General features: G+C 34.4%; 14 protein-coding genes across 19 annotated transcripts; 7 read left to right on the forward strand and 7 right to left on the reverse strand.

The window, feature by feature from the left end:
- Window positions 1-8361: 8361 nt before the first annotated feature.
- On the forward strand, window positions 8362-33311 carry LOC113403844 (proclotting enzyme-like). Of its 2 annotated transcripts, none has more exons than XM_064218077.1 (7): window positions 8362-8654; window positions 29998-30055; window positions 30137-31123; window positions 31610-31802; window positions 31930-32090; window positions 32465-32721; window positions 33048-33311. In XM_064218077.1, exons 3-7 carry the CDS (start codon window positions 30145-30147, stop codon window positions 33201-33203), a joined length of 1746 nt encoding a protein of 581 aa, XP_064074147.1. In that variant the 5' UTR covers window positions 8362-8654; window positions 29998-30055; window positions 30137-30144; the 3' UTR covers window positions 33204-33311. The 2 variants fall into 2 exon arrangements, with proteins under 2 accessions (XP_064074147.1, XP_026500245.2); XM_026644460.2 differs by having other exon boundaries at window positions 29998-30051.
- A 4188-nt stretch (window positions 33312-37499) lies between these two features.
- Window positions 37500-41040, forward strand: LOC113403846 (protein unc-50 homolog). The gene is made up of 6 exons (XM_026644463.2): window positions 37500-37903; window positions 38868-38933; window positions 39141-39261; window positions 39465-39601; window positions 40223-40324; window positions 40722-41040. Exons 1-6 carry the CDS (start codon window positions 37669-37671, stop codon window positions 40856-40858), a joined length of 798 nt encoding a protein of 265 aa, XP_026500248.1. The 5' UTR covers window positions 37500-37668; the 3' UTR covers window positions 40859-41040.
- A 31-nt stretch (window positions 41041-41071) lies between these two features.
- Window positions 41072-47288, reverse strand: LOC113403843 (calcineurin-binding protein cabin-1-like). The gene has a single exon (XM_026644459.2). It carries the CDS (start codon window positions 47193-47195, stop codon window positions 41175-41177), a length of 6021 nt encoding a protein of 2006 aa, XP_026500244.2. The 5' UTR covers window positions 47196-47288; the 3' UTR covers window positions 41072-41174.
- Window positions 47289-47551: 263 nt separating this feature from the next.
- Window positions 47552-48545, forward strand: LOC113403847 (small ribosomal subunit protein mS26). Its single transcript, XM_026644464.2, has 2 exons — window positions 47552-48097; window positions 48319-48545. The coding sequence occupies exons 1-2, from the start codon at window positions 47630-47632 to the stop codon at window positions 48484-48486; spliced, it is 636 nt and encodes a 211-aa protein (XP_026500249.2). The 5' UTR covers window positions 47552-47629; the 3' UTR covers window positions 48487-48545.
- A 185-nt stretch (window positions 48546-48730) lies between these two features.
- On the reverse strand, window positions 48731-55989 carry LOC113403845 (DNA-directed RNA polymerase III subunit RPC4). Of its 2 annotated transcripts, XM_026644461.2 has the most exons (9): window positions 55667-55989; window positions 55355-55470; window positions 54157-54263; window positions 53562-53694; window positions 52108-52197; window positions 51433-51539; window positions 50897-50995; window positions 49828-49935; window positions 48731-48960 (listed from the first exon to the last, which is right to left on the reverse strand). In XM_026644461.2, exons 1-9 carry the CDS (start codon window positions 55828-55830, stop codon window positions 48802-48804), a joined length of 1083 nt encoding a protein of 360 aa, XP_026500246.2. In that variant the 5' UTR covers window positions 55831-55989; the 3' UTR covers window positions 48731-48801. The 2 variants fall into 2 exon arrangements, with proteins under 2 accessions (XP_026500246.2, XP_026500247.2); XM_026644462.2 differs by lacking the exon at window positions 52108-52197.
- Window positions 55990-56853: 864 nt separating this feature from the next.
- On the forward strand, window positions 56854-59101 carry LOC113403848 (uncharacterized). The gene is made up of 4 exons (XM_026644465.2): window positions 56854-57053; window positions 57124-57369; window positions 58356-58502; window positions 58725-59101. Exons 1-4 carry the CDS (start codon window positions 56966-56968, stop codon window positions 58781-58783), a joined length of 540 nt encoding a protein of 179 aa, XP_026500250.2. The 5' UTR covers window positions 56854-56965; the 3' UTR covers window positions 58784-59101.
- On the reverse strand, window positions 58838-60494 carry Trs20 (TRAPP subunit 20). The gene is made up of 3 exons (XM_026644467.2): window positions 60228-60494; window positions 59764-59913; window positions 58838-59419 (listed from the first exon to the last, which is right to left on the reverse strand). The coding sequence occupies exons 1-3, from the start codon at window positions 60315-60317 to the stop codon at window positions 59240-59242; spliced, it is 420 nt and encodes a 139-aa protein (XP_026500252.1). The 5' UTR covers window positions 60318-60494; the 3' UTR covers window positions 58838-59239.
- Window positions 60495-62265: 1771 nt separating this feature from the next.
- Window positions 62266-67515, forward strand: LOC113403838 (caldesmon). Its single transcript, XM_026644453.2, has 13 exons — window positions 62266-62465; window positions 62764-62947; window positions 63284-63379; window positions 63902-63987; window positions 64054-64240; window positions 64567-64701; window positions 64854-64942; window positions 65198-65313; window positions 65775-66124; window positions 66211-66344; window positions 66496-66637; window positions 66756-66970; window positions 67215-67515. Exons 1-13 carry the CDS (start codon window positions 62413-62415, stop codon window positions 67360-67362), a joined length of 1935 nt encoding a protein of 644 aa, XP_026500238.2. The 5' UTR covers window positions 62266-62412; the 3' UTR covers window positions 67363-67515.
- Window positions 67516-68766: 1251 nt separating this feature from the next.
- LOC113403824 (nucleolar complex protein 3 homolog) lies at window positions 68767-74865 on the reverse strand. The gene is made up of 13 exons (XM_064217972.1): window positions 74727-74865; window positions 74373-74650; window positions 73388-73608; window positions 72780-73012; window positions 72121-72286; window positions 71614-71734; window positions 71260-71473; window positions 70800-70988; window positions 70487-70668; window positions 70070-70278; window positions 69482-69660; window positions 69162-69367; window positions 68767-69000 (listed from the first exon to the last, which is right to left on the reverse strand). The coding sequence occupies exons 1-13, from the start codon at window positions 74730-74732 to the stop codon at window positions 68805-68807; spliced, it is 2400 nt and encodes a 799-aa protein (XP_064074042.1). The 5' UTR covers window positions 74733-74865; the 3' UTR covers window positions 68767-68804.
- A 299-nt stretch (window positions 74866-75164) lies between these two features.
- On the forward strand, window positions 75165-167054 carry LOC113403823 (regulator of G-protein signaling loco). Of its 3 annotated transcripts, none has more exons than XM_026644438.2 (10): window positions 75165-75755; window positions 77613-79126; window positions 79258-79464; window positions 158879-158968; window positions 160507-160670; window positions 161119-161308; window positions 161596-161730; window positions 162266-162418; window positions 164491-165142; window positions 165303-167054. In XM_026644438.2, the coding sequence occupies exons 1-10, from the start codon at window positions 75350-75352 to the stop codon at window positions 165407-165409; spliced, it is 3618 nt and encodes a 1205-aa protein (XP_026500223.2). In that variant the 5' UTR covers window positions 75165-75349; the 3' UTR covers window positions 165410-167054. The 3 variants fall into 3 exon arrangements, with proteins under 3 accessions (XP_026500223.2, XP_026500225.2, XP_026500224.2); XM_026644440.2 differs by having other exon boundaries at window positions 165312-167054; XM_026644439.2 differs by having other exon boundaries at window positions 160510-160670.
- Window positions 167055-168114: 1060 nt separating this feature from the next.
- On the reverse strand, window positions 168115-170892 carry Mrpl45 (mitochondrial ribosomal protein L45). Its single transcript, XM_026644448.2, has 4 exons — window positions 170707-170892; window positions 170335-170578; window positions 169508-169896; window positions 168115-168428 (listed from the first exon to the last, which is right to left on the reverse strand). Exons 1-4 carry the CDS (start codon window positions 170728-170730, stop codon window positions 168147-168149), a joined length of 939 nt encoding a protein of 312 aa, XP_026500233.2. The 5' UTR covers window positions 170731-170892; the 3' UTR covers window positions 168115-168146.
- A 465-nt stretch (window positions 170893-171357) lies between these two features.
- Window positions 171358-185930, forward strand: Kra (krasavietz). Of its 2 annotated transcripts, none has more exons than XM_026644444.2 (12): window positions 171358-171615; window positions 171958-172029; window positions 179585-179761; window positions 180198-180298; window positions 181057-181122; window positions 181433-181505; window positions 182461-182626; window positions 183260-183371; window positions 183527-183658; window positions 183996-184142; window positions 184952-185147; window positions 185600-185930. In XM_026644444.2, exons 2-12 carry the CDS (start codon window positions 171969-171971, stop codon window positions 185626-185628), a joined length of 1260 nt encoding a protein of 419 aa, XP_026500229.1. In that variant the 5' UTR covers window positions 171358-171615; window positions 171958-171968; the 3' UTR covers window positions 185629-185930. The 2 variants fall into 2 exon arrangements, with proteins under 2 accessions (XP_026500229.1, XP_026500231.1); XM_026644446.2 differs by lacking the exon at window positions 171358-171615 and adding an exon at window positions 171791-171809.
- A 64996-nt stretch (window positions 185931-250926) lies between these two features.
- Window positions 250927-261197, reverse strand: LOC113403827 (uncharacterized). Its single transcript, XM_026644443.2, has 10 exons — window positions 261027-261197; window positions 259917-260111; window positions 258974-259127; window positions 257501-257670; window positions 256988-257054; window positions 256419-256541; window positions 254526-254657; window positions 253649-253827; window positions 252224-252799; window positions 250927-251961 (listed from the first exon to the last, which is right to left on the reverse strand). The coding sequence occupies exons 1-10, from the start codon at window positions 261060-261062 to the stop codon at window positions 251623-251625; spliced, it is 1971 nt and encodes a 656-aa protein (XP_026500228.2). The 5' UTR covers window positions 261063-261197; the 3' UTR covers window positions 250927-251622.
- A 1859-nt stretch (window positions 261198-263056) lies between these two features.
- Window positions 263057-270491, reverse strand: LOC113403829 (Bardet-Biedl syndrome 5 protein homolog). The gene is made up of 7 exons (XM_026644447.2): window positions 270389-270491; window positions 269461-269609; window positions 268008-268185; window positions 267142-267232; window positions 264903-265049; window positions 264228-264419; window positions 263057-263277 (listed from the first exon to the last, which is right to left on the reverse strand). Exons 1-7 carry the CDS (start codon window positions 270460-270462, stop codon window positions 263059-263061), a joined length of 1050 nt encoding a protein of 349 aa, XP_026500232.1. The 5' UTR covers window positions 270463-270491; the 3' UTR covers window positions 263057-263058.
- Window positions 270492-288358: the final 17867 nt, after the last annotated feature.

Below are 288358 nucleotides of genomic sequence, written 5' to 3' on the forward strand. Positions count from 1 at the left end.
GAAGTCCAAACGCGAATACGGCCAATACAGTCAGGAAGAATGAACTGCACTAGCTGCTTTCGCCAAACCGGCCCGGTGCCTCTTCACGCCTCGTTTAAAGGAACCCTCGCTATAAGAGGAGGAGAACACGTATTAAATTCATTGATTGTTTATAGTTGGATTTTTAATAGGTGTTCTGGTGGATTCGGTTCCGCTGATTCCCACATATCCCCGATCCAAACGGGGCAAAATAACGTTAGGTAAGTGCTCATAACTTACTTGAACTTGGCCCTTTATATAAAACACAAGACCCAGACCGGACACATCCGGTATAATCCAGTAATATATAAATAAAAAAATTGACACAGAAAACATTGATAGCGTGACTTCGACAAATTAGATATCACGTAAAAATTGTGAAGGACACGTTAATACAATTTTTACTATCTGGTTCACAATTTTCCCTTCTCGGATATTCATTTAAATTTTTTATTACAGTATAGGTATGCGGACAGGCAAATGGGTCACTTGATGGTATGTGGTCGCCACCGCCCATAGACATTGGCGCCGTAATGTTAACCATTCTTTAAATCACCAATGCGCTATCAACCTTGGGAGCTAAGATGTTACGTCCTTGGTACGTGTAGATACACTGGCTCACTGACCCCACATAACGGAAAAAAAAATACTAAATATTCTTGTCCTATCCAGAAGGGCTCGCACAAAGCCTACCTAAAGAAGTATTTTTTGTTTCATTGTGAATTATTATCAATGTCAATTAATTGTGTTATTATGCTTTTATTTATTTAAGCATACTAACTATATATTATTTTACATATAATATAGCTTTTTTATTTAAAAAAATATTAATATATTAACATGAAAAACAAGTCTATATAACTTAAATGATTAGCTCAACAACCATTTGACTAAATATTTAGGAATGTTTAAAGTTACTATTATAATACGGTGTCTGAATGGTTGCTTTCAAATTCAAATATATATATTTTAAATAAATGGAAAATAATAATTAAATAAAACAATGTTGAAATATCAACGGTAGTGAGGCGATGATATTTACCGCAATGCAGTCGGACGAAAATTAAGTTGATCAAAGCACTTTATGAAAATAAGAAGTCTTTATAAAAAATACACAAGATTAATTCGATGTTAAATAAATTGCTATGAAAATAATATTTGTTTTTTAATCTGTTAATAATAATACTTATACTAATATTATAAATGTGAATGTAACTCTGTTGCCTGTTCACGCTTAAACTGCTGAACCGATTTAGATGAAATTCGGTATGAAGATAATTTACATCACGGTGAAGGACATGGACTGCGTTTTAAATTGATCCCTCGAGGGGATAAAATGGGGGGTGACGGCTTGTGGAAAGTAAAGGAAGGCAAAGTTTTATAAATTTGATTTTATATTGCCGCAGATGAAATTTAACCGCGGGCTTGCAAGTTCAAATCTGTGCTTGCCCAAACACTGAGTACTGAACTTTAATGCTTATATTTGTGTCTATAATTAACATTGAGACGAAACCTGCATATTTCTAATGAAAGTCTACCTCACGTGTGTCTACACAATACCACTGGAGCAGCGTGATGGAATTATCTACAAACCTGTGTACTGTACTATTGTGAGTTATATTTACTAATACAATAAGATAATTTTAGTACTCATATAAGCGAGAACTATTCTGAAAGGTTGAAGAGAAGCGAACACACGTGGAATACTAAATTCAAACGCCTTAATAAAAGATAAAACGCTAAACGGCGTATTGCTCGCAATACGCAGCAGGCGCAACGCGAACCGAGTATAAACTACTTTATAAATAAGTGTACGAAAATAAATGAATTAAAACAATACATACAGAAATATCTAAAATACTAAATCGCTTGGTAAAAAAAACGCAAAGATCTTTGCCTATTTGCTAGGCAAGTAAGCAGTTTGTCTAATTGGTGCTCGTAATTCGTGACCTAGGCGGTGAAGGAAAACATTATGATGAAATTATGTTAGATATGTATCTACCTCACTGTCCTAGAGTAACGTGTACCATAAGCGCAATTCGTAGTAATAGTAATACTTTAATGCGTCCTGTAAATAATCTTAATAATGCACAAAATTAACTATTAAATTAACGGGAGCTCCGTTAGTGTAGATATATTCTGACCAATTCCTCACTCGTGGCAAGTTGAAAATAGAATTACAGTAATACATTTTGACGCGTGTAAACATTAAGTGTTATAATTATTTAATATATTCGATGTCGCATATTACTTTTTGTACTTGCACGACCTTGTTTTGCGGTGAGTTTCGATTTAATTCAACATACCTACTGGTCGAAAAGTGTTTCATTTTAAGTGACAATGGTTAATATATTCAATGCTTTCTAAGAACGATCGGTTGTGGTAAATTTCTAATTAGCGCTATACTATAAATGAGTATTTATAAAAACTACTCACGACGTTCACAACGCACTACTAGAGATATGCGCGCTCTATAAATTGCTTTTTTTTACTCTATGGGTACTTGCTTTAATATAAAGAACACAGAAATATAATTTCTATGATTGTAATGTTCATTTTTCATTAATAAACAATTTTAATATCTACGTATAAGAGTTAACATTTTGTTAAAAAGTTAAAGGAATAATGTATATTTTATTTTATACTGTTACTTGTTAGTAGGGCTTTGTGCTACCCATCTGGGGAGGTACACCACTCATGACATATTCTACCGCCAAACAGGGATAAGTACTAAGTATTATTATAAAGCTGTGTGAGCCAGTGTAAATAATTTACGTCAACTTACAACATAAAATAAATAATTATATTATGCACAATGTTTGAAAGTGGCACCGGTAACCGAGAAGCTATGTGGAAACCGGCTGTCATGGTATGGACATGTTATGCGGAGGAATAAGGACCATGTTTTAGGAAGGTCTTGAACATGGATACATATAGAGGACCAAAAAAACGATGGGTGGATTGTGTGAAAGACGATATGGCTGGAAATAATGTTACTTGTGAGATGACGTCAGACAGAGAAGTATGGAAGAAGACATTCTGCGCCGACCCTAAATAAAATTGGGATAAGGGCAGGAGGATGATGATATTATGTATTATGTATATATACATATTTGTATAGAGGTATGTCTATTAGTGTACCACATACCCGGTTTCTATTTTAAAGTTTCTCTTTCGAATGTATTGTTAGAAAGAAATGGGCAATTAACCATAAGACCGCCCCTTGTACATGCGAGTATGTACTACATATTCATCAATACTAAACATTTTCTATACTTTTTTCTAGTGGTGTACAATAAAGTAAATAAATAATAAATATATAATGAAAGAAAAACGAGATCGCGGTATCCATTTCATTATACTATTTGTAAACTAGTATTAAATTTATGATCCTGTCTGTATTTAGTTTTATACAAACATTATATAAATTCTAAATATTTTAATTTATAAAAATATTAATATCTTATTTATAAACTACTAGTACTAGTTTTTTTTTAAATTAGTCATATTAAACAAAACCTTTTTTATATAGATTACAAATAACAAAAAACATAAAGTTTTTTAATGTTTATTGTCGTTTTTCTCAAATCGGTAGAAGCTACGTTCCGAACTGATGATAACTCTACATTTAAATATTCTAAAAGACGATCATTCTAATTTAAGTCAATAACGTTGTTCGTTTTTTAAAAAATATTTTGTCACCCATAAACAATAAAGTATTTTATTAAATTTAAAAGGAGGTTTTATACCTTATATTTATTCCTCGTTCAGATCCGCGTGCCATAGTCAGTTTTTAATAAAAATAGGTTACGGTTCTATACAGGTGATTCCTGACAATGGCCCTCCAACTGAATACGGGAATAAGAGGGATGGGGGTTCCGCGTCCGGGATATGAATTACACCTTTATTCAAATTGAAACTCATACATTATATAGTCTATATATATATATTAGGTACACGTTACACAACAGTGAGGCGAGTGGAATACGTTAAACTATATGTTTATCGTGATACAATGTTGAAAATTGAGCTTGCTATTTAAAAATACATTTAAACTAACATTATAAACTTGAAAGTTTTTTTGTTTGATCACGATTATCACAGGATCGAACAAAGTGATTTGGAAATCTTTTGAGTTAGATAGTCCATTTATTAAGACAGATTATACAACTTTGTAGCATCACGCTTAGCGTTCGGATAATCGGCTAGAATATATATTCCACTAGTTAACTATCCCTACCTCGTACGGATTTTTAATAGAACCACGGCCTAGTTGCTGATTCTATTCACACTACGTAAAAAGAAACTTCATTTTCATCGTAACTTAGGACCAATTCTACTTATTCAACTCCGATTATGCGATCCAACTTTGACCGAACCGTAACTGTACTCTACAAACGCAACAATTAAGCTACGTTTCGGTTAAAGTTGGATCTGAATAGAATTGTAGACGTATCATTACCGTTATGTTGGTAGAATTGTCCCCCGTACCGAACCAAGCGATTATTCTGCCAAGATGCATTATTGCATTAAAAGTCTTATTCACCGTGATGCTGGAACTAGTCATTGCAGAAACATGATTACATTTTGGACATATTTTATCTTTTGGATCATGTTTTGATAATTGTGCCGTATATTGAATTAGTTATCAATTACTAAAAGTATTTGAAACGGAATATTTACCATGTTTTTTATTTTTATTCGGTGGAGCTCGATATTTCGACATTATCTACGAATGTCTTGTTCACGAGACTAAAGTTTGCGGGTAGATGTTGAATACTTTTAGTAATAAAAATAACCATGTTAACTTATAAGATTTTAAATGAACATGGTTATTTTTATTACTAACAGTATTTAAAACGGGATATTTACCATGATTTTTATTTTTATTTAACATAATCTACGTCTTACTACGTTTATCAATGTCTTGTTCACGAGACTCATGAACACGAACATGACTCGTGAACAAGACATTCGTAGATAATGTCGAAATATCGAGCTCCACCAAATAAAAATAAAAGACATGGTAAATATCCCGTTTTAAATACATGTTAACTTAATTTAAAATCTTATATAGTTATATATTATTTTCTGTTGAAAATTGTATATGCCTGTGTTAATTTAATTGTCATTTTATTTTGACGTACTGACGACTTACGTCAACAATAGTTTATATCGAAAGACGAAAAGTGATGTATACACGTAAAACATTTTTTTACTTGGTGGGCTGTAAACAATTGCTTATTTTTTTACCTTCAGACTCGCAACGATATTCACGAAGACCGATTAAAAATCGTTTTTAATAGACTTAGTATTACTATGACGCCAATGTAACTTGTGGCGGCATAATCGGAAATTGATTTACTGTGCTTGTACATCATTAAAACTTTAAAAACCTAGTTTCCCAGATAAAGATTTAAAAAATAAACAGGCAACGATTGGCTCTGGCAAAACTAGCTCACTCACTGTTCAAACCGGAACACAACAATACTTAGTTAGTACTTACTAGTAGTACAACAATTTGTTTGGAGGTAGAATTTCTGATGAGTGGGTGGTACCTACACAGACGGGCTTGTATAAAGCCCTGCCAGCAAGAATGGTGGCGCATTGGTGATGTGAGGAATGATTAATGTATGTATGTGACCAATGTCTATGGACAGTGGTGACCTATCTATAAATATAATAAATTTGGTGTCTGTTTGTAATATTAAAATAACGGCTTTTACTAAACGCATATGTATGTATACACGGTACATATACCAAAATAACATTTACAATTTTTGTCTGTATGTTTGTTTGTTCCGGCTAATCTCTGGAAAGGCTGGGCCGATTTTGACGGGACTTTTACTGGCAGATAGCTGATATAATAATGAGTAACTTAGGCAAACAACAACAATAGCTATTTATAGAGCCGAGATGGCCTGGTTAGAACGCTTGCATCTTAACAGATAATTGCGGGTTCAAACCCAGGCAAGCACCACTTAATTTTCATGTACTTAATTTGTGTTTATAATTCACCTCGAGCTCGGCGGTGAAGAAAAATATCGCAAGGAAACCTGCATGTGTCTAATTTCTACGAAATTCTACCAATCCGATTGGACGACAAAACCGAAACGACCGGAATGAGTTCAGACGCAGGACCAATGGCTGTACCTTCTTTCCGAGGCACGGGAGTGTTTACATCCAACTCCCATACTCCGGACTTTGACTGTAAATTTGTCAATAGAAAAACTCAATAACTTTTTATCGAACCAGACTTGCTGTTTGAACATAGGACCTCAGAATCTGCGGGTTTATATCTAGTTACAAGACGTACGAGGCAGTCGATTTGATATTATTATATCAAAACGATGTCATTTTCATATATACGATAGTGTACATATATTAAAACGCCTCGTATACTTGCTACCCGATTATTAAATTACCTTGACCCGTTGCGTTAACTTTAGGGAAAACAAATATTAAATATTATTCATAATGTAGCCTTCGTTAATGTAAAAACCCGATTACTTAATACAACCCATTTCTAGAAACATTACAACAACATGTTACATAAGAGAAATTGTATACCAATGGTTTCCTTTGCCTTATGAATCTTATTTATTATCTGTATTCATAATTATGTATATTGTATTTAGTCTGTGACATCATCCAGATATTTTATGAGTAACTTGAAATTGACTATTTTTTTTTCCGTTGAGTAAATCAATTTTCGAAGTATTTTAATAATAAAAAAATGTTTTTTAATTGTTGCGAATGTTTTCGTCGCGTACATTAATTTGTTAAATGTTTACTAAACTCTAATTAAATATACAATAATTGAGTACAATAATAAAATTAAAGAAAAAACAAATAATTGTATATATTTTTAAAACTAAGTATTTTTATACAAATATAATATGATTCTGTACAATATATAAAGTTTATATGTTAAACTGTGCCCTGTGGTTAAGATATTTATTGATTACATTGTATTCTATGGAACATTAGAATACGATGTTCTTTAAAAAAGAAAGTAACTTATTATTGAAGCTGTCGTGACAATCATTGATATTATATTAGTCAAAAACAATAGAACTTATTTAAATAATTGCCATTAGAGAGGATACATTATACAGATACATAATAGAACCATAGGCTACGCAGTGTTCATAATAAATAAATACGCGATACAGGATGCTCTTGATATTCAACGGAACCGATAACAAATCTTTGATCAAAATCAAAATCAAAATATTCTTTATTCAAGTACGCTCATAAAAGCACTTCTGAATCGTCTACAGTGTTGAATAAAATGTCATTATTATTAATCAAAAATAATCTATATTCATGAATGTGGAGACTTTTTGTAATGCATTACTAAAAAAAAGAACTTGATCAGTATATATAAAACTGATACCAGAAGTAGCAACGCGTTTCGCAGAAGATTGTAATTTTATTTAATACGTGTTCAAGCAGGACAACGCCTACCGAAGGTTTTGCTTGAAAGTAATATTAGTAAAATCAAACGTACAGCACTTCAATTTGCACTAGCTTGTTACTTAATAAATCTATTCATTAATTGTGTTTTGTTGATGTTTGATCACGACTTTCAATCTTAAAGCCTAGCCAAATGCGCTGAAGGTATCGTAATGCACAGGTATTTCCGCAAAACCCAGGTGCTATCTGTATTAACTTACAGAATAACCCTTTGAGACTCACTTACCTACGCATTTTGACATGAACGGAGGTTATGTATGCTTCCCGTGATACAGAAGCTAGGATGTTAACTCCAGCGACTTCTTAGCTCCAAGTTTTATTGCAGAAAAAGTTAAAAACCAATTTTAATAAATTGTCATCGGAAAAGTTCCGTAATGAACAAATTTCATTAGTTACTTGATCAACTTTGGTCATTGTAATGATAAAAGCATTTTCATAAGTAAGTTATTTTCATAATATTTATGTACGGGAACACATAAGCGGTGGAAACTATTGGACAAATGGTATTTAATTTTGTGGTAATTGTTTTAATACCCTCAACGTTTTTAGAATAATTTAAATGAGAACTTGAGATTGAGAATAGACTTGGAGTGACTACTATATTTTTCGTAAGATCCACGAGAGTTAAGACGCACGAGCTGACGTTAACCAAAATAAAGAATAAAATGTCTAAATATTTACGTTAATTTAAACACAGATAATATCGTTGTATTTTTTTTTTATTCGTAATTATTTCAAACAATGTCGTTTATCACCCTCGCATGGGACGATGATCACGACAGATCCGCATAATTCTGATGAGCCCCCACTGTTTTTCGTGGAAAGTAAAAGCACGCGGCAAAACGTGCGCGCCTCACTGCCCGCCAAGAAAGTGAGCGCGCGACACGCGTTTTTTTTTTTAAATATCTCCCGCCAAAAAAACCCGATTTGACGTTGACGTCCCGAGTTGCGTCCAAAAATAAAAATAAGTTTATTTTTTATTTTTATTTTGAGTTTCATGTCGGTGCGTTGAACTTATTGAGTGCAGCGTCCTCTGGTTTCATAAGTGATTATGTTACGCGTAGTGAAAGTGCAGTGACGTAAACATTACATTAGATCAGACATTATGGCGTGTACTATTGGGTTAGGGAAGTGCAACACTTTTGATATCGTTATCGGTAAGTCTTTTATTTTTATAAAACAAGTATTATATAACATATTATTATATAACAATAAATATTATTAAATTTCTTTAAAAGATAAAATGAAAGTTTATGTTAAATATATGTTTGTATGGGGTATAATATTACAAATTTTATTCAAAAAGAGTACAAGCATTAACGATGCGTGTTAACATAAATAAAATTTATAAGCGAACTAATAAAATTTAACCAGATTAATTTTTTTCTCTTTGAACTCTTTAACATATTTTTTTAATTTCCAAACATTACTATTTTCAAACGTTATATTTTAAAATACCTTAGTCTTTTAATTTTTTAAACGACATATATTTAAAACTATCTAGAAAAATGCCATGTTTTGTTACATATATACTGTAATCATTACATAACTACACATAATTATATTTAATTGTAACAAATAAATTAAATTAAGACACAAGTGTTAAGGGGACTACATGAGCTAAATGCAAGTTTTATAATGCAAAAAAGTATATGATCCAATGCAGTAAACCAAATGAAAAAAATATATGATAATCTTCAGGATACATGCTAGTTATTTGTTATTTTGAAAACATGATGTAATTAATTTGGTACGATAGAAAAAAATCACAAAGTTACCTCTAAAAAAATCTTTTAATAAAGAATAACTATACTTATATACATTCAATAATTCTGGTTTTTTGTCAGATTATTCTACAAGCAATATATTACTTAACCTCTGCGTCACTTTTTTAATAAAATCAATAGATGTTTTTTAAATCAGATATTCTTATTTTCGAACAAAATTCGTACGCATGTGTGCGTAAACGCCGTGTACAGACATTGCCGGCCGAGGCCTGATGCTAAACAGACGTGTCGATCTTTTCGTTACGAGCATCATTACGTTACGAGATATTTTTTTGTAATTTTAATTGTAAATTCATGTTTTCTTATAATAAATATTATTCTTTCTTGTAGATAAATATATTAAGTTAAAATAATGTAGTAGTAATTAGGCATTTGTTTTTTATTATATTATTTGTCATAGATTTTAATTGTGTAAATATGGGAAATGAAGTGAAACGCGTGAGGAAAACTAAAAAACGTTTATATAAATTAAGCGCCGAACATATATATGAACGATATTAAAAGGTAAGAGTATTTTTTTAGTAAACATATTTTTTTTTTATAAATTATGAATATTGAAAACATCTATTAGAAAAAATGTGCAATCAGTTCGCATAGAATCAGATTTTTCGAGCTGTTCTTCAAATATTATGATAGAGTATTTGGTGAAAGTAAGGATAAAATCAATTGAGAGTGACTACGTTCGATCCCCATGAACTCGAAGCAATTTGATATTTTTCATTAAAAGTACTATGGGGCATATTTAGATACATATTTTTTAAATACATACGTTTATAATAAATAAAAATATAATTACTAACATATATTTATTTTTTACAGAATAAAGAAAGTCGAAAACAATAACACGGAAGCTATTTATATTGCGTAAGAGTTTAATTTTATCGATTTTGTTTATAATAGGAATTAAAGTTATGTATAAACTAATTTTAATAATAAAAAAAAAGTAAAGTAAAAAAAAATGTAATTGTTGTGAACCAGAGAACTAGAATATTTAGAAGTGTCATTTGTACGTAATTCAAAAATTGTAATTTTTAGTAACGTCCGCCATATTGGATTGAAAATGGAAGCAATTCATGAATCGTGGATTGTCATCGAGACTAAATATGTGTGCCAACTTTCAGCTCCATAGCTTCAATGGAAGTAGGTGTAATATTGATTGCAAGATTTCAGGACATACGTACATACATTCATACATACAAGTGAAATTAAATAAAATATTTTAATAAAAAAATTAACACTAAATGTTTTTTTTTTTGTAGTACCAAATCCAAATATTTTTAGTTTAATTAAATCAGTTTTATTTTTTAATCATTTTCGAATAACAGTCCAAAGCAATACAAATAATTCTAATATCCTATCTATTTTTATGAGATTTATAATTAAACCTAGTATGATTAACCTAGTTAACCAATGATTCAACCAAATCGACTTGACGACATTTTTTTCTTGTAAATATTTAGATTTTTTTTTTAAATTGAATATTTTTTTTTCTTTGTGAACCGATATTAATAAAACGAACAAACACTACGCTATATGTTACCCCACGGTTACTACACTACAGGTTTCGAACACTTACGATTTTATTATATAAATAGATTATCAAACTTTTATAAAATATAAAAAATTGGTATGTTTTAATATTTAGTATAAGAACTAATTGTGGTAGGTATAATAATATAAATAAAAGAAAAAAAAGGTTAAAACTAACTGTCTATTTTATTGTGTACAAAATATAAATAAAAATATTGTAAGTTTAATTGAATCAGTTTTTTTTATAATCATTTGTTAACTAACATTGAAAGAAATAAAAACAATTCTGTTGTCCTATCTATTTTTTAAGAGATTTATGATTGATCTTACTTCGCTCGGTTTGGCGCCATCTATTAGAATATTTGGGCGTAACCGCGTTACCTCGCTTAACCCTTAGTTCATGGACTTGCCGTTTTTGTCGATTTTGTAAGTGTGTGCGTGCGATTCTCAAGGGCACTTAGCTCTTGTAGTCCTCTTAATATCACGTGCGCTATTTTTTTCTAAAGTAGGTAGTTAAGGTAGTTAAGTATTATATCGCCAAGTTAGTGTGTATACAACATAATCTGTGTGCGCGCATGTGTGTATGCGTGTGCGTGTGTGTGTTTAAAATAGCGTTAAGTATGTACAACATTATTTAACAAATTGCATTCAATATAGCGAATCAACCATATCATACTAGTAATGATATATATTGTCTTTATATATATAATTGTTATATACGTGTGTATGTCACTGAACTCTTAAACGACTGGACCGATTTTGATGTTGTTTGTGTATTTGAGTGGGATTGTTTAATTTGAACACGGATCACTGCAATCATGTTTAGGATTTTTTTAAGCAAATTAATAAATCATTTCGTCCGTACAAAGTCGGGGCAAGCAGCTTGTTTACAATAAAAACGTAAACGGCTATGCTTTAACTTTAGTAACTAATTGAAAGAATCAATAAAGTTTTAATATTTAACCAATCGAAGTGATAAACCCTTCATAAGAATTGCATAATAAAATCATAGTTCGACTACTATGACATATTTCGAAGTATTGGTTTTGTTTCAAGTTTTCTAGATTGTTACTACAACAGCCGTTGAACTGCAAATTCTCTTGATTAAAGTCTGTTCAACGATTGTTCTGAACACTCACATCCACAGATTATATATATATAATATAAACATACATATATACATACTTATAAGACACAGATTGAAGGTTGTGTGAATTTAATTAAATTTATTTTCAAATTGAGAGCCGCACTGTGGAAGCATTTTGAGAAATATTGATTTTGAGCAGCCTCTACAGCCCTCTAACTTATCGATTATAATATAAATAAATATGATCATATTATACGTACTACGAAATTCTAGAACAAGTTCGAACCCTCAACTACTTTTATTAAGTACTTAATTTGTGTTTATAATTCATGTTGTGCTCGAAGGTGAAGAAAAATATCGTAAGTCCATATTAAAGACTCATAAAATCCGACTCATATTAAAGCAGGTTAAACAATTTCCAAAACTGAAGAAGATGTTCGTTTTCGCTTACATAGACACAATAATAAATAAATCTATAGTTAACTGAACTATTTTATTGTGATATTACAATAAATTTTTATGTTTTAAATATTAATATTACTTGCAATGTACTCATGTATAAAGATAAATTAGTTTAATATACAAACAATCAAAATATTGCCTTATTTATTCGTACATTCAGACATCCAGCAGAAGTATAAAAATAGTTATAATTTGTAAAGCACAAAAAAAAATTGGATCGTTCTTCTAATTATAGCACATAACAGGATAAAAACAGTTTGCAACGGCTAGGCAGAAGAATACAGTGTATTCGAAATTAAGCTTAAAAAAACATACTAAGTTTAAATTCAAAAGGAAAATGAATTATCTAGCTATATTTTTTTTAAACTAATAAATATTGAAAAAAAATAGACCGAAATCGATTGAGGCAAAGACAATATGAATTGGGTTTGATATGGAATTCTTATTAATCTTGTTGTCGAATGCTTTACTACAACTTTAGAAAAAACTTGTCTTCGAAAGAATTAACCGTTTTATTGTTTTATTTATCTAATGAAACACACAGAATATAAGTGGGTGCCGACTGCCGCTTTCACTCGCAATGCCTTGCTTTTGAAACGAAAATAACAGTTTGCAGATAACGAAATGTTTTTACGTAATATACATACATAAAAACGGTCTTTCGGGTGTCGTGGTAAGCTTATTTGGCTGAATATAAAAGCCCCTTGGTCAAATCCTACTTTAGGAAAATACAAATAAAATATTTTCTGTTGAGACATTCTCAGTGGCATACAATATGCATACATGAAACTCGGGTGTTTCAGAAAACACAATTACTGCAGCCCGAAGGTTCTGCGTGTAATATGTCCAAGATGCCATTCCGTATTATGACAATGAGAGAATAGAGAGTTCACCTCGAATTGCACACACACTCCTGCTCATAATATCTCTTACGCAGTTATTCTTGAGAATGGAATTTGTATTATTTATTTATAATCTGTCGCCTAAACTTTAAAAAAATATATAATGTTTAATTTCTATCGATACATAAACACATAAGTAATACATTTTCTGTACTGTCGTTTTAACGTGAAATAAACAATCAGATAAAGAAAATGATGCCGCGATTTCGTAGGCAGGGTTCCGTAGTTTAAGAGGAATAAATAAACAAAGGCTCGTTTCCTTCATTATACATAAGAAAGTATTTAAGTTTAGATAACAGTATGTAACAAACACAGTTAGTTGGACGGACGGACGGATCGTACTAAAAGTGAAACTCCTTTTAGTCAGAAACGTCATGCGGACGTGTCACATTTGAATTCGACCTTGAACTTTTACAATAATTAAAATTACTATAATCTAATTTAGGTCGAATAAAATGGACCACACTATTCGCTATAAATAATAAGATTTATTTATCTCTAACTTTCCATAATAAATTAACAACCGATAATATTATTCGTAGTTCAAGGAACAAATAATATTTCGAAGAATATTTTGCCAACACTATTGGACTCTTATGATTTATTCAAAAATATTCAAAACTCATAAAAGTTTAATAGTGTTGGAAAAACTTTTACAATATTTTGAGAAAACATACGCCCTCTGAAGTTCGTTTGTCTGTTACGTTTTCACGCTTTAACTGCTCAACCGATCCTCATAAAATTTTGTATACAAGGGGTAGAAAAAACGACATAGGATATCTAACACCTGCCCTCATTACATGCGGCTGACACTAGTAATGGGGACAAATACGCCTCAAGTGGTATCTAGTGGTAGTATTTACTACATACCACCCACTCATCACCAGGACCGGATTTAGGGGAAGGCAACTAAGGCAACTACCCTTGGGGACCCAATAGAGATTCCGATGAGTTCACAGTTTTAATGTAATACGAGTTTTGATATCTATGCATAGATAAATTATAATCATATAACTGTTAAGTTAATGTTCAAATTAATTTGTAAAATAATAACTAGGAACCTTCAATCCTTTGTGGCCGCAGGGCCTCCAGGACTTTAAATCCGGCTTTGCTCATCACATACCGCCAAACAGCAACACTTACTGTTGTGTTTCGGTTTTCACGGTGAGTGAACCAGTTTAACTGCAGGCACAAGGAACATAACTCCTTTTTACTCCTATTTGATTTTAGAGATAGATTATATTTCTTACAGCCCCAATGGCTATAGACGTTGGTGACCACTTACCGTCAGGTTTACATTCTAGAGAAGGTACTACTCGCAGTGAAACATTAACAGTCTGTTACGGCTTAAACAAATACTTTTTACACATTAAACAGCAAACGAAAGTGGTTTCAAGGTTGGACTATGTGCTAAATATTATTTAGTCTAACAACGTACATTGGCATCATAAATACGTAATGTTGGAGTTGTTCTTTCATAACGTATCGTGTAATACTTTGTATCTATCAAACATTTATTTATTTGTTATGAAAGATCAAATGCCTTTTATTAAGTGAATTAAGCGTCGAAATTTAAATTATCAAAACCAAAACAAACTTTAATTCTTGTCTGTTTGATTGTCGGAAGTTATCTTTGAAACGCGATATTCTTCAATTCAAATGTAAATAATTTAATTATTATTGAGAGTATTTTTTGTTTTTATTTAATTGTATTTATATATTTGTGTGTTTATTTAAGGCACATCATTAGTTACTAAGTAACAAAACAAGATAAAAATTAAATTAGTTTTCTGTATAAGTATTTTTTGCTTCTATTGATAAGTATCAAGCTCTATCTGCTAGGGGATTTTTTTTACTAATCCTCATATTAAAACAAATTGAACCCGAGTATAAAAGCTTGTTATATTAATTGTTAAATGGTTTTTGTTTAATTTCGACTTGGTATAAATTAGCACGTTAATAGTCAACTATTTGCATACAAATTATATGAAGTCTTGGACTTCTTATTTTAAAAGGTTTCGCTTCAACCAATAACTTCAAAGTTCTTTAATTTCATAGAAATTATTTGAAATATTTTTCATTCAAAAATCACGCCTAACTTACATCACAACTTAACTGAACTTAGTGGCCAGTACATTCTTTGCATTTCAGAGCATTCATTCTAATTATTATGTTAATCCAAGATGAATGGTACCAGCAATGTCAAAAGACCTCACTGCCCACTTTCTATCAATTAATATCTAATTTACTATCTTGTTTTCAATTTCAATGGCTTTAAACGAACGGTCTCGCCATGTTTTGCTTAAAAAATATAGCCGTTCTACTGCCATCCGTCATTTAATTTCTATAAATACATTTGAACTTAGTAAGAGCAGATTTCAAAGTTGTAACGAATGACCAATTTCACCTTTTCGTTACTTATTATAAAAATACACGATTCATTTCCTTGTTCGTTAAAATCACAGGTAATCAATTAAATCGTTCGAGTTATGGTAAGTATAATTGCTACCTTCGTCTACAGAGATTGTATCCAAAAAAAGTTTAAATCCCTCCAAAAAGTACTTGATATGTAAGTTTACCACTTTGGTATTGAAATACAAATAATAATTGATTTACGACGTCAAAGAACATTTTTGAAATTCAAAATATTTTGCAATTTACATAAAAAATTTTTTTCAAGTTTTGGATAGGACGAAATTACGTATTATTTTACGTAAATCTCGAAAGATTTTTCCGTTCGTTCCGTATGCGGTCTCTCAACATTTAAGGTGTCATTATTCGCAATTTCGAAATTACACCAACCTTAATACTTAACTCATCCATCTGTGTCGAATTACTTTTAAAAATAGCGGTAAAAATATCGCAAATTTATCATCCATAAATAATTCATGTAACTTTTTTAAATCATTATCGAGAAATAAATTGGACATAAACCTCCATTGTTTTAAAGTCTACATATAATTAAATGTTACTAAAATTAGCCTATACAACCTTTTGCATTCATTAAATAATTAATTCTTGTAAGAAGTATGAACCATATAATATAACCTTATAATATTGTCTATTGACTATCAGTTTCAGCCAATGTGGTAAACAGCAAAAGACGCAAAATTTAGCGTTTTTTAATCACAAGAGGACACAAGCCTACAATACAACATTTGACATCGAATTGTATATAATCTATGACATTCATTACGGATTTGAAATTAATTCGTTTTGGCGATTATCGGAACTTTGGAAGTAAAATTATAATCGATATACGTAGTTAACTGGAATAATTTTGTATTATAAATAAAGATATATTACTCAATAACCGTTTGCATGGAATAGGTAAATCGAAGGGTTTTTTTTTGTTTGATTTGATTGACTATAGTGATTCATGCTCTTCGGCAGTAAGTTGATACAATATTACATTGGAAATTATCCTCACAACATAATTAAGATAATCGGTAGCTATATCCAAGAAACTACTCGTTTTGTCTACGAGCACTTATCCAAAAGCTCTGTTTGTCGTTTTAGAATCCTGGCGAAAAATATATAGCCCTCTGTAACCTTGAAGCCAAGAAATTGAACAAATATCAACGTTTGGGTCACTATATAATTTCAACACGTATGTCTGTAATAATTTTGATTACTTTATTACGGATTAATAGGAACAGTGAGAAACGTCGTATAAACACCAGAAGTAACGATAAATATTTGATATTAACCGAGTTTCCGACTTCGCAATGACAATAAATCGTTCCTAGGACAATGTATTCGTTTCCATAATTCAACCAGAACCAGGCATTTTACACGAGACTCGTTAGCAAATTTTATATTTAAAAAAAAAAAACCACATTAATAAATAATTTTTATTCAACATTATAAAGATGATAAAAAACAATGAAGTTAGCGTTCGTTGATTTTCATTGAATTAACCTATATAAATTTAATTGTATTTAGTTAATTGTGCATGAGGTTATTCCCTGTCAACGTCGGCCATACAAAACCTGCAGAGCCACTCTGACACAACTTCTTTTACACACTCATGTGCAAGTGTTCATACTAAATCTTCAACGTCCAGTAAAGCTCTTAGGAAAGCTAGTCCCATATCCGATAAAAAAATAATAATTAAGAAACAAACAAACTTTTAACGCTTTATAAAGTTAATGACTACACATATGCTGCATATAAACATTTTTCTTGTAATAATTGTCTTAAAAAAACGCAACATAAAAACAGAGACGCCTTTTGAGGAGCTGACAAAATCTTTGTTGCGAATTGTAATTCCATTTTCCGACTCGATAACGTCGTTGACGCGTAATCCTAGGCTATATACTCTATTCTAAACATAAGAGGAGAAAAGCCAAATAATTTGGACAGAAATTTTAAAGGATATAATTGATCGAGAGCTTGATTAGTCTATGATATTCACTACGGATATGCACAAAAATGGGGTTTTGAACGTCGACGAAACTGTTACAAGAATTTTGGAAGTATAATTAAAGTGGAAATAAGTGGTTAAGTGCAATAGTATTGTATTATAAATAAATATATATTAATCATAAACTCTTAGTAGTGCACAATATTTCTGAGTTATTAGCAAGTCGCATGAAATACGTAAATATAAGTTTTGTTTATCTTTTTTCCTACTTCCATTGAAATAATAATAGGCTATATATACTTATATATTCCTCAGTTTATAAAGTAATACTAATTATTAATAAATAGCACAAATGTATGAGTCATGATTTGTCAAGATTTGTCAAGTAAACATAACATTTATATATTTAAAAAAAAAACAAAACTATCTGACATAAATACACAAATGGAATGAATTAAGTACTGGTTGTATATAATTTAAAGATTTATTTCATTAATAAAAAAAAAAACGCGTAGTTACTGACTTTTCGTCTGTTCTTCTCGACATCATCCACATTCGAATTTTAAAGTTCGAACAGTAAAGCTCGTCGATTCAAAGGTCAATTTAAATAAAAACATTTGGATCTCATTGCCCTATTAAACCCTCAACGGCCTCGAAACAAACCTGAGAAGCTTCGTAGTAGTAGTCTACACTACACTGAGGTGCATTACAGATAATAAACCCAGTAATGTCATTATGTTCAGTAATCGATTGCAACGGTTACGCTGCACAAACCGGACGTTACGGCTTACGAATGAGCTGTAACACATAGGATCCGGTTAGCTTGACCGAGTTACAATGGCGTATGTGCAAATACTTATATAACACAAATATGACTGCATCTTACCGTAATATTTTTCTTCTTCTTTTTACCTTTGTTTACGATTTATTATATATAAGCGACAATTATATAAAAACTTTTTGTACCGGACCTGTTTCCTGTTTGGAATAGTTAAGTATGAGCCCTGTTGCTCTTATATATAGTTTTATATGACCTTTCTCCCTTACCAACCAACCCATAACAGTCAGAGACAAAGGCTCCAAAGTTGCGCTGAAACTCCCGATTTCATTCCACATCAAATCCACCCGGTCGAAAGAAATATATACCCAGTCCCAACAGCCATCGTTCCTTAGACATGTAGCTAGCCCACTGTCACTTATGTTAGCTGGTTCGGTATGTTTACAATCCTCTGAGCTACCTTGAATTTGAGAAGTAACACGTCAGAGGCTAAAAGGCAAGCATGAAATTAAAAAAAGGGAATATAACTTTAATAAAGTCTAAGCCTATAAATATTTTACTCTCGCAAGCAACATATAATAGATTGTATCAAGTCATTTCACGTGGAAATACAAAGTGAAATTAAGATTACACCATAACGGACTCCGATAACAATAATTTTACATAACACAATTCATCTCCGCAACAATGCTTTATCGCTTTAATACATATTTAAGAGTTACATTCACGAATAAGGGTGTATGCACACGATTACTTATAAAACACTTACAAGGTGGTTGTAATTACTAAGTCCATGACACACTGGTACACTGCTATAAGTTTTCAAAAGAAAATTAAATCTTTCATAGATAATAATTAAACATATTACATTTCACGACCTCCGTGGTCGAGCAGTGTGTACACCGGTTTTCAAGGGTACGCTACTCCGAGGTCTCGAGTTCGATTCCCGACCGAGTCGATGTAGAAAAAGTTCATTAGTTTTCTATGTTGTCTTGGGTCTGGGTGTATGTGGTACCGTCGTTACACACACACAAGTGCTTTAGCTACCTACATTGGAATCAGAGTAATGTATGTGATTTTGTCCTATATTTATTTATTATAAAAATATATATATATTATTAAATTCCAAAATTATACGATAGTAACACTTCAAAGGAAAAGTTTACAAATAAACCTCTTTCTGAACGCATTTACTTCACAATTATTTTTATTTAAATATACATTGTTGACTGTTGTCCATACTTTCGATGGCCTTCATATCTACGGGGCCCTGGGCTGCAGCCCAAAACGCCCTTATATAAATCCGTACTAATAAATAAAACAGAAATACTCTATGGGTACGATACTTAATCTATATTAAATTTCAAGTCTAATTATCGCCTTTTATGGCGTACTACGTGTATCAGTAATATTCTGTTACGTCCTCGTGTATAAGCGCCTTAACTCTTTCAACAAAGTATGATTCCGCAAGATGACATCACTAGCTTTCACTAACGAATGACGGTCAGTGAGTCAGAGCGGATTAAAAACATTTCCAAATGTAATTTACTAGTTTTAGCTTATTTCACTTTCGTATTTATTTTTATTGTTAATAATTTTTTTTATGTATTCTTTTTTTTAATTTAAAATCGTTAAGCAGAATGCAAGTGGGCCACTAGATGGTAAACGGTCAGTACCGCATTGCTGTTTTGTGCTAAAATATATAATGAGTGGTTGATACCTACTCATATGAGCTCGCACGAAGTCCTACCAGCAAATAAAATAAATAAATCGTAAACATACAAATAGACGTAACTAAAAAGTGTAAGGCATTAAATAAATTTTTAATCAACTAGCTGTCGCCCGAAGTTTCGCTCATACTTTAGGGATTGGTTGTCAGATGTTACATATAAAAGTAGTCTTGGGGCTCCACCTTGCTTCAAATTACATCAAATTCGGTTCAGCGGATTATCCTCGAAAGTGTAACTGACATTCAGAGATAATTATTTATAATATTATATTATATCCTACCCTAAAAATGTAGTATTTTTTTATAACGTATCAGCATAAATAAAACTTATGAACAATATTGAGTTATTCGGCACTGAGCAACAAAATATGCAATATTACAAACATTTTCAAGCAAGTTATTTGTAAAACGCATCGATTTCATAACATGTGAATTGTTCGCGTTGGAAAATACGCTTCATAAATATTCCATGCACGTTTTTAAATCATTCATAACCTACTTTCGTTACGTAGTAGTACTTTGAAGGAATACTGGTTTTATCTCTTGTTTTGAGACCTAACGATACTCGAGCACGCTTATGACCGTAGGGGAGGCCATTCCTTAAATAGGTGCTCAGTGGCTCTCAATCTGTTGTCAGCGAAACACTGGTTCCGTGATGCAACATTTAAGTGCACAATTAAAATCTGTTTCGAAGATGTTACATTTTTTTTAATGATGCTCTTTATAAAATAAAAATAAAAGATTACCTAATGATATGCTCTATACTTATATACAAGTTTGTTGTTTTTTTTCATTTGAATCAAAATCGATCAATAAATTTATTTTTGCTTTAATAACTTAATTCTTGATGTTATTTTTTAGACATTTTAAACATCATCCTTAGAATTGCAGAGATGGAGCAGGAACGCGGTATCTCGCTCGAATTAGCCTGTTCATTTTATAAAAGCCTTTCGTTTTATTTTGATTGACATATATCTAAGAACAATCTCCGTTTTATTCCATCTCAAAAGTTTAGTAAAAGTTTAGTGTTCCCCGATATCAAATACTTTGAGAATCACTGACGTACTTAACGAAATCTCCTCCCAACGTGTTCTGTTCTTGGACCTTGTTATTGTTAATTACAATGGCCGACTCATCCGTTATTCTGCAATATTAGGTACGTTGCAGAATACGGCTATTTCATGTACTTATTGACCTAAAATCCGTTATACGTTCTACCGTCTATTAATATTAAATTCCTATGCGAAATTCTCAGCTGTTTCAAATTGTTATTTGTAAATGAGGAAATAAATAAAAACGCCGAGTAGAAAAATACCTGGCGTTTTCATTTATTTTATTTTAGCGATGTAAAAGTCACAGGTTCAGTCCTGACCCCTTGGGCAATAATCGTCTGATCATCCTAACATCTAGCTCATGCTTTACGTTTAATTCGAGGAGTAAATAGGAATTTCAGTTATTCTATTTTATTTTATATAAAGCGCAAATTCACTCTCTATTCCCTCACTCTTACAATCTCCTGCTTCTTTACCCTCTCCACGAGTGCCTAGTTGCCATAACTTCAGACTATGAGAATTAAGGGTGTCTGTGTTTCAGCACACATTTTTACAATAAAATATCTGCTATAAATGTGGCTAGTCCCTGTTGAGATTTGCCATGCTTAATCCTCGAAGTCTGGCAACGTACATGTAAGCCCCCTGTTGCTGCAGATGTCCATGGTCGCTGGTAGACACTTTCCATCAACTGAGCCTGGTATATCGTTTGCCACCTATGTCGTTAAAAAAAGAAACTATTCGGGAGGACATATGTATATGTTTAACTAGTTAAAAAGTTTTATCTATAGGAATGTCTTCAAATCTTTAGTTAGATCTAGTACATATATTATTTAATAATATGCTAGAAACTGTGTATTGGTAAGTTCAGGTCTATAGAGTTTTATAAGATGTACCAAGGCATTCACCGTGTAGAAAAGTAAATAAAATATTCGATAATGATAATGTTGATCACTGGACTGTAACATGACGCAGTCTTCCAACGTATACTCAACTCCAAAACAAAACAACGTGACGGCAAGCGTTACGAAATATAACTTTCTAATGAGCAAACGGATTTAGAAGAATTTTACGAAATGAGAGTTCACGATCACAAGAACCAATGCCACATGAGGTTTGCATAATGTATTTTCTAACTTTTAATGTTATATTAAGTTTACTTTCACGGTATAGTTTTTTACGGTATCATAATTCAGAGACTGAAGTAATAGCTGTCTATACGATAATACGCAATCTTTATACCTGTCTCGTTCTTCAAGTGACAAGATCTCGAGGTCCTGAGTTCAAATCACGATATGCGACATTAAAAGGATTATTGAGCTTTGTTGAAATTCTCATTTGTCCGAAATCGGAAAACTGGCTGAATTTATGCTCTCGTGATTTGTTGAATCTCGTAAAGCTCTTGTTTCTGCGCCAGAACTCTTTACAGCCATTTCGGATTTGCCATCCCATCGGAATTTGAGAGTTAGGTAATACAGAGTGCACCTGTATTTGCTTGTGTATACTTGTATATACTTGTATGTGCTGTATGTACACTGTAATAATTGTGTGCTGCGTAAATGACAAGTCTCTCTTGAGATTGGTCGTCGTAGCCGATAACAGGAGGACAATCATACACGTTAATACATAATGGCTAATAATAATATAAAATATATACAAATAACACGTCCTCAGTAATACTCTGAGCATATAAATTGTAAATAAAATTCGAACCCGCCATAAATAATTCAATTGTTAGACAAATCTTCCATTATCATCATGAAGATTGCGTCGTACAGCCGTGACAAAGAAACACGCTACATTTTATCATGAATGATACACCCTTGCTTATGGTTAGTGTACAAGTAATATTAATCATTCGTATTCGTTGATTTTCATACAAAGATATACCTAAAAATTTAATTAAATATTTCATTTAGAAAAATTATTACTACTGAGTTTAAATGCAACTCCAAATGAAGAAATAATAATTACCGAAATACGATGGACATATTGTCTCGTGTAACATCTGACTGGCACCTCCCCTCAGCTTGGTAATAAGTAACATTAACATTATAATATATATATATATTTAGCGTACAGAATTGAAATAGATTAAAAAAAGACAAGAATATAAGTTAGTTTAAACAATTTACTAACAAACCAAATAGATCTAACTTCGAATTTATCTTAACATAAATAAATCACCAAATCATACATATTGAAGTAAATTACTTACTCAGTTGAGCTTACAAATCCAAATAAAACACAAATAACACTTTTAACAAATTACAAGTCGCGCCAATATTGGCCTTACTATCCGCGCCTAAAACGCCAAAGTAATGACGGCTTGATACGGTTTCGCGCGCTTTTGTTTTATTTTTTTTTATTTTATTCATTCCAGCCAGTTGTATAGTTAAAGGAATCTCCTACATATATATATATATTGGACAACATCACATACATTACTCTGATCCCAATGTAAGTAGCTAAAGCACTTGTGTTATGGAAAATCAGAAGTAACGACGGTACGACATACACCCAGACCCAAGACAACATAGAAAACTAATGAACTTTTTCTACATCGACTCGGCCGGGAATCGAACCCGGGACCTCGGAGTGGCGTACCCATGAAAATCGGTGTACTACTCGACCACGAAAATGAAAATGTTTTGGTACCATGTATACAGTTTCTCTTCTTTGTCTTTAACCAATATTTATATCGATATAACGGATTTTACAGCTCAATGGTTTTTAACAGAAGTGCATTATAAATACTATTCCGTAATTAATATTCGTGAATTAAAAGATTTTTGGTCTATCACAATATTGGATTTATCGCATAATAATATTAAATGTATAGAACGACTTCAAAACTTACGGTAAAAAATTATGTTTTTCACATTGACTTAAGTTACACAATTATTTGTATTTATTAAGAACCGTTTTTACATTGAATTTAAGAAAGATTCTGTCAAAAGGCCGTATCCAAAATATTACTAATTGATAATATTAAAATGTTCAGGTTCAGTGATTGCAATGATCTAACCATATTGCGCCATGAATACGTTCAATTTCGTCGCACTTCATTACATCATACATCACATCCTTCAATTTTCTTGGACAAAGATATATAAAAGTCTCTCACTCACTCTCTCACACTCTCTCTCTCTCTCTCTATCAAAACGTTATCGCTGATCCAATTTTTGTAATTATACAAAATAAATTAAGTTTATAGAAATAAGTTTAATCAGCAAACACAAATAAGAATTGAAAAACTTTTCACGTATTTATATGATATAAATAATATGACAAATTCAATAGAAAAAATATATTTCTAGTTACTTGCGACGTCTCTACCTCTCGTTCAATCACATACAACCATCTGATGGTCAATTCTATCGCCGCGTGCGCTCATTGGTCAAATAAAATAAATAAAATAGTTCACGTTTCCTCGGCCTCCTGTTACATACTTCCGTCCCGAAACGAATAAATAGAGAAGAAAAAGGTACGCAATTATTTGTTTTTTTTTATAGACAGTAATTAATAAGGTATACGGTTGCCAGTAGTCCGAATATCGCCAGCTTTTTGGGTGCATGTCTGGAAAAATTACACGGTGGTAGAAACTACCCGGATTTTGTTAGGCTTTCTACATATGACCAAACACTATAGCCGAAATGTTGGTGTAGATTTTAATTTAAAGCATTTGACATGTATGCTTTACCTATCAGTTTGAAGGAAAACTATTTTGAATCAAAAATGCCTGGTTCTATATAAAAAAAAAAATGTCGTATTATTACTACGACAGAAATCCTTTATAATATAGAGTGCCTGGCCTTTTTAGTCAAATGTCTGGTTAGTTTTGCTAGCAACCATATTTAGGTGGACTGTACTTGTTTAAAAATTAAACTCAGCTTGTAGATTGATGATATTAAATACTATATAAATTGATTGCTTGCAAATCATGTTAAAGTGTTTAAATGTTCATAAATATCCTTTTTAAAAGAACGTCCATAGTTCAGTGCGGACAAATATAATTATCGAGAAATACACGTGTGACAAACTTTCATGCAGGCTACCTAACGATGAGTTCTTTCAACGTGGAGCACGAGATGAATTATGAAGTGAACGATGATTCGCGAGTTCTAACAACTTCCTCATCTCAGGTATAATTTAAAATATCTTCTACAAATATATATTACCATTCACAATTTACTATTTAAATTTGTATTTTCGGATATAAATCATTTTCTAAAACCCAATTCAGTTACATTAAAATTAACACTTACGTGTTCGGTAACATTTATACTCTACATACAATAACAGCCGCATTCCAATTTGCATAAGTAAAAATAAATTAAGGTTTTTTTTTCAATTTGGAACAATATACCATGGATTTTGTGCAACCGGTTCCTCGCGACCTCCTCGCGTATACATACGCGTTCCTTAACCCCACAAAAGAGGTTATATAATAAGCCTCAGAGTGTATTAAAACTTAAAAGCGTTGCTACTACGTTGCGATAAGATTTTTAATTTTTGTTTTTGATGAATACGTATTATTCAAAGGTCCAGCTTGATTTCCAATAAAGTATACCAAGCAGCAATACTTAGTGTTCTGGTTTAAACTGGTGAAAGCCAGTGTTATAACAGAAACATGATACATGTTAGTTCCCAAGATTGGTGGCACGTTGAAGATGTAAAGAATAATTAATATTTCTACAGTCTACGAGCGCTGACCGCGTACCATTGGGACGCCCATTTGATAAAAGCTAAAAAAAAATATTTCAGTGGACCAACCGCTTTAAATCAAGTTTGGATGCATTTGGGATGCTACAATTTAATCCAGTGTAAGCGTATGGATTCTTATCGGTTACGTAAATTTATGTTATTTAAAGCTATTTTATCTTTAATTGCTTCACTTATTGCTTTTAGAAGTGGATTTATATCTAGTAGTCTATGGATATCTAATACACTTTATTGACCCTTAATGTTTCAAGTATTGTTATCATAATCAGTTTTATAGTTTCCTATATCTCTTATTACTTAATAAATATATTATTTATACTGTGAGACTATCCGACACAGACCCTACTCATACAAAGCGCCGACGTCGCCTTCTGGCGCTAAAATCGTCGTCAGTTAATCCTCATCCACTGCTTGACAGAGACCTCTTCCAAGCTGCATCTTCGCCTTCTGCATCCAATTGGGTCCTACCATCTGCTTGAGGTAGCTGGCTGGAGGGCACCTTACGCTGCGTTTTCCGTACCGAGGTCTCCAATCTAGGACTTGTCTTCTTCAATGGTTATCGGTCCTACGACATACGTGATCAGCCCACTGTCACTTCAGTCTACTATACAAACTATGCTGGTAATGGCGGTTCTTCTCCGAATAATATCATTCCCAATTTCATCCGACAAAGACGCTTTAAGCATAGCTCGCTTTATATTTTCATCTATTCAAAGATGTTCCCATAGACAATTACTACATTTTTACTAAGTTGTTATATACATACTCCCAACAGTTTCCACAGTAAAATTATCTACCTTTCTATTGTCAACAGCGCCTCCGCGGCCATATACATAAATATATATATATTAAAATTAGTTGGTTAATACAAGCCTTTTTTTTTTTTATAACAAAAATATTTGTTACTTAGTCTGAGCTTTAATTGTAAATTGATTATAATCCGCTATATATATTGTTATATAACAAATTCGTGTGTTATTTTGAATAATTTCGTCATTCCGACTTTCACGTTGGCTTATTTGCGTACCGTTTTTATTTGTCATATTTTATGGCTCCATTACTTTCTTAAAACCAATGTATGTCCTTTTACGTTTGAATCGTAAAATATTGACATTGTAACTACCAAATATAGGAATTAAAGTTGTAAAAAATTGAATTAAATTAAGGAATACCAATATCGTTTTCATTAAAAAAGCCATCAAACGCAATTTAACATTAAGATAATTTTTCAACCTAAATATGTTATTTCGCGTTGAAACACTTTCTACTAAATTGTGTTCATAATTCATCTCGTACTCGAGATCTGCATGTGGCAAATGAAATCCTCTTATATGTATCCATCACTTCAGCAACAGAGGAGAGAGCAGAGCAGCATGGGGTGGCATGAGTGGCATCTTTTTAAGATTCTCCACAAGAAGAGAGAAGGTTTTTAGTGGCTGTTAATTTATGACACTGTGACATAAAATAATTTGCATCAAACTATGCAGAAGAATGTAATCCAGTAAGAAATATGAGTGTTGTATCTTCGACCCTTTAAATATAAAATGATTACTGAGGGATTAGAGTGCCCGTATAGTCTATGATGTGTGCATGACAATAGAGTCTGCGTATTATAGGGAGTCACCCTGGAGACTGGTCGTTAAGGACACGCTTGACATGATGTTTTACTTTATTTAAATATTTTACATTTTTCATTTCTAGTACTTGCCAATAAAAACTAGGCCACGACTGTTCTAAAAAACTATCTCTTCGAACTTGAAACTGCTTTTCCTTTCGCGTATTCTTTTTTTTTTATCATTAATTGTTGTAACGTCTAAACGCCGGATTTCGTTCAGTAACAAGAAAAAAACTAAAACAAAAATAAGCATAACGCCTTTTGTTTTCACTTTCAACCAAAACCTTTTAGTAATTCGACAAAATATTAATGATTTCACTGTATTTACTTACTTTTACTTTTAAAACAAAAGTTTTCGTGCAAATCTTTCTTCATTTATCAAAAGTTATGTTACGTAAGAAAACATAGTTAGATAAACGTAATTAGTTTACGAGAAGATTCGACACGAGAAAATGATCAAAGACGGATGGATGAGTTCTTACTCATCCAACTTCGTTAATTAATAAGATAAAAAAACAGAAAGTTTTGTTACATTTTTAACATAAATTGGCAAAACTTCAATTTCCTTAATAGAAAAAACTTTCCTAATACAACAATCTACCTTCCTTTTAATTGGCATCACAATTGAAATGATAATGTTATGTAAACTGTAAAAATTTAATAAAAACAATGATCATAAATGTCTTTATAATATTGTCATACTATATATTTAAAAAATAGAAAGAACATAAAATTAAGTTTTTTTTTTTTTTTAAATAAAATCTTAATTTTCTATTTATAATTTATGGTTCAAAACACACACTACGGACGTAGCCTCGTTCTGTACCTTTATTGTCGTGATAACAGAAGTGAAGACTACAAAGGGAACTAACTAGTGTCGGAAAGTGCTCGGTAAACAATAAACATGCACCGACGCTTTAGAGTCCATTGTAATAATAATAAGGTCACTCATGTAGCATACGCAAAGCAGTAACAATAAAACATTAAGTAGATCTTTAAAGAACATACATTCTTCCATAAATCGTGTATTCGTATACATTATTAAGACAGGAGCCGAGATGGGCCAGTGGTTATAACGCGTGCATCTTAACCGGTGATTTCGGATTCAAACCCAAGCAAGCACCACAGAATTTTCATGTGCTTAATTTGTGTTTATAATTCATCTCATGCTCGACGGTGAAGGAAAACATCGTAAGGAAACCTGCATGTATCTAATTTCAACAAAATTCTGCCACATGTGTATTCCTCCAATCCGCATTGGAGCAGCGTGGTGGAATATTCTCCAAAATCTTCTACTCAAAGGGAGAGTAGGCCTTATCCCAGCAGTGGGAAAATTACAGGCTGTTTATGTAATGTACATTAAGACAACACAGGACAGGGCTGCCCTGCACCGAGAGCATTCGGCTGTATTGTAATAACTCGAGCATAAAATTAGCGTAACCTGTAATGATACAATTTGTCTTACATTGTAAAAACGTCTTCTTCACAACAGGCGAATTCTAAAAATCGAATCTTGCATTGTTACTTTACAGACGAATCTCCTATGAGGGACCGCCTTTATACATTACATTGTTCATACAAAATTATAGATTGAATTGCTTCTATTTATTTGTAAGACCGATGTATTTTATATTATAATTGAGTGGTTATAGCACTTCGTTAATCAAATATATCATATTTAATATAAATTGCCTAATATAGTTGTAACTGGTCGCGAGTTCAAACTCGGATTGGGACTTTGGTTATACGGTTACACCGTGACATGGAATACACCTAAACATCGTACGCCTGGTCTCTCTCCTAGTAATCACGATCCCATCGAACGCAATATGGCAATAATTCATATAGTAATAAATACTCTAAATTAATTTTTCATTATTTCATCTTCGTATCTCACTTGTTTGGGTCGTCACGTCCTACATACAATATACAAAAGCTTATATAGTCAATCAATGGATATGCTAAGCTAAAGTTACTGGTCCACGACCTACGATAAAGTAGTACCATTATACTTTACCGAAACTTTTCCAACAGATATATATTAACCTTAGATTAGATACGTAGTTTTTTCTTAAAAAGTTATAATTAGAACTCTATTTTTAAAATTTTAATTTAATGAATCATCGAAATGGCTTAAATATTGTCTAAGAGCAATGGTTCTGATCCACCGCTTATTATTAATTTTAATATTGTATTTATTTATTTCTATACATACATCTGCCCATTGAAATACAATTCCAACTTTATTGAGTATATTGGATTTAAATTTATTTACTGTTCAGGTAGTGAGTTACTGCTCCATACGAATTACGATACTAAAATACACAATACGGTTATGATAAACTATACAATTACTACTGTACTGATTCTAACAATTATTCATAGAAAATTAAAAAAAAAACAACATCTATTATTACCTGTCATATGTATCTAATAAATAAATCAATAATTTTATTGTTGTTTTTTTCAGGTATTTTATTTCTAACATCACAAGCAAGATGCCAGTATCAAGCTGTCCACCAGGGTAGGTATGCATCAATAACTTTACCCAACGTATCTACCTCGTAATTAACACTTAATAATTTATTAAACACACCCTTATATTTCAGTATCCTTCATGCAATCTCCGGGACCACCGATGAGTTCATATCTTCAATCGGGCCATCCACCTTGGCATCAGTTTTCTTCACCAAGGAAAAGATCACCTGATATCCAAGCTTATTACAATGGGCCATACAGTCAACCACATTCATATAACCAAAACCCGTTTCAAATGCAAGGACCACAAAACTTACAAGATTTTCCCCAAACATACAATAGCCGATCATCATCAGCTGATCTAATTCACTCGGAGACAAGAGGTAACTTCAACGATGGCAGACTCTTATCCGAATCAGCATTCACCAGAATATCTGAAACTCTTGGAGCAATCAATACAGTAGGACATTACCTCATAGATATGGTGAATGAAAATGAAAGAAATGAAACCGACCCTAACTTAAAACAACTCCCACAGGCTCTTTATACAATCAGTAAAAACGTTCTTGGGAGAAATGTTACTGATAAAATCGCCCCAATAGTGAAAAAAGCGTTACCCAAAGTTTTACCAGATGCACCAATAACAAGAATAGCAACAGCAGACGTTAAACCTAATGATACCAAAGGGTGTACAACTCCAGAAGGAGAACAGGGTGTGTGCGAAGATTTAAGTAACTGTCCACAATTACTTTTAAATCTTGTAAGTCTTCGTGAATCGTTATGTTTTAAAGATCTATTTGTTCCTGGCGTGTGTTGTCCGAAAGATGCTGTTGTTCCTTCAACACAGGCAATAGAGAAACCAGTAGTAAGCACAACAAGTAAACCTACATATTTAGTACCAGTGACAACTCAACGACCGACGCAAAAGCCTACAACTACTAAGAAACCATCGGCCATACTTGTTTTGACGACTAAGAAACCAAGACCACAAACAACCAGTACTGCTAGACCAATAACAACATTTTCAACTGCAACTACACGAGCTCCATCAACAACCAGCTATTACAGTGTCACTTCTCCAATCATCGCCAATTATTCGAACATTGTGGATATTAACGGTAATAATTACTTATTATCACTAATTCAAATTTATATATTACTTGGTGGTAGGGCTTTATGCAAGCTCGTCTGGGTAGGTACCACCCACTCATCAGATATTATAACGCCAAACAGCAGTACTCAGTACTATTGTGTTCCATCTTGAAGTGTGAGTGTAATTACAAGGGACATAACATCTTAATTCCCAAGGTTGGTGGTGCATTGGCGATGTAAGGAATGGTTAATATTTCTTACAGAAGCAGACAATGGCGTCTATGGGCGATGGTGAACTCTTACCATCATGTGACCCACTTGCTCGTCCGCCAACCTGTATTATTAAATAAAAAAAATAATTATAAAATATATAAAAAGTTATTAAATTGACTGCATTTTAATTTGGAAGGCTGCAATTAGGTATATGCAATCCAAACATGAAATTTATATCTTCATAAATGGAATAAAAAAACTTTTTGTTATTAATTAATATTCTTCTAATTAAATTCTAGATTGTGGTCAGAGGGAAGACGAAGGTGGACGTATTGTCGGCGGCACGGAAGCCAAGCCGGGTGCTTGGCCGTGGATGGCTGCCATATACCTGCATGGAAATAAGCGTCGTGAATTCTGGTGCGGTGGCACCCTGGTCGGACCAAAACATGTGCTGACCGCTGCGCATTGTACAAGAGATTCCAAACAGAGACCGTAAGTTATATAACGTGTTCGTCAAATCACATCAAATTTTGTCATCAATAATTATTTAATTTGTCCAAACTCACCAAATTTCTATAATAATATCTTAGTTATAGTGTATAAATATCTTTATTCCCAGTTTCCCAGCGCGCCAGTTCAGTGTACGTCTGGGTGACGTGGACTTATCGCGTGACGATGAACCTTCCCGGCCAGTGACGCTGCGCGTGACGGCGGTGCGCGCCCACGAACAATTCTCAAGAGTCGGCTACTACAATGACATCGCTGTGCTTGTGCTAGGTGGTAAGTTGACTCAACAACATAAAAAATTAAACCCATTTCGTATCCCATAACTGGGTAAAGTCATCCGCTGGAAATAACAATGGCTTAAAATATTTTCCATCACGACAGAAATTACATTGTTCGAGGTCTTACAATTTTTAGTAAGGCAATCACTTACCATTTTTCAGTACAAAATTATAACTAAAAATGTTCATATTCTATGCTATTCAATTCTGCATCATCTCCATTGATGATGTAAAAAATATTAACTAAGATCAATTTCCAACGCCTAAAGAAAATATGTATGTACAAGAGAATAGACTGGCTGACTATCTCCATCGCATTAATTGTGCCAAATGATATTCCAATACAAATAATTTCGTTAATCATTGCAGAAAACGTTCAAAAATCGAAGTACGTGATACCCATCTGCCTGCCACGCGGTGATCTCGCCCGTGAACAGTTTGCGCGCTCAGTGGCCACGGTAGTCGGCTGGGGTACTACACGCTACGGCGGCGCAGAGAGCTCGCGCCAGCTGGAAGCGCGTCTGCCTGTCTGGAAAAACGAAGATTGCGACCGAGCTTACTTCCAGCCCATCACGGACACCTTCCTGTGCGCCGGCTACCCCCGAGGCGGAGTTGACGCGTGTCAGGTAATCGCGATTGTCGTTAAAGATACACTTTATAATAAGACACTTAAATTTTATGGATTCTTATCTACACTAGATGCCGTTTGTCGACACAAAATCTCTATATTTTTCATTCTATTCTCAAAAGTAGATGGCATAATACGTAATGTATTTTATTATTGGTCTAGTGACTAAATCCCTACTTGAAAATAATGGAATAATTGTTATCAGTATAGATGATGATATTATAGTATATTATATCATATGCATGCAATGATGCAAATGGGTTTAATTTTTTATCGCGTCATTATTGTGTTATATTCTACAATTAATATTTATCTATTTTCCAGGGTGATTCTGGAGGTCCACTCATGCTTCAAGCTAACGGCCGTTGGACCCAAATCGGTGTGGTGTCCTTCGGTAACAAGTGTGGAGAGCCTGGCTACCCCGGCGTCTACACCAGAGTCACGCACTACTTGAACTGGCTACAACAGAACCTAACATAACTGGCTAGCGACATCAAATTTTGTATCGATATAATCCGCAAAATACTTTATTCCAAAAATATCAAGACTTATTACTCTCTATCTAGTCTGCTCAATTGGGATGAAGATAATTAAGTTGATTTGCGACTTTTCCGTGTTCTCTTAGGATAATATACAATATACATTAAAGATATATGCAATTCAATAATGTTATATGTATAATTAAGACAAAAAATATATATTTCCAAAACATTCTAAGGTATCTGTCACCTGTCAAAATATTGGCATGACACATGTCTTAAAAAACTTATAATATAAAGGCTTTTAGTTTTGCCAACCAGGCACAGATTGAACACAATCTTGAAACAAACAGCAAGTCACTGAAAAAGTAAGTTCTTACAAGTTTCTTGTCACAATCAATTCATCTTGTAACAATTCATATCAGAATTAGAAATAAGAAAAATTTGAATTGAAACCATAAAATAATCAATTAAATAAATTAATGACTTCATTAAAAATACATAATTCTTAAATTTTAAAGAGTCTGTAAATTTTTTGGGATTATATCGATTCGACAGCCTTAATATTTAATTTTCGAAAGAAAACTGCAGCTTACTAAACATATTGGTATTATTCCAATTTTCGTATCATGACAATCATGAACTATTTTAAGTATTTAACTTTACATATATTTAAATATAAGGATACTATTAATTATTGTTGCGAATGAAATAAATACTTTTTTTATTCATAGATACAACTATTTTGTTTCATTTTCTGGTTGCATGAAACTCAAAACGAAAGCATAGAGAGTAAATTAGAGACTAAATCGAACATTAACTAAAATATTACTTTTGTGCCATGATTAATGATACAAATAGTCGCTCTGACATGTGTACATTGTGATTTACATAAAAGTAATTTACAGGTGCAGACAAAAATTTACATACAAGTAATTTACAGGTGCCTGATGAGATAAAATTGTAAGATGTCTAAACCGGATTTAAGCGGGAAATCAAAATAAAGCAGAAATACATAAAGTGCCCTTATTTGAGTCGCATTAAAACTTTTTTCTCTAATCAAAAAATTGTTAAAATAAATATGTTATTTTACAAGATTTATAGCAGCCATGTTGTCAGGGATGACGTTTAAAGCGGTTTAAAGTGGTTGTACGTCTTAAACGTCATCCCTAACATCATGGCTGCCATCAAAATGTCAAGTCATCGACGTTATTCGATGTTATTATTTTGATTAATAGATGGATTTGTTTCTTCGTGTCAATAACGTGCACATTCTAAATTTAAATACACATTAAGAGATTTTCTATCAATTATTAAAAACAATTTAATTTAAGTTTTTTTTTTAATAATAACTCTATGACCCAATTAATGAATCCTTATGCTTAATTTACATAATATAATAAAATACCATTTGAATAAGAGAGTTGATTGATTTGCAAATAATATTAAGGTATTAGATAAAATAAGTTACAAATAAAAATGTATTAAACTGTTCTTAACTAGTATCATTATTATCTTAATATCTAAACTATTATCCTTCTACTGAAAAATAATTGATAACCTATTACACAAGAACCTAATTAAGTATTAACCTAAGTCGCCCTATAATATAATGTCTTATAGCAATTGAATAAAATCTCATACAGCACTCGCTTGTGAGCGCCTCTACCCACCCCTCGCTCTCCTGTCCCTCTCTAATTATGTATTTCAATGAGGTTTTCTTGTTCGTTAATATTTATTAAAATATTAACAAACAAGAAAACCTGACAAAAAAAAAATAGTTAAATTAAATTATGCTAGATTATATTTATTACAAAGCGATGTAAAATATTCCTTGTGATATTCGTCGGGAGACGTAGTCTTTCACGAATATAAAATGTATACATAAAGCGCTGAAATGTTTTATTTTTAGTAAAATGTACAATAAACGAAAATCTGGATATACGAAATATCATGAATTCGTGTTAATATAATTATGATCCAGTTTATATCTCAAAAACTCACAGCATATAATAAGTTTCATTAAAATATATATGATAAATAGAAGTCTTCAAGTTTTTTTCTGTCGAGAATATTTTATTATATGAGAATTATAATAAAATTATTATATAAAATTTATACCCTGTTTTTTGCATTGTAGTTTCACATTACATATTTTAATTATATTTTTTTAATTTTATATACATGCTCTTTTATCTTTAATATAATTTTGTATTGAGTAATATTTTAAACTTTTCTCCTCGTGTCTATACAATAATTGTCACAATTTATTTCAAAAAGATCTATAATAGTTTGAACGTACATAATATTCTTGTAAACATCCTATGAAGCAACTGTAAGTTTCCCACTTCATTAAAAACATCCCGAAGACAGTCTTGAACTCCAATATTATTAATAGACCGGACAGTTCTTTTTTTCAGGATGAAAACAATTTCAATATCTATAGTATTATCCAAAAGCAAAATGGCGTAAGAAATTATACTATGAAGATAATCAAAGTAGTAATCGTCTAACTTTTCTAACTGCGTATGCGGCGGAGCTGAGTCTCCCTGTCAGGGACGATACATGGGGATTCCTCTAAAGTGTTGAGTCAATTCATCATAATAATGAATAGAAATTCTATGGTATCAATTACATTTAGATCACTATTGTTAAGAGTTAACTTGAAATTTTGCTTTCTTACATTAGGGAAGGCAAACAGTACACGTTTTGTCTTTTTAGCATTTAGAACTTATTTTTTGTTTTGTTTTTTTTTATGTCATAGTTGGCAAACGAGCTGGAGGCTCACCTGATAGAAAGTGACTACCACTGATGATGAGATGCTTTGTCGGCCTTTAAGGAAGGAGTATGCTCTTTTCTTGAAGGTTCCCAAGTCGTATCGGTTCGGAAAAACCGCCGGCGAAAAAAAACTAACTTTGTATCAGTGATAATAAATTGTTTACATCGTCATAATTAAGTTGCTTCCCGTCAACTTTAAAATGTAAACCTTTAACATAAAATAGTAAGTTCATTTATATACAACAAAAATAAAAGACCCAAAATTGAACCTAGTGGAACGCCCATTCTTAGTACAGATCCAGAAGACTTTATTCCTGTTAAATTCCTTGATTCAAATATGAAGCAATGAGATCAAGAGCTTCATTTTTCGCATTAACGCCGTAATGTTTTACCTTGTATGAAAGCGTTTCTTGCTCTACACGATGAAATGTCTTGGATAAATCACAAAACACACCAAAAGCATTCTGTGATTTTTCCCATGCATCGTATATGTGGTGTGTGCGTGTGTGTATCTAAGTGGCGCCTTTCCAGAATCAGTTGTTGAGCGACTAAAGCAGTATTGTTTACTATGAAAAATAGTATTTTACCGAAGCAAAACAGAAGTTGATTTAACAGATTTTTTTCAAATACTTTGCCTAAGGATTAGTGTTGCATATCGATAGACTATCGATAGACTATCGATAGTTAAGGTGTAAGCGATACTATCGATAGTCTATCGATAGTATTGTCACGTGTCAATACTATCGATACTATCGATATCTCCCCATGAGCAATACTATTGATACTATCGATTAGCGTGGCCTTGGAATTTCACAAAGTTAGGTTAGGTGAGTACGTTACTGCTTGAAAAGTAACTACAATCTTGACAAATAAACAAGCACAGCATGAACACTGGTATTAAAAATACAATAACTACATTACTTACATTAAAAAAGCAATACTAACAAAAAATCGCTGGCTATCGATAGTCAAAAACTATCGATACTATCGATAGTATTGCTCACGGAGAGCTTTCGATACAATCGATAGTATCGATAGTATTGATCAATACGATACTATCGATAGTACTATCGATATCCTGAATAGTTTTCGAGGTCAACTATCGATTGTCAAACTATCGATAGTTCTGCAACGCTGCTAAGGATAAAGGATAGGAATAGGCTTATAATTTCACGAATCACTTGTGATCCCAATTTTAAAATTTAATACGTTTTAATAAATCAGAAATGAACCTGTTTCTAAACACTTGTTAAAAATTAAGGCTATATACAGAGCGATATAATAAATGATACTATTGATATAATCGAAATGGGTATTCGTTTGCAAACTTATTTCGAACTCTGAAGAGATTTGTAAAAGTGATTCGACCATTTATTATATTTTCTATATATATTTATATATATTATTTACTATGTTGATAGTGCCTACTATATACATTTTAATAAAGTGATAATGGTATTAAATATTTTTGAACGTAAGTTAAATTGTCAGTTTACCTTTTACAATGACATTAAAACGATTGGCTAAAATGACGTTACGTAGGAAAATAAAGATTATTCGAAGAATTTTGTATTAGTGAATTGGCCTAAAATTTACATTTATTTATTTCAATATAAGAAAAGTTGATATAGAACTATAAATAAGTGAAGTAATTTTAAACATAATATATTTAAATTAGATTTATAATAATGATGAAATACTCTACATCACCCACCCCTTCGACAAGCTTCCCTCGGAGTACGTCTCCTCTGCCTGCTCCAGCAAATTATCAGCCAACGACGGCCAGTGCAGCAGTCAAACGATACAAATATCTGAGACGTTTGTTTAAATTTAATCAAATGGACTTTGAATTTGCTGCCTGGCAAATGGTTTACCTCTTCGTAGCACCACAGAAAGTATTCAGGAATTTTAACTATAGAAAACGTAAGTAACAGTCCTATTATAAATATTCAATACTTGTAAATTCATTTAATACTTGTGAATCAATAGAATGAATACCTAAACATATACAAATCAAGTTTAAAAACTTACAACACAAATCATGATCACTTGGTATGGTGGTACAAATACTAGCAGTATATTTCTATTGAAATTATTTCAATATAAATAAAAACTTCTTTAAAAAATATGCTAATATATAAATGAATATTGAAGAACTATAATGATATGTAATTGTTCCATAATATGAATCCTTTTAGATAAAAGCACCGTTGCAGAATTTATTTTTTATATACATTTTGTAGTTTTGTCCTAATAGTTGCTACTGAAAAGTATAGTATATAAGTAAAGTGACCTTCTCTTTTATTTTTTTTTCTCTTTGTTTACTAGTCCCATCCCTTTTAAAACTACTACATCAATACCAAAAATGTATTAAATATGTATTAAATTATTGTTTATGTACACTTTGCCTATGGACCCTTAACCTCTAGTGTACCACACCTTACCACCACATTACCACCTTTCGATATGAAAGTTGCACCACTATTTATCAACTTTAATAAGATTTATAGTATTCCTAAAAAACAAAATATATCTTTGTTTTTAATTGAAAAAGCTTAACTTAATACTTTACCCTGTTATAATAATTATAATTAAATTTTCAATAAACAATATGTAATGAAAAAGTAACAAAGTTCACTTGAAGTAGTATAAACATACATACATTTATAATTGTCTATATTTTATTGGCCAATTGCCATAGAATATTGTTGTTCACCTTAGCGAAACTTATACAATTTGATACAAGCCTTTGAAATGAATTTTGAATGATTGATAAGTTTAAAAATATCTTGTCCAAAACCGACTAATTTATACATACTAGGTCACACAATAAGCTAATAGTATTATAGTAATAAATATTATTAATGATATTATTTTCTCATTTCAGATACGAAGTCACAATTTGCGAGAGACGATCCTGCCTTTTTAGTGCTCTTAAGTGTATGGCTTTTCTGTAAGTTGACAGTTTTATTACATATTTATATCGACATTATAAAGAAAGATAAGCCATCATTGATCAATTTCACTTTTTTTTTTCTTTTTTTTATATATGTAATTGGAATTTCGTAATATATAAAAGAAATGTCAATCTGTGCTTTGTCAGTAATACTAAAAACAATTACAAAAATTAAAACAATAATATTTTTTTATGCTTTTCTAGTGTCATCAATCTGCTTCGCTCTCGCGATGGGCTTAAATTGGAGTCAGCTAGCACTATTCGTCTTGTTCGTTGTATTCGTTGACTTCATCGGAGCTGGAATAATTGTCTCCACCATCTTTTGGTAAGTTATTTTTTTAATGTTCTCTGGCTTGCCTTTATTACGTTGCCTTTGTCTTTTTAGTGTAATAAGTCACTCAATTAATAACTTCTTCAACTGGATGACAAACTTCATCCCCACCAACCGCACCATTCTGCGAAATTTTGACCTCCACTGTACTATTTTAGTAATATTATTTATTGATATATTATTTGAATACTTTTTAGGTATGTAAGTAACAAGTATTTAGCGGTGGACGGCGCAGGGGGGGACGTGGAATGGGGATATGCTTTCGATGTTCACATCAATGCATTCTTCCCACCACTGTCCTTGCTTCATTGCTTTCAGATTTTACTTTTTAACAGTAAGTGATGTTGACCTTTATTTCATTAAAATAGACTATTAATATCCGGTCACCGGAATCTGTCAGTTGTCATAACATTAACAGTTGAGATAACATTGTAACAATATCATATAAAATTTATAATGATTTAATTGCAAAATGAGTGATATATCGGGAAATATTAATATCCTTTATTTAATAATAGAGCAACTATGGTGAAATATTTAATGTACATTTTCAAAGTTATATCATCCATTCTATCACAGAATTATAGATGTTGATGTTTCCTTTTAGCGATTTGATATAGTCATAGCAAATTGAATGAAATTGAATGTAAAAATAAATATACCTACTACTATATTTTACTTGTGTATCCATATAAACCATTAAAAAAAATAGTCTTTAGATTTTTTTATAGTAGACTAATGTCAATTGGGCACCAGTCCATTGAGATTGGTGCTGTAAGAAATATTAACCATTCGTTACATCACTAGCGACTTTGGGAGCTAAGATGTTATGCCCCTTTTGCCCGTAGTTACACTAACTCACTCCATTTCAAAACGGAACACAATACTAAGTTTTACGTAGATCTCGATTATTTTTTCTACACATTGAATATTAAACCAATGTCTCATGTTTCAGATCTGCTGGTCCATGGAGGTTTCCTGTCATGTCTAGTGTCAAACTCATTTTGGCTCGCTTCAATCATATATTACCTCTACATAACGTTCCTTGGGTATAGCAGTAAGTATAAATGTCAATTTTTTAGGGTATACTTTCGATACTATGCTGAATGTTTTGTACAAGCTGTTTGGGTAGACGCCAGAAATTAATTATTCATTGTTAGGAATGGCTTAAATTTACTACCGCACCAATGTTTATACGCGGTGGTGACTACTTACCATTAGAAAACCACTGTAAGGCCATATTGTTTTTTTGTTCCAAGAAATTTTATTTATTGTTACATGGGATGATAACTGAAAACATTACACATTTTTTTGGCAGTTAAAAAATAAACAGAATCCTTGTCTTGACTGTCAGACGACGCTTTATCCGTGTAAGGAGTAGTTGAAACTTAGTGCAGTTCTAGTGTCAACGGGCGAGTGTGACCACAATTCATATTAAAACATTTCTTTTCCAGATTTACCAATGATCAAGAACGCTCGAGTATTTCTTCTGCCGCTACCAGCTCTAGTATTGGCTTTCTGTGGAACGTTGATCGCAAACTGGAATCTAAGTCATATGCTTATGAATTTTTACCATTATAGAGTTCTTTAGTGTCGCCGAATTACTTGAAAATATTCTTTTATGAACAATCGACTTTCTAATGATTTTATAAAATTAAATAGGCGTCAATTGTCTGATAAGTTTTGTCATATAAAATTAAGTAATTATAAATGTCATATTGTGTAATATCATTGTAAATAATATTTCAACTACAATAAAATGTTTACGTTAAATGTGTTTTCTTAATTCTAAAATAATAAACAATTGTATAGAAATTTATATATATTATCCATGTAGATATTGAAGTACACTTTAATAAGTTCATTACAACCTTAAATTGATTTGTATAAATAAGTATTTTAACACGCTAATCGTCATCGAGCACAATCACTTCATCTGAAGATATGGGCTTTGGCCTTACTTCAATTTCACTGAATGATAAAGATTTCTTAGCTTCATTTTTCTTGACCTGATCTGACGGATGTTTCGACATAGCCGTTTTAGTTATCGTCAAGGAAGGCGGCAGCCTGCTTATTGATGCGCTAATTTCTTGAGGAGCAATCTTCCCTGAGGGCATACTTTTTTGTCTTTCCGCCAATTTTTCCTGCAGCGTTTTCCCTGGACTGACTTGCTGATGTGGCATCGGAGGCTTCGAATGCATCGATGTTGAAACTGTAGATGCAGTCGACATATGCGCTTGAGGAACTAAACTGTGAGGATTAGCATGGGATACTTTAGCCCCGAATGAAGATAGATTCGCAGTCATTGATGCAGGCAATGATGACAGAACTGTGCCCATGCTAGGGGTTATTGGATTTGACGAAGATTTTTGAAGACTAGTTATCACAGGTGTTGGAGTGGCTTTGGTAACTGAAGTTGTAGCTGAATAAGGTTTTGTAGTTTTCATTTGAGTGGCTCCACTTGAAACGGAACGATTTAAAGAAGGCTTCGGTCCACGCTTCTTCTTTTGTTGTGGCATATTATAAGAAGACAAACTCTGTCCCAAAAACTGCCGATAAAATTCAGCTTGGAATGAATTTTGAAGTGAGGTCTGTAGAGATGACGTTAAACTATTTTGATAAGACGTATAGCCGGCTAAGGCACTGATGTTACTGAGATACGATAAAGACAACGCCGCTGCGGCCTGTTGAGAGAGAACAGGATCATTCAATATTGGGACATAATTTTGAAAGGCTGCTGCCATTTCGTGTGCGGATATCTTAGGCAAGCCTGATCCAGATATTGCATTTTGCGACTTCGTATCTGTTTTCGGCTGACTCGTCGTAGTTCTAATAACTTTAGAACTGTCAACCGATTTACTGCTTTGTTTCTTATGCAAATTCTGAGTTTTCTCCAAATTCGCCTCGCGTATACCTTGCTGCTTGTGTGTGTGAAGTAACGAATGGCAATATTTCATGCTAACGTCAACTAAATTAACATTTTCTGCGATGGGTGTTGCACTGATTAGCTTATAGGCATCGACAAGTAAATTAGTGAATTGCTTAGAATTTAATTGCTTTTGTGCTCTCTGATGGGCTTTATAAATATCAACCATTAAACTTTTTAGGGCTTGCCTTTCGACCTCGTTACTCTTTAAATCAGCCTGTTGACTAAACTTAACCAATTGCCCTCTGAGTGATTGAACACACAGTGAAAGCGCTTGCTGTGCTAGGTCCTCTCTATCAGAATCTCTTAAATACTTCTTGTCTAATTCTGGTGTTCTTTGTAAATGCAAACTTAAATCGAGTAAAGTTTTATGGTCATCTATTTCTTTCAATATTTCTAAAGTAAGTAATACAGAACGATTCATATGAAACGCAAAACCACCTGGTCTGGCCACTTCATCATTTCGCATCGTCCAAATATTATTAAAAAAGTTTGTATTTCTTCTTTCACTAAAAAGTCCATTCATTTTGTGCCCTGACCTTGAAATGAAAGTCGATAGCATGAGATCTCTGCACCGTTCAATATCTCGACCCTTTTTATAGTAAAAATGATAATGTGCGAGCCTGTATAAAGCCTTATAATGCGGCGTATACCGACTTGCACAATCTTCTAAAGCATCCAGACTGGAAGATACTATTTTCATTATTTCTTCATCCGTTAGTGGCTTCGAATCTTCAGAAGATTTACTCGAAGTATCAGAATCTCCACTAGAACTACTACTACTACTAGAAGACGAATCACTAGAGTTTGAATCTGACGAAGAAGATGATGAAGAAGAACTAGAACTTTCTTCTTTTTTATCCACATGTACCGTTTTCTCGGTTTTATTGTCAGATTCTTTTGGGCTTTTAGGTATTTCACCATTTGTGTCTTTTTCTGTATTTGTCTCAACATTTTCAATGTTAGTAATTTCCTTAGTCTCCTTTATTTGCCCTTCGCTTTGTATAGACGAGTCTTTAAAACCAATATGTTCAGTGTCATATGAAGCCGATCTTCTTACTTTTGCAGCAGCTGCCTCCATCTTAAGACGCTTAGCTTCATGTGTATCATCTTCGCCCGCGTCACTAACCGAACGCTTGAGTATATTAGCCGCTTGAATAGATTGTGTTTCATCTATCTTAGGCTCATTTTCATTTTCCATACCATTATGTTTTTTAGGTTTTCTCGTATAAGGTCCTTCTTGCCATTCTTCTATACAATTCAAAAATACTTTTCCCACTGATAACGGTATTGGCTTATTTTCGTGTTGCTCAATATACTTTAGAATAGACGCGTGCATTCTGTAGTGCAACTCTAGCACTTTTATACTAAGATGCGTGGGTGTGTTGTAGTTTATTTTCGTCGGGTACGTAGCTCCTACTTCTTGCAAACTTCTGATACCTTTCAGATAAAATTTCAGGTAAACAAGAGGAGGTTTATTTTGCTTTTCAGCCACTTTTCCTAACATGTAATACAATAACCAGTTATCTTCGTTCGATTTATCTACATCAGTTCTATTAAGATCTTCTACAATACTGAAACATTTATGAGTTGTTTCCAAAAGATCTTCTTTCTGTTTCTCGAGAGCCTCAAAGCTCTCCATACTTAATGACTCGCTAGCTTGCTTTAAGAGTCTGGAGCAAAAAGAATGTACTATATAAACAAAATTACCATACTCTCTCCACATCTCACTAGTTTTAGTATCCAATTCCAAGGAACGTTTAAAACATCGTATTGTTGATTTGGCAGGATTGAGGAACTCTCTTTCACTGTTAAAATTTTTGTATAACTTTAACGCATTGCCCAAATTAGCCGCTTTAGCGAGCGCTATATGAGCCCAAGAAATAAAGCGATCGTTATTTATCACAACATCAAATGTGTTATATTTTATAGACATTTTGTAATCTTCCTTTTTAAAATAATAGTCGCCTAATAAGAAATATATATCTTTCATTTTATAAGGCAATAAAGGAGGAACTAATGGCAGCTTGTCCTCTGTGCCCTTGATATATTTCTCCGTTTCCGCCACATACTTGGAAGGATCGCACTCTGATGGCAACAAAGATAAAATACGATTGAATAATGTCTCGATATCAGCTGAAATTGCAGACAATTTTCCTGACAATTCAGGCAGAGCTGTCGGTCGAAATATTTCATATAGCTGTTGAGCTCTTTGCCAATCCAATGTAAGATGTGTGACTTGATGGTCTTTGAGATAATTCTTTTTTTTACCTTTATGACCATATAGACAAAAGACACACTGTTCCATATACTGATTAATTTGCTCTAAAGATTTGGCAAGTGACGGTGATCTGAGACGAGGGACGACCGTGTCCAAAATAAAAAAAAGAAGTTTTGCGTCTGATTTACAACACCAATGTTTTTCTCCTAACTGATCATGAGCTATAAACAATACTTTTAATGGATTAGGTACTTCGTCACAATATTCAATCGCATCTTTCTCCGAGACAGGCCTGCTTCTTCCTTGATCTTCTTCCCTTTGTAAAATGTAATGCATTATAATCCAAGGAGAAACAGTATCAAATGGCATATCGGATGCCTTTGTTTCTACTTGATGACCAATTATCCTTATTAAATCTTCAAGTCCCCTACTTAGCTCTTTTTGGGTCACCATTTCTATGCACGTCAACCCTTCAGTGGCAAGTATATGTTCCATCGTTTTTAATATTTTAATGACAGTAAGATTCCATTTTTCATAATCAGATGAACCGGATGTATAACGAAAATAATGCTTGAGGGCCTCGTGCAAGCATGTCAAAGTCCATTTAAAACAGCATTCCACTTTATCCAAAGCCCAGTATGTGTCCAATATGAGGGAGAGCTGGACAGCAAAATCTAAGCACATTTCCTCTTCTTGTTCCCGGGCAATGGTTTTACAATGATCAAATGACTCAATTATAATGCTCAATACTTCTTCATAGCTCCCTTGGTTATACAGATCCATTACTGTTGAAAGTTTCTTATTTCTTTCTAAAAATGTTATATATTCTAAGATTTCATATTCATTAATATCAGGTTTATAGTTAAAGTTGACGAGGTTTAAAGTATATGTATCATGATGTTCTCCCATCGCTTCAAATTCACTCAGAAGCTGATACAGACACTCCAGAGCTAAATCTTCACACTTATTTAATATATGAATATGTAATTTAAGCCAAAGAGATCGAAGAATCATCTCCAAGCATTCAATGCTAGGATATATGTTAGGTTTTAATGTTAATATTACTTCTATAGATTCAATGACATTCAAATCATGTATAGGCACTTCATCTGAAACAATATTTAATTTTTCATTGACAATAATCTCCTCGGTGAGCATATTAGCAAATGTATATTGTACTAAGCATTGATGGTTGTCATCTGTACATGCAGGTATATCAATATGATTGCTATAACACTTATTTGCCTCTGCATATATCTTCAACAGATCCTCGGGCCATTTAATTCTCCACTTCTCAGCTAAAATATTTATATAATCATTTAACATGTCAATTATATCTTTATTATTTTCTATATATTTATTAATAAAACTTTTTACATCTTTTTGTTCATTTTCAGTACCAAAATAATCATCATTCACTCCTTTCTCTTTTTCTTCAAATAATTTATTTAAATCACTTATTTCAGGAGAAGTTTCTTTATCTTGATTTTCATTCATTTGTGTAATTTCAGGACCCAAGGCAATGGGTACCATTTTACGCAGTGTATCATAGATGGTATCTTTTACAGGTTTCTTACGATTTGATTTACGTTTGCACCACTCCCAAGGTTCTAGGGATATTAAGGCACTCCCTCTCCGTCTCACCGAAGTTTTCTTTTGCACTTTATTTTCTGAAACATTCTCCATGACGGGCTCTGAAGGCACCATCTCTATGTCACTTTCCACTTTTTCATTGTCAGTTATTGGTTTTTCTTTATCAGATAAATCATTATTTACGCTGTCTACTACTGTCTCTGGAGTATTTTTATCCGTTGTATCTTCTTTACTTTCCGTTGAGTTTGATTTTAATTCTTCACAAACATCCATTTTATTAACTTCTTCACTTTCCTTTTCATAAATAATTTCTATAAAACATGCATGGCTAAAACAGTACTTAGTCATATACTTATGCATATGAACTAAAGACTCGCCAACAGAAGCCCAACATAATCTCGTAATTGGCTTATTCAATTTTAAATTAGGAACCATATATTTAAATGTTTCTGCTCTTTGTTGTTCAATGAATGATTCATGTATATCTTCAGCTTCCTTCAGTAACTTCAATGCTTTCTCATCATCAATTGGCTCATCATCTTCGTTCCATTTATAAATTGGGTTTATACATTCTATATATTCTCTCATGTGTCTGTACACAGTATATATGTGTCTTCTATAAACAATACCTCTCATATAGTCCGGGTCTAGTTGTAAAGCATCATGAATGGTAGCTAAGCATTGTTCTTTATAGTTTAAGCCCAATAAAAGTATTATAAATTTATCAAGACAGGGCCAATGTCGCGGGTTACGTTCAATACCCTTTTGGAATGCATGAAGTGCCATTTCATAGTGTTTTCCTTGCAAGCATACTAACCCTAAGCGATACCAGAGTGTAACATCTGTGTCGTCCAGTTCAGAAGCAGCAGTGTAAGCTTCTATAGCGGCGTCATTTTCACCGGCCGTGTTTAACATCGACGCGAGATTTTTGTAACACAAATATTTTAAATTGAATAAAGGCCCAGATACCGTCTCTCCGTCGTTCGGTTTCTTGACATCGTACAATAATTCAGTGTCCAGGAGATCCTTCAAAAGTTGTGTAGCCTCAGAAATATTTCCTTTTTTATGCAAATCAAGAGCTTTGGTATATTGCTGTAAAGCTATCTGCTGTAAAGCTTCTTTCGTTATTTCTTCTTCTGAACTACTTTCTTCTTCCGATTCGACATTAAACGCTGATATTTTAATCATGTTTTTGCTATCTATTATCAAACTTCATATAAAATAGACTACTATAAGCCGTATTTAACAACAACCTCGAATCAAAAAAAACCTCAAATACAAATAAATGTCAATTGTCAAATAGTCGATATACTTTGCACAGATTATACTGACGGCGCTAATTAATTTAGTAATTAGGTTTTCAACGTAAATAATTCCAACATCATTTAATGATAATATTAACTAACAAATTAGGTATGAAAAGTTTAAATCATACTTATCTGTGAGTATCAAACGTAAAATTTACGTAACGTTTCTTTTAAATACTAGTTACAATACTATAAGACTGCAGGACTCACAACCTTTGCCTTTTTCCAATAGAAGAAGAAAATAATAATAAATTATTGTTAGGTTATGTTGTCATAATTTTTATAGTTTGTAAAACTGTGATTTTATAACTAATAATGATACCCAAAAACTTATTTCTTAAACGCTCATGTCCATTAATAATGCAAATTGCGGAAACTCATCGTAAGCCGAGATGGTTGCCTGTAGCGAAAAGCAAAATATATCGCATCCCCAAACGGCCTGAAGTATCAGAAGAGGAGCGATTAGAGTTACTAAGAATAAACAACAATTATAAAACCCAAATGCGTGCAATACGACGATTTTATCATGAAGAAATGATAAATGAAAAGTCATCCTTACAGAGCGCCAGCTCAGAGATGTCTCAGCAATTGGAAGCGGATGAATGGGAAAAGTGCGTACAAATTAATGAAAAATGGAACGCACAAGTAGCTGCAGAGAGAGAACAAAGACGAAAAATAGAGCTGGCAGCGATGGAGGATTATGCACTTAAGAGAATCGAAGCAAAAGACAAGGAATTTAAGGGGAGAATAGCAAGAGCGTCAGCTGAAATCAGACGTGAAAAGGTAAGGACTAACACTGTTAATCGTTAACATTGTTTTGTATGTTTAATTTCTCAATTATTTGGGCTTAAATTCATGAAGAACTACACTTAAATTATTTATTGAGAATAAACACATGTTTTCAAGTCAAGTAATTTATCAGATTTGTGTGTCGATAAAATTAATAAATTATATGTTATTATTATTTATATATTTTGTAACTTGTATATTTTTCATAATTTCAGGAATTAAGTTCAACATTTATAACACCAGATAATCTTGAAGCAGCTATAGATCACGCTCTAGCTAACCCTGTGGACTACAATTATGCTATTGATTTGAGAGGTAACATAGTTTCTGGAAGAGACACACCAATAGTAAAACCAGAAAAGAAGGATCAGGCAGTTGCCTAATATTTTAGTGTTATGTTTAGTTAAAATTTGTCATAAACTTTCATTTTGTTAATGAATGCTTGAACTGACAAGTGAATATGTAAATATTAGTTGTTCTTTTTTCCAATAAATAAGTATATTGCTCCATAAAAAATTCAACAAAATTCTTTTGATTTGATTTCTCTTCATCAAAACTAACAGCTTTTAATCAGATTAAAAAGAATAATTTCAAATATATGGTATAAAAAAAGCCTTTGATGAATTGAATCAACAATTTATATATAAATAGAAATTTTACAGTGTTTTACATTTAACATAACATTACATAAATGCCCATCACATTGACATATTATCAAACATTGTCTGCCAATGTGGTGTGATGTTCAACTTGTGCTGCAAAGCCCCCAGTGACACGAGGTTGGCTGAACGAGATGCTTCATCAACCGCGGTCGACACCACCTCCTGGTAAAATGATGCCTTGGTACCCGAACAAACCTATAAAGAAGTTTATAATTTTATAATTAATTTAGAGTAATAAAACTAAATCCGATACAAAAAGTTATCAGAGTTTGTACTGGATCAAATGTATACCAATAAACAAAGGCAATTTAATTATTCTGCACTCAAATTTGACATTTAAGATTTAACTTTAATTGCAACTGAAGAAGCTTAATTCTAATAGTCCTGTGGTGATTGGTTGTTTGAATAAATTAATTGTTTCGCACTTCCATTAATTGAGGGAGAAGGGATTATAGAATACGCAAAATTGAGAAACGAATATATAGTACTGTTCAATTAACACCTGTATTTGATAATAATACGCAGTATCGATATTTTATCGAATACGCAGTATCGATGTTTTATCGAATACGCAGTATCGATGTTTTATCGAATACGCAGTATCGATGTTTTATCGAATACGCAGTATCGATGTTTTATCGAATACGCAGTATCGATGTTTTATCGAATACGCAGTATCGATGTTTTATCGAATACGCAGTATCGATGTTTTATCGAATACGCAGTATCGATGTTTTATCGAATACGCAGTATCGATGTTTTATCGAATACGCAGTATCGATGTTTTATCGAATACGCAGTATCGATGTTTTATCGAATACGCAGTATCGATGTTTTATCGAATACGCAGTATCGATGTTTTATCGAATACGCAGTATCGATGTTTTATCGAATACGCAGTATCGATGTTTTATCGAATACGCAGTATCGATGTTTTATCGAATACGCAGTATCGATGTTTTATCGAATACGCAGTATCGATAATTAATCGATTAAGAATATACCATATACCGCGGTACCGGTACTTGGTGCGGCGTCATCGCACAGTATCAGGGCGCTCACCTCGAACACGGTGTCGCCGAGCAGGAGCGTAACGCGTCCGGAGCGATGCACGCGGAGCTTGCCTATTTTACCTTCCTCCAAGTCTGTCAGCCTACATCTATTATCGACCTGAAAATATAATTAACACTATAACAATCAGCTCATAACAAATCATGGCGACAGCGCTCAATGGTGATCAACCAACGACACTGGATATATCATAGCGCGACCATATGGCTGCAAGTAACGGGTGTACAATTCATTCCTACATTCACTCAGCCAGCTCGAGCTGGCTGATCAGTGATCCCAATTGACTATAAGATTTTATATTCTTCCTAGAAAAGGGAATTCTAGAGTGCGGAACTTTTACACTGCTTACGCCCGAAACACCGAACTTCGATGATCTACTAGTTCAGCAAAATAACAACTGTTATCGGCCTAGTCCGGTAAAGCCTAGGAGCTTAGGATTAACTGCTTTACAAGCTAACCACCACCACCTGACCAACGAGGAAATTGGGCATCGTTCCAGCAAGATTAACTGACCTTTACGATTGGCAGATAGGAAAGATAATTAAATAACATGATCTTGAATTAAAATAAAATCATTGGTCGAGATCTATGGTATTAATAATAGTTTCGTGTAAAAAAGAAATGAATTTGAAGATCGGTTAAATTGTCAAGGGAACTGTTGATGTAAGAAAAGTGGAATATTATATGTTATGTTAAATAAAAATATACGAAATCAATAACTGTTTGTAGTGCATAACATAGTAGAGATGTATTAGCAAGTCGCACGAAATATGTTAACATGAGGTGTGTTTAACTTGACTCCTGCAACTGGACACGCTACAAGTATATTGTAGCATATTCTACCACCCACACTGCAATATTTACTATTGTTAACCAGGCAGCCTGACTGAGACAGTCACGAGTGACATAACACCTTAGTTCCCAAAGTTGGTGTCGAATGATATTGGTAATTAAAGGAACGATTAATATTTCTTACAGCACAATGTCTATGGGCGGTGGTGACCACTTACCATATGGACAAAGAGCCCTTACGCCATTTAATAAAAAAAATGATAATAACAGGTTTGTCTGCGTCCTCCCCGGAGGTGGAGGGCTGGTCGTGCTTGCGGCGCGGCTCGTCGTCCCCGCCGCCGCCGCGGCCCGGCAGCGTGTCGGATAGCTGAAACGTCATTACTTCTCTTAGTACACTGTTCTTGAAAATCATAGACATCACCTATCCGACGTTGTTACAGAATAATTAACTTTAGTCTATTAATAAAAAATAATAATGGACAAGATTAATTACAGAATGTTATAATACACTTAAACATGATAAAACATCGTTAAGTATATGTTGATAACTGCCATATTCATGTATAATTTGGTTGCCATTGCATATTGGCAAATTGGAATTGATTTTATTGTTATGTTTTGCGAACCATGGTTGGCATTACACGACTTTAATATCTATTTATTCCTACTAAATTAATCACGTGTTAAATTAAAAAATGGAACGGCTATGTTTTTTTTTTTAATTAAACAAAAATGTTGTTAATAAATTATAACCATAATAATATATATAAACAATATTTATACAATATTCAATCAGTAAACTACCTGCAGTAATATGAGAGCCGGTTTGTCGCTCCCCAGTAAATTGGCAACATTTGTATCTTCGAAGACTTCCTTCACGTCCGGCTTTGGTGACTCTTTCAAAACTGGAACTACAGAATAACATTAATATAAAATGATTATAGTTAATCTTAAATTCACTTATATCAAGCTTAAACAAATAAAAAGCAATACTTTCTATTTTTAAAGTAGCACTTTTAAAATAGAAGCTTTTTGATATTAAAAATACAATTAAAAACTATTTTCATTTGTAAATTCTATGTATATGTATATATTATGCCTGAATAGCAATTATCTTGGTCTGGTTAAGTCTAAATTATAAGCAAACCAAAACCATTTATTTATCATTCAATCATTGACACTTTAGAATGGCGCGAAAGATAACCTAAAATAAAAAACGGTAATAGCAAGCATGTAATCAAAAAATCAAAATAGTTTTTAATCGAGATTCGAAACCAAATACCGCAAAAAAGTACTTTAAAATTATTTGTAACAAAATTTAGCAAAACTGAACATTCCGACGACAAATGTCATATCGGATGTTCGTTAGTGTGTAAATAGAAGCGGAATGTTTTCTGTAGCACCATCATAGCCCGCTGCCCTAGTAAAAGGTTTCACTGGGCTTTTAGGAGATGCGGCGGTATACAAAGCCTGTCTTACGAGCATCGTCCACATCGTCAGTGGGCTCCTGTTTCACAACCACCTCCTGTTTTATCTTCACAGCGGCTTTCGTCTGGTTTTTTGACCAGCCTATAAAAGATTATTCAACCAGATTGATTAACTTCTTTTAAAATTATAGCGTAACATTATTTTCTTATGTATAGAAGTTTACTTTTTTTATTTCGCCATAAAGAAAATTGTTGATATACTCGCATTAAGGAAGGATATAAGACTGAGTACAACTGGAATCAAGATAACGCTTAATTCCATACAAGCTTTCTCCTTGTTTCACAATTTTATGGCATAGTGTTATGGGCGATGCTATCCGCTTTTAAATCTATGACACTCATACCTAGGCCGCAGTCATCGCTACAACGCGACTATTCGCCAAATAATTTCGCTCCGCAAGCTTAAACTTTTTGGCAATTTTCCTCGCGAAATCACGATTGGTACGGTAATTAGTGCGGTCTAGGCATTTCAAATATTTAATATAAACTTAACAGAGTAATCGTTACACTTAATATCAATTATTTATTGCATTTCACAAAGGGTACTTACCTAAATATTTTTGAATGATGACATATAAATGCTATATTAAATAAAACATTTTTGCTCTAGCAATTTTAGTTTTTCCATAAAAAAATGGCTAAACAAACGTAATTGTAAAGGCTCTGGAATAACAAGATTTTTTGACTTCAGTACCTTGTTTAGACTAGTCAGAAGATAAAAAACCAATCACATTCCCGAGGGTTGGCCGATTGTATGGCCTGAGAAGGTCCGTTATTTTACTTATAACGGTGGGTATAGGGAAAAAATATTCAAAATAATATTAAAGATATCAGCACGAGAAACTCGAAAACTACGACCGCCCCACGTTATCCACCAAATTTTAAAATCCTTCGGAGAAGATTTTTTTATCATCGCTATTAATAAGTAAATAATGTTGAAGAATTTATTTTCTAGAATGCACTGTCTTAGAATCTCCATACTACAATGGAAAATCTTTTTGGGTTAACCCTGTATGGATTACCTTAATATTTATTGAGAAGGTTATAAACTATATAATATCTGAATTGGTTGTGTAGACACGATTAAATGGTGTTTTTATGTGCCTAGTTGAATAAAGAATATCTTGTTGGTCATCATATCCATACTTAATATTAAACTACTCAAGGTCAGTAGCTCTTGTGGAGCTATGTATATGATTCTACAAAACAATAACATTCAAATACAATCTGGTGCAAAAAAATTTAGAAAAATTGAATATTCTAAACTATATAAAACAATAAAAAACCAACGAAGTTTTTGTAACCGGTTCTTATCAGGTCAAAGTATTTAATTTTCTTAAAAAATTGGTATTTTGTACTCTGACTATCAATAAGTAAAGTACTGCTTCAACATCGGTCAAGGAATTCGAATTTCAAAAGATAATTTAAGTATAGTTTCCTTCATACCTCCATCGTCCATTGGAAGTTTGACGGGTGCTTCAACATCGAGCACAGTTTTGAAATCTTCGCTATCATTTTCATAGGATATATCATCACCAAAAGCTTCTTTAATTTTCTTCTCTTCTAACTCATTGTCAATCTTAAATAAAGGGAGAAATTGCCATTTCATCTCTTAAGAGAACTAAGAAATATTTTGGATTGGGATAGCAGTATCGAATTTGGAATACCATGCATGAGTAATTAATTTATATATATTTTTAGCACTTTAGTGGCTCCTCCAAAAAGACTGACATAAAAATATACTACTGTACAGGCCAAGTTTGTGCTTACAACTCATGCCATATCCTATAGCACAAGGTCTGATTAGACCAATTAGGTATTAGTCCTACCTGTCTTCCATAATTAATATAAAATTAAAATGGTAAACAATTAAAATTTAAAAAAAAAACTTATGATATGTTATAACACAAGCTGATAAACACTTAACACATTATTTATATGGAATTAGATGGAACCCTATCCATCTATTGCTATATATTCTACTCATACGAATTAAACAACAAATCAAAATTATTATGTAATAAATCATTTCACAACATACCTTTACAATATCTTTAACTTTTATTGTTGGCTTCTGGAGTGTGGGAGCTGAATCACTATCTCTACTGTAGGAAACCCTGCTGTAATGCCTCTCCACACTGCCAAGACCTGCAAGAAAGTTAGACATTTGAAAAATATTTTTATTTTTCTAGTAGCATTAGTAATGCTAGCAGAAGATAGTGAAGCCAATGAGCTTCCTGTATTCTGTGTAGTGCAATTACTGTAAATTATAGGACACTCTTTAGGTTGTGGCTTTAATAAGTATTTTAGAACTGCTGTAAATATCAATTTAAGAGGTGCTATTCACGATTATTACTTGCTTAAAGCTTCCTACAACACATGGCTATGTAGCCTTAACTGGATTAGAACCCTAAGTTCAATAACATTCTCTTTTTATTAGACAATATATTTACAGAAACATCCTGACTTGGACTAAATATTAATTACTTTTCTTATTTATAAAAATTAAAAAGTTATAATTATCTAGTAACACATGTGCTTTTTTATGACTACAGACATACATTGCTGCTCATAAACATTGGCACTAAAAGAAATATAAACTGCTTACATCATCAACGCACTATCAAGAATTACTAGGCTTACTCAGTTACTCACCCTTTAAACTCAAACGCGATACTAAATAGTGCTGTTTAGCAGTAGAATATATTAATAGTAAATGAGTATTTAGTATATTAATAATGAAGGTTGAGTGGGTACTAAAGCTTTATTATTAATTGCCCCAGTGGACGCTTGCACACCTGGCACCAATTTTTTTTTTTTAATGTATTTTAGCAATGCCCCAAATGAATTAAGGAATTAAGGTAGATAAGTAAATTGTAGAGTAATATAACACTGAGTTATGTATTACCTTGGTGGCTTTGTATTTGTATTAACCTTAGCACCAATCACACATTCTACTGCCAAACAAGTACACTTAGTATGGTTGCATTTCAGTTTAAAGGGTGAGTGTGCCAGTACAAGCACAAACGACATAACAGCTTAGTTCCCAAAGTAGTTGTCTGTATTTTTGATAATGTAAGGAGTGATTAATATTATTTACAGTACCATGACAGGCAATGGTAACAACTTACTATCAGGTAGCTCATTTGTGAATCTAGTTACCTATATCAGTTACAGAGCTAACTACAAAATTACAGCAAGATACATAATAATTTGAACTAAGTGAACTATGTATTTACCCTCTGAAAAAACTCCACTTGACTTGATTATATTTGAACCATTTCTGGTTCTGTTTTTACGTTCCTTTTTATGTCTATCGTCCCTCTTGTGTTCTCTACTGTTTGCTGTTGATGGGCTAAAATAAAATAAACTTAATTATATTGTTAATAAAGAACAAAGTATAATTAAGTCTTTACCAAAATGCATGAGTAACAAGTTATAAATATTCTACTTCTGAGGAAAATTCTTCTTTATAGTTTAGGAGAAAGATTAGCGTGTCGTAATGTTTTAAAGTTTTTCTTAATACTTTAAGAACTGTAGAACTTACTGACCCTTTATTTTTATTTCTGGTTACATTTAAATTGGGAGTAAAAACTTTTTTATTGGGCTTTAATCCACCCAGTGAAAGATCTCTAGGGGCTTTGAATGAAGCCAATCTTTGGAGAGGATCAGCTGCTGCTACATTAGCATTTGATTTCTCTCCTGAATTAGACATTATTATTTGCTGCGGTCTTATTGCCGTGTATGTGTGAAAGTAATAATAAGTCACTATTAAATCTCAAAATTTGACCGATATAATATAATATGTAGTGTTTCAAAAAAAGTAAAAACTTAGTTAATAAAAATATAAACAATTGAACCAATTAAAAGGCATAAGTCGCCTGGCATTGACATTTTAAATATGTCTATTATCATATTATGACATATGACTATTTTTTTTAGTTTACTCCTTTCTTGCTTGATAAAGCCGAAGGTATCACAGCATCGTCCCTATTATAGAAAAAAATTACGAATATTTAACTACGTGCAATGACTGCAACTACACTTAGGAAGCACGACATGCGAAGCCAAATGTTCTGAACGATTTTTTTTTAATTTTATATTTTATGGTATAGGTGGCAAACGAGCAAGAGGCCCACCTGATGGAAAGTGACTACATCGCCGCCCATGGATATAAATGCAGCAGCATAGGTTTTGCTCGTGCCTTACCACACTTTAAGAAATGTGTAGGCTCTTTACTTGAAGGTTCCTTAGTCGTATCGGTTCAAAAAAACCCCGGTGGTAGCTGGTTCCCAAAGAGGCAGAGGCAAAAAACATCTTAAAAATCGTGCTGTTGTGGATTTTTGGACATCAAGGTGGTGCGAATGAAACTTCGAATCCTAACGCGATGTCTGAAGGTGAAATGCAGCAGTTTTAGAACATTCTGCGTTAAAAATGCGATAAAAAATGAAAAGTGATCGAACATCATGATAAATTAAAAAAAAATGAATAATATATAAGAATCTTAACTTTTTTTATTGACATAAGAATTATTAACATTAACTCCTTAAATATATACAAATATGAATTAAAAATAATTACCGTATAAATCTTGACCGCGTGAAATGGTAGCAAGAATTCTAGCAGCATATAAGAATTCATTACTGATTTATCTTTAATTATACTATCAAAAGTTCAGTCAACTTAAAGTTAATTAATATTTTGATAATTATTATCTGCGAGTTGCAACTTGCAACACTATAATTTAAATATTATTGTAGTTTAAAAATTAACGTTACATGTGAATTCTGAATGTGATTTAAGTTTAAAGAAAGCTTTAAAAAATTAACATAGTTTTCTTTATTGACGATATGGCTGAATCTCTTTTTGATATTTTCGGCGATCATATAACAAGACAAGCTGTGAAAAATGTTTCACGGCAGCCGTTATCTAATATTGGTAAGAAAAACATGCGCGTTATTGTCCCTTAATATATACATTATTAATTAAAAATGCTTTGTTTTTATAGAAAATATGGGGAAAACGGTGTCGTCTGGGCCAATCAAGCCAAATGAGCCATTGAAAAAAGGGGAAAATAAGAAATCGTTTCTTTCAAATACCGGTAAAGCATTGCAGAGTACTCCTTTACGGAAGGTCTTTACTCCACGGACAATAAACGTTGGTTCACTTATATATAACGACGCAGACACAAACATTAATGACAAAAGCTTTAGTTTTGCTGAGCTTGAATTCACGAAGCCTTCATATAAATATGGCAAGTATTATTAATTACTCTGGTCTTGAAATTAAATGTCTAAATATTACATTTTACAATTTATTTTCATCGTCAATTTCATAATGATGTCAGTATTCGCTTCATTAACAATGAGAGGGTAATAATAACATTTATTGAACACCTGCTTCTACAACACAGTTTAATCATTTTTCTTTGTTATAAACTTATATAGTTTTACTGCAGTGGTAGAATAGAACGATTGGGTTGGGTTTAGAATAATCCTCCACGATTTTGGGGAAACAAATTGTTGTATATGTTAGAGAATTGGTCCCTGATTACAACAATACCACTCGCGTCCTGCGAAACTGCACCATTTTCGAGAAAATCAAGAAAACCTATCATAACCTATACACGCGGAAATATGTCAAATAGATCGTAATATCACTATAAGAGCAGGATAAGTAACTATTTTTCTTAAGTTCGACAAGGATGCAATATACATAAGGTCCTTGTCATATGTCAAAACGCTAAATGAATGTGTTTTGACATTATTCATATTTAAATATGTCGTTCGTTGTTTCTTTTTGACTCGCGTAATTTTGCTAGGAAGCTTAGATTTACACATTCCTACATTCACACATTGTATAAAATTGACACAATACCGACTCTGTTAACTCTGAATCAATATGGTCTTGTCAGTCTTACCCCTAGAGTGTTTTTTAAGAAAAAAGAGGCACGAAGGGGTTGCAGCACCCGCCTGCTGTAACAAAAGGCAAAGGTGCTGCACATCCCGTAGCGCCGAAGGCCACTGAGTTTCGAAATTGTTAATAAATAGCCTGATTTGAGGTTAGAATTATAAGATTAGTTTTTGCCAATATCTCGGGAACGAAGCAAATTCGCATGATGGGAATGGTACCAGAGCATAGGGAGAATACCCAAAGCCTCCCCCACAGCCCCTCTACCCACCGCTCCTGCAGCCGATTACTAAAACGCAACAATTCAATGTTAAGAAATTGATTTTCCAGATAATTATCACAAGGATCTTTTGGACTTTCTTCCTATACCGGAGCCAGAAATAATGAATTCAGTTTCTCCACCAAACACACCCCCTCCTATAATCAAAAACCACAGCTTGGAATTTGATTATTCCTATCAGGACGAGTTCTTTACAGGTAAATATAAAAATATTATTATACATTGGAACAAAGGGCCTTGTAATAATTAAAAAAACCATGTTATATTCAATAAAAGACCTAAGAGTATTTTGAAATTAAGGAAACATTAAAAAATATAATAGATTTAAAATAAAAATATTATGCTCTTTACCAGCAATGAATAATAATAACAGGCCTTTGCATTTTATGAAGACTAATGTCATTTTTTAAAATTTTCAGATGATTTTTCAAATGAGAGTATTCCAGACGACGATCTTTGCTTTCCTGATATTTTCTAAATATAGTGGTGTAATTATTGTGTTAGCTTATGATATTTATAATAAACAAATGGCTATTATTATTTCAGTAATTTAATTCCTTAATTATAATATAACAATGTTACATATTTACATTTGGTTTAAATATAACTTAAATATATGATAACATTTTTGTATAAGATGAGTTTTGTTTTATAAAAAGCTACGTATTGCCTTTAACATAATTGGATTGTTCAAAAGCTTTAAACATAAGTTCAACAGCTTTATATGAACAGTATTTTTTTTATTTAATAAATGTTTTGTAACAAAGTGGTTGTTTTAATGTTTCTGAATTTAAAATAAGTAACTTTACAAAATTGTACAGTTTTTTAATTTGTATAGTATCTGTTTTCAAAGTTTAAAGTAAATAATTGTTTTAGAATACCAATTATTGACTCAATGACAAAATAATATTCTTAACATACATTATAATCAAGTTTAAGTTAAATATTTCTTGCCGAGTAGCTGAACTTTCTTCTCAAATGCTGGGAATGTTATAATAGTGTCCTCTTTGTAGAATGGATTTAAGAGAAGTTTTACGTAGGTTTCGTAAACATCAGTAAAGAAATTCTTGATGCCATCTTCATTGCGTGCATCATGTACCATTATAAACCTCATCTACAATAATCAGTACAAATAACAAATTTAATTAAAGTTAAAAAGAAAACTGTGTATAACATTGTCCCAATCAATAAATATAGTTTGGGTTAAATATTTTAGAACAAAAAGTCTCCTTAGATTTTTTTTTATACCATATGAATTTATTTTTTGTTTAAAATACTTTCATAATTATTGAAATGTTATTATACTAAAGAATATTAAAGTAATATTTAACTAAATATCGGTGTCAGCTTATATGTCAATTGAACTTATTAAATAGGTATCAGTGATTGTATATACAGATTAACAGTGAGACATAAGAAAGTAATCATTATGAAATAGTTGATAGAAATATTGTATACCTGACTAGCAGTGACAAATGCAGAGACAAACCATTGATTGAATTTATCAACAGACTTAAGGTATGTGTTGGTGACCTTCCACATATGCTCGTCAACTAAATCAAGAGCTGCATGAGCTATGAACTGATTCAAGTGTCTGTTGTCTTCCTTCTGAAAATAAAATATTTAAGTCCATTTAATATTTCCAGGCGTTCCAGGCTGTAAATAACTAAAATATAATTATTATTGTACATGCAAAATGACAAAAAAAAAATATCCCACTGAGTTTTTTTCACCGGTTCTTCTCAGGTCCGAGGTGTCAAATTCCGAACCGGTGGTAGATTTTTGACTATCAATAAGCAAGTTGCCACTTATCATCAGGTGACCCATTTTACAGTGCCAACTTAATTTTTAAAAAAAAGTATAAAAGTATTCATGATAACTATACGTGTTGATAAATATGAATACAGATAATTACAATTTACCTTTACTTCTTTGGTGACGGGTATGAAATCTATTTCGAATATAGGATTGTCCGAGTGGCCCACTATTACAAAGTAATATGTTCCTGCCATATTTAGTTATCGAAAAATAACTCCAAACTTAATTGTTCATGTAATTAATAAAGTTAGCACTAAAACGTTACAATAACTATTTCATAATATTTCCATTTCGTTTGTTTTCATAAATTAATTCTTAATTTAATGAGTTTCAGTTTTTGTTATTATCAAAAGTGTCAAAATGTGACAACTGACAATTAGAAGTCTATATAGTATTTTTTAGAATATTGACAATTGACAAAAATCAAGTTCTTTTGCCGAATTGTTTCCTTTGAAAAATGCAAATGATTAAATTCACCCAGCCACATTTTTAATATTCATTAATAATTAAATATTTATATGATGTATTACTGTTTATAATTTTCTACATAACTTAAATTACTGTGATGTAAAAAGTAAAAAAAAGTCGTTTGCTTTTTTCTATTTTTATTATTTACGAAGTGAAGGTTGATTTATTTAAATGATTAAAGTTAATTCAAGCATATAACATTAAAAATTTTTTACGATAAATTTGGCGCCAAATAATAAAATATATGTAATAAAAATTGACATACAAACGAAACGTGTTAATTTAATGTAATAAAGTTATTTTTAATTATATTTTTCAGAAATGCCAAATTAATGGAAAGACATCATATAAATTACTAATTACAGGTGATATGACTTATCCTATTAAAAATTTAAGAATGTGGCAGAGCAGAAACTGGGTTAAATATGAATCGAAGTCGACATATCTTCTGCTAAGAATACAGTTTGACCAGATTTTAATTACTTCAGGGAATAAAATACTGGAATCCTTAAGTGTTAATGAAAAACTCAAGGGCGTTCTTAAGGATGATATTTTAATATTAATAGTTAATAATGTCGGACAAGATGTGAGTTTTATATCATTTGTAATGATAAAAAAAAAATCTCAATGCAGACTAGCAGGAGACTCAGGTGCACTCGCTATCACAATCCGATGGGTCGTAACCTAACACGTCTCGTTCCGTCGCAGAACCTAAGGCTTTAAATATTTTCGGCGGCTGCTGCTGAGAAATTATTGACAGAAACGCACAATGACTCTTTTTAATAACCGATTCGAAACAATTTTTAAACCACTCTCATAATATTTATATTTGTGATTCGAAAATAGTTTGATTTGAAATTGGAATGTGTCTAAATTAAGAGTGATATGTAGTTAGGAATATATTAAATGATGATATGTCTTTCGTAGGAGAATTATATACTCTTAAACCTATGTATAATTAAAATAAAATGAATACAGGTAAGAAAAATTAAATTTCAATTAAAAGACAGTTTTCCAAAATGTCTTCAAGAATTAAGTGCTCGTTTTCCCATTGTGACTTATGGTTCAGTGAATGTGAAAACTAAGATAACAACAAAATATCGTAAAATAGAGGATGTCATTAAAGATGCTGTAAATGGCAAAGGTTTGTTTTATAGTATTCATTTACTAATATATGTAATATTTTTTTAGTAACTTAAATTCAGTGTTTTAAATTAATATCATTTTTTCATTTATAGTGAATTTAAATTCAAATCATATGTTGCCAAAGGAGTTTCAAAATTTTGTAAAGTTATGTTTGATTGATCCAACATTCTCACAAGTTGTAATTGAAATCGAGAAGATACTCCAAAACAAATAGTGTGATGTACAGATATATATTCAAAATTATTTAATAAAATAAATATTTTTATAGTATATTGATTTTTAATTTATTATATATATATCTATTACGTATATAAACTTAATAATGCAAATTAAATACAGTTACCGTTCACGGCCATGTGGCATAGTTCCATGGTAATTATTCTACTTCCTTCTTACACTATCCTGTAAATATATCATTTAGCCAAAAATTAAATACTTTAGTCATAAGTAAGTTTTTGTTGCTAGTGTTTACGGACCTTAATAATTCTTCAAAGTTGGCAACATGAAAATATGTAATTATTTAAATTTGAAAATGTCAAGTTTGAATGTAGTCGTTATTTCGTTGAGATTATTATTTTGAATTATGTTATGATTGAAAACAAAACAATCTCTAAAATTCTTACAACTTATAAATAGAAATAATTAAATTTAATTTAATTTTGTAAGTAAGCTAAAATGATGTCAAATAGATATGTTACTGGACAATCTTCAGCTATTCGAAAATCAAGGTAAGATAGTTACAGATTAATTAATACAATTATATAAAAGTACTTTCCTTGTTTATTTCACTTAAAAGCTAATTAATAAAGTTCACTTTAAATTAGTTCGAGAACCTCATAATGTGGCTGGAAATTACTAGCAAAAGTATCCTTACGAAGGGCTGGAGATAGGTAGGCCCTCGGCCCTAAACTTCCGTCAAACGGTTTTATATGCAAATAATACACTGAACTCTTAAGCAATAAATGATAAATGCGAATGATAATAATGATCTTTAACATCGTTAGTGTTTATTTATCATTATTGTAGACTGGAAGGCAAGCCATCGTTACTACCGAAACCACGACGTCCCGGCTCTACAGACAGGTTGTCAACTGAGGCTCGTCGGCCATCAACCGCTGGACATCGTTCTAGTAGCGCAGAGCCCGCGAGAGGAACTTTCGGGGCTCGTTTGAGCAGAGAGGCTTCTGCTACAAAACTACAGTTAAATGGGGTAATTAATAAATTTAACATTTTTATATTTATTTATCTTCTATGCATTTCCAAATCAATCTTCGAATTGTGATGGAGATTGATCATGGGATTGGTGACTTGTTAAACTTTCTCCTGGAAAAGTTCCCAGCTCAAAGAGAATAAGAATTTTATAAATTCCTTCAATATAAGCATTCTATGTAGTCCCTTAGTGTACACATATTAGTCTAGTCTAGATATATTTGAAATTCCTGATAAAAGCATTTCCATATTTAGTATTATTATTATTTTGTCCATTTACACTGAAAACTAAGATTATCATATTTAAAAATGTGTATAGTATATTCAATTTTTTCAGAGGTCAAGGTCTCAGACAGGGGAGTCAAGATATGGACAGGCTACCACCACACCTCTTCGAACAACACATTACTCTAGACCTACCACTACCCCAGTGGTATGTAGTACTTTTGCTTATTATTTATATAATTATATTATTATTTATCTTAGAGCAATGGAATCAAGCCTTTAAAAGTCTTAAAAAATACTTTCAACTTTGATTTAAGGTAAACATTCTAAATACATTCATGCATGGTATGACCACACATACCATAATTATAATACTTTGTTAGCACTTTGCCAATATTCGTAGTTTAATAATTCAGTCCAATACTGTTAGGTAACAGAATACACAACAAATGCAACATGTGCTTTCACTAGCAATATCAAAACCATACCTAACTACTTCTAAAATAGGTTTTGAAGACGACTACAGCACAGTAAGATAAAATTAGTTGTAGCTAGGAACTCAATAAAAAGGGTATCTTAAAATCATTATAAATCAATATATATCCATATATTAATTTAAAAAGGATTATTAAAATTGAATTCTGTGTGAAGTACATTTTAAAACCGATCAATATGTAACCATTGCATTTAGTTTCAAACGGTGTAGCCAAATTCTTAATATATCACATAGAGAACACCATCGGAGGACCGCTCGAGTCGCAGCTGGCAGACGTCGCTGGAGCGCGCCCTCGCGTTCGTCACGATCAAGGACCAGCGGTGAGTAGCGGGGGTGCGCGGGCGGGGGCGCGGGCGGGCCGCGGTGCTGAGCGCGAGGCTGTGCAGGCCGCTGTCGAGCGCGGCGTGGCAGCGCTCGGAGTGCGCGCGCGTGTCGGAGGCGCTGTGCGCGCGCGGCGCGGGCGCGGGGCTGCTGCGGCCTCTCACCATCGCGCGCTTCGTGGACGTGGTGGGCGCGCTGCTGGCCGCCGTCTCGCGCGACGCCAAGCTCTCCTCCGACAACTATGTCACCAAGGTACTACTCTAGCGAGCTAGTTGGACTCTTTTAAATTACTAACATATTTTTAATAAATTAAAAAAATATTATGAATCTCAGTTACCTAAAGTCAACAAAAACATGCAATTATAGATAGATATAAATACATATAAAGAGCTCCCAGTAACTTATGATACATTTATTTGATTCTAGTTTGTAATATAAAGTTAAAGTTTAATTTGATATGAGAAAATAGTACCTGTTAGCATTTTTCTGCAGAAAGATTTATCGGTAATGAACAAAAATAGTGCTCGTAAAAGCATAGGCTACTGAGATATAAGCAGTAACGATGTGGTGTGTGGCAGCTGCCGCACCTGTCCAAGCGGCTGCTGTACCCGGGCGCCGTGTCCAAGTCGTGGCTGCGCACCGTCAACACGCTGCACGCCTTCCCGCACGCGCTGGCGCTCATCGCCTACCTGCTGGACCTCGTCGCGCACATCGTGAGTGTACTTGCCATGTCTGCTTTTCGTCTGCATCGGGAGTGGTTGCTATATAATTATATGTGTCTGAGCAAATGAGGTCAATGTTGATTATATTATAATTACTACCATCAGGATATGGTTAATTTTGAAATATGTATGTTTTTTTAAAGGAAATGCCAGTTCTAGATGAATGGCTCTATGTTGGGAAAGATGAGTTGGCTTGTCTTCGACGCGACTACCTTTACAAGTGCTGGATCAGGTAAGTGTACTTGTAAGGGCAATATGTACTTCTTATCTTCCTTATATTATAGATAAGTATGATTTTGTTGGTTTATTTGCTTGTAAACCAACAGAGAGAGAGAAAAAAAAATTGCATTTATTCAAAATTATGAAATATGCTCAGGGAAATGATTAATAATTTATATAAAAATAATTAGAAGATATGTTTTAAACATTGGTTAACATTGTTTGTATGTGTATGTAAAATATTTTATGAAAACATATTGTTACATAGGTTTCAAGATCCAGGACATCAGTTTGAAGATTTGAATGAGGATTACTTGGAGAATCTGAAATTACTCCTCGGAAACGATGAGGAGAAAATAGCGGAGTTGCAGCAAGTTATCAAAAGTTGGTATTACAAATGTATTTTTGGTTTCAGTATTAAAAGTATTAGAGATAAAATGTTTGAGTACATTTTTGTTGCCTTAATATAAAGGACAAATCTACTTGACTTCATAATATGGCTATCCGAGCTTATTTCGCCCATCTAAGCCAAGGTAGCGATATATAATACGTAATCTTCTCGATACGCCCGACAGAAGTGATAAATTGTCTGAAATACGGCTAGCACAGTAAGTTAAAATGAGAGAGGAGCCTGCCTACCGCTGGCGTATGCGTGAGAGAAAGGGAAGCCAGATAGACTGTCGCTGAGATGTGTTACGTAACGAAGCCGTTTACCCTCCCATAAGAAGTTATCACTCCAAAAGTATAATATTAGTATAACAACGTTACATCATGCCGGTCTAACCCCAGGCAGCGAGCCGTCAATAATACTATATGCAATTCGCTCTACTAACGATAACTGTCAGAGTACGAGACGTGCCTGGAGGACGAGGCGGAGAAGAGCGCGCGCGCGGACGAGCAGCGGCGCGCGGCGCGCCGGGACGCGCTGCTGGCGGCGCTGCGAGCCGCCCGCGCCGCGCGCCGCCAGCAGGCCGAGCGCGCGCACGAGCAGCGCGACCTGCGCCTGCAGCACGCCGACGCCGCGCGCCACGTCGACGGGGACGTGGAGCGCGCCGGCGCCGAGCTGGAGCGCGTGCGCGCCGAGCTGGACGCGCAGGCGCTGTCCGTGGCCGAGCGAGCGCGCCTGCTGGACGACGTGGACTACGCGGCGCGCGTGCACGATTCCAAGCGGGCGCTGGCCGACCAGATCGCGAAGGTACCGGCGACCGCGGCCTGGACTCCGGCCACTTTGTGTCTAATCGTTACTAGATTATGACTCTATGATATTTTTACCGATATCAGATGGTGATGAGTAAGGAGACGGAGCTGGCGCTGTGGCAGAAGAAAACGTTGGACAGCTGCGTTGAATACAAGCAGGGACTCATACATCTCTCCGCGCACCTGCCCGAGCTGGCCGGGCTCGCCGTCGACGAGAAGTGAGTTCGGCGCGCATTAGGCCTATGCTATTTATTAAGATTTTGTCAAAGATTAACTGTGGCGGACTGGGATTAAAAATTGGTATTGAATTGATCATATTATATCGTACATATATATATATATCTACAAATACCGTTCGCGTCTGTGCAGAGAACTTATGGGAGCGGAGTGCGCGGCGCGACTGTGCGAGGCAGTGGAGGCGCTACGCGAGCAGGCCGCACGTCTGTCCGCAGCACGCGCCGACTGCGCACGCGCACGCTCTGCGCTCGCTCGCCGACGCGCACTGCTACTCGTGAGTGTGTCCGACCTACACTATATTGTAGTCAACTCAACGAAATGACAAAATAAAGTGACGGATTTAATAAAAAGTTTCTAATTTGATGTGTATAATTTAATTTACAAAATTATAGGAGGAGGCTCGCACAAAAATTGCAGAGATGAAATCGAACGTTCAACGCGAGCAACAATCGCTGGACGCAGAATTGAGCAAGGAGGCTTCTGAAGCTGCCGCTTGGACTGCCGAGGAATTGGAGGTGGCCGAAAGGCTGGAGAAGCTGCGGGGATGTCAAGAGGAGTATGCGAGAGTAGACAGCGAACTGGAGTTCTGGGAAAAGCAGGATTTGGAGTAAGTAGGAAATCGAAGGAAATAACTTCAGATACTATTATTTATTTACAAATATTTTGAAAGTCAAAGCAGTAACTAGGTTTTTTATATCTGTTAAAATAATAACCCAAAATATGTTGCTGACTCTCCTCATATTAAAACTTTAAAAGTACATCGAGTAATAAATATTAAAGCAGTACCTAAAACACCGCATTATAAAGTTTTGATCAGTTTAGTAGTGTACGTATGAATTCGTAACGGCCAGGTGGCGCACGCGGCTGGCTGAGATGGAGCAATACATCGCGAGCCAGAGGACCGAAAGCAAGCGCCTGCTGGACAGCGCGCGCGAGCGGCGCCTGCGGCTCGCGCTCGGCCACCTCGCGCTCTGGAACGACAAGCTGGGCCGCCACTGATGCAACTTGTGCAACGATTAGTTGATATCACCAAATGTTTATATTAAGGTTACATAATGTTGTTTGTGTAAGTTTTAATGAGAATTGTTGAGCTAATTCGCCGGGAAGAATGTTTATTTCATATTTAATAATGTAAATAAATAATTAATTGTATGCGTTTAGTTTGTTTTTATTTTATAAATAAAAATTATTATGATGTTGCATCTATTTTGCCAACATGAAAACATTTTATGAGTTACTAGCGACCCGCCCCGGTTTCGCACGGGTGCAGTTTATTAATTAAAGAAATTATAGGATATAAATATAATTTATACCTTGAACAGGGGCATATTGTAGCTGTCTACTAGTTTTTTTAGAATTACTAGGTATTACTTCCAGATATTAGCCCTACATACAAACAAAATTTAACTTTATAATACTAGTTCACAGGTTCTGTATCTTAACAAATCTCATGAAGCGAATAAATAGAACTAGCGAATATGTAGAGCGTTTGACATACACACAAACTATGGAGTTAATAAAAAAAAATATATATATATATATATAAATAGCAGTTTTAAGACTAACTTACATAAGGAGGCAATAAAATCAGTACCGGACAATACCGCTGACGGGACGTACACCGCGCCACCGCGGGCGCCGCGCGCCCTTTTCGAACTTTTCAAGCGATTTTGATCTCCTAATTATGTAGATAAAGTTTTAAATTTTTTCACACTGAAAATGCACGCCTCGCCGCTGATTTCCCGGTATGTATTGATCCTAATTCTAAAGTGACCTGTAATCGTCGCAAACGTTCTAATAATGTTGAAACCGTAAAACTTGTTATTACTTAATACCTTGTATACAAAAAAAACATAAGTAAGGAAACTACGAGCTCTCTGATATAATATACTCTATTAGCTCTAAAAAAATAGTCTACATTAACAAATGTGACGTCACATCGCCGAAAACGCGATGTAAGTCGCTTCTTGCTGTAATACGAAAGTCGCCGAATTAGCGTTGAGTCGCGTATGTGTGTCAGCCCTAAAATTATACAAATCAGCTTCTGAAGCTAATATTGAAAAAATAATATGATTAGGTACTGTTTGAATTAAGTAATATTTTCAAATGGTTGTCAGGTCCTAAATGATGACTGCAGTTATTAATAAAATTACCAAACTTAAAAACAAATTTAAACAATGTCGGGAATCTAAAAAAAAAAGCAAATATTCTTGTAGTAATTATATTTATTTCCGCGTATCTTTATCATTTTTAATATTCTTAACACGTAGAAATTGTAAAGATACAAAATTTAAAAGTATAAGTCGAGTGTCAAGTCAGCTTGAAGAAGTTATTTTACTTTTGCCCTGGGCTGTGTAATTTATACCTTTTAATTTAAATTAAAAAAACTAAATACAAAATGAAATTAACAAACTATTTTTTATCTATATTTACTGTAGGAATCATCTCACAATATTTTCACTAAAGCTCATTTGAACACTATTTTCAATATCAGTGCAGTAAGTCTTGAAGTCGCTCTGCGCCCAACCTTGGCCCGACTTGATCTTGGCGGTGGGATCGATGGGTTTGGGCGCCGGAATGGGGGGCTTGAATGCCATCTGCGACGAGTCGTATTGATCCAGTATTTGCATGGTCGTTCTAAAATAATCATTACTTTTACATAAAGGTTAAATAAAGGGTAAAATTGGTAACTAACTAGAGGAGCGTGCACAAAATAAGTACCACCGGTGGCATCTATATATGGGACAAACTAGAGTGCAGGTGTAGTGGGAGAGGTTGTTAAAGTTGGAGGTACGCACAGCGAGGCGAGGTCGTGCGAGCGGCGCGTGAGCAGCGCGGTGGCGAGGTGGCGCACGTGCGGGTGGTAGTGCGCGCGCAGGGCGCAGGCGTCGTGCGCCGCCGCGCAGTGCGCGCCGCTGTGCTCCGGCGACGGCAGCAGCGGGTCGTAGCGCCCCGACCCCACCACCTCCTCCGTCTCGAACAGCGAGCCGAGCGACTTGTTTTGCTGGAGGACATAGTTTCGTTCAATGCACGTATTACAGTAGACGTGCAACGGAATGATGGATAACGCAGGGTCTCAATCGGTGGGTAGTAAGGCAAAGTAAGGCGTAGGGCGCACCTGCAGCAGCGCGTGCAGCAGCGCGAGCGCGGCCAGCGCGGCGTGGTGCGGCAGCTGCAGCGCGGCGCTGAGCAGGCGCTTGGCGAGCGCCTGCAGCACGGCCGCGGGCACGCTGCGCGCGCGCGCCACCAGCGCGCCCAGCGCCTGCAACGCGCAGCGGGCGCTGCCGCTCGTGCCGCCTGCGGGCGGGGCGGGGTGTGGGTCTCAGCTGAGTACTTTTTGGGATGTACTTCATTATGACGTATGTCGTTGACAAGACGACGTATGTCAAGAAAATTCTAAGGAAACCTCTACCAAAACTATAACATATATAAAAAAAACTTAAGAACAGAATGCTTAGACTGAAGATCTCGAGGACATCTCGGTTCGATATCTCCGTACCTGAGGCCTAGCTAACGGAGAACCTTGGCCCAGGAAGGTCAGGACATCCAGCGGGGCGTCAGGGTAGTATGTGCAAACGATCCTGTCAGTCAAGTCTTTGGGAGGGCCAAAGAGACGAGGGAGGCGGTACTGGTTTTTGACCACTAGTGGGTATTTCGGTGCATCGGCGAGTCAGTAAAAGGCGTAAATGCGTTTATTATGCGGTACCGGCGTGCACCGAGAGCAGGCTGTGGTAGAGGTGCGCGTGGAATTGCGCGGGGTCCACGTTGAGCGCATCTCCGGCGCCCGACAGGATGCTCAGCACGGTGTTGACGCAGAGCAGTTTCTCGTGCGCGCCCACGTGCTCGTCGCGCAGCAAGCGGGACAGGATGGCCACCAGGTCCGAGTAGTACTCCAGGTTGATCACGTGCGTGAACCTGGAATCGACCAGACGAACGTCTCCTGATGTTACCAATAAAAAAACCATTACGGAATGCCTCGAGTCAGTCCCGACTCCTCATACGTAAAAAGCTCCGAGGTATCGATTTATTATATTTTTGCTTTCTTAGTATTCCGCTTCCGAGAAAATACTCCATTCTGCCAGTGGGCAGGTTCAAACGAGTACAGTTTAGGGAGAGCACGCACCGCGCGAGGCCGGTGAGCGCGGCGGCCAGCAGGCCGGCCCGCGGCGCGGCCTTGAGCAGGCGGAAGTAGATGTGGAACAGCGTGCGCGTCACGTCGGCGAGCAGCGCCCGGCGCGCGGCGGCGCTCTCCTGCGCGCGCGTCTCCAGCAGCTCGCGCTCCACCTCCTTCAGCTTCTTCGCGCGCTGGACCAGACACCGAATGGATGAGGAGCATTACAACTTTTTTGATCACTTATTATAAAACAAATGAAAAGGTTACTTTCGATTAGTACATGCTTCGTTAGCCAGCACCAGCGGACTGCATCATTTTTTACCTTTTTCTCTTTTTTAGATAAGTTGATGATTCGTTTCTTGTGTTTCTCCTCCTGTCGCTTCTTGTTCTGCAGATCGGCTTCCTTGTCCAGGTCCACGTCCTTGATCTTCAGCGAGAGGAGGCATTCCAGGGCGGAGGGATGGATGCGATCGCCGCGACGCTTCACCAGCTGGTTGATGAGACGAACGATCTGTGGAGAAATGGTGATGTTTTATCAATTTTATAAACCGTCTTTAACGGATCAACTGCCGCGTCGGCGAAGCGGTTCAGGGTTTAAGTTGCAAGCGTCAAGTTACCGACTCCGCGAGTCCTAGATCCTAATTAAAAGTAAAATTTTGCAGATTTTTTTTAACTTTGCCGATCTATAAAATCAAGTAATTTGTTAAAAAAACTTTAAGGAACAAGGCATATCGTTCGACTGCCAACAACGAGCACACGGACGATGACACGCGCGTACTGACGGTGAGCGTGATCTCCCCGCGCCGGTCGGCGGCGAACACGGCGACGGCGCACGCGCCCACCAGCGCGCGCACGCGGGCGTCGGCGGCGGCCAGCAGCGGCACCAGGCTCTGCGCGATGTTGGCCGCGTAGTTGAAGTCGGGCCGCGCCGCCAGCACGCTGCACATGCAGCGCACGCTCACCAGCGCCAGCGACGCCGCCGCGCCCTCCGCCGCCCTGCAACCGATGATACTGCACATATCTGTGTGGTCAGTGACATGACCGACCACCCAGCCCCATTGAAGCAGCGTTTTAGAGTCAGCTCCGAAGTTCCCCCTCAAAAGGAGACTAATGCAAATAACAGAAGCGCGACTAACCGGTTATCACCTTTCTTGCGCCTGAACACGTTCGCTGCTTTCTCCAATCTCTGCAGATATCTCTTGTAGAATTCCAACAGTTCCTTTTCGTATTTATACAGTGTGAGTGTGTCCTTCTTTACTGGAAACAAAGAAAACAACTTACAAACGATTTCATTTTAACATACAAACGTCTTACTAAGAAGCATTGGGTAGTATTTAAACTATACTTTGTCTTCTTTCAAATGTAAAATTATTGATGACAAAAGGAGACGTATTAGTGTGTAACTACTCACCCATATATGGACATGCATTTATACATTTAATTAATAAACACATTTAAAACTCATTTTAAAAGTATTAGGCATATTGAACAGTACAAAATATATGGATGTAAAAAAATAACTAGAACTCGCCCGCGTCATCACTTGTGTTTTAGAAATTGATAGTCAATATTTTCGTTTGTTTTTCGTCAGAAAAAGCATTTATAATAGTATAAATAATTACTTAAATAATTTATACACTAACATTTAACATCGGAATAATCTTGGTGACGTATCTTGTAGTCGGGCAGGATGTCGCAGAATACTTCAGCAGCGGAGATAGTGGCCAGCTTACGCACTGAGATCAGGTTCTGCGCACCGTCTTTCAGTCGTTCGTCCATCAGATATAGAATTGGGAACAGGTTTTTCAACTGCAATAATTAAATTATTGATTAGTTTTCTTTATGTAATCATATGGGTAATGTTGACGAAAATTTTTCTTAAATTTGGCAGTATAAAGAATAATATAGCTTTAAAACCAAAACTTATTGTCAAAAGTGAGTGATGTAAAAATATTACTTAATCCATATATCTTGATAGAATTATCATGAGTTGATTAGCAATTTAAGCTATCCTTATATTGTAATATATATAACTATTTTGGTTTAGGGGTAGCACGCCAATAAGTCAGTATGTTTTTTTTTTTTAAATGTTCAACAGTTAACCTCATATTTCAGCCAATTTACACGAATCCTAATCAATTATAATACAACTAAACCTTCCTCATGAATTATTCATTCCATTAGTGAAAACCATATGAAAATCCATTTGTTATTTTTCTAGGTTATGTTAACTTTGTTATAATTAATAAAATTTTAAATATGTAGTAATATTTTGATTAAGACACAAATAAAAATAAACCACCTTTTTTTCTGGACTCTCCAATAGAGATGAGCAAAGAGCTCCTATTCTGAGCTTCTCATGATTCAACCTATCACGTCTTTGGGCCATTAATTCAACTGTGGTGATCACATCTTTGTCCCCTGCCTGTTCTTCCTCAGTTGTGACTTCCATGCCAGAATCCGATTCAGAATCTGCTTCCTCTTCATCTGATTTTTCTTCTTCTTGCTGTTCATTTTCTTGCTCTGTTTCAGATTCTACATAATCAGGATTATAAGTTACAACATAATATAGGTAGTCAGTCATAAAAACTTTAAAATATATTAAGTTTATACTATTATTAACCAATATAATTTGTTTGGGATAAAATGTATGCACCATGGCATAAGAACTAGGAAAGAAAGCACCAAAAAACAGATCACTTAGTGCTGAGTAGTTATGTCAGATACAAAAAGGCAAGTAAAAAAATAGTTTTCATTTATTACACAGTGACACTGCACAACATTGTGCCAAATTACAAGTTAAATTTGCTACCAATAATTAAAGCCTTATCTCTTAGTGTGTTTTACACTTCTGCTTGAACCACATAGTTTACGGTGAACATCTTACATACTTATCATAGAAAAATGTACCTTCACATTCTTCCATCCTTTCCTCGATTCCCGATTTAGTTTTTATAGGTAAGAGAGATCTAATTTTTTTGGTTGGTCGTTCAGCCTGTTCCTTCTCATATTTCTCTTCCATGTCCGTGTCGTCTGTGTCACTCTCAGCCCCGCTGTCACTGTTTGCGCTTCTGGTAGGTTTGGCTGGTTTTGGTAACTTCTCTTTACCTCTTTTACGTTTGGATCCGCGTCTGAATTAATTAATTATACAAATTAGTAAAGTGCATTATTCAATTATTAATACATTTATAATTCTTGTTGAATGATTAGCTTCAATTGTGTAAAGTAATAGTCACCTAATCTTCTGCTTCAGTCACAAAATCCACCTTCAGCTTTTGCTCAAAGCAGAAAGTTTTTATTAAGCTTTGAAGTTAAACAAACAGTTACGATTGCACGAAAGTGCAAAGGAAGAGGTGATGGGTTAGGTAAGGTTAGTTACACTGACTACTTGAGAAAAACTAAAGTTTATTGTGCTTATTATTTTTGAAAAGTGTCATATTCATAGTACTATCATTTATGACAAAGAGGTTTAGTCATTGCTGTATTCAATTTTATTGCTTCTATGTAATGTTTTGTCCATCTGTCTTCTTGGTGGTAGGGCTTTGTGAATGCCCGCCTGGGTAGGTACCACCCACTCATCAGATATTCTACCGCCAAACAGCAGTACTCAGTATTGTTGTGTTCCGGTTTGAAGGGTGAGTGAGCCAGTGTAACTACAGGCACAAGGGATGTAACATCTTAGTTACCAAGGTTGGTTGTGCATTGGTGGTGTAAGGAATGGTTAATATTTCTTACACCGTCATTGTCTATGGGCGGTGGTGACCACTTACCATTAGGTGGCCAACTTGCTAGTCCGCCTAACGATATCATAAAAAAAAAATTGTCTTTCGTTTTATAATCTGAGCTTGAAGCATAGTCTATATGTATCAAGTAATGTATATGATTTGATACTCACTTATTCTCCTGCTCTTTATCAGGTATATTAGATAAGAGTTGGGGCTGCTTCGCTAGTCTAGAAGTTATGTACTGCTGTTCATCCTCGTCCAACATATCGGCCCATTCATTGCTTGATGATTCACTTTCACTGCTATACTCCAGCTGATTTTGTGTCGGTTGCCTCTGTTTCTGTACCTTTGTTTTGTGTCTCTGCAGCTTTAGTTTACCCTGCTTTTTCATTTTATTTGTAGTTTGATTGTTTCTTTTAACTTTACTAATCTTCGCTTTGCCTTTTTTCTGAAAAAAAATAAAATTTATTTTATTAACCTGTAAATATACCACAAAACAAATCAGAAATATTTTAAATACGTACCGCCATTATTTTATATTTGTTTTTAGTATTATAAATAAATTAAAACTTTTTAATATAATGAAAATACAAAATTATCAACGTGAGTTCTCTTGTCACTTGAGATTACTTTTGACAACTAATAAAAGCATGCGTTTCTGACAGTTAATATTCTTGATATTTACGTTTCGATCTTAAACAAGCTGTGAAGTAAATGCTTGACGTTATAGAATATTTTCAATCAACGGTTTGCATATTTTTTATATTATTAAGATATGTGATTGTGTATGTATATAATAAAGTTAATAATTATATTTTTTTCTTAAGAATATGGTACCGGAACTATTAAAGTTCGTTTGCTAAATGTTGATAACCTAGTGAACTAATGCGTGAAAAGTAAAAAACAAGTTTTGTTGTGCCTATACGCCGTTTTTGAACGTACTCAAACTTTCTAAACGTCAAGTCTGTTATAAAGACCTCGAAACTTTCTTGAGCTTTGAAATTCTTGTTTTTCTAGTTTCCTTACTTTGAATAATCGATTGGCACGCCTAACTCAACAATTTAATATCAGTTTTATTGAAGAAAAGTACTAAAAAAAGCCTTTTGTAATGTGAATCCAAGTTTATAATCAGTGAAAAGTTTTCGCGATGGTGCCTCAACAGCAAAGACGGAGACGCCGTAGAGCAGCTTTATCACGGACCACGGAGCGACGTGTGATAGTTGTAAGGGGTCCTGGTGGTTTCGGATTTACCATAGCGGGGCAGCGTCCCTGTGTGGTATCGGCTGTTGCTGCTGGCGGGCCAGCGGAAAGAGCCGGACTACGAGCTGGGGATGCTTTACTAGCTGTTGACGGAGCGAGTGTAGCTAGAGCTCCACATGCGTCTGTCGCTCGACTTGTCGCAGCAGCCCCTGGGCCGATAGCACTGAGTGTGGCGCCGAGAGAATCACCGCCGACAGATACGGAAGACACAGAACCTGAAGAGCGAGCAAGAACAAGACGAAGATACCCTCCTCCGCGCCGCAGACCGCAACCAGCCATGCTACATCATCCAGGTGATAAAAATTTTAAATGTTTTATTATTCATTATGAAATGAATTCAAGAATGTCGTGTTTATTCTATGTTTTATGTATAAATATAATTTATTATAATATTTTAAAGGTGCCATAATTTAATAAATAAATTACTTTTAAGTAAATTTTATTAAGCACTAGAATAGTTACTTTACAAAAGCTTAAAGATACCACTCGTGAGGAATGTAAATTATACCCAGAAGAAAGGGCAAAAAACTCAGTTATTACTTGTTTTAATCAACCATATGCATAAAATAATCATATACAGTTAAATTTATAAATCCTGTATGAAAATGGAGAAATTCAGCATAATTTATTTATTTATTTAATCGATACACCACAGTATTTGAAATATAGCACTTAAAACAAGAATACGATAAAATGACAGATACAATTTCAAACACTTAATAGGTATATAACACTTAATAGGCATATAATTTGACTATAATATATTTTTAAATGAAAATATGAAATATCTAATGAATGTGGATGTATGTAGATGTTTATGGACCACTTTTAGAGATATACCAAGTTATTGACTTTGCAAGGTCAATAGACTTATTTTCAGACATGTGTGACATAAAATCATTTGTGTATTAGGAATGCTTCAGTAAAAATTTAAATCTGAAATCACTTTATCTTTTCAGGATTTTTATTAACAGGAGTTTTTGTAAGTGTGTTTATATTTGCTCATTTATGCCTGCAATGTAATGTTTTTAGTTTTTACAGGTTTCATCTTTAGAATCATTTTTCCTCATTTTATTGTGATTATAGATGAATGTATTTCTCTATGTTTGACTAATTTATTGTAGAAATTTAATTTAGAATAATAAACCTCATCTTTCATTTCATTATAATATTTGATTTTATTGATTTGACTTGGAAAGTTTTACCTCTTGGACAGTCTATTAAAATAATGCATCTGCTTAAAATATTTTTATTGAAAGTCCTGTCTAGAAAACAAGATCTGCTGTATTCATGGGTTCATATTCTGGATCACGTCAAGAAATAATTGGTTTGAATTCGAAATTCAAATTGCATAAACTTTAATCATAATTATTATGAGCATCAGCTTGTCATCAATTATAGTGTGAACTCATGGTTCATTATAAAAAAAAATCATTATATAAAAAGTATCCCTTAACATTATCAGCTTTAGTTCAGTTTATATTATGAGCATAGAGAGAATAAAATCTGTCAGAAACAGAACAATATTATTTTGGCAGTAAATAAATTTTACTACATACTAATACGTATACAAAACTCGGAAACGCGTGAGCGATACGCAAAAAATGTCCACACTGTAGTCGATATTTCACCAATGTTCACTGCACTACTCACCTTCCTACATTGCACGTAAACATACTTACTGTTTTTAGAAGTTTGCTAGCACCGCCGCTATGGTTTATTGCATTTTTAATTGCACTTTTTTTTGTTTTTGTTTAAATTTACATTTTTGAAATAGTTTAGGTTTTATTTGTTAATTAATGTTAAATAAAAGTAGCTCTATAACTAAGGACTAACGAAATCAACAATTTTATCCTTGGGATATTGCTTATTTGATTTCAATAATGTAGAGCTAAGCTCAGTTTTACTTCTGGTATTGTTTTGAGGAAGTCTGCCTGGTGTCTACTCATCAGTTGTTCTACTACTAGTTCTTCTACCGGTAACAATCAATATTTTTAAAGTGCATTTGTTTTGATGAGCGTTTGAACTAGTTTTATAAGGAACATAAGTGACATTACAAAAATAACTTAGTTGGTTTAATGTTTGAGCGAATCTATTCTGGGTATTTATTTTTTTGCAGATTATTATAACAGTAACAAATAAATTTTCAGGTTGCCAAGCAGCTCCGAGTACATCGAGTGTCAACGAAATTTTGCAGAATCTGAGTCGTGCACAACTCACGCCAAGTCACATCGCCAGACTCGAATGTCGCGCTGTGGTCGGGTATTTGGGAACGATAGAGACACCACAGGCCTCCCCGAGTGCTGCTCCGGGTAACGTGCGCACCGCTGTACGTAAACTAAGACAAGAAAGACGCACAGCTGCTCCCGTATTACTATCCGTGCTTCCAAACGCTTTGCTTCTTCGACGACCGAACGGTCAAGTTCTTGCTCAATATCAAAGAGAGAGAATCGTTTACGCGGGCTGCGGTTCAGATGCCGATAGGAGGTTTTTTGGACTCGTCACAGCAGCTGAGATTACTGATTTAGAGGCGGAATCATCGCACAGTTGCCACGTGTTCGCCGTCGATCCCCGTATGGCTGAACACGAGGCTCATTGCGTAAGAGCGAGGGAATTTCAAGTGTCCTGCACTAGGGATCCGGTTGCAGAACGTTGTTTGGAATTTCCACCATCTGCGGAGTATGTTGTCGGTGTCATACGAGGCATGTACTCGCTGCCACCAGACGATTGTGCTAGTCCTACGATTCAGCAGATATCGAAGTTAGCTGTAAAAGGAGATAGTCCAGCATTGGGAAATTTTTCGAGATGCAATCGGCCAGTGATAAGAGGTCCACGAGATCGAAGACCGAGAGACGAGGCACGAATAGAACCCCCGGAGTTCGTAGCGAATTCTCCACAGCCAAGCAATCACAGCGAGGTGACAACAACGTCGAGCAACAGCGACTCTGGCATCGGCTTTCATAACGACTGTCGTAACATAGCAGATAGGATATTAGTCGTCGATTTCGCTGGACAACAACCGGCACCGAATCGTTTCCGCCAGGATATGCCGCGAAGGCCTCTCGGCTTAGTTGGATGTAGTAGCTTCGAAGCGGACGGTTCGTTTCTCTCGAATACTACGCCTGTTGTCGACGGATTTGGTGGGCAAGGACGGCCTTTAAATTTAGATGATGTAATTCTGAACGCTAATGATCTTCCGCGTCAACTGAACAACAGGACTGACGAGGATACGTACAACTACAACAATGTGTACGGCAACGTTCCATCCAGTTCGAGGAGCTTCAATGGAGCGGTGTACGATCAGGTGTACACGGAGAACGAGGGTCATTACGAATTCATTCCATCACATCTAGAAATGGATGAAATAGATCGCGTTGCGGAGACTTTTAATTCCGTTGAAATATACGAAGAACGGCAGCACCGAGTCGATTACCAGTCGACTGAGTCGGTGGAGAATGTTACGGTTATATCCGGAACGAGTAAGGCGAGTGTCGACTCTGTATCTGTTTACTCGTCTCGGAGTCACGAGGACACACGACCGGCTCGGAAGAAACACTTGCAAGCGTCTCTGGATGATATGCTAGTATGCGGGCTCAGGGATCCTCCCGCACCTATAGATAAAGACGACGGCAAGTTTCTCCATCCTGGAACTGTTAAATGCAAGGTATTTTTTTTTAATCATTATACTCTCGACTAATGTTTTTTTGCAATTGATAAAGAGGTAACAAAGGATAATATATATAATTGTAAATCTTTTTTATATTAAAAAAAAACTCTTTCATTCTACATTTACAGATTCGAAAATCGAAACCGCTGAACATTCTCAGTAAGACCCGGCACATCCTCACGGGCAAGGCGGACAGACAGAGACAGCGGGAGAGGGAGCGGAAGTCGCTGAGTGCGAGTGCGGGGGACGTGTCGGGCGCGGGGGGCGCGGGCGGCGCGGGGGACGCGGGCGCGCTGCCCGCCGCCGCCAGCGAGCCGGACCTCAGGGACGCGCAGGTCAGTCCTAGGCACATAGAATTTGTTTGATTCAAATTCTAAGTCGGCGTGAGAAGCTTGGTGCCCTTCCTCTAGAAGAAGGAGACTCTTACGATCTAGACGATTATTTATATACATAACTAGATAGATTGTCGCCCTGCAAAAGAACTAAACCAAACTATTATCTTGGTGTGCGTGCGCGCTACGCTTGACACTCGCCAACCGTCACACTACTTTACTAGTGTAAAAAATACTAAGTAGTAAAATAGTACAAACACTATTTTTTTCGACGCGTTCTCAGCTTTATCAGTCTATCTAGACAAAAAAAATCAAAGGGAAATAGAAATAAAAATAAAAATTTAATTAGAAAAACGTGCTATATTTAAACAAGACAGGAGATTATTATTATTACATTTTGTTATGGCGACGTAGGTCCCGATGTAAAATTTTCATCGTCCGATATACCTTTTACGTGTTTTGATTAATGTTCGATGGCGCTTTACTAATTGAATGAGTTTTGGTGAAAGAAAATGCGTCTGCTCAAATTCATTACTTTCGGGCATCGACTACGTGTTTTGGCGGGACGGACCGGACGTACGGTTCCACAACATTCCACAACAGTATTAAACATAAACCATGTATATTTATACACATTCTAAAAACAAATTGTATTCGGAATCACATCTATCGTATTTTTTTATTATATAGATATTTAGTTTACTATCAAATGCCTATGTATTATATATATATATAAGCTGATATTATATGAAAAGTGCTGTTAGATGTACACAAAAATTGTTTTGATTTTGTCAAAAGAATAGGGTTACCTCAACCACCGCGATACTAACTAACTAGTTAAATAAACACGCAAACGGGATTCATATAGTATATAATATAAATATAAAGGCATTAACGATTAAAATATTAATTTATATCGCAATAAATAAACGGCTTATTTATTTTTATTGCGCTGTTGTAAACTCATTCACATAACATTCGATTACGTACGTGAACTAAATGAACATTCATTCATGTAGTTTCATATCCTCGGAACAACAGTTTAAATAGAAATGACATCGAGAATTTATTTAGTTATTTTGATTGATAGCTAATATTATAAATGCGAAAGGACTGTCTGTCTGTATGTTACGCTTTCATGGCTAAACCACTGAACCGATTTTGTTTAAATTTGGTATGAAGCAAGCCTTATGGTAGGGCTTCGTGCAAGTCTAGGTATGTACTCGTACATCATACATTCTACCGCTGTTCAGTAATACTTAGTTTTAGTGTGTTCCGGTTTGAAGGGTAAGTGGGACAGTTTGACTATCGGTAGTTGACCTCGAAAACTGTTCAGGATATCGATAGTATCGTTTGATCAATACTATCGATACTATATGGGGTCAGAATTAAATTATTGATGAAGAACCTTGAAATTTCATACCCTAAATATATAAAAAAAATGCTTGGCATGCACCTGCGTTCCTGTTCTTAGTTCGTTTAGATCTATAGCTTATCTGTGTAATTATTGCGGCCGGATGACGTAAATACACTAAACTTTACAATGTTCGCTATCTTGATGTATGATCTATTTTTGGGTGTTATTATGAACGGACATGTCACGACGCTGAATGATCACCGGTCCTGTTTGTTGACACCGCTGCCGCATTCCCGCGCTTTTTGCGATTTGTTTTATTGAAAATATATTTTTTTGCGTTAAGCGATTTTTCGCAGGTGTTACTTTTAACCAGTACCACCTACCTACCTACGCATATAATTAAAAAAAAAAACATAAAATAAAATATATTATTTGTCGTAATCTCAAACACAACTTTTTAAAATGTTATTTTATTATAGTTAATTTACAAAACCTAGGCTTGGTCGATTCGTAAGAATGACGTAAACTCCGATGGGCTTATGGGTAGAAAGGCGTAACTAGGCGTTCATTTGCAAACAGGTCCTTGAGTAACGAAACGGCCAAAGTGCACATTATGACTAAGGTATAGGGGCTGTAGAGAACTTAAGACTAGAACTCACGAGAGAAGGTGTGTTAAGTTAAAGCGTGAGGAGCTCAACCTTTTTTACAATGTAATCAATAATTACTTGTCTATGCGTTACTTTGCATGAAAATGTTCATATGTTCAAATGTTTACATGAAAAAATCAAATGTATTTTAGTAGATCAAAATAAATTCAAGCTCGATAATAAGTCTCCAATTAATATAGTTTCTATTGATAGATAATCCTTAAAAAAAAGAAGAAATAAACATATATACGCCAGTCTTAAATATTATGCTATATAAAATCATATCAATTAAATTTAACAGATTATTAAATAACTAGTTGTGCCCGCGACTTCGTACGCGTTTGAATTTAGATAATAAGTTATTGTTGTACCTAAGTTACTCCTTATTACATCAGCTACCTCTCAGTGAAAGTCCCATCAAAATCGGTCCAGCCGTTTCAGAGATTAATCGGAACAAGCAGACAGACAGACAAAAATTGTAAAAAAAATATATTTTGGTATATGTACCGTGTATACATTCATATATTCATTTAGTAAAAAGCGGTTATTTTAATATTACAACCAGACACTCCAATTTTGTTATATGTATAGATTAATTCCAAAAATAATTTTATATATAATAATAAAAAGTTTCGCTTATAATACTTATATTTAATAATAATACGATAGAATTAATGATGGCGTCCTATGACTCCGTGTTGGAGGCTCCCTATCGCTAGTCTCCAGTAACCCTTTGCTCGCTAACGCAAAACACGTCTTCTTACCAAATGTAAACACAACATTTGTCATGTCTGGGCACGCCGAGTCAGAGCGCCTACATGACTAATTCAGACTCAATTGATCCTCGTTAAAGTGATGCTTTCTTTGTGTTCTCTGTTTTATAAAACGATTATTTGTCTCTGTAAGCTGTAGAATGCTCGTTTCGTCAAGTACATCTTGTTATAACAGAATACGGTCAAATGCAAATCCGTATTCTGTAAACTAATATCTATTTATTACTTAAAATTACTTAAATATTTAACTTTTAATTAATAGTTTTTACATGTATTTATAAAGACAAATCATAAATAGTTAAAAGACACACTTTTGGTCATAACTTATATATTAATAGCGTAAGCGGATTTTTGTCCCAGTGATTATGGGACGATAGATGCAGCCAGCCAGCTCCAGTCATAGATGTGCAGAAAATTAAAGAGGATTCTTAATTGCAATTTACTAAATTATTACAATTAAACAAAGAATTAATTTAAGAGAGCGGAAAACAGGCACTGGCAGGCTAGAGATCGGTGCTACGGCTATAAAAGAAAAAAAAAAATTAAAACCGTAAACAAAATAAAGGTAAATTATTTGACGTTAAAAGTTTCATCACTTTGGCGCCAAAAGTAGATGAGTGACTTGCAGTTTTCAATGAAATGGAATCAAAACAAAACCTGTCATAGGTTTCGAAATTCCTAAAACGTTTCGCGGGAGACCCACTAGTATTTATTTAATAGAATAGAATATTATAATTATAGACCTCAAATTAAAAATATATTTTGATAAATTATTTCGTGTTTTTTCTTCGAGGATATTTAAGCTATATAGTTATATATAGTTTTGTGTTGTATCGTTTCCCAGCAGTGAATTATTTACAGACTGCTACATACTTTATATTTTCTTAATATTTTTCATAATTCCCAATTTTCATTATTAACTCTCTAAGTGTGTGAATTCAATTGTACGTTTGAGTTGCTCTCATTCATGCAGGTGATGTTAGAGTTATTGAAATGTTTGTTGAAATAGTTTTAAAATACTAGTTTTTAACTAATTGAAGTCATCCTGCTTTTTTAATTTTATACTGTACGTGTTTTAATTGTGATTTACCTATATAATATAAAGTTTAATTAAATATCGATAAATTAATGAAACATATTCTTGTAAAAGAGCGGTCAGTTGTTACAAAAAGTGCAACTTAACAGATGATTACGGGTTCAAATGCAGGTAAGTGCTTCAAAATTTTCTTACGCTTAATATGAGTTTATAATTCATAGGCAAAAGATTAGATGAGGAATGCATGTGTCAAATTTCAATGAAATTCAGCTATACGTGTATCCTCCAACACGCATTGAAGCAGCGTGGTGTAATAACCTCCAAACCTTCGTAGTAAGGCCCAGTAGTGGGTCATATAAAGTCTGTTACCGTATACTACTACTATTATTCTTGTTATGTACTTGCGTAAGTTTTACATAACGTTACCGTGGCTCAGCGGAAACGAGAACTGTCAAAAGTTAATTTATAATGTTATGGCTCGGAGCACAACTTGACCAAATAATTAACGCGTTTGATTTATATTTAAAATACATAATAATTCTTGTGTGTATATAATTGCTTTATATTTAACACGTCTTTAATCATTATGTATTAGTTATGTTCATCGTTTCCAAACAATTTTGGCACGGACTTAAATAATTTTTAAATAATGTTTTCTATTGAAGATCTCAACGTACTTGTAGTTTGAGCTCTTTGTGTTATTTTTTCAGTGGGGTGATAACGACCCCATGGCCATAAAGTGGGTTAAAATTTACCAAATATTAAAAATGCGAAAGTAACTCTGTCTGTCTGTCTAATGCTCTTTCACGACCACTGAACCGAATTTAATGAAAATTTCATCAAATGTATGAAACAAGCTTGAACTCCAAGGAAGGATATAGGTTACTTTTTCGAACTAACACCTGACGACCAACCCCTTTTTTTTTTTTTTTTTTTTTTTTTTTTTTCTCGCTGGAAAAACGCGTTACGCGCTTCCCCCACGTGATGGAAGGTGGGGGGGTGTGTGGGACTCCCCGGAGCCCTGGACGCCGAGTGCGCCCAGGTACGCCGGGTTTACCCACTAAAAAACCAGCGGTACCCTCTCCGTCTTTCGGCGGGCGCCACGGGATCGCTTGCGCATGCTACCGTGACGCCCTGACGGTCGGCCCGCCTATGCGGGCCTCCAACACCTAGAGGGGGTTCTCGGGGTACTGAGACCCCCCCTAGTCCCTGCGACGCCTATTGAGGCGGGGGGAGAAGGTGCGCGTAGCGCTTCTTCCTCCTCCCCGGTCGTCTTCGGCGGAGCGGGTCTGCAGCGGCATCCTCTTCCCGCTCCCGCTCCGCGGCTTCCTTCTGCGACATCACGTTTTCGCAGAAGGAGCGCATCTCCGACCAACACGTCTCGCTACCGAGCATTTCGTTGACGATGCTCGGCAGCTAGAGGTCTCCGCCCATAGTCGCCGCAAGGGTGTGCTTTTTTTCCGATTTCCCGAGTGGAAATTGAGAAAACGAGTGCGGGGCGATGATCTGGGGGTGGATCCGAGTAGGATTCACGAAAAATTACGGGCAAAATCGAACAAAAATTTTATATGAAAAAATTTAATACTACGTAACGGATTGGACTTAGCGAAATTATTATAGAAAAATTAAAGTGTGAAAAAATGTGAAAAAATATGAAATAAACGATAAAATTAGTAAGAATAAACAAAAATAAAACGAAAATGTGCAGTGGGAAAATGCGATATCTCTAAGATTTTAGAAGATAGCAAGCCTGTCTGACGACCAACCCCTGAAACGTAAACAAAGAACACCTTAGCAAACAAATTTATTACTAGTTGTGGCGACAACATGCTGTCTCGTTACAGCGTTAAACAGACGTTGTTTTAGTAAATACGTGCAAATTTTTTTAAACATAAGGTCATAATTCTATTGTAAATACGTTTAAAGTGTCGTCGTGTTACTATGATTATGTTTATTTGTCAGTTCGCTTGTTTAGCACAAATGTGTAGCAACACAAAAACGTAACACGTGCGCCTCAGCTTATGGTTGCGTGATTTTATTTTTTTTTTACAATTTCACGTACCTATTTATTAATTGTCTACACAGGCTGAGATAGATCAGTCTTAAGTAGTTTTTTTAAATGTATTTATTATTTTTATTTGTTGAATGAAATTAATATTTTTATGTTGACATTACTCGCAATGATAACAACTATGTTGGTACGTTTTACGTACGTTATATGTTTAATTATATATAAGTTAAGTTCGTATATCTTATCAATTTCATTATCATAAAAGGAGACCTCAGAGGAAAACTGATTCGCAGTGATGGTAGAGGAAGACGAAAATGCTGAAAAGGGGTACTTAATTGTCTGATTAGTATCATTTAATTTATTTATTTTGGTCTGGGTAGGTACCACCCACTCATCAGATATTCTACCGCCTATCATATTGTTCTGTGTTTGAAGTTTGAGTGAGCCAGTGTAACTACAGGTACAAGGGACCATCTTAGTTCTAAAGGTTGTTGGCGCATTGCCGATGTAAGGAATGGTTAATATTTCATACAGCGCGAATGTCCATGGGCGGTGATGACTACGTACCATCAGGTGGCCATTTTGCTCGTTCACCTATTGATACCATAAAATAATAATATTTTTTATGGGTACTTCCATGACGAGTTTCTACATGATACGATTCACGTTTCTATTTTTTATCATAATGGGTAACACTAACGGCGGAGTTCTTATTGACTGCAGAATGTACCAGCGGAAGTGATCGTGATTCAGACATGTATTTCTCCATACATGTTTAAGAATGCACTAGAAGGTCGAGCGTTCTTTAAATAAAACCCCTCTTGAAACTCGGTAAAAGATTATTATCATGGATTATTATTATTCATAATCATGTAAATGTGTTTGTTACACACACACATATATGACACACACACACACATAAGACACATTAAAAGCCGAGATGGTCTAATGGTTAGAACCGAACTTTACCGGTGAATGTAGATTTAATACAACTGAATTGTCACGTACTTAATTTGTGATTATAATATTTTTTCTGGTGCACGCTTAAGGAAAGTGCATCGTGAAGGAAGCTGCTTTGTTGGATGGCGATGTGTCATATGTGTATTGTGTACTCAAAAAAAAACTTCAAACATTCTACCAAAAAAAAAAAGATCTTTAGCACAATACCGGGACACTTACACACACATATTCATAGTGTAACTTAGCCAACGAAATTAGTAAGACAGTGAAATGAGTATGTGTATTGTGTAAGTCTATATTGAATAAAGATTTTGATTGTTAAGTTAAAAAATAGAAACAGAATGATACGCGATTTACAATATGTTTATATTTTTACTAGTTTCTAATATTAGTTACACTGTGGTGGGGGGGGGGGGCAGTGTAATTAAAGTACTGAAATTAGTAACACATAGATTCTCTCAACTTTCCTTCACATGTGTCATCACTGGCTATGTAACTAAAGTAATATTTTAACAGCGACTATGTCTAAGGGTAGTGGTAAACATTTATCAATGGGTGGTCCTTATTCCCGTACCAACCTACCGAGCAGAAGAGGTGACAGAAGAGCAAAAGAATAGTAGCAAGGTCTTATGAATTTACTAGTATCCCCATTTATCCCTCATTAAGCTTGTGTCAGGAGCGGGTACGACAATAGCCCAAGGAGTCAGGATGGATCCTGCGACTTTTTACATCGCTAAGCAGCCTTTATACAATTGCGCTATTGACGCTATGTTATATAAAAAAGGTAAATGGTTATTATATATATATAAAGGTATATGGTAAATAATCGAATATCTTGCCCCAGGAAGGATGTATTAACTTTACTTCTCTTGTTTAAACTATGTTTGACACTGTTTCTATTTTATTACGTTATATTATATTTATATATTATTATATATAATTATAAAGACGAAAGTTTGTATGTATGGATGGATGTTTGTTATTCTTCACCGCAAAAACTACTGAATAGTTTTAAATGGAACTTTAATATGGTTTATACATCGGAGCATCACAAAGGCTATAATTTATAAATATGTCGTGTAAATAATACCTGACAACCAACCTCTAAAACGCGAGCGAATCCGCGTTCGACAACTAGTATCAAATGTTTGTGTTTTTTCTATATCGTAAACTGGTTAAGTTATATACAATGGTGCCTAAGATAGGCGAAATGTCAGAAGAAGATAATTTATTATTAATTATTTAATGTACCCAATTCAATTATCGTCATTTATCGAAAAACGCTCGACAATTACAATCCATTAATCCGTTAAATGTTTCAATCAATGTCTATAAACTTGTGTGCAATAATATATGAAAATATTGTTACATCGATAAAGTTTATTAATATTTTCATGGACATAAGTGTAAAAATGTCTGCAATAATCGATATTGTCTGTAGACGATTAGCCACGGAGCTATTTTTAGCGGCTCTCGACGGCCGATACGTCTCGATAATGCAGATAACGGAAGTCAACGGGGGAATGATATAATCTTATTTATTCGCACGTGCCGTTCATTTTTATTTGTCTCCATCGATATAAGTATTCCATATACTTTGTATGATATATCAATATCTTATTATTTGATATTTGTTTCTCTATCACGCCTGAACGGATCAGAAATGCTAAAATAAGCCTGTTTGGTCGTCTGTCTCTCTGTTGCTCTTTGACGGACGAACAACTGAACTGAAGTTCATAGTATAAAAAAAACTTATGAAAAGTAAGATGAACTCCAAAGAGTCTAACAGCTGACCCACCTGTGAAACTCAAGCAAAACCGCAGGCGACAACTAGTATCATATAAAATCGTATACAATAGAACGAAAAAAAGAAGGAAAGGTTGCTTGGAAGGGCATGACGCTTTTTGCTTAGACGATTTCTGCCATTTTTGCGGAATCCGAAACTTGGAAGTACAGGTTTGTTACTTCGACTTTTATCAGTTAAGCGTTGCATTTCGTCGTTACATGTCATTCGTTGCATCAGTTAAGCGAGCACGATGATTTGAGAAAATAGCAATACTTGTTAGAGCAATGTTTTTTGGGAGTATCAGATTAGATTTGATTTGATTTTAGATACATGACTTTTTATTATGACTTATTGTATTTTGTTTCTGATACGTCTTCGTAGATATATAAATTGCTGTATGAAGATCAGCCGTTCTAGTAGACTGTGCCCAAACATCAGTGCTCTGTATTGTAGTGATTAGATTAGAAAGGTGAGTGCTAATGTAGAAGTTTTATTAAATTTATATTTATTTGAACATGAGAGAATAAGCTTTGAATGGAGAGAGGATGGACTGCTTGGACTATCTTTGAAGTAAGATAGCAAGACTTATGCGAAGAAACGAAAAGGTTATAGGTTGAAAATTGATTTTACTTTGTGGTATGGCTTTATGCCAACCCAGACGGAGGTACCAGATACATCATATATTCGACTACCGAGCCGCAACACTTAGTACTGTTGTGTTCCGGTTTGAAGAGTGAGTGAGCCAGTATAATTACCGGTACATGGGATCTACCATCTTAGTTTCCAAGGTTGATGGCACATTGGCGATAAGAGCTAAGGTTATAATTGTCTGTGGGCGGTGGTGATCACTTACTAGTACATAGCCCAACCATTTGCTAGTTATTCCGCTAATCGATGATATAAAAAATGATACTGGCCACTTTTCTTGGCTTCTATAGTAAAATGAAAAAGAAATAAAAAATAATAACTCGTTTATGGAACAAAGAATGGTATTCAATGTGATGATGTGCGGCGCGTTGCCATCCACATCGGAAAATTTATTGTATAAATCGTTATCACCTGGATTTAATCAACTTTGCGCTTTTTATAGAATGTTATTTATATCACTGCGACATTACTTGATTAAAATCTGTGATGGTATCAGATATATTATTCAGGTACAAGTTTTTAAATTGTACTAGATTTCGCCTCCGCTTCGTCCTTGTGGATTATTTCGGGATAAGGAGTGAGATACGTCCTCACAGCGGCCGATATATTATCCATAGTCTGTCCTAACCTCAAGAGGACAAATGCCAAGTAAACAACGTTCGACATCGATTTGACGCGATATCATTGGTCTAGAACTTGTATATCTATGATATTCATTATGGATTTGCGAAAAAATGCCGTTAAGAATCACGCAATAATGAAAATGTACCGAAGACGAGTGGGTGGTACCTACCCAGGCTTGCACGAAGCCTTAGTATCAGGTAATTTATGTTACGGCAACTTTCTTCTGATAATCTATACATATAATAAAATTGGTGTCTGTTTGTAATATTAAAATAACCGCTTATTACTAAATGCATATGTATACACGGTACATATACCAAAATAACATTCTTTTTTTTTAATTTTTGTCTGTCTGTTTGTTTGTCAATCTATGAAACGGCTGAACTGATTTTGAAGGGACTTTCACAGGCAGAAAGCTGATTTAATAAAGAGTAACTTAGGGTACATCAATAACTTTTTTGTCAAATTCAAACGCGCACGAAGTCGCGGGCGCAGCTAGTATTTTATATATATTTTTTAAATACATGGGAGGGTTTTGGTCCAATCTAAACCATGCAGGGATCCAACCCAACCAACCGTTTGGAAGGAGTTCAATTGGATGCAGACCTAATAAAGTTACGTGAAAAAATGACTAAAATATTGAATTCGCTTAAGGAACTCTAAGAATAGATAAAAGCTATGAAAATATATCTAAGTCGATACAGGTCATGTAGATTCCTCATATGATTGTCGTCTCGATGTAACGAGGCTGCGACCTAAATACAGGGAGCAGACGCAGGCACGCTACTATTGACACATCATCTATATTTTCTAGAAATTTCTTGCAGAATCTTAATAAACCAATATTTAATTTTGTAATTGTTTGAAATGTAACTTAACTTATAATAAATACATTAATACAGGGAATAATTTATTATTATTATTGTTTGTTTAATATTATCAATAATTTTGAGGTTCATCAGTGACAGACAATTTATTTCTAATTTACGCGGGGAAAAACTTTTATTCCAAAGCAACACGAATGACGTTCTGAAATAGATTAAACTATATTTAGCGTACAGAAATGAAATAGATTAAAAAAGAAAAGAATTTAAATTACTTTAAGCAATTTACTATCAAACCATAAATAGTTCTAATTTCGAATTTATTTTATCAAAAATAAATCACCAAATCATACGTATTGAAATAAAGTCGCGCCAATATCGACCTTACTGTCCAGAAAAAAAATGGCGGTTTAATTCAGTTTCGCGCGCTTTGTTTTTTTTCTAGCCAGTTGTGTGGACAAAGGAATCTCCTAAATCTATTTTAATGTAATCGGATGCAATACCAAATATATGTATACTATTGCATAAATACGTATTTTAACACTTATTATAGAATAATAATATAATCTATAGTTATAACTATGTATAAATAGACAAAGAAAAAAGGTTTCAGTACGTTTTACTTCGCAGTTTGCCAACCGTTTTTCTTTTTTGTTTAGGTATTGACGTACATTAGTGTTATAAATAAAATTATTTTGAATTTATAGTGGAACTAAAAAATGTTCGTAACATGCTTATTCATATACAATACAGTCAATTTTCAATAATGATTTCGATCAGAAGAGGTATTCTGTACGACGAAACCCGAAACTCATCGCAGAACACAAGCAAAACGTCGTATACGACATTATTTATAATATTCGTAAAATTTATAGGATACACTTATCAACGTAAGTAGAATGTCCAACATTTCATAAAGCCAATCCTTACGGAGTCGCAGCGCTGATGGCGAATCTAGTATTATTATTTAATTATTAAATATTATAATAAAAATAAAGATTTCTATGTTTCACATTTGTCGGTATTCTCTGGCGGCCATATTTAATATATAGTGGTAAATATAGATATGCACAGGTCAAAAATTTCATTATGTTTTTATATTATTTAAGTGCAGTGTCAATACTTTTCTTTCTTTCTTAATATAATTAAATAATTCAGCAATATATTATCTCGCGAAAGGATCTTTCCGCCCGTGACCGACCGGCAGACGCAGTTAATCCATCTTATCTCACGCTTCGTCTCGCTTTCTTATATTGCTTAAACTTATTAAACAAAAACTTATAACTCTAGAAAAAAAAAAAAAAATTTAAAGGCCTGTAAATATCTTATCATTAGAACGCGTGCTTCTTAACCGATGATTGCGGGCTCAAACCCAGGCAAGCACCATTGACTTTTCATGTGCTTAATTTGCGTTTTTAATTCATCTCGTGCTCGGCGCTTTAATTATATAACCATTCCTTACATCGCCAAAGCGCCACCAACTTTGGGAACGAAGATGTTTTGCCCCTTGTGCCTGTACACTGGCTCACTCACCCTTCAAACCGGAACACAACAATACTGCTGTTTGGCGGTAGAATGTCTTCGATTTATACTTTTTGTTTTTTCTAATTTTATACGAATACTCATTAATATTTATTATAATATGTCTCCTTATCGCGACGCTTAAATTACTGACAAAACGTTTGCATGTGATAGAATAATAACAATCTTGAGAGACAAGTTGCTCGACTTCGCTGCGCGGGGCGTTTGATATATTGTCTCAACGATAACCCAGTAAAATTGAAACTGACACGAAACTTGGTCATCGTTATTTATATGTAACATCAATATTGTTCGTTAAATGGATAACGGAATTAGTATCTACTAACGATCCGCCCGGCTTTACACGGTGGAAATTTATTACATTACATACATTAACAGCATGTAAGTTTCCCACTGTTGGGCTAAGGCCTCTTCTCTCTTCGAGGAGAAGGTATGGAGCATATTCCATGAGACACATGCAGGTTTCCTCACGATGTTTTCCTTCACCGCCGAGCACGCGATGAATTATAAACACAAATTAAGCACGTGAAAATTCAGTGGTGCTTGCCTGGGTTTGAACCCGACAAATTATTTATTAATAAAAGAAATAATGATAATTATAATTCATATATCACTTTAGTTGGAGTTTACATACAAACAGATTTTTACTGCTAATTTTGTATCTCTATATATATTAGTGTATTCAATTTTATTAACTCGTACATTATTTTTAAACGCACTGATTTTCTTACGCCCGTTCTTGTCAGGGTATTTTCTTTTCCGAACCGGTGGTAGTGTTTTATTTGACAATAAATAAGTCAGTGTAATGCTTCTTTATTGAATAAAGGAGTTTGATTCGATTTGATTAAAGTAAGACCCAAGATTTCGGGAATAAATCTGTACACCCTTTTCTCTTGTCTCTGCATCAGAGCGTTTACGACGGTTTTATAATAGCCTAGTTACGAGATCAGCAGCACACCAGCAGATTTGTACTGTTTTTGTATTACGCATATCACACAGTCGTGCTGGAATAAGTTTCAAGCTTTATCCTCAAGAGAAAAAGCCTTTGTCCAGCTGTGGCAAATACCTATATATTTTTTACTTGTATATGTGTACATTATATTTTAATCGCAATGAACGTTACACTTGTTACCCGAGATAATTTGGAGTCTTTAGAATTTAATTTTAAAAGATAAAACTACTTTTAACTGGTTTAATGTATGGTCGTTTGGTTTTCGGGAGCATTTTTTAAGTGTCATTGAAACTGTAATATTAATGTTTCATACGACGTTCTACAATAAAGAATTTGTTTCATTGGTCAATCGTTGCTAAGATTAATGTTCTCCGTATTTACAGCGTCCCGTAATTGAAGGCAGCCGTTGAACGATTCTAAACCGTAACACAATGGAACAAGACGCATACAAGACGTACATAACATCTGTCTATAGCATAAATGGTTTAGTAATCAGTCTCTCACGAACCATTGTAGATGGCACACGTCTTACCCGAAACGATTCATTAAATTTAAAGTTTTCAACAAATACAGTAATAGAAGAACGTAACAGTGTTATTTATTTGAATTCGTTCACAAAGCGCATTGTAATAAGATCGTGCCTGGAATTTATATGATCGTCAAATTAGGTTCAATAAGGACTATATGAATTTAAATAGGAATGGCTAATTGATGCGGGCTCTTTCGAACCAGACGGGAATGAGAGGGATGTAAATAATAATGGTGTGTGATTAGTGTGACCGTTAGTGTGATGTGGTGAAAATGGCGAACCGTGTGATGGGATACGTTATATGCGGCTACAACTCCGTCGACAACTTGATGGTGAGATGTTAATTAGTACTCGGGTTCTGTTTTCCTGTTTAATTAGTCGTTGGGATAAAATGCTGGATAATTGTTGAACGCGCGCTTGCAATAGCTCGCGTTGGTATAAGGTTTATTTCTAAACGTTTTCATAATTTTGAAACATTTTTGTATTTGGCCATAATTAATTATTTTTTATTATTAGTAACTGTTATAGTTTTTATCAACGCTATCAAGAATTCCATGACAAGTTCCGTGACCGTTGGATACGTAGTTTTTCCGAAACCTGTAAATGTTTACTCTATAAAAATAAAAGCCAAAATTATATTCCACAACTGGGCCTATGTTACCTTACAATGCTTTCAAGTCGTAATTTTACGATTACCAATTGCAACCATTGGTTCGGAATGTTGACCGAGAAGAATCAACAAGAAACTCAGTAGTTAGTCTCATCGATCAATATTCTATCTAAATGTAATAATAATATACAATTATTTATATATGTATCCTGTATGAACATCAACAAATTTTAACGCCAAGCTGTCGTTTATCCTGTACAGTATCCTTAATTTTAAAACCAAATGAAGGTCTCGAAAACTCGGTGATGCTTGCCTTGGTTTGAACACCTTATCTTCGGTTACGTCTCTAGCCGCGGCACCATTTCAGCCACACATAATTAACGTAAGTGACAACGGAATAGTTAATAATAATATTTACAATTTCATTGCGTGTGTCATATCGTACATATTTAAAATCGTTGAATATTATGAGTGTATACAGCAACTATCAAATAGTTGCTGAATCTTATAAATAAGATTATTTACAAAATATATTACTCGCATAACTCGGCAAAACGGCCCTTATATATGTATGGAACAATCATAATGGCAATCGGTTCTAGAACGTTCTAGAAGTTGATGCCGTTGCGACATCTGAGAATGACGACAGATGAGAGAAGAGAAATTACATATTACGTCTTTGTGTCAATTGCCATGTTGATTGTATCAATTGTTCTGGTAATCGGTTACAGTGTCGAAGTACATTTATCTTTAACAGACATACTAACATACATTTTATGTATAATATTGTGTGGCAAAGAAAGAGGTCAGCGATGATTGAGTTTTATTTAAAATGACGATGAGTTATGAGATCACTGACGAAGATGTTCTAGATAGAGCGAATTGGAAACTAATGAGCAGGAGAGTCGACCCCGTCCCGAGATGGACGAACGTTAATTATGTCCAAGATATCAGCTCAGACCAATCACCCAACCAGCATGAAATACAACTGTAAAATTTAACCCACACATACATACATGTGAATGAATAGGAAAGTGGACCCCGTCACGAAAGGAACGAACGTTAAGAATAAGACCAAAAGTATGTCCAAGATTGATATCTTCCAATCACAAGCGTGAAATGCAACTGTATTTGATGCACGCATATATACAGAATAAATCCATAAAATTATAAATAAAAATGTTCGAGGAAGAGTTAACAGTATTACAAGTTGTTGTAAACGCACTCGAAAGCAAGACGTGAGCGTAACATCGGAAAACATGGGAAAATGTTATCTGTTTATCGTTACAATTGTTCGTCTAGTTTTTATGTTGATTTCCATCTCTGTTGCGTTACAAAAGAATTACTGTAAATAACGCATATTGGTTTCCTTCAACCATTTAAAGATATCATTGTTTGATTCGATGAAGAAGCATCACACTTTTTTATTAATTAATAATCATAGATTGAAAAAGAAATTTAGGACGGAGATGTTGAAGAAACCGGATATTTTTAAAAGAAAATAATTGGGGATGTATCTTGTACCGATGCTGATAAATTGGCGTTATTTTTGTACCGAATTATTTGAAATTATGCGCTCTTAGGTATATTGCTTCGTTGTAAAGCATTGTGCAAGCCTGGCGGGGTAGGGACACCGACTCATTATATATTCGACCACGAAGCAGCAGTATTTAGTATTGATGTGTTCCTGTCTCAATATCAGAAAGCCGAGTGAGTTGAAGTTAAACCATTCGAGTGCAATCAGCATTCAAAATAATATAAGCCGCAATAAAAAGAAGAATTTTCTAGATAAGATATACCTACAGGTTAGTATTACAACTAACGTTGCAAACTACAGTGACAACCAACGTTGCAGTTCACTTGGTGGTAGGGCTTTGTGCGAGCCCGTCTGGGTAGGTACCACCCACTCATCAGTTATTCTACCGCCAAACAGTAGTATACTCAGTATTGTTGTGTTCCGGTTTGAAGGGTGAATGAGCCAGTGTAACTACAGGCACAAGGGACGTAACATATTAGTTCCCAAGGTATGTGGCGCATTGGTGATGTAAGGGATGGTTAATATTTCTTACAACGCCATTGTCTATGGGCGGTGGTGACTACTTACCAAAACAGTATATCAGGACGCTACCAAAGTGACTCAAGACGATGATGACGTCATTCCCATCAAATGTGTGGTCCACTTACTACAACTATTGATTACATAATATGTATATAACATAACAATGTCCTTTATCAATCAACATATTCTGCAGTATTAATAAATATGGTTTATGTAATAGCCTGTTCTTCTAATATTTACATTTTTATGTATATTGGTATTGATGCAATGCATGCATAGTCTTATAATGCACATTTAAATATTTTTTAACGTTGATGTTATTTTGACAGGAATTTCGCAAGTGACAACAATAATCGTACAATGTTTTAACTCAAATAGACGAATGGCTTAGGACTGACACCTGACTATTAGAATTGAGTTTTAATATTATTTTTATATAATAAAAATCATAAATCCCGTTTTTTGAGATTTATTAAAGTTTTTTAGTTAATAATGACGAAGAATCATTCAAATCAAATTCGACTTTCGACCAATCGGCGACCACTAGTATAAATAAAAATTGTCGATTACATTTTGACTCTTAAGACTGCTGCATGGTCTTGAATTACCACTTTGAATACTAAATAACTCAATTTAGACACAAGTCAAGAAAATTCATCTGAAATATACCTAAATCAATGTTCAGAATTCGTCTCGTATCTATGAATATACATATATACAAAATTTACCCTAAGAGGATACAGGAGATTGTGGATTGTGTGGGCGTCGTTACGCGGTGCGGAAATAATCGAGGTTTATATTTTCCTGTCCGTTATTAATTTTAGTATTAATAAAATTGATTTAACGATTAATTAAACATTTAATCTAAGTCAATTTCTATATTAAAAACTTCAACGTGTCCTGTTCATTGCAAGCACATGAAAATTCAGTGGTGCCTGCCTGGGTTTGAACCTGAAATCATCGGTTAAGATGCACGCGTTCTAATCACTGGGCCATCTCGGCTCTCATGCTACTTGGAATCGTTTTTTCTATTATAGATGAATTTAAATAACATCTCGTGGACAATTCTACTTTTTCAAGGGATTACTTTTAATAGCAAATGAATGATGAATTGTTTTTTTTTTAATGTAGTAATCATTATATATTAAAATTTCTATTTTGAAAGGTCCTTGTAATCAATTGAAGTATCTCAATTTTTATAGTGGTTAGCTTGTAAGGTTACAGATCATGTTGTCTCGGGGTAAATTCTACTAACTTATAACGGCTACAAAAACTCCGATTCAACATCGACCGGACCGCAACTGGGTCGTTGTGTGAGAATAGGAATATTGTAAAACGGCAAACGATTACGTTTTTATTCGATTGCGTTACTGACAATTTGCTAGTAGAATTAGCCCCTTGGATTCAGAATTTGGAACTGTACAAGATATGCATTATGATAAATTTCAGCCATTATATTTTGTATATTTCTTCACTCACGAAGGCCGATTATTTAAGAAGGGTTCGTTAAATTATCGGCGCGTATTGACAATATTTTTATTTTATTTAAATTTTATTTTGGGGAAATATACAACATAGTATAATACACAAAAATTTGATACCAAAATAAGTCTTACATAAGCCAACAAAGTTTCCACTGTTACATTAAAACACGGAATAAATCAAAAAGGATATAAAATTAGGTTTTTTTTTTAAAAGTATTTTAAAGAGTAACAAAAAAATTAAAATAAATTATGTAATTTATATATTTTTTCAGTCTTTATCTCATGCACACTAAGCCATCTCGTAAGCACGACCGTCACTCATTACTAATTTTCCTTAAGAGTTCTATAGTCCTTTTTTAATTGTTAATTGCACCTCCACGACTAAATATATATACATGATTAATGTGATTTAATTTATGGAATAATTTTCGCGAAGTCAATGACCTACACGCTATATTTGCATTGATAACGTTGAGCGGAAAATTACAATGTCATGGGTTTAAATAAAACGTAATAAGTATATTTATATGCTTGATTTTTTTGTATATAATTTCAATAACAATTGTTCAGTTTTTAGACGTCTTTTGTTGTATTATAAAGTTCACTGTCTATGTTTTTTTTTTTATTTCATATAAGGCGGTAGTTAGCACCGCTCATAGATATTGGTGCTGAATGAAATATTAATCATTCCTTACAAGATGTTATGTCACCTACGCTACACTGGCTCACTCACCCTTCAAACCAAAGATAAAAAAGCATGGACTTGTTAGTTTACCGTATTATTATAAGTAAGTAATTATAGAACACACAAGTCTCAACAATAACGAAACAAAATTTTAACGAAATCGGTTTATCGGTACATTAACTCAGATCCGACACATTCAGTGCTACTATCCAGATATCAGCGAGCAGAGATGGCCCAGTGGTTAGAACGCGTGCATCTTAACCGAATATTTCGGGTTCAAACCCAAGGAATGCACCACAAAATTTTCATGTGCTTAATTTGTGTTTATAATTCATCTCTTGCTCGGCGGTGAAGGAAAATATCGTGAGGAAACCTGCATGTGTCTAATTTCAACGAAATTCTGCCACATGTCTTTTCCACCAAATCGCATTGGAGCAGCGTGGTGGAATATGCTCCAAATTTACTCAAAGGAGAGGAGGCCTTAGCCCAGCAGTGGGAAATTTACAGGCTGTTAATGTAATGTATGTAATGTAATCCAGATATTTCAACTCATTCTCACTTTGGTTGGTGAGATTGGTGTTATGAGGAATGATTGATATTTCTTGCAGTTCTAATGTCTATGGGCTGTGAAGAGCACTTGACATCAGGTACATTTGCGACTCCGCCCACCGATGACATAAAATTATAAAGAGGGATTGTAATGCGTGCACATTATCGTGCATTTAATATAATGTACGTTTATCGGTTATTATTTACCTGGAACGTTATCATTTACCATGGAATTCCGCGATTTTTATGATTTCAATAGAAATGTTTTAGCGATAATTCTCTTTATATCTTAGAAAATTATTAATGTAACTTATCAGTGCCTTGATTGATTCGGCGCCTTCTTATTTAATCTATGTATCATTTACAATTATATTAATTTTCACTTTCGATACAATTGTTTGGATGTGAAGGATATGGCTCAACGGTTAGGACAATTAAATTAGCTTATGATTGCGGGTTCAAATCCGATTAAACGCCACTGATTTTTTGAGGTGCTTAATCATCTCGTGCTCAGTGGTGAAGGAAACTGAAGGACTTACATGCGTGGGATATTAGTCTGCCACGTGTGTTTCTAATCCGCATTGGACTGGCATAGTGGAATAAGCTCCATACCTTATCAAATGGACAAAAACGTCTTATCCCACTGGTGGGACATTTACAAGGTCTTATTTTACTTTTACTTTACAAATATTTTGATGAGGTTCTCTTGATCGTGTGATCGAAGTGACTGTTCTTAGAGATGAATATTCAGTTCTCGTATGAGTTATACAAAGTTCCTCTCTTTATTATTTCACGCTCACAGTCCGAATGAACTGTAAGGATTCATATCAGTTCATGACCGAGAGAACAGGCGCAGGAGCAATTGCATTACGTGTGTACCAAATCAAGAGAATATCAACAATGTCCGCTTCGGAAAACAAGGATTTTCTTGACAAAAAAACTCAATAATATTCGGGACGTCAGAGTCTGAGTCAGTACCTACCCAGAACTCAAAGACTTACTTACTATGATTAGACATTTTTGTGAATCTTAATAACTTGATTGTGTCGATATTTAAACTCAAGATCGCGAAACACGCAGATTTCAAATAGCCATCAGAATAACGCAGTCCTATAGTGAATCAGAACATATGCGAACATCAACTGGAATTCGCGTACAAAATATTGAATTCCTATTGAAAATACACCGAAGATCAACATAGTAGCTCCGATCTGATAAATGATTCATAGAACGCAAAAAGTACTACAGACCCGGTAGTGTTTCCTGAAATAACTTTGCCGTTCGCATGAATGACAGGCTATTTATATATATATATATATACATTAACGGCCTTACTTATAAACGTTGTGGGGCTAATGTTAAACACAGATTTATCTCTTTCTGTCATTATTGATTTGACATTTAAAAGAAGAAGACACATTCATAAGTTTGCTTCAAAGGTTTCGTTATTCAGATCCCGAGAAGAATTATTTTAATGTTCTGTACATAAACACTGATAATGCGCGGGTGGTTTACCCAATAATTATGTGTTTTTTTGGGTACATTTTATGTACAGTATGTCATGTCTTTGTTGTTGATTGAGAGTTGCTTTGGAGTTCATTAGGAGCTATGTAACCCTGGGTGTAGAATCTCGTAATCCCGCAAAAGTGCCTTGTCATCGGAACTGGAAAATATCAACTCCATAATATAGGAATTGGTTTAAATTTGCATGCAAGATTTGGCCTAGCAAATATACAAGTTGTACAAAAGCTTTTGAATACAATTTTAATGAAGAAACTGAATTTAATGACCCCTTGTGTCTTCATCAGTTTCGTCAATATATCAAATGTTATTTTCGGCTAGCTATCAAATATCTATAAGTATGTCTATAATATTAGAGTGGACCATACTGTTCATGGATCCCATTATTTGTGATAATTATTATAGTTTATGATATAAATTGGACCAGTTTTTAAGTTTCAAATATATTTTTCCGAATCGTCTTCTCAGATTTGAAAGTAAAAGGCAGATGGAGTGCTCCGAACATTATAGCGAAGCATCAAAAACGAATACAGTTTCCCGGTAGTGCGAAACGACTTGTTTTTTTTTAATACGTCAATAATTAATAATTAAAGTGACTTTCGTTACATTCTTGCTTCACCTGCCCTTTGTACAATAATCTGAAATCCGCTTATTATTGACGGAGTTCTAAGCTAACAAACATAAGAAAAAAAAATCATTCGATGATAATTTGAAGTCGGTTAATAATAGCACGCGTTGCTTCAGCCAACGCGTAACATGTAACTTTGACATGCTAACATGTTAATATAGATATTTTTTAAATCGAATGCGATTATTTTACGATATTTGGTGTAATTTTGTGTTGATATGACGCCTGTGCAGAGTTTTGGTCGAGTTTAATCTTCAATTGTAATTTAATTACTTCCTAATTACCCGAAATGAACGCGATAAAAAAATACCAAACTTTTGTTTTTAATTTAGTTTCTTCCTTACTGTCAAATTGTATACTCAGTAACTATTGATGGTCTAGTGATTCAGTGTTCGGGTTCAGTCTCCGGGTCGGACCACTAAAAATTCTGTGTCTTCCTGTTAAGAAATTCTTACAGGGCAAAGGGAGATTATGATTGGGACCTTATACTGTCGTGCCTCTGAAAACACGCATTGTCGTTAGATTGAACTCTATCTTGGCGTTTCGGATTTGCCGTGTTATCGGAATATAAGTGTGAAGGAATAGAGGAGAGATATATTTGTGATAGCGCACACATACTATGCTGCAATATGTCTGGCCGAAGTTGGCTGGCCTTCCGTGAGAAATTAGCTACCTTCATCATCAGCATCGTCATCATCCTCACTACATATTATAAAACAAAGTCGCCGTCTGCCTGTCTGTCTTAACGCGATGCACTACCAACGAATTTTTATACGGTTTTCACCAATGGTGGTAATAGATGGCAGGTGGTGGTGTCACGTAGTTAATCATAATAATTCTTTCCCTTATTCTACACATGTGACTCCTTTGAGGGTAACCATTCGTAGTTTTTTTTTTATAACAAATACAATTTTTATATCTTTACGAATTAAATATAATATCATGGTAGGTACCCAATTGTTATATGAATTGTTTTTTTTTTACTACATAACAATAATACTTTCTACTGTGATTTTAAGCACATTGAATCACACAGTGACATGTCTTTCCACACATAATATTATTGTTGGACTGTCTAGGGAAGAGACCGCTTAACTTACTTTAGAATATTAAACAAACTACAACTCAACTGATGACAACGCGTCGCTAAGGAATCTCGGCTTCATGATAATTAAGTTTTAAATTTTCAAGTTCAGCGATAAGCGATAATCTTTGACTTCCGGTTACGATAACGAGCTTTGAACTCTCACATTTTAACTGCGATTTAAGAAAACTTATTATAGTTGAATTTTACACTCGCGTCCTGATTTCATTTGGCGGAGGTCTAATTAAATGCTCCGTGTCCTTTTTTCATGTGTTTTTCTGTGGCCGTCTTACGGCTAAGCTACGGAACCGATCGTAATGAAATCTTGTCGAGGTTGCCTAAGCCCTGGATAAGGACATTAAAGTTTATGGGAAAATAACTTTAAATTTAATTTGATCTTGTAGAATAATTTGAATGATAGAAGTGTTTGTAGCCCAGACTACTAGAAAGGTATGATATTCACATTGTTAATTGATCCGCAAACAATAGACCCATTGCGGCATAAATAATGACTACTTCTGTGACACCTTCTAACGCTATTTACTTAACCTTTTCTAAAAACTTTTAAACTCACTGCATAGATCAAGTGTCGCAGATAACATAATTTAACGAATCCGTTATCTCTGTCACACTTACCGTATTGTCCATATCGTCATCCCTTTCCTCTCACCGTTGCAGGGGCTTTGCCCTCCGCACGTGCGATACACTTTCGTGTCTAGCGGCCTTCCAAAAGTTCACAGCGATGTTTTTTTTTTTGTAAATTTGGTAACCATCATTATGTTTTACATGCGAAATAACCGTGTCATAAATCGCTTTGATTGGCATCGACGAAATATCAGCATGAGTTATAACGACTATAAATTTCGGGGTCCATGGGGTTATCGCGTAGTCGGTACGCCTTTTTGGAGGAACTAACATATAGGTTGAAACGCATAAGAATTATTATTCTGACGTGTTAATTGTACCAGGCGTATTTTTCAAATTATTTATAAACTTACTTGCTTATTTATTTGGTGGTAGGGTTTTGTGCAAGCCCGTCTGGGTAGGTACCATCCACTCATCAGATATTCTACCGCCAAACAACAGTACTCAGTATTGTTGTGTTCCGGTTTGAAGGGTGAGTGAGCCAGTGTAACTACAGGCACAAGGGACATTACATCTTAGTTCCCAAGGTTAGTGGCGCATTGGCAATATAAGGAATGGTTAATATTCCTTACAGCGCCATTGTCTATGGCAGGTAGCACATATGCTCGTCCGCCAATCTATGCCATAAAAAAAAAAACAAGATGAAAACCCGACTTCGCTCAGGTAAAATAAATAAAACTAAACGAATACGGTTTATCCTTTACTTTTCGTATAGCATATAACTTTTTCATAAACGATGATCTATAATTTATTGTGGATATGTTTCCCTTTAGTCTACGTTAACCCTGCATGAAATTATTATTTGGAACACACTTTCCGAACGCACCCGTAAACGTCAAACATGGCCGCCCGTTGAACTCTCATGTCATTGAATTTTATGGATTTAAAATCGAAATATCTCGATTTTACGAAATTGCGGATACATGTTGTCGACTTAAAAAACATTTTTTAACGATTTATAATTACCTATCGTAGATCCACATGATATTATTAATAGAAAAGATTCAAAAAATTCTACTTCAAAGAACATCTAAAGAAGAAGCAGTATGTTTTTTACCATTGTTTCCTGGTCTCATAATCTCCCCTCGACTTTAATTTTTAAACTTGTAGTAAGTCATAATAAAATCCCTTTGTCTAGCATCCAGTAATAAGATTCGAATATAAAACTTGAAATGGATACTTTACCTCTGAGTACATTTCGTGGTCAGGTTATGGAGCAATTGGTTTTAATTTAACATTAATTGGTATTTTAGGGTTGCCAGCGTTGATATTTAAATAATGTTATTGTTTTGTATTTTTAAGGATTAGGTTTAGGTGAAATCGTTTTATATAATTGTATAATTTGATTTGAATTATGTAAAAAATAATTAACCTGTCTAGATGGGGAAAACTCAATCGTCTATTAATCTACAATAGCATATACTCTATATTTTTGACTTCCGGTTTGATTGATTCAGAGTTTTACAGGCACCAGTTACATAAAAACATATATCACATTGTTAGCTTTGCATTGACTATGTAGAGAGTTCCTTGTAGTTCTTGGAGTGCGATTTAAAACGTCTGTATTAAAAAAAAAGTGAGTTATACCCGATATACAAATACATGTTATATAATTTCTTTCAACGATGTGACGTCGCTTTCGTTTTATTTTGAACTCATCTAAGGTGTTAATTTATTGATTCCGTGTCCTGTGTATGACTATAATTTAATTTCATGTTTATAATTCTAAAATTAAATCATCTCATATTAAATAATAATAATAATAAATCTTTATTCAAGTGGGCTCATAAAAGCACTTTAGAATCGTCATTTTACAGTGTTGCACTTACTCATAGCTGGCTCCCCTAATCACTGATCGTTTACAGGATTCTGCGAAGCGTGAAATTGTTAATTAAGATTGCTCGCGGGGAATAGCTGAATGAGTCTAGACGGATTTCCTAGTATTTTTTTGCCTTGGAAAATCTTAGATGGGGATTTTTTGCCATAGTTAATTAAAATGACGGTGTTAATCGACGTAACTCTAATTCGAATATTAAAAATATAATTTGATGGTAATATAAATATGCTTTATTCCACACTAAAGAATAAAAATATAACACAGAGATAAATGTTACAAAAGTATGAAAAAAGTCGGAGGTCTTATCGTTAAAATAGTGATCTCGTTAAGTTAGGCAACTTCAATGAAGTTTAAAAAAAATCTTGTAAGTTCCACGGATACAAAATTCTGTGAAGATACCTATTATAAGTCGAAATATTTTAAAATCTTAACTGACAATCTCCTTCCTCTGCTTGTCATTCATCAATCCCGGCGAATGCCAGAATCTAACCTTATAGCTAGTATAATGATAAACGAGGAGACATGTTTATTATGTTTCCTAGCTGAAGGTTTTAGTATATAATATTATTAGGTATATAATAAACTGCGCTTCTCAGTTTCACCGGCTTTAAATTAAGAATATTTACGTGAGAAACGTGAATTTTATTTTCTTGTAAAGCTGTATTTGAGTCTTAAAAACTTGAAGTACGCATCCGAGTATAAAATCTCATTATCATAATACCGATTCAAGTCTATTGACAGTCATTTTAATGTCGTTCATTGTTTCCGTAGATTTGAACTTGATCGACCCCGCCACGTGCACCGTCAAGGATGAAAGTCAATACGAAATAATTGGTTATTATTACTTCGTCTACTTGTTATGGGGAGCGCGTACGGGAAGCGAGGATGTCCTGCGATGGACACGCGCTGGTTTTGTTATTAAAGGATTATGTAATGTCCGGATTAAACCTTTATATTTATTTCAAGAATTATTACATAACATCGATAGAGTTAAACAAAGATGCTTTAGTTCAACCACCACAAACACCACTGAATTCATGTGCTTAATTTGTGCTCTAAAACTGAACGTAACGAATGAGAATTTGCCACGTGTAGTTGGAGTAAGGTTTGAAATTTCTATTCAAAATGGAGCGGGAAGGCTTTTCAGCAGCAATGGAATAATACCGGGCTATTACTTTTACTGAAAATAAATAGTGTGACACGATCAGACAGACTGGAATAATTGAGAGAGATCACAGGATGGGAGCTTTTGTTGCATTCTGTTTACCGCAAAGAAGCCTTTAAAGTATAATGACATACAACGTCATCTCTCACATATAATACACACGGAAGTTTATTAACTCGTTAGAATATTATATAAATGCGATTGATGTCAGTGGGAATAAAATTGAGCAACGTGTTTGATGTGTATGAACTTGGGGTTCGGAAACGTTTAGTTTTGTTGGTTGGAGTTGTGGAGTTGGTTAGGTGAAAGGTTCGATTATATCACGCAATTTTTAAACAAAATGGGCCGCGTGGAAGATTTTCTTGATAAGGCCGCCTGGTGCACTTTTATTATATCATATAAGTGTAGGAACGAGCAAATGGGCTAGCTGATGTTAAGTGGCCACCACTGCCCATACACATTGGCGCTGTAGCAAATATTAACCATTCCTTACATCGCTACCAACCTTGGGAACTAAAATATTATGTACCTTGTGCCTGTAGTTATACTGGCTGACTTATTCTTCTAACTGGACAACAATACTGAGTACTGTTGTTTGGTAGTAGAATATATAATGTGTGGGTGGTACCTACCCAGACGGGCTTGCACAAAACCCAATTAAAAGTACTTCTTAGTAATGTACCTTTGTACTTACCATATATCTATTGTTATCTAAGTAAAGGCTTATATTAATTGGAGTACCATTATACGTAAATATCAACTAAACAGGGTACCCAAGGTCATTCCATAACATAATTCTTAATACGGTCGATACAAACAACACTGAATTTTGTTTTGATTAATAAGATTTATGTTTATTATTCGTCTCGTGTGTAGTAGTGATTAAATTCTGTCACATTTGTATATACCAATCCACAGGGGAGTGGTGACATAAGCTCTAAACCTCCTTAAAGAGGCCGTGCCCAGCTTTGGGTCATTTACGAACTGTTCGCTTTGGTACTTTTCTGCATAGACGTTATATAATTTAGAGATTATTCGATAAATATACGTTTGCATTATAAACACTTCCCATGATAATTTGTATGATCAACGCCTACGTGACAGTTCGTTCGATATGTCGGGTGACGTATTGAATCCAGGATAATCTAGAACGAAGTCGTCGACCCGTGCAAATGAATCGGGACACGGCTAACTGGAGCACCAGGAAAAGACGATCTTAATACGCATATAACTGTTTGTCTGTCTTCAATGTGTCGCGTTTCAAAACAAATCAACGTTTCATATAAATGGAATGAGATCATGTCCGTTGAAGAAATATTGAAAAACAAAAAAAAAAACAGTTTTAGAATTACATTTGTGTCGGTGCAGAAGAAAAACGAGATCATATTTTCTCAGAGAGAGAGAGAGAGAAGATATTTTCCGTATTACTCGTCATATAATACATTTTTTAAATTAGATTAAAACCTCTTTTTATTTTAGGTAGCTTTGTACTTTCGCCTTAATTGTACTCTTCTTTTATTTAGGCTGAATCCATGTTTTATTTATTTATTTTCTCTTTGTGGTGTACAATAAAATATAAAGTAAAGTACTTTATTTTAGAATAGTAGGCGATTATGGGGCCGTAATGAAAATTGTAACTGTAAAAAATGTAAGTGAACTACTTCAATTTTGTGCTGCCAGCTAAGGCATCACATCTTATATCTTTTGTGCCTCGGAATCAATATTTTTTTCTTAGAGCATTTTATTGTTATCAAATCTCCTTTGCTTCAAGTATCTTGTCTCTTATTGTGTAAGCAGTGTGTTGATCAGTCAGGTCTCGTTCGACATTTCGTTTACTTGGAGATAGGGCTTTGTGCAATCCCGTTTGGGTAGGTATCGCCCACTCATTAGGTATTCTGCCGCCAAATAGCAATAATTAGTGTTGTGGACAATTAGGTCCACTTACCATCACCCTGCTTCCTTATTTATATAGACGAGATTAAAATGAAGACCCTCCACCATAATAGTATGTACCATCTGGCGTTAATGTACATTATACTTTTATTTAAATATGATAATGATGATAGTAGTTTAGTTTATGAAAACGTCCGTATGATCTATTTGTTACAAATATAGAAACTCGAATAGAGGAGAAACGCTAAAGACTACCAATTTATTTAAGGTGCAGACGTGAAAATTAATAATATTTTCTGTATAAATCATGACCGTGATGGATTGGTGAATTGTCTTCTTGGTATCGCAATTCTTACCAGCCTTCTTGTCATCGGGTAAGTTAATGCTGGTGTCCGTTAAACAAGTGCGAGCGAAGTCGCGTTCGAAATTGAAATGTAACCTTAAATGTTACACGTTTACCAACCACTGAACAACACCGGTGTTTTCCGGTTTTATTAAAAACAAAACGGTATTTTCGTTTGTCGGTCTTAGCGTTTTGTTTTGAGTTTGGAACGAGACTTTATATTTCTCGTATTGACAGAGTTGCCTTCAGTAACGTTGAGATCTTCTAAATCTGTTTTTTTTTCTCTACATTCGATATATAATTATATAATGTGATGTGCAATTTTTATATGAACAATCTAATATTTTATCGTAAACCATCGTTGACTTGAAGAACAATTGAACAATAAAAAAAATCTACTAGGAACTAGGTACCGTTATTTGTATGGACAGGTTGAAAAAAGTCTAAGCTCGTAAAATATATTTTAATGACTTGTATGTCCTAGATTGTTCCACCAGCAGGCCTGTATGCTTACCTCTTTACTTGGGCAATTTCTCTCAGGCAAATTTGTACGTTAGTTAATAATGTTTTAGCCTAGATGGCGACGATCGTTCTAGTTTATTTTTAAATGATTATTTACGAGTAATTAGTCATGCGAAGATTCCAACTACTTACGATGCATAAATGGAATTGTAGCTAAATAGTAAAGTGGATAGGACGATTCCTACGTAATGTTATGTCTAAATGCGTCGGAATGCGTGTGTCAATGGGCGCCACGTCTGTCGTCACGCTGACTCACGCCCTGTGATCATCACAATTGATGCCCGCAGTGGGTGTGTTTGTACTTAGCATTAGGGTTCTGTCACATTCGTGTGGAACAATATGACAATTTCTGGGTAACTACCAGTTTTTCTTGGTTGAATCTTCATTTCGAACCATTTTTTGTTTTACTTTTTATTTAATCCTGGTACATGACGATTCAAAAGTGTTTACGAGCTTACTCGAAAGAATATTTTGATTTTGTGTATTACTTCTCTTCTCAGTGGGAGAGAAAGACTTTGCCCAGGGTTGAGCCCACTCTGTTTTATTTTTTTTTCGAAATGTATCCTCTGCGAGGATAAATGGTTAAACCTGTATATACCTCAACGTCTCAACACAGCGTATGTTAATTGTATTAATCGACTAATATTTATCTCTTTGTTTTTGTCATATAGTTTAGCTTTAATTAAAACTTATATTATAAAGCTGAAGAATTATATCATGCAATTTTTAAACAAAATGGGCCGCGTGGAAGGTTTTCTTGATAAGGCCGCCTGGTGCACCTTTATTATATCATATAAGTGTAGGAACGAGCAAATGGGCTAGTTGATGTTAAGTGGCCACCACTGCCCATATACATTGGCGCTGTAGCAAATATTAACCATTCCTTACATGGCTACCAACCTTGGGAACTAAAATGAAGAAGCTATTCTTATTATCATTGCTTCGATTTACTTTGGGTTAAGTAGACTATTTATGGACGTCATGTTACGAGTCATCGGAGCAGTCATGTGTGAAGACTTGCACATAAATATGCACTAATTTTGTTTTGGCATTTATTTTACGTAGATGTGATTATCATTTTTGATTACAGATTCTTAGTAACTTGCCACACAATTCATCTTATTGACAATTACATTTGATCTATGAACTTCAAGAAAATAATTTTATTAAACTATATATATGTTATAAGATGTCTAGCGTATAAAATAATCTATAATCCGAGATATGATTGTATAAACAATGTTGTTACAAAAGTGTTCCCACGTTCAATTGGCTGCGCTCGTAATTGGTAGAAGGCGGAGAACCGCTGTGTTCGTCGTCTGTAATTTGTCTCGATTGTTTCTGCAGTTATCGTATCGCGTCACATCCTGGGTCCCTCGAATTGAATAACATTCTTAAATCGTTTGAGGGCAGTCGTCGCAGCTGACATTTTAACATATCCCTCATACTTCAATTTCGTGAATGTAAATGTTGTTTGTCAATGTTGTCTGGAAGGTTGGCTAGGCTAGGGATATTCGATTTGGTAAACAATATATAAGATATAAATGTGTTGTCACGATCAAAGAGGATAAAGTTAATCACCTTAAAATCTTACGAGCCTACTAAGGGCATGTTGATTGTGAACGTATGCGTGATGATAAAGATGGCAGAAAGTCAACAACAAACGTATTACCAAGTAGGGTTAGGTGTTGGGTTAAATTAGCATAGAACACGGGGCCAGTGTTTCAAATTTTAGCTCATATGCTTCTAACATCCAGAGTTGGACCAGCGTGGTAGCGTAAGTTTCAAACAATCTCGTCGAGAGAATGGGATTCTTCTGACTAAAAAGTTTACCAATATTTTTGTGAACTAAAATATTTAGACTTGGAACAAACAAATGGAAAGCATTTGATATAGCTTGTACAGAATTTTCACTTTTTAAGTAGCTAGTTTGATGAATAAAACAATTATCATTTTGGAACATAATATATACTTTATGTATAAAGGCATTTTCCACACTACTATATAGTTCCACTAAATAGGAATAAAAATACAATTTAAGATAACAGATAATGATACCTACGGCGTTATGTCACCATTTATACGGTCGGTACAATTGTATCTTCTGTATTTGCTAATATCGACTCAACAATAAGGTACAAATGTCGTGTAATAAATTATGCATGCAAAAATGAATTGTATTTCGACTTCACAGTCGAATTATAAACAGCTAATATAGTGTCATTTTTCAGTAACATGTGTTAAGAATCTAAAATCAAATTATGTATTATTCAAATAGGGACTTACAACCACAATTGAAGTGTTAATTTTTAAACATTATTTTACTCATCACCGGTTCGGAATGCAGAGTTTACCGAGATGAACCGACAAGAAACTGAGTAGTTTTATTAAATGACATATTATAAACAAGTGAAAACATTCAAAGAAAACAGAGAAGATAAATTACAGATTTCAACTGACAACTTTCAATCAAAGTTCCAAGTAGATTAAATATCATATCCGTCCAAGAATCATGTGCATAGTGGCGTCGATTTTTTTAAATAATTTTATTTATTCTTTATTTAAATTGTTTCTGATAAAATGATTGATATACATAATAAACTAATTGGACAATGAATGCGCCAGGGAAGTTCCCTCGGTTTGTGTGGATTAATATTTCTTTCATCATTAAATACAAATAAAGCAATACGGACAATCTTCTCCCCATATTCTTCTTAATTAACTTACTTGTCTATGTGTTTGTTTGGTATAAATATTGCAATGGATTTTTTTCTTTCTATCGCGGACGTTTCTAGTGCATAGTGTTTTAGGTTCATATTGTTTTTGTAGGGTTTTACCTTTTATTTACTTCCATTTCTGTTGAAGCTGGGTAAGTATATGAAATTCCCCGTTACTTAAAAATATTTGTCAGGTCATGGGTGTGGCTTTTCTAAAATAGTTAGCATTCAGTTCAGCTGACGAGTTAATTAGTGCTCTAATTGCTGCTATCTGATGCAGGAAGCAGTCGTCGACACGCGGATACGCTGTTCGTTAGACGAACAAAGTTCAACAGACCTGGATATTCATGAGACCGTAAATTTTATTTCTTTGTGGTCTCCTGCCATACTAACCATTTGAACACCTATTTACGCTTTATAGTGAACATTCGTATTCATTATTTCGATTGAAATTCAGCTGATGCAGATTTTGATTAAAGTTTATCAGAGAGACGATCTGACGAAGGGGACGATTCTGTTACGTAACGATTTTCGGTTCTTAAAGTATTTAAAATAAATACAATCTTTATTCAAGTAGGCTCATAGAAGCACTTTTGAATCGTCATGTTACAGTGTTGAATTAGACTTAAAGCTACCACCGATTCGGAGAATAATTTCTACCGAGGAGAACCGGGAATAAACTCAGTTGTCGTTTCCACCATTTTAATTATAGAGTATGTCACTAAAGTACAAATTAATTTATATATATCCTGCCTAGAGATCAACAAATATTATGGCCACGGTTTTTCATTTTTCATATAAATCTTGTATAGAGTAATAGGCCTTATGTTATTTATCGGTGTTTTTTTGACATGAGCTTAATTTTTTTTAATAGACAAGGTTAAAGCTAATTAGTGTTACTTAATTGTTAGAAGTTTGTAAATGACTCTTTATGATATGATTTAGTTTTTTTTTTATATTTTCTAATAGATAACTAGCAATGTCTATTTTCAAGGAATTATTAATATTTGCATTTCTTCTGTTTCGATAATAGCGAAAGCTATTTGAACCAAACCTTTGACTTCACAATACTCGGCGGCACTTTTTATTTACCCAACGACGCTTCGATAATGTTGGAACCGTCGTGGTCACGAGCTGGACCCATCGTGATTACGGACCGATATAAAACGTGTAAATTTTAAGAGTTGTCTGTTATTTTATTTTATAAGAGGCTATTGTTTTAGTTTATGTATAATGCATATATTACAGTTTATTGTTTATTCCTGTTTTGATGATCAAACAAAATTGCTACTATTAATTAACGCATTTGATCGCGCTTGCGCAGTTGATCTACGATAATTTGGTGATGTACTTCTTTGACTATGTGACTTTTATCTGGATGTTCTATCGGTTTCTGAGGTAATATAAACGTCCATATTTTGAAACCTAGTTAATCACTGAGCCGAGCTTTCCATTGCATGTTTTTCATTACTAGTGGTAGTGCCATACTGCATACCTTCGGGTTGCAGCCGAATGGGCCGGCACGCCCGGGAAAGTATCATTCTCTCACTTAAAATCGGCGTAAAGTGGTAGCTATGCTACCGCGTTTCGTCCGGTATGTGAGTCCCGGAGGCCCGATCCCCCTCCCCCCCAAAACATAATGGTTGTGCAGAATTTGGTTCATTACCCCAGGAGGGTACCATCAGCGACTGCGGTGGAGAATCCCTCTCTGGGCATCCATGCTCAGGACGTACACCACCTGAGCAGGGATGCCCAGGCTGCCCTCCGAATTCTGGGGGGCGGGGGGGGGGGAATTTGCGCTCACCACTGTTCGGGGCAAGCAGAGCAGGCATCATAAGGCAAAAAAGCTCAGTGTGCTCAGCAAGGCAAGACGTCGGCCCATCGTCTAAGACTCTACGAGGCACAAATTCGGCCACACATGGAGTACTGCTCTCACCTCTCGGCGGGTGCTCCCCAGTACCAGCTCCTTCCATTTGACCGTATCCAACGTAGACCGGCTCGAATTATCGCCGATCAAACCCTTTCCGATCTGCTTGATCCTTTGGCTTTGCGTAGAGATGTTGGATCGCTCTGCATCTGCATTGAATTGTTCGGATTAATCCCGGCTGCTGAATTTCACCTTCGGACATCTCGTCTAAAATCCAAATATCACCCGACCACCTAGATGTCCGAAAATCCACAACAGCGCGATTTTTAAGACATTTTTTGCCTCGCACAACCATTCTGTGGAACCAGGTTTCGCCGGCGGTTTTTCCGAACCGATACGACTTGGGAACCTTCAAGAAAAGAGCGTACTCCTTCCTGAAAGGCCGGCAACGCACCTGCAAGCCCCCCGGTGTTGATGTCCATGGGCGGTGGTAGTCACTTTCCATCAGGTGAGCCTCCTGCTCGTTTGCCACCTCTAAGATAAAAAAAAAACAAATTGTATCGTAACATTCATTTAGTGCCACTGAACTCAATGTTTGTATTTTATTTTTAAAACGTCTATTATTAACTGCGTTTCGTCATTTACTACCACCTAAACATTTTACCGTGAATGACAGATCCAAAACGGGACGTGGAACGTCTATAAAATACTCACGACGCGTCATACAGTTACCATCTCTATTACAATGCAATAGAGCTTCGAATGCTCCGGCTTTTACTGCACCTTGGCGGTCGTAAATATGTCGTTACAGATACGTGTTCACATATGGCGTAATGGTGAACTATCGGTATTGGTGCGTTTGTAAAGTATGTTGAATGTTTGCTTTTGTTAGGACGGTTTTTAAATAGTTAAATACTTAATATATATTTGTGTTAGAACTACCAAGAAAAGTGTCAGTACTCAGTATTGTTGTGTCGGTTTGAAGGGTGAGTGAGCCAGTGTAACTACAGGCTTAGTTCCCGAGGTTGGTGGCGCATTGGCGATGTAAGGAATGGTTAATATGTCTTACAACGCCATTGTCTATGAGCGGTACTGACCGCTTAATATCAGGCAGCCCATATGCTCGTCCGCCAACCTATGCCATTAAAAAAAAAGAAATATAAGTTAGATGATATACACTTAATCTACTCCTTCTTCTATATAATTAAACTTAGTATTTGTTTCGCTGTATGCGTTCTTAAGCCATTCGATTCGATTTTTAAAACTTTGGTTAGTTGACATGAGTACGTCCGCAAAGGTTCTCGAAAAAAACCCAAGATTTTTTCTATGTATCATTGTCCTCCAATATGAATGTTTTATGTACACCCTATTTCTACTTCATTCGAATTCGGGACGGATAGCTAGTACATTTATTATAGAGAGTTATATTTACGGCATGCTTTATTGTTTAATAGACAGAATTTAATGGTTTTATGTAATCATAAAAGTATACTAGAATACATTAATCAAATTATTGTTGATAATTAAAATGCCAGTGGAAGTAACTTCAGGCAGATGGGACATAACATCTTAGTTCCTCAGGTTAGTAGCATAAATGGTATGATACATTTTTAGTTACAGAACCATGTCTATGGGCTGCGATGTCCACTTACCGTGAGGGCTCATTAGCCTACATATTTACATAAAAATATCTTAATATGATTATAATTTAATTTTAATAAAATAAATAAATTTACATAAATAGTTTAAATATAAAAAAAACTGTGTATTAAAAGATAAAATAAAATAGTTATGTAACAATTACTTAAACGTGAATATTTGCGTTTAAAAGTAAACTATAAGGCTTTATTAAAAGGTCATTTATATATTAAAAGCATTTCTTTAATACATTTCCGAAATAAATTGAGTTTACAAGATTGTATTGTTACCGATATCACAAGTTTGTTCTTTTCAGCACGATCGCTTGAAACTATTTTTAAATTCAATTACAATATTTGATCTACAAATACTAACAGGTTACGAAAACCCTTCAAATATATTATAAAGAATGTTAAAGCTGTTAGATATTATGTTTATGTAAAGGATAACAAATATGATCCATATAAAGAGGTTGAATGAAAAAAAAGGAGTTATTGAAATCGCAGCCCCATAGTGGATACAGCGGGTGGTTCGTTTAATTCATTTGTTCAGTTAGTCGTGTGCTGTGTGCCGGTGCAGTCGTGTGTTCGTGTAAGTTATGTTGTGCGGAACAGGAGGTGCGGTGGCGGCGATGGATCGCGCGTACATGTCCCTGCGCGCGCGCAAGCCGCAATCTAAAACAACGGTGCGTTTTTGTTTTTCGTTAACGTAATAACCGTCACTAATAAAGTTTGACCGATGATTTAAATATTATTTTGGAAATTTATTTGAATAGTAATGGTGATTTCATCATTGAGAATATTTTTTTTTTCGATTTCATTGTTTTTTTTTTGTTATTTTATTCAACGTATACAAGTCACCTCTTATAAGTAAGTGCATGTATTTAAAACGATTGTTTTTTTTTTTTTTTATTTATATTGCGAATTATTATGTATCAACTGCAATGTCATATATAATGTTTATGCTGACTAATGTAAATGGATTAACCAATATTTAGGATATTGCAATAAGTACTTAATTATTTAAACATTAAAGTCGATAATCGTAATGAACGAGAAATGAGTAATGTAAGCTACATCATCAATTAATTGCAACTTTAAACGTAACATAGGCGTAATTACAAATTAGAACAAGCATCGTATGGTAATCTCGTGTCTCTGTTACGCAAGAGGTTGTTTAAGCGTTGAAGAAAAGGATAGGTATATTAATTTTGGTATGAGGTAAACCGACTCAGTGTGGTTTGTACGACCTTTGTCTATATTCAATACGTATTCTAAATTCTTTTCTTTAAATAAAGCAGGGGTTCGCTCACTGCGCGAAGTTTTTCCTCGTTGACAAAGATCCGTTAAATTAAATATAGTTTTAAGTTCTTCGCGGACTAATGTATTTTAAAGCGGATATTTTAGACGCAAACATAGTGTTCAGTGTCGGTGTGGGTAGTGAATATTACAGAGTTGTAGGTACAAAATGTATACAGTAACAACCTGTCAATAGTTTTAGGGAAATGATTGAAGTGTATTCCTCCACGCTGCTAATGAACACGTGGCCGATATTATCGGATAATATGCAGGATTTCTAACGAAGTTTTCTTCCCTCGTTGAGGGCAAAATTATCATAAATACTTAATTAATCACGTGATAACTCACACCACTTTATTGCACAGATTTAAACTCGCAATCTTCGAGTAAAATTCACGTCATTTATCCATTGAGCCATACCAGCGCTAGTCTATACTAATGTTTTAAGTGAGAAAGTAGCTCAGTCTGTTTGTCTGTTCCTCAAACGAACTCCAAGACCAAGCAGAAGAACATAAGTTTTTCTATGCCTCACATCTGACGAACAGCTCCTAAATCGCAAAGCCGCGGGCGACAACTAGTCTGAAACAAAAGCTCGATTTAAATATTTCTTTTCTCTTTCTTTCAATTATATATTTATTCTTGATTTGAATTACAAAATCGTATCGTATTTTGATGTGCTTGTACACTAAATCGAGTATTTATGTATGAGAGCATAAATCTCTGATCTATCATATACTAAATCACTTTAATATATAAAATAGGTCATAGACAAAATTAAATTAATATTTACTATTCAAAACGAACCCAAGGTCAATGTCTCTGGGCTATGTTTATAGTGGAAAATAATTGTAAAGTTTCTTTCGTATGCGCTGTTTATAATAAAATCATCACGCGCCTTGTTGGATGACAGCTGCGATCATCAAACTCGAGCAGAGTTATTTTGTTAGAAGTTCGTATCTCACACATGAAATGTTGGAAGCCAACTTACATTAGTTGTCGGCCGTGGCTTTGCTCGCATTTTTGGAGTTAGTCGTCAGGTGTTAGGTTTAATTAAGTACCATATGTCCATTCTTTTAGTTCAAGTTTTATAACAAATTTCATCAAATTCGGTTCAGTGGTTTAAAAGAGCACCAGACAGACAGAGCTACTTTCGCATTTATAATATTGGTTAATATGTAGGTGGGCAAATGGGCCTCCTGATGGTCACCAATGCGCCAACCTTGGGAGGTTAGTCACGCAAATCAGAACACAACAATACTATATATATACAATGGTGTTTGTCGGTAGAATAACTGATGTGTGGTGGTGATATGTTCTAATTATTATAGAGAATGTCGCATGGCACTTCACTATCTCGTTCTGCGGCGAGTTTCGAGTTTCGAGTTTACTCTCACAGAATATCTGTACTGAAAGAAGATACATTCATTCGGTCATATACCCCATGTATTATTCTCTGTGCGTACGTTTTTAATTTTCATTTTTCTATATTGTCTTGATTTTATTTGCCGTATTGCTTATACGTTCGTTAACTAATTGTTTTTATCTATGTAATCACGTGAGTGAATTTAGTATTAATTAATTATCTTCCTGCATCCTTCCTAATAGTATACGTCATCGTTTTTGTAATGATGCCGGGAATTCCTCGCAACCGATGCTCGATTTAAGGGAGATGAAATTAGAAGCAGCACGGTGGTCTTATTTGTTTTTTCTTAAACTATAAATATGTTTGTATAGGTATAGCTTAGTTATATAAATTATAACAGTTCTGCGAGATTATATATCAATCGAGGAGATTGTATGACACACGCAAATGTATAGGAATTATATGAATATTTGATATTGGTTGACGCCCGCGGCTCCAGTCGCGTTTTAGGGATTGGTCATTAGGTATTAGGATTAAAAAGTAGCCTATGAGTGCAAGCTTGCTTCTAATTTTAACAAATTCGGCAGTTAAAGACAACAGAGCTATTTTCGCATTTATAATATTTGTGATCAAATAATGTCGAATCGAAAGCATTTGTCTTCGTACTTTCTAGCATTCTTTATATCAGAGCTTTACCAGCTGCCCAGATACACTGCGGACTGACTAATAAATGTTTCATATACCTTTGAAAATATACAGGTTTACTCAGCGCCGAAAATAAGACGAATTAAACACTTCGAAATTCTTGGCCTGCTTTGAACTTATGACCTTAAGAGTTTATTTGACATTGGTAGAATAATCGGTTTGTTTTTAGAGTTCCGTACTCAAAGGGTAAAATGGGACCCTATTACTAAGACTCCGCTGTCTGTCCGTATACCTGTCCGTCTTTCACCAGGCTGTATCTCATGAACCGTGATAGTTAGACAGTTGAAATTTTCACAGATGATGTATTCTGTAACAACAAATACATAAATAAAAAACAGAATAAAATAAATATTTAAGAGGGATGCTTTACAACAAACATGATTTTTTTACCGTATTTTTTCACGGAACCTTGCGCGCGAGTCCGACTCGCACATGGTCGATTTTTTTAAGGTTATGTTAGTGGAATGAGATTATTGTTTGAGTATTTATGAATGAAAGTGAGTCATTTATTCCAATTACAGCATTACTTGACTGTGCGGGTTTTGGTGGAGTAGAATCTTTAGAGACGTCTTAGCCTATTTCAGAGCTCATAAATAAGTTAAGACGTCTTGACGTGCAACGTCGACTTGGAATTGAATTTGTGACTTGGGAACTTTCAAGAAAAGAGCGTATTCCTTCCTCAAAGACCGGCAACGCACCTGCAAGCCCCCCAGTGTTGCAGATGTCCATGGGCGGTGGTAGTCACTTTCCATAAGGTGAGCTTCCTGCTCGTTTGCCACCTATAACATAAAAAAAAATGCGAAAAGATGGCGTTATGAACGTCGACGAACTGATATCGGAAATTTAAAAGTAAATTAAAGTGGAAATAAGTTGTTAAGTGTTATAGTGTTGTATTAAAAATAAAGATATATTATATTAATCATAAACTATTAGTCGTGCAGAATATGGCTGAGTTATTAGCGAATCGCATGAAACACGTAAATCTAAGGTCTCATTGGAATAGGCTATTGACGAGATCTTAATGACGAACGATTTTTTAATGATACTTTTAGTCAAAGTGAAATAAAACACTTTTAGCGTCTCCTCTTAGCTGCGAAGTAGTTATTGTTCGCAAGAGTCTTGTCCTTCACCTGACATTGGTACTGTTGCAAAATTCGTTACCAACCTCGACGTCGTGACAAATAAGATCAATCTTCTCACGATCCTTCTATTTATAACGATGTAGTTTTTTTTATGTCTTGCGCTTAGTGTTTTAAACGACATTCCGCTTTAGTTATTATATGTGCTTACGTATTTTTAATCGTTATGTGGAATCGGACTAACTAATTAAAAGTACTCACACTAAATAATATAAATATTTTTATATAGAGTTAAGTAATTTAAATAACAACTACTAAGGAACTATACTAACTATTAATACTCGAATGTTCTGTGTGAAATACAGGCTCTTTTGTTTTTATTTTATTTATAACTAGCGACCCGCCCCGACTTCGCACGGGTGCAATGCTGATAGTAAATATACTACAGAATGACTTTATGGACAACGTTCACAGATTTTTTGTCATTAGACAGTACAAAACGCTATGTCCCTGCATTTTAAATTGTATTGTAATATCTTCCAAAATATTGATCTATATTAAATGCACAAAATATTTAGATAATTAATTGGATAAGGATTTATGCTCTATTGCTTAAAATCGCTTCGTAAACAACCTATTACTACTCGTAAAAAGTAAGGCGTTGTTTTAAAGATTTAAGCTCACATAGGGACAGGCAGACAGAGGGAAGCGACTTTGTTTTATAATATGTAGTGATGATATGGAATTCGGAATTGTTATGAAGATTGATGAGAAAGCTAAGAATTAAATATTACAGATATGGGTTTGCTTTAAAGCACTCCATCCTCTCCTGCATAGGAAGAGGCTAAGGTGATTTATAACTTTGCATTAAGCAACTTAAGATAAGTACGTATTTTCATTAGGTTACGAAAGAGTTGACATATTTCATATTTTGTAAATAAAAGCCATTAAAAATTAATATATACAAAAAAAAAAAACTGACTTTAAAATTTATTTTTGTCATAGTAAATATCTATCGTGTTGCATCTATTATCCTTCGTTATAAAATATAACATAACATACATTTATAATTGTACAATATAACACTAGATTATGTACATCGGTACAGTTTACCGACCGTTATAGTTCAAGTCAGGTGGTGACCACCTGCCCGTCACGGCAGGTGCTCACCCCTCTATCAGAACCTGACAAAAACTCGGTTTATTTAGAAAGGTTCGATAATATATCAAACAAGAGAAATCATTAAATGTGTCTGATAAGATAAAATAAATAAATTAATTATCTTTAAGATATAAAAATGAAATAATCTATCTATGTATCATTATCTATATTTTATTTACATAATAATTATTAACATTGAGTCTTTAAATATATAGCAAAATGAATTAAAAATAGTTGCTGTATAAATTATGACCGCGTGAAATGGTTACAAGAATTCTAGCAGCATTTCCCCGTTGAATCGCAATTCCGATCCTCTGGGCAAATCAGCCCTCCTGTCGCCAGTGGAGGCAATAAGGTGAGGTGTTATACTTTTAGTCTGCTATACTAATAAACGAGAAGGCGTTTTTTTGTATTGCCTAATAGAAAAAAACAACTAAACTAGTAAACATAAAACGTTTACCGGAAGATGAAGCGCGTTTTGGAATAGTTTTATTCCTAATATTACTATACAAGTACCTGCGCTTCGCAGTTTCACGCGCTTTAGATTAAGACAGTTGTTTTGACAAGCGTTTATTTTAAATATAACGATAGAAGTCACGCGTCATCAATTTATCGTTGATAGTTCTATGGCAGAAACGTACGCGGTCGTGATATTAGCGCTCTAAGGAATATAATCCATAACTCATGATGTTAAAGCGTAGAATATATAAGACCTTACACCAGTTCGGTCACCTGTAAACCAGAATACTGATTCAATAAATAAATCAATCTTATAGATAATTTCAATTCGATCGAATGAATCATGGTGATGACTTTCTAACGGCGACAAATCTTAAGGAAGATTATCCAACTATCCAGGACATTTAGACAGGTGCACTGTCTATTCTTATTATCTTTGTAATCCTATGGGACGGCCAGGACCGAATGTATATCTTCTAACTTCCTGGACGGCTACTGAAGATTTTTCGACAGAAACACCCTATAACTTTTGTCGGTCCGACATGGGGTTTGAAAGCAGGGTCTCCAGAAGTACTGCCTTATATGTAGCCACTAGACCAACGAGGCAGTCGAAAGAACCATACTCGACTAAAATACGATCAAATGCATGATTTGATTTTACGCGTGTAAAAATCGTGAAGTTAATAAATATTGTTTGATTTCATACCGGATGTATAAATTTATTTGTATATTAAAAACGAGTTACTTATGCGTTTCTTGCCAGATTCCAGTACAATCTCCGCCGAGAGCCCGTGGTTGGAATTCATTTAATACTATTATTAACGATTTAAACTCAAAATGTATAAATCCCTTCAGTTTTGGTCAATTTCAAATTTAAAGGGGGGTAGCGAGGGGTACAGCTTTCTATGCATTCTACCCTTATGAAGTCGTGATGGTCTGTAAATATTTTGAAATATATAATGCGATATTATTACACAGACTCGGTGAGGTCACAAATAAGTAAATTACACTGTTGCGCGCAATTATTGAACCAGTAATAAGGGTTACCCTATGCACGATTAATGAACCCTATATCCGTCCGTCCAAGTATACTTGCTATTTTTTAAATATATATCCTAACTAGGTAAAAATGTTAGCCATCATAAGTGCTCATAAGCATAACTGTATAAACATTTGCTCTATATGATATTTAAAAAAAAAAGTTACGACATATATTTATAGGAACTAAAGTTTACACAGCCTTCCTCTTTAAACCCCTTTTCCCCTTTTCTCTTTGACGGTACATTGAGTAGTGACGACTGAGTAGTACGTATGGGCTTGTTCCGATAAGTGTTAACACTCTGTAACTGTCTACTTAAATCCTTGGTATCCATGTCCCGTAAACAATGGGGCTGTAAGAAATATTAACCATTCCTTACATCACCAATATGCCACCAAACTCGGGAACTAAGATGTTATGTCCCTGTGCCTGTAGTTACTGTGTCACTCACCTTTCAAACTGGAACACAACAATACTGAGTACTGCTGTTTGGCGGTAGAATATCTGAGGAGTGGATGATACCTACCCAGGCGGGCTTGCACCAAGTAAAACCATGTCTGTCTTCGCAAACACATGAATATTTAGTACTACAGTGAACTATACGTTCTCTAATCACGGCCATTTTGGCACTTTTCAATCTAATAATACCTGATGTAAGCTGTGTTTGTGCACGCGAAGTATATTTATAAAGTAAACGTGTCACTGTGTAGATAAACTTTTCGGCTTACATATAATTTAATAATTTCGGATTTGTTTGCTTACAATGTTGTTAAAAGGAAATACCAATATATATGTTGATCGAAATAATAATTGCTGGATACCAACAGTGCGGAATGTGATAATTTGATTAAATAAATCTGTTTCGAATCGATGTGTTGTTATGTTCAGATACATTGGTGTGCAGGTCAATGATCAGGGGGTCCCGGCGAGCCACAGATGATAGTTTTACTTTCAAAATACTTTTTCGAGAAGGCCTGAAAGGGCTAGTTACGCCACTGTTCAAAAAATTTTGATATTTAAAATTATTTAATACTTTTATACTAATTTCATAAATGCGTAAGTAACTACGGACACGCGAGAGATAAGTATTGAGATGACTAGAAAGGGGGAGTTGTTGCCTAGAAATCTGGGCTCTTACTCTCGAGGACACTTTCTTCTTGAGAGCGCTTCTTTGGTTTTCAGACACTTGAAGAACACGAGCCAAGAAATAGGTGATACTGTTTGTAAAATAGGAGAAAGATAATAGTTCATTACAGTAGCTAACTTTAAAATTCGTCACACATACGATACACACGTCGCGGGCCCGCGCGGGGAGGGAAGTACGTCATACGTCAAAATTATACCATGGGTGATAATTAACGCTTCATTAAACATTATCCTTAATACGCTACAAACTGTCTGTCTGTCTGTCTTTGGAAAGGAGCAAGCTTGAACTACAAAGAAGAACATTAGCTACTTTTACATGCCTAACAGCTGACTATACTCCCTAAAACGCGATCAAAGCCGCGACCGATAACTAGTGAGTAGTAATAAACATAACATGAGTAGATATATTATTCGTACAAATACTGATCTTATAATTGCCCGAGTTTAAAATATCTAGAAACGTAGTAAACATATTATTGTTATTGCGGAGGTGAGATGTAGGGATTGGTAAATACGCAATACTTTGAAATTAAAGACCACTTACCTAATGACGATAATTTTTGTTATAAACAATTTCTATAGTACAAGTAGTTAGCGAAATAATTTATCATAAGCGAGGTTAACAAGAATTACTGTTATTTTTTTTATTTAGGACTGATGCCGATGTAAACGAACGAGATATATATAAGCTCTGAATTCGTGATTTTACAATTAACAATAAAAAATAAAAGTAAAGCTCTCCGTCTTTAAATTGAAAAAAAAAGTCAATAGTTCCTATTTCTCCGCAATCATATACGTGAAATAATCCTACAAACAAGCCGAGATGGCCCAGTGATTAGAACGCGTGCATCTTAACCGATGATTTCGGGTTCAAACCCAGGCAGGCACCGCTGAATTTTCATGTGCTTAATTTGTGTTTATAATTCATCTCGTGCTCGGCGGTGAAGGAAAACATCATGAAGGTTTGACTGTATGTGTCTAATTTCAACGAAATTCTGCCACATGTGTATTCCACCAACCCGCATTGGAGCAGCGTGGTGGAATGTGCTCCATACCTTCTCCTCAAAGGGAGAGGAGGCGTTAGCCCAGCAGTGGGAAATTTACAGGCTGTTAATATAATATATTAACAGTGTCAAATTTGCTGCCCGACTTCGCATGGGTTACACACACAAAGCTAAGCCTACCTTAGCAAATGCTTACGTTAAAAATAAACTTACGTTTCAAAGACATTATTTTCTAAGTATAACTTGCAATAGATATAGGTTTGTATAGTTCGTATATCTTAAAACAGCTGTTGCATACAAATAATAACTCAACAGACTTTTTATAGAACTTGTTATCGAATTCATTATTATGTTAATTACATCACCAATAAAACGACTCGAGTGTATAATGGACCACTAACCACCCATTCATACTGTTTTCTAACTCAAACAATTCCTGCGGAACCATTTAAACCTTTTATGTGGCATTAACAACTACCATTATGGTTTCCTGCTGGTACGAAGGACAAGCATCTTTTGTATAGCGTTTACAACCTGACCGAATTGTAAAGATGCCTTTCCGGTTTTCATAGTTATCGATAGACGGTATTTTAAAATAGGCGACTTATTTCATTTGATTGTTAGTACGTAAGTTTTAACCGGAACTCGTATTTCCGGACTATCCGTTGACTACTCAACACTACCGGAGAGATGTCGCAGCAGTAAAGTTATTTCGCGCTTAGTGATGCTCGTGAGTGTAACTTCGCCAACTTGCTAACTTCTGGTTTTTATTAAGAATAACTTAACTTGAGAGCCAGTGTAACTACAGCCACAAGGGTCATTGGTGTGATGTAAGGATTTTTTTATTGTTTCTTACAGCTCTAATATCTATGGGCGGTGGTAACGACTTACCATAAGTTGGTCCATTTGCCATCCTACCAATTACATAAAATTAAAAAATAAGTTATAGCTTAATTCCGGAAGTCTAACCCGGAACGAAGTTAGACCAATGAGGGTGTTTAATGAAACCTTCTATATACTCCACTCCCTGATTAATCACGAAATCTCAGCAACTAAAACGCCTATAAACTAAAAATTTGGCAGGTTCCTTATAGGGTGTAAACATCCGCTAAGAACGGATTTTACGAAAATACCCCTAAGGGGGTGAAACGTGGGTTGGAAGTTTGTGATTTATTAAATTCGCGAGGGTAAAGCCGCAGGTTCAGCTAGTTATTTAATATACACTAAGACCACACGGCTTCGTTGAGTTTAATATAATTAAAAGATACGGCTCCTTGAAGCTGATTTCCATACTAGATCGTTATCATTCAATCAATGTCTAAACTCATTATCTTGGCTAAATAGTGAGAATGTTCTCTTCGACTTTAAACTAGGAATAAGTCGTGAAGGCTTGAACGGATCTTTGATTTCTAATTCTATGTCGATATAATGTGTACAGTATACAGTTGGTAACAGAGAGATTATATAGTACTAGGTGTCGCCCGCGGCTTCAGTCGCCTTTTAGGGGTTGGTTTTCAGTTGTCCTTCCTTGGGGTTCCAGCTTGCTTCATACAAAATTTATGAAACATTAATTATTATTAAATACTAGTTTCCGCCCCGTAAGATTCGACTTTTATCATAAATAAGTAACCCTTGTTTGGCGCTATAAGAAAATTAACCATTCCTTACAGCGCCAAGGCGCCACTAACCTTTGGTACCAAGATATAATGTACCTCTGGTTCCACTGGCTCACTTACTCATCAAACCGAAAAAGTTATGCGGTAGAATAAATAGGGAGTTGCGCACCCAGAAGAAATTATACAAAACTTTACTACCAAGTAATTAGCCATTATACATACTACAAAATATACATACTACATACTGCGGTAATTTACCAACATTGATTATATTATCAATATACATAGCAAGCAAAGTCAAGGCAAAATAGTTACATATAAAACAAACGGTTCCCGTAAGTGCTATACTAAGATAAGATCAGTTGATTGCGTTCTAATCGCGGCCTCCTGCATTCGACAGATGACATTTAATTAGAGCGAGATAGCCTTCCTGTTTTACTCTCGAAACGTCTTAAACAGATAAGATAGACAAGGATAAGTCATAGGGACGGTTCCAATATTAACAAAGATAAACATAGTTGATATCTCTAAACTAAACTTGGTCTCGAATGCTCTTGATATATAAAGACTAAGAAATGTACCGTTGTATAAGATAAGTTTTATATTTAAGCCTAATTTGTTTTTCTTGTTCGCTACAGAACACTAAAAATTGAATTAAAACATATATTTAATTAATACGCATTTATTTCTGTGTATGTGAAATATTTCTGTGGAAACTGTAATTATTATTACACACAAGAAACGTTTATCAAAATAATAAAATATTATTTAAAAATATCAGTATATTTTTTTCGCGGAAATAGTATTTGATATACTGGATGATATGATTTGATTTGCCCGCATCGTTTTTTACCTTCGCGGATTATCTAGTTGAAGAGATTGTTTCTTTAAATGAGATTTGATAACATCTATGCTTTTGGTAGAGTAGTAATGTCCAACGTTAGCAATGACATACGGAGCAGATAGTCTATTCTATCAATTTAAGGACTTTGTATGTGACGCAGTACACACGCATTACATTTTATGAATTATTAGATTGATTTTAAATATTTGTTCTTTCGATAGTACGATTATTGAGATAGAGATCATCACGCTTCAACCTTAAGAAATATAGGTACATGTAACCATCGCTAAACCAATTCGACAAACTTAAATAAAAGGCATCTTAAAATAAAACTTAATGCAGGTAAAATCGCTGGGTATAACTAGTATATATTAACATTTGATAAATAGCTTTCGTAACAAAATATTTATGCACATTTCAAACCTAAATATGTTTAGAATTTTTCAATGTCAAAACAAATTATTATATTCGAAATTTATAAAACTTTACCTGTAGCATACAAACCGTCACCCCCAATTTTACCCTCTCGAGGGTGAATTAAAAAACGTAGTCTATAGTTCTGTCCCGGGAATCAAACTATCTCCTTACCAAATTTCATCCAAATCGGCTACCACAGACAGAGTTACCTTCGCATTTATAATATTTGTAAAGATTTAATAAGTGGCTTTCGTAACAAAGTATATACGTACATATGTAAATTCCAAACCTTCGCTAAACATGTTTAAGATCTTACGAAGTCAAAATAAATAAATTTATTCAGTATTAAATTGGTAATGAAATGATTCACTAATCTAACCGGCAACAGCTCAATTATACTAAATAATTGATCTCGTAAACTTAAATACATACTACGGAGCAGCAGTACTTACTCCTAATAATTCAGACAAGTACTTGTAATTGTACAAAGTCACGAGACTAATTGAGCTAGTTCAGTGCTTAAGAGCACGTATGGTCTTCGGTATAAAATTAAAGTAAAGGCTATATTATATTTCCTTTGTATGAACACAGACATATGTAACACTGATTTGGTTTCTTGTGATGATCTCGTCCTGACTGACTTTGGCTACGGCAGCCAGTACTGTGTTCCTCATTCTCATAATCCGATGAGACGGAGAATCCGACAAGATCGGAATGAATTCAGTTGCAGGACCAACGCCTTTACATGGCTTCCAAGGCAACTTCTAGACTTTGAGCTGTTACTAAGAATTTTTATTTATTTATTTATTCATAGGTACACAAACAGAATGCAATCAAAACATACATTAAAATTACGGACTTACACAATTTTGAGCTAGATTACATTCCTAAGCAAGTGTACACGGCTTACTCATAACAATTATATATCAATGCAGTCTGGTACTATTTTATAAAAGAATTAATAAATTACAGTAAAGATATAAATTAAAATAAATTGAAATTATGTAACATTAATAATTAAATTATCTAAATAACATTGATTATTTATTACTAAAGAGCCGAGATGGCCCAGTGGTTAGAACGCAGGCATCTTAACCGATGATTTCGGGTTCAAACCCAGGCAAGCACCACTGAATTTTCATGTGCTTAATTTGTGTTTATAATTCATCTCGTGCTCGGTGGTGAAGGAAAACATCGTGAGGAAACCTGCATGTGTCTAATTTAAACGAAATTCTGCCACATGTGTATTCCACCAACCCGCATTGGAGCAGCGTGGTGGAATATGCTCCATACCTTCTTCTCGAAGGGAGAGGAGGCCTTAGCCCAGCAGTGAGAAATTTACAGGCTGTTAATGAAAACACTTGGAACTTTATTTATCGAATATGTTAGAAGCATAAATGTTATTCAGTTGTCTAAACTTCTTGATGAAAAAACATCTTATTTAAGACTGACAACGAAATGTAACTTACGTTTGCATTATCTGTTGTTTTAAAATTGTATCCTGAATATTTACGTCCGAATCTCGAGTGTCTATTTTCGTAAACCGTATTTTGGTAAATAAAAATATATTCCGACCAGTGATTCCAATTCGCGGTTTGTTATGTTTTTGAAATGTCGTTAGTACAAGATTTACGATGTAGATGATCTCACGATTTTTAATAGGTACCGTTTTAAGATATCGTGTGTATACTAAAAAATTCGTTAAATTTTAATTCATAAAATTGGATCCTTTCACAGCTTCCTAAGTCTTATGATTCCAAAAGTAAGTTTTAGTATATCTGTAGTAGAAGTGATTCTGTACAATTAAACTCTTTTTGTTTTTTAGCGAATTACATACCATAGGATGTACTTTGTACTCTTCAATGCTTGAGGAAGAACGACACTAGTGTTTCAAAATATAAAGTACAATTATACAAAGGTACTATCCACGAGTAAAACTCGAATCGATGGTAGTCGATGAGAGAATCGTATTATTTCTGAGATAATTCGCTGTGACGTCACCGTAACAATATCCATGCATTATAATATTATCTTGAAGATTGTCAAAGGCAATACTCCAAGTCATGTGACATCGACGTATCGTGAGCGGCTTTAGTAAACATTATGGTTATCGCGAGCTGTACTCGACTAACATAATATATTTTATGACTACCTATTGTCATCTACCGATGTTATGTTGCAACTGAGATATATTGAGATTTACTTGAATATTCAGAGTTATTATTGCAGAATTCATTATCTTCATATTGCATTCACCGATAATTTAAAGCTTATGCTAAAAATAGATTAATAAGTAAGGCATAATATCAAATTACAAGATTTTATAGATTTGGTAGTAGGACTTCGTGCGAGCTCGCCGGGGTAGGTGTGATACCCTGCTAATCAGCAATACTTACCATTACTGTGTTCCAGTTTGAAGGGTGATTGAGCTAGTACAACTACTCGTACAAGAGACATAACATCATAGTTCCCAATTTTGGTGGCGCATTGGCGAAGTAAGGGATGGTTAATATTTTTTACAGCGCGAATGTCTATGGTGACGACTAATACCAGGTGGCCCATTTGCCCGTCCACCTACCTATATCATAAAAAGGAAGATTATAAAAGACCTTGAAATTGGTACTAGTTAATTTTCATAGAGGTTAAATTCGGTTGTAATGAAAAAGAGGATTACTATTGGATATCTTTGCAGTTCTTCTTGATAGACATTCCTAGTAGACACACCTACATTTCCAACCGGTGGTAGCTTTATTTTTCATGGAACTAATATAATAAAGTACTTTTTTTTAAGAATTGGAGTTTCCCATATTTCGTCCTCAAGTTCCGCAATTAAACTTTTCAATTCTTTTGGATTTGATTTTTAACTTTCGAAGATTCGAATATCCAAATAGTTTTAAAATACGAATATTATGTCAAGATTTTGGCGGAAGTTGACAATAATCTTTTAATTTGATAACCAATCGTGACCTCAGTTGGCTCGTGATAGCGGGTATTGACTATATTGAATTGGGTTTCATTCAATTAATTAAAATTTCATATTATTTAGATTATTTTTCTGTTGTATGCATTTCTAAGTGTCTGCTGATAATTGTTTTTAACCAAGATTTAAATAAAAATATATATTTTACTTTTTTTGTTTATTTTTCGCGTTATTTTTAAGTATGACGATATTATTTTAATAATATTTCCTTTATAAGATTTTAAATTAACATGGTTATTTTTATTACTAACAGTATTTAAAACGGGATATTTACCATGTTTTTTATAAATAATATAAATATCCCGTTTTAAATACTGTTAGTAATATTTCCTTTATCTGTAAATGACTCGACGTGTGAACAAAAGTTTTATTTAAAAAAAACCTTAACTTATTTTTTTTTTTTAAATAAATTTTATTTATTTTTAATAGTGAATAAATGTCAAATCATATTAAAATAACTTAAAATATATTTATTTGTTTAAAATATTTCTATATTTATTCTGCAAAAAAATGTTTCATATCAAGATATATTTTACGCACTAAAAATATGACATACATATAGTCTTATGTCTTTATAAGGCTTACTAATTTGTAACTTCATTTCCCAGACGTACAATTTTGGCGCTTGAGCCTTTCTTCCTTTCACCTGACGATATGTTTTGGTCAACAATATTCGCATGTGCGCAAGTCCTCACGATGTTTTCCTTCGTCGCCGCCTTCATGTGTCCTTGCATGAAAATTCAGCTTACTCTTTTGTGTAAATATAGTTATGTAATGTAAATTGTATATTTAAAATCAATTGCCATAGATTTGAGATTTTTCTCCGTTCGTTCCTATTTCAAGTTTGCATGTCGTGGACCTAGTATCCTACTTCACATTATGGATTTAAAAATTTAGAATACAAATTGAATTTACTTTTGACTGTTTTCAAAAAAAGAAGGACGTCATTTTAGAACCGATTTGTTTTTTTTTTTGTTAGTTTGATTGGCGCGAAGTATTATTTAAAGTTGTTTTTTTTCTTATTAATAAAATATATCACGTTATATTTGTGACTAATTCCAGTTATTTGTTTCAAAGTTACTTAAGGTTCAACCTACTTTTGATTAACCGAATACAGCCATCGAGATTGCTGTTTTAGTACCGATGTCTATTGTATTACGATGATGTTAACAGTCTGATTCAGACCCATTCATAGTCTGTATTAGGTATTACTATTGACGTCACTGGGGACAATGGGCTGTTTTAATCAGATTGGATGAAGCTTCGTCTAACTCCGGCTTATCACGTAGACAGTAAAATCTAAAGCCTATGGCATTGACAAAAATGGAGATAAAAAATCCATCGATTTGCATATGCAATGCTTTATTACAAACATTTCTTGATTAATAATATAACGGTATTCCACATTACTATTAATAGACATTTTTTATTTTAATTCTCGTTATCGATGATCGATGACCTCTTTACTGATATTCATAACGCCATTTTATCACGAATCCGTAATGAATACGATGTAGTATTTTATATCTCGACCAATGATGTTGTCAATTTAAGTTAAAAGTTGTTTAAATGTTTCAAGTCCTCAGGACTAGTTTAAAGTAATCGAGGAATATATAATTTATTTTTCATTTATCAAATAAAAAAAAAATTATATTCGAATTTTGATATTTGAGTGTGCTAAAATATTAGAAGCTGAGTTGTAAGAATAAAAAATGATTATAAGCATTAAGTAGGAAATGTTTTCGCTTTGTAACAAAACAGTTTACAACCTAAATTTGTGACATTAATGTCATGATAGACGTCTCATGATATGTCTCAAGGTAAAATATTCGATAAAAATAAATTGCATTTTATTGTTGATCTCAAGGATGTCGGCAGCAAGGCCTTTGCGTTTTCGTTTCGCACTGATAAAGTATTTTTAAAAAGTTAAGGAAATATTCAAATATGGAATGAATATTTCTTTGAATGTGGAACGGTGTTTTGTTACTGTTTATTTTGTTGACGGCGGTACTGAGAGCAGGTTGATATGTGTTCATATATTAGTAACACTTATATGACGGCGACTGCGATAGATCAGCGGCCCGCCCGTCATCGGTATGAGCATCTGGTACAGGGTTCATGGCGTAGGTCTCAGGCAATTAACCACGACGATACAATATGACAATTCTTGTACTTTATGTAGGTAATCAGCAATTACAAATTATAAAGTAGGTATATAATAACTATCAGAGTTGCGTGAACCAACGGTCCCGTTTGGAAGGCCCGAACTGGATCGCTCTCTATAATAATATTTAGCTTCCGACTCACCGCTCTCGAAAGAATTAAAAATGTGACAGTTGTCCCTTCAAACGATTCCGATCACGTGACTCATTATGTCACGGCGTTCACACCCCACAGATACAACAAAATCATCAAGTTAATAATTATTCATAATCGACGACATATATATTGCCATGTGATTCTGTTATGAAGAAGAGTGCCACTCTATCTCACATAGTAAGTCTCGTGAGAGTCGTATTAGGAAATTTTGGTTAAGAACATGCAACGATCGAGTTAACTGCATCCACCTGTGTGGTGATAGGGAACCAATACAATAGCAAAATAATTCCTAAAGATTCGTTCCTTTTGGTACCAGACTTATCCCTCACCGCTGAACCTTTGCGCGGAACCAAAATAAATGGACAAGCAATGATTAATATTACACTATAGAGTTATCGAATGTCGTCAATAGAGTCGTTTTCATTTGTTTATATTGAGGTTATTGCCCTCGACAATAACAAATATCCTGAAGCGTGTTAATCACAATCATGCACTACGATCGAAAACTTTTTTTAGAATTTCGCGCGACGCAATTGTCGGACAACAAACATTCCCGTTGATTAGGCGCTAACCACGGACTCATCTCGGCAGATGTCGTGACGGATCCGTTAATGTAATTTACATGCGAGTTCTAATTCGTTATCGTTCGGAAAACCGGAGAGCTTAGAATTTTCCAACAAAAGAATTTGTGTGTATTTTTTTTGACATGTTAACTGTATATGTGTAATTAAGTATGCCTTGTAATCAATGCCATGTTTTTGGCTAAGGAGAATATAGCATATTAAACTGTGGGTAACGTAAGATCGTATTAAGTGATGTTATTGGTTTAAGAGAATTTATGAACGTCATTAGCTTTTAGTGTCTTAGCAACACCTATGGAGGTTAGAAACCTAGTAGTAAAAGTATTTTCCAAGGAGTGTTGGTGATAATCGGGCAGCCCTCTGTAAAAATCAGGCATATTATATTTGTTACGTTATGAAACACACTCCTACCTTAATTTTATTGCCAGTACAAGCGATTATGATATATCATAATCATTACGTAGTATAAAACAAAGTCGCTTACCGCTGTCTGTATGTATGTATGCTTAGATCTTTAAAATTACACAACGGATTTTGATGCGTTTTTTTTAAATAAATAGATTGATTCAAGAGGAAGGTTTATATGTATAAAACATGCACAATACAGTAGAGGAACACTGCTAATTATAAATGTAATAAAAAATAACACTGATTTAGAGGTTTCTAAAGTGATGTCGTAAACAAACACATTTTTTTGCACTTACTTGCAAACGCTGGCTGAACCCTACGAGATTATATCAAATTAATTTACTACAGTATGTATGACATTCTGTAGTATATTTAGTATCAGCATTGCACCCGTGCGAAGCAAGGGCGGGTCGCTAGTATATAATAATAACGTACAGAAGAAGTAAGTAACCATAAAGCATTATATAAAAGGTTTCGCTGCTTTGCCCACGTGTTGAGACGGTCGTAGGTTTTTGACATAAAAAGTAGCCTATTCTATTCCCTGGAGTTCAAACTTGCTTCATACAAGAACAGAAAAATCTTGATCAAACTACAAAGATTCAATTTTAAAATTGATTTTGAAACCAAAACTAAAATCAAGTAATTAGAAAAGACTAAAAAACTCCAACGTTTAACTTTTGCTAAAGAACTTATTTATTTATTATTAAGTTACCAGCGAGCAGTTTGTGTAGCTTCCTTGCCATAAATAAAACAAACAAATATAAACGGAACGTGGCACAATGTAATATCTGCAATAATATTACTGTATTCAAGTTTTGATGCATTCTCGAATGTAAATTACTTAACTAAGAGATTATAGTTCTGTATTTGTGTAATGTATAATGTTCAAGTAAAAATAGAATCTTTGTTCCGCAACCGCAACGATCGTATTTTTCCTCGTCGAATTCAAGACTCGCGTCGCATTTATAGTTTCGTTCAAATTTAAATTTATAAAACGGCTCGGTCTAATTTATATCACAACAAATCTCATAACTGTTCTAAATTTAAAAGTATTTATCCCGTATGTTCGTGTATAATTTTAAGTGGTTTGTGGTTTTAAATGTTTACCATCAGATTTATATGTACTAAAAGTTCGATTACCGAATCATACCTGATGTCTATTTAAAGAGCTGTGTCAGCTTATGTCGAGTGTCTAATTACTATGTGCTATCAGTTGGAGCTACGGCGTGGGTCGGTGTTATCGAGGGATTACGTTGTCATTCAATTTGTACCCATGGTCGATTACTGAAAATCGATACTTCGGTCGAAAATCGATTATCGATATTTTTGCGTAACGTTGCATTCAATTCCATATTCGATAAAGTAACGTCATACCACCGAAAATGGTTATCCTAGATTCATATCGAAGCAACGTTTGTCTTGGACCTTAAAGTTAGAAATATAAATTAAAAAGTCTTTCTTCTCCATGGAGTTTATCTGAGCTAATAACTAGTATAAAGTAAGAAAAAATTATGTAATGATACTTGAGATTTCTGACACAAAATGATAAAACCAGCCTACGCAGTGTCAGTTAGGTCATCTTTCAGTTTCTGTAACACGAGTATTTCATTAACTTAGAACTATGAAATGGAACAGTTACATGTTGTACGATCTTATCTACGTATTTTTTATACGTTCGTCTTGAAAATTCCGTAATTAAATGAAGCATAAACGGCGATTCCGATTATAAATAGTATTAATAATACAAAGAAGCATTCATTATCATAAAGAAAAACGTCTGAAAAGTTGTAGTAATTTCAGCACTTCGAAGAAAATATAACGTCTGATAGATTCAATGTATCGTTTAAGATTGTTAGCGTAAAGCGTCGATGCTAGTCAGTCTGTTGCCAGAAGTCAATCAAAACGCACGTGCCTCGCGCTCCGAGTTCAATACCGGTTCGAGAATTATAATCAATTAAATTATCTACATGCGAAAGAAGTTTTGTTCATCGTGCATAATGTAGTTTATTGAACTTTATTGACAATATATTAATTTGTATGGTCGATTGTAGTGAATTGTGACATTAGACAGTTTTTGTGGAGAATTTTGGGTGATAGTAGATAGTGCAAGGTCATTGCTGAGTGTTTGAAATCTTCTTGGAAGAAAGTCCATGATTAACATTATTTTTTGTTTTACAAATATCGGTGATAGTTTTGATGACCGAGATGGCTCGCCTAGCGACCAGTGCGGTTCAGCTTTGCCAGCGGCTCCAAGAGATGTATCCACAGAAATTCCAGTTCCCAAATAAACAGGTTAATTTTTATTATAAAGCATTTAAAATTTTATGCAACATCGTTAAATTCAAAACTGTTTGGATAAATTAGATGTAGTTTTTTTTATTTTTTATTTTAGTTTAGTAGCTTTAGTTGTATTTAGGTATTAATTAATTCGTTTTATATGAAATGTGTCGATTGGATAGGTGAATATTGATCAGGGAAATATAATTAAAGTCCAGTGTCTGGTCCAGATGAACGATTCTTATATGTGGTGAGAGTAAATATTTGTACCAGCGAGTCACGAATCACGTTAGCGTGTAAGGTATAGTGGTGTACGTACAGACGTGCACACTTCATAGGAAAATACTTAAGCAACAGTCGTGATTTACTTATTTGCATCGTTTGTTAATATTTATGTAATTTTCAGTATCTGCTTACGTGTCCTTGATTCGTAATCGCGTCTAAACATTATACAAATAACGATTTCATATTTGATTACTTTTTCTTTATACGTTTCATTGTCATTGACATTAATTATAGTGACATTGTATACGGCTGTAGTTCTCCTTGATTTCCATAGTAACTTATCATCGGTAAGACGAATTATTTCGTCGATAGTCACGTTGATGTCGACGTTCGCCTCGAATAAATGATTATCTGTTATGTTACTTAAATGTACTATAATATACCATCGTTTGCTTATGTTTGTATGATAATATATGTAACATAATTAATTTAAGGATTATTTATTTAGGTTACTATATACTTAAAGTAAATGACTCTGAAACTGCAGCACATCAAGCGTTGCCAATCTACTTAGGAATTTTTATGAACTGTAATAAAATTATATATAAACGAAAACTAGCACAATTTATAAGTATTTCAAGTAATACAAGTACAAGCAAACATATGAAAACTTAGATCTCATGGCTGGCAACTTATGTTGGAGATGTTGGCGCATGTTGTCAGGTAAAAACGTCCGACAATTACAATTCGGTCAATTCGCTTATCGTAAGTGACAAAAGTTATGTGATCAACATAGTTATGTGAATATTTTGCGGTGATAATCATATTACGATAACTCAGGTAATCAATGCGGTATGTTTGTTACGTAAGTATATTAAAAGTAAATTCATTTAAATATAGTAAGAATCGGGTGTCTCCTTATCGAGATGTCTGTTACATATTGAGCTGTTATACTTTCAAAAAATAAATAAATTTATATTATTGTTATTTCTTTATTATAATTAAGGAAAATACAATAAAATATTGATCGAATAGTACAAAGAAAACTTAGAAACTTTTGTCAAAACAATACGTCAGATATCCATTTGTTTTTATTATAGACATTGGTTATCTCTCCACCTGACATCGTGTCACGTCTCGTAGGAATATAGTAGCTACTAGTGCGATCATTTAGTATGATCACGTTATCATAGGTAAATATTTATAATACGTATCGTCTCGAGGAAGGAACGGGTTTCATCATACCGGGATAAGGAGTGCTTACGGCATCGTATTATAGAAGTGGCGAATAATAAAACTCCATACATATACGTAGATTAATATAAATAATATATTATAGATAGATGTATTCGAAATTAGTATCGGCGTGAATTAGTATGTATGTGTGAGTGAAATTAGTTCTCATAAGATACAACGCAAAAAAATACAATTTTGATTATATTTAAGTTGTTATTATTATAATTATATAATTAAAATAAATTAAAAATATAATTAATTTAACGTTAGGAGCTCGCCTGTTGACTGAAATATCTATATATTTGTAAAATTATTGTTTTATAGGTCACAGAAATTAAAAGGTTTTATAGTATATATAATGATTCTACAAGTATTTGTGTATGTCATGTATATTAAATTATATGCGCATTCACAGTATTAGGAATACAAAACCGATTTTTTCTTATTTAATTGTAATACATTTAATTATAATTTTTTCTTATTGCTTTGTATCGTAGGATGAAAATATTCACGGTTATCTTAGTCTATGAGTTGCGTTTCATGCTCTAGCTTTTGGTCTCTCGTATCATTACTCAGAAAATAAATTTATCTAATCCTAAAATGAAAAATACTTTGTCTAACATATAAATAATAATAACCTTGTATTATTGAAGTTATAAACCCAATACAAAATAGAAAATAATACAATTTAATAATAAAAAAAACGTCCACCAACAATAAAACCAAATAAATTGTTATTATATGTTAACAATAATATCTATGACTAAACTAATTACACTGAGTCAACTAGCAAATAGAAAAAGATATTAGTAAGTTGTGCTAATAGAAGTAAAATGAATGAGGAATGGGTAGCGCCTACCCAGACGAGCTTACGGAAAGCTCTACCATCAAGTAAAATATATATCCCTATATATATTTATAGTAAACAAACATAGTGATACTATGCTAATTACAAATTGAAGGTTGCTTAGCGGAATCTTAACTATAGACAGCAGAATTCAAAACCACATTTAGAAATATGTATATAACTTGGTTTGTGAGTATCACGACCGAACGTCGACGATCCTAAAATACCACACCAATAAAATGTTTTTAACTGAAACTTCTGTTTTATCGCTAGTCCAACGGCTGTACGTTTCTTTTATTGCAACTTTTTGGCAATAACAAGCCTTCAGCAATAGCCGTGTAACAAAAATTGCGTTTTTATAACCAACGTTCCCCGTTTTACAACGGCTCTGTGGTTGTTAACTCGTGGATTTGATATTTCGTATCTGGTGATAAATTTTATAACGTTGAATTGTAATGTTCATATGTATGTACTAACCGTAACTCTTGTCTTAATATACACAACGGTATATAAGTAGTGTGATATTTATTAGGTATTTAAAATTACTGTACGTTTGCAGCGCGACATTAATGCGTTTTACTAAATACGTATTTAATGGTAACAGGTTGCAAGTGTCCCCTACTAGACAAGGTCTCTTTACTCGTGAAAGTGTTCGTGAACATATATAGCGAAATTTCCCCCGACTAACTCAGGTTTCCTGACGATTTTTATATATATCGCCGAGTACGACAACCTCATAATAGTAAAAAATAAAAGAATCATGCTTTTAACGGATCGATCGAATAAATTCTAAGATAAAGACAGCACATATCCTAAAAAATATAATAGAGTCAGTTCAGACGCACTAGGACGCTTGAAAGGAGTTTCATTTCTTTTTAAACAAAGAGGAGAAAAGGTTATCCCCCTATTTAAATCATGTTCTATTGTTTAAGCTGCACTTTGATAGCCAGTATTCAGAGAATTATTATTTATAGTATTATGTAAATTAACAACAAATAATTCTTACCAGACACAGATACAAAAGGCCTCACTCAACGAGGATAATCCGCTCGCAACGAAAACAAATTCCAGGCCGACTCAATTACATTTAATTGTGTCATATGAATGTGTGTGCGTTATTCCGTCGTCAAAATTAATTATGACTCAGTTAGTACGATTCGACGAAATAGTTTGTTTATTTCATACGATTATTTTAAGTTGAAATAATCATGACGAAACGGGATCACGGGACGTTTCCTCGACATATTGTTTTCTTCGATTTTAATTTTATTGTAATTCTGGATGAAACAGGATACCACCTAAGGCATATCTGAAGGTAGACTTGAATTAAATTAATTGAATGGGTTTGGTTAATTGCAGGACTCGCAGGGCTGCAAAACATACGATCTGTTTAATTTAATAAAGTTATGGATTATCGTCTATTTTTGACTTTGCTGGGTCCCCCTTGAATCCACGGGGCCCTGGGCTGAAGCCCGAAAAGCCATATGGTAGATCCGGCCCTGTTCCTTTGTTATTGGTCACCGTACTAAATACTAATGTTATACCCATTTACCAATCCTAGAGTGTTACCAACGGTACCCGTGAAGTAAAGTATTTATTTTCTCTATACAATTAGTAATGTTTTATGGATGGCTGTAGGTTTTATCACGCTTGATGTCATTGATCGGTACGTGGGCCAGGAGACGTTGTTTTGTAATCATGGCATTAATTTGATAATGATAACGTTTGCGAATGGTGATAGTATGTCAACATAATGTTATTTATACCCCCACAAATGCCCGCGACTTCACTTGCGTGGATTTACTCATATGGAGAGATATCATTTTGTGTGTGTTATTTGAAAGATTTTCTGTTTTTCATAAAATCTAAAACACGTTATTTTATCGTAGGATATGAATTATCCAAATATATATCCATGATTGAAAAGACAATGTAAGTTCCCCTGAGGTAATTGCGTCTGTAAAGGCAAATGCGTCTTTTGATATCGTAGAAACACAACACTAGCTACCTCTGTTTTCTTTATATATATTAACAGTGTCATATTTAAGCCACTAAAGGGATGTGTGGTTTTAAAATGTTCTGCTTCTATTTCATCATCCAAATACGCATTTGCCTCTATAGACGCATTTAACTCCGGTGGTAATATAATAGGTTATAATGGTTTCGCGAGTTTCGTAAGCAGTAGATCCCAAAGGTCTTGAATGCAAACCCCGTATCGAGCCGAAATAAAGTCATTATTATTAAGCCCATAAGTATGGAAATTAGAATTGTACACTGATTAGCCGCCGTGGTCGAAATCAGTCAGAACGACATCGATCTAACATTTGCATCGTGACCCTTTTACATATGTGGTACACTAATTTGTAACATATATTCTGTATATATATTCTATAAACAATATTTTATTGAAATGTTTTATTATTTCATAGTTAATGATTAATTTTTAATTTTTAAATATGTTCCTTTAATGAAATTCACTTTATAGAATGGGGTATGGGCTGGTGTGTGTATTTTTTTTTTAATTGTTTGACATGGACGTCACGAAAACGATGAAATTATTTAAGAATTGATTTCAAACGAATGTTATCTTTAAAACATGTAGGTTAAGAATCTAATCACGTGGTCACCGATGTAGCGATCATTGGCTGGTTTTGTGGTATTGTGATGAATGAGCTTCGTCCATGTTCACCTGATGCAAGTCAAGTGCGAGGGTATTGCGTGTCGAGGCGTGGAATAGAAGTAACTTTATTTAAATAAGTTTCCAATATTATAGTGACGTCATTTGGAAAAGTCAACTGTATTATGGATACTCTAACGTGTTTTCCTTTGGGTGTGTGACGATCGTCAAGGCTACAATTGGTGTTTTTTTTATTCGTTGGGTTTTTGATGACAAGGAATTTTAATTGAATATAGTCGGTCTCGTCCTTTCAAGATTTTCGGGCACGATAAACGCCTATAAACGTCTTAACAATTGCTCAGCTATCGGGCCTACTACTGACCTTGAATTGTTAAATATATTTGCAATTGTATATTCAACGAAATCAATTCCCATAATCTTGATCCTTGCATATAAAGTCGGAAACGATTTAAATGTCTGCGATGTTGGTGATGTAAAACGTAAGCGACTAATCCTGTAATCTCGCAGACTGTATTATATCGACTCCTTAAATACTCGAGAGCAATAACCTTCTGTATATAAAAAACATATTAAATATTTTAAGTGCATTTAAGTGCATAATTAGTGTCGTAAGAGAAGGCTGTCTGTGAACTTCTTATACAAGAAAACGTCACCGGTCAAAAAGTTAGAACCTTTCGTAAAAATATTATGGTCGATCTAAACATAATTTACATTACACAATTATAGCAGGCGTGATGTTATTTATTTTTTTTATCTTTTGAATATAATTTAGGTAGGGAGACTAGAGCACAGGCCTAGGTGGTTAATGGCCTCCTTTGCCCATACAGGTGCTCCACTGGCACTGCATTTGCCCATACAGGTGCTCCACTGGCACTGCAAGAAGTATAAACGAATTTACACTGCCAGTGCGCTGCCAACCACGGGATCTAAGATGTCATGTTTCGAATTACGCTGGATCAATAAATACAAAAGTCGCGAAGCCTGACTAAAGGTCTATCCCAAAATTGCAAATACCTACATAAAATCTGGATATGGCTGGTTTCTTAAATACTTACTGCATTGAATCCCTCCCACTTCCCTCTTTAAAGTTGAACATTGACAAAATTGCTTTCTTAGGATGCTAAGGTTATAAAATATACCTCTACCTATGTTCCATAATTCAGCTTTCTAAACTAATTTGGCATGTTTGCCATGTGTTGAAAGTGACCCACGATTTTATGAGTAAAGATTAATTAAAGGCCCTGATTAAGGTTACGACTATTACAATTAAAAAACCAAGTAGTTGTACTTCTGAGTGTGAAACCATTACGCCTGCATAGCTTTATTTTGACACCAAGACCATGACCTTGATTCGTCAGCCCCTCAAAACGCGGTCTTTTGTTGATCCACTGAGTCTTTCCGGTTAGCCACAAAGCCGCGAAGAAGCCCGCTCACCGATATGGTTCTTTAAAAATATACATATTTATTTCTATCTAAACAATTTATTCAAATGCTTTTAGTTTTCAGAGAATGAGACTGGTGTGAATCCATGCATAATTCTATGAAATTATTTAAATTGAACGTGAAATTGTAAAATTGCGAATAAATTCATTTAAACAATAAATAATTTATCAATTCTTAAAAATTCAAGAAATTCACTATTTTTAACTCGATGACCTGTTCGCCATTGTCCTCGATGACACGGTATATTGTTGTGTTATTGAATTGTATGTCTCGTCGGTCTAGTGGCTTGTACAAATGGCTGCAGATCCAAGGTCCGGAGTTGGAATGCCAACTCGGGTCGATTAAAATTTATCAGTTTTTATTTTTCCAGTTACAAATAACTTTTGTTTGGACAGTTTTTTTACAGACACTATTCTAAAATAAATCCTAAATCCGGTGTAGTTGATCCCACTGATCCTAGAACCTGCACTGTATTATAATTGTCCCCTTAAAAAGTCCAGAAACGATGCAATTAATCGTCGGTTGATAAAAACTAATAAACAATTATTGTTAATTAATGTTCCGGTTTCATTAACGTTATTTATCGAGGTATGTCGGACATATTTCATTTCGGCGATGTAATTACGATGCGTCAAACGCGACGCGATGTGGGCCTTCCCGAAACATGTCGAGCAATCCTTGACAAATAAGTTATCATATCATATATTATACCTCCGAAGAACTATACTTATTATTGTTGTGTTCCGATTTGAATTAAGTGAGCCAGTATAACAGGCAGAGCTGAAACAACATCTTACCCCAATGTTGGTAGCACATTGGTTTTTTTTAGTTTTACGAATCCTGATAGAAGGCGGAGACGAACAGGCCCATTTGCCTATTTTAAATGAAATAAGAAGTGAACAAAAAATTAATTAAAGATAATGAAAAAATACAGCATACTCAGTAGTTAAGTTGAGCAAACGTGTGGCGACTACCTTTGATGCAACTGCAAGTTCACAACGAGATTGTATTCCTTGACTTCGCAATGTGACCGCTTGTAACATTGTCAGGCGATAAAATATTTTTAAAGAACTTTATCGTCTTTTGTTATCGATATAAGTTTTAATTTAGTTCGACACGTATACTTGCTCTGAGCGTTTAATTGTATTTAAAAGTGTTTGTACAAATGTCGATGCGTTCGTTTCGTTAACACTTCTGCGCGTGCGCATCTTGATATAAAGGTGACCTAGAAGTTAATAAATGGTCGCGATATATAAGAAACTATTGTATTGTCAGTCAATGCACTCTGTGGAGTGCAAATCATCTATATATATAAAACCGAAATACCACTCGCTGATTAATCACAAAATCTCAGAAACCCTAACACCTACAAACTTGATATTTGTCAGGCAGATTCTTTGTATGGCGTAGACATCCATTAATGACGGATTTTGCGAAACTCCACCTCTAAGGCGGTAAAACGGGGATTGGAAGTTTTATACATTTTGCGCGGATAAAGCCACAGGTCAACAAGTTGTTTTATAATTTCCTTAAATTCAATGTATAATTAACTATTGGCTAAAATTTCGACACGTGTGTGTCCAATCCGTAGTAGATGGGATAGTTAAAGGGATAGCTCCAAACCTTTTCTCTAAGAAGGGACGAGGTCTTACCCCACAAGTGGGACATCTATTTGATATCTTACGGGTTTGCTATTTATATTTAATGTTTACTACTACTTAAAATGACTTGGCAAAAGTCGTAAAGTTTTTTTAATGCCATACTTTCCTCATTTTAGTGAAATTTCTATTTTTATGAACGTTTTAATTCAACCGCATTTAAAAAATGTAAATGAAGCTACATCACTCAAAGTTACGACAATTTCTCACGAGAATCACCTTTACGACCTAAGTATTAAGAATTAAAATTATTATTATTATTCGTTACCAGAACAGATTAATGTGGGAACATGACGTAGACCGTGACGGTGTAAGTTGTTATTTTAACAGTTGGCATTCGCACGTAGGCTTCGCTGGCCGAGTCTAACGTTTACATTATAAAAGTGGCAGTTTCATTCATAAATATAACTTATGACCTTGTAATAAGGCTATTAATTGTGTATCATAATGAATGTGACTAGTCTATAGAAGCTAAATTAAAGTTGTAAGTTGAAAATTTTATATTAAACGAATTTTATGTCTTATGTAGTTACGATAAGAGTGTTCGGTGATTTTAAAAATGGTAAATGTGATTTAGTTCAATGTGAAAGTTTGAAATTTCTAAGAAAGCTTAGTTTTTTTATATGCTTTATTTCTTAAGGCGTAAGAGTTATTTTTGCATTGACGTCTGCTGTTGTCTTGCAGGTAAGATTTGTAATGTAATGAATGATAATGCCTGGTATGTTTCATTTGGAAATTTAATAATTCCTTATTAATATTAATTTGAATTTGTGATAACGGTAAAGAATTATATTTCTATTAAAATTATTCATCACATACGTGTTATACGTAGTGTAAACATTCGTAACATATATACATATGTATATAAGTACTTTATATATGTAGAGTAAAATTAAAGCAATTGACCTGTTCGATAATTTTTATTAAATATCTCGTAGTGAGTTTGTATATTATGACCTTAAATTATTAGAATTTGATAATAATTAATCTCCTTTCATCACAAGAAAATAAAAAAAATGCATGAAATAGTTTCAACACAAAAACAGCAGTCTTATATCGATTCAAATTAAATTATTATAATTCAATGCAAAGGTTAATTAATATGCAGAATTACAATCGTTTATACTTTATAGAAGTTTCACCATACGGATACGGTCCAGTCTAGACAGACAGACGACAGTTCCTTTAATACATGTAGCAAGAAATATATCTATACATATAATAAAATTGGAAAGTCTGTTTGTAATATTAAAATAACCGCTTTTTACTCAAAACATATGTATGTATACACGGTACATATACTAAATATTTTTTTTTTCAATTATTGTCTGTCTGTTTGTTTCGGCTAATATCTGGAACGGGTAGACCGATTTTGACAGGACTTTCACTGGCAGATAGCTGATGTAGAAAGGAGTAACTTAGGTTGCAACAATAGCTTTTTTTATCAAATTCAAACGCGCACGAAGTCGCGGGCATAGCTAGTTATAAATATTATAACTAGCACTGTCCTGTGGCACCCGCATTACAGTACAATTATATACATATGTTAGGTGCATACAACATTATAGATCTGTTCAGTCAAGAAGGCGCTCGCTCGTAATTATTTAATCTAGCTAATTTGTATTTTATAATCAGTTATCTCACGCACACTAAAACATTGAAAGCACGCGTGTCACCGTTACTAATGCACGCTATTTTAGTGTGGAGGGGCGCGCCTTCGTGAGTGAATTGATCTATACCGCGTTGACGTTATGTTAAATAGTAATCTATAAAATTAAAAGCTCTTATTTAATCTATGTACTTAAGCGGATACAATTTATTACCTACATTAGATCGTACAGTGACTACCACCAGGGGTGACTTCAAAATATCAATAAATGCCATATTAAGAAATTAGAAACTGCCTCGATCTACTGCGCTGTGTCATTCGTCGCTGTGATCTCTAAGCGCTCTTGTAAGCACTACTCAACAGCATAAAACTTTTCTTAATAGACAAGATGTTTAATAGATGATGAATTGATGGATATCTGTATGGATTATAATAACCATTTTTGTATCCGTTCCCTCAATCATTGCTGTCCCATCGAACTATGAGTATTTGAGGGGGGCAATAGAAAGTTCCTATGTGTTTGCGCTAACAAATTTCCACAATAACAATATGACTTGCGTTCGTGACAAGTCTTTTAAATATATTGAAATCAAACCTGTTATTACAGATATGTTTTAAGTCTATCATAAAAGTCTTATGCATGCTTCACTGTACATAACAATAGTAAGAGAATCATATAAAATGTTCTCTTATCGTTGAAAGAATATGCCATCCTGACAATAAAACGCTAATTGGACGTGTAATTGCAAAATTAATACTTATAACAATGTTTACATAAATTGCTCGTTAATTTTACAATTTGCATACTTCGCGTTAGAGCATCATCGTTATTTAAGTCTTTAGGTCTCTAGGTTCATTGGTCGCCTTGTACTTATAATTTTTATCTATCCTGGTGATATTATCATCTATTCAATGACTTGCTGGTCCTCAAACATCGACTTATTCTTGGCCTTTTATAGATTCCGTTACGGTAACTTTAAGGCACTGAAATCTCTGTATTACCTATCATGATCAGTTCTATCATCATATTCATCTGACTGAATGAGTTGACTTAATCTTGGCCACTAATATTTAAAAACCATTTATATAAGGTTTAATTATCTACTTCTGGTTCTTGTTTGGATCCGATTTCAACTTATACGACCTTCTTCGTGCGAAGTCTATCCTTGCTTTACATCGATTCCCTAAACGAGAAACGATTTCGAATGCTTATCTCATTGAAATGATCGAATCTATTTTTGTAAATCTATTTTCGTCTTATTTTAGTTATCTGATCTATTGATCTACTTATTATAATATAATTTAGCGCACGTGTCGATCATCTCCAGTGATTACTATCGTCGCTTTTTCTCGTTTATCGAAATCAAAATATTCTCCAAAATAGCGCCCAAAAGCACTATCGATTCGTAGAATTAAATGTAAATCGCCGGCTTACAACGAAGGTTCCACCGAGAAGTGCAATTAGGAAATCTCTTAGAGTCGGTATTTTTTTTAACGTTTTATTGCTAACATACAAAGCACTTACATAAGATAAGATTTCTTTATTGACTAAATGTAATCCACTGGATTATTGATACAAATTGGTATGTATTGTTCGAATTATCTTCCCTTATCGCTCGTATCAAAAGGTCCTTCACATGACGATATCGTTCCGTATTACATAGATAAAGAACGGGTGCACTCCCGCGTATTAAAATAAAGGAATACTTATTCTATAATTAAAGTAATAGAGTTCAAAATTCTATTTACATTGAGATTATTTACAAAATGTTAAATACATTCTTGTGATAAGTATGAAAAACTTTTCATTATTGTCTTGAAGTACTTTGGTGATTATAGGGGGGGGGGGGTCGGAGGGGCGGAGAGTTATTGTTTCATGTCGTCCTTTAGATCTTCGTGGTTGACCATTGGTAGTACACTACTTTGTAAGTTGTACTCTTATGAACAATACTTTGTAGTTTGACTATGTTTATTTAAATCCTGATTTAATTTATTTATATATTCTATTTTTATTATTTGTTTTATGTGTCCGTTTTATTCCAAGAATAGTAATTTATTTATAGTAGAATATAATATTAATTTATTTAACGACCTCCGTGGTCGAGTAGTGTGTATACCGTTGTTCATGGATATGCCACTCCGAGGTCTCCGAGGTTCGATTCTCGGCCGAGTCTATGTAGAAAAAGTTCATTAGTTTTCTGTTGTCTTGGGTCTGGGTGTTTGTGGTACCGTCGTTACTTCTGATTTTCCATAACACAAGTGCTTTAGCTACTTACATTGGGATCCGAGTAATGTATGTGACGTTGTCCAATATTTATTATTATTTATTTGCTTCATCTTGCAATTCTAAAAATATTTTATCGTTTTTTTTATTTAGAAGGAATTTTAATGATCTAATGAACTCAGCTATAATTCTCTGATCATAGAAGTGGTCTTCCATTTCAGCCTACTTGAATATAGTATATTTCAATTTTCATTATAAATATTAGCACTGCCTGGACTCAACGTATTACTTATATCCCTTTTTTATCACCAACCGAGCGTAAAGCTTATTGTTTGGAGGGACAACGTTGATGATAACAATCTCTCACAATTAATTTTCCAAATGTTTAATAATATAGACATATATGATGATATTCCATACATACTTTTATTTCCTAATTTACCCCTTTGATATCCCTAATCCTTCTTTAGAGCCCATTTACGTTTCACGTGACATTCCTGTTCAAAATTTCATTATATTTACCACCGGTATGAGCTGTGCGTTATATGTCAATAATTTTAAAATTGTATTACGTACATGCAAAGCACCTTTTGTACCTTGTTTAAGTACATTGGTCGTATTGTAGTAATACAAAACGTTGAAGTTTTTCGGCAAAGATATTAGTTAGATTACTGAGAGTTATCTACCCAGGAGAGTTTACGCAAACGTCAACCTTCAGTTCCACTTTGGTATCTACTTAGCTAATAAAGGTTGTTTACGAATTGTTTACCCTCGAAGTAGGCACACTACTCAAAGGACTGTGTGGGTTTGGTTCTATCCCGTTGCGTGCTTCACGGCAGCACGCATTAGTTACGTGCTAATCTGATAATGTCACAGATAAGGTAACAAATTAATCAACGCCCATTCCGTTTTAACACCTTCGTTAGTTAGTACGCGACTTCATCGCGAGACGGACGTGTCCGCACTAGTGCTAATAAATATTTTTCTTCAGAACAGTGTGAAGCATTGTTTTTAGAATGTAATATTATTTTTATAACCTGTTTAGTTTTTAAAACCCTATCAGTAGAAGTTTATAGCTCGCAATTCTAGTGCTCACGATTTTTTTTTATCACCTAAAATGTTAGGAACTTCACGTTCGTTTTTATGACTAGGTTTTATCTGTGTTAATTTTAAAGTCCAAATAAAACTATAAATTTCAGCCAGGCTGGCTTAACGGTGTTGCATTTTAAGCCGTTGCATTGATATTAATAAAATCATTTAAATATTAATTGGTAGTTATTATATATTTCCAACATAATGTTTTATTTGAGTAAATCGCTGCAGTATTACTAACAACAAAAGTCTTGTTTATTTTTCTTAGCAATATATATGTAGCAAAATTTTGTATGTATAAAAATAGCTTGGATAGATACGATGAATTAGGAATTATAGACGAAATAAAATGCCGTGATTTAGTTTTATTTAAATTTTTTATTACGTATAATCAAATTCGGTCCAGTCGTAAAACCGCTTCCGCTGGCTGGATGCATCTAAGCGTTAGGTTTATATCTAGATTTTGGCTGTTACACTCTATTGATAGTGGTTTTAAATATATATATTTTTTTATTGATAGATTAACATCGCGTCGATTATTTTGAATTGAGTGCGGTTTTCCTTCGTGTAGTCCGTTGTATCTGAAACGATGCCTACGTTAACAGTGGAGAAATTAGTGACGAGATTACAGTGGATTGTGAGTATAAAGATGACTTTTTCATTTGTTTTATATCCGTCCCGGCTCCACACGGGGACCATTATTACATGCAACTTTTATATTGAAGAATTGAAGAACGAAAACCGATTTAGAAAGTCAAAATTCTCGACTTTTCTATACTTTACATACAAATAATACTAGCTACCCATCCCGGGTTCATTCACACGGGTACAATTAGGGTCTATATACACTGAAGAAAAAAACATAAAAATAAAAAAATCCTGTTTTTTCCGACTAGTGAAATTGAAATCCTCGACTTTTCTCCACTTTAATGAGCATGTATAACCTTCCTCTTGAATCTCTCTGTTTATTGATGAGTCCGCATTAAAATCCGTTGCGTAGTTGTGTGTGAAAGATCTAAGCGTACAGACGGCGCGGCTTTGTTTTATACTATGTAGAGTTTGTAAATTATTTATACCATAGTAATACAATAACCCGAAGAGTTTGTTTGTTTGTACGCGCTAATCTTAGGATTAGGATTCCGATTTTGTAAAATCTTCCCGCTATTCCTAGTTTATTTAGGAATTAGGAGAGGTTATTATTATTACAAGCCGAGATGGCCCAGTGGTTAGAACGCGTGTATCTTAACCGATGATTTCGGGTTCAGACCCAGGCAGGCACCACTGAATTTTCATGTGCTTAATTTGTGTTTATAATTCATCTCGTGCTCGGCGGTGAAGGAAAACATCGTGAGGAAACCTGCATGTGTCTAATTTCAACGAAATTCAGCCACATGTGTATTCCGCCAACCCGCATTGGAGCAGCGTGGTGGAATATGCTCCAAACCTTCTCCTCAAAGGGAGAGGAGGCCTTTAGCCCAGCAGTGGCAAATTTACAGGCTGCTAATGCTAAAAAAAATAAAATATTATTACGCTACGCCCCATGGGAGCGGAGCATCAGCAGGTGAAAGCGTGCCGAGCAGCTTATATGTAATAAAACAGTTTCTGATTTCCGTTAATGAAAGATAATGTGTTCTGAAATTGTTTCGATTGAAGACATTCTACTAGATATTTATTTGAAAGAAATTCCAGAAGATAATATTAGGAGAAAAATATATATTAAAATCGCTGGTATTCAGCGTTGTTTAAACAAAAACATAATTAAATTGCATTTATTGTTCATTATTAAGTTTCATACTTATGTTACCTAAGGGAAATTTTGAGTTTAGCAAATCAAACGAACGGTGAGCTAGAACTAACCAGCAAGCAACGAGCCCAGCATTTACGTTTACCATTATGCAGAGGAAGCCGTACATGTCTCTGAAATCAAATTCCTAAAAGTATTTTTGCAACTCCACATGAGAAATAAACGAACAAGCGAATAATTATGAAATATAATTACATAAAAGTTTAATGTTTTCCTGTTTTCAAGCTGTGCGCTGTCTGTCATGTTTTGGCGGGACAGGAAAATGTTATTAATGCGTTTTAATAAGATATTATTGAGTAGGTACTTGAAGGGTTTACGATAAACATCAACAGATACAAAATATAACATATGAAATTTTCTATGTCAATTAACTTGGTTGTGGTATATGGCACGTGTATGGTAATTCTACTTATAGCAGTAGCTATATGTTGCCGATTCTATTTCTCAAGAAAACAAACCTCATTTAAATCGTAATTGGGGACAAATTCTACTAATTCAACGGTTCGATTACGTACTTGAATCTGTTACCGTCTAACTTCGAACGAACTGCAACTGGATCGTTGTGTTAGTTGAATAAGAAAATGGTTTAACGGCAACGATCACGTTTCGATTCGAAAGTGACAACTTGTTAGTAGAATTATTGGTGCCCTATTCTATAAAAAGAAACTCGAAACTCACCGCAGAACATGAAGGTGAAATGTTATGTACTTAAACCTTGTCTGAAACGCGTTGCATTTTTTAGTATAAGCTTTATATATATTGATTTAGTGGTAGTAGTCATTTATGTATGCGTATAAATAAGCTTAATATACGTATTAATGAAAACTCGCTCCATCGAAATATATAAATCAATCAGTAATTATATACAGTGTAATTATCGATAATAAATAACGTTGAGAAACGTTAATTACAAGTAGTTTTATAACGAAATACTTTTAGGTGCGCTCTGCGGATGTTACATAATATCTATATAAAGTAACGTTCAATTGTTTTCTATGAACTACATATGGATTGAGTATGTAAGAGTGATGAGCCTGAGCGTAGAAGGGGAAGAGTACGACCTCAAAAGATACGAATGGAGTGTGTGAGGAGTGATGCGAGGGAGATGGATGTGATGACAAGGACGAATTGAAGAGGAGAATGGCAGGAAAAGATATGTATTATAAACGAGAGTATTATTTGATTGATTGATTAAATTAACGTTTTCTATGAGACGAGGTTTTTTTTTTATGGCATCGGTAGGCGGATGTTCAAATGGTTCTCCATCATCATCATCATCATCGTCATCCTCCTGCCCTTATCCCAATTTTATTCTCTTCTTCTTCCATACTTCTCTGTCTGACGTCATCTCACAAGTAACTTTCTTTCCAGCCATATCGTCTTTCACACAATCCATCCAACGTTTCTTCGGTCGTCCTCTTCCTCTATTTCCATCCATGCCCATGCTCAAGACCTTTCTCACAACATGGTCCTCATTCCGCATAACATGTCTCTACCATGACAGCCGGTTTCCACGTTACTTCTCGATTACTGGTGCCACTAATAAGTGGTTCCCCACTGCCCATAGATATTCGCGCAGTGTGGAATATTATTTATTTCTTAAATAATATTCAATCACACAAATCCCTACTACCAAGTAAATGGTGGTGGTTTATAAATCTTTGATCTTGGAGATATGAAAATTTCTATATTTTAGATGTTGAAAAACAGTAACTACTGAGCTTCTTGCCGGTTATTCTCGCTTGAATCTACATTCCGAACCGGTGGTAGATCACTTAATATAGTTTGTTAAATGACGATTTTGATTTATAATAAAAAATCCCATCATGTAAATGGCGAAATAAGTCATAATATTTTATACCACCATTTCGGAGTCACCTTCAGCTACATTAACATTATACATAATCTAAATAATGTAATCAATTTAAAGGTTCATTAATTAGACAAAGATGTAAAATACGTACATATGAATTTAATCTCTACGAATACATTCATAATAAACATAAAACATAAACAGCCTGTAAATTTTCCACTGCTGGGCCAAGGCCTCCTCTCCCTTTGAGGAGAAGGTATGGAGCATATTCCACCACGCTGCTCCAATGCGGTTTGGTGGAATACACATGTGGCAGAATTTCGTTGAAATTAGGCACATGCAGGTTTCCTCACGATTTTTTCCTTCACCGCCGAGCACGAGATGAATTATAAACACAAATTAAGCACATGAAAATTCAGTGGTGCTTGCATGGGTTTGAACCCGAAAAATCATCGGTTAAGATGCACGCGTTCTAACCATTGGGCCATCTCGGCGCGTATACATTCGTCGAAATCAAAAATGAATACGAGGCGTGATATCCCGTAATTAACCTTCCGACATACTGGAATCGAATCCGGATCTATATGGACCTTCATCTCGTTGCATTGACGAGATAAATTGTTCAAATATAAACATCCTCGTTTCGGGCAACACTGAATCATTTTTACAGCTTATGCGATAATTTATTTTGATATTCTCTGTTGTATGCGTGATTCGCAGCGACGATACAATTTTAATTGTTTTTTTTTAAAACTACAAACAAAGTTTGATCTCATTTAAATTTAAAAAAAAATGAGATAAAAATTAGTTGTTATTTTTTTTTTTTAATATTATATAATGTCTTTGAAAAAGAAGTATCCTGTTCAATGACGTAATCGTGACTTCTAGTGTGATAATTTTGCTATCCGTTCAGCCATTTCGGTGTGATGGTGTGAGTTTTTTATAAAGACTAAATTAAATTTTATTTTGGATATCCAAGACGGCTCAGTGGTACCAAGCACTGTAATGACCGGTATCATAAATGTATAGACATACATATATATTTTATCAATGCCCCTTTTCAGAGAAATAGATGATACTAGTTAGGAATGGGGACGACGATATCCTAAACAGCCATACAAAACTATTCAACCTTTTTCATTCGAATATAATCGATTGATTTGAACGAATAAACATTTTAAACAATGTGAAGCTAAATTGCGTCAATAGATATTGTTGGGTACGAAACATTGCCATATGTAGAACAATGCGTGTCCTTAGCCCCATAGTGGTCATTCAAGTGATCAACTGGATGGTAGCCAGAACACGCGACCCTGCGCCGTGTGACGTCATACGAACCGTATAAGTTAGAAGCTAAAAACGAAAAAAAATTACATCCTTTATTGATTGTTATTAATCGTTTTATTAATTTGTATGAGCTTTTATTTATTTCGACTGGTGTGTGTGTAGTGTGAAATTTTGTACTCATTTTCCTGGTGTTGTTACAAATATTAACTATATTCTGTACCCAAATACCCAATCAATTTATTAATAATTAAATAAGGAAGGAAGATAGGCTTAAACGCCAAATTTGTGATTTTGGGGAATGAGATTTAAAATTCAGTTAGTTAAGCTTGTAAGGACAGGTAGCCACGTGAAATCGAAATTCTACGTTAAAGACTACATGACCACTTACCATGAGGTGGCCCATTTGCTGGTCCGCCAAATTATACCATAAAATAAAAAATAAAATGAAATAATTGGTTACCTTCTTTTTCTTTTTGTCTTAAACTGTTAATATATTATAGATAACAAATAGTTATTTAGGTCTAATATTAATAAAACAATGTTTGTACATACTTCCACTGTAATAAACTATTGCGTACATTTATAATTCAATTGAATTCTTAGCTTAATGTGTTTTACTTGTGCTAACATGAAACAGATTAATTCGCCAATGTCACGTAGGTTGAACAAGGCAGGAGGGATTGATCATCGGTAGGTTTGAGATGACAGAGAGCTAATTACACATTATACATTCTGAAATTTATTGTACATCTGGTTAAACATTTTATTAATTTGTGTGCAATAAATATTTACACATTCTTTACTTAAATAAATTAAGCGTTTGTCCTTCTGTTTGAAAAAAAATATAAAACTTTATGATCTCGACTTAAATCCTCCACGCATAGAATATTTGAAATGATTCGAAAATCGTCCAATATTTTTTCAAATAAGTATTTTTTTAAGCTAATATTAAAAATCAAATACCAATACATATATGTACTGTCTTTTATCCTCAGTAAATAGTTATCGTAAATATTGAATTTGATTTGGCATTGGCTGTTAATAAACTATCATTGCTCCGTACGTCTCCAGCCAGGACGTTACGATTCAAAAGGAGGTCGGACGATCGTTTTGAAGTATTTGTAAATATAGGATCGCCCTTGACCATATTCTAATAGGCTGTGATTTGCGAAGTATTTATCGTTTCTGATATTAAATGTTACATATCAAGGTTACTTGTGTATGTTTAAATTAGATCAGAGAAATATATATTTGTTTTTGTTATGTTTTTTTATAAATATTATTGCATTGATTTGGACTGGGTCGAGAGCGGTTGGAATGTTTGGATTTTAGCCGATGATAGCAAGTTCAAATCCAAGCAGGCACTGCTTAGTTATCATGTACTTTATTCTGTTTAATATCTTGTTTACGATATTCTTGAACACAGGTTTCAAATGAAATTCTAGCACATTTTAGCCTCTAACCTGGAGCACAGGATCGGTGCTATAAAGTCAGCTTCTTAATAGATTAAGAAGCCATTGTTTGGCAGTGGGACGTTAACTGATTATTACGCCATTAACTTTTTCAAATCATGATGTGACCCCTCTATCGCCTAATCAACCAGTGCGGTTTTGCCGAGCAGGTTTGTTACACTTTTGCGCAAACACTCAATCGAGAAATGTCAACGATGTACGACAATGTAACATAAGTCATTATTCATATAGTACTCTCTTTACAAAGTACCAATGATGACACATTGATCAACTTTTTCCGCGTCTCCCCGCCATTTGGCACACTGCGCCGAGCGCCGCGACCGGAAACGGGGCTGTTTGGACTGTGATTGTTGTAATGGTTTGCGCGTTATGTTTGCAATGGTGACTACTGTTTTAGCTCGTTCAGTACACAGAACGATACGCGTTTAAACGTACGTTTTTTTTTTTAGTTTAGAACAAGTGACACATTCAATTTTGATTTGAGTGCAGTTGTCGTATCTTCGTAATTTCTGTAACTGTGAGATAATATTTTATCTGTAATTATATGTGCTGGGTCGTAAAATGGTTGTTTGGTATATAACTGATTCGAAGCCTGAGGTAATTAATATAATTAATAATGACACTTTGGGCCGATTTTTTTAATCGCTTTCTTTATTATAATCAAAATAATAAAATGTATATTTTGACTATTTCTATAGAAATACTTACATTTAACAGTATACTGTTAAAATGTGAAACTAGTTCGTGAGTTAATTGGTAATTGAAAAGGTTATATAAAATATATATATTTTTTATTTCTTATCTGTATTAGAATAGAAATGACATACGCCTTTTTATATAAGTCTGTATTTAAATTTGGAATGCGCGTAACTATTGACGGTAAATCTTTGGGAATATGTTTTTTTTTTAATTTATAGGTACAAAGAAATCCACTAATAAGGCCCAAAAGTATTATTTACATTAAAAATACAAATTCTACATAATAATATATCATTTTGTAATCTAGACTCTTCATAAAATATATATTCAGATTCAGAGTCAGATTTTTAACATTACATTTTTGTCAATAAAATATAATATATATGGTAGCGGGTTCTTTTATTCCATAAATAACTTTATCAATTCAAGGCTAATATAAAGTATCAATGTATTGTTAATATTTTTATCGTTTTATACGTATTTACAACAATAAATTGATTAATAAAAATTAATGCCAGTGCAGTCAAAGGCGCAAGTGAAATCATGTGGTTGGCATAAGTTGGCAATGAGGACAAATACTGCTTACAATAATAATGTTTTTGTGAATATTCGATCAGAGGATCTTTAAACGATATCCTGAAAAACCTTTCAATTTTTTTTCCTGCTTAAAGATAAAAATCAATACTTAGTGTTTGGTATTCTAACACTACAATACCCAGTTAATGTATATTTTGTTCAGGTTCTTCCGAAGCTCTATCTGCCCATCAGTGTTCTCATCACAAACATAAATGCCATTCTTATTAGAGATAAGAGTGTAAAATGTCGAGACGTTAAATAAAAAAGGCGCCATGTTTTAACTATGTTAAATATTGATTTTTATTTTCGATAAGATGTTGAGTCGAAATTAAAAATAAAGAAGATTAACAAACTTACATGCAAAATACTTAATCAATGTAGTACTTAATTCAGGTAATTATTTTTGTCTATAATTTTGAATTGTATTAACTAAATAGTTGTTAAACATTTTGAAAATGCATTTTAAAATTATGGAAATAAACTCGAATGCCTATGTTTGTCCCATATCTGGGCTAAAGCGTCCTTTCCTTTTTGATAAGAATGTTGGGATCTCCACCACCATGCTCTAAAGCGGGTTGAATACATGATCCGCCACGTGCGAGTTTCCTCACGATGTTTTCCTTCACCGCTGACAAAACACATATTAAGCACATGCAAATTTTGTGGTGCATGGCTGGGTTTCAACTCATAGACATCGGATAAGATTCACGTCTTCTAACCATCACGGAACTTAAATATATTTTATTATTTAACACTGCATGTTTATAATCAAACGTAATTAAAAATGACTAAACAATTTAACTGATAACGTGTAAGAAATATTACTAGTTTCTGCACTCGGCTTCGCCTGCGAAGAGGCGGGGGGGGGGGTTAAGGTTGTTAGCAATGTCTACGTATGATGTCCTTTTCTGCGTCTCTGACAACTTGTATGCAAAATTAAATGATCATAGGTCGAGTAGTTAAGACGTATAAAAGTAGCCTATGTCCTTGCGGTTCAAACTTACTTCATTTCAAATGTCATCAAATTCGTTTCTGTTCTTTGACCGTGATAGAGTAACGGACAGATTTGGTTTCGTATTTATAATATTAGTATATATTTTGGAATTTGAAATGATGAATTCGTAAATCACTGATGTCTAAATAAATCGTCTTAGTGACCTAAATGTGAGTGCTTGTTTAATATTGAACAAATAAACGCGTCTTAATATTCAGGTCGTGAGCGTAACCCGGTCTCCTTTAATAGTGTCGGAAAGCATTTCGCGTATTTATTTCAAATCAAATCAATTTGTAAAGTAAATAATATAACAATATACATACAAATATAATCGTATAAGTACTTCTTTGAGCCGAGATGGCAAAGTGGTTAGAACGCGTGCATCTTAACCGATGATTTCGGGTTCAAACCCAGGCAGGCACCACTGAATTTTCATGTGCTTAATTTGTGTTTATAATTCATCTCGTGCTCGGCGGTGAAGGAAAACATCGTGAGGAAACCTGCATGTGTCTAATTTCAACGAAATTCTGCCACATGTGTATTCCACCAACCCGCTCCATACCTTCTCCTCAAAGGGAGAGGAGGCCTTAGCCCAGCAGTGGGAAATTTACAGGCTGTTTATGTTATGTTATGTTATATAAGTACTTCTTTTAAGGATAAGGTTCGGAATCCGCTTGGTGTCAGGTCTTTGTACAAGCCCACCTGGAAAGGTATTTATCAGATATTCTACAAGCAGCAATACATAGTATTGTTGTGTTTCGTTTCGAAGAGGGAGTGAGCCAGTGTAATTACTGGCACAAGGGACATAACATCTGACCATTCCTTACATCGCCAATGAGCCACCAACCTTGAGAACTAAGATGTCATGTCCCTTGTGTCGCTTACCCTTGAAACCGGAACACGACAATACCCAGGTCCTGCTGTTTGGCGTATTGTAGAATATGTGATGAGTGGTACCTAACCTACCTAGGCGGGCTAGCACAAAAATGACATCTTCATACAAACAAACAAATTTGTTTTATTAATATTATAGATTCAAACTGTACCTATACAGTTGATGTCTTACGCGTCGCGGCAGAGAAAGCGCCGAAAGCGCTTTACAGCTTGCTTAATAACTCCACTGGCTTTAAATACTACTTAAACATTATCAATATAAAATATATTTATCATCGAACATACATTTTACATTCACATTAAACGCATATCATTATGAACATTTAAAAAATACGCTTCAATTCAATTGATAATTTAAGGTTAAAAGACACGATAACTTTTGAATGACAATTAAAAAAAGGAAAGTAAAAATAGAAAATTTGTTTAGATTTCTTATCATACATGGAACGTTCTAGACATGACCTCCGTTGCCCTTCAATTTCTTTCTCACGGTATACGAAATCCGATCCTCTTTATACACATATCAATGTGGTCTTCTCGGAAAGAATTGTCGGCACTTCTTGACCGTCTCAAAGGTACGGTATCTGCCCTACTCGTTACGCGTATACGCGATCCTTTCAAAATATATGTAATGGATTTTTATATTTCTTTTATATATTTAGGGTTTTCCATATATAAGATTAAGGCAGAGTGACTTATGTTAGGTGAATATTAATAAATGTAATCATTGAAATTGATACACATCGGTTCGTTAATAAAATATTTATTTATATATAAAATAAAATAAATAAAAAAAAAATTATTGACATGAAAAGTTAACATAGTCACAAAACATCCAGTGGTCCCGCACTAGGCAAGTCTGTCTTGTACCAATATAATGTTTATAGCGCTCCGTCTCCCTCTCTCTCTCTGATGTTTTAAATTTAAATTTAATTATATTATAATTAATTAAAATTAAATAATAAATTAGTTTTCGAGCAAAAACTTCGACAGCGAACAATTGTTAGGTTTTCGTGATTATTATTTAATCTGTACAGACTAAACAACCGATTTGAGCCTCTAAAACTAAACACCCGGTAAACTATATTTAGTTATGCATGTACGTACATTATTTTATATTACCAAAATTTTAGCAACAAATGTGAACACACTGTATAGCGATTGGTACATTAACGTGTATCTCGTATCATATTTCAATAATTAATTAGTTTTTGTTTGATCTCGTATAAAGTGGAATATTACGTCTAAGCTAATATTAAATATGTTTGTTATAGAGTGAACAGTCGTCCCCGTTCAGACGTTGGACGACAGGCAGCGGTGCCGGCAGCTCCTACCGCCATCACGACCATCGCATCTACAGCAAGGTATGCTTACCTATCTATGCCCTACCTAAGCACTACCTAAGCATAACTGTGCACGTAAATATATACAATATATACACCTGTGCAAATTTAGCACCTCGCCTGAGGAATTGCGAAATGATAATCACCTTATTCGATAGGTCTCCGTTAGTTCCGTTAAGGTCCAATAATTATTTTGTTAAGTCGCCTCTTGTTTTTGTTTTTGTAATATTACTACGCCACATTAGCAGCATTCGGAAAATTAAAAAAAAATCGTATGAATTCAATAAAATAAAAAATAATTTTGAGACATAATAAAAATGATATTGGCCAAACAGCTATAATTAATATTTGTTACGGTTTGAAGGGTGAGTGAGTTAGTGTACCTACAGGGACAAGGCAATTTAGCCCCTGAAGTTGGTGGTGCATTGGTGTAACGTAAGAAATAGTTAAATTTCCTTACAGCGTCTGTATCTATGGGCGGCGGTGATCACTTACCATCAGGTGACCGATTAGCCCGTCTTTCAATCTATTATATAAAAAACAGTGGTCTAAATAAAACTCCATTGAGTTAATCCGAATGTTAAGAAATTATACTTCATGTGTGGCTGTGCTCACCCGTCCGAATAACCTTCTTCTATTCCGGATGTCGGATTGCCTTCATAACGGAGTAAAAAAAGGAAATGAATAGAGAGTGCACCTGTATTGTCGCACTTGTGCACAGTAGCATCCTCAGCGCTGTTGGCTAATCTTCGTCGAGATTGAACGCCGTCACCGAAATAGGTCAAGGGGACTTTGTCATCAGCCTAGTATAGATAAAAATGGAATACAATAATTAAATTGAAATATCTGTATAAATATGATTACAGTTGACAAACATTGTTAGCATATAATAGCTGAGTGTGTGCTCAAATATAGTGTTTACAAACTGTGATTAGTGCTCTGTTTGTTTCGAAAAATTAAAAATATCTTAATGTACAGTCGACGTATTTTAATTTTAAACCCATAAGTGTGGATGACTAACCTTATTTATTTGTGCTATCTAACCATTTATTGGCGTTCAAGTAATTATATATGAAGACCTTTTAATTTACAGCATAAATATTTACAAAACGTACATTAAAATGAGCTATATATATATCCGATAAGTAAGGCTCAATTTTTCAGAACATCAAACAAACTAAGAAAACTAAGATAAAATTCCCTGGTTTTGGTATCCCTGTCATGATTTCTGATTTGTATTTTTTTATGGCACGGTTAGACTGACATGCAAATTAGCCACCTGATGATGAGTGATCAGCACTGACTGTAGACGCTGGTTCTGTAAAAAAATTAGCATTCCCTACATCGCGCGCCACCAACCTTAGGAACTGAGATGTTATGTGCCTTGTGTCTATAGTTACACGTCCCCTTTGAACCGGAACACTGCTAAGTATTGCTGCTTGACGGAAGAATTTATGAAGAGTGAATGGGCTTACCTAGACAGGCTTGCACAAAACCTTATCGCCAAGTGTATAAGTATTCCATGTTATATGTCAGGATCATGGGATATGTATTGTCAGCAGCAAATGAGCGAAGGTTCAGCGTCGGTGCCAGCCAATAACAACACGAGCTGCGGCGGCGTGGCGAGATGGTCGCTCGGCCTCGAGCAACTGCTGGCCGACCCGCCCGGCGCGGCCGCGTTCGCGCACTTCCTCTCCAAAGAGTTCGCCGCTGAAAACATTAGGTAACTAATTCTTATATTATAAAGAATGTTGTCTTGAAATGAGAAAATTAAGGGACAATTGCTGGAAACTCCTTAAAAATGTTATTTTAATGTTAAGGGACGTATCGTTTAGCATAATACGAGTTACTATGTACTACGGGTAGCGATGTCCTTGCTCTGAATCGCGCTGCGATCTCGAGATAAGAATCTTAACACCGTATATTTACATGGAATATGTTTAACTGAATGAATTGAATGTTTGGTGTACTCGTAAGCACTAAATGTTACGTATATGATGAAATTCTGCCACAAATATGGTCATCTGTATCACCACTGCTTCAACGTGGTTGACTCAGATCCTCCTTCTCCTTGATAGAAAAAGGCTCAGTTGTTAGATATTTATGAGTTGTTACCAAGTTTTCAATAAACGTTTGCGTGAATTTATTGTAAATATATAAACTTCTTGCAGATTCTGGTGGTCATGTGAGCAGTACAGATGCTGCGAGGAAGACGAGAAACGAAGTAATCTCGCTGCAGAGATTTGGCAGAGGCACCTCGCTGAGGGAGCCTCGGAGCCCGTAAACGTAGACGCTGCAGCCAGACGAGCGGCAGCGCTCAGGCTGCACCAGCAGCCGCCCCCACAGGACCTATTCGCACAGGTATATTTCCGTACCAAAGTCAATATTTGAACCTGGTCTTTTATTTGGCAGATTGACTTCCGTGGATTACTACTAAAATAAATTCGGTTATAAATAATTATGAATTGTTTAAATGCTTATATTAATGTTGAATTTATTATCCATTTCACGCACATAAGTTTCTTTCACCTTTCCTTCAACATGAAATGGGTAATCCAAGTTCTCACAATGTTTTCGTAAACAAAAATTAATGTTCAATTTTGTAAAATATAAAGTGTATATAATAACGGAGGCCGATGTGTCCGCAGGCCCAGAAGCAGATCTTCAACGTGATGAAGTTCGACAGCTACCCGCGCTTCCTGCGCTCGGGCGTGCACGCAGAGTGCGCACGCGCAGACCTGCGCGGCTTGCCGCCGCCGTACGCGGCGACAGACGCATCTAAGGTGTGACTAGATTACATTGTCTGCTCATTCAACAGTATATTACAATATACTTGGCATAATATTACAAAATTTTGCATACACATTGCACAGAAAGGGACTGAAGGTACAAAATTTTTAACACTGAAAACTTGCTAATTACAAAATTACTAAGGAAAAGAAAGCTCAATGGAGAGAGCTGCCAGAGGAGAATACATTTTATTGGCATAGAAGTACCTGCGGAATATCGAATTTTCCTTTGTAATTTTAACAGCTCATAATTATCGTAATGGGAATTTTTGACTTCAGTACCCGTTGAGTCAATTTTATTAAGTTAATGCAATAATGAATCGTGTCACGATTGTGCCGACAATGCCTAAACGAACTCGCTCTGAAATCGTATTGTGTGCGTTTAATAATATTTTGTACTATAATTAGTATAGGATTAAAGTTAGTGAAATAGATAATATAATTTCGCGATTTAAGTGTGTAAGAAGGGGGGGGGGGGGTTCGAATACGAAAGCGCTCCGATAGTAACGCCGACGCGCTCTGCTTGCAGCTCAAGAAGTCGTCGTCGAACGCGTCGGAGCGGCGGCGCAGCGGCTCGCTGCTGCCGTGGAAGGCGCGCGCCTCCTCGCGCGAGCGCAGCGCCTCCAGCGCCGACCGCGAGCCCGTCGCGCCCGCCGCGCCCTCCGCGCCCCTCGCCACCGACGTCAGTACACCACTCTTGACTATGAATTGAAAATAGGTAACCTCCTAAAGACGAAAGAGAGCAGTATTAACTCTCTCATCGCCACCGACCTTGGGAACTAAGATGTTATGTCTTTTGTACCTGTAGTTACACTGGCTCTCTCACCTTTCAAATCGGAACACAATAATACCCAGTATTGTTATTACGTGAACGTGTACATAAGTACATTATCTGTACTCCAAAATCGAAATTCCATATTCATACAAACTGCTGTTTTATTCGTAACGACTCGCTCCTCGTATCTTATTAATCTGTTGAGCTTGACAAATATTACACTAATGGACTCTTATGATATCCACGAGTTGAGTTCCGGGTTCACATTCTACTTACGTATTTTTTAAACTCGACTCCAATCGATACCACGTGATCGAAATGAAGTTTAATTCATAATATTAATTAAAAAAAAACTAATCCATTTCCCTGTCTCGTTTGTCGCATATGATTATTAAATATTGTGTCTATTGTTAAAGAAATACCGATAAAATACGTTACATTTAATTTTAATATTATTTAATGATAAATTTAAATTAATATTATGAACGATACAAAATTATTTATAGACTGTAAGAACTGTTAGGAATGTAACATTTATTAAAAAAATAGCAAAATTGTCTATGTCTAAATCCCATTGTCTTTGATTAGAATCTATTATATTTGACAATTGACAGTATGCTAGAAGGCGATGTCAGAGTGTCACTTTGTCGGAGGACTCTGTACTCGTAGTAAAAATTAAAAAAAGTATATCGTGTAATTAGTTAAGGAGACAATAACATAACAATGATAATAATACAAAAACCTCCATAAACAAAGTATATTTTGTTTTGGTGACCTGATTGTGTCAATAATGAAGCTCGCAACAAATAATGATACAATACATCTCCGATATTATTTACAAACACGACTCTAAACACAAGTAATAAGATGTGACAAGTCATCGTGATCAAACACGTTTATTGTTCTAAGCTAGCACGTTGTTTGTTATACCGCAATATTGTGAAATGCGAAGCAAAGTTTGCGCATCGCTGTTTGAATGGAAAACCTCTATAACTGAAACAAATGTTTGCGGAGGCGGAGAGCGATATAACTTAACTATTATTGGTTGGTATTGAGTTCATGCTTGATATTTAACGTTACATTATGTTAATTTCAATACTGTTTTTGATGGTTATCTAAACTGTAAGTTTCGAGTGTAAACCATTAATCGACTTCGGTTGACATTGTTAACATTGAATGATAATTGCAATAAAATAAAATGATCCACAATATGTTATATATACTGTTAACCAAAGGTTAGCGCGATTTAGTTTTTTTATTTCGTTCAAAATTGTAATATAAAATAGATATCATTTTTACTAGCTTAACAAGTAGTTTATTCGTTTAGTGTATTTCTTATTCTTACGTATGTGTGCGTGTTTACAGTGTACATGTAAATTGTAATTATATGTAATGTAATAGTATTGCAATTATTAGTTATTCCCTAGACTTATTTTCAATTATTAACTCGGATATAAAATATTTGTAATGATTTAAGTGCGATACAAATATAGTTAATTTGAAAAGCGTATTCAATGCAATAAAATTTGCGAACTAAACGCGTCCTCGATGTGTACTCGTAACGTTAACACGATCGTCGTGAATCGGTTTTCCATTTGCACGTTATCGTTTATCAACTTTATCATAATGCAGCGCACTAAATAAACTCGAGTCTATTTTAAGCGCTGTAAAGCCGCTGAGAAAACATTGCGATTACATTTCAAGTTTACTCTGATGATTTCAGTCCGATGTTTAGTTTTATTTCCGTCCCAGTAATACTTTAATATCGCCACCGTGTCGCTCAGATAACGAAATTATTTATTGTTTTATAAAAAGACACGGACACGCCTCTCCGACGTTATTTAATCCTCACTAATAAAATGTTATATTTTATATTACTATCTCGCGAACGAAGGCAGGAGCATGCACGAATTATTAATGAATTATCACAACCTATCGAATAGGCCGCAGCGAGCTAAAGTTCCGCGTCCCCTCGGCAGGTGGTGAAGTCGAGCCAGACGGGCGACGGGCAGTGCTCGCTGTGCCGCGTCGTGCTGCCCGACGGCGCCACGTCCGTGGTGGGCGTGGACGACGCCGTGACCGTGCGGCGCCTCGTGGACCGCCTGCTGGCGCGCCGCAACCTGCCGTGCGGCGCCTACGACGTGCTGCTGCGCGAGGGCACCGTGGACGGCGCCGCGCCCTCGTCCGCGCTGGGCGGGCGAGAGGCGCGCGTGGAGCGGCGCGTCGTGCTGCGCGTGGCGCTGGGCGCGCGCGCCGTGGCCGTGCGCTGCCGGCCCGCGCGCCGTCTGCGCCACGTGCTGCGCCCCGTGCTGCAGCGCTACGCCGCGCCGCCGCACGCGCCGCGCGCCGCGCTGCTGGCCGGCGCGCCGCTGCACCCCGACACGCCCGTGCACGAGCTGGACGGCGCGCGCATCCGCATCGTGGAGCTGTCGCCCGCCGCGCCCGAGCTGGCGCTGGCGCTGGACGCGCCCGACGACGACGCCGATTCGCTAAGCGACGTGGCACTGCGCCTGCACGACGACGACGACGCGGCGGGCGGGCGCGGCTCCGTGTGCAGCGCCTCCAGCGCCGGCGAGGGCCGCGTGCGCGCCGCGCTGCGGGCCGGCGCCGCGCTGCACCACCACCCGCCCGGTGCGTTGCCTGTCCCGTAAACACATATTAAAAGAATAGAATATTTGTTTTAAGAATAAAATATATAATCAGTCTGCTTATGCTCGTATCGTATTATACGTATCCGTAGTTTAAATATTTATATACGTATTTATATCTTCAATATAATTTATTTATACAGATTTTCTAGAGAATCTCCGCGAAACTCAAAGACAGAGGCTCCAGCCGCGAACTCCGCCGCCCCTGCCACCCAAGCCCGCGCAGCGCACCGCGCCCACCGTCGTCTGAACACGAGCCCACGCGTGGCACCACCTGTCGCCATCGGACACGTTACACCGTGGGAAACGGACCTACGAGCCTCGCAAGTGGCCATCTTACTACAGTCGATCTAAAAGAGGCCAAAAGAAATTGTACTTTATAAGAAATACATAAGTATCAATATCGCAGGAAGCCACTCGAACCGCCCGCCACAAATGAAGACGCTAAAAACGAAGCGGGCTCCACGTCGATACCCAAACGTCATACTTCCAAACGTGTTACAGAAAAATACACTTTATAATCTCAAGCCTTAACGTCACTTGTAACGAGGTATCTGCGAATAACTGAAAGAGTAATTTCAGTAAGACAAAGAAATTATCTGTAAAATATTTAATTTTAAGTATGTTAAATGACAAATTATTTTGATTGTATAGTGTACACTAGCTGTACTATAAAATATATGAGAATTATCTAAATGAGCTGTTACATAAACAGACATATTTAAAAATAAATCTCTATGGTTGTATTATCTATGACCTTGAATGCACTCGAAAACAAAATTGTGTAAATAAAAATTAATTTAAGTTTATATTTTAGTTTTAAAGATATATACAGTCTTCCTAACAAATTTATATGTATTTTTAATAAAAACAAATATTTTATCTACAAACAGTGTAAAACTAAAATCTGTTACGATAATCTCATATTGTAATAAAAGAAGTACCTCAAGTAATATATTAACTGTTCAAATCTCTATTGTAAACATTTCAAGTTATTGGAACATCGCACTAAAATTATCCATACTAGGATAGCTTGGACATTCGTCTATTTTATGGACATTTGTTGCACGAAATACGACTAATTTTTGTGCATTTTTTTCTAATGTTATGAGTGTCAGGTACTTAAGCAGTGATAGATCGTCGAATATCATGTGGGCGCTGCCTGCTCGATGAAGCTATGAAAGGCCATACCATGGTTCACTTCAGTATAAAATATTTATAATAAATACTGAAATAAACTAGATTAATAGAGAAATTAGAAAAATAGTACACAAATGCACCCTTCTCATTCCAACAGTAACGACCTCCTTTTTTTGGGAGGATCGCGGTTCTTGTTCCAGTACGTGCAACTGTATAGACCACACTGGTTTCATTTTCGCCTAGTGCTCTAAATGTCCATCTAGCAGGATACTGGCATAATATTATGCACAATTGCATATGTAACATGAAATAATAAACTAATATACCAAATAGACCTATGTAAATCATATCAAAAATCCGTACCTTAGAACTATTCTCTAACAAATAGATTTTAACGCATTTGTTATAATTATATTAATAATGGACCATCTACTTTAATTGTATAAAGTTAACAATGTAAATTTGTAAATATTATGTAAATATGTGAACGATCTTTTATTTAAATTCAAGGTATTCTCAAATAAGTATTTGCTTAATGTATTTTTATAGATGATTTATTGTGGGAGGATCTTTGTATGTTATCGGTGTAGTCTAGCTCCACTAGGCTTAGAGGCAACTTTAGTGATTTGTATATTATAAAAAGATGATTATTTGTAACGTTTGATTTTGAATTTAAATTAATTTATTGTAATATAAAGTGTGACAACATTGAAGCTCAGATTTATTGATTATATATAAATAAACTTTTATATGAATATTTTTTTTTAATACCTTTTCTTTAGATTATTAATTTACATCATTCTCTTTAAATATTTTTACACATATACTAATACTCTGTTCAAATTTGCACTTAAATAATAACCGAGAATCTCATTTTATAATAGGACAGGGAATGGGTTAAAATTTCAAAAACAAATTCAAGTTTTGCATGGATATGTAATTTTGGTAGTTAAACCTTTAGTTTATTTATTTTTTATATAATATTTAGGTTGAAAGGCAAATAGACCACCTGATGTAGTCACCTGTGATGTAGAAAGTTTAACCATTCCTTCATCGGCAACGCGGCACTAATCTTGGCAACTAAGATGTTATGTCCCTTTTGCCTGTAGTTACACTGACTCACTCACCCTGCACACCGGAACAACAATACTAAGTACTGCTGTTTAGCGGTAGAAATAGATGAGTGGGTGGTACCTATCCAGACAAGCTTGCGTAAAGCTCTACCACCAAGTAATTAAAAATATAATAGTACTTATTATAATAGTAATTGTCTTTTTTATGAAGTAAATATACACGCATATATACAATAAACGTATAAATTGCCAATATTAAAACAATAATTATCGGTTCAAATTTAAAAATGCGAGACGGAAAAAGATATTATTTCAATATTTTTTTGATTTTTTTCCACAAAAATGCCTTAAAAACAAAAAAAAGTCGTTATGAAACTTGTCCTGCAGATTATTTTAAAAACATAACCGTTTTCTTAGCTCATTTTCTTAATATCGTAAACAAAAACTCAAGTCGTTGCTTCAGTGACTAGCTCTAAAAAATGAAGCAAGTTGCCTGCGACATATCTATTTTGATCCAATGGAAGGTTTAATTTTATTTTGTAAAATACTAATTCAAAATAGGATATAGAGTATTAAAATAAAAATATTAAGCAGTATCTACATTCAAATACAATTTTCAATGACGAAAACGTTTCGTGGAAGAATGTCCTCGAATGTCAGAGTTATTCGATTTTATTATTTATAGTTTTACTTATTGATTATAGAGATTTTAGTAATTCAGAATACAAAATAAACAACAGACAACATTACTAAACTATTTATTTATTATTTAAATTATTTATCAGCTATCGCTGGCTGCTCCACTTCTTCCTCCACAACCACCGACACGGGCTCAGGTTCGGGCTTAAGCCTTGTTAGCTTAGAGGGATCTTTAGGAGGCGCCCAGTCCGGTATGATTTTGTCGTGAACGCGCCACGTGCCGTACAAGTTGGAAAGATGTTTTTCGAAAACAATGTATTCGAGAACATCCTTAGCAACGATCTCACTGCCGTGGATCAAGCGACCGAAGCGGTCGTAAACGGCGAGCTGCTGCCGCGTGTGAAAACGAACGGTCACCTGAAAACAAATAGATGATAAATTAATTTGATTTTTTAAATTTTGTTCTGTCCTTAATTGATAAAAAAATCCATATTTTTTTAATAATTATATCATCATAGTAAGCAATACCGTTTTTTGATTATTGTGTTTGTGAATAAAAAATAAGTTTAAAAACTAAAACCAGATTACAGAATATTCAGCCTGTAGTTAAGTTGTAGTTTAAGTACGAAACACTTAAATATTTCGTATAGTCAGGGCCGGACCGTGAGTTTAGAGGGCCCTGGGCTAATACTACATTTGCAGGGCTGCAAAGCATACGATCTGTTTAATTTAATAAAATTAGGTATTTCTTTCGCATTATCGTCTATTTTTGACTGTAATTTGACTTAGCTAGGGGGGGGGCGTTGATCCACGGAGCCCTGGGCTAAAGCCCAAAACGCCATATGGTAGATCCGGCCCTGCGTATAGTTAAGTTCAAAGGACAGCCATAGTCACACTACATATATTAAAAATAAATATGCAGTAAGATCACACAATACACTTATTTGGTTGATGACAATTTTTTAAAAATATACTATGTTCATACTATTATAATATATAATGTACACATTTTCATATACTCAATATATATAATCCACAATTTTTTTGTAAATATTACAAGATATTTCATTATACATTTAAAAAACCTGTAGGACCATCAGCATTATTGTATGTTATATTGTATTTCTATATGGCAAAAATAAACTTGATTGATTAGATACTAAAGTTTGAAGAAATTTGCTTATATTTTAGCTAAAACAGCTTCTTTAATGAAAACTCACTCCTATGCCTACACTAAAAGACTTTAAAATTGTGGAAAAAACTGCACTAATTTATTTTTTTTGTTTATATATTCCATTGCAAATATTCGGGCAGTGACAGTGCTTAATGGATTTTATAACATTGTTTTACATTCGAATATTTCATATGCTTACTTTGCAATTACAAATACAAGATCAAAATAAGCAGTTAAACACAATTTCACATTTATTTACTATTACTGATAGCTTCTGTTGACATTATAATTACTTTAAAAACAAACTATGATTAAAAAATACCTGAGCAAAGATATTTTCCTTGCTGATAATATCAGTGCAACGTGCATGAACTACACGTGGGGGCTCCAATGAGTCTAAAAATTTCCATCTTATTGTCTTTAAGAAGCTGTTGTGTCGGAACTCTGGGTATGCTTTCTCAGTGACATACTTTCTCAAAGCATATTTATCATTGTTAGCCAAACTTTCATGAGCTTTTATGTAAATGTTTTGAGCTTCTTGACAGAATTCCTTACTATCAAAGTCTTCTTCATAAGACTTGATCTTACGGATGGCCATCATAGATTTGGATTTTTTCTCCAGCAATTGTACTGTTTGTTTTGCACGAGTTGTGGACACTAGGGAAGCTTTGCCGTCCCCTTCCGGTGGAACATACCCCTCAAAGACACCACCTGAAAACATTTTTATACCATTGTGTATACATGAATTTATGTTTATAATTCATATTGTGCTTGATGGTAAAGGGAAACCGCTGTGAGGAAACCTGCATGTGTCTAATTTCAATGAAATTCTGCCAATCCACCAACTGGCAGTGATTGCTTTTGGCAGTTCTTTTCAAAAGGAGAGGAAACCTTAGCCCAGCATTGGGACATTAACAGGCTATTACAACATATTAATAAAAATCATTTTTTCCATTTAGTATTCGACAACATATATATATAATGTAATAAACTCTTAAGAAATTGATGTAAGCCGACTAGATGCAGACAGACAGTAGGTAGATAACAGGATATTTGGAAACAAATTAGGAGAGGCCAATGTCCATGAGAGGATAATGATGGTTAAAGGCTTGGCTTTTACCATAAGAAAAAGTTTTAAGGCTTAATTACCTGTTGCAGAAATATAAAATGGACGTTCCATCCAAGGACGCGGCGGCATCAATCCCCGCTCTTTCATCTTCTGCCTCATCTTTTCCGGAGTTAATTTACTTTCATCTTCATTCATGTCTGGTAGGTCTATTTTAAGATATTTTTGTGCGCGGTGCTTTTTGTATTTCGGATTAAAATGTTTGGAAGTGGTCGATCGTGAGGGTTGAATTAATGTTGACGATGGTAGCTTCCATAATGGACTGATCTAAAAGATTTTAGGACATTATCATTAAACGTTTGATTTTTATTAATAATATAATTATAATAATTTTTGAAAATTAATAAAACAAAATTAATTTTAATTATTACATTTTAGAATAATAAAAAACTTACTTTGGTTAATATAGAGTTTGCCATGGTGGAAATTCTTCTTATATTCAATGATACCTATACTTAAATTTTAATAAGAATAGAGTAAAATGGTCATGACATCAGTTTTAATAAGGATAATTATTATGTTAAAGTAAATTGCCGAAATTATAGAACTGTAGCAAACATAACCCTAAAACTTAGAAATTACTGTCAGTGTCAAATGTCAATGTTAAATTATAAGTAATAAATATGGGAGAAAAGGAAAGACCCGTGAAATTATTACCTAAAAAAATTTATGCAAATTACGATCGTTAATAAATTTTATTGATAATAATTATCTTAGTTGTTAAATAAATAAAAGTAAGTTTAGATTGACAAGGAATAAAAATACTGTTCTGCAGTCTATACAATAATTAGTGCTAAAAAAAAAATCTTGTCTATGAAAATATTATTCACTGCCATTTTTAGTCATATGTTTTCCTTTCAAATTAAGATTTTTCATTAAAGCGTCATAAAATTTATCAAATTACCGTGCTGTACCTATAAAATACTATTATTAAATTTAAGTTACAATTGTTCACCAATATCGTAACGTATCTTTTTTTGCGAATTAATATTTCGAAATACTGTCTTTGCTTTTATTTAATATATTTTTATGATTTGATGCTTCTTAGTAAGTATATTGGTCAATTGTTATATTAGCTTTCTTTAGAAATCAAATTAATTCTTATAAATAAAAGAGAAAAAGAGGCCAGAAGATTCAAATCGATATTTGTGACCTACAATACCGGATATCCGGCGACTCCATACACGTTGTCTCTAGCTCTCAAAGGAATAGAGACCGTAGCAGCGTTTCTTTCTTTTCTGAACAGGCGCAGTCCGAGAGAACTCGCAAAAGGAGTAAAAGGCTCCTACATAACCTGTAACTATGTGAGTATCAGTGCGCATCACATAAGTAGCATGTATATAATATAAGTCGATCTTTGTCCTTTTTGTGCTGAATTTGCTAGAATCACGCGATATTCATTTAGTCCTTGCTGAGTCATAAATTCGAAAAGGGTTTATCAGGCTGTATTTTAGGGAGACACGGTCGCTGTACTTAGGGCGATTAACTTGCTTTCTTAGTAAGTAAGCGTCATTTTTATTGATAGGGTTATAACAATATAATTAGTGGTATATAATCTTGCGAGGAGAGAACGCGGCCGATGACCCCCCGACATGCACCTAACGGACCCCGAACATGATCTTAATTGCCACGTGTGTTTGTTTCAGCAATATATTGTATGAGTCAGAAGGTAGAAAAACCAGTATTATCGGGTCAACGGATCAAGACCAGAAAAAGAGGTGAGTTAAATGTAATAAAAATGCAATTTTATATATTAATTATATTTAATCCAGTCATGTTTTCTTATAACAACGATCGCAGGCTAGTTACGTATTTGTTGAAATTTTTTGTTTACTCATTGTCCATCCACGATGCTACACGCTATTTTATGTGCGGAAACTAACAATGTAGTGAATACGTCTATATTTTGTTCAAGCTTAACGTCTGAATATATTCGCAATTTTCCAACCTTGATCGGCAGATATTTGGCAAGGAATATGCTTGGAGAGACAAATCTCCTTAGCTGGCAATAATTCATTCTAAGTAGGTCATGATTGCTGGACGTTAGTTGCCTTTTTGCAGAAGAAAGTTATGTTATTACCATTAATCACTATCTTGATTATATTATTATTTATAGTTGTTTTATCAATTAACAATTTCAACTACAGTAATATCTGTTTTGATATAGTACATTGACCTTAAACTTGGACCAAGAAGATGTTAAATAATTACATGTATTTCTAGTATGGCTTCATTTTAAATCAGATAAATTGATTGAAGTGAGACTTTAATAATATTTGTATAAAGTTTCGTTTTTTGTTCACTTTAAGTGTCATTTCATAATATTTCATATTTAGCAAAACCTCATCAAGACTTCCAATCAATATAATTTTTTGTCCTCTTAACTATATAGTTTTTATTAATATTTAACATATCATATAATACATACATATAACAAATGTGTACTATTAATAATACTTTTCTTATTTACTTTATTTGCCTAGTACATAAACATTGTTAATTAATAATAATGACTTACAATTGATTCAAAAAAACATCATCAATTAATCTTTGGTTTAAACTATCTCAACAAGCACATACAAACCTTAACTTAGTTTCCATTGGTTCAGAATGTAGATTCAAATGGACTTAACAGCAAGAAATGAAATAGTTATTCTATTATGACAATTAATGACATATATTTATTAAATGTCTGTTAACATATCAATGTATTACTATAATAACAATAATAAACATAGCATGTAGGTTACCGGTCTGTATTTAAAGGAAAGAGAATCCATTATTTTAAGAAGGCAGATAAGCATATGCCGCATGGTAAGGTCACCTTCACAGCATTGTAGGAAAAATAACGACAAAAAACTATTTTCAATGAAATGATGTTAATGAAGTAAGTTTATCATAATTTATTTTATAATGAATTAGTTTCCGACAAGGGCTTGACGACTTGCTTGGCCGACAAGGTAAAAGAGGTTAGATACTTTATGGCCTTGTCTATAGTAAACCCTGAAACATTTATGCTAAAATTCATAGTGATTGGTTGAGTAGTTAATGTCATGAAATTGTAACACAAACTCATGTTCACACATTATTATATTAGTAATTATATTGACATAGAGTTAAAGAATATATAGTTTAGTTAATCACATTAAACCACAATTATTTTCTTAGCAGATTAATCATAAATGTAAATTTTTATAGTTATTTATTGTGTTTGTTATGCAAATAGCATTAATAATAATTAATTATTTAACAATATTGAAGTATCTAAACAAAGTTTTAATTTATGAATAACATATAATTACTTATAACACAAACATGTTGCAAACAAAGTAATTGAAGTCTGAAACAGCATAATAATAATCCCATCAAAAACATAAATGTAAAAATTAGAGCCAAGTCCAATATTATGATATATTCCTTGGTTGTTGACTTCAACGACAAAAGAAGTGAGATCTAAACGGGTGCCAAGTTTAACGGTCCTTCCTGAAATTTATTTATAACTACATAAAATATAATTTCTTCTTATAACTTAGGATAATATATTGTAACATAAGGTCTGTCTTGGCTTATACATCTTATATGTTCATAAACACAAATTGTAGTTTATGTTTATAATAACAAATTATAAAGAATGGAGGACAGCTCAGTATTGCTTAGTTAGTATTAACGTACATTAAGAGCTGCAATGGCCCAGTCACTAGAAAACATGAATCTTAACCAGATATTTGGAGTTCATATCAGACAAGTACCATTGAATTTTTGCGTGCTTAATTTGCGTTTATAATTCATTTGTAACAGGCTTAGAACTTGCGAAGGCTATAATATAATTCGCATATGAGAATTAGCCAAGTCAGACCTTGGCAACAATATATTATTCTAAGTTATAATAAGAAGTAATATTTTGTACAATTGTATGACATTCTTTTATTTGCCTTATGTAGGCAGATTTCGTATCATTCAGTAATAATAAAATAGGGATTCAATTAAACACTTGTAACTAAAGTGGATATTGGTTGTTTGTTTTCCTCATAACTTGTCATAAATTCAACTATTACCTGTTGGTCGTGAGTATCAATTTGAATACAATTTACAACACTTATTAGGCCAGTGTTAAAACAGTTATTAATATATCTTTTAAATAATACCTGTTTAAATTTTTACATTATATCTTTTGGTGCTTAGTGGTTTTTCTACTAAAACATTTTTTTTATTTTATTTTTAAGTTCTTTGATTTTGAAAATTCTGTTATTTTTTTCTATTATTACTAGATTATCTATATTTGATATTGTCAACTTTTTTAGTCGAAATGTACGTTAAAGTTGGTTGTTTAGGTTTAGATTACAATTTGTCGAATTCCTTTGTTTTTTAACAATTTATTATTACGTCATATTTAAAAATATACTATTGAAAATGTGCATCTATCGCGATACAATCAAGTTGGATATAAATTTCCATTATACGTATACAGTAGTGAATAAATAAACATAAGTCTGCCAGGACAAGGCTCACCGATGACTTTGAGTTTCATTATCACTTCCTTATAAACCTTTGATAACACAATTCCTATAAAAACTAATCAGCCTTTGTGTCTACCTACCACCTGTGCAACTAATCTTATACTTATGTATATAATACTTATGTTTTTTTTAAATTGTGTGGATTGGATTTCAATTTTAAATGTATTTCTAACGTTTTATAAACTTACTAACAGACCCGCGTTGCTCTGGCTACGTTAGACGTTGAGTTCTATTATATAGTAATATTTATCCACAGTACTTTGAAACACGTCCGATTTTAATCAAATAAAATTCATGTTAAAATATTAAGTGGGTTTTTCGTGTTTCGTTTACAAAATACAGCGGTCTTTTATGGATATACATAAATTTGGCAGGTCTGTTTAAACATAAATTTGAAAAAGAAATTGCAATGTAATTCAGTCTTGTCGTTCTGGTTTAAATTTCGAACTGAATGTAACAACGACCGAAAAAGATACGTACTAAAGAAGCACGGTCGTGGAATCCCACGGGATGTGCCCGGGGATGCTGACAGAAGTTGAAAGGAAAATAAGGGGATTTTACGATGTGAAAATGAACGATGGATTTTTTTTTCTATTAATAAACATTGTATTATTAAAAGTAAACTTATCGGTAATATATAAATAAAATAAGTCGTCTCTGAATTTAGTTACAGAAAATAATAATTACTTGGTAGACTTTAGTAGTATTCTTGTGTTCCGGTTTAAAGGGAGCCAGTGTACAGGTATAAAGTACTTAACATCTTTGTACCCAAGGTTGGTGGTGCATTGAGTGGTTTAAATTTGATTTTAAATCGATATAAAATATTAAAAATTAAAATAGAATGGTCTTCCAGGCGAAATCTAAAACCTAACATGCGGTAACAATGAACATAAGAACATCTTGCTATGTTATGTTTTCTTTCTACACACATTAGTCTCGTAACAATTCCGTCAGTAAAATTAAATTCATTTGTAATTCATGCTTTCATTTAGTCTTCATCCTCCGATCACTATTCTCGTGAACGCATAAGATAAAAAAAAAAAAAAACATGGCGTGCTGTTGAAGTAGAAATCAGACGTGCGGAACAAGGATTGTGTATTAATATTAATTTCATTGTATTATACTGCCCGTACCTGCTTCGTACGGGTGAAATAAGAATAATGTATATAGTTGGTTAAAAAAAAAATTACCCAAATGTATCCCCTTTACCACACATCACCTAAAAAAAAAAACAAAATTGCCTCAGCCGTGTAAACACTTATTATAAAATAATTTTGTATTAAGATTATTATACTATATTTATGTGATAGTAAATATTATTTAGGTGTAGACTTTTCATTTTTGTTCATTTTCCGTTTATTGTGAATGTACCGGGATACCTATAGGGGTTTAGTTGTTACCATATGAACATTATTGTTAGAAATATAGCATTTAATTGTCGTATATTTTATTTTATAAGAATAAAAACCAGTTTTATCTTGTTCTAACTGCTCTTAACAAGTATTTGTCACGTAATTCCTTTATATTTGACTACTTGGAAAGAAAATCTGTTTTGTTTGCATCAATGCGTTTAAATGCTATCTTAATATTTAATCGTCCGTGATAACTACAATCGTCTGCCACGTCGTCGTTCCGGGAAGTATATGAAGTTTGAAACATTCCCGGCGTTTTGATGCACGTTAACTGCAAGAAGTAGATTTACCATTAATTTGATAAACTTTACAATTTATTAATAGTCCGGTCGATTATTTTACAGATGTTAGGTAGGTATTACAAATGAGATTGTGTAATATAATTCGTCTGTATGTGAATTATTGTAAGCTAACCAGGTGTGTCGCTATCGTGGGGAAAAGCGGTGCGTTGCACCAGTTTCCCATTAGGTGAGGTCCCCTAGGAATCAAATGATGACTAGACGTACCTATTTGTTCGTATGCGATCATTTTGACGGTTATCAATAACAAGTTGTCTCTCGCGGTTTCGCTCACGTTTTATTTGTCATAAATAAAATTGTCCAATGATCTTCCTTAGTGTTCAAGTTTGTTCATATGACATTCCTTTGATCGTGAAAGACTGACAGGCGGACATGTTACTTTCGCATTTATAATATTAGTATATATTATTTTAAAAGTTTATAAAAAAAAGATAAGAATTGAGGTAATCAATTCGAGTAGGGATCGATTTTTTCTCAACGCAAGGGGGGCCACTACGCAACTGAAACCACATTATTATTTTGTGTATTTTAACCGTGATTGAAATAAATGTAACTGAACAAAATTGTCATAACAATTTATCTTTTATCGTTTATCACAAAAAGCTAAAAATAAGACAACGAATAAAGCACGTAATCGCCAACTCGTTCGAATTGTTATTAAAACTGTCATGATTAAATAGCTATGAATATTCATTGTGGAAATTTTATATAAACACGAACAGTATATCGACGTGTTATTTATTAAGAGTGGTCTGAGTACTGTACAGTGACGTACGCGTAATGTGCTCTACGCTATGGACGTAATGTTGTTTTGATGATCGTCACGAGATAATGTCGAATGATGCCTAGTGATGCTGATTCGAGTTTGTGATTAGATGGTACATGCTAAATGAGTACCTTGTATCTAGTAGGCTGTTTGGTTGCTGATTTCTCAATTAGATTCCTGGGCCGAGTTACCAACGGTAATGGGCCATCTCTGATAAGATATAAGGAAGTCGGAAGTGTTTCAACCGTCTCTACTTAAGTATGCACATTGACTAGATCTTATTTTAAAATAGTAATTTAAACAAGTAATCTTATAACATTTTATACTAATTAATTATTTCAATTATAAAATCCCTTATCAGATCCAACATTAATATATACAGTCGTGAATATGTTTAATTTAATAATGTTTTCGGTGAATTGTTTTCGGAGAATTTTCCGCAAATCGTGGTGATGTGCCCTCGTCACACATGGCGTCCGAATGGCGATTACCGCTCTGCCATAAATTCTAACAGTCATTATTTTGTTTAATTTATAACGAAGCAGCATGTACGTGGTGTTAAGTATATTCATCGTTAAAACATTTAGCACCTAAAAATAATAATAATTAAATAGGTATCATGTACTCGAAGTTTCGTTTACTTTCACAGGCATGTGCCTAAATATATCTTTGCAAAAATCTCGATCTGTGATTCACCGACGAAAACCAGGAGACGTTATCGCTTTTATAATATTTTAAATATTTGTAATATGTCGCGGTTCATTATTACACAATCTCTTTGTAAGCCGTAGTGAATCTGATTGTACAATCTAAGACTAAAAATAAAATATAGATAACATCGATAGTCATTTTTAATGACCTATTAAAAACACAATTTCAAGATACTCGCGTCATTTATCAGATATTTTTAAAATATAGATCTATAAAAATGAACCAAGCGAAACAAATCGACTCTTGTTGTTATAGGATATTTTATGACTAACCACTTAATACTCAAGAAAGCATATTTAATGAGTAAATCGCGAATATAATTCAATATAAAAATTTAGATTTAGAATTTTCAATTTATATACTTTAATAGTGCCTCGTAGACTCTTAGTAACTTAGGTTTTTTTGTTAAGCTCATCCTTCAATAGTCTAGACACAGTTACAATAATAATAATATTCCAGAACTGTTTTTATACAACATCTAAATTATTAATAAGGACGAGCGAATTATAACTATGAAGTCCCGCTAATTGACACTGCTGGTCGTTCGGTCTCCTGTACAGTGAACTCCACTCCACATTCAACTATGTCGAGGAGATGGGGTGCGTTTGTTCGTGTGTCCCTGTTTGCTTTAATTTATGTACTGACACTTGTAACCTGCCGCTTTCATTTACGATTCAGAACGAACTATTAAATTATATTAAAACCCTCTTCAAAAATTAAGGAGTCTCTAGCAGAGCAGTACCACGTTTTCAGGTTACTTTTTTTTTTTTTAAATAACTACTCATTTTCAAACAAATATCAACATTCTGGAAATCATTAGAAATTTAATACTAGTTAAATATTTTACAGGGGCATATTAATATTTGATTTTAAAAATTGAATTACAGGGTGTAACATTATGCTAATTGACTCCCGAACTGTTTAACACGATTGAAAATAGTTTTATACAAATTAAATATAGCACATACATATTTATATACCGGATTTCTGTACCGTAGTAGTTTATATATATATATGAACTTCATTGCTGGTATCGGAACAAAGTGTCGTAAGAAAGCAAAGCAGGGTTTCGTGTGTCATGTGATATGATACGGCGTCACGAAGAACATAATCTTGTAAAGTTAAAATATTACGTAATGAAGGCTTATGTTTCTGACACGTGCTGGGAAAAAATACCTCATCAGCTTATTAAGTAGGTGGAGGTGGAGCTTATTCCATTACTAATGGCTGATATAAATAACAGTTCATTATCTATTTAGACACCAAGGTGACACAGCTCGGGTACTCTTAACTATAGCTATACTTTAGCTACGTTGTACACAAACAATACATAATAATAGCATATTCAGTAGGTTTAACATAGAATGAGCGTAAAATTATAATACATTTTTAATTGGTATAACGTGATATTTTTATATGAATATGTGAAATTACTCTATTAATATAACATTTCATATTTATAAAAAAATTAACTCGTAATTATACCGTTACAGCGGGTATTTCACAGCTAAGTCACTCATAATAAAGATTATCTGTGTGCTTGTATAATAACGGTGTAATCGTTTCAGATGAGAAAGAGAAGTACGATCCGAACGGTTTCCGCGACGCTCTGGTGTGCGGGCTGGAGCGCGCGGGCGGCGACCTGGACGCGGCGTACAAGTTCCTAGACGCTGCCGGCTCCAAGCTCGACTATCGCCGCTATGGCGAGGTCATATTCGACGTGCTTATCGCCGGGGGGCTGCTGCGTGAGTATTGCCTCCGTTACCATTTGCTACACCTGGATTTATAAGATAGAAATTCATAATAAGCACAATACAAATATTTTTGTCATTATACGTCTACATGAAACTTTTTCTGAATAAAATTTGAATTATGAAAAATTAAAGAACTTTTAAAAACAATACATTTATTAAACATTATTATTATTGGCATAAAAGTAATCAGTTGGTAGGATTAGATCACTCTAGGTCAAATTTATTCAATATTTAGTTTTATGAAATGACAAAACTTAGACTATTGTTTTAAATAATTATGATTTTCTCATTAAAATGATGAAAAATTTAGGCTAGAGTCCTGAAATTTCATGTTGAAACATTTCGTTCGTTATATCTGATTAATTATTAAAATTTATTATTAAAAAATAATATTATAAATGTTATTTAATAATATAATCTCTGCCAGTTCCCGGCGGCTCCGTGTCGATGGACGGGGAAAGCCCTAAGACCAACACATGTATCTTCAATGCCAGCGAAGATATGGAGACGATGCGCAACTTCGAACAGGTGTGTATTTATATATCTAAGTAATAGATGAATATCTAGTAAAAATTCTACTTCAATAGTAATAGATTCATTTTCAACTGAGGTAATAAAATATCTTAATTGTTCATTGCGTCACAGTTGTCAGATATATAATTGATAAATTTGGTTTCCCTCGGTTTGAATTGACTGGGATTGATGTTAATCTACTTAGCCGTCTTGGATTAATTGAATCATAAATTTTTCGCCCGTTTGCAATGTCAATTACATTTCTTTAAATTTAAATTCCATATAATTTAAAATTAGTCAACTATGACACTTATAATTGTAATTTAAATCATAATAATGGAATAAAACTTGTCTTTTCATGATGTCATTTATTTGAAACTTTCAAACACTGGATTTCTACTGAAATTTTCGGGACTGAAAACCTTTTAATAGGCCCAACCTGTAAATTGAACCTAGGATTTTAGCTTAGTTAGCATGCTACTAGTTCAAGGGCGGTCACATCACACAATGAACAGTAGAATAAGGAAAAAAAAACATATTTTAAAGGGCAGTAAGTCTAAGTAAGGGTGGGTATGTTTGGAAAACGTGTGCGGGTAGTTGAAAAGATATAGGGCTTGAAGTTAAACGCTAAGATGATGATAAAAATGGCTAGAGTACTGAAATATTATGTGGATAATCACATTCTCGTTCGTTTTAATGCTGACATACTATTTAATTATATGTTTATTATATGGATATTGAATTGTTGTTTAAGACTGTAAGCTTTTCAACAGGTATTCGTGAAGTTAATGCGTCGCTACAAATATCTAGAAAAGATGTTTGAAGAGGAAATGAAAAAGGTGAGTAGCGCATAAGGTTTAAGATATCCTTTGCAGATTATAACCGAACATTTTAGTTTTAGATTAATATTTTATTTAAATTATAATCATGTAAATTTCAATATAATTTGTTATTGCCATAAAAAAATAATCCAGAATCAAATCTGTTTGCTGTTAAGTGAAAGTTGTCGAACCTTGACTCCTGATCGTCACTAACGTTAGCCTCCTGAGAGACAAAGAACTAAACTAATAAGTTTACTTTTAATGCCCTCTTATGTTATATTATAAGTGTAAATATATGCCAATAAAACCAAAGTTTCATTAATTTCAGGTTCTAGTGTACCTGAAAGGCTTTGAACCATTACAACGCATCAAATTGGCGCGGATGACTGCACTATGGATTGGTATGTACGATTATTAAACATTGTTCTTTTCGATTTTTGTTGAAGACAACACTTAGCTGTATTTAAAGTGTGTACGTATTCTATTATAAAAAAATATTTACGCTACCAGACCCGGTTTACATAAGTAGAATATAGGCGTACATAAAAAGTTTATTTCATGATATACATCTTTATTGGTCGGTAATATTTATCCGTCAACTTCAACAGTCATCATATTTCAGTCAATTGACACAAAATCTTAATAAATTATACACATAAATCTTCCTCATAAATCACTCTGTCTGTTAGTGAAAACAGTATATAAATCCATTTGAGTACGGACGCGGCGGGATATCTGGTGAATGCATAAATAATTGTAAATGAAATGATGGATTTTTATAAATTGAATAGAAGTTTAAATTTATATTTATCTCTCAAACACGAATGCAAAATTCTACATATAACGTTCATGAAGATCAGGCGAAAAAATAGTTAAGTTCCATTATAAGCTTTTCATATGAAAAGTAAAATGCAAACAGTACAATATGCACCCAATTAGAGCCAATTCATACCTTAAATAGTTGCATTGGTGTCGAAGTGTGCTAAAGTGACTTTATTGCTCGTCTTCGGACACAGTATTTTTTATTGTGAATCGATTCACTAGCTTTAATACATATCTAAAACAATATATTATATTGCAAGTATTTTTTATAATTCATTGTAGTCTATGCTTAGAATGACTATATAATACCTTTTTATGTAATAAGAGATTTTCATAATATGAAGTCACCACAACCCATAAATATTGGAACTTTATAAACATTTAAACTAAGATGTTATGCCCTTATGCTACTCACGTTACTCAAATTTCAAACCGCAAAAACTAGAAGAAAGTACTACGATTCAGACGAGTGTATGCAAAGCCTTATCACCATTTGTAAAAAAGATCACTGTGTAACAATATGTCTCCGTGCAGGTAACGGCTGCGTGCCGCCGTCGGTGCTGCTGGTGTTGGTGAACGAGCACCTGCTAAAGGACAACCTGGCGCTGGAGTTCGTCCTGGAGGTGTTCTCCACCGTCAAACAGGAGCGTGGCGTCACCTCGCTCGTCACCGCGCTCAAGAAGGGGCAGCTGGAGGGCAGGTATTCACGTAACTGTTTTAAATCACATTTATAGCCCTGGTTGCCTTGCTGTTACCATTTTGATATACATTATAATGAAGTCCGAATTGATTTTTTAAATAAAGACTTAAAAGACTAAGGTAAGATTAGGTAGGTTGGTTGTAGGCAGGTATTAGGATAGTGTCTGTGTGCAAACATTTTAAACTAGAGCAGTCAGGCACAAGCCTAACTAACAATGACTATTTGTTTTCGAGTTCGACACTTGTTTGAATATGTAGTGAAGTGATACTTAAATAATTACCTGTTATAATTTCAATTAACTAGTCTCACTATAAAGTGCACTACAAATCAAGAATACATGGGTAATATTTTCTAATACCCATTACATTCGATAGCAATTTTTTATATGAAAATTGTACGCTAATGCAGTGGGCAGACAAGCGCGGCACGTACTGGCTCGTCGTTTCATTGGCGACGTTGTCATTGATGTCGCTACATTTCAATTTGCTTTTAAGTTTATCTTATGTTATTTTGGGATTTATAATTGTTTGTAATTCCTCATTCTAATTTTCTTATATTTTCGAAATATTTCCTAATTTTATTCACGATGAATTAAAAAATCGTTTTATTTATATGGAATGTCTTTTTGCACAGACTGCTAGAGTTCCTTCCGCTGAACCGTCGCAGCGAAGAAGTGCTGGCGTCCTCCTTCGCCTCCCGCGGCCTCGCTGAACTATTGCGGCTGCATCGCGCGCAAGCCTCGCAGGTATGTGACACGAGGCCAAGTCCCAAGTTTATACATATAGAACATTTAACTTAGGAAATAAAAACAAGTGTTATACTAAGAGATGAGTAGGAGGGCAAATGTACATAAAAGGTTACATCGATGTTATGTCATAAACGCTCCTCTCCCGTCGCCAGGAGGCGCGTCGCGAGCTGACGCAGGCGCTGCTGGAGCAGCTGGCGGACGAGCGGCCCGTGCGCGACCTCATCGCCGAGCTGCGCGACATGGCGCAGCGACACGCCATCCCCGACCACGAGGTCGTCGCCATCGTAAGTCTACTTATACGTACATTATATTTAAAAAAAACTAAAATGCGTAGCAAGTTATACTAAAAAAATGTAAAAATCAATGCTATCTCGCATGGCAAAATAAAAAATAGTATGGAATTAAAATCTATGATAGTAAAATTTTCAATGATGAAACTTGATGACGAGTCGGAGCTGTGTGACGTGACTTTACGAGCTTGGCTCGGCCGAGTCTTTCGGCCGTTCCTATGGTCGTTCAGTTTGTTGCAACGCACTGTCGATATGGCAATCTGAGCAAATATTTATTCTGAAAAGCAATTATTAGATTTTAAACTCGATATGACATGAGAACTGGTTTCAGATTTGGCAATGCGTAATGTCTCGTGGCGAGTGGAACAAAAAGGAAGAATTATTGGCCGAGCAAGCGGCGAAGCACTTGCGCAATTATACGCCACTGTTGGCCGCGTTCGCTCAGTCCGCCAAGGCTGAGATCGCGTTATTAACAAAGGTTTGTGTCCTTTTTCTTAAGATTAACGTTCTTATCATTTAAATAAGTTAATCGTCGCATTTTTATCTACAATACACAGTAAAAAGTCAATTATATTTCTTTATTATAATTAATGTTTCCATTACATTTTTGATTAAATAGAACAAGGCGAATCCAGTTATCAATTCAGTAAAGTTTTTATATAATTGATAGGTTTTTATAGGATTTTTTTTATATGATGTTGCAGTAGCGTTTATCAGTAGTTTATTGCATTAATGTAATTTTAATTTATGAAAAATTGGAAATACCGTAATATATTTGAATTTGGCACACGATTAGAGCCGACCCATGCTCTGGACGAGCGGGTCGGTGTCGAAGTGTGCGAGAGAAAATTCACAGATTATCGGTGAACTCATTAAGTAATGTGTTTTTGATGTCCAGTCTGTGTTACACTATAATAATATTATAGTGTGTTAATACCAGTGAATTACATAAACTATTTTAGACTTCAACTTTTTCGAAAACTAGTTAAAGTTAGCATCAACCATTAATTCTGCTTGGCATTGTGTTTGCTAATTTTACTTTACTAAGGAAATAAACAATCGGCAAAAGGTGGTTGTTAGTATACTTCTACAACTTTTATAAAGAATATAGCTTTGAGCCTTGCTTATCTTAAACATTATTAAATTCTACCCAGCAAAATCATTGGACCATGGTTATCGAAAGTACTAAGCATGCATGTTCAGGAGATTCCTACATATTATTTACTTCTAGATGATACAGATAACATATATATATGTATGTATATTAATAAAAAATTGCATTTTCAGGTCCAAGAGTACTGCTATGAGAATATGAGCTTCATGCGGGCATTCAGCAAGCTGGTGCTGATGCTGTACAAGACCAACGTGTTATCCGAGGAGGTGATTCTCAAGTGGTACCGTGAGCCCAACTCCAGCAAGGGCAAGATGATGTTCCTCGATCAGATGAAGAAGTTCGTTGAGTGGCTTCAGAGTGCTGAGGAGGGTAAGCATACATATACATACATACATTCAAGCTATATATAGAAATAAACTTGTTTTGTTTGAATTGCTAATTTATACAATTATTCAAATTTATTTCAATTTAAGGAATGCTTGTGAACCATTAACTGATATTTCAGAGCGGACTAATTAATATCATATCCACATCATAAAATAAAGTCCCACTCAAACTCAAAAGTACCGAAAGGATCTTTACACGGTTTTCATAATGGTTTATGTGTTTGTGTAAATTGGCTGAAGTCGATTGTTCGATAATTCGGACAATCGGACAAAAAGAGTCGGAAATGCTGACTGGTTACGTAGACCCTTATTCTACCCGTGCGATACCAGAAAGGGTAGCTAGTCTATACTAATTAGCATCTTCAAGTAACCAAAATGTCTGAGAGTCAGTTATTTACAGAGCTCAACACTAACATATCAACTTACTTTCAACAGAATCTGAGAGTGGCGAAGAAGAAGATTAGTTTAAGGGCAGCGAGTGAGACTGAACACATAGCACCGTCCCACACACCATCACCAGCCGAGCGACCGCGACCCCCGCGACCCGACCACCGCCGCGACCATCACGTGACCACGTGACCGCCGCGGTCGCCGACCTCCACATACGATAACAATAACTGACATAATAAACCGTTAGCACACAGCGATACGTGCGGGACGTTTTCTACAACTGTATATTATTCATTTCTAAAATAACATGTTGATGAAATACAATATTTTTTATTCAATTTTTTTAGAAAAATTCAAATAAATGGTGGCAACACTGTGCGTTTGTTTTATTTACACTCGCAAGAACTGCAACTTTTTTTTTACCCTCTTTCAGTAATAAGATTTTGGTAGAAAAATAATAAAAACAAATTCATGTTGTATATATGCGGCATAGTAAATATCATAGCTAATGTATATTAATAAATCGGACTATTTAACCACCTAACTAACCGAAACAAAGAACTACAAATCCAATTTGCATAAGCTTAAACCACGAGATGCGTTTTGTTTAGAAGGTTATCTCATAAGTATCTGCGCTTGTCACTAAATTAAGATGATTGACGTTTTGTTCTTGTTTTATAAAAAAGTTTAAAATTCCTATATATCAGAATAAAACTTTTTTTAATAGCGGAGGACTGAACAGTCGGGTGGAGTTAAAGGGAAAACTGCAATAGCTTGGCAGTTGTATATAATATGCTCCAAATCTGTTACAGCAAGAATTCTGCCCAATAGGACTTATGGGGCTGTTACAGTTAATACTGTTGGTAATGTTATGATTTTCCATAGATTTTTCTTTTGTTTTTTTTTCATGGACTAACGAAAAATCTGATTTATATTATAATATCCATAGAATAAACATTTATGATCTTTCCGAGCTGAGACAAAAGTCGAAAACTTAAAAAATACTCCACAGAAGAGTTTTGTGAAACTTTAATCTGTATTTTATTAGTAATCTTAAGGTGCTTCAGGGTATGGAACTATTCATTCCGTAATCTAGACTCATAGATAGGCAGCAAGCAGTTGAGTCTACAGGCAGGCATTGGCAGCTGGTTTGGACATGGCTTAGGCCTTCGATTGCGTATGGCACAAAGTGTTTTTTTCGAAGCTTCCGTCCTATGGACTTCGAAAAATGCAACTAGATCACCAGCTTTTTAGGAGATCGGAGTATGAAGGTCATTGTTGACGGTATCTAATAATCTAATTTAAAATTAGTCAATTCTGGTGTTCCTTAGCTGTTTACTCACTAAAGAAACTGATTTGGTAAACTTACTCAGTTTCTTTTGCATATCAATGATTGGTTTCAAATCAGCAACTTTCACTTCTATGTAGACGACAGTACCTTATACACCGGTCCTGCTTATATTTCTCGGGAGCACAACGTCGAAAACTTTGTTAAACAATCGGACTGGAGCTGGCTAAACCTAGTCCAATTAACCCAAGACACAAGTTTACGCGTTAGCCGCTTCAGTCACCATTTGTCGTCTCCACGATTTGAGAACATTCTCAATGCTGCTACGACTAGTATCGGAATATTTGGCATCGATGTTTCGAGCGATGTTCAGTTTTGCTGTCAATTGGAAGGTAAAACCAAAATTGGCATCTAAAAACAGAAAGGTAAGAGGGTACTTCTCATCGATCCATCGCCTAAAAGGCGCGAATTTGGCATTACATGGAGTACACTCTCACCTCTGGCCGGGAGCTCCGCAGCTTCGTTCATTATTCCGTATTTAACGAAGAGCGGTTCGAATTATCAAGCCCTTAATCCTTGATCTTTTGACTTAGCATAGAAATATTTAATCACACTGCATCTTCTACCGTATTCATTACGGGGAATGTTCCGAGGAATTGTTTAGATTAATTGCGGCTGCTGAATTTCACCTTCGGACATCACGTTCAAATTCGAAGTTTTATCCGCACGATCTTAATTATTAAGAAATTTTCTCCCCGCACAACCACTGTGGATCCAGCTTTATAGATCTTAGTCATCGCTTTTTAAACCCTCATACCAGATATTAAGCTCTGATAACTTATTTGATAATTGGGAAAAAAAAGTGTTACGCTTCAAGGAAATAAGATATACAAATAAAATAAAATATGACGTAAATAACTTTCAATATACATTTCAATTGGCGCTCAGCATGACTCCTTCCAAAAATAATTATTTAATTTGGGTTGAATTGACGACCTCCGTGGTCGAGTAGTGTGTACCGGTTTTCATGGGTATGCCACTCCGAGGTCCCGGGTTCGATTCCCGGCCGAGTCGATGTAGAAAAAGTTCATTAGTTTTCTGTTGTCTTGGGTCTGGGTGTATGTGGTACCGTCGTTACTTCTGATTTTCCATAACACGAGTGCTTTAGCTACTTACATTGGGATCAGAGTAATGTATGTGAGGTTGTCCAATATTTAAATAAAAAAATCAGGAAATTAGTCAGACCTCGTATCCTTTATCTTTCGGATTATCAACGCTTATATTGTCTCTTGTGCAGACATTCGGATTCTCCTCCTGATACGGAGCTGTAAATATTACATACTAAGTTTCAGTTAAATTTGAATATCAATGTACTATAAACCAAAGAATACTACAAAATTTAATCATTATTAAAATAGAGAAAGTCACGAAGTCAGTAACAAGTTATTAATTTGTACAAATATAACAAATAGCTCAATAACAAAAATGCCTGATAAAACCAAACATACTTTAATCAAGTAGGCCTTTACAAGCACTTGAATCGCCTTTTTATCGAATAGCTGTGACCGGTTCGGAATGAAGATTTCACCGAGTAGCACAAGAAACACGGTAGATTCTCTTTTTGCCAAAATTTTAAATAAAATGTTGTGTCAGATAAATATAATAAAATGTATAGTATTAGTCGTAGCCTGCGGCATCGCTCTATTTTAATGTATTCAGTTCACTAGCTAAGCCGTGAAAGAGCAACAGACAAACAGAACGTTACTTTCGCATGTCAGTATTAGCTCAGTCAGTAAAGAAACACTGAAACATTCTCCAAAATTGTATATATTTGCTTTACGGGGAGAGGAGCGGCTATCTTTCATATGCCTAAGGCAATGCGTCAAAATCTACCCCTGATATTGGGCAATACCGACTAGACTTTTAGTTCAATACGACTTCATGTGACTAACTTCCTACAGTTATAATAATACATTTGAATTGTCGCTAAGTGGATCCACGTGGAAGTTTCGATTAAACCAATCCCGAATAGCGCTGGATCTTATGTCATGGGCTCATGGTCAAGGTCTGAGGGCCTTTATTATGTAAATTAATTCGAGAGAGGGCTGACATTGCTTTACAAATTACAATAATTGTACGGTTGTACCCCTGCTTTGTATTGGATGACGATTTAACGAGTCTTCTCTTCATTCTTAACTACGCTATACAATAACGAAAAACTGTTGCTTTATTCCTAAATCTGGTTTGTTTTGGAACAGTAAACAAGTTTTTAAAATTGGGGTTTCTAAATATGGCTTTTTAATATTTCAAGGACATGTTACTCTATCTAGAATAAGGTCCGCTATACACGTGCCTGTAGCTAGCGGCAAAGTATGTTAGTTACTAACAAATGCTAGCTGCGAAATATGTTGAAGGATAACAAAGAAACCATACGAAGTGAAAATGTCTTCAAATTTAAATTAATTATGACACATTATATTAATACCTAGATTAGGAGGTATTCCTTTAAATTTATTTTAAGAAGGGCGCCTGGTATCACTGTTACTGGCAATGTATGAAATATAAGCCATTTCTCACGCAGTCACTACTCAGCAATACATGCGTTTTATTTAGTACAAAAAACATAAAACGACAAGTCGGTAGGGAAATTATAAGATGCATAAACAATTTGCAGATGCATACTTTAGTTTTGTTCTAATTCGAATAAAAAAAGTGAGGTTTAAATTTTTTTTGTACATTGATGTCTTAAATGAAATAATATATTGGAGAGTAGTCGAGTCTATGGCAATAAGGACTTGTTTGTTATTATATAATATATTTTTGATTATCAATCATATTCTTTAGCGAGTACAATATTAAATTAAATGATATATTTTTGCGACTTACCGGGGAAATGCTGCTAGCATTCTTGCCACCAATCTACACGGTCAAGATTTATACAAACTATTCTTAATTCATATTTGAAAATATTTAAGGAATGTTTACATTAGCAGCCTGTAAATTTCCCACTGCTAGGCTAAGGCCTCCTCTCCTTTTGAGGAGAACACGGTGCTCCAATGCGGGTTGGTGGAATACACATGTGGCAGAATTTCATTGAAATTAGACACATGCAGGTTTCTTCACGATGTTTTCCTCCACCGCCGAGGACGAGAAGAATTATAAACACAAATCAAGCACATGAAAATATAGTGGTGCTTGCCTGGGCTTGAACCCGAAGTCATCAGTTAAGATGCACGCATTCTAACCACTGGGCCATCTCGGCTCTGAATGTTAATCATTCTTATGTAAATATGTATAGTGTAATAATATATAATACAATATTAGAGGTAATTAGTTATTGATCGGTTTGAAATCTAATATTCTTTAAATACATTGCCATTGAGTATTGTTTAAACCCTGGTCAAGTAATGGGCGTAAATATTAAGTTATGAACTACAATAACTGCGGCTTAAGCCCTATTTAAAAATTTGAATAGATTTTTGAAAATTCTAGCCTAGCTTTTGAAATGAAATAACAATTTTTACAATAGCAATTAGGTAGTTCGAACCCTCTTTTCCTTTGTGTTTTATACTTGTTTAGTGCCCAACTAACAATAGTGAGCTTGGATTTTATTATATTTTATTGTTATATAGAATTGTTTGGAATATTTTTTAAAACTCAATCCATAGTTTTAAGTAGGTTGCCATGTTGAAAAAGTATTTTCGCTGACAATTTTTTTGTAAATAATTCTTTTTTGTCATGTTCTTTATGCAAAACATGAACGGAAAGATTTATTTTATTAAGTATATTTATTTATTTTATTGTTATTGGGAGTGTTAAAAATATGTAAGTTGATAAACTTAGTAATTGTCTATGGTATTGTGTTATTGGTAGTGTATTTGTTTCTATTTTATAAAAAAAAAAAAAAACTTATTTAACAATCATTAGTACATATTATTCTATATAGCCTACTAGTGTACCTGCATCGCTTGCGTTTTATGGTTGATCGTCAGTCATTGAGCACAGAACAGTAGTCTGTCCTTTCTTGGAGCTCAAGTTTGCATCATACCAAATTATATTTAATTCAATTCAGTGGCTTGGCCGAGATATGGCAACAGACAGACCGATAGACAGATAGATACTTTCGGATTTCTAATATTAGTACACATCAAAATCAAAGAAATAGAAATAAATAAAAGTTAAAATTCACATTTTCTATGTAATTTGTAAAAAGTCTGTCATGATACTCTCTACAAGCAGTTTTTGATTAATACAACACTAATCTACTAAACTTATTATACCCAGTTATATTTTCCTCTCATATTTACGACGGCGGCGAAGTTGCCGTCGTAAATATGAGCGCCATTCATAGCGCCATCCAAAACGCCATTATATTACGAATTCATAGTAAATACCATAGAGCATTCAAGATCTCGACAAATGATATCATGATTCCAAATTCTATAGTTATTTATTCGATTTAAATTCTTAATTGGAATAGGCTATTGTACAAATTGGCTGATTCATAAAAAATAAACTTAAATTTCATAGACTGTTCATATAAATTCGGCTGAGAATAAATAAAAAATAAATATTAAAGATTATAAATAATGTCACGCAGATTTTACGACCGCCATTATCCGTTCTCATAGTAATAACAACCGGTGTCTCAAGTAACAGAACCAAATAGAAAAATCGTTAAACCGTCGATATAATTTCGCACAAGTTCGTGCATAATATAATTTGATGGTAGGGGAGTGCTTCCGGAGCATTCAGGCATTCAGGCGGGACTCGTTTAACGGCCCTGCTTTGTGTCGTCCCCCTCGCCCTCGTGGCGCTCCAAGGCCACGGGAGCGGGATGCCAAGGTCACATCAGGTGTTAGCAGGAACATCTTAGACCAATCAGGGAGTCTAAATCCGATTTAAGTCCCTTTAATCTACAGGATTTTATTTCAATTAAATGTTAAATCCATAGACTTTCTTAGGTTTTTTTACGGAGATATCAGCCCACAATGATAGTACCAGGTGCATAGATTAAAATGGAGAAAATATAAGCCCATAATATAAGCAATCATGAATGATTTCTTGTGAGTTTGTCAAGGGAATCCGGTAACATGATAACAACTCACTCACTGTACACAGATTTTCTTATGACGTTGGTTGGACAAGCATAGGGGCTACCTGATGGCAACCGCACACACATTGCGTTACCAAAACTAAGGTGAATATTCTTGTCAGACAGCACAAGGGATATTGAATTGGCTTACTCACCCCTTAAACCGGTTTTCGGGGATAGAATATGTGATAAGTGGGTGGTCCCTGGCTTATCAACTCTTGTAATACATTATATAATAATAAAAATAAATTATAATGATAATATGTTTATTTTCTTTAAAACGTACTGTTTTTACAGTATTATTTTAGAGTTTTTATAATATGTCCTTAAAAAAAAATGTCAAGGCTTAGCAGTCCAGCACTGTTATCAAGTTAAACAAAAAAAAAGCAAAATGTTTGTCGAACTAGTTCAAACACGAAAAAAAATGTACCTAAATATAATGTGTCCGGTACTAACTACTTAAGTTTTAGCTTAAGTTGTAAGTAATCCCGCCGAAATATTTTCTCCCTTAAAAAAATGTATTATATATATCTTGTTTATAATATATAATGGCTAAGCAAATAGTATACAATTAAGAAAGTTAACGAGCTGATTGAATATTTTAACAATAAAAGGGGGACATTGGGCTTAATTGAAAACATGTAACTTCACATTGCTTTTTAATCACTTCTATTGAAATATAACACCTCTTGAAACTTCATTGGAAAGAATTTGACACTTTTGTATGCGTGCATTTTTTTTAATTTCTTAGTTTTTTCTTTGCAGATAAAGGTATAAATTAAATCGTCTAGCTGGTTTGATATAATAGACTGAGGTGATACTAAAAAATCTTACACTATTAAACACGGAACATGAAGTTTAAATAAATGTTATATTTATAGAAACCATAATACTACATACTATTTATTATTATTATACTATTTATATTAATATTTCAGTAAAAAATTACTGTCAAAATTATTTTCAAATAAAGTACATACTACAAAAAATTCAAGTAACATTTACCTACGCTACAAAGGTGGGCTTAACAAAAAAAAACTTCTCAGTAGTCTGTCATCCAAATCTCAAATCCCCCAGGTATAACTAACACTCGCGCAGAATCTTTATCCCTTATTGAATGTGGGCTAAGTAATCATTGTCTTCGTGTCAGTGTGTGTGCTTCAATGGTACCCAGGTGCGCCTTTGAGCGTACTCCTCGAGTTGATCTCCTATTCTTTAGAGCATATACCCATATGATTTCCGCGCGCAGCTGTCCGCTTCGTTTGAAACATCTACTTGATATTATAAATCCGTAACGAGGTCGTATAATATGTACAAATATATTTTTTATTATCTGTCCACTTTAAGTAATTCATATAATAGATATAAATTAATTGTCATATTAGATGGATTTGATAAGTATGTATAGTATTTTATAAGCTGAAAGGATTTGAATAAAGTCGTTTATGGTATTGATTGTTATAGAATCAACGGATTATTAATAAGATGCGTAATTATAGCAATCACAATAAGCTTAATACTTATAGGTTTGATGAGTTATAATGTATAAAATATAATATTACGATGTATTATATTCTTTTGCTTCAAGATTTGACGTTTTACCCTGTTAAAATGGCAGCTGATTTTTTCAATACAAGTTTCTTTTATTATCTAGATAATAGTTAATAATATTGCTAGTATTATTAAGTACAATTTAATGATTTACGTCGAATAAATATCAACGCAGAGTAAATTATTTTTGATTGAAATAACGGCATTAAAAAATTAATATTAGAGTGTTCGGAATTCAAATTTTGCTTTGAGTATATCTTGTTTTTTATTTTCTAATAAAATCTTAATTACATTATAAGCTATGTATAATGAATACGGATTTATATTCTGTGGTCTAGTTGTTAGTTTAAATATCTGATACTAGTTTTACTTATACGCTAGGATGCTTTTACGGTTTAGAGTCAAAGGTGAAAGGATCACGGAACGGTACCGCTGTGACTCGTTAGATAAAGATTATCGTACACTACTCAAGTTCGTTCATTTATGTCGTCTCTGCTAATGAAATGCGTTCATGCCACATGCGGACTATGTTATCTGTGGTTGGCGGTAAATGAGTACGAATAAATTTGTGGCTACAGATTAAAAAACAAATGAATCTGGGGTCGACAAAGTCAATGTCAGTCTCGCACAACCGTAACATCCTTTTCTTGAAACCATTCAAGGCAATTTCGAGCCCCTGTAACTTCGTTCTAGAAAAAGTTAGAACACTGAATTTTCCATGACCAAAAGAACATACTTTGACTAGCTGTGTTTCCTAAATAATATTATATTTAAACGTATTATTTATGTATTAGTTAAAGTTATTTTATTTTGTCATTCAATCAGCGATTATCAAAACTCTAAGGTAGTTTTGGAAAACACAAAAATTCCGAATTCAGCTAGTGTATAACTTAAAAAGGAATGAAAATATAAAAATATATTTATTTACGGTTTGTACACTGTCCGTATTTCCACAAAAAATAATGGTGAATAATTTTATAACAGAATAAATAAAGAAATAGAAGTGCAACGAAAAAAAAAAAAACAAAAACATTGCATTTTGTACAAATTACTATAAACAAGAAAAACGCATTAAAATAAATATACAGATAAATATATAAATTATATTTCAATGCCTATAAATCTACAAATTATGTATACTTGAAATTATCTACATCATCAATATATCTGCCCCCTTATTAAAATATATACCCTTTTTAAAACATGCACTTTCTTACTCAAAATTCTAAATTAATTGCTGCTTTCAATAGTATGATGAACGAACCCGACAAAATGAATGACAAAACGAAGCAGTGGAATAATAACAATTAATATTTTATAACAATAATTGAAAAAGTCAATTTTCAGTCAATTCACTTTAGTGCTGACGAAAAGAAGTAAGTACGCAAAGGAGTTATTGAATATATTTGTTACTAATACCGCCCTCATTTCGCACGGATGCAATTTATACGGCACGGGTGTTGAATGTGTATATGCACTCAGGAACAATACAGTTTTCTACGAGTTTTTTAGACTCGGATCATTAGTTCTGTAGCTTAAAACAATTTTTTCCTCTATTAGTATAAAAAATATATATACATATATTTCTTTATTGATTTACATTAGACTTATATACATAAATGTCTTAATTATATACAAATATAATTACAATACATGAATTTAATCCAAATGTAATGTTGAAAGAAATTTAACTCCGGGGAAATTCCGCCCAGCAACTAAATTCAAAGACATCCCCGGAAATATTCACAAAGGATCTTTTTGTCGGTAAATCTGTATGCAGGTAGACGGACAGACAATACATCTATGACTTATTTGGGGTGCAATTGAAGTAGAAAGCTTGAATTGTTAGAATACAGTTATTGATACTGAGGTTTTTTTCATTCAAATAAGTCGGTACAGAGGAAAGTAGTGAATTTTGTATTGATTGTTTTCTTATGTTACAACATAAATCATGAACCAATACATTAATTTTGTGTACGATACGGTTGTTTATCTATACTTATATAATAAATGCTAATGTAATTCTGTCTGTCTGTTGTCTGTCACGGAAAACCCACTGAACTGAATTTGATGTAATTTTGTATGATGCAAGCTAAAATCCAAAGAAGACATAGGCTACTTTTTATGTCAAACAAGCCCTAAAAATCGAGCGAAAACTAGTAGTTTATATATTTTTTTAAATTATCAATATATTAAACATGTGTTTATCTTTTATTTCGTATTATAAGTTTTTACTGAACAGTCCTTAACCAATTATTTACTAATAGTATCTATGTAGAAGTAAAATTTTAATGCTGGAAATATTTTCAACCGTAAACAAAGAAGGTTGTCAATCTAACGCGTATATTTTTTTTAAAATAATTTGTACGTGCAATACAATTACATTCATGATATTTTTACCTGTGGTGCGCAGACGTCATAATTTTTGATCTATTACGGTTGTGTAATAACTTTTGTTATTGTAACGAGTAAGTTGAAAAAAAAAATACATTTGTTAAAATATCTTACGGAATGCAATAGATCAATATAATTTATATAAAGTAATATTTCTACTAGTTTGTAGTGTGGTTTATTTAAATACATCTGCTTTTATATTGGGGAACAGCAATAGTAGGCTATAGGAACTTTGCATAGTTGAGTTTCGCATTAGGGTGCACTCACCAGTACGACTAGCTCACGTCATTCAAGCAACGCTGTTACTTAGTTCCCATGGTGGGTCATTAACGGTTCAATAGTAAATATGTCTTACTGAGCCAATAGCACAGCCGAGATGGTCCAATGGTTAGAACACGTGCATCTTAACCTATGATTACGAATTCAAAACCAGGCAAGCACTACTGAATTTTCATGTGCTTAATTTGTGTTTATAATTATTCGCGAGCTCGGCGGCGAAGGCAAACATCGTGAGGAAACCTGCATGTGTCTAATTTCAAGGAAATTCTGCCACCTGTGTTGAAACCAACCCACATTGGAGCGGCGTGGTGGAATATGATCTAAGCCTTCTCCTCAAAGGGAGAGGAGGCCTTAGCCCAGCAGTGGAAAATTTACAGGCTGTTAATGAGCCATTATCTATGGACAAAGTTGACCGTCAGACTGTCTGGAGTCTAGTATCAAATAAGATCATATTCCAAATAATCCAAACTCCAAATTTTGACAATTATCTACGTGCTATATCTTTATATATATTACAATATTATTACACTTCACTGTAATATATCCACGATAATTTTATTTTCAAAGTTCCGAAGACAATGTCGACATTGAGAACGCCAGTTTTTTGCGAATCCTTAATGAATATCATGTTCATAATATGATTGTTCAAGATATCAATTCAATGTCAAAGTTGATTATTTTGCTTTAACTCATTTTATGGTTGGAATAGATAAATGATATTCATCCCTCCGCAACTCACATCTACACCCATAGTCGGATAATTAGTAATGGCTCAGTGGTTAGACAACGTGAATATTAAGCGAAGAAGTAGGGTCAAGGTAATAACAGAGTTTTTATGTGCTTAATATGTGTGCATCTCTTGAAATGAAATTCAGCCACATAATTCCCCCGTTATGTTTTCCTTCTGCTAGGTTCAGAAGTGGGACATTCACTGGGTATTACAATACTTATTATGATTAGTAATTTTCACCTTATCTGCCACGGGAATTTTGAAAATAACTTTAAATAGGTAGTATAACTTAAAACTTGACAGCGTCAAGTTTTTTTTTTTTCATTGAATATATACGTGAAATTTTTTAAGCACAGATAAATAAAAAACTGTTAACAAGTTACATAGTTAATCTTATCAGTGTTAACGTGTCGAGTTACTATTGTAGAATTTAAATCACTTCTTGTGTTATAAGTACCGTCGCTGATTTTGATATTTGATCGATGTTTAGGTCGGCGTAACACTTGCGTCGCTAGGGTTGCTGGTTTTTATTTTTTTATTTGCTTAGTTAGCATAGCATAGGATTATAAGGACGCACGAAGCTTAGTATCGTAAATATTTAGTATAGTATATTAAACATAGTTAATATTTTTAGTCCTAATAGACTTTGTGTGCCATTTCGAGTTTTGTTTTTTTGTAATAAATCTTTATGACTTTGTTACTTACAAATTCAAAATTAATTTATAAACATCATAGTCCTTTATAATAAATACTACATTCTTTTTTAGCATCAATCATTTGTTGTGACCCCTATTGAGTTCAGTTATTTATTTCAATACTTGCATTACATACGAATATTAAGACATTTTTATGAACAAAGATGAATTCTCACACTGGAATATTATCTGATATGCATATGCTTTTTATAAGGATTTAAAAAGGGAAGTTGAACGAGCTATTTATAGTGAAAAGTGTGTTTATTACGAGATCCATATTAATAATAACTGCAACAACCCCGTATTATTATGGAAAAACCTAAAGCAATACAGTTCCTTCAAGAATAGTAAAGATCAGAACTTACCTACAAATCTTAGAGATCCACAAAAATTAAATAATCACTTCCTTGATATTCCTGGTAGACATCAAGCAGCTGTAGATGACATTACATTTTTTAACACCAATTGCAATGTATCAGCCACATTTACACTTAAAACTATTGACAACGCCACGGTTTCAAAAGCAATAACGAGTTTAAAATCTAATGCAGTAGGCTCAGACTATATTTCCCTTGAAATGCTGTTGACTACACTTCCATATACTTTGGAATACATAACGAATCTAATGAACAAGTCCATGTGTTCCAACACCTTTCCATCAATCTGGAAAGAGGCAATTATTCGACCAATCCCTAAAATTAATAATCCAATGGAACTAAAAGACCTTCGTCCCATAAGTATTTTACCATGTTTGTCCAAGATACTAGAAAGGATCGTACACAATCAACTCGCTGAATTCCTCGAAACAAATAATATCCTACCTATAAAGCAATCTGGCTTTCGCAAACATAGGGGCACAGTATCGGCATTGATCGATGTGGTTGATGATGTCCTCAGTGCCCAGGACCAAGGCGAAGGTACAATATTGGTTCTCTTGGATTATTCACGAGCATTTGATACAATAAATGTTCCATTATTGCTTTCGAAATTGCATTTCTACGGCTTCAGTCCAGACACTATTGAATGGTTTACCAGTTATTTAAGTTGCCGTTCCCAAGTAGTGGAGATTAAAAATGATGATGGTTCCATCAATCGTTCCGAGTCTAGACCTGTCGTCAGAGGTGTCCCTCAGGGATCAATATTGGGACCTCTTTTATTTATTTTATATTGCTCGGATATCACTAGACACATAAAAAATTGTCAATATCACATGTACGCTGATGATATTCAACTTTACATATCATTTCGACCGGAGGATGTTAATGATGCTGTTGAAAAGCTAAACGCTGACCTCGCGAGCATTTTTCAATGGTCACTTTCAAATTGTTTGGTTCTTAACCCTCGAAAAACTAAATTCATGGTGTTGGGAACTAAAAAGCAGATTGAAAAGATAACGAGGGTAGATCCGATAATTAAAATAAATGATGAAGTCGTGCATCGTGTTAAGGTAGCAAGAAATCTTGGTGTATTGATGGACGAGAACCTTCGATTCGAGAAACACGTTCTTAACACTATTCAAAACTGCTTTTACCGATTGAAGGTTCTTTATCGTATTAGACCTTTTCTTAGGCCTGATCTACGCGTCCGTCTCTGTGAGGCATTAATTTTGTCCAAATTAAATTATGCTGACACGCTTATTGGACCAAGGCTGCTGGCTTGCACTAGAAACCATATCCAACGAGTTCAAAACGCTTGCGCACGATACTGCTTCAATATACCTCGCTATGCGCATGTTACACCTTACTTAAATCAAGCAGGTATAATGAAGATGGAATACCGTCGGCAACTTCACTTCGCTACACTTTTGTTTGGTGTCGTAAAATATCAAATACCACAGTATCTTTATTGCAAGCTGGGCTGGCTAAGTGATGCCAATAAGCGGTATCAAACCAGAGCGTCATCCTATTGTATGTTAGTACCACAGCATCATTCGGCAGCGTTTAGAGGAAGCTTCAAATTCTTTGCTACCAAGTGTTGGAATGACCTTCCACCACCGTTGAGGGATCTAAAAACCATTTCCAATTTTAAATTAAAATATAAAAAAATCCTTCTTGACAAGCAAAAATGGAATATATAATTATTTACTTTTTTTACTACCAGACTACAATTCTTCTGCGAGGTGGACGACATTCCGATGCAGTTAAATATAATAATAAGCTATGCATCTGCATATAAACGACATTTCACCATATTCCACTTCCACATGAGAACTTTTCTTTCAAAGAGCAAATCATTTAAAACCTGTAAAATATATTTGATTATTATTCGTTTTAATTTAATTTATTACAAACAAAATAATAAGTATACTTAATTTTATTTATTCATTATTCTTCTTTCATACCCACAATTCCTAATACAACCAGACATAACCTCATTGTTACATCTCGTGCACACTCTCGACTGCTTAATCGTTTCCATCACAGACTAAATAAACTTATAACAAAATTTGTGAGTTCTCGAGTGACGTGGCGATCAGTAACAATAGTGCATCATACACACCTTGATGTTATACACTTTTTTATTTATTTTTTTTTATTTTTTGTTGTTATTATATTAAAATTATACAACAAATATAATATTTATTGTAATAATATTTTATATAAGTAAAGCTATATATTAATCGTCTTCACATATTATTATTAATATTGTTTATTTATGTTTATTCAAACTGTCGCTGACGTTCTCTGACATAACTGTCTAAAGGTGATCGCTGAAAATCAGCGCTGACACCTGGGGTATTACTATTCCAGATTGTCAGCATATGCTGAGCGATCTTCCTTTTATAACAACGCACCGCTGTACAAATAATTAATTATCTTTTGTTTTTTTTTTTCTAAATAATATGTACTTCTTCAGCTGTATTGTCTAAGTATAGAAAATATGTATAGTGTGTTGTTGTAAATAAAGAATTATTCTATTCTATTCTATTCTATATGTATATAAAACAGCGTACATGACATGCTTAATTTGTAACATAAATAGTTTGGAGAAATCTCGGTTTTCTGGATGAAGAAGCCGATCCTGGAAATTCAGAGGAATAAATAAATTAAAACTCGTTTTTAATGTACTTCCTAAGTCGTTTCGATTTTCGATAAATTAAGTTAATTAGGATATAATTTGTATGTGGCAACCCTTGGATTTTTGTAACTGCGTAAGTAAACATACAATACTAATTGTAGCCGGCGACATCTCTTGTTCCTTAGCGACTAATGGCGATTTATTTTACTGTGTAAGCAAATATAGTATTCAATTTAACTTTGTATATACTAAGGTTTACATAGTCTATAAGTTATCTCACTGTTTTTCGTAGATTTACTGGCGTTAAGCGTTACTGCTACACAGTAAGCGGATTCAACTGTAGCATCAAATCCGATTTGTAGATCAATCACTCGCGTTCAAGGAAACAAATAAACTCTTCAACTTCATATATATATTTAGGTACTAGCTGTGCCCGCCACTTCGTGCGCGTTTCAATTTAACAAAAAACTTATTGATGTAGCCTAAGTTACTCCTTATTACATCAGCTTTCTGCCAGTGAAAGTTCCGTCAAAATCGATCCAGCCGTTCCAGAGATTAGCCGGAACAAATAGAGAGACAGGTAAAAATTGAAAAATGTGTTATTTTGGTATATATACCGAGGATACATACATTTGCATTTAGTTAAAAGCGGTTACTTGAATATTACAAACAGACACTGAAATTTTATTATATGTTTAGATAAATATTATAATAAAAATAAAAACATTATAGTACTTAATTGAGAAAAGTGCAAAGAACACGTCAATCTTAGTCAGTGAGTTCAAATTCAGCAAGCACAGATTACTTGTTCTTAAGCTGAGTTTATTGTTATCTTTCCTTGTTAGTCTAGTGTTCCGTGGTGAAGGAAAGCATGAGGTAATCGACATGCGTTTGATGAACCCTAAAGCTAGACCTGAGATTCGAGTCCTACTTACCTTTGGTATGTGTCAAGTGCGACAGGACTTGGTGCACTCGGAGAGCGGCAAATTTATGAGTTACATCAAAAACATAAGTTGTAACACATTTTATCCCAAGTCGTATTATACATATGAATGTAAATTTGTTTATCTGTTTGTTACGCTTTCAAGTCATAACTACTGAACCGCAACGGTTAAGGCCTGTTCTGTATATAGAAAAGAACATACCTAATACCTAAAATTATCTTCATTCAAACGCGGACAAAGCCGTAGGCTGTAACTAGTACATTATAATAGGTAATATGTATTTATTAAGTATATACATTTGTTATCGTCTTCAAATTAGACGTTGGCACTCGACGCGTTAACGGATTGTATATATTTTAGGGTTCCGTATGAAAATATTTAAGAATTTTTATAAAAATAATTTATAACTAAATTTTCGTATGTTTATTTAAATCCTGGATGAAGTGCTGCTTATTTGTTCATCTAAATTGTAGTGTTATAAAATTTCACAGTACAGTTTTATTCAAAATCTTTTTTTTTTCAAGTTCAAATGATTGCAAGGAATCTTGATTAATCTTGGTGATTGGATATGTTCTATCTTTAGTACAGAATAAGTACCTATAGTTAGATATATAATCTGAGTAATAACCACGAATAAATACCTACCACTTGTTATTTATACATTGAATTAATCTCCGGTCGAAATAAGACTCTTAGCAGAAACTGAAATTTCGTCTTCTATTCTAGTTTCTGCCGCATCCGAAACTAAAACTTACGCAGTAGTTAATTCATTTATTATAATCAGAAATCAAAAGTTTTTTTTAAAGAAAACACGTTCATATTCACCTATCTATCTGTCTGCCTATTTGTTGCTCTTTTACGGCCAAACCACTCAACACAATTTGATAAAATTTGGTAAGCTTGAACTCCAAGTACGTAGGCTACATTATTATACCTAACATCTGACAACCAACCCCTGTAACACGATTAAAGCCGCGGGCTCCAACTAGTTTTAAATATATCCGTCAGTGCCCAATATGTACGCTAGTTAAAACCGCACGGGTTCCGTAAACAGTTTAGTTTACGGAACCATATCAAGCAAATCTTACTTCACTGGTGTTATTGAAGTTGTATTTTATTTCAAGATTAAGTGACGACGGAATACAAAAGTGGACAGATTCTGTTTCTATGAAACTTTAAACGAAGCAATAAATTCGAATTTTCAAAGTTTTAAGAATACACACCTTAAAGTACTTATTTAGAAGAGTTAAGCTTCTGTGTCAACGAAAGGAATTATTACTTAAATATATTTTATGATTCAAGTAAATTTTGTAATGCTTTCACCTTTGCTTAAAAATAAATATAAATCTCGTGTTATTATGAAATTGAGAACTATGTTGATTTGACTTTTATTATTGAATAAATTTCTTATAGGTTATGGTTTGGTTTGTTTTTTTTTAATAAACTAACGATCTCTGCGACTTAAACGGCGTTTTATTTATTGAGAGCTCCTTTGTTATAACTCAAAGTGTTCGAACATTGCCGTTTAACGTCTTCACTTTCGGAACCCTCTGCGTGAGTTGGACTCATACTTAGTTTTTAACTTTCTAAAAGCTCCCGTGTGCTCTAGGGCCCCGGAATGGGCGAAGACAGTTCAGGCTATTAGAAATATGTAAAGCTAATGTTTGTTTGCCTTCATCCTATGGTTGCAATAGGCTGTGTAAAGAGTAGCGTAGATTACAAAAAAAGTTTTGTGAACAAAATGAAAAAAAAACTGTAAATGTAATTTGTATATATATATATTTTAGGATAAATACATAGATATCTGAGGCAAAACATTTTTTTTAATTGCTATGTTACACTAGCTAACCGTCGCGGCTTCACATGGGTAGAATAATAAATATAAACGTTTATACTGAATAAGAAACATAAAAGAAAAAATCTTGTAATATTTTCGGACTATGGCATTGCTCGCGTACGCAGAACACCACACCAAAGTTCTGTTCTCATTCCTCAAAGCCTGGCAACGCACCTGCAAGCCCCCCGGTGTTGCAGATGTCCATGGGCGGTGGTAGTCACTTTCCATCAGGTGAGCCTCCTGCTCGTTTGACACCTATCACATAAAAAAAAGTTCATCACAATCGGATGAAAAGCTTAAAAACGCATACAATTATACAATCAGTCGTTTTTTTATATAAATTAAAGAAGAAGTTAAAAGTACGCTCTTTTCTTGAAGGTTCCCACCGTCGTAGTCGTATCGGTTCGGAAAAACCGCCGGCGAAAGCTGGTTCCACAGAGTGGTTGTGCAAGGCAGAAAATGTCTTAAAAATCGCGCTGTTGTGGATTTTAGTATAAGAATAAAAAGGTAATGGTTTTTTGTATATAATTTAAAATGTCTTTATAAATAACTAAAAAGGTACCAAGTGCAAAGCTTTTGGGTTTTTAAGTATAAGGTTTTATATTGCAAGTGTTTAACCTTAAAGGAATTAAAACATTTTTAGTACTTTTAAATATAATAAGGCGAGTTGATCGTATTTAATTTATCACTCAAAACTTATCATCGTTATCCAGATATTTTTCTTTTTTCATAAGACAATACAAACCGCTATCTCCCTGCATTTTAAATCTGTAATATCTTCGAAAATATTCATTTAAATTACAAGATGTAAAGGGCCATATTGATCTGTAATAAATGCACAATGTATTAAAGGTACTTTATTGGGTAAGGTTTGATGCTGTATTGCTTAAAATTGCTTCGTCAATAAGCAATTAATTCTCTTAAAAAGTTAAAAATAAAAACTGGTCAATATGAGTTGTCAATAAGAGACAGACATATACCATCGCGGACGTTTTGTAGAACTTTTTAAGGTGTACAATACTGTAGTACATTGTTTTCATCTTTCTTGTAGGGTTCAGCCAGTGTTTGCAATGTAAGCGCAAAAATATGTGTTTATTTACGACATCATATTATAAACCTCTATAATTAAAAAAACAGTGTTTTTCTAATATATTTTGCATACATGTAAACCTTCCTTTTGAATATATTGAAAAAACCGCTTCAAAATCCGTTGTGTAATTTTTAAGATCTAAGCATACATAGGAACAGACAGACAGCGGAAAGCGACTTTGCTTTAAATACTATGTAGTGATAAAAAGTCCCCTAAACTTAAGGATTTTTAAATACATAATATCCTTTTAATTAATATGTTATGTCATGATTTTTTAAATATACTTATATCATTATAATTGAAATAATAATATTTAGTACTGCTTTGAATTTAAAATACGTTTTTTTTAAATTGAAATAACATGTATGAAGTATGATTATTGATTCGGTTATCGACACCGTGTTGTGGCACTCCCGTCTCTTCCGTCTCGTGGCGTGGTGAGGCGAGCTGGTACTGCCTGGCACGGAGAAGCGCGGGATTTTTAACTGGAAGAAAAAGATGGAGGACAAACTAGGAAGGACGAATATTTGCTGACTTTGCTGTTAAAGTTATAAGTAATATATGTATCGAGTGGTTTTAATATAATGGAAGTTAAGGTAATGTGAGTTGTTTTATTATAGTTACTTATTTTATAGGAATTAATGACATTTTAAAATAAATCAAACGAATGTTAATAAAAATGGTTTGCATACATGTCGCTGGCGGCTTCGCTCGCGTTTTAAGGGTTAGTCGTCTGTTGTTAGGGACAAAAAGGTATATTCCTTGTCATAAGTCCTAAGTCCATAAACAATCTTTTACATATTCATAAATATATTTCCTAAAACAAAACACTAACAAAACTAGCATGTATTCGAAAAAAAAATTGTCTTGTCTTTATAATATTAGCTTTAGAATAAAATAGTTATTATTGAAGAAGGAATACTAAATAACTTAATTGGTATAGGAGAAGGTGGTAACGTGGCCCCTGCAGGTATATTGGCCCCCTTGTGTTTTTATGATTTAGAAACGCGCCATATAGTATACTCTACGTGCAACGCGGGGCTCTTACGAACGTAGGGTCTTCCTGCTTGGCCTTATGGCCGAGCCGGGTACGGGCATCGAGGCTTGCCTCCTAACCCGGGCGTGTCCTCTGCGGTAGCACGCAGCTACCGCGTCATGCTATTCTGACCCGATGGGTCAGGGTCCTATGGACCCAGTGGTATGTCCGATGTTGATGATAAGGTTTGTCTGATCCGATTGGGTGTCATGTCCGAGTGGTTGTCATATCCGGTGGTTGCGTCGTCCTATTGTTGCTGCTCCAAACCGTCTTCGTCGATGCCTGCGTCGGGGCAGGTGGTCGGCGATAGCAGGAGCTCACGAGGTTGAGGACGCCCGTCAGGTGGTCTCGCATGTAGTGGGGCTATGCCGTGGAGGTGTCTGCACGCGCTGTTGTCCGCTCTTGCGAACATTGAGCGTGCAAGATGGCGGACGAACTCCTCCACGGTGGGCGTCCTGGTGTCTCGGTGTATGACGTCGTTCCTGACGTACCTCGGAGCTCCGACTATGAGACGCAGGCATCGGTTCTGCTGGATCTGTATCCTCCTTCTCTGGCTCGCCGAACATAGGGCGAACCAGGCGGGAGCCGCATACGTCAAACGCGAGCGGACGTAGGCACCGTAGATCCTCAGTTTGGTCTTCAGTTGGAGGCGGGATGCGAAGAGGGTGTGCAGCTTCGACCGGGCCGCCGCAGCATGGTTCACCGCCCGATCAACGGTGGGAATCATTTGCAGCGACCTGTCGATGTGACACCCCAAGTAGCAAACTGAGGTCTGCCACTCCACGTCCTGGCCTCGGAGAGTGAGTTGACGCATGGGTTTCCTGGCTCCGACTAGCAGAGCGGCCGTCTTCCCGACGTTGACGGCCATCCTCCACTTGTCGAGCCACTCCGGAAGCAGATCCAGCAGGCGCTGCATTTTGTTTGCAGCGACGATTTGGTGATAGGACGACGCGAAGAACGCGCTGTCGTCCGCATAAAGGGCCAACAGCACGTCCTCTTCACCCTCACGCAGATGGTCGCGGAGGGTGGGAATGTCGTCCGTGTACACCGCGTATAGACGCGGTGACAGACAGCTACCCTGGGGTACTCCTGCTCGGATGGGGCGCGGTTGGGAGTCCGCGCCTTCCACCGAGACGTAGAAGCTTCGGCCTTCCAAAAATGACGCCACTATTCGCACCATCGCGAGAGGCGCCGAGGTGTTCAAGAGTTTAGCCAGGAGGCCGGCATGCCACACCCGGTCGAAGGCCTTCTCCATATCGAGAAAGACCCCGACGGTGGGATGCCTTCTGTTCTTCTCGCTGGCTAAATGGCTGAGGACTCTCGTCAGCTGGAGCGTCGTTGAGTGGCTGCTGCGGAACCCGAACTGCTCCTCGCGCAGGGGCAGGTGAGGAGTGAGTCTTCGCAGTAGCAGACGCTCGAACAGCTTGGCGATGTGCGACAGTAGCGTGATCGGCCGATAGCTTGACGGAAGCCGGGGGTCTTTACCCGGCTTCGGCAGGACGATGACCTTCCCCGTCTTCCATAACTCGGGGAAGTGTCCTGTTCGGAGTATCCCGTTGAATGTCCTCGTGAGCGCATCGAGGCATTCGTTGGGTAGCTGCATCAACGCGGCGTTGGTGATCCCGTCTGGGCCTGGCGCCTTCCGCTTTGGTAGTCGGAAGACTGCCTTCCGCAACTCGGACAGGGAGATGAGTTCGTCTTCCTGGAGTGGCGGAATCTGGGCCGACAGGAACGTTTCCACTTGCTCGTGGACCGCCGCGTGATGTCGGACGACATTCGGGTTTGTCACATCCGGTGGGTTCGGGGTGAACTGCACCTCTAGATGTTCCGCCAGGATTTCTGCTCTCTCACTGGCGGCGTATCTTCTTTTACCCGCTCTATCTAGGAGCGGGTAAATTGGTGAGTCCACTCCGGACAGTTCCTTGCAGAGGCGATAAAGTGCCGTGTCATGCTCGGTTGCTCGATCGATGGTGACTTCCCAGTGGTCATCATCGAGAGCCGCGAGTGCACGCGACACCTCCTCTGCAAGTCTGTTTAGGTCACGCTTCACCCTCGGGCAGCGCGTTCGTGCCCAGAGTCGGCGAAGCTCCCTCTTCCTCCGCAGTTTGGCACGGAGCGAGCTCGGTAGCTGGTCCCGACGTCCGTTGGTTGTTCTGTCTACTCCACCACTTTGTGTGGTGGCTGCTTCTTTGGCCTTTTGGATCGCCTCGGTGATTGCGGAAGCAGCCCCTTCGACATCGGCAGGTGTCGATATCGGGACCGTGAGCTCGAGCCCCGTGAGTTCGGAGGAAAAGCGCCTCCAGTCGACCCGCGATCTCGGGGGACGAAGCACTCTGAACTCCCGTTCGAGGGTGAGCGTGACGAGTATGGGCAGGTGTTGCGTGTTGAGGTCGTAGTTGACCTCAACATCGATGGGGCAGTCTAGTCCTTGATGCAGCACTATGTCCAGAACGTCCGGCTGGTGTATTGCGGCCGTAGGTATGTGGGTCGGCGCTCCTGGACCCAGCACACCATAGCCGTGACGTTCGCTGTCCTCGAACAGCTGCTTGCCGGTCCAGTTGATGACACGCGAGCCCCAGGCATGGTGCTTCGCGTTAATATCACCAACTACCAATGTGGGCAGCTGCGAGCTAAAGAGCGTCTGGACATCGGTGCTGCAGATTGACGTTCCGGGTGGCTTGTAGGCGGCATACAGAAGGAGCTCCATCTCACCAGCTTGCACACGTACTCCCTGTGTTCGCAGACTCACGTAGGGGGCGTGCGCGAGTTCTTCGTGTACGATGTCCCTCCTCACAAGGGCTGCCGTGCCTCTGAATGGGGCGCCCCGTGGGGAGACTTCGTCGCGCCGGTACACGAAGAAATTCGGGATGCGGAGCTCTACTTCTTCCGAGAGCTTAGTCTCGCCCAGGAGAATGATATGCGCATTCTGCAACTGGGCGAGTAAGGTTAGCTCTCGAATGTGGCCTCTGATGCCGCCTGGGTTCCAGTATATAATTCTCAGCTGGAATTTAGCTGCGCTAGGGAGGCTATTCCAGCTGAGATCGCCGGTATGATATCCTGGCCTTGTGTATATGCTACCAGGATAGCCGTAAGCGCCTCCATGAAGACCCGGATGATGGTGGTAGTGTCCGGGTCTCTTCTCATCGGTTGCGAAGGCGCGTCCCGGCGCTCGGCCTGTGCCACCCTTAGGGCCACTGCTTGTTGTTGTTGCTCGACCCTGGGAGCTGGCCTCGTCTCTCGTCTTGGCCGCGTCGCCTGCCTCGGCTGCGGTGTAGACGCCGCCGCTGGCTCAGACCTAGCCGGTCTCGCTGCCCTCTTCTTCCTCCTCCTATTCCTTTTCTTAGGAATAGGTTGGCCCCTTTCGATCGGCTGATTGGCCGGGGGGGCCAGGGAGGTGGGTGCAAGTCCTGTCGCTGGCGCTTGTTGTTCTGCCGGTGGTGGTCTTGCCGGCATTCTTCTCGGCGCCGGGACTGGGGGACGGCTGTCCCTGTCCGGCTGCTCCGGCTGCTCCGGCTCCTGTCGAGAGGGGGGGGCGTGCAGTTCACCGCCCTCCCTCTGCCTTCTTCTTAGTGCGGCTTTTCCTCTGGGTGCCGGCGGTTGGGGTTGGGGAGGTGGCACAGTGATACCCCTCCTTCTGGCCTCCCTCTTATAGACCGCGCACCTGCGGTCCTTCGCCGTGTGCGCCTTCCCACAGTTGGCGCATGTCGGCGGTTCTTCGAGGGGGCGCGGGCAGTCCCTGGCCAAGTGTTCGCCGGCACAGCGAACACATTTTGTGGGCCGGTGGCAGTTGGCCGAGGCGTGACCGAAGGCCTGGCATCGGTGACATTGGGGAGGGCTCCTGGCCCTTTCCAGGCCTCCACCAAGAGGCCGGGCATGCACAGGAGCTCGGTCACCTTGTAGAGTTCATTGAGTTCTTGGTCCTTAAGGTGAGCGAGCTGCACGAAGTACGTGCACCCGTGTCTGCCCTTGCCCACCGGAATCGCCTTCGCGCGCTCAGCTGGGAACCCCAGGTTGCGCAGCGCAGCGACGACTTCCTCGGAGGGGGTGTCGAAGGGCAGCCCCCTGATGGCTATTTTGCTTGGCAGTTCCGTGGCGGGACTATAGCAAAACCAGGATATGGACTTATCCTGGTTTCTAGCCTCCGTGAGATGTCTCTGCACCACCCGGAATTCTTCCGCCGATCCGGGCAGAAAGCGGACCCCTTTCCCCATGGGGCGCGCGTTCGGGGCGTGTCCGAGTTTGCTTCTGATGGTTTCGAAGTGCCGCGTCCAGTTCGGCAGGCACTCCGCCGTAATTGGCGGGTATTCTGAACGCGGCAACTTTGTTGGTGGTGGCACTTGCGGGGGGGCCCGACCTCCTGGTGAGGCCGGTGCTGCGGCCGCTGCCGCGTATGAGAGGCCTGACGGCCCCGGCTGTGGTGAGTCCGGGCGTGGTGGTGAGGTTTCTCCAGCCATCGAGGCCAAGGCCGCGTAACTGGTCGAGTCACGCGGCCAAGACTCCTGTGTTCCCCCCTCGAGGGGTGAGGGGGATCTCGGCGGTTGTCGGTGCTCCATATGCGGAGGAACCTCGGTCGCCTCCATATAGGCCTCACTAGAGGCGGGCGACTCGGTGCGCGGTGGGTCTTCCTTCGCCGGAGTGGTCGGCGGGGAGGGTTGCGGGGGGGACGCGTCTGTCCTCGGGCGCTTGTCCTCCCCCTCCGTGGATTCAGGGGACGAATCCGGCCTCGGGCGCTTCGCTCCTTCCGCGCTGGTTGTAGTCTCAGCTACAACAGCTGCGAAGTACGCGTCGGCGTCCCGGTCCTCCTCTTCGTCCCCTGGCTCCGCATGCACGATGCGGATGGTGGGGCGCGGGGGGGCGGCGGAGGTGCGGGGGACGGGCACGGTCGTGTTGTCGAAGATGTCCCTCCGAACAACAGACCGCGGTATCCCCGACCTTCCTCGGCCGCGCTTTCGTTGGTCTAAGGGGGGGGGCTCCCCCCCTTCAGACATGGTGGTATTCCTTCTCTCCTAACTACCCTTTTCAAAGCCTGAACGGTATTCGCCACCTCAGCGCGTGCAACCCAGCCAGGTGAGACCCTAAGGGGAGGCCCAGCTAAGCGCCCGCGAGCGGAAGTTCCTACCGTTCACGCTGGTTGTCTAGGGCGTCGGCAGTCAAATCCTGTTGATCCTGCAGGAATTTTTATAAGTAAAAATGTGCAGGATCACGTGCGTACTCCTTCCGAAGCGGGTAAGGCAGCTCCACGCAACTTGAACCGGTCGTTTCCTCAAGCCAACGCCTTGCGACGCGGCGAGTACAACTGCACCGGGGGGGGCGTTGCGGGGGGCGGGGAATATCCAAGACGGAATTTGCACACTAGATGACACCTCACGTTCTGTCTCGCTCAATAAACTAAACGAGAGAGAGATAGAGAGTGTCCTGCGCGGGGCTCTTGTGACAGCTGCCAAATAGTAACCAACTGATCTGTGAGATGGCGTAATGCTCATTTGTTATTTGGAGTCATTCAAAAACATGCAACGGCAAACATCTATAATTGCGCTGCATTTTATTAATTTTTCTTCGGAAAAACTAAGTTTTACGTTAGGTGATTTGGAGATTGTGTTTGTGAAACGTTTCCCTACTGGATTTTGGCGGTAATTATGCAAAACCATTTTACAATTATATGTATTTTAGTTTGTTTATATACTCATTAATACTTGTAATATGGCCCCCTCACATTGTTCCTATTATGGCCCCGGGAGCTATATATCATTTCTGTATCAATTATTTTTAATCCGATTTCAGATGCCACGACTCAGTCTACTACTCCCTTCTTCGAAGAAGAGGAAAACATGGGATCCTGATTAAATGAAAATGGCAGTTGACGCTGTAAGAACAAAGGTCATGGGCTACAAAAAGGCTGTAAAAATGTTTTCTATGCCAAAGTCAACGTTGAAACGATTAGTGAAGGACTCTGAAGAGTCTTTACAGTCATTTGTGCATAAACCTCTTGGTAGAAAGCCCGTACTTCCACCTGTCCTGGAAAAAAGTTAGTAAAGTATATTTTGTTTATGGAAGCTAGATACTTCGGACTTACTAGGATGGGTGTTAGATAAATGGCCTATCAGCTGACTCTTCAAAACCATATCCAAAATCAATTTAAAAATGAAGTAGCAGGACGTGCTTGGTTGGATCATTTTTTTTAGACGACACAAAAACAATTTATCCCTACGCACTCCCTTGGGTCAGAACTAGGACTTCTAATCGTGGAAGAAAAGCTACAACAGCAAAAGTGATCACATCATAACCTTATAAAAATCTATTAACTGAATCGTTGCGCTTAGCTGAGACTCGTGGACGTGGACGAGGCGGTGGACGCGGCCTTGAACGTGATGGAGTGGACAGCGGGAGCAGTGCTAATCGACGACGCCAGAGAGTCAGTATATATAGCCGTAGCTCTGAAAGTGACGCAGGAGTAGAAACTCACTCTAAATATGATAAGAACCGTTTCAATCCAAATGAATATGTAGATAAGAACTGCATATTTTGTGGAGCCAGATATTCTAGCGATAAACATGGTGAAGAATGGATTCAGTGCCAATCTTGAAATTTATGAGCTCATACAGCCTGTGCAGGTCCTGAAGGCGAATATTATATTTGTGATTTTTGTTGTTAAATTTAATTAAAGTCCAATACATTTAATTTGGCCCCCAGGGTGCCATATTACCCTCACATAATGTTGAGTTGTCATTTTTTTATTTTTGAGAATAAATGAAGTTATTGATAATTCTGTTATTATTTTATTAATCTACAGTTAGGCATCCATAAGGCAAAGAGTAAGGAACACTATGGTGTATTTATTTTATTTATAAGTGAGGATTTTTTTACGTGAGGCCTCAAAAACAAAGTAGGGGCCACATTACCACCTTCTCCTATAACTGTTTCATAATGAAATATTTTAAATACTAAAATATATTTTGTATCTTTCTATTTTTTTTTTATTTTTGTCACCGGCAGGATTGCAATCGTAAAATCAGGATTATAGTGTTAATTGTTTTTTATTTATTTTCTTTTAAAATTTTTGTATCAATTGTCTTCCTTGAAACATATTTTAAATCTCCCTTAGTTTAAGTTCATTGTTGATTTTTATTATAATAAGCAGATTATAACAAGGAAAGTCGCCGTATATACCAAGCGTGCGGCACGTGGGCAGGCTAACGGTCGCCCCGGATGCGACCGGTCTCGCTCGCCATCACATACCACTAATCGTAAATGCAACGCTGTGTCTTTATCAAAACGTTTTCTGTGGTATCTTCTAGTAGCACCATTATATTATTAAAAGACTAAAATATATATTATTAATAATTATAAATACATTGATTTCAGATTTTATAATATTTGCTCAAAGAAAATGTTTTTTTTTTTTAATTTTGCTGTACAAATGTCACTCGTATTGATCCAATACAACCTTTTTTTGTTCTGACATGTGTCATTCAACTTTTCGTGGCATTTATAATTTTTCCTCGTGATTTATTTGTGATGACAATAATGATCTTGTGTTTTTTTGTCGAAATTTGAACATCTCGGAAGTTAATTCTACAATCGAAATGTAGGTATATACGCCATAAAATATAGTGGTTGATTTATAAATATATGTTGGGAATTTATAATGATATATATAATTGTGTATGGTGCCACCTTTTCTCTGTGTTGTCGAAATAATTAGATGTCTACATATGCCGTGTAAAATAGAAGAATATATTTATATACTTTTTTAAGCCGCAAGAGGCAAAGAAACTCTTGTCTACATATCGAAATTCCTCATAGCGAAGCACAGCTATTATTATTAGATGAAATGAACAAATAAACTTGTGGTCAAACGAATTCGTATCTACGAAGTTACGTTGTGTAATGATATGTTAGTAATAGAATTACTTATTAGGAAAAAGTAGTAGAATTGTCTATGTCTTAACCTCGTTTTCTTTGATCGGTAGTAATCATCAGTAAATTACTAACTAAATAAGATTCAAGAACTCATTATAATAAATATAGATAAAATAACATTGATAGGAATATGTCAAATAAGTTAAAAAGTAATAATTGTCTATGGCAGTATCTGAATGTGTTTGATCAGTGTCTATAATATTTGTCAGTATTCCAGACGGGTCTGTATGAGTACGTCTGTACCGGATAACCTAATAGTAATAAAATAATTACAATGTATTCAGAGATAAACAAGTCTGAAGTCTAATTTGTATAATAATACATTGCTATGTACTGTTATCAAATAAAAATTACTAATTCAAATTTATATATTCGTTTTCCTGATTCCCTTTTCACAATATCTTGCATACCATCCGTTTTTATCAACATTATACAATATCATTACATAGTATAAAACAAAGTCGCTTACCGCTGTCTGTCCCCATGTATGCTTAGATCTTTAAAATTACACAATGGATTTTGATGCGGTTTTTTTTTAATAAATAGATTGATTTAAGAGGAAGGTTTATATGCACAATATAGTAGAGAAACACTGATAATTTTAGAGGTTTCTAGAGTGAATTAAATAGACTCATTTTTTGCACTTACATTGCAAACGCTGGTTGAATCCGACGAGATAGACCAAAATAACGTAAAAAAGTCCGCGATGGTATGTGTCTATCACAAATGAAATGAAATCAAAATGTACTTTATTCAAGTAGGCTTTTACAAGCACTATTGAATCGTCATTTAACAAACTATTTAAAGTAAAGCTATGTCTTAGGTATAACCCACAATAACCATTTTTTATCGTTTACTTTTTACGAGAAATAATGGCTAATTTTCGAACCGATTTTAAGCAATACAGCATTAATCTTTATCCAATTATTTACCTTAAATACATTATGAATATTGAATAGTATTTAATATAAATCAATATGGCCCTTCACAGCATGTAATTTAAAAGAATATTTTCGAAGAAATTACACATCTAAAACGCAGGGACACAGCGGTTTTCTTGTCTTATGACTGTTAAACTGTGAACGTTGTAAGACATTTTGTACTATATTTAGTATGCTAAGCCGGGGCGGGTCGCTAGTTTCTCATAAATATGGAGACGATTTTTTGTTTTTTTTTAATGCCTTTTTAACCGAATAGGTAAGTACTAGGCCAATCTACATAAACTATGAACCAGAGGATCAGCACAATTTGGAGGAGGATCCTGCACCTCGAATTATAATATTCGCTTAAAATTAAAACTATCGTGAGAATTTACGTGATTATTTATATTTCGAAGCATCAAAAAGTTTAATTAGCATTTATTTATTTTCTATCGTACATGCTAGCAACGTCAGTTTGACGTAGCGAAAACATGACAGCCAAAAGTGTCATAGTTGATGGAATATCGAAAAGAGATATATTACATTAACCCTTAATGTTTGTGTTGTTCTGGGTTACGGATTAACAAGGAAATTACTACTACTATAATTGGCTTTAAAATTTAATTGAGTTTGTTATCTCAACCATACCGATCAATCTCATTCGTGTCTTCTCCATCCTACGTGACATTGGCGAAATAATCTGTGCCCTGTGGCACAACTAAAAGCCATTAAACTAAGAATTGAATTGAATTGAGATATATTACGAACGTTAACGAATAGACTTACATTTCGGATATCATAATGTCTGACAATGAGTTGATGCCTAACCCCTTCAATATATATATGTTTCCAACCAAAAACTATTCATGTCTATTGTATTGAAATTGATAATAGATTTATAAATGATTTTAGCATTTTTAACCTGTGGAATTAACGTTGGATTTCTGCAAGTCATTTATAAATCGCTGATGATAGGTAATCATATATGTATATAAAAAGTTTGTTGTTGAATTTTATAACTAATTTACAATCATTTCTCATATTGTGGTTTCTGCAATATTTGATCTAATCATTAATCATGATTAATCACTGCTTGTGGAGCCCGATACCCCAGTGGATAAAGAACGCGTGCCTTAAATTGGTCTTATTCTAAAGTCGCGGATTCAATTATAGCGATCACTACTGAGTTTTTATGTTTTAAATATAATTCCGTTCGTCCAGTCGTCGCTAGTATATACATTGGTATATAAAATGATAATTAAAACGTAAATTTTTATTACATTTTACATTAACAGGCTGTAAATTTCCCACTGCTGGGCTAAGGCCTCCTCTCCCTCTGAGGAGAAGGTTTGGAGCATATTCCACCACGCTGCTCCAATGCGGGTTGGTGGATACACATGTGGCAGAATTACGCTGAAATTAGACACCTGTAGGTAAGGAATACGATGTTTTCCTCCACCGTCGAGCACGAGATGAATTATAAACACAAATTAAGCACATGAAAGTTAAGCGGTGCTTGCCTGGGTTGAACCCGCTATAATCGGTTAAGATGCACGCTTTCTTTCCACAGGGCCATCTCGGTTTTAAAAAAGTAAATTATTATTCACCAAATAAAAGTAACGGCTTATAGAGATGACATAGTGACGATTCAAAAATGCTTTATTGAAAAGTGTACTTGAATAAAATAAATTTTATTACTTGAATAAAATAAATTTTATTGATTTAATAAACGGGGTGAAAAATGTAGTAAATGTGTTTGGTCTTTGTCTATTTATATATAAATATTCGCAAATGTCGCCAAATGTCGCCTCTCCGTTTAAGAAGGTCTTAAGATTATAGCACCACGCAGCTCCAATACGGGTTGATGTATGCATGCGTGTTTTCTTAATGTTATTTTCCTTAAACGTTCCTCAAAGTACAGTTGCCTGGATTTGAACCGGTTAACTTTATTGAATCCCCATACGTTCTACACTGGACCATCCCAGAATATAACAATTGAATAAATTAAAATTCTTTACGATTCGTCAATAAATCTTATTGTTTTTTGGGTTTAGAGGTCAAAAGTAAAACTTATAATCGGTTGACATATTTGAACCTCGACTGGGCTAAGCTTACGCCTAGCGAAAGTGGGCCCTTGATTCATATTTCGTACTTTTTGAGCTTTCACATCGGAAGCTTGTCTTGCAAAACCTTTTTGGGTAAAACATGTACTAAAATTTCTTGTGATTATTTTTTGTGAGAATGCCTACTTGTGTCGAATGAAGTCTATCCCATGTGTATTTCAAGTAGCTTCACCTCAAAAGGAAAGAAAGACTCAGCCCTCTGGGATATTTATAGTCTATTTCTTTACATTATATAGATTATATTTATATAATAGATAGATAGATATAAATTCAATTAATTTAATTTAACTTGTTATTTTTTTATCTCGCTGGAAAAACCCGTAACGCGTGGTATGTGGGACTCGCTGAATAGGACGCCTAGTACACCAGAATACCCCCCAAAAAACCAGTGGTACACTCTCCGTCTCTTCAGCGGGCGTCACGGAATCGCTTTTGCATGCTACTGTGCAAATAATCAGGTCACACCGATATCTAATTATGTTCCAACTTAACCAATAAATTAATTTAATTATATTAACGGAAGATGTATTAGCAAAATGTCACTCGACCGCTCATTGAACAGCGTTTAATAAGATGGCTAGGCTATTAAATAAAAGGCTAAGTATACCAGTTGGCGCGACATACACAGAGTGTGAATATTCTTTATAATGTCCAGTTTATTATGTATAGATAAAGTTTTAAAGCTTTGCCCGCACTGTTTTTACCACATCGCGCTGAATACAGAAGGTATTCGATACTGCGTACAGTTGACAACGAAAGTTGGATTTTTGTATTATATTCCATAACATATTATTTATAGGGAAGATAAATTTAAAATACTTTTTTGTGTTCTGAATTCTGAGACTTAATTGGAATATAATACTTGATATTAATATTATATGAATTATTATTATCTGCATATTACAGACGTTTGTATATTAATCATTAAAGTATTGTCTTTTTAATCTGGCAAAATTAACATTGACAGATACTCGTAATGGCGCGAAAATTGACGGCCGGATATATATTTTCGCGCATCGAGTAAATATTATTTATAATTGTTATAAAATTTGATAAGCGTCGTTTTATTTCTGAGTTAAGAATTAATTTCTTACAGAATTATTAAAGCATTTAAAAAAAATTATAAACACTTACGCTGTCTGCGCACGCATAGTGTAATATTAAACTCTAGTTTTGTTTTTCTATAATAATGTATTGCTTTTAGTGACTGTAATTAGTTATATGTGCCAAATAAATAAATAAAATCTCGGGTAGGTTTATTACGCTCATTCCATGATGAATGATAAATTTAATTGTATTGAATTAACATAATTATCAATTGTTGGAAAAAAAGCAACTATTGAGTTTCTTGCCGATTCAATTTGATTCGGTGATAGCTTTACACTTGATAAAGAGTATTTTCATTAGTATTTTTGTGTTTTACTTTAGTAAGGTACCCAAGTTTTAGTATAAGTATATGAATATTCGAGAATTTATTGCATTCTTAAGTAAGCGTAATCATGAGAATTATTTTTTAAATTTAAATTATGCCAATAGCAACTAAATATTATTTGTGGTATAATTATTTAATTTATAAAATTATTAAAAATTTATTGTGAATATATTATAGAGTATTAAAATTATTAATTTAAATATGTAATTGCTTTTTTTTTAAGTATATAACTTGTCAGGGATTTATAAAGTATTTCGACATACATACGATGACGTATCAGTTCCGAGTTTGCGTGTGCAAACTGGCATACGTGTAAAAGTTTTAAACAGTAGCACGTGTGATATCTTCGTTTTTCCAGGAAATGATTTGTTTGTCGCAAAAAATAAAAAACACGATTATTTGTATCTAAAAAATCAAAATACAATCCATCCGTACAAGTAGGGTTCTGATGAGAACTTTCAAATCGACGTTTTTAAAATTGATTGAAATCAAATGTCACTATCTGTTTGTAATATATATTCAACAGATAAGTAGAGGTATTTTGTAAGAAGAAACTCATAACTCACCGCAGAAAACGAACGTGAAATGTCAAAATGTGATACGCGACATCGACTAAAACAATTATAAAATTTATAACATACACGTATCAAAATGGCGTATCACCGTAAGTTTTGTCAAACTTTTACTAGTCAGATACTTAGTGAATTCTTACGGTGAAGAGCCGACAAGAAACTCAGTACTTAGTACTTTCCGACAAATTAAAGACATAGGTAAATAAATACAATTAAATGACATATTTATCCTAAAATATCTTCAATGTTCAAGATTAATTAGTATACTTTGACCTTGTTTTATTGCAAAACTTGTGCGTTCGTCAGTACTAGATGTACGTATGAGATGGCCAGCTGTCGGCGCAGCTGGGTCCCGGCAGATTGCAGCCGAACTCACGTTGGTCGAGATTCACTTGTTGCACCAACCATTGACCCTGGAGCCTTACCTGGTTATTGACTGATTATTGACGATGACATTTTAATATTAATGTAAAAGATATTTATTGCTCAATCATATGTTTGGTTGAAAGGGTTATATGAAATTTGATACAGGTATTAAGTACAAAATATATGAAAAAATATATTTCGCGTTTATACTAGGGGGACGCTCAATTTTCGAATTTGGAACGCTATTTATTGCTAATAGAAATGTAAGATATATTGATGAAAAAGTTAAGAAAAATAAGGGTCAGCTGGACGATACCTTGTCATTATAAGAATTTAAAAATATCATTGAAATTTAAAATATTTGTTATTGATTATTAAATTTGTTATTTGACATTAAAAAAAGTGTAAGTACCTATCAGTGTACATATTTCTATAAGGCTATAAGGTTTGATAGTACTGAAATCAGGGTCATTAAAACCTATTTTAACTATGATGTAACACAAGCTAAATTGAATAAAATAAAAAATAAAAAACTATTAAGGTTTATATTAGATGGACCGCGGATTTGTTTTTGGATATGCTGGATATATATAAATGTTAAATATGTAGTTTCTTTATTTTAAGTTTTGGTGTTTTAGTGGATAGGGCTAAAAAAGTCAATGCTGCCTCCGGTTACGCCGACATAATATAGTATGATTACATATAAAATATACATAAGTATACGTGCATAATGCATATAAATATTTTATAATGTAAAAAGTTCTTGATAGTCCGAAGAAAGTTTCACATAAGCTTCAAATATGAGTTATAAATTTAAATTAAAGATTTGAAAACAGGTCTAGAAAAAATTCTATTCAAATTATTCGAAAATTTAAGTATTTTATGTCAAACATGATAACGGTTACTATAAATGATATTTTTACATTTCTATATTTAAAATACGTATACAAATCTTTATCTTTTTAATAGCAAACTGTTCCAAGACCGCGTTTGACCTAAACACCTGGCTACAGTCACAGATGGCACATAATTACAGCTACTACAGGGCTTCCAATTTTTTTACGTCAACGTCAAATTGACGTTTTATAATATTAAAAACAAATTATCGGCGGCAAGCTAGAGGTGTCAATTATATTATAATTGTGATTTAAAAAAAGCGAACAGTAATTTAAAAATCTTTGTCTTTAACATTTTATATTTATGTATGTAATTAAAAAAGTTATTTGATTGTAGAATTGGATTTACAATATTATTTAGGTTTTGTTAAGAATATAATTTACGTTTGTTAAACGTTTTTTAAATAAAACTTTAATTTATCTAAAAAATTATTGTAATTTCAATATTTTTTGTGTTTATCGGTTTTTTTTGGACATTTATTCCAAGAAAACAATTGGTTTTATTTCAAATACAGATTAACGTTATTAATATTTAACAAAACATTTTAAAATGTATTTAACATGTTATGTGGATAAATATTACATAAAAAACTGTTGACGTATGTCTTGGCTATATCATTGGCAAGCCAGTCAACCCCCTGTCGTGCCAAATGTATGATGTAAGAGCTGATGCCGTCTACTGTGTAGGTAATCGTGTAGGCTCCACGTCAAACCAGCGCTATCATATTCGGAATCACTATATATTTACGATGTCTCCAAACATTTGTCTCGAATTATAGATATAAATGTTTCAATATTAAAGAATTAAAGATTCACTTGGTAAATGAAATCTAGAAGGGTAACGATACAAAGGAAGATCGTATACAAGATGACGGGACGATACCACAAAATATAGCTTAAATTTCAATTTTACGGCATAAAATAAGCAATAAATGAGTACTTGATATTTTATAAAAATTTGAGTGATTCTACCCACTTGATCATTCTAGCTTTATCGATATAAACCACAAGGACGGCGGGCCCAAACTGGATACAAGTGGCCCAAAATAGGGACCAAGGAGCTTCTTCGGAGGAGGCCTTCACTCGAGGATAGATAATTTACAATATACGTAGCATTTCAAAATATTAAATTAAATTGAAAGTTAACACCGGTTTTGAATTTAAATTTTAACCAGAAGCAACGACAAAAAACTCAGTATTTACTCTAATCTTTGTCCAGCAGTAAGGTATATACGAATTAGCATATTTAAATTATGCCATGCATTATAGGAATATCATATGGATATGATATTCCTATAATGCATGATATGAACCGAGATGGCCCAGTGGTTAGAATGCGTACATCTTAACCGATGATTTCGGGTTCAAACCCAGGCAAGCACCACTGAATTTTCATGTGCATAATTTGTGTTTATAATTCATCTCGTGCTCGGCGGCGAAGGAAAACGTCGTGAGGAAACCTGCATGTGTCTAATTTCAAAGAAATTCTGCCGCATGTGTATTCCACCAACCGGCATTGGAGCAGCTCCATATGATCCAGCTCCATATGGTGAGATATGCTCCAAACTTTCTCCCCAAAGAGAGAGGAGGCCTTTGCCCAGCAGTGGGAAATTTACAGGCTGTTAATGCCAATGCTGCCGCTGTAAGCTATTTTGTGTATAGCAAACAACACTTAGTTCTAAAACACGAGCAGTAATAAGGAGAGATGATAAATAACATAGGTAACATCATATATCAAAAATCAAAGACTTTGCCGACATTATATCAAGGTAAATTGTTCGTATGACTGGCGGCATAACTCTTTAAATAGCCAAGCTCAAAGTAAGGTATTTTTTGCCTCTCTTATTGATCCAATAATTTTAATGTATAGCTTTATATTCAATTTTGAATTGTCATAGTCAAATTAATACTTGGTGGACTTCGTGCTAGCTCGTGTATATTCTATCGCCAAGCAGCAATACTTCCTATTGTTGGATTCAAGTTTGAAGGGTGAGTGAGCCAGTGTAACAGGCACAAGGGATTTAACATCTTAGTTCCCATGATTGGTGGCGCGTTGACTATGCAAGGAATTGTTTAAATTTCTTACGGCGCTAATGTCTTGATGTTGAACAGCGGTGACCACTTATATAGTCTATTTTCCAGTCCGCTTACCATTTAAATGGAAATTATTTATAATAAATGAATAAATGTAAATGTGGTACGTAGCCTATTTGAATAAATTATATTTTGGCTTTGATAAATCTTGTTTTATCTTTAAAATTGGCGGTAAACAATTTTAAAATAGAACGGAATAATATTTAGTACAATATTCATTCGGTTCCATTCCGGCTCAACTGTTATTCTTGTACTTTTTGTAAAACGAACAAACTTCTCGTTGATAATTTTATTCATATATCTTATTAATTCAGAATAATTCATGTTTTTATTTAATTATAACGTAAAATAATTAATTAATTATAAAACAATAGTATGTGTCAATACCATTTTATATATACGATGCGTTTATATTATATGACGGTATGCTATCACTATAACAAATAGGAGACATATTAGGCTTTAAAATTTTCCCAAAATTTGGCCTGTCTTGGCCCCCTAGTCCATGCAGTGCCCCTGGGCAGTTCCCTACACTAGTAAATAAAAGACAAGACAAAGACTGGACTTTGCCTAGATAGTGTTAACGTTTTACTATTATTTTTATATTTGAAATAAAACAGAACACATATCATACATTATAGTACATTTATTTTTACAAATCACATTTAAACATTAATACATTTTAACTTAATAATACAATGAACATTATAATCAGTACAATAATCTTACCTTAAATTACTTTCGCCATTAAAGCCCCAAACGAACTGAGAGCTAATCTACTTACACAGTGCTTTTAAAAGCTGTAACCCTTCTTACATTTACAATTTATTTGTCTACCCGCCTTGCTGATTTTCTCACATTTTAATAAATATAGTCAAATCATGACCATATTTATGTACAACATATATTACTTATTTTTAAATAGCTTACAATAGGTATCAGATCATGAAGAGGTATAATAATACCTCTGTACATCAATACCTTGTTTTGCTTTGTTTCTTTTGAAGAGGTGAATGAGATAAGCAAAAAGGAATCATTTAATACCAGTTCCTAGTTACCGCTGTATTGTTAGTTCATTGTGGTAGTTAACAAAGCCAATGTGTATGGGCATTAGTATGCACTAGTCACAAGGAGGTACATTTACCCGATTGCTTTCCAGATAATGTAAAAAAAAGTTTTTTTTTTGTCTCTCTGTTTGTTCCGGCTAATCTCTGGAACGGCTGAACCGATTTCGACGGGACTTTTTCCGGCAGATAGCGGGTGTAATAAGGAGTAACTTAGGCTACTTTTATTTTAGAATTATATATAGAATAAAAATAAAATCACGCTACGATATCCAAATAACTTAAATTCAAACAACGCGCACGAAGTCGCGGGCACAGCTAGTCAATAAATAACGTTAGCTAAGTACATAAATTTGATGATACACATAAAGAAAATACCTACTAAAGAACCGTAGTTAAGTTATTTATAAATAATGACCGTAATTAAATAAAATAGAACTCAACATAATTACATGCAATTTTTACCTTCCAAATGTTTTGTGTAGGCATTAACTTTAAAGTTATTTCTAATTAATTTTATCACGGTGAACTCCATGTGTCTTAAAATAATTCGCGATAAAGCAAATTTACATACAATAAACTTGTGCAGATGTCTAAGAGAAATTCAATGTGAATCAATCTTTGAACAAAGAATAAAAAGGCGGGAAAGGTGGACGCGTAGTAAGCGCGTGCGCGCGCAGCTGCCCCCACATCTGCCGCGATGGCCGACCTATGTCCATAGTCGAAGTCGAAACTTATACATCCAATCATTCATTATTAAAGCATTATTTAACCTTGGAACTAAAACCTTCGTCGTACATAAATTATCCCTTTTTTAAAGTATTGTGTCGGCTAATATGAGATATTTGAGACGAGTATTTCTAATGATAGTTCGAATTCGTCTTTATTTTGATTGCTTTATAGAATAGGTAGGTACTTAATAAAAAAAAAAGTATTTTTGTTCTCCTGCTTTATATTTAAAATCAAAATGAATATGTATTTCTTGTTGTGAACTGTACGAAATTTGAATAAACTATGTAGATATTTCATACTTTTTTAATTTTAAAAATGGTAGTGGATAGCTTTGGTTTCCTTAACTTATATATGAATGCAAAAAAAATAAATAATAAGAAATATTAATATATATTCGCCCTTTTATATTTCCATATTAATTATTTTTTATTCCAATATCGATGATATTTTTATTTGTACTAGTAAGAAGTAGTGTAAGCTAGTCGCAGATGATTTTGATACTTTAAAAATAATATTAAGTTAAAAACTGCTCGTTGGCAGATCTGTTAAATCTAGTTTTAAAACCTAGCTTAGCGCATCGTTATCAGCACCTACCCAGTAGTCCAGTACTTACGCAAGCACTAAGATGTCGTGGGTCGAGGATGTTTAGGCTGAGACCACCGTCGACACACTTACTGGCGTAATTTGATAACATTACATTCATTATTATATACTAGTTGCTGCTCCTTGCTTTATTCATATAAACAATATAATAATGACAAAACATTTGTCTTCAAACAGATTAAAAAAAATACTTTTGGTTTGCTTTCTTAAGAGTTAACAACCTATATAGCTATGAATAAATGGTATAAATTTCGATTTCTCCAATTCGGTATTTTTGTTTCAGGTTGGTCTAAGAACCGAGATGGCTCATTGGTTAAAGGTTCCGTGAAAGAACCATTGAATTTTCAAGTACTTAATTTGTGTTTATAATTCAGCAAAATTTGCTTATAGCTCTGTTATATTATACACTACAGACACTACTTATATCTGTTCCCGTCGTTACTATAAGCATACACAGGGCATATACCCAAGATCTCCATTCCCAAGGGGCCTCTGAAAGGCTTATACTGTTACGTCGTTGGTAAAGTAACTTTCCCTGTGGCACACTAGGGCCCCGTGAGGTAAGAGTACCTTCAAAGGCCAAATAACGAAAAAACAGACATTAAAATAATTAAAAAATAAAATAAAGGTCGTTCACCAGGCCGCACATTGTCGTATGCCCTAGGGCTCCGGAATGTGCTAAGACGGCCTGCTTATGTCCACTATAATTTAACTTCCGATAACAACTTCGCTAACATTCAAAACGCCATTTTTTCCGAATCTATATAATTAATATCATAGATTATTCAAGACTTCGACCAATAATAACGCATCCATTTAATGCCACAGTTGTTTACTTTGTTTTACTCCTGTGGTTGGAATGGACTATAGGTCACTTTACGTTCCACGAATACCTATATACAAACAAGGTAATATTCTCCTTGGTTATTTAGCCCTACAACACAGTCGTGTAAAAACTAAGTGTATAAAAATGAAGCGTCATCTGTTGTGATAATAACCGGGAGCATGCGACAGATGGCGGGAAAACGTAAACATCAACTAATTCAACCGACTTGTTTTAACTCCTTGACCTAAAAATGATCTTATGTCGTTTCCATTTCGGCATATAATCCATTGTTCTAAGAGTAGTTTGATATTTTCCACTTACATTTCAACTGTCAGTGGTTCGAAATTCAAAAACTACAAAACATTTTCAAACTGAGGCCTATTCAAAGTTGTAATTGTTAAAAATATGTCAAATTAAAAAAAAAAGTCTGTACTTCTTAGTATCTATCCTTAGTCTATTCCAGTCACAAGTGTACAAAGGCCAAATAAATAATATTCGACATTTAATTGATGCAACCAATGATTGGCTAAGAGCTTAAATAATAATTATTGATTTTCGTAAAAATGGCATTTGGACTATCGACGAAACTGTTATCGGAACTTTGGAAGTAAAATAAAATTAAAGTTGATATTGATATGCTAAGAGGAATAGTGTTGTTTTATAAATAATTACATATTAATCAAGAACTCTTAGTAGTGCATACTATAGCTGTGATATTAGCAAATCGCATATAATATGTTTATCTTTAATTCAACTTCGATTGGAATAGGCTATAGATTATTTTTCAGTACACCAAAAGACTATATATGAGTATTGTCTATGCCAGATGCCTCTATAATCTGACGATTTGACTCTGTGGATGCTAAATATGCGAGTTTTCGATTTTTCCACTGGATAGATGAGTTACAAATATAAATTAAACACGTTAAACTCGTGCATGCTAGGATTTTATAGTTAAGCATCTTGGTAATAAGGCCGATTTTTGATTGATTTCTACAATAAAATCCTCAATACTTTTATTAAACAGAACGACAAACTAATTAAATGTACATATATTGATTTTAATTACGATTACTAATAATTAGGAACTAGAAAAACACTCACTGTTATATTATTTTTAATATTTTTATCAGCGCATTGTGATATCGAATGACTTGAAATTGTAAAGGCGGTCTTTGTGTTAATATGTAGCGTATGAAAGATGTATGAATTAACATATATTGTGTTTATGATAAACAAATTCAAATGTAACATTGAGATCTCGGCATTAGCTTGCCATTTGGTGCGGAGAGCTTTTGATATTTGAGGAGAAGCGTCAGTCTAAGCTGGACTTGACACAACGAAGTACGAACTGAAAGCCTAACTACGTGTGGTAATGACATTTAATTATGATGATGAGTTCACATTATGTACACAAAATGCGCATGGACCTTCTCAAATAAGTCGGGTTATTGCAATCGTATGTGAGCTCACGAGCGACGACTAGCAGAACGGAGTTCAAGCGGACGCCGTGACCAAATTCGATTTGAAGTGATCGTTACCACCGTCATCACTATAACCAGCATATTAGTGGTGTCGCTTGTAAATACTTAAACATATACCTAATCGGTATTAGGTAGGCCCTTGTTGAAGTATTGCCGGCGACACTATTCCGAATTTCAATCAAAGTTTTAGTATCTGCAGCCGTAAACAACCAGTGCATAGGTGTGTTCTTCTCTTCCATTTCATTTCTATTGTACCTCCTTCATTTGCAAAATGAATAGTGCGGCCATTGAAATTTTATAAAAGAAAACATCGAATCTTTATGAAAGTATGATATTGTTTCTTGTAAAGTAGAAATAAGCCCTGTAAATAATACTGACGACGATAAGTTTAAATCGAAATACAATAAATATATAGGTGTGCGTGAAAATATATTTTCATGGACCCGTGAGATAGAGTCAGTTTAATATTAATTGTAGCTATCTATATATCTATATTAATATGTTGATGGAATTTTGTATGTAAATAAGCTTGAGCCCCAAGGTTGGACATAGGGTATGTTTTTACCATTTGATGCAAAGAAGGTGAGGGACTATGCAAGTACCCTACATACAACTTTATTAAATTAAACAGATCGTATGGTTTGCAGCCCTGGGAGTCCTGCAATTAATCAAATCCATTCAATTAATTTAATTCAAGTCTACGTTCAAATATATCTTAGGTCCTAAGTAGTGTTAGTCCAGGGGCCCCTAAATTTACGGTCCGGTCCTGAGTGTAACCACAGGCACAAGGGATATAACATCTTAGTTCTAAACGTTGGCGAAGAAAGAATTGTTTAATATTTCTAACAGCATCATTGTCTATAGGCGAGGTTGCCACTTACCATCAGGTGGCCCATTCGTCCGCCTACCTATATCATAAAAAAGACAGTTACCAGATTAATTGTTAAAAAATAAGAATATACAAATATACAATTATTGTTTATATTTAAACTTTATTGTAAACAGCACCTGCGAATGCCGCACCCCCATTATTCCAGAGGTAATTGGACAAGTCTTGAAATAATCCAAAGCTTGACATCAAAATTTAGTCATTATGAACGATTATATTAATCATAGTAATAAGTGTAGATTCCTTATATTTTTCGATCATTCCTCTACCTAAAGGTTGGCGGAGAGAGATCACTGCTTTAGCGGTAGCCTGTTGGAATCCGTAAACCTTACCAATATTATTACAAAGGCGAAAGTTTGTGTGTTTGCCGGTTCTTCTCGGTAGAATCTACATTTCGAACCAATGGTAGCTTCACTTAATGTAGTCTGTTAAATGACGATTCAAAAGTGCTTGTAAAAGTCTATTTGAATAAAGTATATTTTGATACTCTAACAGATACTCTAACAGTCTAACACAAAAAAAATTACTTGGATTTTACTGATACTTTACATATGATATTTATATTGCGTGTATAATACCTGACAATCCCAAAAACGAGAGCGAAGTCGCGTGCGTAAGCTAGTCATATATAACCTACGTATTAATTATTGACAAACATTTATACCTACAATGTGATTGTCAGTTTCGAAAGTAATGATTTGTTTCAAGTTAACAATCAACGATCTTTAACGTTAATTATAATTTAACAATAACACCAAAATGACAATCTATATGTTTTATTATCTATGTTTTATTATAAATGTATAGCATTCGAAAAGTGCAAAAATTTCATCGGAATGAACACTTTATGTTTTCTGAGAATCGATGCTTGAACAAGGCCGCACTGAATCAACATTTTACATAATAACGACCTTATGAGACGTCGATAAGGCTCAAAATCATTCGTTAATAACATAAGAAATTTGCAAGACCATCGGTTCTTTCGTTTTGTTCTAAATTGAACGAAATTCGCCGCCCGATTTCGTTGCAAAAACCCACAGCCCTATCTATTGTAATTTAATTCCCTAAGTTATTTCTAAGCGAGGCGCTCATTGAATGTCAGGTAAATGTAGGATTACCTGAATGCCATAAAGGTTTTGTAATTGTAACTCTATTGTGTGTACACGGCTTTTTAATGATAGATTTTGGTTCGAAAAGAAATGTTCTGTGGAGTTTTCTAGAACATTCGAAATTCTAATGATTTCACATTTTAGGAAGTAATAATATTTTAATTTTATTTTAATTTGATATAATATTACTATATTCTACACATAACTTCTTTATCATTAAGTTGTACTATGCCTTGTAATATACAAACGAATTCCTCAGCTGTGATTGGTTAAAATACACATTAATACAGACCTTGATTTGATTAAATAATAAAAATAGATCGTTACAAAGTTAAGGCTTAAAATAACCAGTTACAATAGTTTCGAATTTATTTTTAAATTCAGATAACTTAAAGGTACAGACAGCCACAAAAATATTGCACGCTGAAAATTATATTGAAATAATTTCCGCCTGCATGTGGATGGGGCAGGTGTTAGGTAACCTATCTGTGTTTATGCAAATGTCTTGATAATCGCTTGAGTAGGTAATATTATGTAAAATCTTAACAAACAAAAAAATCACTTTCGCGTTTATAATATGTGTTAGGACTTAGTTACGACATAAATTTTTTTATTATCCTATTATGTAGCAAGGTTAGGTCTTTGTCTCAAAAAAGTATCATTAATAATGATGCAGTTACTGCATAGATACAGATACTATATAATTATTAAGACGAACATTTTAGTGGTAGTAAAATAATAAATATCATATTCCGGAACCGGTGGTAGCTTCATCACTTAATATAGTTTGTAAAATGACGATTCAAAAGTGCTTGTAAAAGCCTACTTGAATAAAGTATATTTTGATTTTATGATTCTATAGGAGTAGAAATAAAAAACCCTAGATTTTCCATGCGATCTGATAAAATAGCTCTGCTATATTATGCACTACAAACAGTTCTTTGTCAACATTTTACTAACATAAGAATTATTAACATGAAGTCCTTAAATATATACAGATATTAATTTAATATATTAATTAATTCTGATAAAAATATCGTTATTTATAGTATCACACTTAAGTGTGGAATATTGTTTTACTTAATTTAATACTTTAATACTTATCCTAATTTAACTTCCAAGTACTTGCAAGTACTTTTAATTTTTAGTTCCAATAGCAAACATCGCAGACAATCAAAACGTCATTTTTTCACGAATCCATAATGAATACCATATGTTATTATTATTATTCAAGATCTCTATTTATGATATAATGACAATTAAATGTCAAAGCTGTTTACTTGTCTTAACTCGTGTGATGCGAATAGGGCGGATTATTGAAGGCCTATTTTGAATGAAATTTGATAAATCGAAATTTGTATCCAAATATGGTATTGCTATTGTTAACGTATTTTGATGCAGACTGTACTTATCCTCAAAATTGTGTAATAGTGAACACTGCAGATTAGCTTTGTTACAGAAACATTTCATTTTTATAATATTTTTTTATTTAATTGTATTTGGAATGCCTAGCGGTATGGTTTCGAGTTAACTGAAGATTGCAGATTCAAACCCGAGCAACAGAGACAGATATAAGAATTTTCATATCATATATAAAATTCATTTCATATATAAAATTTATGTTTTTAATTATTTCATTACGAAGAGACGTGCTTTGATTTGACATAATCAAATGCTACATAATTACATTTTATTCCAACAACCCGCAATAGAGTCGCGTGTTGAAATAAGCTTTAATACCTTACAATTCAAAAGTCGTCCAATATATATATATTAATTAATAATATCAAAAATATTATACTGTGTTCGACTGCTTATTAATCGTTTCGTTATAAGGATTTTGATTTTCCCGGTTTTGTCTTTGTTTGGGAAAAAAGGGATTCCCAAATTCAATGATTTTTATACAGGGCATCGGCAAATCGACTAAATTACATACTTAAGTATATTTATGAAATATGGTTTGATATATTTGTTTTCGCAATTTATTACGATTTGAGATCTATTTCAAATGTTCTTATTTATTAGATTGGACCGCCCGATGGTAAGCGGTCACTACTGTCCACACTTAATTACATATTGACTGTAAGAAATATTAACCATTCCTTACATAGCAAATCCGAACTATTATTTCTATATGGCAGTAGACTACTTGATGAGTAGTTGGTACTAACCCAGACTAGCTTGCACAAATCCTTACCACACGTAAAAGTTATTGTATTATAATATTAATAATATTATAATAATTGAAAAGTATTCGTCAAACGACCGAGTTTCAAATTTAAATAGCCGCGAATTTCCTACACAAGCATTAACAATTTGATGACAAGGAAATATTTAAGTTAAATACCTCATTTGATTTACAAACGAGTTTTTATTAGTATCGTTCGTAAAACTTGATATTAGAACCGTTTTGAGAAACGCAACGGAATCTTATATTATAAATGTTAAGCATTGTATAGATGGATGTTTGTTACACACTAACGCCAGATCGGTGGAACAGAACCCGATGAAATTTGATACAAAGATAGATAATAGTCTGGAATAGCTTAAAGGTTAATTTTTATCCCGGAAAAAATATGTTATCGCACCCTCCCCAGCCCCAGGTTTTTGGTGCAATATGAATTAATTACCAAATACTTTCGACATATCGCCTAGTTCAAATAATATAAAACATATAATAAAAAGGGCAAAATTTCAACAACTTTTACTCATAAGTCGCAACTTTCTCGTAAACGTATAAAGTTTCACTTTGAGGTTAAATAAGCATAAAATACAATGTTTGTTTCAACTTAATAGTAATTTATTATTAGTTTTTAGAATAATCGATGAACTATGAAAAAAAAAAAATTAAGTTCTCGATGGATCGCGGTAAATCTACTTTTCGAACCGGTAGTACCGAACGAACTATTGTCTTTTTAAAAATTGCGGCTTCAAATGTTGATAAAGATTTTTTTTTTATAAAAGCTTGTTCTAGTTGAATAAAGTGAGTTTTACATTGGATAAAATAAATGATTAATTACGAGTGCCTAACATTAAATACGTTTGTATTTTTATTTGACCTGGAACCTCTGTGGTAAATTTGCTCTGTGTAGCCGGCAAGCAGGTAGTCCAGCGCTCGGGATGGACGGCTTCAACGCAAACATTTAGGGTTGCTATTGTCTAAAATCTATATTACCTCTAAACCTATAATTTAGATGGAAATAATCATGTTTATTATAATATTGATCGATAATAATGGTTCTTATTAATTTAATATTACAATACTCTTTAAAATTATGTTGAATGGTTGTTGTTACATTAGAAGCGTTGTAAGGTCGACCACCTCTATGATAAATATTGCTTTAAGCCATTCATGATTAGAAGCAACCTTGTGTTATGTACACTTTCGAGGCGACTAACGCGAAAAGCTCCACTATTACGTACGTCAGCGACACGTTGCACTAACATGTCAAGGATCACAACTTTTACGGATTACGTTTTGCTCATGCGCATAATTTCCCACGTATCGAGGAGGATTCAAGCTAACAACTCGGTCGGGAAGTTTAGGAACCACTTCCCAGAACGATAAAGGGCCGGGGTGAGACGGGAGGGGAGAGTGGATGCGCGACAGCTGCGCGCGCGTCGCTCTCCCCGCGCCGCCGCACTCCGGCGCCGACCGTCGTACGCGCCACACGTATCTGTAGTTCGGTGACGCGCGTGAAGATACCGTGCGCGAGTTCACTAACTTCGCAAGTTCACAATAGAAGCTACGCGTCGAAGACGAGTCGCATCGGGCGCGGCGCAGGAGCGGCCGCCTTTGTTCAAGAGGCCCGGGTGGCTAGGCGGTGATTGGCGCTATATTCGGTACGTGAGCGATATTGCACCAGTCCCGGCCTATCCAAACGGGCCCGGCCTTCGGAGACCGCTACGCTCAGCATCCGCGGCGCGCGATCCCGTTACCCGGCCGGTCGTTCACAGCGGTGGCCACGCATAGGACGTGATTCGGTGTAAAAGTTGTGTCTTCTATCAAATTGCACCAATCCCGGCCTGCATGCGGTCATCGCTGGTGTGTGTGTTGTGGTGGATGTCGACAGGTTTGTCAGGCCCATGCACGTGGCATATCGCGAAACTCAGGTAATGTTACATTTAAATACACGACGAATGACGTTGACGTTTGAAATATTTCCAATTTCGTAAATGGGGTAGATTGTAATAGTTATTCTATAGTTTTTAGAAAGTTTGTCTCAGAAGTTTATCGTGATTCATTTTGTGTGAAACATTTGGTTCGGGGTGACTGAATCGATGTAGACACCGAACACCGTCCAGGCAGACCGGTTTTCTTCGTAAATTGTATCATACACCTATAAGTTAAGTATACGCCATTCGTAACAGACCGCCAAAATGAAGGACATTGTCGGTAAGTGCTTACGAAGCTCGCTAACATTAAATAAATAATTTGCATATTTCTATCGAGTTAAGAACAGCTGATTTCTTTGTTAGTTTTTTATACGAATCACTTTGTTCATGATGTTGATACAATATTCATACAATTAACTCACGCACGGACGGCGCATTGTTCTGTATATTGAATAACAAATTCTTACAACTTCGTACCTCGACGGAACAGTTCGCTACATGGATACCGTAGTACAAAGAGCGTCGTGAATCAGGCGGAAAGATGATTCATCGGGCAAGTTAAGAAGTCGTGTAACCGTTATGATTTAAATTACAACAGCTGTCATGGGCATTCACGAATTGCGGTATCTACATACCTAACTTATCCGAGTGATCGTGTATGGCGCCAAAACGGTAAAATAAACTCGTTATTTGTACGTTCTTTAGTGCATCGCAGGCAATTTTTTAATATTTTTCGTCGCCGCTTTGGTCACGATATAAGCGGTTTTTTATTCTGCTGTATGAACTTTTATCGTTAGATAATCTACCTACATTTTTTTTTTCGATACACTATCAGCAATCACGATCACTATAAAAAAGCATTTTAAATTGATTGAAAATTGATGGTTTTCTGAAACTATATTGTTGCTCGATATAACTTACGATTTTTTCATAGTGTCTGCAGTCTGCTCAAAGTAAATAGAATAGATATCCTTTGTTGATCTTAGATAATATGTAAAGGCACCAATGACCATCTGTCCCCTGACACAGATTATTAATACTTTTAAATTTTAGTGTACAACCAAAAGTTGTAGGCAAAGGTATGTTATGATACGTACAAATTATTTGTTGAAAACATAAATAAGAATTAATTTAAAAATGTAAGTTTCTTTTTAAGTTTGCAGGAATTGTGATTTGATTTTTATAACTTTATAAACAATGTTGTTAAGTATAAAATATTTCGTTTCGTTCGAAGCTAAATACGAGTGTTATCGGATTCCAATTATATGAGGTATCATATTTTTTACAGTGGTGTTTATTTATAAATATAATAAAATCGGATCACTGGATTAAAGTACAGGCTTTTACAAACACTTTTGAAAGTTTACGACACTACCACTAACATCAACAAGGAACACCGCTACCGAATGTAGATTTAATGAAAACAGCCAATCTTAAACAAAAGTTTTTTTTTTTCATAAAAATTATTGACATTAAAGCCTTAACTATATACAAATTAACTTAAAGTGTTTCAACTGCAAATGCCATTGGGCATGGCTTGGAATACGATACGAATATTTGGATCGTTTGTTCGCTTCACCTTTATCGCGGCGGTTCTGTAGTTAGTTATTGTTGTCATTAACGAAATTGCTAAATTAGATATATACAATTGAATTATCGTAACTTAACTTTTTTTTGTTCTACATTTAATTTTGGCATGTATAAAAGTATTTTCGGGAATTTACTAAACGAATAAATACCTTAGGGATTATGTTCGGATATTGTAATAACTTGCGAAGTCGGAATGAAACATTGTTAGAAATTGATTTAACTTCTCGTTTTGATACAATGTTTGTCACAGATTATAAAATCAAACAATAATATTATGAATACACATAAAACTTAATTTACTTATGCTACTGTAATTCTACTTTGTTAATTGCATCACTGAGAGCGTATCGCGTTCGAACATTACAAATAACTCGAACTTTTTTTCCTAAACTTTGATGCATGATATGATATTTGTGTAATAGGAGGTAGTACTTATTAAATTAATTGCTTAATTGTGTATATAATGTAATACTAACTGATTTTATATCTATTTAATGCGAAAGCGAGTCTATTTCTCTTTTTTTGTTTCAACTATGTCAACTGATCATCGTGAAAATTTGCAAAAACCTTCGTTTACTAATACCCCCCCCCCGTTTGACACGCAGATAATGCCGTGGTTGGAAACTACTATTGTTATACTTTAAAAAAATTTAAGGATTGGGCAGTAATGTGTTATCATATGTTCATAGGTTTGTCTGAGCATTAAAAAAAAAGTTTTAACCGGTAACTACGGGTTTCTTAAAGATTAACAAGATAGGCAATCTCACATCATTCTCGACTTCGTTTGTCATATGCAGAAATTACCTAAAATCGATTGAATATTTTGTTAAATTATACATTAATCTTGACCGTAGTTTAATAAAGTTCACGTGAATCTGCTCCGTTCGACCGAGCACCACTGTATTAATTTACATCATTTTTATAATCTGTGCTCGGCACATCGAGTAGCTTGCAAATGGGTTGAAAACTAAGTGAAAGGTCGTGTAAATCTTACGGAACTTGGTGGTAGAAGCCTCCTAGCCTTCTTTATAGCAGGAGTTTATTTTTATTCTTATAATTGTAAACATATATAACAATAGTATTGCAAATATTATATGATAGGCAAAACGTATATGACAGTTGTATTTATTTTTGTAGGTACCTAGGTCGTTCGCCTTTAAGGGGTTGGTCGTCAGATGTTAGAAATGAAAGTAGCTTTATCCTTCCTTGGGGTTCAAGCTTGCTAAAACCTGCTTCAAACCAAATTTCATCAAATTCGGTTCAGTTTTGATCGTGAAAGGTAATAGACAGTCAGAAGAATTACTTTTGAATTTATGACATTTGTATAGACGATTCTCCTCAAAATGGAGAAGATTTTGCCCAGCGGTGGGCCGCTAACAGTGTAGTACTTTACTTTTTATAGGTTAACATAAAATGTATCAAATATTATTTAAAATTAAGTATAATGACCATAACTAATGTTATTTTAATAGAAATAAGTAAGCGATGCCGGCCAATTTCAACGGATACTAGAAGACTACTAATATGATATAGATATTAATGCAGAATAATTTATTGATACAGGAGAAAGGTCAGGCGCGAGAGCAACCACTCCGTACTTTCTGAGGCTCTAGTTACTTAGATAGGTATACTACCGTACCATACCGACTTCGTAACAACGCTTACTCCAGAAGACTTAATGTCTTCTGTCGGAGTAAGCGTAGGTTCAGCCAATAAAACCTAACAAGTACGTTCCCATCAGTAATCATAAAATTATGATTGTGATGTTGCCTGGAAAGAAAAAAACATAAGTAAATCAAGAAAATACCAAAAGTACGCCTAAGGCACATAACGTCAATGGAATTTTTAGAAAATAATAATGCCGATCTACTAAAATACCGGAGAATTTCTTAAATGAAAAAAGCAATATATTTTTGCGTGATCCAAGATTTGTTCCCATATCTCCCAATAGTAACGCTGGGTAGATACTAAACAAGCGAGTAAGCTGGGCACAATAATTCATAATTAAATGAGAACAGTTTTTTATCATTGCATTAAAATACATATTTCCTTTACTAACTGAAGTCGCTTATTACGTTTTCATAATATGATTTATTTATTTCTCTTAATTTTGACCAAAAAAGGTACTGTTATTTTAGCAGTAATTATACAAATTGATTAAAATAGTGCGAATTCATAATTCATGAGAATAGTTTCTCTTTGATTTCCAAGTGACAGCGTATATAACAAAATAAAATGTCATTATGTATATACAAGAAAAAAATTCAATGTCTTTGGTATGTAACGTATTATAATTGTTAATAAGTAACGAGATAGAAAATAACAATAAATTTCCAAGTTATCACTGATACGGAATGTTGATTCTGTAGAGAAACAAAGAACCGATAAAAAACTTAGTAATTACGAATTAAAATTATATATCAAATGTTGTAGTATGTAATACCTACAGGTACATAAGCCTTAGTTGATTTATTATCACTTCACAATAAAAACTATATTAATAAACTAATACTTATTATTCAAATGTATAAACATTAACTACTTAACATCGTTTGCACTGGCAATACTCGTATTGTCGTAGCTTGGGCCGCGGAAAATTATATTCCGTTTACCGTGCTATATGTTGGCTCATTCCTTATATGTTGACGACCTCCGTGGTCGAGTGGTGTGTACACCGGTTTTCATGGGTACGCCATTCCGAGGTCTCGGGTTCGATTCTCGGCCGAGTCGACGTAGAAAAAGTTCATTAGTTTTCTATGCTGTCTTGGGTCTGGGTGTTTGTGGTACCGTCGTTACTTCTGATTTTCCATAACACAAGTGCTTTAGCTACTTACATTGGGATCAGAGTAATGTATGTTACGTTGTCTAATATTTATACTTATATATTTATTATATTTAATTCCTAAAAAGGATTATAGTTGTAGGCCAATTACTTTCAAAGGCTTAATTACCTTCAATAACGCTATAAAATGTAACCTTCGAAATTTGAATTATAGCTCAAATGATCCTAACTTTTTATATAATTCACTTTTAACATTAATTGAAAACGAATTTAATAAAATATTTCAGTTTAAATCTTTTTATCTAAACGATCAAATACAGATCTCAGACTGGGCTACACCGGTATCTATGTATATAAGTCGAAATAGATTATATGAACTATATGAACTTAAGAAATATAATCTTAATTATAAATTTCTCAATTCAAAAAAATATTCCAAGTTATTTATACAAGTTTGTCAAACAGCTCGTTCGTTGCACATTAAAAGTAGAATCTTAAAATCTAAAAATAAAATGATAACTACTTGAGATATTATAAGTTCAGAGACAGGCAGAATGAAGTTTGATGCAGGGCAATTAACCCTTAATATAAAAGGGAATATTGTAAGTGAAGATTTAGATGTGGCCAACCAATACGAAGAATATTTCTCTAATATTCCTTTGAATACTACTAAAGGACTTAATGCTTCACCCAATGACGCTTTAGACTTACTTAAATGTTACGTTCCCCAGAATGAGTTAGAATTTTCTTTTGAAAGTATAACTTCGTACGATGTATTAAAAAAATTTAAAACATTAAATCTTAAAAAACTAGCGATCTATGGGATCTATCAGTTACAATTATTAACAACGTAATTGTCGACTTGACTCCTTGTTTAGCTATCATCTTTAATAAATGTATACAATCTGGTATTTTTCCAGATCTATTAAAATTAAGTAAAGTAATCCAATTATTTAAGTCCGGTGATAAAAATGACCCAAACAATTATAGACCGATCTCTATTTTGCCAGTATTAAGTAAAATTTTTGAAAGAATCATGCTTAATCAATTATTGTTATATTTTAACTCGAATAAGCTATTGCATTCTCAACAGTTCGGTTTTACTAAAGGTCGCTCGACTACTGATGCGGGTATAGCATTTGTTGAGCACATTTATGATGCGTCGGAGAAGTCACAAAATGCTATTGGAGTTTTTTGTGATTTATCAAAAGCTTTCGATTGCGTTAGGCATGATATTCTTCTAGAAAAACTTAAATATTATGGAATCAAGGGCCCTGCATTGAAATTCATTTCCTCCTACCTTAATGGAATAGTTTTGAAAGTTATTGTTAACGGTGCAAAGTCAAATGGCGCTCTGGCGCAAATGGGTGTACCACAGGGTTCAATTTTAGGACCTCTCCTGTTCTTAATATATATAAATGATTTACCTTATTTTGTAAATAAGACTTGCGGCAGACGATACATCCCTTATTTTTAAATTCGACAGAAAAATAAACAACTATGACGTTGTAAGCAGTGCTCTGTCGCGGGTTCTTGGTTGGTTTGACATAAATAATTTGGTACTAAATGCCAAAAAGACTAAATGTATTTTGTTTTCTCTGCCAAATGTCAAATCAAATTCTTCTGCCGTCATTTTGAATAATGAAAGGCTTGAGTTTGTTGAGTCGACGGCCTTTCTAGGGATAACCCTTGACTCCAAACTTCAGTGGGGCACCCATTTGTATGCCCTAGCAGGGAAACTAAGTAGTGCCATTTATGCAATAAAAACAATAAGAAAACTCACGGCCATAAGTACTGCTAGACTAGTTTATTTTAGTAATTTTTACAGTCTTATGTCATATGGAATATTGTTATGGGGTAATGCAGCAGATATTGAAATAGTATTTATTCTGCAGAAAAGAACTATCCGAACTATTTATAATATTAGCTCTAGGACATCATTACGCGAAACTTTCCAAAGATTTTCTAACTTTCCGAAACGGTGGTAGTTTTTTAATATCGACGATTCAAATACGCTTCGTTGTGAAGTTTACTTGAATAAAATTGATTTGATTTGATTAGTTTGAAAGACTTAATTAGATAAAATAGTAAGTCTTTATAGAGACGGTGCAACGCATCTTTTGATCTTAAAATTTCGGTTTAGTTTCTATAAATTTAAAAAACAGTCTATTTAAGTCTTTTAATTTATTATGTCTTGTAAACTTTTTTCTGTAGCTTCAATTACTAATGCGTTAATTATTATTTAAAAAGTAACACTTAACCGTTACTTCATCAATATATGAAATTTATCTTTGAAGTCTGCTATAAAATTAACGCCATTTTATTTTACTCAAAAGCCCGCCAAAACCACTTACTCTTTTTCCACAGATAATAAAATTTTAGATTAGGTCATAAGTCTATTAACAAAATTAATGTTCGATTCCCACTAGACACACATTAGTATTAGTTCATATATTAAGTAATTAATATTCTAAATTAAAATGTTGCAAATTATCATTACTGCTTACATTGTTATTATATTGATAGTACAGACATTGCTTTATGTACATATAATATAACAAATTAATCGTACGTTAGAAGTAATGGATCATAAAAATCAAACAAGTTGATCAAATATTAGTAATCTAATGACATTTCATAACAACTTTTTTTTTACAGAACCGAATTCTTTGACCTAACCTAACCAAATGAATAGTCTGGTTGTCTGTAATACATAGTAATAATTTTGTCTGACTTTTTAATTTGTTTACGTATAAATATTAAACTGATTGATTTTTTTTTGTGTGTATTTAAATAGCATCCGAATCAAATATAGCTCGTTTTATTTTTCTTGCTTAAAAAATATAACTTGACCAAAATATGATCTATAAGCTGGTTTTCTTGTTATTCCTGAATGTATATGTAATTTTTTCCATTAATTATTTTTTAAAGCTTTAAACTACCGCCGGCCAGCACTACAAACCGACGAATATTTCCCGTTATTTAAATCTATCGTTAAATAACGCTGAAATATTCTTATAACGATGCATTTATTTTTGCTTTCGTCAACTGATACAGCAAAAAGTAAAAACCCTTCACACCGACATGTCGTCATCAATCATGGGATCTAAGATATCCTTGTATCCGTAATTACACTTAGTATGTCTTGTCGATAATTTTTTTTTGTCTGTTAAATTATCAAGTCTTTTTTATATTCCTATATTATATTAATTGCTAGAAAGTTTTTGGTTACAAGTGAGTTCTAATTATAAAATGCAATTTTATAATTGAAAATAAATAAAAAATAATCGATGTAACAAAAAAACGGTCGGTAAATGATCTCTCATAAAAAAATGTTCTTACACAACGTTATAGTATTTACTATGACTTAGGTGATACAATTTATATTATATTGTTCTTTTTTCAAATTAAATATTTTTTGTTTCCAGCTTACTTATCCTTATTTAAAATACGAGATAACTTTTTTAATCCATGACTAAATTTACTTTTCTAATATACAATAAAACCTACCATTTAAAAACACATAAAATTTTATGTTTTATTCTAAGATTAATTTTAAAACAGTTTTCATATCAACATTTTAATGAATTAAACAATAAGGTTTTATAATAGTTACTAAGATTAAGTAAGTTATGATCATAATAAAGCTTTGTTTAAAAGTGAAACATGGACGGTCTAGTGATTTCGTGTCAAGGTCTATGCTTCCCCTACACTAACCCATATAACTGTTTTATTTATTTTGTTTTTACTCTACGGTGAGCATAAGTGAATTAATTAGAGTAGACGAATAAACTTAGGGTTGCCAGTTTAAAAAAGTAGACGAATATAATTTTTAATGAGTGAATATCAAAAATGTTTTGACAGTTTTTTATTTGTTCAGAAACAATTTATTGTAGATATGTTTAATTTTAATCTGTATACATTTAGTTATGTCTTAAATGTTAATTATAATTACTCTTGTATAAATAAATAATAGTATTCCAACTTATGAGCTCTAAACCAATTTGAAAAGTAATTCTTGTCAAATTGGTTTAGATTGTATAACGTGAGTCTAAATGCATACCAATAAAAATGTTCTTACAGTAGCAGCCGAGATGGCCCAGTGGTTAGAACGCGTGCATCTTAACAGATGATTTCGGGTTCAAGCCCAGGCAGGCACCAGTGAATTTGATGGGCTTAATTTGTGTTTATAATTCATCTCGTGCTCGGCGGTGAAGGAAAACATCGTGAGGAAACCTGCATGTGTCTAATTTCAACGAAAAGCCACATGTGTATTCCACCAATCCGCATTGGAGCAGCGTGGTGGAATATGCTCCAAACCTTCTCAAAGGGAGAGGAGGCCTTAGCCCAGCAGTGGGTAATAAAAATGTTCTTAACATTATTGATATTGATATTTAACGGAGTAATTTCAAACATTTAACTATAATGACTAAAGTGCTACAAAATTACTCCGAATTATTTAAATCGTCTTAACTCAATAAATAATGAATTGACGATCAACGATGTTTAAATAAATAATTTTACAATAAATATACATTTGAGATATTGTAGAACGAATCAAAATAATCTTCTTATATTTAAGTAGGTAACAATGTTACTTCAGAACCAATTCCTCTTGTGTTTCAATTACAATTACAAATTAGTCTTCAAAAGATTTGTGTGTTCGGTAACTATAATTGACGAACTTAAGTTTGGAAATTAAAATAGAAAATAATTAAACCAATCTTAAATATTTTAATAATTATTTTATGGTCGAACTCCCAGTGACCAATGGCCTAGTGAATATTATATATTTATAATTAGCTTTGAAATTTATAATTAATCTTTGTAACTATTTCATTCATTATAGCTTTAACAGATAAAAGTGTGCGTCAAATGATTATTAATATTCATAAATTAATGACCAATGCAAAATTAGAACTTCCTTAAACTCTATAAATATATCTTTAAATATTATGTTAAATTATAATTATCACGAACTAGTTGCTCTTGGTTAGCTTCAAGGCACTGGACTCTAAAGTTCAAGCCCCGGGTGGCGCCATTAATAATAATATTTAAAAAAGGTAATGAAATAAATATAAAAATACTTTAAAAAATATTATATAAATGGAATTCGAGCCATTAAAAAATGTAACCCGTTCTACTATAAGCATGATTGTATATTTTTTGTTTAAATTTAAATGGAAAACGTAAAATAAATATCAATATCGGTTCGTAATTCTGAGGTACATAGAAAAATTACAGCCGAATTGAGAACCTACTTTTATTGAATAAGTTAAAACTTATAGGGTTTTTCTGTCGAAGTCTGGAAATTAACACAGAACTCGTGTAGCTTGGCACTGAACTCATAGAAAATGAAGACGTTTGTCCAGCTCCTCAACTCTTTCCGGTCGTATCGGGTTTACTTTTCATTCGCATTATGAGAGTTGTATGTGCACCTGTGTTGAAATTAATTATACGAGGTTAGGGAAAATAAAAGAGATGCTCAGTTCTTACAGATTTAAATGTATTTTACCGAATCAAGATTTTAAGTCTGTCACAAGATACTTAATTGAAAATCAAATAAAATAAGTATTACTGGCTTTACAATAAAATACATAGAACTTATTATTTATTTACATGTGATTAAGTTTTGCTTGTAAAAAATCAATAAATATATCAACACAAATCAAATGTGTCTTATTCAAGTAAACTTTACAATAAAGCATTTTTGAATCGTCAATATTTCAACTCTACCGTTTCGGAAAACAACCTTCAGCAAGAAGAAATGGCAAGGAACTCGCTTAGTTGCTCTTTAAAAATAACCAGATTAACAAAGATGACTCGTGAGCCTTTAAACGAAGAAGCACAACTGAGTTTCTTTAATTAATAGGTGGTAGGTTGGACAGATAAATGGACCACAAGAAAATTTTCACCTTGAATTCATTTACTTAGATCCCCAATGCGCCACTAACCTGAATTACGATGTCCATTAATATGTTATTGCTTGTGCCTGTAGTTACACTGGCTCACTCACTCTTCCGTATTACAACAATATTAAGCATCACTGTTTAGCGTTATTTTACACTATGTATATCTTTCAACAATTGATAATGATGTGCACAGGTGAGGTGAGTAGTGAAAAATTATATAGTATATCTTCCTTGATACTTTCGGGAATAATTATTAAAATAATTTTGTCTATAATTATTATGACAATTAGTTTTTGTTACTAAATGGATTTTAAAATTCTAAATTAACTACTTAATTCAGCACGGTTGCTTCTAGGATAGGAGAGTTCAAGTCTCCAGATTTACAATATGAACTGGTCCCCATATAGAACGTTACTGCTCTCGAGAATCGTTACTTGATTTTTTATAGCCCTTTTCAATAAATGGGCTATCAAACGTGAAAAGATTTATTTCTATCGGACTATCGGTTATTGGTTCAATAAAACTCTTCAGTTTAACAAATTAGTTAATAGTAAAGATATAATATAATCCATTCATTGTACGGTGCTTATTTAAATAACTAAAATTTGCTCGCGGATGCTTTTAAGCCAACTTCAACAAGAGGAGGTTAGCAATGCTGTCTGCTTTATTAATTTACAATTCTTACGTATGTACCTCGATAGCGTCAACTATTATGAAATGATTTTAAGTATTAACTGTTAATTAGATGACTCGAGGCAGATGGACTTTTGTTAGAAAAAAATCCCCCAGGAGATTATCCAAGAGAAGATTAAGGGTAGATAACTGGTCGTTTTTGGGTGATAAGCATGTAACTCGATATCTTCGTTTATTGTGAAATTATAATGATTCATTTCATTGAATAGATTTTGTCGGTTGAGGTTGGTCCCATATAAATGTCGGCTGGAATAGGGGTGGAAATTAAGGGAATTCGAGAGTCGGGGTGTGTATATTACTCGATATATTCGCTGATTTTAATTTAATTCGTAATTAATATATTACATATATTTTGTGTTCATAATTAATTTAAAAAAAATACCAAAACTACATATATGTATCACGAAAATGTTGTTCGAACGTAGTATTTTCCTGTTTCATTAGCAACGCATTTAGCAGAGGGTTTAATATAATAACTGGAACACTTATTTATCAGTAAAAGTTAAGAAGAATTTAATAAAAACCCAACATTAAATTTTACTGGTAAGTTTGTTTAGAGTACATGGAAGAATTTTGTTTTAATTTAATATACACTTTTTTTTGTATATTCCGACAACGAAGTGTTCCATTTCTCTGAACGTTTAATACATCATTTTTATCATTTCTAACACAATGACATATCACAATTCAATAAAAATATACTTCATTCAAGTAGGCTTTTAGAATCCTTTTAGATAACATAAGGCTTACCACCGATTCGAAATGTAGGTTTTATCGATACGAACCGGCAAGAAATTCAGTAGTTACTCTTAACCGTAATTTAGAACTCGAAAACAAAAACTTTTACTTATTCAATACGTAACGCATAATGAATAAATAAAAAAAAGCAAATTTTGTCAAAAAGGTTACTAACGAGGAATTTGATGTCTGGTTGTCACTGAAAGCAGTCAAGGGGTTTTAGGGACCACAGATTCGAAAATGCAGAACAGCTATTTAACAACATGCTTACCAAAAAGCTGGGTTGCGGAATGTCATTAAAAACTCACTTTCTTCAATTTCATTTTTCTTTCTTTCCATCTAATCTCGGTGTGGTCAGTGATTAGCAGGGTGAGAGGTTCCACCAGTATGTAAACAAGCTGAAGAACGATTTCAAGGCCGTTAGGACGCAACAATGCTAGGTGATTACTGTTGGCTTTTAAAACGAGAAGATCATTCAAAGTACAAATGAAAAAGACTAAAGTTTTACGTTATTATGGGTTAAAAATTTATAAGTTGTATTGTAAGTTGTATAAATGTAAAAAAAAACTGGTTGTTTTTTTTTTATTTCTTTAAAATATGTGTCGACCTTTTCATTTTGAATATAATTGGCACATTCGTATGAATGAATAAATGAGATATAATATATAGAATAAACATGAGATGTGATGAATAGAAAATTTGTATGTATTTTTAATAAAAGATTTAAGGTATAATTAAAACAAAAACATGACATTTCAAATCAGGTACCCAAGTATTTTTTCATTTGTAACGCAGTGTTGTCAGTAATACATACATACAGCATGCATACATTTACACTTGAAAGCCTAAAGTAATGATATTTTAAAGTTTTACAGATAAAAAATTGGCAACCCTGTTTAACGGCTGCAATTGAAGAGTCGTTGCACTAGAGTGAGCAAGACGGCAACATTTGTACATAACGTGCGTCGGAACGAGATACAAGCGGGAACGGCAGCCATGTTGCTTTCATCGAGTTAACGGAAGAGGTAGTTTTTTCGTTTTCTCCCGGTAAAACTAAAACGAAAGCTGTTCCCTATCGAATTTTTAATCGGTATTGTAATAAGTTCACGATATTTGTAAACTTATTTCAAATTATACATATTATTTTAAATATTTTTACTATTTAATTTAGTTTAAGATTTATAAGATATGTTTAATAAAATAAAATATGTCGTAATTTTTTTCAACACATTATTTTTCTATGTCTGAAACGCCGGGCACGCTGGCGAAGAATTTAACGAGAGATTACAGGAGGCTTTGGACGATGAATGAAGTTTAGGTTAAGTGAGTTTAGTAACTAAATAATGTTAAGTTTATATTTTGCTATATTCTAACGATATATTCTGGTCGTGATATGTTTTTTAATATGGGTACTTAAATTATTATGTTTTATTAAAGATCCTATATTTTTATTTAAAAACAAAAAGGTTTTTTTTTTATTATGTCTTAATTTAGCGAAACTTATATACATAATATGTTTATCTTGACTGATGTTTATTTATTGTTGTGCTATGTATTTTATGTATTAATAAAGTTATATCGAAATTGTTATACTTAATTATTTTTTAATAGGTATTTATATATATATTATATAGGAAAGAATGAAATCTATAAAATTATTGATAAGAAATATAGATGAATTAGAGTTAGTAACAATAATAAGATCCTTTTAGCTATTCACCCTCTCAAGTGTTAGAAACAAACATAAGTACATAGTTGCCGCACTTTTAAATTACAGGTAATGTAAACAATAATGGCCTTCGGCACTGTCATTGACTTAACTAGACTTTAAATTTGAAAACCTTTGGTTCATGATTAGTGTAAGATTAGCTTGATCGAAGTAACATTCAGGAATAAACTTTAAGGGTCACATGTATTCAGTGCTATTTTTGCTTGGAGACCCTTTTACCTTAATACCCAATTTTATTTATGCTGATTTATATAAGCTAAGTAAACGTGTTAAAATTAAAGTAGATTTCGCGGGCGGTTTTTCCGAACCGATACGACTTGGGAACCTTCAAGAAAAGAGCGTACTCATTCCTTAAAGGCCGGCAACGCACCTGCAAGCCCCCCGGTGTTGCAGGGTCGGTGGTAGTCACTTTCCATCAGATGAGCCTCCTGCTCGTACGGTCTATCACATAAAAAAAAGTAGAATCATCGAGTTGTGTTGGCACTTATTGGGTTATATTAGAAGTGGGGATGATAATAGTTCATGGGGACAGGATCGAATCTGCGACTTTTTCATCGCTAGGCGGTTTTCAAACCATTGCGCTATTGACGCTTTAAACATTAAATGTAGACGATTGTTTAAGATAGATTTACTAACTTGTATGTAGATTTTAAATGGCTTATTTAATTATTTGTTACCACTGATCTAACTATGACTAAACAGGCATGACGGATATGTTAAAGTTGTTAAGTTCAATGTACTTATGCAATGTAAAGGGAATTCTCCCTCCTAAGGTTCCTCGCCCTATTAATGTTGAATTTTGTTAATGTTTGTATTTAGTCCACTTTCTAAATTTTTATGTAAATACATTGAGCGTATTTAAAATTAAGTTGTGAATGTTTTTGTGATTGTTCTTACATGTTATCTTAAGAATAATTTATGTTCATCTTATTATTTATTATTGTGTCGTTTTAGGTTGTGGGTTAACAAAGAGTCGACTACTATTATGCTTTCAAAATAATATTAAATCGTGTCTTCTAAAATAAAGGGAAGATTAAGTATGGACATATTCTATTATGATATTCGCAGACGTAGGGCAAATGGACCACCTGGTGGAAATTGGTCACCACAACCTTCCCTCGCAACGCCAATGTGTCACCAACGGGAATTAAAATGTTACGAATTAAAAAAAAATGTTAACTGACATACTCTGTAATTCAATTGGTAGAAAACAGTAACTACCGAGATTCTTGCCAGTTCTTCTCAGTAGAATATACTTTACGAATCAGTGCACGTTGGTAGCTTTAAATTTAATTCAACAGTGTAACACGACGATTCAAAAGTGTTTTTATGAGACTACTTGAATAATTTTGATTTTATGTCCTTTCTGTCTGTATTAAATTACTACAGTGTAGTTACAACACTAACTATTGCTGTTTTGAGGTAGAATAACTAATGAGGGTGTCACTACCTACACTGGCTTGCACAAAACACTACCACCAAGATAAAGACACATAGATAATATATTAACTAAGGATAAGATACATCAAAGGCACAGACAACACGTCTGTAGACAACTACATTATAATAAAAAACCTATTAACAACTGTGATAATATCTTAGTACCAGCAAAATACCATAGGCGGCGTACATTTTCACTAATAAATAAAATACTAAGAAGGCATTTGTAATGGAATATAAATCATGACAGTTAATAGTTTTTATATTGTAAAACAGCCGCCCCTTAACCGTCGATTAACGCCTTAAGATACAGAGCTTGAATGCCACATTGATCTATATTTAGCTAAACAATTGTATATGATAATTCGATGAATAATTACACATGTTTATGTAAAATGTAATAATGACGTGTGCATGACGTAAACATTCCTTAAATTTATTAATATGATGTACTTACGCGAAAGTTTGTTTGTGATTTTTGTAATTAAATTATGCTTGAATAGAGTCTAATTCAGTTTGGTTTACAAGCTGATTATGATCGATATGAATCAGTAGAAACTGTCTAACTTTACCTCAGATGAATTGTTCCAATCCGGTCATAATAATGAGTATTTAGGTGCTGAATTCGAGCTGTTCTCGGTGGTGAGGTGGAGAAATCTGCCAAAAAATACGCTGGCAAATGTGTATGGATCTACACTGATGCAGGACGGTGTAAGCTCTAATCTTCCTCAAAACATAGAAGCCTTACTTTGCAGTAGGATATTTACAGACTGACAAGGAATTTAGAATTGACATCAAGGCGCATTGAAGTGAAAAATAAGTTTTAAGTTTTGTAATTTCCGACATTTAAATAAAGAATAGATGAATTATTTCTCTTAAAGATTTTCCAGCCGTTATTACTTGGTAATATAGCCTTATTAAAAAAAGAAAAAAATAAAAGGTTTTAGTAGTTAGTTTTAGGAATTATCCTAAAAATGATTGTCTATGCTATATATTATTTTCCTTTACATTATTATTCAAACGTAAATAAGGATGGGCAGGAAAGGCTGGTAGGCTCTTTTGGGTACCACCCATTTATCTGTTATTATTCCGCCGACTGTAATAGTATGCACTGATATTCAAATTGAAAGGAGTTTAAAAACGGCCACAAGGGACGTTCCTTTTTAAAATATACTTGTAGTTCCTGGGTGGTTATTGTTAATAATTAGTCCGTCCGCATGCCAATGCGTATGACGGACGCCACATTCGGATACTCTATAAGGTGTTGCAGGTGAGAATTTAACGCTCGTCTCGTTATTTCTTATACATTTTATCTTCTATATATTGTCCTCTTTGAGCTGCTTTACCATTCATCCGATTGTGAAGAAACATAGGTGAGATAAATTATAGTCTATTCCAACCACCAAAAGCAAATTAAACAACATTTGACATTAAATTGATGCGATATCATTGACCGAGAGCTTGAATAGTCTATGATGTTCATTATGGATTTGCGCAGAGTAACTACTGAGCTACTTGCAAATTCTTTTCAGTAGAATCTATATTCCGAATCTTAGCCTTAGTTTTAGTATAGTTCTGTAAATTGACGGCTCAAAAGTCCTTGTAAAAGCCTAATGAATGAAATATATTTTGATTGTCTTTGTAATTATCTCGTCCTTCACGGCTGTGGAAAATATCTTAAGGAAAGTCTGAAATGAATTTAATTATGTCACATATATTTTCAATAATCAGTAGTGTAATAAATTCTAAAACGTATCCTTATTAAAAGACTTGTTTGCCCAGCTGCGGGATTTAAGAAAAAAAATAATACATAAATCTCAGCCTATCCGCCAGTGCCGGATACCATAAAATGTCGCCATATTAAATGTTATATAAATAAAAAGTGTCATTCATTTTTTTCTATTATTTATATATTGAAAGATAAGAAAAGCATTTTCGATAAAGTAAAGAGTTTTTTTTTGTCACCGCCCCCCTAATTTTTTCATCATAAATCCGATCCCTCCGTTACTGTTATGTTTCTATTTTCTTTATATTAAATTACTTGAAACATATGTTAAACTAGTTTTCGTCTTCGAGTTACGGGTGGCAGGTTAAAGATATAAAAAGTAACATATCCTTACTTGAGGTTTAAGTTTGCTTCATACCAAATTTCAGCAAATTCTGTTCTGTGTAGACCCTAACTCTTGGGACGTCTTGTAATTTTAGTAGTCTCGAGTCCAGGGACGTTCAGGTCGAGATTCGAGACGAGACAAGTTGTCGAAAACAAGAGTATTGTTCGGTGGCAATGTAACAAAAATCAAAAACAGATCGTCGGACAAAGCTGCTGACGCTCTGATTTTTTTTAAAAAGCTTATTTTAGAAGTAAATATATTTATAAGTCTGTTACATTATTTAATTATGCAACAAATCTGTTATTATGGGCAATGATTGGATACTAGAATTATACTAGAAAATAGTAAAGTTATTCAGAATAAGTATGATATTTAACGATGTTCGTTTTCTAATTATAAGATTTAACTGCGTGAAAGAGAATCTGTGTATGTTTAAAATGAATAAATATTAAGACTTTTTTGAGATTTTAAAACTTAACGTCAAAGTAATTAAGAGTTAATTTTTTTTTTAATAAATGTTGATTTTTACAAAAAAAAACACCTTTTATTAATACTTTTATTGAACCTGTGGTAGTGTTTAATTTGACAATCAATAAGTGCAATGCTTCTATATTGAATAAAGGAATTTGAGTTTGAGTTTATTCATGGATCGGAATTGGGTCTGTAGGACAACAGGGATTGGTGAATATTGAGACCGTCCCATGTCCGGCAGTGAAACACTATTGCACGACGATGTTGATAAAAAAAAAAAAACAAATTATTACGATTGGTTGTACTGGAGGACTCACTTCTTCATCATATCTTCATAATCATCATAATCTTGTTACCTCTGTTACGTTACCTGACAGCTGTGCATATGGGTAATTCTTTTGAGGAGTCAAGTATACACTTTTACTACGGCTACCAAAAATGTTCGAAAATTTTCAAATAAAACGCAACGCTATCTGCTATGTGCCTTAGAAAACTAATTGTTTTTTTCCAGCTAGAAAAGTAGAAATTCTCGGCATTTTTATATTATAATATATGTACATTTAGCATACACACAAACCTTCCTCTCGAATGAATTCTTTATTTCGATGAAAACCGGATCAAAACGCGTTGCGTTAAAAGATCTAAGCTATGTACAGGATAAAGGAAATCGAATGGATACGAAAAAAACAACACTAAGAATTATAATTATAGCATTTAATTTAATAGTAAATTACATTCAGCATATAAACACTTATATATAATAAAATAAATAAGAATAAATTAAAATTTCAACTATATCTCAAATATTCCTAATGTCATGTCAAAAAAACACTTCAATGGTGTCCTGCCATTCCGTGCAGTGTTATATCATGATATTATATTTCATTTACAATGAAATACATTTTCTTTAATGATATAAGTAGGCGGATGGGTAGGTGGGCCACCCGATGGCAAGTGGTCACCACCTCTTCCTTACACCGCCCATAACTAACTAACTTTGGGAACTAAGATGTTATGTCCCTTGTTCCTGTAGTTACACTGGCTCACTCACCCTTCAAACCGGAACACAACAAGACTGAGTACTGCTGTTTAGCGGTAGAATATCTGATGAGTGGGTGGCACCTACCCAGACGGGCTTGCACAAAGCCCTGCCACCAAGTCATTCATACCACATATTAAGGAACCACTGTTCCTGCCTTGTAAAGGAATTACAGCATGCGTCACGCTTTAGACCGTAAAAATCTTCCTTAGACTAGTCGCGTATGATGTATATCATCTGACGTCTCCCGTAATAAGTAACATTAATATTAGCCATTCCTTACATCCCACCACTGGGTTGGTACCAGCTGACGGCCAACGGTAGAACCGCGTGCGCTATTTGCCCAAATAGAATAGGCGCGCTTCTCTTCCTGTTACACACTTCCGTCCCCTTTCATGAAATAGTTCCCACAAATTGCAGATAAATAAGTTACAAATCAAGAAAATACCATCAATTATCTCTAACTTAATGTAAGTACATCAGTCGGTATGTCTTTATTAACATATCGCCTCGTAGTCCTCATCCTAGCCGCTGCGACACTATCGAAAACCCACTTCGAACAAACTTGCCCACTTTCCCGCCCTATTGTAACGTCAAAGTCAGCTGTGACGTTTCCGCCATTTTGTTTTTTCGCGCCGTTTCGGTTGTCCTGCGTGATCGCGCCACAGAGTGTCAAGAGTTGGTTCACCGGTTCTTTTTGTTCCGCATTCTCGGATACACGTACTCGCATACCGTTAAATATGTCGTACGCGTACTCGGAATGCATTTTGCCAAGAGCTGCCCTCTCGATACGCGCCTTCTGTCGGGTTTGAATACATACACACTTGTATGAATATATAAAGATGTTAAAATTATTAAACTTATATATAATTATGAATTTTAATTTTTCTTTTTGATTGATTTTTATGCAACTTGTTTCTTTTATGAATTAAGTCACTGATTCTTGCCCGATTTAGAATCTGAATCCGGATCATAGTTGGATTGAAATTCAAGATTTTTAACCTCTGATCGAGAATAGTTACGTCATCTAAGTCTAAAATAATTTAAAAAAAAGCACAAACCTGGGATATCTTCATCAGATGTGGAACTTCGTAACCGAAATGGTGCAACCATCGCTTCGCCTTCACGGAATCCCTCGCCCACTGCGCGACCAGCACCCGGCAGCCCCTCGCAGCGCCCAACAACGCGTTTACTGTTCTAGGTTTGTCTTTTTTAACCAAAATCTCCATTGAACTTGTCAAAATGTTCCCATTATCCCGTTCGTATTGCGACATGTTCGCGATATCTTCGGCCATATTTGGATTTGAAATGTTCGCAACACCAGATATATTGTTGCAAGTACACAAAACGTCAGCAAAACTTGTTTCAGTTGGACGCTGAACGGTTACGTTATTGAGGAACATTTGCGAGAGGATTTCTTCCGGCGTGTTGCATTTTTGACACATGGTAATTTTATCATTTCGTCTCGTCGCGTGTATCCGTCTGTTTGTCACGGGTATTTCTGCTGAGGACGCGTTACAGGACCCCATTAGCACGTGGGTTGTCTTCTTGTTAACGTGATTTTGAACTTTGCCGTTCAACTGTTTTATTGCCTCCCATATCTCGTGACGTTCTTTTCTAGACATACCAGTTAATACCTGAAATTACAATAGAGAGCTCTGGTATTTTACTAGCAACATTGAGTTTTCGTGTTGCTTTTTTTATTTATTTATTGATATTATAATAATGAGCAAGACACATGCTTAGGAATGTAATCAAAGTCAAAGTCAAAAATCTTTATTCAATATAGAAGTGTTTACACTTGCTTATTGATTGTCAAAAATCTACCACCGGTTCGGAATTTAGCACCTCGGACCTGAGAAGAACCGGCGAAAGAAACTCAGCGGGATATATATATATATATATATATATATATATATATATATATATATATATATATATATATATATATATATATATATCTATATATATATATATATATATATATATATATCCCGCTGAGTATATATATATTATATAAAAAAAATATATATATATAGTAGTATATATATATATTTTTTTAACTCGTACTCGTGTAAGTCCGTAATTTTAATTAGCGTTCTATATCGATAGTCCACTATCGATAGACTATAGATAGTTAAGATGTTACCGATAGTATTGATAGTCTATCGATATCATTGTCACGTGTGAATACTATCGATAGTAACGATAGCTCCCCATGAGCAACACTATCGATAGTATTGCAAAAACCATTACTTTTAACCTAAACTATCGATAGTCCAAAACTATCGATAGTATCAATAGTATCGCTGCTACCAATAGTGTTGCTCAGCTATCGATACTAGCGATAGTACTATCGATATCCTGAATAGTTTTCGAGGTAAACTATCGATGGTTATGCAACTCTGATTTTAATGTATGTTCTGATTTTATTCTGGTTGTGTAACTCTAAAGTAATAAATAAATATGGTAGGCGTAATACTTACGATTCTAGGCGATCTGTCATTCTGATTTCTTGCAATAAATTTGTTTATGTTCGCGTGTTTCGTTGGAGCGGAGCCCACGAGCCTGCGCGCTATCCGTTCGGCGTGAGCGAGCTCCCTCCTCCCTCGCTGCGTCAGTTTGGGGGGTGTTTTTTTCGTCGCGATTGGCGTATCTTCTTTTTCTATATAGAAATATATTCAAAAGTTATAAATTGAAAATGTTAAAAAAAAATCTCTATTTAATTTAAATCACATACTAGCTACGGGTCCCGGCTTCACACGGGTACAATTAGGGTCTATATACAACTTTTATATAGAAGAACGAACTCCGGCTAAGAATTTTGAAATGTACTCCGCTATAATAAGCATGTATTACTCATATAAAACTTGACTTAAACTCTCTGTCTATCGTTGAAAACCGCATTAAAATCGTTTGTGTAGTTTAAAAAATGTAAGCGTCCAGCGGGACGACTTTGTTTTATACTATGTAGAGATATATTAGTTATATACTAGTTCAGTTAAAGGTCGGTTGATTCATATTAAGGGATAACATCTTAACTCCCAAAGTTGGTGGTGAATTCACGACGTTTTTTTTTATATTGTCCTCGTAGTAGCTCCACTCCACCTGGTGGTAAGTGCTAGTGGAGTCCAAACACGAAGACGGCCACTACTTTCACGAAGAACTGCACTAGCCGCCCTCATTTCGGCCCGGAAGAGGCCTCCTCACGCCTCGTTTGAAGGAATCCAGATCATCAGAGGAAGGGAACGCATTTGCTCAATTTTTAGCGGTGCGACAAAGTAAAGAGTTGCCAAGTTACTTCGTGCGAGATGTAACTGCTGTCACAGTTGGGCGGTGACATCGAGATCCAGCAGATACTACCTGATTCGTCGTCACTGTTGACGTCTGCCTCCTTCTGAGTGAACAGCTTCCTCTTGGACTTAGTCGGCCTCTGCGGCGTCAGCGAGGCGGGCAGCGCCCTACGAGCAGCCGTGTTCACACGGGTTTCAGGATCTGAAAATCATTGTACAGTCTATAAAAACAATAATAAAGGAAAATGTTAATGTTTATTTATACAGACATAAACTTATTTTACACTGGGTGAACTCAGCAGCCATGTGTGAAGGTGGACTGGCAAATGGATCACCTGTCCATGGACATTGATACTGTAAGGAATATTAATCACGCCTTTATAGCATGCGCTTATAATCTTGGGAACTAAGATGTTATGTCCCTCGTGTCCAGATTACAATACGAAGTATTGCTGTTTGGAGAAAGAATAACTGATGGATGGCACCCAAACGGGAATAAAGCCCTACAACCGAGTAAAGTTGTTACATATTATTCAAATTCAAAATTCGACATAGAAGTATTACACTTTCGTATTGATTGTCAAAATTCAACCACGGGTTCGGAAAGACACACCTCAGATATAAGAACCGGCGAAAGAAATTCAAACAGTAAGGACTATTTTTGCCTGATATTCGTGTTAGTGATAAATTACAGTGTCAACTCTATATAAGGACACTCAAGGGACTGTATGTATTTGGACGTTATAATGAGTTGTCGTTAAATGGAGCGAACAAAAATCTCTATTAGAAAAAGACAAAGTTTATTTCCAACTAAAGTTAGTAATTAAATACAACAATTCTAATTTGAACGCGATTGCGTATAGTCTGTTATTTTCGTCTGACGTCTTTTGCTGCCCCAGTAATATTGTTTTATTTTTTACTTATCCATATCGGTGCGATATTGAGGCATCTTGGTGATAAAAAAAGTTTTTTTTTTAAATAATTTTGCTGCTTCTAGAACTTCTTTATGCGTGCAAGCAATCACAATTTGTAAACTTAAGAACTGATTCCTTAGAAAGTTCGGTATGTGTGATGCCGACAGTTTATTACGGGCTAGGATAATCTGCGCAGTTTTTACTAATTATGGCGACTAAACCTAAACTTTTATTATTTAATGTGTCGTTTTCGAGAGTGGACGACGCTATATAGAGTATCATTGTATGGAAGACAAGCTGAACCAACCAAAGTCGAGTGATTTCGACGATTTAGAGTGTTTGTCGTTAAATCGACTGACGTTACATGGAGTTAACACCGTATTTATATTTAAAACGGCCTGGAGTAAAACGCTTCGTTCCCGAGGCGTGTTATCAACCATGAAGTCGTTTGTTATATGAACGTTCATCACACTACACGCGGGGGCGGAGCTGTGACGTCAAACGCGGGTAAAACTAATGTCTATTTCAATCGACACAAGAATAAAGACAACCTCCTGCAGTCACACATGCAATCCGCTAATAACTACGTTGTTATGTAGTGACAGGTACTAATTAATATATCTTTATTTATAATACATTTGACGACCTCCATGGTCGAGAATTGTCTACACCTTTCATGTACGCCACTCCGAGGTCCCGGGTTCGATTCCCGGCCGAGTCGATGTAGAAAAAGTTCATTAGTTTTCTATGTCGTCCTGGGTCTGGGTGTTTGTGGTACCGTCGTTACTTCTGATTTTCCATAACACAAGTGCTTTAGCTACTCACATTGGGATCAGAGTGATGTATGTGATGTTGTCCAATATTTATTTAATACAACCCTGTACCACTTAACTACTTATATCCACTTTAATTTTACTTCCAATGTCCTGATAAACAAAATCATAATCAAGCGCTCTACCATTGATATTCGCCAATTCAATGTCGAACCTGTCCATCTATGGTATACAGGGTACAATAATAAAAAATAAATATAATTGAAATGAAAGTACCTGGAGAGACAGTTCTGTCGGATCTGTCAAGGGATTTATCCGGCGACGTGTCGTGCGACGTGTCTGCGGTGTCTGTCGTATCGTGTTCCGTTTCACTGGACATCCGCAGACGGGCTGGTTTCCCTGTTTTAGCGTCAACGAATCTCAACATAACAAGTAGTTTGGAAGACGATCGGTCTCGTTACTGGAACATTTGAGTATTTCAATTTTGATACTTTATATTACAAAATATTCATTATTCAAGTACGTAATCATAATCATAATAAAAGCACTTTTGAATCACGTAACAGCGTTGAATTCAATTTAAAGCTACCACCGGTTCGGAAAGTAGATTCTGCCGAGAACAACCGGCAAGATACTCAGTAGTCTTTGATCTTTAACATAATCTTGAGTAATATGCCTTATTTATCAATGTTTTTTTGACATGAGCTTTAAATTTTTTAATAGCTCATTCAAATATGTTCTCACTAAGGCGTCAATGGGTGAATTATATTATTTTTTTCTTGGTAATATATAAAAATATACATAAACAATTATTTAAGTAAGTCCTAAAACGTTAGTAAAAATACCTTTGTCACTCTCGACACTGTCTGATAAGAGATTCTGCAACGATATGTTTTCTTGTTCGGCTTTTCTCTGTAAATAAAAAAGTAGATATTCATAAATCGTAAACGTTAATACAATTTGAACTTCAAATAAATATAATTGTACTCTTAAACTAATTTGGAATCTAAATATCGTGTCTACATGGGCATGGGATTTAAGCTTTTAAGTTTAAATCTTATTTTTAAAATGTACATTTTTGGCGCCTAAGCTATCCTTACTTTCCTGAAAATTTTAAGTTCAGACCAAGTTTACCTTCAAATTATACATGACAACTGAAAATAATATTTAACTGATTTTAACATCTTTTGTCTATATAAATACAAATATAATAAAACTACGAACTCCATAATTATACATATTACCGTAATCAGTCGACACAGATAAAAGTTGAAAATTATTTTCGTAGTTCGGTCATAAATTTTGTATAATAACGATAAGGAAGCATCGAGTACAGTGACGTCACAGGCGAGGCTCACCAGCAGGCGGCGCAGCGCGGCGGGCGAGGGCGGGTCGGAGGCGCGCGCGGGCGCGGGGAACACGCGCTCGGGCAGGCGCCGCCGCGCCGCCGCGCACGCCTCCACCCACAGCGGCGACACCAGCGCGCACGCCAGCGAGCGCGCGCGCGCCCGCACGCCGCGCGCGCCGCCTGCCGACACCGCGACTCGGTCATTTGTTGTGTGCGTGCGAGTGAGCCACGCCGGCTCACTCGGCGCCCAATGTCGGTGGCGCATTGGAGTTATGTATGGAATGATTAATATTTACGGCGCCAATGTCTGTAGGCACTGGTGACCGCTTGCCCGTCTGAGTACCTATTAGAACTTAGTGTTATGTCGGGGTCGGGAGTGAGCCAGAGTAACTACGGGGACAAGGGGACATAAAGTCTCATTGTTAGTTTCTCTGCTTGTTTAAAATGATAAAAATATATTGTTACTCTAAATAATGGAAAATTTCCCTGTTAACGATAACACTGCCTTCGCAGATATTAAAACGAATTGACTTGTTATTGTTTAATTTGATTACTATTGAGGTCTTAGTCTTGTTTAGTTACTATTTACTGCTTATTACTATAGAGTCCTCTGGCAAAGGGCCTACTCTAATACAGCCTTCTGGTATACTGTCTCATACTTTATAGTATAGATACTAACCAATCAAAAACAATGAGATTTAGACATAGAAAATTTTACTCCTTTTTACTAATCTGTTAACTGTTACCTATTCAAACTTAAACCGCTGAACCTATTTAGATGAGATTTGGTATGAGGATAGTTTCAGTCCTGTGGAAGGACATAGGCTACTAATTCACTTCTTAAGGGGGTAAAATGGGAGTTGAAGTTTTGCGTTCTATAAAGTTTTATAAATTATGTTTATGTGTGTATCTTATAGCAAATGAATTAATATTACATTCATAATAAAGTCCTTGAGCATGTTTATTGATAATATATTCCATTATCAATATAACATAAGTTTACTTTCTAATGATTTCAAGGTTGATATAAGAACTGTATACTCTATTCCAATGGGAATAGGAGAAAAGATAAATAAACAACTTTGACCTTGAATTGACATGACATTTTAGTTACACTAGTGAGCAGAAAATTATTGAGTGAATGGGTAAAGAATGCTAAGGAATTAAAATATATTTTATTGGTTTTACGTATTTTTTTATAAATTGCAAGAAAGGTACATATTCAAATTTTTAGATAGCAGCTTTTTTAGGCTTAAATAAAAATTAGGTCGTTAGTTTTGATTTGGATCGTGGTATTTCGCAAATAGCCTTATTAACTTATAAAGAGGTAGTTATTTTCAGTGATAAGTCAACACACTCACAATTATTTTCAGTTTTGATAGCGGACCAAACTAGTTAATTAGACATTTGACAAGCGTTATCATAATATTTACATTTAAAAGATACCTTTATGCTTATTTATATAAAAACATAAGTTTCATACCCTGAGACCAAACTAGATGTGTAACGAGAGGACTCCATGTTGGTACCACGGAAGCACCGAGAGCTGTAAGCGCAGCCCTAAGGGGTAACGCTTTAGGCTCCGATCCTACGTCCACAAGGACCACTATTCCACGAAGTACTTCAGAAACTGCAAACTGTAAAAAACATTATAATATTAATAAATGCTTTTGTTAAAAACTTATTGCTATATGTAAAGTTAGTAAAATAGACTAAAAAGTGGTGAAGTAATAATAATAAAATACTTTTTTGTATACCTAGACGAAAGAAAAACAATCTTACATATAATTTTATTTAAATATACAGTCATATTAGTAAAAAGCAATTTTTACCATGTGTAAGGGTAGAAGCAAAATATTCTTAGATAAACTAATATAGGCAGGTTTCCTATCTATATCATAATTAATAAGAGTCAAGCTGCTTATGGGGCAACTAGTCAAGTAAATTTTTTGTTGTAAAACATAAAAAAGGTGCACCTTGTTTTGGAAAAGGTTTTAGTATAAAATGATTAAAAAAATAGTTGCTTTAAAATTTACATTATTAAAATGCCTGTTTTTGTATTAAATATATGATAGACTGAGATAAAAAAAATGTATACCCTATTATTGTTTGATGTGGTATTTATAATCTATACTAATGTTATAAAACTGAATAATGTTTGTTCATTGAAACATACTATTCTCAAGAACTGCTGCTCCAATTTGAAAATATAATTCAATGTTTGATAACACTTTTATCAAGCAAGGCTATAGTATATATATGTTTCATAATTTTAATTTTACGACTAATAGGAATGGAGTATCAGTGAAAAATATTGCCTTCTTAGAGCTTCCATTGCGTGCGCTGTATAAATGCTTAGTTTTGCATAATTCATACTTAGAGAAGTCACTATGAGCAGCTAGTCAAAACATAAATGTTTAACTTACATTCGTTTTTTCATTGATTTTTGTAATCTGTTTACTAGTTGGTCCATTCTTCTTTGGGAATGAAATTATTAAATTATGCTGCTTTTTAGTAAGGACATTCTTGTTGTTTTGTTTTAAAATTGGTTCGTTGCTTGTCCCTTTTAAAGCTGACCATTCATCCCTTAGGCGTAATCTTTCAGCAATCGCTGAGCGTCTCTGAAATATTTTAGAGTATTTAATGTATTAAAAAAGATTAATTTAATCTTTTTAATTTAATAAAATCACATTTATAGTGCATATGAACACTATATATCTTAATTTATTAAATTATAAAACTCAAGTTGTAATACTCTTTCATAATAAAAACATGCAGAAACATTAAATTCACATATACAAATTAAAGATCTGATATATGAATGAAGACAAATGTCTGTGTATAGTGTAGTTCAACTATAAGAGTGCAATAACATAATTCAACAGCAAATTGATGTGATATCATTGGTAAACCTTGGATTGACCTTATTATTGTTGGTTGAATCCATGATATTCTTTATGGATTTGGGAATTAAATGTTGTTTTAAACATAGACGAAAACCATATTATTTAAAATCACATTATAGCTGAGCTATTAATAAATTGCTTGAAATATGTATATCTAAGGTTTGTTCATCTTTATACCTATGTACTACTATTATTCCTACTTTGATTGGAATAGGCTATATATAACAATAGAAAATATATTGTTAAAAAGATATAAGAGGGTAATCTGAAGAGATAATTTATTAACATATAAGGGTTTGTAAATGTTTTTTAATTTATATGCAAAACTGTAGTTACTGAGCTAAGACTTGTGTCTAAGGACTGTGATGTGTGGCAGAGAGAAGTGGTCCATCCAGTGGTACATCGGTGGGAAGAGTTTGCCTGCTTTGCAAACAAAAAGAGGTAATGAATTAGTGTTGTATTGAAAATAAAGAAATATTAATCAAAGCCGTTTGTGTATTCTTTACTCCTTCTGCCATTGGAATGAAAGAATACATGTTTAAAAACACATTTACAAGCAATTGACTACATGAGTCAATTCTAGGGAAACTGTTAAGTTATCGTAAGTTATAGAGTAACACATTCACTTACAAGTCCTGCAGCGCTTTTGTTATTTTCTTTATCCATGCTATCATTAAATATTTCGAGTAAATATCACAAAAAATGTTTAAAAATGTTTAATTACACAATTTCATTATATAGCACTTAACATGGCCATACAAAAATTTATAATATGTCAAACTTGTAAAATATTATAAAATTTAATATATTTTTCAAAATTAAAACCCAAATCAACAAGTCACAACAAGTTTGTCGATCGTAATTCGTAAGTAAACACTAAACAGTGACAGTTACAGTTAGTATGCAGCAACGCCAGCAACTGACAGCAGTGCTAGTGGTGCATCTTTAATGTTATCGATTAATAGTAAAACTGCGATGAATAATGGGATTCAAATATATATACTTTTTTTTTTTTTTTTGATATATTGTTAATAATTTTTATATTCATAATAAATGTAAGATTGTACACCATGTGAAAAAAGATAATTAATAATATAAATTATGAAGAACAAATAACTTACTAATAAATGTATTTTTTTAATTAATCATAAATAAAAAAAATACAAATAATAATCAGTATTTATTAATAAAAACAAAAAACATATAAAGATTTTATGAATATGTTTAAACGGAACATAAAATTTACAGTAGATAAATTGTAGTTAGAAATATATGTCGACAGTCGACTGAAAAATAATTACTTCAAATCACTATTTTCATATGTCAACTGATTTCAAATGTCATATTATTGTCAAAAAAATTGGATATGTGGTGACCATATATCGTCAGGCTGCGAGCGATGCAAACTGGCCGTCTTGATTCCACTATTGTATCCAGTTTGTGACGCGCAAAAAAAGGCGAATCAACGGACAGCGGAGCATCAGTCGACCCGCGGCCGCCTCAGTAGACCGCTATATTCCTTCCCCGCGTCGAACCTGTCTTCTTTGGTATCCGCTATTATCGTGCCCGCAACGCAATAGCGCTTATCTTTCGCCTTATAGTATTTCTTTAAACTTCCTTACGTTATCGATATCTTTTATTCTATATTTATTTTATATCTTTTTTTAATTAATATTTTTGTCAAAAAAATGTCATAATTTAGTTTGATGAGAGTTTTATTCCGAGACATCTATTAGCAACCAATAGATACATGCACAAGTAAATTAAATTTGTATTATAATAATATTAACATTTAAATTAAAAGAACCCTTTTTTAATTTAATAACTTCATTAATTTATTACTTTACTAATACATTATAGTATCAAAATTAAATTAAAAAATGATAAAGAACTATTTTTTTTTTTTTGTTTTAATAGCTGTGGATGGGTTAAATAGAGCCTTAGTTCAATTTTCATATAAATCATGAAATAAACCATTAATTTTCTATAGATTTAGTCAATGTGAAACGAATGGTGGATATGAGAAGTAATATTATGTATGACTATGTTCTCATAATATTTTCCATTTAATTACGAATATAATGAGTTTATCATGATATAAAATAATACTGATTATAGCAATGTCAATTCCTGAGTCTATTTTTATGGTTGGTTAACAAATCTGGGGTCTTCAGATCGCGCTGATTATAAAAATCATTTGCTGTAACCTAATCTTCATTTAGCTTATTTTCTCTTCAGCTTTTGCCAAATGCAATATTACACAATTTAATAATAACTTAAAATATATCAATAATTGTATCTCGTTATCACGAAATATGCTGAGCTGCTGATTGCATCGTATCATAGACGGGCGAATAGATCTCTTTTAAACTTCATAACAAAGAGACTCTTCATAAAACATTAAAACGTTGATGTAACACGCAGGGATTTAAATCCTCTTATGAATGATTATTTATGAACTTGTATCATTGCTTTCCTTTTCTAAATCACTCATAAGAGAGAGACGCAATATCAAAATGTAAATAATTTAAATGATGGTGCATAAAACAAACATATACCTATACTTCTATAAATAGTTGGAAAATAAACAAAAACATTTTCAAATTCATTGTTTATATTTTAAAGCGTTGAGTTAACATTTCTTACATCTGTCATGTTAAGTTTAAGATGAAGTTTGAACTTCAAAGAGGCTTTTTAACGTAAAACCATCTTTCAAGGGCTCAATTGCTAAGCCTAAGTACGAGTTATATACAGGTTGAATTTCCGAATCTTCTCTGGAATGCGCTTGTTGTGATGCCAAATACAAACTCGGTCCCATTTCACCGCGAGGTTCGCCGATCTCTTCCAACTCTTCTATGAAATCATGAGACGGTTTGGCCACCTTGACAAATAAAAAATAAAAAACATGACACAGTTCGTTAAAACCTCTTACTTGAAGGTTTTCAGCTTCAATGAAAAAATAAATGACAATGTTTTTCTTTAAATGAGTGTAATTGTTATGCGAAGTTTAATTTACAAAATATTGAGTTCTTTTTAAATTTCATTGTTTATACATATATTGTGTGTACACTTATGTTAATAAGCTCTGTCGGTTAATAAGCTTTATCAGTGCGCCATTGTGATGAATCTTAATTGATCATAAGTATGCTGTTGTGAGCTCATTGTTTAATGTCTCCTCATTGATTCGCTATATATTTGATCAAATTGAGACGATCATGTTTTGCAGACAATTATAGAGAGACTACAGACGGAAGTAAATAAAATTCAGGATATAATTGGTTAATTTAAGACAAAAATCTCTAGTACAAATTTCTATATTAAGCAAACAATGCAAAAAATCCTAGAGATGAGGGAGAAATTTTGGATTTGATTCGTTTTTTTTTTTGGTTAGGCGAACGGGCAAAAGGGCCGCCGGATGGTAAGTGGTCACCACCGCCCATAGACAATGACGCTGTAAGATATGAAGACCAATGCGCCACGAACCTTGGGAACTAAGATGTTACGTCCCGTCTGCCTGTATTTACACTGGGTCACTCGCCCTTTAAACCGGAACACAACAATACTTAGTATTGCTGTTTCGCGGTAGAATATCTGATGAGTGGGTGTTACCTACCTAGACGGGCTAGCACATAGCCCTACCACCAAGTAAATCTTTAATCTTTTAAGTCTTCAATCAGAATATGATAATAGCTGATAATCTACTCTGTAACAACGAAATCCATTTCGACTGTTGTCAATTGAGTTATTTGTTATTACGGAATACAAAATTACGAAATGTCAGAAACTGTTACATGACCGAGTCAGATCAGTTTTAGTAACTTTTCAAATTACCTCAGTTCCCCAGTTCATTTCAACACCAAACACCGGTCTTTCAGTGTATGCTTGATGTAAGGTCTGAAGCTCAGTGAGTAATGGTCGAAGTTTCTCTTTCGGATCAGCTCGGAAGCCCAGCACATAACCACCAGATGTAGCTCGGATTACTATGACCAATGCTTCGCCGAATTTTGAATCTCGGATTGCGATCTGGTATTGAATTTTAAGATTTTATTAATACATTTTGTAATTAATTTCAACCGATTTTATGTGCACATAAAAGGTAAAAATCTTTATTTTATATTATATGCTTCGCGAGGCTTGATTCAGGTCTTAACGTGATATTATACTATCTAAAATATATCCCCTTAGCCCAGCCGTGGGGTACTTCAGTAACAAATCCTCGTATTGTCGATAATTTTCTGTCCCCACACGAACACTTTGCCGAAACAGTTGTTCCAAACAGCGTTGGGTTATTTACCTGATTACTGCAGTAGAATTGAGATAAAATTATCATCAGCTACTCTCGAAAGGGGCTTACATTTCAATATGGCACAATGAGGCTTTACCTTAACCGGACGTATTCATTTTTAAAAATCTACTTTTAATCCTGGTCCATCTATCGGTCATCGAATGATGGCCAAAGAAGTTTCGCTTCGAAAAATACTTAATAAGATGTATTTGTAGACTTACACTTTCAATAGTTATATACGGCATCGATATGTTAAATGCGTCGTTAATGTCTGCGTACCAGACGATCCGTACATTGCTCACTATCATCGTTCCCAAGTTACCAGATTCGCTTGAAAGGTTCCAAATACCAGACTCGTTGAGGCTAATCTTAAAAAAAAAACAAGACGATTATATATTGCTAAATTTTATATTTGGCAAACCAGACAAATGCTACCTGTATTGGACAGTTTGATCACTGGTCACTGGTCATATTGAGATTGGCGCTGTAAAGATTGCTTTCAAGGGTCTGCAATAACGCGGACTTTTGAAGTTACGGACTTGATCCATTGGTCCACACTTACAGGTGAACCCGCGACACGCTCCTAATTTTGTGTTGAAGGCCATAGGAAGCCAATCTAATACTAATTATTCTTTATAAGATCGTACTAATTAACAGAGATGTTATGGAACTACGTAACCGAAAGCGATAAAAAAAAATAAGTATTATATTATTTTTGTATTATATTAGATATTTTAAATCTATTCGTTTCTTTTTTCTGCGATTATACCTAATACTGAATAATAGCCTATAAATAAATTGAAATTAAAATCTTGTGATTTTTTTCTTTGACAATTTCTAAATAATGCAATCGAAAGTATTTGAAACGATCGGATAATCCGATATAATTTCGTAACCGAAATCGTTATAAAAATATTCATATATCCGTATCCATAGCCAGATTCGAAACCGCTGTTACTTTTCAACAGTATAAAGTGGAATAAAGTGGTAAGTACACAGGTAAGGGCATCACATAGACGAGCTTGTACAAATTCCGAACACCAATTAAATCTATAATATATATTCGAATTTATCATAATTTACAAAAAAATATTCCCTTAAAAAAATTAGTATTTTTTTTGGCACAATTTCTATGGACGTAATCTGTTTTATTGTAACATTTTACTGTACTATTGGTTGGCGGCAATTTGATTTTGGTGGGATATTTTCGCTAATGCGACGGAAATGGAGGGGTTACTATAGATATGTAGAGGAAGTAGGGTCAAATATAACACATCATTAGCGACAATGATGAAATATATATATTTTTTAACAGGTATTCTTAACATCTGTTGGTTTTATACATTATTGTGTGTTAAATATTAAGACCAACTAAAAAAGTAGTGTACCTGAATTGAGCATGAACGGAGAATTAAGCCAAGATGATTTGATTTTTACCTTTAGACTTAACTAATTTCGTTATGCTAGTGCTTCAATGTAGAGTAAATAAACTCACTTTTAAAAAAAAATCTATTTCTTTTCTACTTCTGGTTGTAGAATGTCTTACTGATAATTGCTAAAGAAAGTTAATTACGTATATTTAATTGATTTCTCTGTACGCTTATATACTAATGGATCGCACGCGGTTGCGGTTGAAACTTCGCGTTTATTCAACAGTTTTCTACAAATTTCGAAACCTATGACAGGTTTTGGTTTCATTTAATTTAATTGTAAACTGACGACTTCTGTGCGGACGTTTTACATTAGTTTTTTCTGTCCGCCCAGTAACTTCTTTCTGCACTCTAAAATTAATTTTTTGTTAAATCGTAACAATTTACTAAATTGTAATCAAGAATCCTCTTTAATTTTCTGCACATGTAAGGCTGGAGCTCTTCGAAATAAGACTTTAGATATTTTATGTGCATGTAGCTGATGTAACAAGGGCTATAATAACTTGGACTACAACAATAAGTTTTTTGTTAAATTCAAACGTGCACGAAGCCGAGGGCACACCTCTTTTAGTCGGTCTCACTGAATAAACTATTATCGTCCTACTGTCCTTATCCCAATTTTATTTGAGGTCGGCGCAGCATGCCTTCTTCTCCATATTTCTCTGTCTGACGTTATCGTCTTTCACACGATCCGTCCATCGTTTCTTTGGTCGTCCCCTACCTCTATATCCATCTACATCCATGCTCAAGACCTTCCTCACAACATGGTCTTCATTCATCCGCATAACATTCCCATACTATAACAGCCGGCTTCCTCATAGCTTCTTGGTAACTGGTGCCACTTTCAAACGTCCTCTTATGTACTCATTCCTTGCTCTATCCATTCGCGTATCACCACACATTCCTCTCAACATTCCCATCTCCGCCACATGCAATTGTCTTTCAGTTATCCCTTTTGTAGCCCAACTCCCAACCCAACTCTGATCCATATAGGAATAAACTGAATAAACTATTAATAAATTTAAATTACCTTTTCAAGTGGCAATACTCGTAATTGTTTATTATGTATAAATGCTCCTCTTAGTTTCAGATCGCGATACAATCTTGACACTGCGTATGATCTGAAAAAAAAACAAGACCATTGCAGTCAAAAGACAAGTAAATTATGGTCTGTTTTCTTGTCAAATGTGACCAAAAGTAACTTAAATGTCATATTTATACAGATTTGGAGAAGACTTGATACCGCAAGCCGGACGCCAAGCGTGTCCGAAGTCTGACGTGCTACTTTAGTTTGTGTTCGTGTAATTGTCCCGTTATAAACTGTAATAATTATTTTTTGGTATTATTTTGAGTCAATGGAGGTAACCTACCATCGGTAAGTAATTTAGTTGTTCAAATAGCTGTACTAATTTTTAAATCATTTATAACGCAGGACGAACACATGAAAAACGGAGCGGTATAATAGCCAAAAAAGCCTTCAATTTTATTTTTTTTCATTAAAATAATATCCGATTTTTGTGTACCACTTATGATTAATTATGATGGTACTGAACCAGAAATATTGACACAATCAACTGTACAAAGTTTTAAACTTAATCAGAGGAATGGCTTAGGAAAGCAGACGACACAGACCAAGAAACTATAAAATAATTTATATCATTCATATAATTTCAGCGTACTGTTATTATTAAAATTAACACGTATATTATATACATCACTAAAAACAAAAAACAGTCTAGATTTTTAAAATGAGACTTCTTTTGGCGCGAAAATATTAAGCTGATTTTAAGTGCAGTGTATCTTTATTCTATCGTGACACTTTTGTCATTCGTTGAGCTGACTCAACGAATGACAAAAGTGACACACACACACACACACACGTATTTTTTTACTTACTTATGAACACCAACAACGGACGTGTAATGCCTCACACAGTTCGGAGACAGGTTAGTGAATACAAATTCGTATTTATTTGTTCTGTAGCCAGCTAACACGTACAACGCCTGTGTTGTGCCTCTCAGACCGGAGTTGACGATCTTTGTGTTTGTTGATAGAAAACAGTTGAGACCAATGGCTGGAAACAAAATAAAATCGACTGAAAAATTCGCAGAGAAGCATTAGAACTTAGTACGGACGGTATTTCTAATTATTTACTTATTACTTAGACATATTTTGTAGCCTTAAAGTATTTTCATATATCGCACTACAGAAACGCAAACAGAAACGGGACCACTTTATTCTTGCTGTGCGTAACAGCTACGCTTGACACTCGTCAAACGTCACACTTTACTAAAGTCCATCTAGACATATAGATAATAATCAATATTTGCAGTCACAATGACGCCCAAACAATGTTAAATTATCGGTGTGCCCATTATATTATACATTTTTCGTTGTCTTCATTCTGACATAAGTCATGCCACGCACACTAAGACATCTTGTACGTACGAGCTTTACTCATACTAATGCAGGCTGATAATTTCAACTTCGTGAGTGTACCTATACATTAATGAACGGTATTTTGTATGATATTCAACTGACTACAAATTGGTACTAAAGAAGATTTGCCAAGAACAGTCTACATAGAAATCTGTCACTGAATTTGGGTATTCAAAACGCAGTCAATGCAATTTAAATTGAATGAATATCTCAGGATTTTCCATTGAAATTCATTTCATTCAACGTACAACCTCAATTTAAACCATAAATTTATTGAACACTTTATAGGTATCAGAAATAAAACTGAATGTTTTGAATAAAAAAATAATTATTACTTAAAGAGAACATCCAAGTAAGAACAGTTAAATTTATATTAAAGAAAAGGTATAATCACGAAAGCTATGTCTGGCGCGTAAAGTAGTCACGTGATATTATTTCATATTTCAAATGAATTTAAACGAAGATATTACAGATTTAAAACGCAGGAACATAATGGTTTGTATTGTCTAATGACTGAACTATGAACGTTGTAAGACATTCTGTAGTATATTTAGTATCAGCATTGCACCCGTGCGAAGTTGGGGCGGGTCGCTAGTATAATAATATTAACCTTTAAGTATTACTTAGATTAAAATGTCTAAAATGCGTTGAATATTCAGGTATGTTGGGTTAGTAGTTTTTCAGTTAGACATTACATAAATCACGTCTCCTCATTGAATGTTATTGATTGTATTTTATTATATTGTACTTATATGTATAAAATATTATAAATGCGTCTGTCTATCTGTTTTTGTTATTGTCTCTTAAACGGCCAAACCGTTGAACCAACACGAGACGATGAACCCCAAAAAACTAGCGAAGCCACGTCCTCAAATAGTTTATGATAAAGTACTGAATTAAATATAATTACACAGGTTAATCCGGGGAGAACCCAGAGAATGCCAGATAATCCTCAAATTCGTGACCACAAGTCTTCCTTTCATGCCACTGTTTCCCTTCGTATCTTCTATCGGTTCTATTCTGTCAAATACCTTCTCTCCAGCTCGAAGTTTTAGAAAACTGAAAATAATTATCTCATTACAAGTTTTTGTTTAACTTATATTATGCTACTTAGCATGTGTATCGAGTTTTGCAACTGAAGGTGCAAATAGTTTTGAATTTAGCTAATATTGTTTAATACACTGTAGATGTATTGAAGTTATTGGCACCGATAACTGAGAAGTTAAGAAGAAGAACTGGATGGATCGTGTGAAAGGCGATATGGCCGGAAAGAATATTACTTGTGAGATTTCGTCAGGCAGAGAAGTATGGAAGAAGAAGATGTGCTGCGCCGACCCCAAATTAAATTGGGATGAGGATGAGGATGATGACATGTATTGAAGATATTTTTTAAGGTGATTTGATAGCTTATATATGGACGTAAAATTAACCACAAAATCTTTTTAATTTAATATAAATTCAGTCTTAGACGTCTATTAGACGTTTTTTCAAATGAAGGGCTAAGTCCAGTAGTGTGATATTTAAAGGCTCGTTATTTTGAGTTAAGAAAAAATAAATTGAAATTTTTATAGTGTATTTTTTGTCTTTACTCTGACTTATCACGTGCACACTAAGAATCTTAGAAGCGCGAGTGTCACTCACATTAGTGCACGCTGATAATATTTGAATGTGCATAGATCTATATTTTATTGTAAGTGACACTGGCAGAATATTTTGTGTCTTGCGTAAATAGACGTCAGAAGAAAAACAAAAAAAAAAAACAACATTTTCAATCTCCATACAAAGTCCACACAAAGGAAACCACAGGCAGAGCTCATAGGAAATAAACAATATCTCACTCAAAAGGTAGATCAAATAACACTTCACGGTCTTCCCACACAACGCCTTTTTTAGCTTTCGACATTTTATACATATATTGTGTTTCATAAAGGATATCGGCTTCAGTGTTTTTATTTTTGTATCTATGGAAACGCGTAGTTGGATAATAAAGCAAATACAGCGCTGTCACATTAAAGCGCTTCAGTCTACAGCTTGTTTTAAAATGACAACTTGATTGTTAGAAAGATAAACAACATTATTTTATTTATTCGTTACGTCTACAAAAATTCATTATACGTGTTAACAACATACATTTATATACATGGTTTTATTTAATTCAACGATTTGTGGTCTGCTATCGCGAATTCCTCCAATGATTATACATTATTTGGTAACGTTTTGGCCACTTTTTAAGTACCATAACACGAATGACGCATTTTGTGTTTCAGCAGTTTTTGCTCAATGAGCATATTCATTTCGTTTTGTGTTTGAGATGGTTATAAGAGCGACCAAAATCAAAGGATGAATGTCTTCTTGAGAAAATATATAAAAATAGAGATTAATTGAACCGAGAAACAAACTGTGATGAATTATGAATAATCGAATCAAATAAACCGGAAATTACTGCAAATAGTAATGTGAAAGTTTATTTTTTAACAGACTATAAATAATTTTATAAAAACGGCTACCTATATAAAACTCATACTAGATAAAGATTCACTTTGTAAATCACATATTATAATATATTATTAAAGTTATAATAAATTATTTTTAATTTATTATAACTTAACAATTTAATTATTAATATAAATATTATTTAATTATAGTCATACTTACTTTTTACCCTCGTATATGCATCGTGGAGTGTGTGTACCTTTTTTGTCTCTGTCCATAAAAAGAACTCACAACACAGATATTGCTATGTGCATTGAACAAAATTATGAAAATTGATTATTTTTAATATTTTATGGAGGACTTATTAAAAAATGATGCTCATGTATGAATCTTTGTTTATTTTTTATTTCAAATGTTGCTGTCGACAAATGTTTTTGATGACCTTTAAAAATGACAATCGAAAATATTTATCTGTGGTTTTTCGCGCGTAAACAGGCAAGATGGCCGTTCGCTTAGCGCCAATAACTTCGTTATGGCAGTGCTGTCAATTTTAAAAGTGGTTAAGTGTAAACGACAAGTTACTAATCGTCGAAAACATCTTAAAAGCCCAATTTTATCAGATTTGTCTCCTTTGTCGTTTAAGTTTTAATAAAATTTATCGTATTTTGACATTTAAGGGAAATGAAAATTGTTCTGACGTTGTCTGTTCTTTGGGCATTATTAATTAATTACTAACGAAGTATTTAATTCAATCTATTATTATTAAAATTTTAGTAATTAGACCAATATTATTAACAGTATGAAATATTCGGAAATTAATTAATAAAATAAATTAATGAAATCATTTGTTTAGGTACCACATATTCTACTAGCAAAGATCAACTCAGTATGTTGTTATGTTGTTTTTTTTACTTTTACAGTATTGTGGTCAGTGAGCCAATGGTAATACAGGAACAAGGAACATTTTACTATCCAAGTTTGGTGGCGCCTTGACGATGTAAGACGTAGTTAATTTTTCTTACATTATACATGCCTATTTTAAAATTTTCAAAAATCAACAAATTTTATTAAAAAAGTCAATATGGCCGGTTTAATATATGTTGCTTAAAGCTTTTATGTTACGAACTCCATCAACTTAATGTTTACCATTAAAACGATCGTTAAATGTGGTTCACGTTTTTAATGGCTTTAAGTGTATATAAATTACACTCAGGTGTAATCAATCGTAATTTCATGTAAAAATGCATTACTTGAAAGTATATTTCTATAGATATTAAATTAATTATATGCAGCATATAATGATTAATAATAGCACTTTGTATTAAGAATGTGTGAAACGATCCTTATTTGTTTGTAGCTTGTTACTAAATAATTATAAAAAAATAAAAATAAAACTTCGTTTAAATCAGTTCTTATATAACAAGGCATTTAAACCCATATAAAAGTTTTATATAGATCCTTATTGTATCAGTGTGAAGTCGGATTTAGTACTACTTATTTATATCCTATATCTGTAGAAATGAATATACTCTTTTCCAACCATAACAGGAAACAGCCAAATAAACAACATTTGACAGCAAATCGACACGATATCATTGGTCGAGCGCTTGATTAATCTATGATATTCGCTATGGACTTCCAATAAAATGGTGTTTTGAACGTCAACGAAACTGTTATCGATATTTCGGAAGTAAAATTAAAATGGAAATAAGTTGTTAATTCGAATAGTGTTGTATTAAAAATACAGATATATTCATCATAAACTCTTAGATGTGCAAAGAAAAGCTGAGTTATTAGCAAATCGCATGAAAAACGTAAATCTAAGGTTTGTTTACCTTTTTTCCCATTTTCATTGGAATCAATACTAATGTTATAAATGTGAAAGTAGCTCTGTCTGTCAGTCGCTCTTTCACTGCCAGACCAATGAACCGAATTTGACGAAATTTAGTATGGAGCTAACTTGAACTCCAAGGACATTTTTTGACACGTGACAACCAACCAATAAAACGCGAGCGAAGCCGCAGGCGACAACTAGTAGAATATAAATATATTTGCAATAACGGATTCGGTCATGATGATTGTTCTTAATGAAGACTAGCTGATACCTTAGGAGATATAAGAAATAGGTTTGCTGAAAGAGATGAACTCCGCATTCTCTCTCTGATAGTCCGATGGGAAGCCCATCGTATCAATTACTTGGTGGTTATTTGACACTTTACTGCTGGCAGAGCTTTGTGCAAGCCCGCGTGAGTAGAAACTAGCCATAGATATATTCTACCGCTAAACAGTTATACTTAATATTGTTGTGTTCCGGTTTGAAGGCTGAGTGAGCCAGTGTATCTACAGGTGTATCTATAAGAGACATGTAATCGTAGTTAATAATGTTAATGGCGCATTAGTATTATGACTAATTAATATTTTTTAAAGTACCAATGTGTATAGGCAGTGGTGACCATTTTCCAATAGACAATAGTTACTCCAATAGACCAATAGAACAAAGAATACTAAAACGAAAAATGACATAGAACATTCCGAGCCAATTGAGAAAGTTTCGTCATAGAGTACAATTGTCATTGTATTGTTAGTAGTCTCGGTAGTATCTACTTTCCGAACGGTAGTTTTAACGGAACGGAAGCTTTAAATTTAATATAACACTATGAGATGAATATTTTTGAGCTTACTTGAATAAAGAATATTTTGATTTTGTTTACATCGCAATTTTTTTTCCTTACTGAAAGGCCGGCAACGCATCTGCAACCCCCCTGGTGTTGTCCATGGGCGGTGGTAATCACTTTCCATCAGGTGAGCCTTATGATAGTTTGCCCCCTATAACATAAAAAAAAAATTATGTACGTAATTTGTTTTTTTTTTCAAAGTGAAGACTTGATTTGAACGAATTATTTTCGGTTATATTTGGCATTTTCTTTTCATCGAATCTCGAGGAAAATAAACAACGGAAAATGTATTTATTACTTATTCAGAAATTCAGTTATTACAATAGATATTTACATAAAGAACTGTAACGTTAACTAATATTATAAAACGGCTTTGACACCGTATGAGATATGAAGGAATTAGATAAATTTTTCGGGATATAAGTGTATGTCATATTCCAGAACATAATCTATTCTTGTGACAAATTTCATTCAATTCCGTTTAGCCGTTCTAGCGTGGTTGGATAACAAACATCCGTCTACCCAATCTTTAGTATTTATTATATTAGTAAGATATATTTTCATTGTATCTATAGAAAAAGATATAGTAATAGATCCTCGTATTTTAATGGTCCCCCAATCCATTAATCATTCGTAAAACAAACGTTACGGTTAATTGGTAAAATTGGACTATGAATGAGTCCTAAAAAAGCATAACCAGTATATTCTTTAAAAGAGCTGAAAAATCTGGACTCGATTTGGAGTGCAAGAAGGAGACCAGGGAGATTTGGCACTCCCCGGGAGAGCTCTAAGTCCAGCAGTGGATGGTGATTGACCGATGATGAACATTTCTTGTAATAAAAAAACCATATTACTGTAATGATTTGATTTGATTTTAGTATTCATAAATTGAGTTGTTACATATATATAATTATATTTTTTTACTATAACCCAGTTTTTTATATGCCAATTTAAATCCATCTAAAAGTTTGACATAGACCCTTATTGTATCAGTATGAAGCCGGGTTGGGTTTTTACATTAACAGCCTGTAAATTTCCCACTGCTGGGCTAAGGCCTCCTCTTCCTTTGGGGAGAAGGTTTGGAGCATATTCCACCACGGGTTGGTGGATTACACATGTGGCAGAATTTCGTTGAAATTAGACACATGCAGGTTTCCTCACGATGTTTTCCTTCACCGCCGAGCACGAGATGAATTATTAATACAAATTAAGCACATGAAAATTCCGGGTTGGGTACTAGTTATTAATATTTTATCTGTATAAATTAATAGATACTCTATTTCAATCTTAACAGGATTTTAATATTAATAAAGTGAGTTGTTATGAAATAGAAAAAAAAATACGCATAAAAGCCATTCTCAATGTTTGAGGCTCGCCGGGTTACTCGATCACCGAAGCAATAATTAATTTAATTCCGCGATTTCATTCAATCCCTTCGAATTTCGTTGAAAATAATATTCGGTTCAAAAGAATTTTCGAATTAGAGATCGCCTCCTATTACCTCAAAATTTAGTCCATTTGCATTTGCAATAACCCTTATTTCGTATGACATAATGACCATTATACGATGTATTCGTTTCTATTCGATTTGTAAGTATAATTGACTTCAGTAATTAACTTAGATGAGTTTTGAAGTAGGTAAAGGCGGACAGATGCGTTATATTATCCGATTAGAATTATTATTAATGAAAAATTTTGAAAGGTTTTAAAAAGAAGTTTAATGTGACGTCATCCTAACTTATTTTGGACATGGCGGCCGTACTCAATGGAACAGAGCAGAGCAAGTTAACTACGCAGGAGATATTATAGAGTGCATATATACATATGCACTCTCAAGATTCACTCTAATTATCAAATGGGACGGCAAGTCCATTGATTTTCGTGCATTGCTTTGGAGCACTTCTGACTGTTAACACAGCCAACATCCAAACTTTAGACTAATCTCGAACTCTTTCGGGCGAATGCCTTTAAGTGAACCGGATATGATAAGATCTGTAGTTAGAAGAGTTAGTCGATAGACCAACAGGTAGCGGGTTACATAACACTGAGTGCACATGCAGGTTTTCTCACGATATTTGCCTTCAATGCAAAGCATAGGATGATAAATTAAAACAAAATAGTTCATGAAAACTCACTGGGCTCGAGCCCTTTGTGAGTCCTCGAGTGAGTCCTTTGATTAAGATTCTTAAACTCAGTCACCATATTTTTAATTGCTTTTTTACTCCATGTAAGCCTCTAAGAAGGAGCCTTACTCCCGTGGAGGTCTATCACCATATCTGCTTTCAAAGGCTAGCCGGGTAGGTTGAAAACAAACTGAATAAATCAAAAGAAGTGAAAAGGAATTGGGTTATATAAATAATACTAGTCATATTAATCGCGTGACTGTTAACTTCCCGGAGTCGCGGTTAAATGAATAAATAATAGACTACATTCAACGTCGTATGTAGATTCTACCCGTGCGAAGCCGGACGGGTTATAAAAAGTATATTCTACACTTTATTTTAAGTTATTTTATCTGTTATTAATTTAATACTAAACATCCAATACATTACCAGTTTACTCATAAACATAGCGAATGAAAACGGTTGCCAGTCGTTGTTTTTATATCCCCCATTTATTGCGTCTATAAATAACATTAGGGGTTTATGAAGCGAATAAAAACAAGAGTCGATTTTTAACTCTCAATACGCACAATTCACCTTTATATAACACAAGCGAATTCACTCGAGTTTGCACGGGTAAAATTTCAGTTTTACTTCATAATATTATTACAAATTAGTAATCGCTTGGACCAGCGTGGTGGTGTTAGCTCCAAAACCTCTCCTCAAAAATAAAGGACGCCTTAGCACAGAATTTTGTTGATCCTGTGCTCGGAATTCATTATGATCGTTAAGGAAAATTCGAGGAAAACATGTACGAATAGGCATGTTTCAATGGCCCTACCATTAGGTACGGAACACGGAACTAAAGAAAAAAAGGAACCCTTTAAACTTCGTTGTTCGTAAAAATTTGGTTTATCCGCTTATGCATTGATTTTTATTAATAAAATTTTACTTAAAAAATAAAAAAGTATTGTAGCAATGACCCATTTTAAGGAATTATTAATACTAAGCGGCCCGTAAACAATTGTACTGCTGACGGTCCTAATTTCGTTCGACATGACAGGAAAATATTTAAAAAAAATCAACTTCAACGTCGAATTTTTTTCAAATAATTCTCTTGACGTACATGAAAGCAATACTTACGAATGATAATTAAATAAATACCAACGAAAATGTTCTTTAGTATATTTTAAATCTTCGAGTATTTTATCGTAGCGTGATGTTGTAAATTCTATAACATTTCTCAATAAATAGTAATACGAAACCATTCCATTCCATTTTTAAATATTTGTTTTCGTAAATTTAATTCGTTAAAAATATCAAATATATTTAGATCCAACACTCAAAATTCTCTTTGAATCGGAGGTAAGTTTTTTTTTTAATAAAACCACTGCAAAGCCCAATGGCCGCCATCTGGCGAGGTGTAACTTCTATTATTAGAGGATTGGGGCAGTGTTTTTTTTTTCTAAATTATGAGTTTAACTGTTGTTTGTAAGTAGGGGTAAAGTTGTAAAGAAAAAGTTATGACTTTAATCGGAAATATACATCATTATTTGAACGGTTGATGCGTTTGAAATTATTTATATTTCAACTCGGACTGGAGTAGCGTAAAGATTAAGCCAATAAGCTTCAAGTCTTCTTCATGCTATAACACAGTGATTCCCAAAGGGGTCCACGGGAGACTTGCTGGGGGTCTACGTAGGCGTGAATAAAAACAGGGTCCATAAGATGTTAATGGGGTCCACAAAAATGTATCTGCTTTTGATAGTAAAGAGCAAAAATGTAGGCATAGTTTTTATAAGGGCCTACCTACATTGTTTTAAGTACCTAACTAAGCAGATAATATTTTAATAAGGCAAGCGACTGTTACTTGTCCAAACTTGCGTATTCGATATTACGTACAATTTCGTGTACAGACTTGCAAAGCGCTATCCGCCCGACAATGCTTAATGCTTGTTCAGACGTGAACTTGATCACCAATATAAATACTCGAAACTCATTTATTTGTTTCCGGAATTTCGAAAAAAAGGTGTGAGAAAATTTATATCAGTGTTTGCTAGTGCCGGAGAAAAGTAAGTACCTACCTTTTTTTTGTGATAGTACTTAAGTATTTTATTTACGTGTACTAGTCGGTTGATCACAACTGCTTGTATAGATAGGTAATTTAGTAACTTACAGATATTTTCACATGACAGATAATTGTCCTCTTTCGATATGAAGACAAACACAGCACGTTATATTCAATCGTTTTTCACGAGAGAAGCACTACCTCTCTAAAAAGGCCGAATAAGCAATATTGCAGAGCAATTAATTTTGTAATTTTTCTTACAAATAACTACTAATTTTATAAAACAGTAATTTCACAATCATTTTAAATTGATTTTGAAGTAACTATTTTATCAAAACTATTCCTTTTCGGAAAGAGCGAGCGGTGCGCGGACGACGGGAAAAGGGTTGGGCTTGAGCTTCGATGCCAGTTTGTCACGTTTTAACAATGAAGCCGCAGACAAAAAATACGCAAATACACGGAGCGCGTGAACTCATTGATTTGATGAAATTAGTTATCGTTTTTATGGACAATTTTGGGATTTAGACTCTTATTTTTTCCTACACAAATATCATCAGTAATCGATACTGAGTACACCAATTTTTATTTGTACTATTAAAAATTTAGTGGTAAATTAGGTACTTTAAAATTGATACCGTTTTGTGAAAACGTCTGTATTTGTCTTAGCGGTTTATTAGTTGGTCCCTTTACAAGCCGTAATTCTATTTTCGCGTGCTGACAAAGGCTGCGGTGTGATACCTATATTCAGAAAAAAACTTGGTTACTAAAACATTTTTTTTACAGGTAAGGTAACTAACACGAAGCATGGCTACAGCAAAGAAAAAATGTCGACAATATAGTGTCGATTATTTGAAATATGGTTTTGTTCAATCAGAGGCAGACAAACAATTGCCCATGTGCCTATTATGCAACTAAGTTTTGAGCAATGACTCTATGAAACCATCAAAGCTCGAAGATCATCTAAAAAGGTGTTATACTGATAAAATAGGTAAAGATTTAAAATATTTTCAACATTGAAGGAAAAATATGAAAAGAGACCCACCATGCACAGTATGTTCGCTTCAACATCTCAAAGTAACGATGATGGCTTGCGGGCATCTTACAATATCTCATTACTTATAGCAAAATCTGGAAAACCGCACACTATCGGAGAACAATTAATTTTACCCGCTGTTGAAGAGGTTTTAAAAACTGTTTTGCACAAATCTCCATTTGACGTACTAAAAATAAATCCATTTAGTAACAATACTGTACTCTTTGTACATTGATGAAATGAGCTCTGATATCGAAAGTTTTTTGTGCAATCATCTGCAAAAAACTCATTTTTCTATACAACTGGACGAGTCAACGTTACCCGGTAATGAAGCATTATTATTGGCATATGTCCAATTTATTATGGAGGAGGAAACTCACGAAGAATTGCTATTTGCCAGAACTTTGGAGACTGACACTAAAGGCGAATCAATATTTATTGTCCTGAGTAATTTTTTTACGGAAAAATCGATTTCATTTACAAACATTATTTCAGTGGCAGCACACGGAGCTCCTGCAATGGTCGGGCGATATCGTGGGTTTATAAGTCATATCAAAAAAAATTATACCAGGAATTACAGCTATTGATTGCGTAATCCAACGACAACATCTTGTGGCAAAACATTTAAGTGATAGGTTGAACCAATCTCTTCAATTTGTAATAAAAGCTGTCAACAAAATCAGAAGCAATGCATTGAATACGCGTTTATTTGCTCAATTGTGCGAAATGATGAAGACTTCCAATGACTGCTCTTAGATACTGAAGTACGCTGGTTGTCGAAAGGTGCATTCTTAACGAGATTTTACTCTGTTTTCGATTCCGTATTAGAGTTCCTAGAAAGTAGAGATCCACATTTAAAAGAAAACTTGATCAAATTCAAAGCAGACATTGCGTATTTGACAGATTTGTTTAAAAAATTTAATGATATTAACTTGCAGTTACAAGGTGACAGCCTGAATTTTATAAAAACTAAGTGGATAATTTCGGCTTTTCTTGGGAAATTGAAATTTATGAAGCAAAATATAAGTCGGCGCGAATTCTCTCAATTTCCACACTTGTCGCAAGTAGAATGTATTGATGACTTCAAAACCAGGTTTGAATATGCTGACGATGGATATACCACCATGGATCATAAATCCATTTGATGAAACAGAAGTGGCCAATGTTGTATTACAAGAGGAGCTGCTCGAGCTAAGTACCAATGAGGAGCTGAAGGTGAAATTTAGAAAAGGTTACCAAACATTTTGGTTGCAAGCAGAAATACTCGAAAAATAGAAATACCCGATAAATATCCTGGACTGTGGGAAATCGCAAGGACATTTTTAATAGCTTTTCCCTCGTCATACCTTGTCGAAAGGAGTTTTAGTGCCGTTACAAATCTCTTAACAAAAGAAAGGAGCAAATTAAACATCACAGAGCGGAGGGGTATGCGGTTATTGCTCACAAAAATAAAGCCAAACATTGATCGTTTGCTGACACTCCATCAAATACATCCTTCCCATTAATAAAAATTATGACCTGAACCTATATTACCTTATTATTTTTTTCTTGTAATTCTATTCTTTTAATAAATAAAGTGTTATAAAATGTAGCATTTTTCGTTTTTATTTTACCTATCGGAATATAGGGACAGAACTCAGAAGCGACACAATTTTAATTTTTTGGCGACTTTAAGAATGTGGTAGAAATGTAGCAGCGGGGGTCCACCGAAACCAGTAAAATTTTGAATGTGGTCCAAAAAAAAAAAATTTGGGAACTACTGCTACAACATATACTTTCATTCACTTATTGTGGCGAAACAGCATTATCTCCTTTTTGTCTAGTACAACAACTATTTTTGCTTTTAATAACATGAGGTCCTTTTGTAAGTAAAAAATATTTCTGAAGCAAAATAGATGATATTATAATAACGACTGAACGAATGACGAAAATTATTAAATATTTTAGAATATATAGCGTTATTAAATCAATCCATACTCTATTAACCTCGACTTTTCCTGTAATAGCAAGGATACGTTATGTACACACGATCCCACAGCCTCTCCGATCCGTGCCGAAGACCGCCACCGCAGTGGTTTCAGTGGAATCTCACATAACTCCTAAGAGGCACGGGTACCTTTCTGAAGGTTTCCACTGCGTGAAAAAAATACTAATGTAATAAAGGTGAAATTTTATGTGCATTTTAAATTGAACGCGCTCATTTCTGGAACTTCATTCGGTTCCAATTCTTGGGGATGGTTATAGCGTATTTAACACAATGCGACGTCCCATGGGGGTGCAAGAACGTTTAAGGTGGATGAACTCATGCGTAGCAACTGGTAGGTTATATGCGGAAGTAGCCGTCTATTTATTACTGAATTATGACGAAACTACTGAACCGATCATGCCTAGTCAGAACATGGACATGTAAATTATGGACTTTATGGGAGAAATAAATTTGAAGCGGATAAAGTTTCAAGCAACTGGTATCTTTATAATTCAAGTTTAAAATAATCACATTATTTTTTTATAAGTTCGCTTAGCATTTTGTATTCGAATGTCAAATTCCGATCCTGTGGGCAAAAAATGAACAAGCACTTCTGTCAGTGGAGACAATATAGTGTCCCACACTAGGGCCCGTCCTCCCCGGGAACCAGTATCAGTCCATCAGGTCTCAGGCCGTTATTAGGACTAATTCTACGGTACTAAATAATAGTAGGAACGATGGTGGCAAGAGACCTTTGTATCATTAAGCCGACCGATATCGTTGCCAAAAATTAATTAAACTTAATACTTTATTTTTACAATTTTCCAAAAACAACTTCAACAGACATTCAAAGCGCCATTTTATACAAAGAATACTAGTGGTTGTTTTAGATTTCGATCAATGATGTCACGTCAATACAAGGTCAATGTTTATTTATCTCCTCTTGCCATTGAAATGCCGAGATGGCCCCGTGGTTAGAACGCGTGCATCTTAACTAATTTCAAGCGCTTAATTTGTGTTTATAATTCATCTCGTGCTCGGCGGTGAAGGGAAACATCGTGAGGAAACCTGCATGTGTCTAATTTCAACGAAATTCTGCCACATGTGTATTCCACCAACCCGCATTGGAGCAGCGTGGTGGAATATGCTCCAAACCTTCTTCTCAAAGAGAGAGGAGGCCCAGCAGTGGGAAATTTACAGGCTGTTAATGTAATGTAATGCAATGCCATTGAAATGGACTAAACAATCTCTGGTTTATTTGTGGTCTTATAAAAAGCGGCGAAAACAAAATTTTTTCTCTTCAATAATCTCAGCGTTTACACAAATTTTATTTACTCTTCTTTTACAAAGGAATTATTATTTGACATTACTGAGCTTTTAAAGCAAATTTTGTGGGAGCGCCTTCGAAATCTCGAGGAATTATTTCGAGATATGAAATATTCTTTTGTCTTACTGAATTTGAAATTGTTTTGATTTTAACTTATAATGATTTGTAAATCGTTTTGAATATATTTGTTAATTTTGTTAAGAAATCACTGAAACCACGGTAAACTATAATGTGTTTCGGTGATAAAGCTAGTGTCACAACATCACGTAACATTTTATTTACGATGTTGTTTTTTTTTTTAAAAGCTTTAAAGAATAATACTTTAAAATTGGAAACGAAGATGTTATGTGTCTGGCTTACTCACCCTTCAAACCAGTAAACAATACTGAGTATTGCTATTTGATAGTACAATATAATACGAGTCAGGTATCTAAATACGGAGAGGCACAAAGGCCTACCGCCAAGTAGACACAAATACAAATAATTTATTGGTAATAAAAATATGACTTACAACCTGTATACCAACATCATACATTTAAAAGTAAATAAATGCAGTGCGGTCAATACAATATGTGACATTTTAATTATGAACAAAGTTCTTGCTTGCTACCCTCGGCATCGACCAGATATTACGACTGCCCAACTGTTGGTGTATGGGCGATATTATAATATTTCATTAATTATTAATATCATGCTGATTATGACAGTTCGCTATTTGAGCGAAGAATTCTAACACGTAAACAATAAGATGGAGTTGTATTTTTACAAGAATATACAGAAACCAAAAACATATAGTCCGAAACGTTTCGCCGAAACGCGACGTATAGAAACACCTCCATATTCTTTCGCTGACATAAAAATGATATCCAGTCAATTAAAAAAAAAAGTAACAGCTTATAAATACCCCACTGTTGGGCTAAGGCCTCTCTTTTTAAGGCTGATTCTTCCACGCTGCTCGAACGTGGGTTCACGACTTTTTACCCCCGAACACGAGGTGAATTATAAATACAAATTTAGTATTTTAGACTGGAATTCGCAATCTTAATGATAGCATTAATTGAAACAAATTCAATTTTTAAAACACGAGCATGACGTTACGACATTTGTCAAATCTAAAGCGGGATCAAACTGCGACGTTCAGTTACTTATATAATAATACTAGAAACTGCAGCATTCCTTAATATATAAAACACAAACATCCAAACCCCGCTTTATACTATGGAGTTTCGTAAAATCTGATAATCTTAGCAAATGTCTACACTAAGGAACCTACCTGCCAAATGTCAAGTTTGTAGGTGTTACAGTTTCTGAGGTTTCGTGATTAATCAGTGAGTGGTATTTCGCTTTTATATCTATATATAATAATAGGTTTTGAAAATGGATGTAGATGGATATAGAGGTAGGGGAAGACCCAAGAAACGATGGATGGATTGTGTGAAAGACAATATGGTTAGAAAGAATGTTACTAGTGAGATGACGTCCGACAGAGAAGTATGGAAGAAGAAGACATGCTGCGCCGACCCCAAGTAAAATTGGGATAAGGGCAGGAGGATGATGATATATTATATACTAAAACCTTCTAAACGCGCTTCATCTTCTTATAAAAGTTTTACGTATTTTGGTTTAGTATGTAAACATACTATTTAATCATTAAAAAAAGGGGGGTGGCATCGAGAGACCCAATTCGAACGACATTGTATTCACAATGAAATAAAGTTCGGGAATAATTCAAAGATAAGAAATAAAATTGTTTTTAAAAATCCTTTGTCAATCGAAACAATAACAAAAAATAACCTTAAACAATGATTAATAAAACTATTTATAATAGAGGTAGAGAGCAAGACACAGAGAGAGATTGAGACTGTTCACCTGGAGATAATAGTACTTCATGACGATTCCAGCCATTTCACTCTACTGTAAGTCGCGTAGAAGAACTTCGTTCAAACGTCTCCTTGCTTATTTGTATAGATAAGCTTAAAGCGATAATTAGTTAAAACCACAATGTTCTCCAGACGAAGTTGAGGTAAGAGCCTGTTTTTGTTTAAAAACTTCGCGACACTGATTTCATCCGGTCTGAACGAGCGGTCGCTTGTTACTTAGTTAACATTTAACTCGTCCATAAGTCTGTCTGGTATTGTATATAAAACATTTGTAATTAATTAGATCTTTAACAAAGATCTTCAAACAGACGTTATCATTCGATTGAGAAATTTGGATATGAGAGTTGAATATATAATAATCATTGTGTTCAAATTTCGTACAGTTTACTCAGTTCTAGTATCAATTAATAATTAATTATCTATATTAATCACGCTTCGATACTTATGTTATAAATGCAGAATTAACTCTATCTTATGAAATTTGATGGAGTATTGGGGAAGAAAATAGGCTACTTTTCTAATTCACCGCCCAAGGAGATAAAATATTTGGAAGTAATATATATTATAACAGACACGTGTGTACACTCCCGTGCCTCGGAAACCCTTGCTCCTGAACTCTTTCCTTGCTCCAGTCGAGAGAGTGCACCTGCATAGTTGGCTGGTCTCCCTTGAGATTGGCCCGCGTAGCCCAAATCGGTCAGGACGACACCATCGTAAATTTTTAAGTTGAATCCCATCACGTAATCAACTTGTAAACTATCTTCCAACAAATAAACATAATTCACTATTTACAAAGCAACGATTTTGAAGCGAGAATGTTCTAGAAAACAATGGAATAATCAATTAGGTGAATATATTTAGCAACAAAAGTTACTCCGGCAACGTAAATATTGTTCGCCTCGAGGGATCTATGTGTAGGACGGTTGTTATTTTAGTTTTTAGACTTGTTATTTTAACTAGATCATATTTTGTATTAGCAAGTATTTTCTAGATAGGAGTAGGCTTGTTCTAGAAAATACCACGATATTTTATATTATCAAGCGGAGTTATTGTTTGCACTGTTTTATTATATTGTATTTTGGTTCAAGAGGAGAAATACGATCACCTATTCCAAGTCCTTGGCAAAACATACTTATCTTAAAATACTACAAAATAAATTAATAAAAGTACTTAAAAATTACGATTATTTAACATGAACAGAAAAAATTAATGAGTACTATAAATTTGTATAAATATTACACATGCATTGCAATTTGAAAAATGTTATCAAAGAAATGCACACAAATGTATAATTGGCACCAAAACATATATCATCAATATTATGTAAAGCCGTATTAAATAATTAGAGACAGAACAAAACAAGAGAGAGGGGAAGGTCAGGTAAAGGTCACATTGGTCCACGTTACAGTACACAAAACAGGCACGGTCTTCTTGCGTTATCAACTGAAAGAGGCAGGTCACTGGTTGCATACATTACCCTCTAAAACTCTTGGGACACTTTTAGACAATGAATGTTTCCGCATATCAATTGATCTCCAACTGGGAACACTGCTGTGCTTTGTGCTTTAAGTACTGCAGTGGAAATGAGGTGGACTCTTTCGGTTTACATAAAAGGTAAGGCTCTTGTCAGCTCAGATAGACTTTTCCGCCACGGTTCTCTTAATGACACAATAAAAAGTTCTCTTGCCACCATCGACGTTCCTGCTCTTACTGAATCCCGTGGAATCTGACGTGATGATGGTAAGAGACTCGATGGACTGACATTGGTTCCGTGAGGACGGACCCTTGTGTAGGATGCTACATACGTTGACACGCAGGGCTCGTCTAATATCCGAGACACAATGTTAAGAGCCGGCGCCGCTGCGGAAAAAGAAATTATCCCTCCTCACATTAGGCCTCCTGTCACCAGTGGAGGCACCACTGGTGACATGAGGGCTGGTTCGTTTTTGCCCAGAGCATCGAAATTGCGATTCAACGGGGAAATGCAGCTAACATTCTTGCCACCATTCCACGCGATCAAGGTTTACACAATAACTATTTTTAATTAATATTTGTACATATTTAAGGACTCAGTGGTGAAAATTCTTTAGTAAATAAAATTTAAACTTAATTGTTGTCCAACGTTGTTAATTTATTTTATTGTGTGTGTTTTTTAATACATAATTTACATAATACACAAGGCGGTCAATTTCTGCGGTACAAAGTTGTGGTAAAGCGTTCATGTGACGCGCCGTGAACTGGAACCATCAATGGGAGACACTGGCAGCCGACTGGCAACTTTGGAGGCATACCGTGATCAGTAAGCTGTTTGCTTTTGAAAGGAAAGAAAAGCTCGATGCAAAACGGGACGAGCTCAAGTCCCGACCACCTGTGGCCATACATTATAACTATGTCGGACCTGTCCTGGAGTGAATGTGGTCGTACAAAAATTGCGCTGCAAAATTTGGTTATGTCATTCACTTGAGAACACACATAGATACCAGCGGCTGTGGCCGAATACGGACAGGATAGATAGACAGCGAAAGACATCGTTCGAACCGGGTTTTTTCCCTGTGTTTTATTTTTTCCTATTAAACGTGTATAAATAATGAAGACTTTAAGAACTTAGTTTTGTACGCTAAAAATGTAAGAATGTTATGTATTTACCATTACTATTACGGAAAATCGTACTTCGTTAAAAAAAATGTAACGCATGACTATGAGTACAGCCTCGTAGTGCTACCTCCGCAGTCCGACAGATGGCGCGGTGATTGATGGCCTAACTTGATTATAACGTTTATTCTTTAAATTGTTTCCTGGCCCACTTGTGCAGGTGAAAGAAAACTTTACTAAAGTTTAGTAAAGAATTAAAATAATATTGATATAGACGTTAGGAAGAGGAAAGAAGACTCCATATTCTTGTGTTAAGCGGTCTATTTTAAACCAACGACGCAAATAATGACGTGTAACTTTAAGTGTTTTCCAAGGTACGGACGATTATAAATTGTTAATTTGTAGACTCAGAATTGCGTTTATTTGGTGGTAGGATTTTGTTCAAGCTCGTCTAGGTAGGTACCACCTACATCAGATATTCTATCGCCAAATAACAGTACTCAGTATTGTTGTGTTTCTGTTTGAAGGATGAGTGAGCCAGTGTACCCGTACAGGCACAGGGGACATAACATCTTAGTTCCCAAGGCGCACTGGCGATGTCAGAAGTGGTTAATATTTCTTACAGCACCTTTGTCTCTACACGATGGAGACCACTTACCATCAGGTCTATTTACTGCGTCTAACTATAACATAAGAAAAAATACGTGCGTTCGAAATTTGAACTCATTATAAACGAAAATCGACGATATTATTATTTTATTATGAAGTTACTTCGTAGAATATTTAATGATATTAGTTTCATTTCCGTTTTTTTACATTGATTAAAAAAAAAACTGTTGTGCAGTTTCGATGTTCGATATATTGATATATGTTTTGGTAAACATTGAATGGAACTCATTAATATTACTCAGGATATCGCTACAGATATTGAAACTGTTTTCATTCATTAAAAAAGAGCTGTTTGGGTCATTCTTTATTTATCTTGAAGCCCGAAGTACCCGTAGCGATGTTTTTAACAATCAAGGAATACTAACGATACCGCCGTAATATATTTACGTAATATTAAGTATTTATAATCATTGTTTTGATATGAATAATGAGAATCATTATAAAAAGCTTTTATTCAATTTAAAACTATATATTTTTAACCGATTGAGCTGAAATTTTGCATACACGTTCAGTTTGGATGACAATGCATGGTTAACTGTGTGACGTCATTATAAATCCTTTTTGACGGAACATCCAAGATGGCGGATATTTTTTTTAATTCATCCATACAATATAGGTATCAAATGAAAGGGCTTACTGAGAAAAAATTTAAAAATAAATTGACGTCACTGTAAATCAATATGGCGGAGTAAGTTTTTAGTGTTTGCCTATAATATGGGTATTAAATGAAAGGTCTTACTGAGAATTTACTTGGTGGTAGGGCTTTGTGCAAGCCCGTCTGGGTAGGTACCACCTACTCATCAGATATTCTACCGCCAAACAGCAGTACTCAATATTGTTGTGTTCCGGTTTGAAGGGTGACTGAACCAATGTAACTTCAGGCACAAGGGACGTAACATCTTAGTTCCCAAGGTCGGTGGCACATTGGTGATGTAAGGAATTGTTAATATTTCTTACAACGCCATTGTCTATGGACGGTGACGACCACTTACCATCAGGTGGCCCATTTATCAATATCGGTGGCCCGATATCATAAAAAAAAAGAAAAAAAAGAAGAATACGA

Source organism: Vanessa tameamea, chromosome 20, assembly GCF_037043105.1.
Source record: "Vanessa tameamea isolate UH-Manoa-2023 chromosome 20, ilVanTame1 primary haplotype, whole genome shotgun sequence".
NCBI classification, from domain to species: domain Eukaryota; kingdom Metazoa; phylum Arthropoda; class Insecta; order Lepidoptera; family Nymphalidae; genus Vanessa; species Vanessa tameamea.

What these genes read in the sequence shown, in the direction of transcription:
- LOC113403844 (XM_026644460.2), top strand. Translation starts at nt 8,603, where the DNA reads ATGGCGTGTACTATTGGGTTAGGGAAGTGCAACACTTTTGATATCGTT. An exon ending in GTATCAAGCTGTCCACCAGG is followed by an intron (nt 30,052 to 30,136) that starts GTAGGTATGCAT and finishes CTTATATTTCAG; the next exon opens with TATCCTTCATGCAATCTCCG. An exon ending in CGCTGTGCTTGTGCTAGGTG is followed by an intron (nt 32,091 to 32,464) that starts GTAAGTTGACTC and finishes TAATCATTGCAG; the next exon opens with AAAACGTTCAAAAATCGAAG.
- LOC113403846 (XM_026644463.2), top strand. Translation starts at nt 37,669, where the DNA reads ATGATGAAATACTCTACATCACCCACCCCTTCGACAAGCTTCCCTCGG. An exon ending in CTTAAGTGTATGGCTTTTCT is followed by an intron (nt 38,934 to 39,140) that starts GTAAGTTGACAG and finishes ATGCTTTTCTAG; the next exon opens with TGTCATCAATCTGCTTCGCT. An exon ending in ATTGTCTCCACCATCTTTTG is followed by an intron (nt 39,262 to 39,464) that starts GTAAGTTATTTT and finishes AATACTTTTTAG; the next exon opens with GTATGTAAGTAACAAGTATT.
- LOC113403843 (XM_026644459.2), bottom strand. Translation starts at nt 47,195, where the DNA reads ATGATTAAAATATCAGCGTTTAATGTCGAATCGGAAGAAGAAAGTAGT.
- LOC113403847 (XM_026644464.2), top strand. Translation starts at nt 47,630, where the DNA reads ATGATACCCAAAAACTTATTTCTTAAACGCTCATGTCCATTAATAATG. An exon ending in CTGAAATCAGACGTGAAAAG is followed by an intron (nt 48,098 to 48,318) that starts GTAAGGACTAAC and finishes TCATAATTTCAG; the next exon opens with GAATTAAGTTCAACATTTAT.
- LOC113403845 (XM_026644461.2), bottom strand. Translation starts at nt 55,830, where the DNA reads ATGTCTAATTCAGGAGAGAAATCAAATGCTAATGTAGCAGCAGCTGAT. An exon ending in ACTTCCAATGGACGATGGAG is followed by an intron (nt 52,198 to 53,561) that starts GTATGAAGGAAA and finishes AATCTTTTATAG; the next exon opens with GCTGGTCAAAAAACCAGACG. An exon ending in GGGAGGACGCAGACAAACCT is followed by an intron (nt 49,936 to 50,896) that starts GTTATTATCATT and finishes TTATATTTTCAG; the next exon opens with GTCGATAATAGATGTAGGCT.
- LOC113403848 (XM_026644465.2), top strand. Translation starts at nt 56,966, where the DNA reads ATGGCTGAATCTCTTTTTGATATTTTCGGCGATCATATAACAAGACAA. An exon ending in GCAGCCGTTATCTAATATTG is followed by an intron (nt 57,054 to 57,123) that starts GTAAGAAAAACA and finishes TTGTTTTTATAG; the next exon opens with AAAATATGGGGAAAACGGTG. An exon ending in TCAGGACGAGTTCTTTACAG is followed by an intron (nt 58,503 to 58,724) that starts GTAAATATAAAA and finishes TAAAATTTTCAG; the next exon opens with ATGATTTTTCAAATGAGAGT.
- Trs20 (XM_026644467.2), bottom strand. Translation starts at nt 60,317, where the DNA reads ATGGCAGGAACATATTACTTTGTAATAGTGGGCCACTCGGACAATCCT. An exon ending in CCGTCACCAAAGAAGTAAAG is followed by an intron (nt 59,914 to 60,227) that starts GTAAATTGTAAT and finishes TTTTATTTTCAG; the next exon opens with AAGGAAGACAACAGACACTT. An exon ending in CATTTGTCACTGCTAGTCAG is followed by an intron (nt 59,420 to 59,763) that starts GTATACAATATT and finishes TGATTATTGTAG; the next exon opens with ATGAGGTTTATAATGGTACA.
- LOC113403838 (XM_026644453.2), top strand. Translation starts at nt 62,413, where the DNA reads ATGATGTCAAATAGATATGTTACTGGACAATCTTCAGCTATTCGAAAA. An exon ending in GACCTACCACTACCCCAGTG is followed by an intron (nt 63,380 to 63,901) that starts GTATGTAGTACT and finishes TATATCACATAG; the next exon opens with AGAACACCATCGGAGGACCG. An exon ending in TGGACCTCGTCGCGCACATC is followed by an intron (nt 64,702 to 64,853) that starts GTGAGTGTACTT and finishes GTTTTTTTAAAG; the next exon opens with GAAATGCCAGTTCTAGATGA.
- LOC113403824 (XM_064217972.1), bottom strand. An exon ending in TGGAGAGTCCAGAAAAAAAG is followed by an intron (nt 72,287 to 72,779) that starts GTGGTTTATTTT and finishes TAATTATTGCAG; the next exon opens with TTGAAAAACCTGTTCCCAAT. An exon ending in GCGCTCACCGGCCTCGCGCG is followed by an intron (nt 70,279 to 70,486) that starts GTGCGTGCTCTC and finishes GGTCGATTCCAG; the next exon opens with GTTCACGCACGTGATCAACC.
- LOC113403823 (XM_026644438.2), top strand. Translation starts at nt 75,350, where the DNA reads ATGGTGCCTCAACAGCAAAGACGGAGACGCCGTAGAGCAGCTTTATCA. An exon ending in ACCATCGCATCTACAGCAAG is followed by an intron (nt 158,969 to 160,506) that starts GTATGCTTACCT and finishes ATGTATTGTCAG; the next exon opens with CAGCAAATGAGCGAAGGTTC. An exon ending in GCTGCACCACCACCCGCCCG is followed by an intron (nt 165,143 to 165,302) that starts GTGCGTTGCCTG and finishes TTATTTATACAG; the next exon opens with ATTTTCTAGAGAATCTCCGC.
- Mrpl45 (XM_026644448.2), bottom strand. Translation starts at nt 170,730, where the DNA reads ATGGCAAACTCTATATTAACCAAA. An exon ending in CAAACTCTATATTAACCAAA is followed by an intron (nt 170,579 to 170,706) that starts GTAAGTTTTTTA and finishes AAAATCTTTTAG; the next exon opens with ATCAGTCCATTATGGAAGCT. An exon ending in ATTTTATATTTCTGCAACAG is followed by an intron (nt 169,897 to 170,334) that starts GTAATTAAGCCT and finishes AAATGTTTTCAG; the next exon opens with GTGGTGTCTTTGAGGGGTAT.
- Kra (XM_026644444.2), top strand. Translation starts at nt 171,969, where the DNA reads ATGAGTCAGAAGGTAGAAAAACCAGTATTATCGGGTCAACGGATCAAG. An exon ending in GATCAAGACCAGAAAAAGAG is followed by an intron (nt 172,030 to 179,584) that starts GTGAGTTAAATG and finishes TAATCGTTTCAG; the next exon opens with ATGAGAAAGAGAAGTACGAT. An exon ending in ACCACGAGGTCGTCGCCATC is followed by an intron (nt 183,659 to 183,995) that starts GTAAGTCTACTT and finishes AACTGGTTTCAG; the next exon opens with ATTTGGCAATGCGTAATGTC.
- LOC113403827 (XM_026644443.2), bottom strand. Translation starts at nt 261,062, where the DNA reads ATGGATAAAGAAAATAACAAAAGCGCTGCAGGACTT. An exon ending in ACAAAAGCGCTGCAGGACTT is followed by an intron (nt 260,112 to 261,026) that starts GTAAGTGAATGT and finishes AAAATATTTCAG; the next exon opens with AGACGCTCAGCGATTGCTGA. An exon ending in ATGACAGATCGCCTAGAATC is followed by an intron (nt 252,800 to 253,648) that starts GTAAGTATTACG and finishes TTGTAATTTCAG; the next exon opens with GTATTAACTGGTATGTCTAG.
- LOC113403829 (XM_026644447.2), bottom strand. Translation starts at nt 270,462, where the DNA reads ATGTATAAAATGTCGAAAGCTAAAAAAGGCGTTGTGTGGGAAGACCGT. An exon ending in TTATTTGATCTACCTTTTGA is followed by an intron (nt 269,610 to 270,388) that starts GTGAGATATTGT and finishes AATTATTTTCAG; the next exon opens with TTTTCTAAAACTTCGAGCTG. An exon ending in AAATGAACTGGGGAACTGAG is followed by an intron (nt 263,278 to 264,227) that starts GTAATTTGAAAA and finishes TTATTTGTCAAG; the next exon opens with GTGGCCAAACCGTCTCATGA.